Source organism: Pieris rapae, chromosome 2 (genome assembly GCF_905147795.1).
Source record: "Pieris rapae chromosome 2, ilPieRapa1.1, whole genome shotgun sequence".
In the NCBI taxonomy this organism is placed as follows: domain Eukaryota; kingdom Metazoa; phylum Arthropoda; class Insecta; order Lepidoptera; family Pieridae; genus Pieris; species Pieris rapae.
Genome location: NC_059510.1, coordinates 5,678,807 through 5,967,164, shown reverse-complemented (window position 1 = coordinate 5,967,164; position 288,358 = coordinate 5,678,807). Strand labels below are relative to the sequence as shown.

General features: G+C 32.0%; 17 protein-coding genes and 2 non-coding genes across 32 annotated transcripts in view; 8 read left to right on the top strand and 11 right to left on the bottom strand.

Annotated features, from left to right (window-relative positions):
• LOC110997242 overlaps window positions 1–190 on the top strand; it is a 7,147-nt gene extending 6,957 nt beyond the window's left edge. The window contains exon 3 of the mRNA XM_045633990.1: window positions 1–190. This exon is cut by the window's left edge and continues 814 nt beyond it. Coding sequence (XP_045489946.1) covers window positions 1–71 — 71 coding nt within the window. The 3' untranslated portion in view covers window positions 72–190.
• Window positions 191–61,436: 61,246 nt separating this feature from the next.
• Window positions 61,437–61,518, top strand: Trnas-uga. Its single transcript has one exon. It is a non-coding gene; the product is annotated as a tRNA-Ser (tRNA).
• A 247-nt stretch (window positions 61,519–61,765) lies between these two features.
• Trnay-gua lies at window positions 61,766–61,854 on the bottom strand. The gene is given in 2 exon segments: window positions 61,766–61,801; window positions 61,818–61,854. It is a non-coding gene; the product is annotated as a tRNA-Tyr (tRNA).
• Window positions 61,855–65,437: 3,583 nt separating this feature from the next.
• LOC110998556 (malate dehydrogenase) lies at window positions 65,438–106,537 on the top strand. 4 transcript variants are annotated; one of them, XM_022267257.2, is made up of 8 exons: window positions 65,438–65,661; window positions 75,704–76,023; window positions 101,323–101,385; window positions 103,023–103,220; window positions 103,534–103,660; window positions 103,929–104,107; window positions 104,911–105,062; window positions 105,199–106,537. In XM_022267257.2, the coding sequence occupies exons 2-8, from the start codon at window positions 75,856–75,858 to the stop codon at window positions 105,662–105,664; spliced, it is 1,353 nt and encodes a 450-aa protein (XP_022122949.2). In that variant the 5' UTR covers window positions 65,438–65,661; window positions 75,704–75,855; the 3' UTR covers window positions 105,665–106,537. The 4 variants fall into 4 exon arrangements, with proteins under 4 accessions (XP_022122949.2, XP_022122950.1, XP_022122947.1 ...); XM_022267258.2 differs by lacking the exons at window positions 65,438–65,661; window positions 101,323–101,385; window positions 103,023–103,220; ... (2 more) ...; window positions 104,911–105,062; window positions 105,199–106,537 and adding exons at window positions 80,511–80,712; window positions 82,402–82,546; window positions 85,705–85,890; ... (1 more) ...; window positions 87,103–87,314; window positions 88,200–88,514 and having other exon boundaries at window positions 75,919–76,023; XM_022267255.2 differs by lacking the exons at window positions 65,438–65,661; window positions 75,704–76,023; window positions 101,323–101,385; ... (3 more) ...; window positions 104,911–105,062; window positions 105,199–106,537 and adding exons at window positions 79,081–79,399; window positions 80,511–80,712; window positions 82,402–82,546; ... (2 more) ...; window positions 87,103–87,314; window positions 88,200–88,514.
• On the bottom strand, window positions 88,595–99,345 carry LOC110998557 (pancreatic triacylglycerol lipase). 5 transcript variants are annotated; one of them, XM_045631138.1, is made up of 9 exons: window positions 99,284–99,345; window positions 99,036–99,195; window positions 96,058–96,157; window positions 94,715–94,863; window positions 93,515–93,581; window positions 92,968–93,155; window positions 92,497–92,715; window positions 89,291–89,444; window positions 88,595–88,878 (listed from the first exon to the last, which is right to left on the bottom strand). In XM_045631138.1, the coding sequence occupies exons 2-9, from the start codon at window positions 99,076–99,078 to the stop codon at window positions 88,815–88,817; spliced, it is 984 nt and encodes a 327-aa protein (XP_045487094.1). In that variant the 5' UTR covers window positions 99,079–99,195; window positions 99,284–99,345; the 3' UTR covers window positions 88,595–88,814. The 5 variants fall into 5 exon arrangements, with proteins under 5 accessions (XP_045487094.1, XP_045487091.1, XP_045487089.1 ...); XM_045631135.1 differs by having other exon boundaries at window positions 99,279–99,340; XM_045631133.1 differs by having other exon boundaries at window positions 99,274–99,337.
• Window positions 106,538–107,062: 525 nt separating the features above from the next.
• LOC110998558 (NADH dehydrogenase [ubiquinone] 1 beta subcomplex subunit 5, mitochondrial) lies at window positions 107,063–108,182 on the bottom strand. Its single transcript, XM_022267261.2, has 3 exons — window positions 107,998–108,182; window positions 107,682–107,892; window positions 107,063–107,352 (listed from the first exon to the last, which is right to left on the bottom strand). Exons 1-3 carry the CDS (start codon window positions 108,150–108,152, stop codon window positions 107,146–107,148), a joined length of 573 nt encoding a protein of 190 aa, XP_022122953.2. The 5' UTR covers window positions 108,153–108,182; the 3' UTR covers window positions 107,063–107,145.
• Window positions 108,183–110,592: 2,410 nt separating this feature from the next.
• On the top strand, window positions 110,593–128,423 carry LOC110998555 (brefeldin A-inhibited guanine nucleotide-exchange protein 3). Its single transcript, XM_022267254.2, has 25 exons — window positions 110,593–110,773; window positions 111,125–111,251; window positions 111,662–111,795; window positions 113,051–113,170; window positions 113,443–113,620; window positions 113,738–113,867; window positions 114,654–114,833; window positions 115,567–115,665; window positions 116,214–116,432; window positions 116,728–116,964; window positions 117,679–117,731; window positions 117,983–118,139; window positions 118,563–118,677; window positions 119,232–119,399; window positions 119,987–120,158; window positions 120,755–120,878; window positions 121,275–121,449; window positions 122,046–122,187; window positions 122,610–122,820; window positions 122,963–123,059; window positions 123,967–124,119; window positions 124,367–124,561; window positions 124,954–125,127; window positions 125,425–127,941; window positions 128,129–128,423. Exons 2-25 carry the CDS (start codon window positions 111,167–111,169, stop codon window positions 128,327–128,329), a joined length of 6,036 nt encoding a protein of 2,011 aa, XP_022122946.2. The 5' UTR covers window positions 110,593–110,773; window positions 111,125–111,166; the 3' UTR covers window positions 128,330–128,423.
• Window positions 128,424–129,120: 697 nt separating this feature from the next.
• On the bottom strand, window positions 129,121–164,270 carry LOC110998569 (reversion-inducing cysteine-rich protein with Kazal motifs). Its single transcript, XM_022267274.2, has 18 exons — window positions 164,121–164,270; window positions 161,962–162,060; window positions 158,217–158,272; window positions 140,829–140,912; window positions 140,174–140,210; window positions 139,064–139,246; window positions 138,474–138,653; window positions 136,866–137,092; window positions 135,502–135,634; window positions 135,153–135,294; window positions 134,550–134,661; window positions 133,671–133,830; window positions 133,164–133,316; window positions 132,475–132,654; window positions 131,711–131,885; window positions 131,068–131,213; window positions 130,734–130,873; window positions 129,121–130,015 (listed from the first exon to the last, which is right to left on the bottom strand). The coding sequence occupies exons 2-18, from the start codon at window positions 162,035–162,037 to the stop codon at window positions 129,383–129,385; spliced, it is 2,817 nt and encodes a 938-aa protein (XP_022122966.2). The 5' UTR covers window positions 162,038–162,060; window positions 164,121–164,270; the 3' UTR covers window positions 129,121–129,382.
• Window positions 164,271–170,727: 6,457 nt separating this feature from the next.
• Window positions 170,728–178,359, bottom strand: LOC110998579 (NADH-ubiquinone oxidoreductase 75 kDa subunit, mitochondrial). Of its 3 annotated transcripts, none has more exons than XM_022267285.2 (14): window positions 178,274–178,359; window positions 177,781–177,951; window positions 177,333–177,664; window positions 176,828–176,969; window positions 176,570–176,695; window positions 176,305–176,400; window positions 175,754–175,927; window positions 175,265–175,430; window positions 174,915–175,066; window positions 174,043–174,249; window positions 173,426–173,600; window positions 172,999–173,161; window positions 171,758–171,905; window positions 170,728–171,388 (listed from the first exon to the last, which is right to left on the bottom strand). In XM_022267285.2, the coding sequence occupies exons 2-14, from the start codon at window positions 177,943–177,945 to the stop codon at window positions 171,242–171,244; spliced, it is 2,193 nt and encodes a 730-aa protein (XP_022122977.1). In that variant the 5' UTR covers window positions 177,946–177,951; window positions 178,274–178,359; the 3' UTR covers window positions 170,728–171,241. The 3 variants fall into 3 exon arrangements, with proteins under 3 accessions (XP_022122977.1, XP_022122978.1, XP_045487497.1); XM_022267286.2 differs by having other exon boundaries at window positions 177,781–177,948; window positions 178,274–178,349; XM_045631541.1 differs by lacking the exon at window positions 178,274–178,359 and adding an exon at window positions 178,164–178,179.
• A 226-nt stretch (window positions 178,360–178,585) lies between these two features.
• LOC110998567 (elongation factor 1-beta') lies at window positions 178,586–179,784 on the top strand. The gene is made up of 3 exons (XM_022267272.2): window positions 178,586–178,755; window positions 178,912–179,152; window positions 179,391–179,784. The coding sequence occupies exons 1-3, from the start codon at window positions 178,676–178,678 to the stop codon at window positions 179,733–179,735; spliced, it is 666 nt and encodes a 221-aa protein (XP_022122964.2). The 5' UTR covers window positions 178,586–178,675; the 3' UTR covers window positions 179,736–179,784.
• A 3,301-nt stretch (window positions 179,785–183,085) lies between these two features.
• LOC110998559 (probable ribonuclease ZC3H12B) lies at window positions 183,086–196,234 on the top strand. 4 transcript variants are annotated; one of them, XM_022267262.2, is made up of 5 exons: window positions 186,786–186,918; window positions 187,227–187,301; window positions 191,274–191,450; window positions 192,624–192,856; window positions 194,095–196,234. In XM_022267262.2, exons 1-5 carry the CDS (start codon window positions 186,856–186,858, stop codon window positions 195,188–195,190), a joined length of 1,644 nt encoding a protein of 547 aa, XP_022122954.1. In that variant the 5' UTR covers window positions 186,786–186,855; the 3' UTR covers window positions 195,191–196,234. The 4 variants fall into 4 exon arrangements, with proteins under 4 accessions (XP_045488386.1, XP_022122956.1, XP_022122954.1 ...); XM_045632430.1 differs by lacking the exons at window positions 186,786–186,918; window positions 187,227–187,301 and adding an exon at window positions 183,086–183,480; XM_022267264.2 differs by lacking the exons at window positions 186,786–186,918; window positions 187,227–187,301 and adding an exon at window positions 184,535–184,661.
• On the bottom strand, window positions 195,948–200,510 carry LOC110998560. Of its 2 annotated transcripts, XM_045632443.1 has the most exons (5): window positions 200,383–200,510; window positions 199,022–199,073; window positions 197,498–197,606; window positions 197,108–197,251; window positions 195,948–196,802 (listed from the first exon to the last, which is right to left on the bottom strand). In XM_045632443.1, exons 3-5 carry the CDS (start codon window positions 197,602–197,604, stop codon window positions 196,232–196,234), a joined length of 822 nt encoding a protein of 273 aa, XP_045488399.1. In that variant the 5' UTR covers window positions 197,605–197,606; window positions 199,022–199,073; window positions 200,383–200,510; the 3' UTR covers window positions 195,948–196,231. The 2 variants fall into 2 exon arrangements, with proteins under 2 accessions (XP_045488399.1, XP_022122957.2); XM_022267265.2 differs by lacking the exons at window positions 199,022–199,073; window positions 200,383–200,510 and adding an exon at window positions 197,866–197,990.
• Window positions 200,411–204,000, top strand: LOC110998568 (early boundary activity protein 2-like). The gene is made up of 6 exons (XM_022267273.2): window positions 200,411–200,558; window positions 201,131–201,273; window positions 201,769–202,272; window positions 202,735–202,847; window positions 202,922–203,065; window positions 203,501–204,000. The coding sequence occupies exons 1-6, from the start codon at window positions 200,411–200,413 to the stop codon at window positions 203,649–203,651; spliced, it is 1,203 nt and encodes a 400-aa protein (XP_022122965.2). The 3' UTR covers window positions 203,652–204,000.
• Window positions 204,001–205,438: 1,438 nt separating this feature from the next.
• Window positions 205,439–207,329, bottom strand: LOC110998574. The gene is made up of 2 exons (XM_022267278.2): window positions 205,981–207,329; window positions 205,439–205,740 (listed from the first exon to the last, which is right to left on the bottom strand). The coding sequence occupies exons 1-2, from the start codon at window positions 207,207–207,209 to the stop codon at window positions 205,503–205,505; spliced, it is 1,467 nt and encodes a 488-aa protein (XP_022122970.2). The 5' UTR covers window positions 207,210–207,329; the 3' UTR covers window positions 205,439–205,502.
• A 694-nt stretch (window positions 207,330–208,023) lies between these two features.
• Window positions 208,024–218,769, bottom strand: LOC110998561 (pre-mRNA-processing factor 6). Its single transcript, XM_022267266.2, has 17 exons — window positions 218,530–218,769; window positions 218,267–218,326; window positions 217,966–218,089; window positions 217,626–217,756; window positions 216,989–217,248; window positions 216,547–216,807; window positions 215,624–215,817; window positions 214,726–214,996; window positions 213,465–213,601; window positions 213,219–213,296; window positions 212,652–212,868; window positions 212,124–212,287; window positions 211,252–211,428; window positions 210,195–210,328; window positions 209,545–209,695; window positions 208,650–208,760; window positions 208,024–208,286 (listed from the first exon to the last, which is right to left on the bottom strand). The coding sequence occupies exons 1-17, from the start codon at window positions 218,622–218,624 to the stop codon at window positions 208,062–208,064; spliced, it is 2,790 nt and encodes a 929-aa protein (XP_022122958.2). The 5' UTR covers window positions 218,625–218,769; the 3' UTR covers window positions 208,024–208,061.
• Window positions 218,770–219,487: 718 nt separating this feature from the next.
• On the top strand, window positions 219,488–232,670 carry LOC110998570 (centrosomal protein of 162 kDa). The gene is made up of 5 exons (XM_022267275.2): window positions 219,488–220,001; window positions 225,861–226,416; window positions 227,032–227,547; window positions 227,764–227,978; window positions 231,170–232,670. The coding sequence occupies exons 1-5, from the start codon at window positions 219,633–219,635 to the stop codon at window positions 231,380–231,382; spliced, it is 1,869 nt and encodes a 622-aa protein (XP_022122967.2). The 5' UTR covers window positions 219,488–219,632; the 3' UTR covers window positions 231,383–232,670.
• On the bottom strand, window positions 220,018–224,804 carry LOC110998571 (carboxypeptidase B). Its single transcript, XM_022267276.2, has 9 exons — window positions 224,680–224,804; window positions 223,180–223,596; window positions 222,661–222,852; window positions 221,879–222,012; window positions 221,643–221,803; window positions 221,258–221,386; window positions 221,007–221,103; window positions 220,457–220,603; window positions 220,018–220,334 (listed from the first exon to the last, which is right to left on the bottom strand). Exons 1-9 carry the CDS (start codon window positions 224,768–224,770, stop codon window positions 220,095–220,097), a joined length of 1,608 nt encoding a protein of 535 aa, XP_022122968.2. The 5' UTR covers window positions 224,771–224,804; the 3' UTR covers window positions 220,018–220,094.
• A 288-nt stretch (window positions 232,671–232,958) lies between the features above and the next one.
• LOC110998566 (pre-mRNA-splicing regulator female-lethal(2)D) lies at window positions 232,959–237,169 on the bottom strand. The gene is made up of 5 exons (XM_022267271.2): window positions 236,994–237,169; window positions 236,648–236,875; window positions 234,817–234,941; window positions 234,073–234,400; window positions 232,959–233,669 (listed from the first exon to the last, which is right to left on the bottom strand). Exons 2-5 carry the CDS (start codon window positions 236,838–236,840, stop codon window positions 233,410–233,412), a joined length of 906 nt encoding a protein of 301 aa, XP_022122963.2. The 5' UTR covers window positions 236,841–236,875; window positions 236,994–237,169; the 3' UTR covers window positions 232,959–233,409.
• Window positions 237,170–238,369: 1,200 nt separating this feature from the next.
• LOC110998575 (runt-related transcription factor 3) lies at window positions 238,370–273,457 on the bottom strand. The gene is made up of 7 exons (XM_022267279.2): window positions 273,246–273,457; window positions 272,595–272,797; window positions 267,592–267,831; window positions 261,542–261,655; window positions 254,489–254,656; window positions 239,696–239,827; window positions 238,370–239,030 (listed from the first exon to the last, which is right to left on the bottom strand). Exons 2-7 carry the CDS (start codon window positions 272,704–272,706, stop codon window positions 238,528–238,530), a joined length of 1,269 nt encoding a protein of 422 aa, XP_022122971.1. The 5' UTR covers window positions 272,707–272,797; window positions 273,246–273,457; the 3' UTR covers window positions 238,370–238,527.
• Between the last annotated feature and the right edge of the window lie 14,901 nt (window positions 273,458–288,358).

The following is a 288,358-nucleotide window of genomic DNA, read 5'->3' as shown; positions in this document are numbered from 1 at the left end:
CGGGTTGTTCTGACGCGCGTTTTAGCGCAAATCCCGTGCCGCGCGCCTTCGTATCGCTCACGTGCGCTTGACCGATTTTGTAAATATTGTATAGTTCCACGGTGTAGACCACCGCCGACAGAAGTCGCTTGTTTTAAGACTGTTAAAGTATTGTTAAAATACCTAATATAAATAAAGATGTATTATTATTCTTGACTTTTTCACTTCCCATATTTCTGTAAGATTTCATTTGGATTACATTAATCGATAATGTGCTGTGCATTATTGTCTTTCTATTGTTCTAAACGTCCCCTAACTTTAGGCTTATTCCTTTATAATTGAGGTTGAGAGAAGCGATGAACTTTTTGACGATAGTACATCGTATAAATGTCACTGCGCAAAAGGTCGCGCTGTTAGTCCTTCACACGATCCCATACTATTGCAAAACATGAAACACCTTCACTTTAACCTCTACTTTTTCTAATACATTGTACTCGTAATTGAATTCATTGTTATGAGATTGAATGGAAATTTCTCAATGAGGACGTAGGTGAATATTGAAAGTGAAATCAATTGAACTTGAGTGACATTGTCTAGCAGAATACACATTACTTAAGAACATATCCTTACTTGTCTGTGTTTGACAGAGTAATTAGCATTGTCGTGTACAGTGCCACAAACTTTTCTTGGCCTGTAAGAGCGTTGCTATTATTGTCAGTAAATAAAAATTAACCATTATAAGGGGAATCATTTATAGTCAAGCAGGCTAACTTAATAATTTACTACTTAATAGTACCTACTGTAGCCTTATAGAACAGGGGGCAAACGGGCAGGAGGCTCACCTGATGTTAAGTGATACCGCCAACCATGGACACTCATTGCCAGAGGGCACGTTTTAATGGTGCTTTTGATTACTTGCAATAATTAAAATTAGTTATAAAATTCAAGATATAATTATTAACCGAAAATTTATTCGCCGTATTTTGACTGGAGATATAGGCAATATGTGTCCATAGAGATCCATGCCATAATCCTGATTGTATCAAATAATAAGTTTATAATAAAATGTGGGCCTAAGCTGTCAAGCAGGAGTCACTTATATCTGGTCTAACAACTTTCTCGATACAGATCCATATGAAAAAGTAATACTCGTACTATTCCTTTCGAAGAAATGTGAATCAGCATTTTAAAAGTTCGATTAAAAAACTATAAATCTTGTACTTTCGCTTGGTTAAATGTTTAGCTGTCGAAAATGATATAGTAAGTATATATATTTTTTATTTAAAGCCTTATTTCTGAATACAAAATATATACATTATAGCTATTGTTAAACTACGATAACTGATTCTGTGTGCCCACGGGCAAAGGCCCCCTTTTTTTCAGTATATATACATATCAAAACAATTTGTAAAAATCAGGTTGACATTGTAGGCTAACAAATACACTTACATTAGAGTATATACATATCCGACTGTTTAATGACTTGACAGTAAAAACTACTGTCTTATGGTCTATCTATAGAATATCTTCGGGTAATTGGTTTTTCTTCATATAAAAAAATAAACTTGCAGGCTCACTTGATGTTAGTTGAAACCGCCGTCGATAGACAATCAATGGCTGAGGGCTCGCGAAAGCGTTGCCGGCCTTTAAAGAATTGGTAAAATGGCGCATCATATAATCAACTACATATTTGTTATACATAATCAGTTGATGAAATGGTTTTGTGTGGATGTTTGCTCTAAAATCAATCGGTTTAAGAAAAAATGTATTTGAATGGAAAACACTTAGTATTATTTGTTTTTAGTATATAACTATACATAAATATGGTAACAGTGAAATCATTTTTATAACAAACAGAATCGTAAAGCCAAGTTAAAATAAGGCTACGAGGTTATAAATGTCTATAATATAGGTGATCAACTTTCAGCTACCATACCGTAATGCAAAAAATCTATGCTGCCATTGTAACAACGGTCAATTGTGTGAAAAAATAACGGGTTATTAAATATATTTTGACCTCGCGAGTAACTGTACAGAGTTCTTGTCTCCACAAACAACTACGATATGCAAATTGTTATATTTTACTAACCTAAAAATAGTAAATTTATTTTTGTAATCTTCAAAATACCTACATTAAGATTTATTGTCCATTTTTATTAAGAAATTAAACACAGGTGAAGTCGTTTGGGACTATAATTCGATTTTTATCGATTAAAAACATTTTTCAGTAGGCCATGCTAATACTGTTTGTTTCCCATATTTTCAGGCTCTTATATTTTACTTTATTTTTACTGCCAGCTTCAATGTTGTATTGAAAGTATTTATTTGTGATTTGACCACTGATGAAACGTAAAATATTTCATTTACACTTTCAAGAATAGTCTGATCCCTCTTGACACTTAGACAAATTAATGTATGGAGTGGTAATTGTCAGTATTCAAGACAGATGTAAGTAAATTGTCAATTATCTGTAACTGCATAATGACGTGTCAGCTGCAATTATTGTTAAGTTAAATTATACATTGTTAACAACTAAAAATAGCATGTTTGCAATTGTTTCATTACATTTTTCTCTCGAGTCAGATGAAGCCTGCTTAAGATATGAGTATATAATAAAACTTCTCCCAGGACGGAGCTTTTCTTCACCGTCACACTCAATAGGAGTTGTAGCCATCGAAGAATCAATCGCACGGCCTAAGATTCTTTACCCAGCAGTCAGCAGTAAATATTGGAAATTGGATAAATATTTAGCTTATTTTTATTGTATTACATTGTACTTATTAATAAATAATTTAATCAGTCTGTCTTTTAATTAATGTAATACTTGTCTCCTTCTAGAAAACTGCATTAACGATGCGTTAAATAGAGACATATGAATACATTAAAACAGTGCAATTGGATAGATTTATGAATAAGGATTATAACAGTGTTCTAGGAGTATATACAAATACACGTATTGCAAAAGCAACAGCGTCTAGTTAAATTTAAAAATCGAAACGACGTAAAATCTAGAACTAGCAATTCTTTATCAGGTAATATTACAAAATATTTTTTTAAATATCGCAACCCACATTACTAGCCTAACTCGTAGCTAATTAAAAAACGAATTTCACCGTGTATAAAAATGTTGTTTTACTGTAGCTGGTTTTAAAAATGGAATGCGGCCGTGTCAAATGGTAGCGACCACATGTTAGATTTGTAATAAAGAATGATTGGACAAAGCATTAGAAAAAAAAACATGAAAGGGCGCCGAGGGATGATACAGGTAGCGTAAGACATGATTGAGCATTGCCTTTGTAGAAAATGTTATATCTGACGATTAAAATGGATGTTTTGTCCAAATGATACGTACGTTGATATCAATGTATCATTAATGTATAAGATACAAAAACAAAAACAAAAAAAATGTCATTTCAAAGTACCTTCAATTCAGGCATCATCAATACTTAAATCCTATGGTGTAATTAGTTATGTATACATTATAAACGTATGGTTGGTGTTATTACATAAGGTGGCGTAAATAGATCAATGTGTAACTCTAAACGGACAAACTATAAAGCTTTAAAAGTAAAGTAATCAGTAATAATGTATTTTATATCTACTTGTCTTTGGCGTAATGATTAGATTTTTTAATTTCAAAAGAATATTGAAAGAACCTTTGCGATAAGTAACTTCTCTACAACTTCTTGGTACAATTCATTCTGTGAATAAGGCGTTGATAGCATTTTGAAATGTCAAAAGATAGTATTGTCAATCTTGTTTTAGATTAGTTTTTTTTGATTCTGATATAAGCTCAAAGAGGGCTGTCACACAACTTATCAGCATACATTGATCTGTTTATTATACAATATCTATGCGATCAATTGCGCAGTGACTAGGGTTGCCAACTTATACTAGTTAATAGTAATTGAAGCGATTGAACGAATATGCCTCTAATGTTATCCCTACTTTTGATTATTTTAGAAATGTATACTTATTAGTTATACAGTAAAAATGTAAAGCCTCCAAAACTCTAATGTTTTGTTTCCTACCCCTCAAGCCTGAATACACTTCTATTACTCGAATGATAACCACCGAAAGGGTTAAAAGTTAAACACGGGTCTATGACATGTATAAAATTAAGTAGGTATTTATTTCAAGATTAATTTATTTATGATTAAGAAACTATTGGACAACCCTATCAACAACTGAGTCACGAGTAACAGGCACTTTTTGTCCAGTAAGTACTAAAGCAAGGTCGACACGCTGGATAAATTACGTCTAAATCAATCAGCAAAAAGTTCAATTACAATAATATTAACAAATTAAATTGGTGTAGGAAGTCGTTGAGGTAATTATTAGGACTAATAGACACGGTGTAATAATATCACTCCCCCAAGCCGGCTGGTCCCCGTGGGGGAAAGAGCCCATAACCCTCTAGGCAAAATAAAAACAAAAAATTAAACTCTAAAAATTGGTACATTTAATGTCAGATTGTCAGAGATAAGATACATAGAATTAACGAAGTAAAAATATAAGAGCGTAAACCAACTTAATAGACGTACTTTATCATGCTCGTATACAAAAATGGCGATGGGCAGGACACCTAGCGAGATACAAGGACAACAGATGGACATTAGAAACCATGGGAAGGACCTGCGGTAATAAGAAAAAGAGGCTACCCAAGGAACAGATGGATCGACGAGATAATTCAAGTAGCTGGTAAAGACTGGAGCAGAAAAGCAAAAATTAGAAAAGCATGGAGTGAACTAGAGGAGGCCTTTACCCTACATGGGGTTCCAATTATGTACATAGTTTTAGATGAATAGTTATAAGATAAAGATGTTATTTAAGGTTGTTGGAAATATATGGACTTTATTATTATTATTATTATTATATCATTATCATTTACTTACTTATAATGTTGGAGGACGCAGCTCTACCATGCCGTGTATGATTCTGTCAATAATAAAATCAACAAAATCTTTTTATATTGTCTGACGATATTAAGATATGTTGTTAACGCCTGAATGTGTTACGTAAATAGATGGTATAGATGAAAAGAGTTATCCATAAATTTACAGGTCTTTCGGTTAGGTTAGTAAGCTAGGCCAGTGCCTAAAAATCGAAATCAGTCACTCAAATGCCCTTGAAATATTAAACAGTAACTTTAGTGTTTATTTCGAGTATTGAGCATTTAGAAGAACGGTTTAGAACACATTTCACAACATAATTTAACATAATTTGGTGTGCTATACATATAAATAAAGCTTTTTTATTTAGGTAATGAAAACAAACATGTCCATACTAAAACAATTACAGGTAACAACTTTGTTACTAACTTATCTTAAGCACGTGCAAAGGTCCAGAAGATTTGGTAAAACTTATTGTGTCTGATCGAGATCCCTGATGCTTACTTGCTGGACCGATCTAGTACCGGCCTTTACAGGTCTTATCATCCACAGAGCCTTGCCGATGACTGGGGAGACTCACAACTCTAAGAGGAATTAAGTTGATCCAAATTAATTCTATAAAACTAAAAGAAAGTAAAAAAAGAAAATCAACCTTGAATTTAAGTACCTAGTTTTAAAACCGGTTTTATCTATCCTTCACTAAACTAGTAAGACAGCTGACTCAAAACTCAGAGGTTGAAATGATACATTGTATCCGGATTTTACTATGAAATCTAGTTGTATGAATTAAACTGGCCACAGTGGATAATAGAAAGGGTTGGTACAAAGGTATTATCGAATTATTCCTGAGAGGAAGCCAGTTCAAACCCGGGGTATGGGGCATGTTTGGCAACATTTAATTGGCGGCACACAACGGGTGTCTATTGTTAACTACGGATATATTTAAATAAAGCTCATCACATTGTTTAAGGATTAAAATAAGTTACACTAAATAATAATCTATCTATTTTTTTAGTCAAATATACAGATACTTAAATAAGAAATTTATTATAGTAAAACTCATATTAATCTAGTAAAATGTTTTTTTTTAAAGATATTCGCGTAATTAGCAGACTATAAACCTAATATATTTTTTAATACCTACATAAAACAAGGCCAGGGAAATTGCGAATATCATATCATATTTCATTACATATAAATTTCTATAATATAACGCACAAAGTAGTTTTATTGAGTAATTTAAAAATCGAACATAAGCATTCGAAATTCAATTAATTTAATCACTGCTATCAAAATAACCGTTATCATCTCTTCCCTGAAAAAGTCATAAATCCATATAATAACCATTTCGTGTACAGAAGATGTTGTTAGCCGTGAAAGCTTTCTTCGATAAATTATTGAAAGTCATAAAATAACTAAAAATATTTGAACAGACAAATTGGGCGGATGTTTGGACCATTATTGTATTTACCTTCCCTTATCAATGAACGATGTCTTGTTAACGATATCGATTTGTATATAAATAATTATTTAGATACAAGCTTATTTTATTAAGAGCACAATTAAAGTTTCTGAGTACGTAATTAAAACGTAATTAGTTTAATTACATTTGCTCCACGAAGGACCAAAAGAAGTTTATTTGGGACTTATGGAATCAAACGACTTAAATATTAGTATTAGATTATATTATACAGGCTAAGGAGGAGTATCTTCTTTAAATATTTTGTTTAGTTTTTGCAGGTATGATAAACATATAAATATACTAACACCCCTTGTTTTTAAGTTAATATACAACTATCATCCCGATATTAATGAGTTTCCTGAAATTTACCAATGAGTTCAATAAACTCGTAACAAGTTTTTCAAAGGGATTTTATATTTGGGCTTTAGATTCGTCTTAATGAGTAACCATGTCATTAATTTATGGTTGTTCGTTCCCTGAGTCACTGCAACTTAAAGGATTTGGGCGTTGAGTCAATTGGCGCGTCATGCATGGCGCCTACGTTGCATTTCGATTATCCTTTTATGTGGTGAATGTATTGAAAGATTCGTGTAGGACGGTGAAGATCCTTGAATTGTTTTAAAAATAATTTCAATTTGTTAGTTGTTAGCATCGTATCCTTGTTATAGGAGTTGTTGAAACTGTAGGTTAAAGACATATGTTTTTATTCAACGCTTGCTGTAATTCTAACGGTTTTATTTATTTATGTTATGTACATACAATAATTGCTTCATAAAAGAAGTTCATAGTAGAATTAAAAACGTCTTTATAATAAATCACATACGTGTATACATATATAGGTAAAGTGTCTGCCCCATTTCCCCGCTACGGGACTTGAAACAATAGGTTTAGGGAATAAGTTAAATCTACTTTATTTGAAAAATATAACTCATTTTCATAGTGGTAAATTCAATAACATCCGTTTTTATTAAGATTTTTTTAGTATAATAATATATTCTTGTCATTTTTACAAGAATATATTATTATACTAGTAAAGTACTAAACATAAGTTAAAGAAACCATAGACATTAAAATACCATGAACAAGTTTTTAATTCCTATTATTTAAGTCCTAACATAAACATAATTTTTGATTAATTATATAGTGTAGTTTTACGTTTAATATTCCGTTTCTTGGAGCATGTGTCTTGTGTTTTTAAAATTGGACCGTGACAACGCAGCTGCGCATGCAGCGGCTAGGAGACAATATTATGTCAAAATTAAATACTATCTTTAATAATCGTAATATCGTTGAACCAGCAATCAAACCTGACGTGTTTAACTTTATGTTTTTGAGTTATCAGGAATAAAATTAGATGTAGAAAATATGACATTGTATTAATAACTAAATAAATAAAATAGAATTAGGTATAATCTTTTAGTTGGGTTTACAAACTTCTTAGTAGCAATAAATAAAAACTCCATTCAAATCATTAAAAAGGAACTTACGACCGTTTTGACAATAATTGTGTTTCCAAGCCCGCTCTAGACTGCAGAAGGTATGTCATGTATTTTATAACTGCTGTAAAACGATTGGAATCTATCGAAGAAAGGACGTAATTTATTTAAATAAATTAAACAAACCTTTTGTAAATTATAGTAAATTCAATTTCACGGGAAGTACAACCTTATGTTTTAATTATGGCCCTATATCAGACTCATAAACGTTCATCATAATTATTATTTTATCTCTCTGTACTTTTTCTTTTCGGCAATAATCATTATTATTAATTAGCCATTACGAGTGATCAGTAGAGGTGATTTATTTTAAGCTAATTTTATTGATTTTGATTATATTTCTATTATGGTTAAAAGCTAAAAGTATAAAACTTTCTTGTATATTTCATTGAATTGATTGTTAAAGGGAAGCCAACCGAAAAATGAAATGAGATTATATATCATATTTCAGTTCAATTCTCTTTCATAGAACAAAAAATTGCAGACAAATTAATATTTAATTACAATTTATTTTATTTGTAACCCTTTATGCAATCATTTCATTTGGGTTTAGTGTATTCTCCGTGACCTCTGGGATAAGACACAAAACTGGAACATTGTGTTAATGTTTGTTATCACACAGATATCAGATTTCTCTGATACTTAAACATTTTATTTCAGTTTTTTCCAAATTAAGCCGAGAACCTGAAAGTTCAATTAGCAGGACCTATTGAAACCTCTGATTTATGAAGGGATTTAACAAAAAACAATAGACGACAATGTTAAAATTAATCAAATATAAGCGCATTATGTCCCTGTGTTATATGATACATATGTCAACATATCGGTTAATTGAACAGCAACGTACCACACCTTGACTTGTCTTTAAAGACGGCGAGCCCATACTTTAAGGGAGCTCACATAGACAACAGGGGAGCGGAAAGCAAAGCGTGTCAGCGTTTTCCTTTAAAAAAATATTGTTAATTAAATAGTTTTATTAAATGAAATACTTATTAAATTCTATATTTAAATATAATTATAATGTACGTGAAGTCTCATAGTAACCAATTCTTATGAGAAACAAGTATTTGTTACATTTTTGATAATTAATCACTTGTTCTCTTTGAAATATTTGTTTAAAAGAAAAAAATGTTAATCTACTTATTCATATTATTATTATGCCATTAAATTAGTGCACTTTATGCATCTTAACTGTTTATATTTTTATTTTAGGCGTTTGTTAGTTATCAGTACTTTTTTATGTCTACACGAGAGATCCTGGCTTATATATTTTAAAGCCTACAATATTTGATGGAGCTGCGAAATATGCAAGAACCCGGCCGCCCCACTTATCAGATTCTATTAACTTTAACAGGTTAGAGGCAGTGCAGTTTCCCGCGGCTAACTAAATTTTTTTTTTCCAGGTGCTATTGGGGTGGTATGAAATAGACTTATATATATAATATATATAGAAAAGAGATAAATGACGTGGAATAAGTGATACCATTATGATCCTATGTTCAAAAAAAAATAGATAAAGTACTTAAGCATTTCCACAATAAAATGGGTACCCGCTATCATTCAAGTACTATACTTTAAAATCGCTTATACAGTATACTCTCCCTTATTCAAGTACATTAACTTTATGGTCAACATCACTTTCTATCACCACATAGCTATTTATAACGCCTATATACTAACTAGCGTGGAAAACAGACGAAGCACGGACTACCTAGTTAAAACTAATATATATCACTATTATTTTTTATAATCTATCACGATTTATTAATTACCATTACAAAAAAAAATTATAAACGTACACGAATTTATCCAAAGATTTAATAGTTAAATTGAAACATCAATAGTTAGCACACTTATATGTATATTTCTTCTTCTGTGTGTGGCAGAATATGCGAACGACTTTATTGTACCACCTTAACATTTTGTACCATAGTTTTGCAATAAATAAATTATTATTATTATTATTTTGTACCTCTTGATTACTGGAGGTTGGCTGTCAATCTCTTGAACAGTTTGATGTCCTGTGCCAAATGCAGCAACTGTTTCGCAGTCGCAATACCCATCCAATTACTGACATTGCGAAGCCATAATTTATTCCTCTTACCAACACGCCGTTTACCAGATTTTACCGATTAAATTTAATTAAAGGAGGTGGAAGCGGTAACAGAGTAACACATATTTTTATAGTATCGTTATCTATACGAATATTTGGTTATATAAAATGTATATCGATATTGAATGTCATCGTATGCTTCGACTCCAATCGGAATATTGGTGTTGAAAACGTATGTATGTATGAAATTGACGTATTTCGGCCATACAATGCGCAAAGGCGATGAGAACTTGGAGAAACTGATCGTGATTGGTAACACAGAAGGCAAAAGATCACGTGGCCGTTCACCAACCAGATGGACCGATTAGTGAAAGACTCATGGTCTTCAAAGCTATACAGTGTGATAAGGGAAGCGCTGGACAGAAACCGATGGAGGCCGGTGGTCCGCTCTAGATGCTTCGTTGCTGACCACGACGCTCAGACATGAGCTGCCGACTAAAGAGAGAGAGAGTAATAATATAAAAACGTGATTCTGAAATACTGTACGCCCATATTTGTTTTATATAGTTCGTATTATAATCTAGTTACAAAGTTAATTTTAATATAAAACCATTAAAAAGATTAACTTGCTAAAGACTGCGACAGTCATGTCATTATTATGCTGTTACAGTTTACCATAAAGACATATTAGTTTCTACACTTATCGAAAATCAACTCAAGAGGTCTCGTAAGAAAAGGTATATTCATTACCAGTTAAGCGTTGCGTTTATTTCAGCATCTTAATACAGATAAAAAAATTCAAACCTGTGAACAGGGCGATCACTTACAGCAAATTAAGTCGTATATAATTTGCAATGCAACATGCATTCCATTATTGCCCACCATAAGTTGATCTCTGACATTAAATCATTTAAATTCTTATATCGTGTTGCAATTATGCACACGTTCTTAGTAAATACCTACGCATTTAGTATTTTATTACTAAGAGTATGAAAATATATCAACTTAATATTTTAATTGTATGGCATTGTTTTTGGTAGTTTTGGTAACAAAATAAAACTTCTTCGGCTTTATTTTACTTTCTTGATATATTTAAAATATATATTATAATAGAATATAATTATATATAGAATACAGTTAAAATTACTTTAAAACTACTAACGTACATACTGGCGAAGTATTGTTTCGCCAAAAATGGTAACTAGCACCAATTTACAGCACCGACGGAAGTAGACTTCAATACACAACTAGGAAGTGACTGATTTTTAACGTTAAACAATAACACTCCCAATTAAAATTCTCAATATTACACTTAGACTTAGATTGCAGACATCTTTAATCCTAATTGTATCTGTAAGCGCGACAGTAAACTTAGATATTGTAATGCATGAATTGCATAAAGTAGAAACAATAAAAGAACTCAAAATACATAGGACGCAATTAGTTATGAAGTCGTGAAAGTGCATCTTTTCACAGCGCTTCTGTCACAACAGACCACAGACAGTCGTGACGAATAACGTAGACTATGGAACAATTACAGATTCAAATATATTTTCATTCTAAAATATAAACACATACAGTCTATATATAAACTTATTTTATTATGTAACAATGGTAAAAGAAGATATTAAAAAAACATATTCGGTGAAATTTGTATTATAAGAACTTCGTACGTTAATTGTTGTATTATTATATTTCTTTTATAAGAGTAGCTGTTATGTACTATATAATTAGTGCAATTATATATAGGTAGAATTATACATATATGCGAAGGGGACATTATCGCCTTTTGTCTACTTTAGATATATAAAAAAACGTATAATAAACATCTTCTCTAGATTTTAAGTTGTCTATGTCTTCTATTATTGTAAGATGCGCCTGCGCTTTGTGCATCATGAATGACGCTAATATAATTAACCAACAGGTAACCGAGCCGGTTCACATTTGACTTTTACTTTCTACGGTGTATAGTGATGTGCTCATAGCTGATGTATTTAATTTCTATTTGGATTATAGAAAATTATTTATGTCTCACTTTATACTTATTACTTATTAAATATGGTATAATTCCTTAATTTTATAATTTAAAATATGTGCCTTATAAGTATATGGAATAGCTCAGACCTATGTTAAATTTTATTTTTATTTTTAATGATGGTTTATTAGCTTTTATTTATTGGTGTTCATAGACCTAAAATAGCTTAAATTTATATAATATTTTGTTACTATTATATTCTTTAGAGGACAAAGCAATTGAAATAAGAAAACGGTAACGTTCTAACTTTCTAATGGGAGAAAGAGAAAAATATTTAAATGGCCTCTTACGAAGTTAATTTGTATTACACAAAAATATTCGCCATCCGAACATCACTAATGCTATATCACTACAATATAATTATCTCGACGATATCTTACTCAATTATAATTAAATCTAGACTAGAATTATGGACCGGAAAACAGCGTCATTATGAAACTTTATTTTCTAACTTAATATTCAGAGATGTTTTGTGTCTTAATTTCACATTACTTCTTCGTTAAAGCCTTTTAACGTACATGTTAGAATAAACTGTGTTTTATGTTATTTTAATTAATTTTGTATTGTATATATTATAGTCTATTTTATTGAGTTTAGCCATGTCTGTAATAAATAAATAAATAAATAAATAAATGTTAAATGATCGATTTTTATTATGAAACCTAAATGTAAATATCAAATACTACAGTATTTTGTCTTTATTTGACAACTCTGATAAAGTTTATATAAGTTTATAGAAACATCCACAGACGCATAATCTTGTCAAATTACAATATCTATTCTCTATGTCAATTTTTCTAAATCAGACTGGAAGCTTAATCATTTGATGATGGTATAGTGATATTTGAATAAGTTTTGACATAAGGGATTTTGAAAAAACAAAATCTTATATTTCCTTAATTAACATGAAATTGTACTCAGAGTTCAGACTCGGAGAATCTGGAGTTAATGGTTACATAAGCGATGGAAATGCGAATATGCGACAATTTAGTAGTCTTTGACTACGGCTACATTTTTTATAAACTATGACTTGCGGACTCACAGTAGAAATGTAACGATGAAATATGTAATTATTGAAATCGATCCAATAGAGTTTATCTGTATTCTGTAGTATTTTAGAGTTTGTCTGATACAAAAATAAAAAATAAATCTTTACTCTTAACATATTAATATTTAGTACACATTATACAAAACCGTATATTGTTTACAACTAATATATGATCATAACTTTGTTACGGTAAATAATTCATACCTATTTGTAACACAGTATTTTCGTAACGCATGCTTAGTTTTGCTCTAATTAATTCGGTTAATTATTATTAACAAACTAATTATCGTGAACATATGATGTTATACAACTACCATTTATAACTGGTTGTATGAATTATTTAGTGTGGTAACATAAAATAGATGTATGCTTACGATAATTTATTTCTTAAAAATCTTGTCGATTACGCGTTAATTGCGTATGTCCATGCAATCTAAAAACCTATTTTCATTTCGAATTTAGTAATAACTATATGAAATTTTGAAAGATTTTGTAATGCATCGTTGTAACATTTTGCTGCCGTCTATGTAAAAAGTTAAACACCCGTATAAAAGATAGCAGAAATCATATTACCCTAAACGTAAATAATCACAGTTTATAGTGATAATAAAATTAACAGAGTCACAGAGTGCAGACGAATAATTAATGTCCTGCAAAGAATAACAAACTGAGAATAAAACATCATGGCTCATTACTCATGCCATAGAGCAATAATTATGACTTTATCAAAGAAGCTACTTATGTATGCAAATTACTCATAGGTTTTATTCCCACGGGGTCTAGTCTATGGATCTATCAAAGGGATTTATAGAAATGATGTTCTTTATTCAAACCCCAATGTGTCGTTTTAATGATGCCCGTACATTTTTGTTTACTTTGTCCCTTTTATCAATCTTTGTGATTGTAAAGGGCGTCTTTGGACATGGAATGAATAATGCTTCTTCTATAATTGATCCCTTGCTCTTTCTACCGTTATTTTATTTACGCCTAACGGATGGTAGATAATTAGTTTGACACATTTTTTAAGAACAACTTTTGACAATTCACATTTGCGACAGTCGTGTTTTTTTAAAAATACAGAATTTATGGTGGTTTTTGTTTATCATCCTTGATTTAGACTGTATATCAGTGAACATTTTTTAGATTTATTTTATTTTTATTTTTACAATTAGGTACAAAAACAGAAAACAGATTGATTACATACATACAGTTACACACTAAACAACATTTGAAAATCTGATATACATTAATATCTGACACAGAAAACAGAATGACAATAAAAAGAAAAAAAAATCTATATATAAACACATTAATTAATTTAAATTAGTAATTAAGGTTGCAAGTATTCAGCATGAACTATCTTTTTAAATTTACAAATATTATTGTGAAAAATATCAACTTTTAGATTTAGATTAGACGGTTTCCATACTAGTCCGTATTAAAAAGAGTATCACGCTGAAATGAATCCGCATGTGTGTTCTGTTTGTGCATTTTTGTGTCACATGATGTTTATTTATGAGCATTTAAAGACATTGTATACAAACTATGTAAAATTTAAAAATGGAATTTCAAAGACTACATCCCAGATGGAAATCGATTCATCTTTAAGATGGCTATTATAAGACTTAACCCGGCGTAACCCGACCCGCATTAGGGTATAATAGCATTTGTACCAGGAACATGGTCTCTTTCATACTCGTGTTTCTTTTAGTACATTGTTATATTAGTGGTATAGCAATTGAAAAATATGATAGGTATAATAGACGAATCTCATTGTCGAGAAAGAAATCTTTAGTAGTTATAGTACATACCACAAATGCTATGATGAGGAAAACAAACAATAAAAACAGAGTGTCGACATACATTCGTTAGATGTATAATTTCATTATATTGTTACTTTCTACAATATAAAATTCTATAAAGATGATTATGTAACACACCGTCAAGTACCGCATATGTACATCTCATACCTACATCTCGATTTTGAACCTCAGCTGTCAATGTGGAGCGATCACCGTGAAATCCCAATTTTGGACCACCGCGTCGCATCACTGTAATGGGGCTTATTTTTAATCTTCAAATAAGAAAACTTCATCCATCAAAATGTGGATATAGATAAATTTGATAAATACTCTTTGCCTTACTTTTAAAAGAAAAAGATTAAGGATATTTAAAATTAGAAACATAAATATACTCCATATATTATTGTTTCAGTGTAGCCGGTGTCATTCCAAATACATTGACCACTGCTTAATTGTATGGTTATACTAGTTTTAGATTTTTAATATGTTAGATGTGTCGTAATCCAATGGGACACGTAGGTGATAAGCCTTCTGAGCCACCGAGAATTAAAACTTTTTTCACACCTTGATTATAATAAAAAAATATAATGTCAACTTCTAGTCGGGGCCTCAGGTATCGTTTTCGTGATCATATGTTTTTTGTAGTTGGCAAGTAGGTGATCAGCCTTCTCTGCCTGCCAAACACCAGCGACATTTTTGGATCTAAGGCAGGTCGCTTTCCTCAAGATGTTTACCTCCATAGGGGCGAGTGTTTAATGAGAACGAGGCCATTGCCTAGCCGAAAATCGAACGACCTAGAGTTTGAAACACTGCAGCCACTAATAATTCTAAGTTCTAATCCTAGCAGATATAAATTGTATTTAATATGTAAAAATCAGTTATTAAATAACCAATATATTGGAATGCCATCTAGAATCAAACTTTTATATATATATATATTTATACGTGTAACGTGTAAAATATAAATTCTCTGTTTCCGATATCCATAAAAGGCTAGTCGATTCGGTTTCTAATATGTAATTGCGTAGATTATGGATTCAAGTATTTATTGATCAATTGCTATATTATCAAGTAATTCGCGGATGTGGACAGGAAGTGATATCGTATTCGTTCCGTTAAAACGTTTTATCATTAAAGTATATTGTTTAATACTGCGCAAAACTATGAAATAAATACTTATTTAAAAATGGAGATACTATATCAACGCATATTTAAGCAAAGGTACATTTTAACTTAAACATAGAGCATATACTATAATATGACTGGCGGATGATTATTTTAGGTAAAATAATGTTTAGTTTTTAAAGTATTTAAATTTTTAACTAAATGGAAGCACTAATCGACAGTTCGTGCTAAGACGACACTAGAAGTCATGGTTTAATTGGAAGAACTGTCATAATATGACTTTTATTGTACTTATATATTATATTTTGACCCTAATACAAGTTAATTTCAATCAACAGGAACCGGGGAACAAACCTGGAGCCGGTTCAAGTCTTCATCAACCGCTGTCTTCGCCGAATTATGGGTATATAGTTATGGTATAGCCCGAGAAGATAAATAACAACTTTGGAAGCGCTGCGCAGAAACCCCCAAACCCAGCACATCAAGTGACGCAAGTGAAAACAGGCGATACACTCCGAAGGGATTCCAATTATATCCCCAAGAAGGCAATTGTTATCCGCAAAAAAAGCGGATGCGTGGCCGTCCCAAGCAAACCTGATGACATACAGTTGTAGATGAGGCAAAGACTTTGAGCTGGGTGCAAAGTTTGTGAACGCAATGGAGACTCACTGTGGACGCCGTTTGCCCCATCTGGGAGTATAGGAGATTAGTCAATCAAGTTGAACATAAAATTATTTTTTAATTCACTTAACGAATGTATGTTCATCATAATAAAAAAAGTTTTGGTGCGTAACAGTGGTTGTAAATAAAAAAGAGTGTATCGTAAAATTAATGATAAACATCAATATACGATTCCTTGCACCTTTATTGACCTTTTAGCTTTAACTTTAGTGAGCCCATAAAGTAGCTTATTTATCGCACGATCGCTTCCTTTGTAAAGTTTTTATTATATATACAAATTGTTTATTAAGGTTTGTAAGTATAATTTAAATAGTAAAGTCTACTTTCATTGACAGATAGCAAATTAAGTAAAATCAGCGCTGGAATTTTGTAACTTCTAATACCTAATTCTATTCCAAACCCATTTTCACATTTCATTATTGCAGTCAGGATTGCTTTTGATACTGACGATCTATGTAGCTACATAGTACCTTCGCTGGACTATTCTGAAAAGTCTCTAAAAAGGGAAAAAATACTACCTAACCTATCCTAACACTTGCGTATTTTTTATTGGTAATTTTTGAGGTAAGTATTATTGTTTGGAAGGAAATTTTAAATAAATATTCAGAAACAGTATGATGACATGTAAAAGGTACAATAAAAAGAAAACAGCACATGACAAGTAAAAGTGTAATGGCCTGACTTTTGCACTTTGACAAAATGAATACTTTAAGTGATTAGTGCAGGTGATTAGTTGTCTGCATAGTGACCTGTCTAGACGCATGTTCTATTTTTTGCGATAGAACTGCGAGTAGGCACGTCCCTACCACCTACGTAACCGTAATTTTACTGTTTAGCGCCGGATTTACAGAGTCACTAAACAAAAATTGGACTCTACTTGCACTACACACCTGCACTAATTATCCTCAATTACTAATCACTTGCAATCGCACTACTCAAAGTGAATACAAGGCCTTAGTGGCTCGTAATTACTTTTTAAGTGTAAAAATATAAATACTATAATTGTTATAAAATTTTCACTATTGAGCACGACTTTACATTATGCAAGATAAAAACTGAAAGTAGGATTAGGAGAAGTCGATCAATCGTATACATCCATATTCAATTCTTCATATAAGCTACCCCAAATTACTAATCACTTGCACTCGCACTAATCAAAGTGAATACAAGGCCTTAGTGGCTCGTAGTTACTTTTTTAAAATGTGTAAAAGTATAAATACTATAATTGTTATAAAATTTTCACTATTGAGCACGACTTTACATTATGCAAGATAAAAACTGAAAGTAGGATTAGCAGAAGTCGATCAATCGTATACATCCATATTCAATTCTTCATATAAGCTACCCCAAATTACTAATCACTTGCACTCGCACTAATCAAAGTGAATACAAGGCCTTAGTGGCTCGTAGTTACTTTTTTAAAATGTGTAAAAGTATAAATACTATAATTGTTATAAAATTTTCACTATTGAGCACGACTTTACATTATGCAAGATAAAAACTGAAAGTAGGATTAGCAGAAGTCGATCAATCGTATACATCCATATTCAATTCTTCATATAAGCTACCATTTCCATGTAATTAGAAGTGATGCACGCAATTTCGAAAGCGAGGCCTGTAATGCTGATTACTAATTAGTAGTTACACTCGTTTAACGATTTCCAATCAATGATAGTGAAATAGCGCGTTATGGCTATGCAATCATTGCGCGATGCTTATGAAAGCTATGTCCGTATCCCTAGGGTAGATGTCCGTGCGTGGGTGTGATAATTTCGATTAAATGTAAGTAGTGAAAACCATAGCTGGGTGTCTATGACAATAAAATATAGATTTTTTTTTTAATTTTATAAATATTTGTATGTTCGATACAAAATTTGTTAGGAGCGCTAAATATATGTCTGTAACTGTTTACATGATGTTTTGTGTATTGTCTCACGCGCCATCGGTTTTAGAGTTTAACACGTGACGAAGCTAACAATTTCCTTCATTACAAGCAAATAATATTGGCGATGTTAGAAAATCAATTGCCCTAGCCGGGTTTGGAACAAACGATTAAATTTAACGCGCCTACATAGAATATAAAGAAAAATACCTAAAAGCTATACGAAAACGCAAGTAACGAAAATTTAAAGTTAAATTCATACCTAGACTTTATGGTTTGACCGTTAACAGCTGCAGATTAACAATAAAGTTAACTTCAACCGAAACTGCCGGGTGACGAATATTGTCACTTAATGATGTAACAGCGGGGGCTTGTGATTTGTTATAAACAAGCCATTTATCATGTATTCAATTAAATATTTCGATTAATCAATGAGCAATTTGGGGGCTATACGTTAACTTAACGCGGCGTTGTAGGAACTACCTAACGTCCTTTTAGTCTCTGAATAATAGAGGCTCCGGCGTGGATAATGATTGCAGGTCCTGAAACAACAGCAGCATTTTGTAAAACAAAAAAGTTGGCGATTAAAAAGGGAGGCGGAGATTTTAGTGCCAGTTCTTTTCGTCCATTGATTTGAGAACTGTCAGTAAATAAAATGTAAAATTAGAAGCATTTAATATGTATTTATTTAAAGTTCATAAGTTTCTATTGTGTTACCTAAATTAATAAACGATTTTGAAATTTCTCTGGAACTCAAATCTCTTATCGTTAAGACAGCGCTCGTAAGAAACATTTTCAATAAACCACTTTTTCTGCGAATTAATTTTCAAAGTCGACTACAACAAAACGGACATTTCATTTTAACAACGTAACGTGGCTTTTTATTGGTAAGATAATTTTCTAATAATTTGGATTGAAGATTACACTCTACCAACTCAGAAAAATTACCTGTTTAAATAATAGTTAATTGAGTAGATCTATTGGCACTAGAGAGATATCATCTGTAGAAAGCCACGCCTTATTAATTAATTAAACAAAAGCATCTAACTTTCATTCTTTTAAATCAGTGTTAGAGTTATATGCTTTGGCTGGGATTACAAACTTAAACAGAAGAAAATCTTGACATCGACTCCACACATTTTACAAAACAAATTTAAATATTCCACGACTTAAAAATAAAAACATTTATGTCAAAAATTGAAGAGCGACAAAAAGTTCAGTACAGCGTTTTGGTACAGAATAACTGTACTCTTTCAAAAGAAAAAATCTTAAGCAACCCTCGTGTTTTGATAACATCAACAAATCTCCGATCTCGAGTACAAAATAAACTTTTGTTCGATATTCATGCAATGTCGAATGCAATGATCTTATCACAAACATTCACTGAGAATAATTGTTTATTATGCGGTGACGCGATTTGTGGGGAAAGTAGGAAGTGTTTTAGCAAATTAGCATAACAATCTTAGCCAAATTTTTGAACGTTAGAAGAGACCGAGCAATACTTATACTATACTATATATACTATACTATTTACATATATAGATTTTTATAAATAATTTAAATATGAATAATTCCTATGAGATATTTACTAATATTTTACCGATGACTTGTTGATCTAGCGATAATAATGTCCCTGCGGTTTCCAAGAACGTTAATACACTTAACTGAGTTTCATCATCGGATGTCAAAGTAAAAATACCATCACCTCGAGGTCAGTCATTCCACAACTGGGCGTTTTTGCTGCGCACACCACTATGTGGAACCAGCTGCTAACTGAAGTATTTCCCAACCAATTCGACTTAGACCCCTCCAATGAAGGAGCGTAACAATTCTTAAAAAGCCGGCAACACACTTGCGTGACTTCTGGCAATATGAATGTCCATGGGCGGTATTTCTTCATCAGTTGAGTCTCCTTCCTGTTTGCCCCTGTTACATTAAAAATAAACTTAAAAATCCACAATTTTAAAATGTAGTTGTATAATGTTTTTGATGAGTGGATGTAAGAAGACTAAAGATACGCGACAGACGCAAAAATGTAAACCCAAAAAATCTTAATAGAAACTTAGAAAGAAAGCAAGGAAGTAGGTAATTAATTTAATAAACTTTTTCCGCATATTACTCAGTCACAATGGTCGCTATCTGATATCTACTTCCTTATAAAATTGCAATTCTTAATTCGCTTAGAATGTCTCGTTTAAAAATGTAGATTGTAGACCCATTTGCTTGTATAATTTCGTCATTCGTTCCGACATTGTCAGCACACAAAGAGAAGTTTCCAAACAATTGATCTTAAACACGCTAGCATGCTGCGTCCACACTAGAGAGTGATGTCGGCTGCGAATGTGAGAACATTCAGTATTGATATGAATATAAATTTTGAACGCATCGTGGAATATTTAAGAGTAATTTAAAAGGTTTTGTTTTAGTGTTTTAACAAAATTTATAAAAGCGTTTTGATGAGACGAATTATTTATTTGCATTTTTATAAAATATTTTTGTAAGTATTAAAATCGTCTGTTTAAAGGTCTTAAGTCTTGTTTTTCTTTACAAAGGCAGGCACTTCCTAGTCGCCAAAGCCGCCAACATTAATCAGTATTAGTATTAATGCTTTAAATAAAATAGTGCTATAATCAATAAGAAGTAGATACGTTTGCTTTTCGTCAGTGTGGATGAATCACTGTGTACTATCGCTCACAATGTTTCGTAAAAGCATTTCAGTACCATTTGTTGCTTTTGAAATATAACTATTGTGTCACAGACATATTAAAATGTACGTGACTTTGGGCAAAATTCACAAGAATTAATTTCTGTGAATGCTTAGACAAATAAATATGCATATTCTATCATTTTGGTGTTTGTTCTAAGTACTTGTCGGGAAAAAGAAACCCTTTCAGAGAACTAACAAATACACAATTAGGGGCATTATATTTAATAATATCATAAATAATAAATATACTTTTGTTTACATTTATCTATAAAAAAATCGTATTTTTCGGATTTTCCTGCCACTTAATCTTCTATATAAACCAACAAAATAGTTATTTTATTACAATTTGAATCGCAAAAGGTAAATTGTGATTGACAAATAATACCAGATAATAATAGTTTCTATCACAGTTTAAATCACATTATTATATAATAATAACTGTTTTATTGAAAATGAGTGTACATTTTCGAAAGACGTTTTACTGAAACCTACAATAATATCATTCACAAAAAAGAAATTCCAACATAAACAAATGTTTAAGAATAAAAATTGCTCATTTGTTAAAATCTGAATAATTACACACAGTATTTTCACATGACTAAGCACGAACAAGGGAAATAGTAGTAATGGGTACTTAGCCTGTACTTATATTTCGGTACTTATGATTAAAGGACCTCAAGGACCTTAAGGGGAGGGTAAAGGCGTTCTCACGTCAGCAAATAATTGAACAGCGGGTGGTCCTTAATCATTTTCGAATTATTAACTAACGGAATTCGCTTGTTAGTGCGTTAATAATTACATGATTGCGAAATTGGAGTCATGTATTTATTATAAATATTCCATATGTATATATATTTCTTAAATCATAAGCTGACTCTAACGCAAGGCAAAACAAATGACGACTGTAATAATTTAATTACTACATAGAAACACACAACATCAAAGCAAGGCGGCGGTCGTATCGTTTTGCAACTATGAAAATACGTGAGGTCGATCTTGTCGCAAAAGTGAGTCTAACCCATTGGAATTTTCGGGACTTTAAACACTTATAACTCTTAACAGGACTTATATTAAATACAGACGACAAGTATTTCTCAGCGTGGCGTTAATAATAAAAATTACCAACGTCTATCTATTACATAAATGATGCTCATGTCTGACATACTGACGAATATGTGTCTAGAAAGTGTTCGATGTGACCTTTCATCTGTCACCCACTCCTAAAGTGCACTTCCATTCTGTTCTGGGGTTCTGAACTGTAATCTTATGTATATTAAGCTGATAATCCTATAAAAAAGCAATTATATAAGTTCATTATTTGATTTGTTGTAATGGGTGACATAAAATTGTGTAAATATAGTTAACAAATAGTATTATCTAATATCAAAGGCCCGCGTGATTTCGTTCGCGCGTAAAAAAAATTGAGTTCAGAATCGACTCTTACTCGAAGATTTCCGTAAAATGATACTTCCCGCTTACTCTTGACTCTGAATCTTTCTGTACCTTGGTAGTGAGGATCTTCTTTATTATGTACAGTTTATTATAAATATTATTGCTATTTGTATAAAGATCGTCGTTCTAAAGATCAAAACTAAAACACAAATTCATTGTTTTTACCTATAGAAGCTGAAACAATATAGAACTTATTTTAGACATCGTGGTAGAGAAGGGACAAGTCAAAACTACCCATAACCGACGATCATGCATGTCATGGAAGAGGATAATTATTTGATAGGTATCGATAGATAGATAGAACATATTTTGGCATAATATTAAACCAAGAGATAGAATAGGGTAAATTAAAATATATAAAATTAGCAACAAAATTCCAAATGTTCTTGAATTCTCATGAATTCCTGTAGCATCTTTATTGATATGGTCTGATTAGTTAGTAAATTTAATTTTCAAGCGAAAATAATAACACAGACCTATACTTATTTTCATATAATTTGTGTTTTGATATATTACAGAAGAAATTATCCACGGAAATAAATTTATTTTAATTCATTAAATTTCCAAAGTTTACCTGTTTAAGTATGCTATTGCATTTATGATTCATGGATTAAGTTAACAAAGGTCAAAGTTCTTTGTCCAGTGCAACACGATTTTATACATTATCTATAAGGTTATATCAATCTTAAAGTCAATTTGAAGAAACAAAAAGGCACCTTACAATCACGATTGTGCAACACGAATACGTGTAAATAATTAACCAAGCTGGTGTACATTGATAATATTTAAGAACACAAAGAGCTCAATAAGGCTTAAGTTAACGTAAAAATTTAGAGGCGACTGAAATGTACTTGAAATATAAAAATAATTTTTAAGAAATATTTCTTTAACCCTTCTTTCTAGGCAATCTTTTGTGATGTATCTTCTATTTAGACTCTAGTTCTTGGAAATTAGAATATTATTGTAGATTTTTTGTTTTAATAATCGTCGAATAAAAGTTTTCATAGATTATGTTCGTAGATAAACTAAAGACTTAAGGTTAGAACCAGAAATAAATAGTGGTTGTCTGGAAGAAATCGCTCTAAAGCGATAAGGCCGCCAGTTGCTTTTCATTAAATTATTTAATATTTTAATATTTTCCTTTTATGTAATGCAACGAAGTGTTAATAAATAAATAAATAAATAAATTAATTAATAAAAAAATACACATTCTTATTATTCTATTAAATATTCTTTTTCGATATTTTTTAAGTCGTTTAATTGTGGTCAACTAACGCTAAGGACGAGAAGGTTTTTTTGTTAACAGCAATTTGTAAACACTTCTTACTTTTCATATTTAGAGTGTATCAATTGTGTATCTAATCAATACAAAACTCTCTATTTCCTCGATTTCTGTTATTAACATTATAGTAGGTCATCGGCACAAAAAGAAACTTTATTTGTTAATGCTATCTGTAATTACAAATCTAATCTGTGCGATAACAACTATGGCTTCAAAACAAAAAGGTATGACTGTCGATTATTGTCTACTATTAACGCGGAAAATATAGGTTACATTAAATGTACAGAATATTGACGCATGATTATTTAAATCATTTTAAAAAACGTTAAAACTTAGTATTCTTAAGACGATCTTGAACCAGCCTCGCATGTCAAACATGTTGTTACATAATAAAAATAACAGCCAAGAATTTGTCCTTGAAATTTGTCAAACATACGTATAGCACGTGGAAATATTTTACATTTTAATGACACAAATATTATAGATTCCCCGGAAATCAAACTCGATACAATAAGATACATCATGGAATGATCGCGTAAAAAGTTCTCGTCACCTTAATAATATATTAAGGTGTATTTAAAGATATGATTTTAATATTATAATTATAAATAATATTTACTTTTTAACAAAATATATACTTTTCTACTATTCTCAGAGCATGTAACAAGAAAGAAAATTAACATCAACAGTTGTACAAGGTTGCGAAGCGAAATCAGTATTAAAAGCTCAAATACAAATCCGCTAATGCCTCTTCAAATGTAATAAAATCTTGCAATTGGTAATACACACCAAACACTTGCAGCGAAGGTTATCATTGGGTCATTGTATTGCTATAATTAGTCGCTACAGTCAACTGGACCATTCATGGAGATAAATGTCACAGACTAAATATAATGGCTATTAAATGATAATTAAATATTGGATTACAAACATTTCCTGCACAATTAAATCATAGATCATCAAAAATTTTAACAGAAACCATAATGATGCATATGAAGCATAGCAAATTTATGAATGTTTGTTGTATAAAATCATCTTAATTTTTTTTTATAATTCATTTGTTTAGTTACAATACTCTGATTTTGTGACTTCAAAACAATATACGGTTTCTATCAGCAACTAGAGTCTCTTATTTATACACTACATTTATGACAAAGTTCTATCTATCTATAGCTGTTTTCATACGTTTACCATATACAAATAGTTAATTGTTTTTCCCTTACTTTACTTTTTTACTTTAATTCTCTTAAAAGTAATCTTATTGGACAACTTAGCTAAGCAAATAAGCTACCATTTTTTCATTGGAAGTACTTTTTCGAGCAAGCATCAAAAGATAAGAAATGAATATTAATTTCTAGCAATATAACGGACACAGTTATTCCAATGAGTAAACCGTATTTATTTAATAATTGATGAAAGCATACATTTAAGTCAATGTATGTAGTTAAGAGTGGTGAGCCTAGTAGCTTCATCTCTTCCCGTGGTCGTAGGTTCGATCCTGGGCTGTGCCACCAAATGGACAATCTTTCTATGTGCGTATTTAACATTCGCTCGAACGGTGAAAAAGTCGACGGCGTGTGTCAGGCACACACCGTACTATGATCACCTATTCGCCAATTAGATTAACAAAATATGCTTAGGAAACAGATCCAGAAGTCTGAGGCCCTTAAACAGTTACGCCAGCGCCACTGATTTTTTTTAATGTAGTTAATTAAAAAAATATTTTGTTACTACATTCATTGCTCTGTGACAAAAACACAGAATTATTAATTACTTAGCTGCAAATGCATTGCTACAATGTTAAGTTTTGTGTACAGAGTCTTTGTGCATTACAAATAAAATAAAACTTTTAAAGAGTCGTATTGTGTTACAACTTAGTATGTACTTTGTTTAGCTGAAAAAAAAGGAATAAACTACTTAAAATAGGAAGTTCGGTATTCTTTTTTTGAGGATAACTTAAGTTAATAATACATCTAAATTATCTCATATTGTTATTTTAAAGAAGATACGAATAGATAATTATTCAAAGTTCCTTATATAATCAAAATTATGTGACCCAAACTTAATTTTACGCTCTTGGTGGTTTTTCATCTTACAATCTCTCTACTTCTTTAATTTAATTACAAAATGACTGTGATTTATTATTATTATTATTATTTATTATCTTTTTCCAAAATTAAATTTTTTATTCGATTCCTCCTTCTATTAGAGCGTTCAAATAAACAAACACTTGAGCTTTGGTATAAATGCTACCAATAGCAGTATTGGTCTTTAACTTGGTGACTTGAGAGTGCACCTGGTCAGAGTCAAGTCTGGTCGTGAGTTGGAATCACGGCTTTGCACCAACAGAATTTCCTTTCCAAGAACACCGTGCAACTGTAATATACACAGAAGGCTGATGGCCGACTTGCCTATTAAGAGAAAAAAATGACGATACACATACAAAAATCAGGTCAGGATGTAGAAGCACAAATAGTACAGTTATTTCTAACCAAAGGCAACAGCATTTAGAATTTGGTATGGTATGGAATGGTATTTTCAGTGTCCAGGTTAATATATAGTAAAACTCAGAAATAACGAGGTTTTCTATTAGCAAAAGAATTTTCAAAATTAGGTCAGTAGTTTAGTTTAGATTGCCCACCATTTCACCACCAACGTTTGCATTTTAATAATATTATTAAGCTTGCTAACACAACTTAGAAAAGCTGTCAATAATCCTTTTACTGTGAACTATCTGCATATCTTTGCGTACACTTAGGAACTGCGATCTAGATAGGAACAGACTAGGTGTGAAGCCTGTCAGGGTGGCCTGCGGTCAGCCAAGGTCTCTTGCGTAACGTCATGCTTAATTCATACGATACGCTTAGGAATTTTGCTGAGCGTATACTAGTAATATACAATTGAATTATACAGACTTATATTGACTCGATATATACGTTCTATATTACGTTACGTATATTAGCAAGTTTTAGAATAATAACCCCTAACCACTTTACGCACCGGAAACAGTTATTTAAATAAAATATTATTATATTAATGAACCAAACCAAACAATAAATAATAATAACATCAAATTCCGGCGACGGATTTCTAAATCGTTAACAAAACTATTGCCGCGGTGGCGTTAATACGTATTACTTCATCAATAAATTTTATTAATAAGCAGTGTCGGCGTTGTAGAATGTGTCTCTCGTCCCTGAGGTCGTAGGTTTGATACTCAGCTGCGGACTTGCTATCTCTGTGGGTATGAAATACTCACTCGTACAATGAAGGAAAACATTATGAGGAAACCCACGTGTCTTAAACCCAAAAATTAACTTTATTGTAACGCCCAGACCTAGATTAGGTAATTTGTCAAAACCAGGATTACATTTAACTTGAATAACACTCATTGACACTCATTAAATTAATCGTTTTTAAATTTTTCTAATTCATAGAAGTTTCATCAATATAACCACAGTGTTTTAAGTGCAGTACTATTAAATCTCTGATTTTTTTAAGTAATGACTAATAGGGTAATTTTTTTAATCTTTTAACTGAAATCTTAGTTCTTAAAAGTAATTTTAAATTTCGAATATTTCGATTTTAATTTCTCTTTTTAGTAATACAATATTATTTTGTACTACTGTTTCATATGGTCCGAAGAATATAGAATTTCTTAGCGCTTCTAACATTGGTACGCCGTGATGTGATTCGATATTTAAAATGAATAATCTATGCTAAAATTACATACGTACAAAAGGCATTATGTCTATATCAAAACAAGTGTGTGATTTACTCCATTTTCCTTATTAAATAGCACAAACCACATGGACCGCATTCTATTGTGCAACTTGGTTCAAAATTCCTGACTTATAGTACAAATACATTGTTTATGCAATTAACATTAGTCATAAGCTTGAGCAAAATATGATCTGGATTTGTATAATTTACTTTGTATAAGTTACTGAATTAAACTGTACTTTCGATAAAAGTCGATTAAGAACGGGGTTAATTTCCGATAAACTGAAAATTATTTGCATCACAAGGTCTGAACTAAAATTTAATTATGACTCGGCGAAGCCTTATCTATAATAATAACAATATATAATGCTTATAAATATCGGAATTCCATACAAACTACACAGTTATTATTCTTGTAGCAATGGAATTAAAATACAATGTTTACAAAATATAGAATAAAATTATTTATTACGTTTATTTTATTATTTATAAAAATGTAAGTAACATACTGTGGAATTTTTATTTATTCATTTCAGTAACGATGTACACCTATAAAAGTCTATATGTATATTTCTTCGTCTTCATATTAATATACCATTAACTTTCGAAGGTACAAGGTACTTTCCTACGTTGCTTACAAGTTCTCAAATCAAGACCGTTAAACGTAAGGAAAGCAAGCAAAAAAAATAGCTGAACTTATTCTCATAACTCATTCTACGCAAAGCGATATAAACACAATATTTACTGAATAGTTTTAAAATTAGTATCGATATTATCTACATCTATTGAAATTAGTATAGCTTTTTATCGTAGGCTGTTTTAAAAAGTGATAGACATGTTGTATGTAGGATGAAAATTATTAAAAACTCCATATAATTTATTAATATTTCAATTTATTTAAAAAAATTGTACATATAGTAATTCTTATATACCTAATAACTAACCTTAAAATTTAGTAATTAAAATATATAAATATAATTAGTAAATATATTTATTAATTATATTTACCTAATCTGAAAATAATGCAAAATCAAAATGTCCGTTTTGACTGCCCATAATCTATATTTAGTTATTTTAACTAGTTTGAATAGTATAGTTTACAACTCAAGGAGTAGTAAAAGTAAATAAAGTCGACAATAGTATTTAATAATGACGATCAATTAAACAAATACTGTTAGCTACACTCTACTTAGCAATTTTTTTCCTGAAGTATTTGATCACATCGGCCTTTCACGGCTTTATACTGAAACAAATGACCTTAAAATTTTGCCTTTACAACGCTACATTGCCCTTGTTTTAATGGTCCAATTGGATGATTCACTTTCACTTAAATATGTCTAATCGTTTTTATCACCGAGAGCTCACTAATATCCGGGTTTTCTATGATAATCAATGATCCATTCTTTGTTTATATGTATATTCACTCATAGCGCTTATTTTAAGTCTGTTGAAGAAGACATAGTTACTTACTGATATCATAATGAAATAAATATCGTTTATTTCAAACATAAAAGATTGAAATATAGGATAGGCGAACAAGGTTTTATTCATTGGTGTTACGAATTCCTTCAAGTATTTGTAAAAAAATATGTTAAAGTATATATATTTATTGTAATTAAAGTTTCTTATTACCAATATCATAATGGTATGTATCTGCAAACTTATGTAAACACACAGCTATCTAATAATGTCAATACCACATGAAATTCAGTTCTCCTCGTATACTTCATGAACCAATTAATAATAAAAATTGAATTTGTTTAAAAACTCGTGTATGTTTCTAGTTTTTTTTAATACCAAGTAGTAGTTCGAAAAAGTCACCACGATTTGCAAATACACATGTCATAGATCGCGCAAGTATCGTTTCTGAATACCCTCGGCAACGCAAAACGGACCAAATTTGAGTCTAATTGCGGAAAATGAGTCCAACTACCTACCCTCGGTATCTTCTTTGACCATACTTTTTATGTTAAGGAATTGAGAATGTAAACCCAAAGACAAAAATATGGGGCTAACCTGATGTTAAGTGATACCGCCGCCCATGGACACTCTTAAAGCCAGAGCGATCGCTAGTACGTTTCCAGCCCTTTAACATTGTGTTATAAAATAAGTAATAAACTTTGCAACTTGCACGATAAATGTATATTTTTAGATATGGTTAGATACCTTTTCTGAGATAAGGCCGTTAAGACACTGCCAAATATTTCAAACATTTAATTGAGTGTTTTAAAAACTGAATTTGTAGTTATATGGTGTAAAATGCAAATGTGGGTAATGTACACAAGACAAATTAACTCTACACATAAAGACCAGTTACAAAAAGTTTTAAATGTTTAAAACCGAGTAATCTTAAAAAGAATCATAAGAATTGTTATTTTGTTAACCTAAACAGCCAAATGTGAAATTATATAAGAAAATCGTAATATTACACCGATACAACCAATAACGGAACAATGAAGACATAAGTCCTCATTATCAGCAGTTATCTCGGCCGAGGAGGCCTCAATATGTCATGTCTTCATTTATCGACACTATGAAACGATTTTATGATCAATCGTAACATATTTATGGGATTTTTCAATCGTATATCGCCGAATGATTGGTATAAAATTACACCGCCTATATAAATGTAATGATTATAATTATTTTGTTAGTGTAAAGTTCTTACATTTGTCATTATTAAAAGTTAACTGTTACTAATGTTATGATATAAAAACGTTGACCATATATTCAATCAAAAGTTAAGAAAGACCACTACTCTATGCTTCCTTAAATAACTTCAATATTGCAAAAAATAATAAGGATAGTTTCTACTGTACGTGTGTTTGTCACTGAACTCCTCTTAAACGAAAGGACCGATTTTAATGATTTTTTTGTATGCGTTTGGATGGAGGTTTAGATTCATAATTCAGCCCGGCAGATAGTCTGCAGTACTGTCATACTTTGTTTAATATCCTAATTTTTATATATTAATAACGTCTGTAGGGTCCACTAGTCTTTCTAGTCTTAGTAGGATTCGCAATAGAACCCCCTAGATAGCACAGTGAGACCTCTTGATAAAAAAGAAAAAAACAATTAAAATGCATTTAGAAATACATATATACTTTTGTTACGTATGCAAGCGACTTAACACACCATGAAATCCTGTAAACGACTTTGACCTTGTTTTTGCAAACATATCATATCAATTTTGTTATATTAATTGTTCATACATTGAAAGCATTTGAATTTCAATAGTCGTGATATTAAAATTTGTTTAATAATACGGCGCCTCGTGATTTGTTGTTTACTATTTCTCAATGTAAAATATACAGTCACGAGTGTCTTGTTATGTATTTTATGTACATTATTGTTAAATGGCAACTACCTATGTTTACCGCTGTAATGCGCTCTATAGATGTCCGTGATATAGTCCGTTTCTAGGCATTATATTATTGCATATATTCATTACGGAATCACAGTAATAATAATATTTTCCTCTTCACCAATGCAATACATTTTACAGATATACTGCAGGTATGTACCATCATGGGCTGGTTGCTATAATAACTATAGAATTCCTGCGGTAGCATCCACCAGCCTTTATCGGTCAGAAAATATACAAGACAACAGACTATACTAAGTAATAGATAAATAAAACTAAAGCATAAGTGTTTGTGGGTGTAAGTTTATATGTAAGGGGGTGTAAATGAAGTAATGATTAACAATTTACAATTTGGCCGGCCTCAGTGGCTCATATGAAACCTTGTATGGTTATTACATAAATAATCAAAGAAGAAGTTTGACAAATTTATAAAAAATGTTTTTAATATTATATAATAATACCGCCATTAATAACTTCTTTGTTCATAAACCACAACTTACTACATGTCCAAAAGAGTTATTGAATGTTTTCTCCATCGTGTGTTAGTTTGGATAACAGTGATAAAATATTCATAAGCTAATTAAGGATAAAAGCGTGGTAAAAAATACCGTAGTCTGTGTCATAACTCGGTGTACAGTGTATAAGAAATATAAGAGCGAATGTTTTGTGGTTACATATGAATGAACAAAAAACAAAAACAAAAGGCCAGTGATTTTAGTCAAGATACATTAATTTTTTTTTTATAATTATGTGAAATTAGAACAAAGATAAAAACAATAATGTACACCCCAGTTATTAATTAAGCAATTTCTTTTTAAATACATTACCCCGAAATATTTTAGTACAGATCGTAGTACGTTTTAGTGATTGTATGTATAGATGGAACAATGAAGTCAAGGTTTCACTTAGGATATATCTACTAGAGTCGACAGTCCTTATGTGTTTACTTAACAATTATTCATGTAAATAATTACCTTATTTATATTTATATATATATATATCAAGTATTTACTATTCAATTAATTACGGACTTACCTATACTAATAAAGCCTTTATTGTTGTATTTTCATATTAGGTAGATAAAAGAATGAAATACTAAAAAAGTTATCACTAAATACTAATAATTAATCGGCAAGCCGGTTGATTTTATTATACAGCTCATCCTTAGACATAGGCCTCCTGTAAATTATGAATTATGAATATAAAATAAGCACCTATTGCTTATTTTATTCATAATTTTATATTCATTTTTGTGCTACTCGAGATGTTTTGACAATGGTGAAATGGAGCCAAAAGGGAGATTGCCGTCGCGTTATGCTCGTTTGCCTTTATACCACTATACAATATACCACACTAATACGAGTATACTATGGAACGTGGCCTGTATTTGAAAACTAGTATTTCAATTGAACTAAAAAATACCTAACAACACCTTTCGTCTAATGTAGGCGCAACAAACATTGCTATCAATAACGCCATTCGCAAGATAAGAATGATGTATGATGTGTCTGTTACTGTCAAAATATGAACTTGACCATTGCCTTTGGCTATTGCAAACAATTGAAAGACATATCGAAAAAGATAGTGTGACGATGGCCTAAGGCATTACTTAAGTATATTTTTATATATTGTGTTTGAATGTCTTTCTTCTTACATTATTCTTGATTTATTCATTACCTTTTTTTAAAGCTGTTCGATTTTTTTTATGTAATAAGAGATAATTGGTGATACCCACCGCCCATGGATATTGCCAGAAGTGCGTTGCCGACCTTTCAAGAATTGATCCATCTTTTCTTGAATATAGTTTAAAAAAAATTAGTTCAGAAGTATTTCAGTGTGTTGGTATAAATATTATTAATAAACGTGAAATGTGTGCAATTCTTTATTTCGTTTCAGACTTATATAAGATTATTTAAAAAATACTATGTAATTGCTACGAATAAACTTTCATTTTTATTGAATCATTGATCAATGTATTGAGTTAACAATTACTAAAACAAACCAGTAAAGTGAAAGCCACTTTACCTTTCTTTACGCAATGTGGGCATAATATTTAACTTTCAACCTCACTTTTAACCAAAACATAATCTTACGTAAAAATTTCAAAACTAGCTGTATTTTCAACTTAAAAGGCGCAGTTCCTAATGTTTTTCATTTCTATAAGTTAGGACTGCTTCCCGAAGGAATAGGCAGAGACCACAGACCCATACCGGCTACGATTTTATTTATTTATTTAAATAAATAAATTACAATTAATTGTAAGTAATCTAATAGCTTATACTTATACATATTATAATACAAAACAGTAAGACAATACAGAAAGCCAAAACAGATTACATAGATAAACAATTTATGTATATAGAACAGAAAACAAGCAAGTGCATTAATAGATAAAGATATATTTAAAAAATAACAAAACAAAAGTAAACTGAAATTTAACATTTAAAAACAACAAATAATACTTAGACTTTAAAACTACTTCTTAAACAAAATCAGAGTCTTACCGCTTCTTCAAGTACTTCTTGACATCTTTCTTTTTGAGGTGGAAAAGATCAATACCTTGATAATGGATGTCATAGTTCGACATAACCCGAAACATTGGCGAATTATGTAGGTAATTCGACTTCGTACGAGGCACACTGAACAATTTTGAGTATCTTATCGCATACGCAGGAGGAATTTTAAAAGAAATTAACGATAGCATTTTAGGATACCTTTCTCGTTTCCGCCACTCTCATAATATTCAATATACATTCTAGTCGTTTCTGCATATCTACTATTGACATACCGTTCAAAAGAAAAAACAATAGCTGTATACACAAATCGTATTTAATAATATACGATTTGCGTATATATAAAGATTGTGTTTTGGGATATAATGATCGAATAAAATTTGATAATACGGAAATAAACACTACGCAGTGAGCAAATACCTCAAATACTGGAGATTTTTTTTTCATACACGGACTTTAGCCGGGTATTCTAGCGCAATAAGACATTAAAAAATTAGACTTAGCTCGTTAGTGATTAGAGACATAGTTATATGACTCTCATAAATGTCACTTAATTTTGTATTCAGGGACGCTCTAAGGCAAACTTAGTAATGGAAACTGACGTCATCAAACGGACATTTGTCTATGGAGACTTCCTTTTGTTAGGGGCAACTATACGTAGACATATTTATGTTTAATATTTTTAACTTCTTACCATTCAAATAATTAAAAAAGAATCTGTAATCATATCAAAAATAATATTTTCACAAGAACTTTTCACAAGAAAATTCTAAATATGATCGTCGTAAAATAATATCTCTAAGTACATAAAGAGCAGTGTTGGCCTAATGGCTTCAGCGTGCGACTCTCATACCTGAGGTCGTAGGTTCGATCCACGGCTGTGGACTGTTTTCTATGTGCGCATGCAACATTTACTCGAACGGTGAAGCAAAACATCGTGAGGAAACCGACATCTCTTAGACCCAGTCGACGACGTGTGTGAGGCACTGGAGACTGATCACCTACTTGCCTATCTTAATATATATATTTCTTGTGTGCGTGTGTATGTGACTGAATTCCTCCTAAACGACTGGACCGATTTAGACGAAATTTTTTGTGTGTGTTCAAGGGGATCTGGGAATGGTTTAGATTCACAATTTTGTCCGCTGGACAATGTTTTTTTAATTAATTTTCAATTTATTAGTTGTTGTTGATTTTGGAATGTTTTACATTGGATCCGACAGACGGCGCTACCATCGCAGTGTCAAATTTTAAATAATATTCGAATTTTAATTTTAGTCTGTCCCTAAATTTAAAAAAAGTTTTGTTATCATTGTGTTATATCGTGTGTGACCATGTGCTGGATCGTTAGATATTGTCATAACATTTGAATAATAATTTTCATCAAAATGGCTTATTAAAAATTGAAATTTTGAAATTAAAGACGTGTAGACAGGACAACGTCTGTCGGATCCGCTAGTTAGATATAAAAATGATCATGAAACAGATTCAGAAATCTGAGGCCAAGACCTTAAAGAGGTTGTAACGCCACTGATTTATTTATTTAATTGTATATAAGTAACTATATATAAAGGTTTATATTTCTTAAACTTATCTCTTATGTAGTTGCGAAATCCTTTGCTTGTTTAACATCCTTAACGTTTTAGTTACAGTGAGTGGTTTACACGATGCGCATTGAACCGTAAGTTCATCATATTCACATTATTACGCAAGAACCAGTTTTCTGCGTCTGCGCAGGTGTGGCGCCGCGCTGTCTGCTTTATGTGAAAGTATACCATATTCTATAGTAAGTGCGTAGATTACATGGAAAAATATGTAGACGTATAAAAACCATAAACTAAAATTATAGCCATAAATCCATCTGACGCAAAAGGTTTAAGATTCTTTAAAAACATTACGCCATTAATAAGGATGTCACTTATGCCATTTTATCTTTCAAACCGGGTTCGGCATCAGCATTGGATGGAATCTCACCCCAACATTTGAAAGACAACATAGCATTCTGTGGGTGATGCAGGCGAGCAACTAGTAAATTCGATTACTAAATTAATCAACTTTATGTATTCAGGTATTGTCAATACCGAAATTGTTACCATTATTTTCGGCGCGAAACTCATTTTCCTCACCAAAAAAGACGAAGGGGTAAGACCAATTGCTGTTGGTTGAATACCGGAAATATACAATTATCATATTTTCAGTTACACTGACCCAATAAAACTGGTACATCGTTCTAATGAACTGACCACAGAAGTAGATTGTGAACATGGTGATCCCCTTGGGCCTGCAATTTTTAGTTTGGCTATAAATCCAATACTTAATCAAAAATTTAAATTCAAATTTCAACGTTTGGTATTTGGACGTCGGAACCTTAGGAGGTAATGTGGACACTGTGTTTTCGGATCTATTTATAATAAAAACTAAATTTGAAGCCATTGGGTTGTATTTTAATATTAGCAAATGAGAACTTTTCATAAATAACTGTTACTTAAATTTAAATGCTTTAAAACAAAATTACATTTTTTGTGTGTCGAGACCCTTGGTCCGTGGGGTCGTAGCGCTATAATGCTTTTTAGGAAAATATCAAAAAGATTAGTCGACATCACTGGAGTCCGAAGAGTTGGCAGTTACCGCAGACAAAGAATTAGTCTAGCTATTCAAAGGGGGAACGCTGCCAGTATCTTCGGAACCTTGCCTAAAGGGACTCCTTTTAATAATATATGTATTTTAGTTTTTACATTTTAAGGTTAGTTCTTATTTTATCATTTAATTCGATGAGAAAATATACTACTCATCACGCTTATAAATGAATTGCGTGTTACGATAGAAATAAAGGTACAACAGCAGACAAGAAACAGAAGACTTATCAGATAAAAATATAGCATTTTTTAACAGCTATACAACAAAAAAAGAAGAATACAAATCAACACACACTGAAGTAAAGGGCATACCAATCGTTTAAAGGCCGGCAACGCGCTTGCGAGCCCACTGGCAATGTAAGTGTCTATGGGCGGTATCACTTAACATCAGATGAGCATTCAGCCCGTTAGCCCCGTTTTATTAAAAATAATGATTATCAGTTGATAGCTGGAATTCTTGCACAAATAAGGTAATTTCTGTTACATTAACTTTGGAGAAGAATTCTTCCCTTAATAGATTTATATTCAAAAAGAATCATCAAAGAATGTTCGAAGGCTACGTGAGTCTATGGGCAGCGGCAGACATCTTTATCGGATGACTAATAAGTTGGTTTGGTGTAATTAATAAGCTCCTATATATTAAAATAGGAAAACCACACGCACCAAATATTGTAGGTACCTATGTATGTTGGTGTTACATTTTGTATCGGTAAAAAACGATTACGATTGAAGTTATAATTTTTTTAGGAACGACAGTACTCAATGGCAACCAATGACGTCGTACAAAAATTTTGACCCTCCATCGAGACGCAAGAATTTGCAGAAAAACAGTTAATTGTAATAATACAATTGTAACTAAACAATTCATCAGATTAGCGTTTACGAACTAGAGTATATATAGTCGGTCTGTAAACACTTTCAATTTAAATAATACTGTTTTAATAGCATCAATCTACTTAGTTCCAAATGTCCGTATACACGATACTTCGTGTATACGGACATATAAGCATTGCTGACTGCTTAATTACAAAGACTCAATTAGCATAAACAAAACACATAATAGTTAAACGTTAACCTCCACCTGTAAGACCTTGACTATAATCCCATGTCATGTCTCGTTTATCAAACCCACGCATCATTCATAAAGTAAAAAAGATGATTTACCTTGCAAGATAACAATACTTCATAATTCAGTGATGTGCATTTGTTTGAAAAAATTAGTTAAACACCTACGAAACGTCAAATCTGACCAAGTAATTGATCTGTGGTCTATTTCAGTTTCTTAAAAATTATCATATCATTATATTTTGTAACTGTTCTAGCACGTTACTGGGTTACGCCTAACGCTACGTCATATGCCTATAATAGCCTATTTCGATAAATTGATTATACAAAAAAATATTTTTCTTAAAATTTAAGATTTAAAACTCCATGGATTTAAAAACTCTGTCATTACTGTAGTAATATTTTTATAGATATAAAATATCAAGTCAACATATTATTTCGTGCATATTAGTAATTTGTAGTAGTGCCAATTAGTAACCTTTTCTACTATTCTATGTAAATATGGTGAAACTCCTTTTTGCCTTTAAACATAATAAATAAGATATTTGCCCCATGAAATTTTTTTTTAGGCTTCATACATAATAAAGTAACGGTAATTTTTGTCAATGTTAAATTACTGAATATAATAAAAGTTTTTTCATATAAAACTATGATTTTGGCATTATAACACAGGTTGTGCCCCAGTTGTATATAATATATAACAACAACAATTTACTACAAACAAGAATGTTACATTGTTATGGTTCATTGCTCTGTCGGTGGTCATTACAATTGATCAGCAATAATTGGTAACCAGTCATGATATTGTTTTGATATCGAATACGGCTAGAAAAAGAAAACTATATCAATGTACTGTAACATGATACCTACTGTTATTTGCTCTGTGACATATCCAGACAGACTATGACAAGTAGCCGAAATACATTCTAATTATTTGTGTATTACATATTCATATTCATTATTCCTACTCTTTTAACATTATAGAAATAGTTTAAATGTAACGACATGTTAATTAATAGTTAAAACTAAAAAAAATAATTAGCAATGTTTCTAACTGGCCAGTTCTAAACATTTTCAGTGTTACCCACAAATTAACTTTTTTTGCGTTGAACTCAGCAACGCTCGAGTATTTTGATTGATCCACTTTTTATGGGTCTTGCCTAGACAAACCAACGAACATACATTAGTAGAGAAGTCTAGTCAAGTACTGAGACTTTTCATATTAAGATACTGCTGCAGTCGAGTAAGTGTATAACGGTTGACGAAATAACGTCTGGTCCAAGGTCTAATCTGCCCAAATTTATTAAAATCACTTCCAATTACAATAAATTTGAATCATATATCTGTATTAAATTAATTGATAACATCTTAGAATTATACAGTATATTTGTCATACACCTACATCGGATTTGTCTGGCTTTTGCCTATAAGTAGCTTATAAAAAATGGCGTTTGTCCTACTTACCTAAAATGTGGGCTTTGACCTTGAAGATGTTTCTCAATACTAAAACAAAACACATTGATTCATTTTTATAATTAACATTCTATTTCATTAAAATGATTACCATATAGTCAAGCAAGCTATTTTAAAGCAAAATAGCCTATTTGTCAATATGTATACTTATCATCAACATTTTTATTTAGACATAGACAACATTAATTACTAACAAAACATACAAAAACAATAATTAAAGAAATAAAATAAGAATAAATAATAATTTGTTTTATGTGTGTAATGCGTGTGTGCTGTGTTTGTAATTGGCCCTGGCTCAGAATTATGCTGAGGAGCAGACTGTTCCACATCGCTGGTCATTTTCATATATTTATTTAAAGATAAGTTTTACTAATTTTGCTTCTTTTTAAACACTTCCGAATCTTAGTGACAGTTGAGGGTGCTATGGACCAAATCCCTGTAATATAAAAAAACACCCATACATCATTCGGCTGTCATAAAAACTACACAAGAGTGTTGTGTTATTCATTTTAGTATGGTTCTGTAGAGATTTAGACGGAAAATCATTCTTATCCTTTAGCCTATATACGTGATTTAAACTAAGGAAAGAAATGTCAATTTCATTTTGCAGAACAAATATTTATTGATGTGTAATGCAAAATGATTTACACATAGGTATATAAGTGAGATAGTGACATATTTATTAATATTAATATTATTATTAAATTCTATTATAATTTGTTGAAACTATTCACTTAAAACGGTATATATTTTCAATAAACTCATTTTATCATCTTGTATGAGATAACTATTATTTTCACTAAAGTTGCGTAAATTTTTGTGAGGGAACCCTAAACTATAAAAAACAGGCAGAAGTTCTAATCGCTTCGATACATTTCTAAAGCTACCTGTTTTCTTACGATTATTTAGAAAAATATTTGTATTTAATGTATTTTGATAAAAATAAATTCTAAATTTTAATTTAATAAAAAACTCGGAACTCTTTTGTAAACTATGATAAATTGATTTTATTGCCACTGCAAGTGCGTTTTCACTTTCTAATAGCCCAAGACCAACACCGCCGAGGCTTACAAGTGCGTTGTCGGCCATTGAACACTATTAATAGTAAAATTAATTAGTTATAATAATTCGCTATAAATAATACTGCAATATTAATTTCCGTCACCCTCCACGCGCAACACTTAAAATTGTTTACATATACCTTTGTTAAAATTTCCTATAATCTGTAAGTATATTATTATTTGCAGTTTTATCTTTACACAGATACTGTATCAAAAATATTTAAGGTACCTTTTTTTCAAATGTGTTGATATTGTGTTATATAGTTGCACTTAACAGAATGTTAACATGGCTTAAGGCCAACAATTATTACATGTTGGTAATCGTGGCTATTAATCGAGTATAAGTTTTGGGCGTTATTCATTAAAATTATAGCCTTTTTCTATTTAGTAATAAATGGGATAATGTGTTCCAAAGCCTTGATCTATAAAGTAGTCACATAGGCAGTGAACAGACCAAAACCAAAACGATGATAGTAGATCAAGCCAGAAAGCACCCATGTGTAACTAGTACTTGCAACATTCCTGGCGTTATGGTTGTAAGTACGCTATGTATATATCAGTGCCTAAATCTCTACGATGGCAGCAATGTCCCCTAAATAAAAAGCGAATCTAAAGACGCCAAGACACGTTTAAGCAACATCTAGAAGAAATTCGGAGTGATACGGGTTTTAGTATTCCCTTTCTTTTGTATGGAGTAGATACGTGGACTATCTTGTAAAGATAGGCAAAGGATGTCTATAAGATGTGGTTCTGGAGGCGAATTTAAAAAATACCGTAGACTGCGAAGCGTCTACATTGACATTGTTGATTATCTTCTTAAAAATGATTTTATCATGTCAACCAACAATGTCTAAATGATAAAGTTAGTCCTCTCTGCGAACTCAATTCCTGTAACTAAGTTATCTTTCTACTTAATAATAAAACAAATAAATCAAGTATTTAATCTCTAGCTGACATTTTAAAGTATAACAGTGAAAACTTCACACCTCATATCATCAATCTTACTTTTTTTCGAACAAATCCTCTGATTACCAGAGATTTGAAAGATTCCACGAACAAAACCGACATAAATACATCATTTTGAAGCTTATTAAATGGTACTAAGAGTTAAATTCTATTGACTTAAGTGACTCCAGCCCTTAGAATGTGAAACTATAAGATATTAAAAAATATTTCAACCCTTTGCGTCATAAATGTCGACATTTTAAACCGGTTATTCTAGTAAAATTTACACTTTATGATTATATACTATATCATCTCAATGGAATCATAATTTTGAATCGGGATTTTGGCAATAAAAGGTAACTTAAAAATAAGTTAGTAAATCACGTCAAAGAAATCATCATCATCACACAACAAAGGAAACATTATTTTAATTACAAACATTTTTTAGTAGCTAACTCGAAAAGTAAATTAAAACAAGGTTCAAAATAATTCATAAGTCCTCTTCTCATTCTTCAACGATTTTGTACATTATTAATACATATGTGGCTATTACTGTCTACGTTTTTTTTTTTATTGTTATTGTCTAGAGCAGTATTGGCTTCAGCGTGCGACTCTCATCTCTGAGATCGTAGGCGTGTGTCAGGCACGTGTGGCAGTGGCAGTCTGACCACTTGTATGCAAATCAGATTGACACAAATTCATGAAACTGATAAAGAAATCTAAGGCCCTGTTCTATAAAGGTTGTAGCGCTACAAATTTATTTTACAATATCTCGTATTGTGTGTATATGGAACAATCTGTCTTACTGTATATGATAAATACAATCCATTAAAACGGAATTCAAATCGCTGTATTTTAAATAGTCTCTAATAATTTCAATACGGAACGGAACTAATCACTAAATTGATATTATATCTCGCCACCCAATCTCTAAGGACCTTTCCAATTAATATTAAATACAAAAAAAAACTAATCATTTCAATAAATTATATCTCTCAAAACGTATGATTAGTAACGATTACCATTAATAATTCTAAAACGATAAAATTTTACAGTATGTAGTTATGTTTTAGTAGCTTTTAATGTTAATGATGTTGACTTAAAAGTAGAGAGAATCAGGATTACATTTAACAATATTTTATGAATTAGGTGTGTTATTATTTCAGTAAAAAAAATATTTGTAATTATAAAACAGAGCAAGAATTAAAGTTCAGATATTATTATTCACATAAAGTGTTATATCTGAACTATATTTGGACATATTCAATGTATTCTTTAAATTTATTTTATTTAATACGTTTACCTATACAAATTAAACATTTTTGATAAAGATTCTTATCTAAATTATTATTCTATAATTCTTAAATTTACCTAACGTATTTAATGTAAGAAACCTTGAATACTTATGTTTCGCCGGGAGACCTGTATATTTACAAACAATCAAACGTTGACACATTACAAATAAGAAAGTTTTGTTTCAGAAGTTACATATTATCTGTGCTTAAGTTATTTATACTGCGTTTGATACTCATTTGGTTTCTCTATCTATGTCCTAAATGCGTCAGATGTTGACTCACACGCTGACGGGATGTGCGAAAAGGGATTTTTGCATTTGAGATATTATTAAACCACAACAAACATGTGATGTCTGATACTACACTATATTTACATTTTAAACATAGATTATAGAAACATCGAAATACAGGTCCCCCAGGTCTTAGGCCTCCAGAACAATACCAGCCTGATAGTTTCTAGGGGTCTTTCTTAAATACACTCCACGTCATAAAAGTTTCCTTCGCTGATGATGATTTCTTTGATGCTTCATTTCCAGGTCTGTTTTGATACGTCCGGAGCGTACACCACTTCGACTTACATGGAAAAACAAGCGTAGATTATTAATTTTCGTTTTAAATTCACGGGTAGGGCAACATAATCGGTCTAAATGCACTCTTTCTCTTTCTGTCAAACTGTGCTTATAATAGCTTTCATATAAAAATCCACTCCACATTTATAAAGTAATGCGTCAAATTCTGCACTTTCATATTGTTTACACATACTTGAGATAATGTATGTTTGTTAATTTAAAGTTTAAAGACGTTATTCTGTAGATACTAATTTTTAGTATTCCATTATTTTCCATTAATAAAATATTATGTTCTTATTCAAGTTTGGTTTCTTTTGAGGGGAGTAGAATATGACGCGAGTTTTGTGATACTATATTGGTAGTTTTAATATTACAAAACTATAGTCATTTAATTCATATAAAATTCGCTATAGGCGTAATAACATTTAATGAAAGACTCACTTAACTAAGTCTTGCCATCTGCGATCAATCAAAGAACGTCTTATTTTGTCTGGTTTGTCACTGTGCCAGACCACAGGGCCAGACAAATATAATGTATTAGCACAAAAGTTAAATGGTTAGGTATTTGAATACAAGGAAGCAAATGTATTGTACATATTATTTTATTTTATTTGGACAACTAAATCGGTCTAAATGTTTTTTGTTGCTCTTTTTAACTAGGACTTTATATTTTTCTGTCGAATTGTGTTTACGCTGTGTTTGAAGGAGACGAAAAGTTTAATAAATTCAAATTAAAAAAATCATTTATTCATATAGGTAACATAATGTACACTTATGAACGTAAAAAAAAGAAATATACATTAAATGCTTCTAATTTTACATATACTGCCAGTTCTCAAATCAATATCGTTGCATATATGTTACTTATAACTTCTATGAAACAACTCTAAAATTGAATTTTACTTTACGAGAAGCACAATGTTAATACAGTTTCTTTACAGTGCTGTTAGAGCCAGGGTGATTTACAGTTTTTACGTTTAATACAAAGGCCTACTTTTGCTGGATACTACCGATTCGTACTATTTAACTTATCGATTTAACTGATAAGGATCAGAGACATTCTTTAAACCCATTTAATTAATTTTCAGCTGACATTGTCACGTATCGATTTGAATTACCATAAATGATGACACGAATTCCAATTCAATTTATTTGTAGCATTTAGAAGAAAAAAAATAATATGAAATAAGAATTAGGTTCGCAATAGCTGTTAGAAATACGGGGTAAGCGTGTTGTTATTAAGCTATTACATATATTAGAAAAGTATTGACTAATCGTTGTTAATGATAGCTTAACTTTGAGAAATTTAAATTTAATCATATTTATTGTATCATACCAATTTTTATGAGTTGTATTTTATACTATTTGAAGCATTAATACTCTAATCACAACTTTACGAAATAAATGCCTTCCTTTATAATATATACACATAACAATTATTTAAACAAAGGACGCACACGCATTGAATAAAACATGTGCTCGCCATCCTTATGGTGTTTTGGTTTTTTGCCCGAATTCCTTCGCATTGTCCAATCCAACGTTCTTCAGCTATTGTTAAATCTTATACATTTTTGGCGAAATATTGGTACCACACACAAAAGTTCAATGGTTGTACTTGCAGAGCCTCGCTTAGAAAGTTAAAATTGTTACTGTGATTTGTAATAGGATATGGTTTTGTATAGACATTGCACCTAAATTCTGTGATTACTCAGAAATATACTATATTAATTATGTAAGACTGTTTGACGGACTATTATTATCAGGAAATTTTACCAATTGTTTGCGTATTTTTTTAATCTAGTTATATATAATAAAATATATAAATCAGGAGGCTTTAATATTTAACAATTCATAATTCACTTATTGTCGGATAATTAGCCAATTTCTCAAAGGGCAAATAAGTATTTTACCTGCTTTTGTATATATCGGATATATATACATTATGGCGGTCACGTAGTCACTACTGGCCTGCTTTTAATTACTGACCAAAATATCCGGACAGTTTTATTATCCTTATTTTTCTCGCTAAGACGCCATTGTAGCTCCAGACAAAAGTTTAGTCGTCTAGCTGTCTAGACTGTGGATAAAGCTTTCATACAAACACAAAACTCAAATACTAGTATAAGTTTATATAAAAAACTAATTCCAAAACTATTACAATCAGAAAATTATAGTCACGTATATACTGTACTCAACTTTCTCTCACTTTCGAGTTAAGTGCATTTAATCATAATTCTGGCTATAAGATATTAAATTAAAAACCATAATAGTGGCTTATACTTAGAACTGATTTTATCTCTTTAAATGTGCCCTTAAAAGCAGTGAAAAGCAGATATATGGTTACGATTCCTGCCGTAAACACTTTGAAGATAGACAGGTGCTGCTTTTCTTCTGACCTGACGAGGCCAGCCTGAATTCTCCGGTGGTTAAGATCCAGTTGTTAATATCCTTAGTGGTTCGAATAGTTTGACCGCATTTGAGGGTACGACCACATTGTACTGATTGAAACCTTGTATTGTAGGTAGGTACAATAAATTTTACGGTTTGACATAGAAGACCTTGCTTCAAATCATCCCAGCTGCCCACTGAAGTATTCCCGAACCAATTTGACGTAGGCTCCTTCAAGAAAGAATTCTGAAAAGGCCGCCAACGCACATGCCAGCCCTTTGGCATTGTGAGTGTCTATGGGCGGTACCGACTAACATCAGATGAGCCTCCAGTTTACTAACTCTTTGCTATTAAAAAAACTATTAAATATTCCTTCGTGGCATATTTATGAAAATTCTTAAGAATTACAACATTTAGCTTTTATTTATGGAAACCGAACCATTCGTAAAATGTCCCTTGCTTCATAAGCTCATTAAGTATAACGATAGATATCAGATATATACAAGTAGGAGTTACTTAAAATGCCATAAACATGACAAATGTTAATAGTCAAAGCCATCCATGAACCCACGAAGCTGAGTCAAACATAACATAATTCTTACGTAACGCATTCCCTACTAGTAAAGATCCTTACATATTTTATGCATTGTGATTACGAAACTAATTTTATTGAACAATGAGGAGTTTATACAATCGGTATACAATATACAAAATTTTTTATATTTCACCTAACTTTATTTATTTTTTAAGTAAAATGGTTTGTAAACATATGGTATAATTATTGTTTTTTTGTTTTTTCGCTGCAACTTGCAAGTCGAGTTGCTAATTGTGATGTTTTACGTGGGATTAGTAAAAATCAATCATGGCTATTGAACCACATACCGTACAGGTTCGATTCTCTCCAATTGGCTTTGTAAAAAATTTAGTATACGTAAAACGTAAAATGTGAGTATTATATATTAAGATGTGAAATCCTGTACAAATGTACACAATTTGTATGTTCCCACTTTCGCTTCGTATATAGGCATACTGGATAGCACATTGGATAATTTATTTATTTATTTATATTGTACTCCTACAGCTAACACAAAATACATATAATAACAAACAAATACACCGAGAACATAGCCACAAACGGAATACATGATACATTATAATAAAAAGATTTAAAAAAGAGAACAAACAAACAAGGTATTTAATACAATTAACTGATTAAATTTAATTAATTAATTAATTATAATTTAAATTAAATTAAATTAATAAGATAATAAGAGACACAGAGCTTACACCCTTCTGAAAGTGTGACTGTCACACTGTCAAGATAGTTGTCATTGTCCCCATCTTATAAAATAGATGCTAAACGTTATTTGTTGTCTTTTAGTCATTTTGAAAATTGCCATTGTTAGAACAGGATAACGAACTCTGAAGTAAACACCAAACATTAGATGTTCTCATTATTATGTTTTTGCACTTCCTGTTTCAGTTTCGCACGATGATAAATACAAACATACATAATAAAATTGTAACTGGTTCCTCTTCATATATATAATGAAAATTATTCAATTTAAAATTGGTACTATATTTAGATATATCCTTATTTGAAAATGGAATAAAAAATAAACAAAAGTAAATCAATACCATTTAACCAACATAAAAAGAAACGTGTGGCACTCGTGGACTGCCGCGTTAAAGCTATTGCATAGCATTTTTTATAAAAATATGCAATTATAATTGTTTAAGTATTTATTTTTTATTTATGCATTATTTTTTTTCTTTGACATTCATTCAATCTACCAGACTCAGACTAACAAGCCTATATAGTCTATCTCGTGTCTAACGCGTACCGGCCGCGCTTACGTTATGTTTAACATAATATGTTAACGTTACCGATCTCGTCAGAGAGATGTGACACGCAGTATGCGTTCTGTCCTGCTCTAATGAGAGGAGAGGTGACTCCATTGATATGCATTGATATGCATTCTAAGCCATATACTCGTATTCCGTCGTTCTTCGTCTTCGACGTTCACGTCACTCATTATAATCCTAGTTTCAAGAGATATCCGTAATTTCAAATTCTAAGGTTGACATATTTGTTTGTAATAATGCTCAAATGAAGTGTTTTTCATCATCAAATATCCTTAGGTTGATCCTAACCCAAAAGACACATACCATGCGGAAATATAATTATAGAAATTTATTTAATAAGTAATTTTATTAACTTTAAGATTGCTATGTTCCACATAGGTAATTACACACGCAAACCCAGGTATCGTCATCATCATTACTGTCCGTAATCCGTTATAAGAATTGGTCTCAAATTACTGCGGTCACCGAATGGACCCGAATTATTGTGGCTTCATTTGTTATATTGTTCTGAACTAGAAAATAAATATTACTAATCAGACATTTATATTTTTCCTTAATACAGTTATGTACGTAAGGTAAAATATGGACAGAGGTTCATGGCGATACTACAATAGGCGATGATAAAGAACGAGATGCTACATGCTAGAAGGGATTATAAGACTATTCGGACAATTATCACCGCTGCCAGAAATAAAACCTTTTGCTTTGTATTCTACTCTTACTCAGTCTGACGCTAGGAAATTCCAGAAACAATCTCGCAGTATAATAGTTTTCTTCAACTCTTCACCGGAGAGCGACATTGAGAAACTAAGGCATTAGTATGTATGCACGAAGGTCTGAAGAGCAAGTTTTTTAAATTGCAAATATATTTTCGTGGTATATAATATATGTTAATATTATACGCGGGTAAAATCAGAATTGTTTAACTTCTACCAAAACAAATGAAATCAATCACAAAGATTGAAAAGAAAGCTATAGGTAAAAATAATTATTTTTGCCATGAATTGACCTTTCATATGAAATTATGACATTTCACCAAACAACTCATACAAAAACTGCACGGAATTAATTTAAAATCTCATTTAAATATATGAAGGATCACAGATTTCACTTTTACTTGTAAAAGATATGTGTAGAATGATAAACTAAATCGTGACAATGATGGTGGTTAAAAAATAGTAAGAGGTAAAAGTTGAGTTTTATTTTATTTAGTTATTATTTTTGTCGTCAATTTGATTCGTAATTTTTATACAAATTTGAAGAATATTCAACAAAACCCCTGTCTTAACAATAAATATTACTATAATTATTATTATTAAAACGTTAGATATTTACAACGCGCATTCTATTCATTCATTCATTCACATAAAACATACCTATATAATTTTACATTAAAACCTTTATTTTTATTCATAACTCAAATCTAATTCAAGAGACCTAAAATACCTAGACAAAATTACTATACAAATTAATTTTAACGAGCATAATCCTTAGTATAGCTATCTGGAGTTGTCAGATTATCGAATATTTTGATCGCAAGGAATGCAGTTGCTATTTAAAATCAGGCAATACATATTTTAAGATTGTCTATCTTGCACGGCTCGTCATTATTCATGCATTCCACGTTGGCTAAGTAACTTGATTAATAATTTACCTATTGTTACATAACCTGTTGCAAGTCCTTCAAATATGTAGGTGTTTCATTATTATCAATTTGGTTAAATGATAATATACACTAATACATTTATAAACTAATTGTATAACTCGCTAATATTAGTTAATCTCAATGTATTATATTTTTTAGTAATAAATTTTTTTAGATATAAGTAGGTAGGTAAGGTAAGAAAATAAAATAAGAAATTTGTCATATATACGTCTTTCAATGTGACTTCTAGACTAGCCATACAAGTTATGACAAAGACATCTAGAATAAATGAACAAAGTGCGCAAGAGCTTAAAGAAATATCCTGTCCATTTTCTTTAAGAAATCATTTTTAAACGTCCTTGGTCGTCCATCACGGTCACGTGGCCTTACAGCTAAGGGATGAGCTGAATGAACACCGGTTTTCGAATGGTCAGCGAATGACACCCCTTTTCTCAGTAGTGTTACCTTATGTGATGGGAGCGACATTAATTTATCACATTAGAAAATAAATTGGAAGATCAGGAAAAATTGCTTCATGCGTCAAGCTGTATAAAAAAAAAGTACATATACAGAATTTTTACTCAATGATTTTAAAGTGAAAACTCATAAAACAGTTGTGAGCTTGAAGGGCCTTTAAGATGGGGCCGGTTTGCACTTCATTGTTAATCCAATGCTTTCGCTTGCATTGAATAATTTATTGAAAGCACTTTGTGGCGATGAAGTTATAAATCTGTCTGATAACTGGTTCGCGAAACTTGAATGATATATAAACGGTGACTGTTTGCGATTTGGTTTTGATTATAAAGTATGATAAGCTCTTAAACTTACGGTGGTTGATCGTCAATTATTTGATTAATGGGTCGCGTCCTCTTCTCCTTTATTGAATTTTATTAATAAAAATAATTTCACGAAACATCATTTGAATAAGATCTTTCCCATCTTGACTTTCCTATTATAGGGAAATACTGTATAAGTTTAGGAGCTATCCTTGGTAAAAGTCTTCTTCCTTATCCTTTTCGCTTCTGTATCTTGGTTAAAATGATTTAGTATACCAAGTATGGTAGTATGAATGCCGGCGACTGAATGTAATAGAACTTTGCTCTATATATTATATATTATATTAATGCTCTATATATTAATTATATATTTGCTCTATAACTTTACTCGTTCGTATTATATAAAACTATTTATTTATAATTCAATAAATAATATGAATTATTGAAAAATCGAGAAAATATAATACTACATACATACACATAAATAATATTAGAACATATAAAACACTAAATTAAAGAAAAATAATATGGAGAATATCTATGCACAGCGCAATGTTTAAAATAAACCTAAATAAAACTTTACTCCTTTGTTTAAATTAAACTCCCAACAGGAGCCTCATCGTTCTGAATATTATATCATTAATAAACTTGACTAGTTGCTTAACAGTCAGCACGTACCATTACAAGAGTGTCAGCATATAACAAAAAATGTATGAAAAACTTGCTTCAATTTTGAAGTTGTCATTAGTCATTTCAATAGGTCGGTATAATATGAGCTGTACCGCTCACGTTTATACAGTCATAGCTTTTCATTGCCTATCCCTTCTTCTATATGGATACAAAAATATTTTTTATTCAAACCAGATTTATTCCTAAGTGTATTTGGCCAAATACACTCTTCAGCTTCGTAATAAACTCAATTTGGAATAAATGCTTCAGTTATATTTTGAGTTTGTCTAAAAGTAATGCTAAATCATTGTGGTGACTGATGCTTAACAACTAACGACCAGGTGAGTTTAGATAACGAAAAACGCGTTCGTTTGATTCTGATTGGTCTATTGCATCTCATGCGCGTTTTAGTTTTATATTGTGACCTCCAAGGAATGTTGAAACATTTTTCATTATAAACACTTACTACTAATATTTATTATTGGTTGTAAGTGTTTGTTATTTCAAAGTTTTGGCAGAGTTACAAATTAGGCTGGTCTAAAATGTACTCATTAGATTTAACTTATTACCCAAAAAAATCAAAATATAAATAAAGTTATGTGATCCGTGTAGTAAAAATTTTAAGGTCTTCGTTTATTACGTCGCTTTAACTTATTGTAGATTAGTGATCGAATAATAATCCGTAGCAGTACTAATAAATAAATGTATTGAGAACATTACGCTCTTATTGCAATTTTACACAAGTTTTAGATAAATAAAACTGGTGTTACAACACATTTTTTATAGTAGCCGGTCTTGAAGAAATATAAGTCCATGCTATTTCTAATGATTAAGAATTTAATTAGTATTTTAACGAGTAAAGAAATGTAGGGCAATGAAGCTGACTTAAATACTTTGATCATATTAATAATGGTAAACCAGCTTCCGTAATGGAATAAAAAAACTCCTGAAAACCTTGTAGGACTTGGAAAACTTGAAAAACAAGGAATGAATGAATTTTCTATTTTTATACGCGTAACTTGCTCGTGGGGGGACATCAGCTTATCTTAGACCCAAAAATCTACGTTTAAACAAAAAACCTATTTTCTATAAGGTAAGATAAGGTACACTGCCAGAGTACAAACTTATTAAATGTTTCTTAATGATCTATTTATTATTAATTATTATTATTATTACTAAGTAGGTTAAAAATATTGTGGCAAATAAATGATATAAAATATTTTTGAAAATCTATTAAATTATTATAACTATACAAAAATTCATGATATTTCTGTTCTTTTCTCTCTTACATTTCGATTACCAAAGGTATCTTATAGATAGTTCGATCTCAACGCGATAACCTAAGTGAAACCTTTTATGCACCGTAAAAGGAATTTTCTAGTTTCCCACTAAGACGTGAAACTATTCGTAATATCTTTACTCGTTTAAAATACCTCATTTTAATATATTTATATCTAAGAAGTCTGCTAGCATGGAAGATTACCGGAAACATTTTTTCGTAAACCCGTTTTTGCTAGAAGAATATGGCAATTTTGTTAAATTACGTGTAATTTTTTGAACGTTTAAGCGTTTAATATTAGGTAAAGAGTAAAATTATAGACAAAATCATTATAGGGACATACACATTCTTTAAAAAAACACGCTCGCTTTTTTACTATACCATCATAATTTATTTTTTAGTGTCATTGCTAAAGAAATCCTATTCTAATACTAGACTGATGAAAATCGTCTTCATTTTAAAATGACATTGTGTAAAGTTTAACGATTTTAAACACAGTTAAATGCATACATTTGTCTTATTTTTTCAAATTATTTTCATTATTACCATATAGAAAAATGTAAATACTGTATATTGAGACATAGAAATACCTAGATGGCACTGAAAATGTTTAGAAAATGAAAAACGGCTTAATGTAGACCGTTGCCAATACTTTTATTGTAGTAAGTATCTAACTTCGAAGTAATCTCTCTCTACACATCGTCGCATTCCATGAGAAAAGCCCATTCTTTCTTAGGGGTCATTTTCGTACGCTTTCACCGCATCTTCAGGGCTCGTAAAGCGTTCAGTAAGCCCACAACGAAAGTCATAATAAATCATCGACCGAAAATTTTCTCGCGATAGATTCATTTTCACGTGCAACAAGAGTTTCAGCTTTGCCGCCAATACAAAAGAAAACAAATGTCAAATTAATGCAATATACTTAATTTAGTTCACCAAAGAGTTCTAAACTTGAAATTCAAAAAAAGTTTTCATTACCAATGTTTCAAACTGGCCAGTTCTAAACATTTATAGTGGTATCCACGTAACATTTACTACTAACAAAATATTTATATATACACAGAAGCACATAAAATAACAATACTAAAAAAATTAAAAAAAGAATGAGAGATAACATTTTTTTATTTTAAAGAACAAAGTGCGTTTTAAGTGTGTAATTTGATTGTTATGTTTATGTTTTAAAAAAAACAATCAACATACAAAAATCAATTGTATAAAGTTAAAAATTGAATACGGATATTTTTATATTTATTCGAATGAATTAAAGGGTTGTTGTTTTATTTTAAATTATTATAAAAAGTTTTATCTTATTGCAAACTACTAATTGTCAAACTAAATTAGAACAGAGAAACTGAGTACATCAATGTCAGCACCCGTATAAATGAAAACTGATGTAATACGTAATACACATTTTCACGTAACAAATTTCGGAATAAATCTAATAAAAAATATAATTTACAAATAAATCCTTTCATGAGTGAACATTTAAGCAGTTACGTCAGATAATAAAGAAACGACTCGATTCAACATTGAGCTTTTCACCGCAAATATAAGCTTAATATTTTCACTAACAAGAACGAAATATCTAAATATGGTGGCGTAGAAAATGCAGTAAACAGATTTCCAGCAATTACCAGGAAGTGGTAAAAGATTAGTGCGCAGACGCCGTGAAGGACGCTTCCTAAATTGTTACCACGTGCGCACGCGTGGGATCGATCGCGCTCTCATATGAATCAATGAACCCTTTATTACTAGTTGATACTCGCTACTATTCGTAGAAAAAAATATACTCTATCAAATACATAGATATATGTAAGAATATCAAGACCTGTAAAGTAGGTTAGGGGTGTAGTGCCTATAATATGCGTATTTCTTGGTCTCATTGCTGTATTTGTACTTTTTTAATTCATTTATTTGCAATTAATTGATTCTGACATCATCAACGTTTAGCTCCTAGACGTATCTCTTCTGTATGTGTAAGAATAATAAATTGAGTCGACAGTTAATTCTAGCTAATGAAACAAATGAATATACACAGATCAACTGTAATTTGTTGTCGGTTACAAAAATATACATTTTAGTTTAGTATAAGACAAATTAAGAAGACCTATAGTAAACGGGGTTTGTATTACGGATGTTCTATTAGCGGGTCACATTTCTATGTATTGTTTAAGTTGAAATGTGTGCAATAATAGAATATAATGGCGTTGAAGATTGCGACGAAACAAAACACTGAAACAGCGGGCATCTTTGACCACACAGGAATATTTATTTTCGATGTGCACCATATTTTACGCTATCACATTTCAGTAAGTCGCCGACTCTATGATTTAAGTCATTACATTGCGACTGTCTTATAACTTGGGAAATAATGTCTTAATGTAATTGGATTATAGCTTATTTTAGTGTGAGTAAAACATGGCCCAAAAATGACCCAGCACATGGTGTATTCTGGGAATTGCAAGTCGACTCGTCATTTGTCTTTCCAATGTTTAGAAGTTAATGTTAACGATCTGTATTAAGTATCGTATTACAGATGATTTATTTCACCATAATATTTGGATAAACGTGACATTGACAATTTCGTAATATTCGTCAACGAAATCAGTTAGTTTCGACACTTCGACTTAAGATACGTAGAAATTTATTGAGGTTCAAATTTTGCATAATAACGAAGTTAAACCGAGGAAAAATTAGGCAACTGTTTATTTATTACACGTATCTCAAGGCACAATCATCAACGCCGTCCATAATTAACTACGAATGATAAAAAATATTACCCTATTAATTTAACATTTTTAAGTAACCTATATATTTAAACGAAATACGAATGTTGATACGATTTTTTTGATCAATTAATAACCCTACTGGATAGCTTAAATATGTATGATATGATGATAGCTTATTATATAATAATATGACTAATAAAACCTCACAAAGGTATATCGTAAAACAAAACCCTACATTATTGGTTTAAAAAAAACAGTGTTGGCCTAGTGGCTTCAGTGTGCGATTCTCATTCTTAAGGACCTAGATTCGGTCCCTAACTGTGCACCACCTTTGCATGTATGGCGAAGGAAATCATCGTTAGGAAAACCAACTAACAACAACATCTTAAATCAAGAAATCAACCATATATGTGTCAAACAGAAGGCTGATCACCTACCTGTATATAAAATAAGAAATTCTCAAAGAAACTGATGTTATCTGAGGCCACTATGAAGTTATAGTGCCGCTGAATTATTATTATTACTATATTACATTCACATAGCAATAGGCAATAGGTCCCTTCCCTACTCAAGGGTCTCGGCGGCAGAATATCCACTAGACTCTTCCGGTGTATCGCGCACCTATTTGAGACGACACAATAGTTGCTAAAATTACTTATTTATATTTAAAAAATGTTATCTACAGTTGTAAGGCTTTATACGAACATTGAATTTTCCTCGCGCTTATAGGTATTCGTAATAAGGTTGAATTATCTGAATTATTGACGTAAACCAATGTTAAAATTATGTAAGAATCACCATTGAAAATATTCCTATGAAGCGTAAAATATAACACCCTATACGAAATTACAGTTAAGTTTTAATTATTCTAATTAAATTAATAAGTTTTATTCACATGAATATTGTTTTTACTTAATCACAGAAAAAGGCCAGCTTTTTTGTAAAACGTCGAGTACCATTATTATTGTTACGATACCTTGTTATGTAAAAAGTGGTTGCCATTACAAATACAATCCTTACTCCGAGTTTTATAAGGCCGAGGTGGATCTACTATTCACACTAGTTTTAAAACATTAATAATGATGTATTTGATAAAGATTAGTTTTTTTATTTTTGGCAATATCAGAGTTCGCAGGGTACGATAATAAACATTGCATATACTGTTACATCCTTTGTTGTCGGTCGTCGGCCGCTCCATTGTCACCCAAACTGTATTTAGTAAACATCTCCTAATCTTTAGGGGCTTGTTAAGTCTACCATAATTGAGTTGTCATATTTATATTATAATTTTCAAATATTTGGTTCATCAGCTGTACTAATATGTATGTACAAATCATGATTTTTGTATGTCTTCTAAGCGTAAACTTTTATCTGATAACTATTTAATTACTATAATAAAATAAAAAAAATAAAAAAGCCTTTTATTTCTTACAGCAGAACAAGAAGTTGAATTAATTAATTTTACTTACATACTAGTGTTAGTTTTGTTAGTAATTAAATTTGTATACTAAATTTAGTCTGTTAGTTTTTCCTACTTTTAAATTATTATTTATTCTTATGTAAAAACTCCTCTATAGGTAAAGGCCTTCTCCAAAGATAGCCAGCCCTCTAATTAATTACTATACAACATATTAATTATAAATAATACTGTTTTTCGCACTTTATCCAATTAATATAGAAAATAATTAGAATTTATCAAACAAAGTATTTATTTTTACTAAAAATCTAATTAGATGACATCACAACTGTTAGCAGTCACGAATGAAAGTCCTTCCGTGTTAGAACTCGGAAAGCAATGTACTTGCTAATAAAATAAATAATAATTAAGAATTCATCCTACACTTGTGAATAAACAATTAACGTGTTTCGTCCCACGAATGTCAGAGACCTTTCATTGTTTAATCTGTGGACGTTATTCGAAGGTTTTGCTACCCACAAATTTTCTTTCCAAACTTATTACATGTTATATTAATTATAAGCCTTATCTGAAATCGGAGCATAGTTTGAGGGAAACATAAAGAAATATAAGCATTTTTATTATGCAAAGGGTTATCAAGCATTATGAGTAAGTATAAGTAATAATAGCAAATATCAGTGTTATTGAGGTTTTCAATACAACTGGTACTAGTGTACAGACAGGTCAATAAACTTCTTTGGCAAACTATCTAGACTTGGCTATCATCACAAAGTAGCAGTATGTATGGATCTTGGCATACTAATGTATGTTACTGGCTGTACTGGCTCGTTGCCAGATTTCTGTAAGCCTACATTTTAATCGTAACACCGCGCCGATTCTAAAATAATTAAGTGCACATATCACATTGCATTTAATAATAAAATAGTAATAGAAGTAATATAAGTGTGTTTAACACAATCTTAAATGAATAATTTATAAAACATTTTTTTGCAAGGTGCGAATGCAATATCGGAGCACTGTCAGATGCAAAAATTTCGACACAAATGCAACAAACATAATATAGGAAATTATATATAAATACCTATATACATATATTGTTTTTTAATATAGACGGAGAGGCTGAAATAAACTAAAGAATTTATCGTTAATTATTATTAATTTTATGTATATTTATATATATATATATTTTTTAATATATAAAAGTATAGCTCTATTTAATTACGTAAATTGTAATACTCTTGCAACGCATATAAACTCTCATCCGTCACTGAAGGGTGCTGAGACGACTGTCGTTTCGTTATAATAATTAATAAAATCTATGATTAATCAAACCAAACTTTAAAACCTCCGCAGAGAGTTGAAATTCAAATGTCACTATGTGTTAACAAACATTTTTTAATTAGTCGTTCCTAATTAGTGCTTTTAGTTCCTTTTATTGCTCCTTGGGTCTTACCCCTACTGTCTAGTCCCCAATTACTCTGAAGTATGTATTTATCATTAGTTACGTTTAAATATTTGGTTTTATCCTGAAAAATTGATTTTGAATCTGACTATTTAAAATGTATTTACAACAATATAAATTAGTACAACAATTTTGTTTTTTTTTCATAGGCAGGGAGCGACAGAGAGCGCAACGGCCTCTTCTTCGGCTTTTGAAAGAACTGGGCACTTCTGGTAGATGAATGGAAGCTAGGTACAAATAATAATACTGAAAGGATCTTGGCCACAAATTCCATCAGTTTTTTTAACAAGTACCTAGGTGATCTATGGGGACGATGGTATACCATACGACAAACTGTTATTGCGTACATTTATACGTTAATATCAATTGGTTGAGACGCAGGCCGTGGTATTTATATGAAACGTAAAAACGAAAATCCTGTCAGCGTAGAAAGCACTATTACTAATTGTTTTGAAAACCAGTGAAAGCAAACCATTGTTTCCTTCTTATACATAGTGACTTTCTCCAGTGGACACATTTATCTAATCTTTCTTATCAACGGCCCTAATATTGAATGTTATCGTATTATTAATGTTGACTTAACAATGTTTCAATATGCGCTTTGATGTGAAATAATTATCTTTTGTATTTATTGAATAAAAATAATATACAACGCTAGCCAGCTAGTCATCAATACGATACAATTTTGAAAAACTATTAAGGTCGCCTAGAATTAAGCATACATTTAAGAACTATCATACCAACCTTGAAAAAGAAATCTGTTTAGTAGGTTTTTCTGTGCCATTTCCTGTCCATAAAAATCCCAGAGTTTAAGGAATAAATAAAAAAATAATTCACGAATTTTTCCAGCCGTCGCTTGACCTTAGCAATATATTATGCGATTTTATTTTTATAGATAAAGACTAACTGCCATATTCGTAATAAAATAAAGAAGTCTTATTGCACCAGTTTACCGAGGACTCATCTGTGAAAAGAGTTTCATGACATCGCGAACACTATTTGACAGAAAGAGACAAAAGAGCACTATAGTTAAAAATCGGGATGTTTAAAGTGAAAAAATCTAGTGATTAAGTAATTCAAAACGACACCTGATCATAGCTAATTACAGATAAACATTACATAATTGCGTGGAAATAAAATATATCTGCGGCTTGAACACCGCAGTTCAGGCTACTATGCAGATCTTCTTTACTATAACGCGTATAGATACGACATAGGCATGGCATTACCCATTTATTTATCAATTCTGTGACTACGCGAATATGATAGAAATATTATAATACAATGTTCATTAGTATCTCATTCTGTTAACATTTCTATGTGACGTTACATAATTAAACATAATAATATATTATTATGTTAGTGTGTGTGTCTGAAAATTATGTCACCAGTTCCACTTATGAATTTGTTTCTTATCCGTTTCCTAAGTTTTGCATCAGAACTGGCTATATTTATGCTAGGTTCGGAAAGACTGAAAGGTGAATGTAATTTTTTTGTTTTTTAAGTGGAGATCAAATTTATTAGTAGTTTAAGATAGTATGTATGTTAGCCTATATATTATACAATTATTGTAACACGTCTATGCTATAAATAAATATATAAAGGACAATTATAGAGATGAAAGGATGAGCTCATGATAAAACTAAATGAAAGGGGTTATAGTAGGCTATTTTAAAGCACATTCTGACGAAAAAGCAATTTTTAGTTAACAATGACAGTATTTTCATTTCAGTTTAGTCAGTAACAAAAATTTGATTAATTCTAAATTAAGTTTCTCTTAGAAATCGTCAGTGAATAAATTTATTATATAACTTTTTTTCATTCTTAAATCAGTAGTATTATATTTTGTAATTTGGCTTCTGTTTCGGTGTTATAGGCCTTTTTTTATTGCCTTCGCTGTAATGTATGTAATGCATAAAAATAAAATTGCAACAAATAAAATAAGTGAGTGTTCAAGTGAATTTTGTTATTAAAAATGTGTAATAGACTGCTTTTGCAGCTATATAATATGTATTTTTTTTATTGAGAAGAAATTAAGTAAATTTAAGCTTACCCGTAGACGTCAGGCGATCATCGAATGATACTGGAATATCAACAAAGAAATTTTCTGGGAAATATAGTGCGTACGTGATTGTTTGATCGTCGCACGCGCCAACAAAACAATAGAAAATAAAGGGAAAATCATTAAAATTATCGAACACCTAATGACGTCGAGTTAATTTTAACTTCTGTGGTTTCGGTGTTACTACTAATAAAAAAAGTTTGTACCGAAACAAAATCCATATAATTTCTGAAACTGTTGCGTTCATGTAATACTTGAACGCTCCCTTTTTATAACGCATGTAACGCACCGTAACGTTCTTCTGTACCTTTAGTAGTAAAACGTTTCGTTACCACCCAAGTACTTATTACTCCTTAAAGTTGCCATTTATGTGGTGTAACGTGTCAAAAGTCGAAAATAATATTAACAGTAATGCATAATTCAATCTCCACTCGCATCGTAACGTTTTATACCAAACTGATATCATCGGTATATAAACTAAATAATTATTTATTACATACAAAATTATTTACAATTCTTAAAAGGACTATGTTCAAATAAAGATTTCAGTTTAAACTTAACAACTTATCTAAAGCTTTTCAATAACTATAAACTGTGTTTTATTTACAAAACTTCAAGATTTGATTTTCTGTTTGTATTCGTACAGTCAGAACATAAAGTGGAAATATAATATAAATTATTTTATACTTATATAACGAAATATTGCATAAAAGTGAGATATTTTTTGTGTATGAGCCATTTGTCAAATTGTTTATTTTTAAAGATTAAAAAAGTATTATCGATATTTTTAACCTTTGATATAGTAATAATAGTAGTAGTATAGTAATATTATCAAATTATATAGTAGCTAACGGTTATTATATTACCGTTTAATGAAATTTTTCAGGAATTACAAATATAAGTGTATACAATTTAAAAAAATTGTCTATGTAACAAGCTACAAAGATACTACACTTCTTCCTTGCATATTTTTCCTGTTCTGTTACATAATTGTTTAGCTTACAAGACCCTAAACACAAACGCCACTATGAATCAAAAAAAAATGTGTAGGAGATAAAACATACCATATTGCACTTTCATCGCGACAGTACATTGTCAACAACCCTAAGAGGTGTCTAATGCAACTTTTACGAGTATTCGGTTAAAATGTTTTACGTTCAAGCAACCTATACTAAAATCTCCTAGTGCCTTTTAACAGTTTGAAGCTTTATATCTTTGGAATAAATTAAAAATATATTTTTAAAATAACAAAGCATTTTATGAATGAATATGAATGAAGCCTTTTGGATAAGATTTGACTATCATTACTTTGCCTCTCAATATAATAAATATCTCCTTAGCAAACACATTCACTCTCCTTTTAAAAAAAATTGAGGGCGTAACTTAGAAATTTGATTTAAAATACACCGCAGCTATCAAATGCCGTTAAATGACTAATTGTGACATGACGTTACCAAATAAAAAATATTGAACAAATAAAATCACAATATAATTTATCAACTGCTTAAATATACAGACGGTTTCAGCACGAATGTGAATTTGTCCAAAATTCATCATACACATAACAAAGACTTTAAAAAGCGGATATAGGTAGTAAATTAATTAATGTTTTATTTGCAACTTTTTAGTTCTTTAACCTCTTTTCACGGTCGGTGGTTTAATTATCTTGAAATCTATTGTCCTGAATTCAATAGTTTTCAGATTAGCAAGTTTCCGCGAAGATTCTTCGATGAAGGAAATTGCTTCGATATGCTACACTGCTTCGTATGACGTGGGTATTTTAATTACTTTGATGCTAGGAAATCAATGTAAGCCGTGTTTTCCGTCGATTATCTGAAAATTAATTAAAACAAATAATAGGAAGGTATCAGACATCTCTTATTATTGGATGCTATGTAGTTTTGAAGCATATAAATTATAGCATTATAATTATATATTTAACTCAAATATCTCTGAACAATCAATAAATTTTCAACTGAAAAGAAACTGTTCAATAATTTATAATTTAACAAAATAGGTATTTTGTTAATTTGTAGTCGTCGTCCCTGAACAGTTTACCTATTTATTTTAATGTCTCTAGGTGACATAAAAATATATAAACTTTACATTTACGAGATAAACAATACGCGAATGTATTTAAAAGTAAAATACTATTATACGTATAACGTATTACTACTATTAAATAAGCATCTAGCGGCGAAAAGATGCTAACTGAAATATATTTATGACACTGCCATCTAGCAGAGAGTAGATATTCAAAACTAAGCGTGCTATATACATTAGGTGGCGTGTTTACTGAAAATATTTATTCAAACTTCCTAACAATATGTGCTGTAATTTAATTACACCTCTATGACAAGAAATTGTATAAAGTTGTATAATATATTATTAAACTATTTCTAAAATTATTGATGCAACCTAAACTATATAAAAACGACAAAAACAGAAGCCGATTTCTAAACTTATTAAAATACTTATTTAAATAGGTATTGACTGTTCAATATCTAAGCTCCATTAAATGGAGTATAAATTTTATACGATATATAAGCCACGTAAAATAAAGGACATCTTTATGATTGTGTAATTTTGTTCATCTCAATACAGCTGCGGTGTCCGAGTGGTTAAGGAGATGGACTTGAAATCCATTGGGTTCTACCCGCACAGGTTCGAATCCTGTCCGCAGCGAATCTTTTTTTAAGTTTTTTATTTTTATAATATAAAAATTAAATGTATCTATTAAACGTACATAGGTATTTCGTCTTCTTCTTTAGAAAATGTTTCATTTTATCGTGTATCACCAATGGTTTCAATATTCTACAACCATATCACTACTGCAGTTTGTTAATAAATGATATAGTTTATAAACACTGTGGTAAACTAGACGTACTTTACCAGAAAATAAAATTAAAGTTAAATTAATTACTAAAAGGTTTCCTTCGAGCCGGATTTGAACCAGCGACCTATGGATGTCCATTGATATAACTCTACAGTCCACCGCTCTACCAACTGAGCTATCGAAGGTTGTTAACTTTGCTTAAAATTATAGAACTTTTTTAAAAGCAATTTGTACAAATAATAACTTTCTAATACAAAATATAAACAACGTTATCGAATTGAGTATTTACAATGAAACCGATTTTATTCTTAAACAGATAAATTCGTTTATAGCATTTCTGATTTCTATATATTTTACGTAGATATATTCCACTATACATAATTTTGCCTAATTTTTTAAAAATTATATATAATTCTTAAGTACAAATTTAGAATTTATTATTTGTGCAATAACTAAATTTAAATCCACATAACATCTTATTAAAAATTGTAAGACTCAGAATTTCTGTATTGTTTCAAAAATATTGAAGAATCAAACACAAGAACAGCTGCTTAAATAGACAGTCATTGAATTTTGAGTTGATTATAATAATAGCAATATAATATATGCTTTTATTTGGGGATCTGATAGCTCATTGTTTTATATTTTGCTGTTAAAAGTTATTAATAAATTGACTGACAGAGTGGTGAAAACTTGGAACATTATAATTGAAACCTAAATAGTTATTTCTTTTTTAACATTTAAGGTAGACAGTAATATAAGGAGGGCACTTTATAGTTAGATTTCTCAAAATTATATGCTAAAGTTAGATATTAAAAACAGCTCAAATGAACATTTCTATGTAAATTTGGGTTAATAATAGCAGTTTTATTCGTCGCTTACATGTTCCTTATTAATACCGTAAACATTGAAAGACTGCAATTATATATAAATATTAAATATATATTTATACATATGCATGTGACTTTACTAAGACATCATAGAACATAACGATCTAACCTAACTTAAGATGAATAAGTAATTTAAGTTTAACCTAATTTACTAATAAGGATTTTGAAGAAAGTGTCCAACAACGACTCCTTACAGTCTCAAATAAAGGGAAGACACACTGTTCTTATATTCTATTTTTTCACTGACGGTTTAGCACTAAGTACTAACGTGCACAAAGCCCGTGGTTGAGGAGCCTCGACATTCACGTGATGGTGAAGCCTATGTTCGTAGGCGCCAGCAGTCTTTTTTATTATTGTGGCGATGTACTCTATATTAAGGTCCCAATGGAGGTCGTATGGAGGTCGGCGAATGTAACAGGGAGCTTTGACTATTCCCCTGAGCGCTTTGTTTTGGAATCGTTGGTCGAAAATAGTAAATATAAAAATATATTTCAATATGTTACACCATGAGAATACGGTACCGGTAATATCTACGAGTATTAGGTATTAGCACGGACATGTGTAACACCTATCTAGATCACAAAAAAAACCCCTAGTAAGAATTAATGTAGAGTGCTAATATATTAAAATAAAATATGCAATGCACGTACAAAGAGTTTTATCTGAATAGGATTTAAATTGTTAATATACGCTATTAATATACGAATAAGAACACTCCAATTATGGTGCATGAAACGCACACACTACCGCATGTAGGATCTCTGGGAAGACGAAATTGTTGTTTTAAATAATTGAAAGTTTTTCGATTGTTTAAAACAACAGAAGCTAATTATTAAGCGGAAGAATTCTAAGAAACGAACTCTATAAAACTAATAAAACGTAACCATGTGAAGACTATAGGTAGGTCTTTTTGTTAACTTGTGTTAGACAAAATTACTGGCATAGCCTACCTAAAAGTTTATCTTCATATAACAGTCGTATTTTTTATAAAAACGCTGACGTAGCCACTTAATTATCTTAAATTTTAGAGTAATGAAAAACTCGTCATTATTAAAGTGCCATACTTGATATAAAACTACGAGAAAATTAGAGCGAAAAGTTTAACTGAAAATAAAGTCAGCGATAGTTCAAGAGCGCTTGGTATGCAAACAACGCTAAAAATAACAACTCTTCGGCCCGTAGTAATACAAATTGAAATATTTTTAACTATTAGCAAGTTTATCGAACTTGAATCGGTTATCAACAGTGGTTGAAACATAATCAACAGAACGATTTAACCGCGATTAAAGAAACTTTAATTTTTAAAAATCCAAATAAACATAGCATATTCGTACATACAATAATCAATATTTATGTCTTGATTTAAATATCGCAGAATATAGTTAAAAGGAGTATTAAGAATATCCATAGCGCTAAATCACCTGCAATATGAACATACCCCACATACACACCTTCAGGTACTTATCCTCACTTTTACACCATGACACAACACAGCCAAATTACGTACCATTTAGTTAAATGCATTGAATAAATAATTTTTGTTTTTGTAAATTTTTAAACCTATTTGTAAGTAGTTAAATATTATGTATTCCATCTCAGGATATATTTTCTGTGTAATTATTTGTTATTATGTATATTTTTTGCTACCTGTAGGATTACGAATAAAATAAATAAATATTAAAAGCTTACCTACTTTATGTTATACTTAAGTTACACTATATACTATTTTATAACATACAGATGGCGTAATGTTTTGGGTTTGGCTTTTGTGGTCTAAATATATTATCTACAAGTTTTATCTGGATTAAACTTCCAAGTTGTTCATGAAAATAACGTACCAATCAATAAAAGGCCGGCGTCGCACTTGCGAGAATCACTTAACATAAGGTGATTCTCCGGCCGGTTAGCCTCCTTAAAAAATAAACACTCTTAGGCACGACAATAGTATTTAAATTAATCGTAAATTTACACACATGGTAACATTTTAAGATCTTGCAGTTCACTGATTCACGAAACTTTTCGTTGCGTTATTGTTTCGCTTCAGTGAACAAATTACTGGAACAAATTAAAACCTTAATAACTAGGTTAGTCTCTCATTATACTTATAGTTATATTTTATGAATTGTGTAGTGAATACTATTTTTGCTATTATGCACTAACTGGAACTCGACAAATATTCCCTAGAGTGCTTGTATTCACTTCGAAACCTAATATGCTTTATATATCTACGCTATTTAGTGAAACTTTAGTATTTTGGTGGAACAATTTAACAAGTTTCAGTATAGAAACTTTGATACTTTTATTTTATTTATGCTCACAAAATTCTGAAATCAAAATTTAATCGCAATTAAATACTTATGAAAATATTTTAAAAAAGTATATGCACAAGTGAAACTGACATGAGAAATGAAGATGGAGTAGCGCTAACAAGATCCATGCAACTTCCTTACAATTGGGTAGCCCGCAATATCGCAGCACATTCTCTAGGGGACCTATTGTATCGAAGAAGTCTCATCGGTCCGCCAGGCAACCACGAATATACAATGAAAATACATAAATAGCAATTAGGCACTATGTTGAAATTTGTGTCCAAAATATGTCGGGTGCAGCGTTCGTACCTTGACGTCATCAGCACAGCCTCTGTATTGTCAAACAGATATTATTTAATTATTATCAAAGTGTGCAGTGCGGCAACCATTTCATTATCAGACCTAACAGAACCACCTGTTATACCGCATGGAAAATCAGTTCATATGATATGTACATAAAGGTGTTATTGCACTGAATGTAGGTGTTGTTATGACGTTTGTGGTGTGCTATTTTGTGGGTGAATTTCGGCCGATCCTGGTAGAGAGAACGCGTGCGCGGAATTGTTGGACGCGTATCACTCAGAGTGTGGCGGCGCGCCGGCTTGCGCGCTCGCCCTTAGCCCTCGTGGCTCCCACCTCCCTTTTACCTTTTCATCAATAAAAAAAGATACCAATTGTGTCCGCTACTTGTATGTGTACGTAGACCATGTCAATTTGTTAGTATTCATTCAGATCGGTCGTGTTTATTCTCCCGTAGTGTCTTCCTTTGTGTGATTGACGTTGTTTTGATGAGGTGAGTAATAGGTCAAAGTTGCCCTTGGTAATGTCAGATTGCATGTGTGGTCCCTCATGTGGCAAATTAAGTTTGCGTGTTGCCGCGAAATCATTCCACTCTGTCATTATGACCCGGCTAAGGTAACTAAGGCGACCTTTGTATAATTTTCATAGACACGGAAAAGAATGCAAACGACTAGTGGTACTGTAACTACTAGCATCTGTATAGAAATTCTAAGAAAATAAGCATTAGTAGGATTAGAAGCTTTGGAGAAAATGTAAATGGATTTCAAAATATTATAACGTTTCACATTAAAGTTTTCATGTACTAAACAATTATTAAACTGTGTACAAAGCTCCGAAAAATGGTTTATCAAACCATTTTTCGGAGCTTTGTACACAGTTTTAGGGTACCTTTTAGGGTATCTTTACAAACAATAGACACACATACCTAATAGAAAAAATGTGTAAGCCTCCCAAAAATCCAGGTAGCGTACGATACGCCATTGTACACTATACATTTGATACACTGTACGTGAGCATTCTGTTAATAAATAAATAGTATAGAACTCGACATTAAAGTACATTTAAGTTGCTATCTGCGTCGGATGGTGCACGATGCACACAATATGTTTTTCTGAAAGCCGAGAATGAATTTAATGAAGCCGAGATTCGAATCCAAAAATCTTATTTATTTCTTGAAATATAAACAGGGAAATTGGAAAATGCATATTTTCAAGTTGTAAGGAAACCCGACACTTCACATTTAGGGTACTCGCTAGTACGGTAAAGGAAATCCTCCTGAGGAAACCGGCATGCCGACGTCGACGTCAACGGAATGTGTCTAGCACAGAAGGCTGATCACCCACTTGCTTATTAGAAAAAACAAATGACTTCGATGCAAAAATCTGATGCCCAGACCGTCAAGGTTATAGAGCCACTGGTTTTTTTGACAGATTTTAATAGTTCTGGCCTAGATCGTGGCCTGCTTGCTTAGACAAGCCTGTGCCCACTTTTAATATAATCCATATCCCCTGTCGTATTTAAGCCGCACACATAATTATTTTGTATGCAGAGGCTCTACGAGGAATTAAGAAACTTTACCAAATATTTAGTATTTTTGGGTTGGCATGTTCCATATTTCAATATGTCAAAGGCAATTCTGGGTCCGTATTATCTTTTTCATCATCAACTATTTAAAAACCTTAAGGTGGTAAGCCTTCTCTAAAACATGCACTGACAAAATAAAGATCCTTTCCTCCATTCCCGATAACATAAAGCTTCATTTTTAAACTTTTCAATTAAGAGTATGTATATACTTAATAAATAAGATATATGTTATTTAACCCTGTAATAATAGTCTCAACAGTAGACATATTGTTCGATTGTAATCCACAAATCAAATTAAGTATAAATGCATACAATCGTGTCATAATTATTGCGTGGGAAACCTTAATATACATGTTGTATGCTTTTGTTTTTTCAATAGAAATCTGTACATGACACAATAATCCGTACATATGATTTGATTACCTGCAACGTGGCAAATTGACTCAAAATGATCCACTTGTTAAGTAATATACTATATGCTGTAAGGTACAAAAGTATATTAAAAAGGTTTAACTCAAATCACCGCATTAGAGAAAGAAAATTTAAGGAAAGCATCTTGATATCGTTTATTTTATTTTTTCTCTGCGGTAATTTGCTATCAGTTGGTTATGTGCATTTGGTTCTTTTGTAACTGCTTTTAGGATTGTGTTCTGTTGTCGCTGGAACTTTTATTTATATCAAAACTTTATTACGGTTAAGTTACTAATATTAAAACTTAATTTCATACATAAATTTGCAACTTTAAAAAACTGTTACAAAAGTTTGCTCTAGTTATTCAAACACTTACCATATATGGTAATACTTTAATTTTTAATTTTATGCAGCAAAAACACACTCAGTTCCGCATTTACATGGCTAGTTCAATTAGCTACAGCGTTCCATACATTCCATCTTTATGCTTGACCTAATTCCTATACAAACCTATCTTAATTTGTTAAGCGCAGTTCCTTTTTTGTTCTCTCATATATATCTTTGACCTAACATTTAATCCTTTCTATGAGAGTACAATTTCCATAGAAATAGCATATTCACAATCTCTCACAAAGGCATATCACCACCAGGTTTTTTACAACCTATCGATTGATGAACAAATTTTAAAATTATTTACGGAAATCGAATTGGATACCTACTCATTAAAAGCCCTTTACAAAACTTAGCTTTATAGAACTATACACGGAGTAGATAATATATATTATTTGGTATTATATATTTGTCAGTCTACGCTTTTATTAAAATTAACTCGGTTACCTTAGTGTTACTAAATCCATCAAACAAAACAAAGGACAATTTATATCCCGAACCTTGGGTTGAGCCTTGTCACAATAATTTACATGACAATTTCAAGTCTTAAGCACATCCCAAGCTATTATTACAAGTTTCTTTGTCAAACTTTCGAAGGATATTAGGTTGACAGCTTCACAACTTTAATAATGTCTCGGATCAGCCTGTTATATTATTTAATAACAATAAAGGGCTTTAAATTGATTAATTGAGCTATAGATTTTTTATTACAATTATTATCTCGAAATATTGGTGGAAGTTCAGGGAAGGAAAACATATAAGAAAAGGACAATTAAATTTTCTAATAAAAAATGTTTTTAAGTATAAAAGTAAATATTTATTTATTTATTAACACTTCGTTGCATTACATAAGGAAAAAAAATATTAAACATAATTTAATGAAAAGCAACTGGCGGCCTCATCGCTTTCAAGCGATTTCTTCTAGACAACCACTGTGAGTAAAGGAAAAAAAACATGGATTAAATTACATAAGGTAGGCAAGAAGTGCAAAAATACATAATACAAATACAATAAGAAGACAAAAACATACTTAACAGAAACAAAAAAATTAATAAATAAACTAAACTGAAAAATTAAATATAATAATATAAAATATTAATAAATATTGGTGGTGTCTTTTGTCTTTTTAGAAATAAAATGTCACTTGGTTGTCATATATTTATAGCTGTAGGTTCGATCTATTTAGTTAAAAAAAAGTATTAAGTTTCGAAACAAATATATGTAGGTATGTATCCTATAATGTACTTTTGATATATAAAAAAAGGTCTTCTGGGTTGTAAATAAATAAGGTCAATTTTCATTTTTTTTAATGGAGTCCCAAGAGCTGGTGCATTCCTCGAACAACGCATAAGTACCTGCGATACAGCGAGGAAATTCTGCCAGCGTTAAAGCGAGTTGCGAGCTACGGCGGCGACAGCGGTACACTGTAGTCCACAGAGACCAAACTTTTTTAAATTTCGTTTTAATTTTTAATTATTTTTATTATTACTTTGTAGGAAAGAAAAAAATGGAAAAATTTAAATATTTACTTACTTTAATTAAATTATATTTAAAAAAAAAAATCTTCTAGAAATAGTCATAACTAATGAACAAATCTATCTATTTTATCATTGAAAGCCACTCAGTTTTTAATGTAACAAGCTGTTTACAAAAGATAAATATATACAAAGTGCCTTTGCGACTTTCTAGTCCCATAACACGCGGTAATGGAGCGTGGAGCAGGTCTATCAACTGTATTAATTATAATTTTGCGTAATTCAAACTAACCTATCACGCCGTGTTATTAGCTACTAAGCCACGATGGTGATCAATAATATGAATTACAAACTGATATAATAAAAATAGATAGATTACAAAACATAAAACCGCTGAGAGGGAAATTGTAAAGGTCATATCAGAGTTCACAACAGCGAGATCACAAAGCGATGCAAATGTGTCAACGGAAAAGACCTAAAAAGCAACCCTCATTAGAGCCATGTGCAGATCTATTTTTAACATATATTCCTGGCTTATAGACGCCTCGTTACTATTACTATAGATATCGGAGCAATTATTTTACTTGTGTCAAAACTTAAATGTAAAATGGGTCGGCCTCAGATCCTTTCCTTTTCGTTTCCTCACGATGTTTGGCTTGTTTTTAAGAACAAATACTAATGTGCACGTAGAAAGAAAAATCTTTTGGTGCCGTGATTTGATTTTACACAACACACAACAAGTCTACCAATATAACATGGATTTTATTTAATAAAATTACGTGTAAACAAGCTTAGTAATTAGATGTGGGGAGATGCTTTACAGTACATTTGTTACACAGATAATAAATTATATGTCAAAATGAACCAACTTAATAGACCAAGGTGTGTTTAATCCTAGTATTTATCCAATGTTAAAAACTAGAGTTTGGATTAAAACTATGACATGCTAAACTATGCGATCGATAAACTCATTTCATTGAATATTGAAAGCGCATTATTTACCTCTTTTATATTCAAGTGCAATTATACTAAACGATTTAAGAATTAAAATGTTTGAAATGAAGTGAGAACTCGTCATTAATATCGCAAAACTGTAGCAAAAATCTTTAAAAAAAAGAAATTAAATGTTTTCGTATGCTTAATAAATGTATTTTTAGCATATTATTTCTTAAATTGTCTGTTTCGTATTCTATTTATGAATTTTTTTAAAGATAATTGATCCTTGTTGAATATGATACAGAGATACAAAGATTGTTTCTGTGGTTTTAAATTAACTAGGTCACAGAATAGGTTTTGCAGTCCTTAAATATACTTCCAAAGACTTCTTTGTGTTACTTACCCACGCTTAAAGCCTATTTATGGTTTTTGTGTTTCAACGTGGCATTGGAAAATAATGAATAAATTCAAGACGTGAATACACAGAGGTTGGAATGTATTTGGCTGTGATTGGTCATAGAATATCAGTTTTAGAAACGCTAATACTAGGGTGATATTTTAACTATGCCACAATCCATCACTATGTGTGTTTTCAGAGACGCTCAGTCTCACCTGGAAAACAAAGATTTATTGCAAGACTCGCCGCCACGCTAAATTTAGATAATTGTATTCAGAAACTTTATTATTATTTTTAACAACTTTTGAACTTTAAATTATATTCTCCTTACACTTTTACAGTGTTTTTCACACTTTTATATGATATTTATATGTTTTTGGATTGAATATTTACATTTTTATATTAAGATTGCTAAAAAAACTTTCTCTGTAATACTAAGACGTAAGAACATCAAAGGAGCGAGAACAAGAACAATGATTATGAATACGATTATCTAAACTTGATATTGCCGCAAATTAGCTTAGCCCTGGCTTCGGCCGTCTAAATCTTATTGTAAAATTCAGAAACGAGGCGTCAAAAATGTATTGAATATTGTTATAAACATAGTTGGCGCTAAGTCTTGTTTCAGAATATCACCCTTACAGTGGCGTTTCTGAATCGCCAAGTTTGTTTTGTTTTCTTAATTCCCGATTCTATGCAACAAAAGTACATATTCGGTGTACAGTGTGCAACTGTCCTACATCTGAACTTAACAGCGAGACATTAATATTTCTGTACTCATTAAAACGTCGCTATTTTTAACCATGCTGAGTTGTTGTTAATCTCTTGCGATCACGTGGTCCAGATGACAGTTGACGTAGTATTTTCGCGCGGTTATTCTTACAAAGTACCAGAGTTAACTTTGTTTTCAATTTGTTTATTTAGTTAGTTTGCTATTGACCTCACCAACAATTCGGTCCGCAAAATTTTACATAATCGGACAGCGTGTAATCAAGTTGGCTATGGCGCGTTGCGACGTGGCCAGCTAGATGCGGACAATGACGTCATGAGGTGAATTGACAATATTAAATCGAAAAGATTCCTAATATAATATTTGAATAAATAAGTTTTTATTTGTACCACTGTTAGGAGATTTAATTAAATTATTATGTAGCCTCGCTTCATAAAATTCAAACGTAAGCAAATATGCAATTTAATGCAAGCAGAGAAATCACAGAATTAGTACATTTATATATATTGTGTAAATTTTCTTTTTGTTTCGGTCACTTATAATTTCCTCAGGATAGCAATATTTATGATAATCACAATATTTAGCTTTTATCCATTTTCTCTGAACACAATTATTAACAACCACATTAAAAATACTATACAAGCATTTAAGGCCCGTCTGCGCCACGCGCGTCAAAAACAGAACTCACAATCGGTGAATGCTATCAATGAATATAAGATATGAAAATTAGCTTTATAAAAATTCAATTTTGTTATATATATAAATATATATTGTGGAATATTTACACTACTTAAATTAAAGTTAAAATGCCCTAATACATTTTTATATTTAACACTCAATAGTTCAACTATTCGGAAAAATAACAAATATAATATGAATACACCGCACAACATAAGAATAAGAATGTATCATATTAAGTTAACTGACGTGCAAACTAATTCAGACGAACACCGATCGAGATTGGTATTATTCGGTTCTTTCGTACGTCGCAACTGCAGATCATGCGTGGGCACTAGAATGAAGCTACCTTATTTAATATTTTCTTCCATCCGTCCGGTCGCATCTTAGGATTTGATCCCGCGGGCATAATTACCGCATATTTAATAGAATCGTTACATCATAATAGATTAAATTTTTATATTAATAGAACAATCACTAGTGTCGCTACAACCCCTTTTCTGATCACTTGTTTTATTCAATATGCAAATAGGCAGCACAGAAGGTTTATCTGTGCTGTTGATCTTCATCTTTCGGTGGGGCACACGAGTTTTCTCACGATGTTTATTTAACCAAACGTGCGAGTGCTAAACACGCATGTAGTCCATTGGAGCACAGTCGGAGTCCAAACCTACAACCTCAAGGATGAGAGTCCACGCTGAAACGACTAGTCCAACACTGCCTATAATACTGAATGAAAGGAACAGAAGCAAAAATGTTTCTGCCTCAAACATTGGGACAAACAAAAGCTACTACAGATAAAGAAAGTTTATGTCTCTCCATCAGACGGATTGGTGATACCGCCTTTCGACACTTTTAATTTCGGTTCTCTAAAAGCACTACCTTTGTTCTTCAAACATGACCCCGTTTGCGACTAAAACAAAGGCGTTTGCAAATCAATTTTGGATTTTAAACATATTTGCTTATATTACTGTGACTTTCTGATACCTTTTCTTACATAAGGTTAAACGTTGTTCACAAATACGTAAATTGTATGTAACGATGTAAATAGGAACCTAAACAGATAAATTGGATTGTTTACGAATACTTTAAACATAACTACTGTACTCGTATATAGAAGACAATTCGTGTTAATAAAGCATTTAACAATTTCATATTGATAATATCTTACAAATATTTCGACCTTTTTTATCAAACCACTCTTTCACTTGGTATTTATAATGTTCCCTAATAGCACCATAACACATTTTGATATTTAATGCCCTTTACTGGTAATAAATTGTGTACTCGTTCGAGAAAGTACCTCGTATACTACCTTCTCTCAAAGGGGGCTTTTAACTGATTGGGCGTATCGATCTACGAGATATTTTTCTAATATGTTGAAAAATACTGCAGTAAATTGTAAAACACTGTCGAAGGCTCTGGCTTCACGTTCTAATTTATCTTACGGGTTTTGGTAACGTATTGCTGGGACAGTTTAACACAATATTTTACTATCACATATATTTCAATTACGTTCCTATTTTTAAGTTTAAAATAGGTAAGAAAGTAATATCAATCTTTTTTGCAAAATATTACTCGCACTTTAATTGTTAAAGGGGGGAATGCGTTATCTATGCGGCAATGTCTTACTTTAAACTCTGTTTAGTACACATTGGCTATATATAATATATTATTGCACTTAGGATATTATTGCACTCTTCAGAAAGATTTCAGTGCAAGGGCATCATTTTCCAAAGGGAAGGGAAGGGATCACAGAGGAAATTCATCATGGCTTTGACTATAATTATTTAAACATGTTAACTTAGCAACTAATTAGATATATTAGGCAATAAAATAGGGGATTGCAATTCTCTCTAGCAATTGTTTCGGCCATTGTTACAGTGCATACATACTGTTACTCCTAAATAATACAGTATAATAGCTTCCAATAGCTTAAGCTATTGAGTATTCGGTGCTTGGCACCTTTGAAAGAAAACTTTTTTCATAATTTACACCATCAATAAGCTTATAAGCGAAACTATAAAGAGATTTTTAACGTTGCGCTGAATTGATGAAAATATCATTGAACATACGTAGTTAATTTCCATCAATAATATTGTAGTTTAGATTATAACGCCAGTTTAAATTCAATCTTCTTCAGCTTAGAGTTAATGAAGTCGACGATTTGCTTCGGGCTAAGCTTATTAGTCAACGAACCAACCGTCGACTCATTTTGCTACTAAATTGGCGAAGAAAATCATATACATACATATTTTAAAATGTTTATTGTAAGACTATACTGAGTTCTCTTGAAGAGGCGGTATGTGGAAGTGTGTTTGTTATCTAAAATTTTAACATTGAACTTTAAAGTTTAAGTTAGTTAAAATTCATTTGAAATCATGTCCGTAGGTTATGCTGGTATTTAAAAAAAATAATTAAGAGTCATCAAATTTAAAAGTTTTTTATTATTCCAAACAAGATTGTTAAAAACAGTCAAGTGATCAATTGATAAAATAATATAGTAAGACGACTAATACACCGCATGTGTAAGCTTTATTAAACATATTATAATAAAAAAAAACTTTATTAAGAAGATGATATTGTATGATGTATCATCTAACAGAGACATATTTCTTCAGACATCGGTCGTTATGCTAACATTTAATTCTTCTTTATTTAATCTAACAATAGTAATATTGCTACTTTTATCAACAATAATAAATTACCTCTTAAATGTTCTCGTGTGTTTAAAAAAAAATATATATATAGTAGACGATATCGTTTATTATATATTTACTATTTCCTATTAACTGTTCTAAAATCTATTTGGCCTTCAGAAACAATGGAATTTAATCGTTGACCTTTGAACCTCAGTTTCGGGACTATTCGAGCCCTTTCATAGGTTTTCGATCAAACCTCAATAGCTGATTCGTATCTGTGACATGGGAAGTGGTACGAGGTTTCACCGTCTTGAGGCTTTTGTGCGGGTATTAACAGCCTTTGTCGTTGTCAAACAGGTACTATGCTTTCCGAAGTGTCTGAAACTGGTCTACATTAAAAATTCGTTTTTAATAAACGAATTATAAATTAGCTTTTATTATTGAAGTACTGCCTTGTCCCAATAGCCGGAAAGCGTGGGTTCAACTACGCTTGTAATAATATTGATGATTCCGTTTGGTAGCACAAGCTAATTACCTAGTTTTACTTAAAAATAAAATCGACGTATATACTTATTAATATAATTTATTTTCCTATACGGCACAGTATAGTATTGAACTTGTTTATAAATAATAAAGACATATTATATTAACATTAAGGTAAAAATTTACTCTTGAAATGTTTTTATTAATTCACTATTGTAGAATACTCAATTACTCTTTTAACATTGAAATAGCTAAGTGGTCACAAATAGAGGTATTACCATAAGGATGCAGACAATCATCTTATTCAAGACTATTTTTAGATATAAAAACGATAGTACGTTGTAGTAACAAATTATATAACTGTTGGAACTTGTATAATACGGCAAATTTAAAATATATCGTTCGTGTAAACACCTCCTTCACAAACTCCTTAGTTTTATTAACTATTTTCATCGAGTGAGCCTTTAAAAAAGCCTTTTCGGTCAATAAATGTATATAAAAATCGTATTTATTTGTCGTTAAATCACAAATCTTTACAATTATGTTTTACAATGTAATTCCTAAAAAAATCCACAGTATTTGTGGCTCCAACTACACCGTTTACATTTACCCTCATCACATAACAATACTTTTATATGTGTGTTTGAATATAAATGAACTTGAGAGAACTGAGTTTATTTATTTATTCATTTATTCATTTATTGGGAAACCAGACAGATACATCCTTATAATAAAAACAAAGTCAAAAATAAAGTGTAAATAGTTTTTACCTATATTGTTTGTCTAATAAAAATTATCTATTGTTCCAGGTCGTAACGTGAAAATGAACGTGGTATATAACCTAAGGTCTATTACAAAAGCAATAAATTAACCCCGTTGATAGTGCTAAAGTAGTTTATAGTTCTTCCATGGACAAAATGATAGATTTGTGTGCGAAGTGTGTGTGAAGAATGGTGCGAAGATGCCGCAGCGAGCGCCGACCACGTCAACTTTGATGCGCCCTTTGGTGGTGTTAGCCCTGCCCGGAATGTATCTGCTGTACAAGTACAACCAGTATCGACAACAGCAAATGGAGACTGCCAGGCGCCGTGTTACTGAACGGGAGCTTATGCATCTCAATACCAAAATTGTAAGTACAAGTAGTTTCAAGAATAATATTAGTCCCGCAACGGAACTTAGCAATTAAAGTCAATTTAATTTTTCATGGTCGGAGAATCGGTAATTTCGGTAGACAAAAATAAAAAAATTGTTTTTTTTACGCCTTTTTCAATTCGACGGTCCTTCGAGAAAAGAGCGCACCAATTGTTAAAATGCCAGCAATGAACCCGTCATAACATCAGGTGACTCACCTGTTCTATAAAAAAACCCTAACAACGATACCTTTATAATAGTTAATTCTTGTTAAACAAAACAAAAATCGAGTTTACACGTCAACTGTACACATAAATAAATATTTAATTAAAATACATTCTATATACTTAATAACCTATTGGCGCTACAAGTATGAGAAACGAATCCTTCCATATTGATTAGACTTCTACGTGCAAGGCCTTCGTACAATGTTATATTTATTTTATTATAAAGCTTACGTTGTATGAAGTATGCATACGTCAGGGGCTTTAGGATGTACTAGTTATTATGTGACGACCGCAATCTCGCCGATACTGGGGATCTGTTACCGTAATAACTTGCCAAACGGATGATAATTTAACTTCGTTTCGCTTATTTTTCTATTTTTATACCCTATTCAAAGGATAAAAAATAAAAGAAAGAAGAAAATAAAAGATGGCGTTGGTGATTTTTATCGTAACATATATTTATGTAAGTCAGCACCTTTTGATTATTAAATAATGTCAGCGTTCATCTGTCAAAAGTAAATGACGACATTTTTAAGAAACAAATTAAAGTTTTATGCTGAGGGCCTGTTTCACAATGTCCGGATAAGTTCCAAATAAGCTATTTATTACTTATTCGTAGGATAAATAGTATTTTTGCGTTTCACGACTGTCAGATAGCGCTATACGTCATGAAATTCGAAGTATCTTATTTCGAACTTTTATCTTTCGAATAATTTATGTGTTGCATAGCTATTTGGCACTTTATCTATACATTGTGAAACAGGCCCTAAATCTCTCATAATGTTCTTGACACTACGGTTCAGTCTACGTTTAAGCTTTGCGTCATACCTCTATTGTAACTAATAAATAAATAAAATAAAACAAAATAAAAAAGCCTTTTTATTTCCTACAAATATAACTTTTTACATTGGCCCATCTCCAAACGCTTACTTATGTAATTAAAATTAATACCCTCTTATTTTTATTTATTTTCTATATTATTTACCTATAACTATTTTTATTTATTGTTATTAATATACAACTTTTAAATAATATTTGCTTGCATTGTAACTAATAATACGTTTAAATAAATGAAAAACAATGTGTATATACAATAATCATAGACATTCTTATGCGCTTAGGATAAAGTGAGGCTAATCACGTCTGAATAGGGGAGTAATTCCACAATTTAATAGAAAAAAGAGGAAGCAGACACTTGCCTTGGACACTGACAAATTGCTATAGTTAAATTCGTGCGACGAATACAATTCCTCTCCTCATGAAATATGTACAAATCCCAAGTTGTAAGTTACATAATAACCTGTCTAGACACTAAATTTCGTCTTCTTGCCATATCACCTGCTTAAACAGTTTTAGTATCTGAAACAAGATGTTCTTTGTACTTTATTCTGTAAAACATGATTGAATAAATGAATTATGTGTTTTACATAAACGCAATTGTATTTTTGAATATACTAAATACAAATACATATATATTTCAGTCTATAGCAAATGCATAACGATATCACCGTACAAACATAGTAGGAATATTGAAAATATATTTAAAAATTTTCATGTTTTCCGAGCTACTATAAAAATACAGAAATATAATAGCGTTGATATTTTTCTAGAGTATGTAAACATATCTGCCTTTAGAGTATTAAGTTTGCCAGAAATCGAACCTCTGACGTCAGGGTCACATAAAAGGCGATTTAGCAGCGGTAACCTTGTGTATTTAAAACTATTTTGAATGAAACAACATTGTCGTAGAGAAACTAAGATTAAAAATACTGAGCCCTCGCGTTAACAATAGAAACACTAAAATTATAGCAGGGCCAAGGTAGATCAATGACCAACTTTCACTCTCATCTTGTCTAACCTATATACATTAAATGTTTATAAACAGATGAGACTATTTTATAAATAAATAAAACAGCTTTTTCTTATGTCTAATAACTTCTAAACACTCCGTGGTAATCGGAGCTCCTAAGTTCGATGTCCAGCAAACAAGAATTGTTTCAATTTGACACAAAACATCTCCTTTGGTGCAAATTAATAACCTATAATTTAGACTTATTACATAACGCATTTTTCTGATATATAGTTATCGAAAACAGTGGCAGCTTATATATTAATTATTTTATTACTCACAATATTTTAAAGTGCAAATTGCCTCCAGCCGATAGAAACAGATGCATCAAGATACCATGTCAATTAGTGGAAGTTCAAGAGTCTATTAAACTCGTTCTTTTGTGTTATCTGCTTTATTAATAGATATTCCTTTGTTTGTTTTAGAGTATCATTATAACGTCTTATGTAAAGTGGCTTAAATGATACTTGGCTTGAACGTCTCTCCAGAGTCCGAACCTAAAGTGTTGTTCTAATTATGTAATCAAATTAAATTAGTAATATTTTGAGGAATATATAGACATAAAAGTTTCATTGTGTTTATATTTATATATATAAACAGGAATTATTATATAACAGCATATAATATTCGTGATTCGCTGGACCGATTCGGTTAATAATGATCTTGAAATATATGTGAAACGGGAAACCCGTTTAAACCTACTTTAATATTACATAAATAAAAATAGTTACTAAAAATAACAATTGCATTTTCTAAAACTGTTCCTAGCTAAGAAATATTTAACAGCATTAAATAATACATACAACCCTAAATTTTCAACCCCTATTTTTTATTATAAATTATATACATGGCAAAACGAAGTTTGCCAGATCAGCTAGTATGACTATAAAAACAATAAACATATAAAACCTTTCCGAGAACAAACAAAAATCGTCAAAAAAATCTTCTTGTTTAGACGCTACCATGTCACGTCATTCCATACAAAATTTTCAATAAACCATGTTCAAATTCAATAAAATTTATTAAGAAAACACAGCAGAACTAAATTTCAGTAATGTTTTCATCAGTAGTCAATTCTGGGGCCAAGGAATTATGGTCTGGAGTTGTATCTTCTTCGAAACTTCTTTCTAGTGGTGTGGCTATACAAAGGAGGTATGCGAAAAAGGATGATGGTTGTAGAAGAGCTCATGCCGATATACCAGAGGAACCCTATCCATGTGAACGTAGAAAGAAAAAGAAGCCAGGAATATTGCATAGAATTAAGTTGAAAATTATCGAGGGTGGCACTAATTTTGGCAGTAAGTCGCTATTGGCTTTATGAATAGATATCGGGTAGGAATCTTATCTAAGGAGTGGTAGTAGACTTATCTATGGTCGTCCATGCCCACCCCGAAGGTTTATAAGTTAGGGCAAGTGAGTGTTTGCCTTTTAAAATATTTAAACAAACAAACAAACAAAAATCATTGATTCATATATTTAACATAATGTACACTTAAGAACGTCAAAAAATGATTCTAATTTTACATTTAATGCCAGTTTTCTAATCAAGGGCGCAGAACGGAAGAGAATAACTGGCAATAAACTCTCCGCCACTCTTTTAAATCGCCAAGTTTTTTTTACACAATGTTTGTAAGGAGCTGCAACCATTACACCATGTTCCATATGACATCTTGAGTAATAAAGAATAATAATAAAATAAATTAAAAACAAAGATTTGTCATCTATAGCAGGAGGCATGGTGAAATAGGAGCACGCACTTACATACTCGTGAGAACAACACGCAAATACGATTAATTTAATGGTTAAATTAATCTTAGCATAGACCCTTAGGTAACGGCTACGTACCCTAATTACAATTATAATAATTAGAATATTAAAGTACAAATCCTGCTAAACCTGGTTTAATGCAAAATCTTGACCCATTTTCATAAATCTGAAATATGTATGCTGAAATTGCACTCATACCGCATCAACGATGAAAATGCTTATGACATGAAACATGTTTCCATTTAAAACGAACAAAAGGAAAATGCCATTAGCTGTTCATAGAAAAATGCCTTCTAATGCTGCTGAGTAATTTTAGGTTAAGAGCGAACTGATTTGACGGTTAGCTTGAAAGAACTGTTAATAATTTTTACAATAAAATTTAAAGAAAAATATTCAGTTGACAACAGTTATTTATTGGCGGCTTTAACTTTATTTTTATTTTATGCAAGCGTCTCTTTACATTAGCAGCTTACTTTTAATCCAATGAGGAAATAACTCGACCGGCCGATGAAACGGCCGGATCGCCTGTAATATTTGGAAAGATAAATTTTTCGTTTTATATACAGCATTGCTTTAGGAGACTTCATAGACTCTTTCTTCGTTTTAAAATGCATTAAGTGCAGCATTAGCAATCGTTCACAGCTCCATTTCGTAACATTAAATGCGAAAAGAAAGTGTGCAAGGAGGTGGTTGTCCCTGAACCCAAAGCGCTACCAGCACCTGTCAAACCGATCCCACCGATGCCACCACCTCGGCCTGGCGTCCAGGTATCGATTCTTGGAGCGGATACGTCTTTAGGACACTATATTGCACTGTTGCTTAAGCAGTGCTCGTGTATAAAAAAGTAAGTTCATACAAAATTAATAGTGTTCAATAGGATGGATTTATCAATTAATAACAGTATACATTTTTTTACCCTTTATAAAATATATCGTGATTATAATTTAAAATCACGTAAGATCATATGTATTTTATTAATTAAACTTAAATTTTTTTAATAATTATGATTGTCCAGTTGGAACACATTTTTTTGGTTCTAATTGTAGAAATAATAATTTAAAAAATTCTAAATTCAAAAATCATTCATTCATGTAGGTAACATAATGTACAATAAGCCTTTAAAAAAATCTCTACAGAAAGTATATATTGCACGATTATCGTGGCAATTAAACGAAAAATGAAAATGCTAAAAACAGATTATGTAATTTCCTTCACCTCAAGTGTCCTATTAGGAAGGAAAGTTTAGGAAAGTGTCGGCAACCCTCGTTCCCAATTATACGCATCATGAAAATATCACAATCTTTCCCCATTGGGGATATTCGTCTTCGAAAACTTGTACACACAAATATTTACGGATATTTATTTTTATCATTTTTATAAATAGGTATTTTTTATATAACGGGGCGTACTGCCAGGCTCGTCTGATGTTAAGTGATACCGCCGCCCATGGCGCTTATTGCCAGAAGGCTCACAAGATCGTTGCCGGTATTTTTTAAGAATCTGTAGTATTTACGCCCGACTATCGTAATATTTTTCTACAATTTGAACTTGTCAAACCACAAAACTTCAACTCGTGTTCTTTCCATCCATATATCTGATTTACGTATTACACCAAATCCGCGTAAATCCTACTTCATAACAAAGCACGAACCTCGTAATAGCATCAAATATTTACCTAAAGAAGAGACATGCCATAATGCCAACCATTCACAAGAACGTAATAAAATATTTACGATTCCACCCGGACTAGTAGTCCTCTTTATAGCCAGATTTGATGCCCACTACGCAGTCCATTACGACGCTGTATTGATTACGTAGTTAATCATTTTATTATCTCACAAATCACCTTTATTACATCTTAGTTTTTTCACTTTTGCATACCTCGACGTCATACATATATTCTCAGTCCTTGGTTACACTATAAATTTGTCTTATTAAATCTCTAATGGCGTTTGCTGTTCGATCAACCATAATTTGTTTAATAAAAAAAAATAAAAAAAATAAAATTCATTTATTTCAGACCAATTAATTCGTCCATATGTTGTTAGTATAGTAAAACTTATAACTATGTTACTAAAATTATTAAAAATATTTAATTCATAAGTCTATTGACTTTGTTGTTTTGAGACACCCGGTACATGGGCATGTATATGAACCCAGTGTCTCAAAACAGCACATTCGGGCTTATTTGCTATAACTAAAAATTGTAGCAAAATATTAATAATAGCGGTTGCCACTAAATAAATATAAAAACAGTATTGAGTCTAATAACTGACTCTTAAGTCTGTCTAATTATGTGTGTTGTTGTCATGTATTATTTTTATGGTTGTATAAGTGTAACCTGTTGTGGATGCATCCAATGTGTTTGTATTGTGTTTTATTTTTGACTTTGTTTTTATTATAAGGATGTATCTGTTTGGTTTCCCAATAAATAAATAAATAAATAAATTAAAAAAAACACAAAGGCTAAATTACCTCACATGTATCTTGTCTTTATAAAAAGATTTTTTTTAAGTTCACAATACGTTTACAGATTACGTTTGTACGAAGCAAATGAACCGAACGAATCATGCAACCGCAATATTTTTCAAGTTGTAGAGGATCTGAGGCATATCAATACGAATTGCTTTGTCGAAGCTTTTAGCTGCACTTGCAATGAACTAGAGCGATGTCTGCAGGTATTGAAGTGTTGTTTCATAATATGGTTCGTACGTATAAAAAGTAGATTTCTATAGACGAATACTTTTCCCAAGTTAATCTCCAGATCGATTCATTAATCGATTAACGATTAGAAAATAACTTAATGAAGTTAAAGAAGATTTTCCGTTATTGAAATATTTTGAGGTACTACGTACTTACTGAGCCTATAGTAAATAAAAAGTTCTTACATATCATATAGTATCATATGTATATAACACTATAATACATACATATTATATATAATGTCAAAAATCTAAGCATTTTATGAGCAAGTGAGCAACTGCTTTTATTCTAAAGGATTGATATTTAATTCGTCATACTTAACGTATGACAACAGTAGTATAATTTCATTGGTACATGTATTGTTGTTTTTGCCGCAGTAGCCAGAATGAAATCTATATAAAACAATGACTGGTGATATAAAGGTCTGTAGAACTTCTAAGACTATTTAATGAACACAGCAACGTTCATATAAATTCTACTTTACGTACTCCATATTACGTTGCACGTGTTAACACGAAATTTGCATATCTCCATGAGAGCACTGCACTACGCTCTAGGCTACCAACTTGCCCTATTTAACTTCAACTGCCAATTAATATGCCGATTAAATATTTGCTGCACGAAAGTTAAAAGCTATATCGAGGTTTTAAAGCAAACGTTTCAGAAAAACAAATGACGTTCGCAATATTTGATGTACGTAAATATCATAAGTATTAATAAAAAAAAAATTCGTTATAAAGTCTTTATTCTGTGATAATAAAACGCGATGTCAGCGCACTTATATTTGTAACAGTAAACCTTTATGGGAATAGTGTTTACGTTCAGCACCAATAAATAATTTGAAATTTCCGAGAAAAGCTACAATAACTTTTCAGTGTCAAACAAATTTTCATTGTTATTACGTATATTTTAGACTAGTCCTGAATTTAATAACAAAATTAGAATTAAGTCAAACACGTTACATGTGTATGTACATGATAGGAAAGATATTCATATACATAAGTTTAATATGTACCATTTCATTTGTCACTCAAAACTGAAGTATATAAATACCCTTTATGTAACACATACAGGTATAAAATAGAAGCTTTTTAATATCTACTATCTACTCGACTTTATATTTTTTAAACTATTTCAAAATATACAAAACTGTAACAGATGATTCATGAAGCATCTCGAAATTGGCATTTTATTGTTGTAATGTTGCATCCTACAAAAAATGCATGTTTGAATAATGTTCGGATTGTATAAGTGGTCATTAACCTCTCATATTAATCAATAAATGTAGCCGCTTCTTGCTAATTTCAATTTGATGGATTTCTTTTTAAATACAGCTTTTTTGCCTTGTAAAATAAAGTACGTAGTAATATTTAAGTTATCTGACTGGTTGGTGAACACATATATAACTTTTAGGAGCATTTAATTCATGATTTCAATAATTTTCTATAAAATAGTCTTTTATTTTGGCATCTATTATAAACATGTAAAAGTAAAGTTCAATATTTAAAATCATTTACTCATTTAGGTAACACAATCAACGACAAAAAGCATTCTAAACAGCCGGAAAATAACATTTTAAATAAAGAATATTTCTACAATTGGCTCCTAAACTCAAATCTAGTTAAGTACATTTTCTTTTGCGTAAATTATTTATTTATATGCTAACACGTTTGTGTCACGTTTGATACTTGAACAACATTTTCACGGTTTCTGAAACTGATAAATTCTTTATAATGATAAGCATGGGTATATACTATATTCATATTATATCTATACGTGTTCATTCTAGTAGCTAAAGTGACCTTATATTAATCCATATTCGACTTGCGTAAAACAGAGCGTCAGTGACGCCAATCTGTCTGGCTTGATGAAATTCCCATAAGGCGGATCGAGTTCCGCTTGTCATCCAAAATATAGCTGGTTTTCTGGCTGCTTAGTATCCCCTATATTTCTTTTTTATAGTTATATATATAACCTAAAGCTTATATTTTATTTACTTAAATTACTTATTAATATATACATTGTCTTGGCCACAGCTATATGCAATTCATACTGGAACCTTCGCATATATATTACCCTAATAATAAAAATGGTTTCTTTAATATTCTATCAAATTATGTTGTGATGAAAGAAGATATCAGTACTTTACTACCTACATACAGTTATAAAGATTTTTAATAAAGTCGTATGTTTCAGTACGTCGTCTGCCAATCGAGCAGTTAATATGCATTCGATCAAACTTCAATTAACGAACACGATGCACCTTGTCACCAAAGTCCATTTCCAGTTTCAAACACCAAAACACATAGTCTGAAATACGATGTAATGAGGTGTCACCTACTTTTATCGATTTAGTTTGCACAGCTTTTGTTAGTATTTCATTACTACAGTGAAATCAAAATGAAGTTGATTGATGTATTCGATTTTATTTTACGTCCATGATACATTTATTATTTTTGTTAACGTAATATTTTTACCTTAGGAAAACACTTTAAAAACGTCATTTTTCGATGGCTTTTGGATGAGTTTCGACAAGATATGCAAAGTTTTCTCGAGGTCGAAAATTATTGAGCTTAGGAGTGATTAAAAAGGCTTTCAGTGGCTCCCACGCGATGGCGCACCCTTGCCACTTGCTAAGTGTTATTGACCCTTAATGGTGCTAACGTTTTCACGTATAAAAATCATTTAAACAAAACGTACGCCCTCAATTTTTCGCACATGACATCGACATTATTTAATTTTATTCTTTAATCTCTGACCCCGAGATTGCTTGTATTATACCTCGGCTTAACATACAAAACAGGTTAAAATTTAAATTGCTATATAATTCCTAAGAAATGCAATTATGTATTTTAAAGTTATTGTTATTTAGCTGCTACGGCGACTCCTTCCATTCTTGTCCATCTGGACAACTTTAATAATAGATTTTGAATAATCAGAGTCTCAATTTCTAATTAATTATTGTATGTATTTTATTTATATGTAATAAGGATTAGAACAGAACATATACACTTATGTATTTGTGCACAAATGAAATCAAACATCTGTTTTTGAAGCGAAACATTTCTACATATTGATTATTTAATTAAGTGACACACAAAACGTTATTCATTCCATTTTATTTTATTTCTAGAATTCCGATATTGTTCTCATGTTGGAAAACGGTTACCTAAGCCAAGACATGCCTATGGAAACCAGATTTGCGTACAGTGCACCTCTTGTCAAACGTTACACCGACCTTATTGCAAATGAATGTCCCAAAGCATTTATAATTGTGTGTGCTACGCCTGTTGATTGCATGGTACCATTAGTTTGTGAGGTATTTAAATTATACCATTTTTAACAAGTTTTATAAATTTTGTAATGTATATGGAAGACTTTGGAAGCATAGACTAACGTTATTCTATTGTTTCGTACGTTATTTGTTTTTACTCACTTCTAAGAGATCTGTACAAACATCAGTTGTGTCTTAGAGCGATCAATCCGTTCCGATAACAAAGTTGTTGTGTCAAGTAAGCCATTTTGTCGATGCTATCGTAATCGGATCGCCTCTTCTAGATATAGCGATATTATCATTTTGTTTTATCCAACTAATGAAAAGCCTCATAGTTGTTAGTTTTAGGGTCTGTTTCATAATGTCCGAATAAGTTCCAAATAAGCTATTTATTACTTATTGGTAGGATAAACAGGATTTTTGCGTTTCACGACTGTCTGATAGCGCTATTCGTCATGAAACGCGAAGTATCTCATTTGGAACTTTTATCTTTTGAATAATTTGTCTTGCATAGCTATTAGGTACTTTATCCATACATTGTGAAACAGGCCTTTAAAATATTATTTTTATTTTAATCAAGATAATATATTTTTTTCTGGCTAAAGGCTTACAGTGATCTTATTATTCGAGCAATCATTCGATCTTGAAGTTAACGTACAATTTTCAGACATTAAAAGAAACGGGGTGGTACGATCCAAAGAAAGTGTTGGGTTCTGTGGCCGTACCGGAAATGCGTGCTACCACGCTCGCCGCCCGCGCTTTGAGCCTAGAACCAAATTACGTAAGAGTGCCTTGTGTCGGCGGAACTGAAGGAAATGCCTTAGTCCCTTTGTTCTCCAAAGCAGTGCAATATTTTAACTTTAGTGAGGTAGATATCATTACAATTATAATAAAGTAATCGAGTAGACTTTGACTGGATGAGCTAAATAACAGAAATCGTCAATCAGTATCTACTCCAAAGAAGAATGATTATTATTTAATAACTTTACTTTAACATATCATGTTATGAAGTTTTGTAAGTTTTTGTGAGAAATAAATAAATATATTATTATTATTATACTTCTTATAGTACCATTGTTTGAAGTTTATCAACCAAGACGTGCATCTGCGGCCAGGTCTCCTTCTACACTGCTATGTATTATGAGTACCTATACAATGTACTACTTACCTATATCTCCTATTTAGATTACCCATAACAATTTTTATTTTGCTGTACAAAATCCTTTTTCTTGCTATAAAATAATTATATTTTTATAGAGCAATACATTGATGATGACCAAAACTGTACGAGATGCACCTAGTGCAATTGCTCGTTCTGATGGAGAATGTAAAAAAGCCGCTGAATTAAGTGAAGCCCACGCTTTAGCTAATCTAGTAACGAAAGTAGCTTGGGCATTACTATGTAAAGACGTACCAAGGGTCAGTGGTTTCGTCGAAACGGATGCTAGACAAGTTATTTCCCCGGCAAGGTAACCTTAACTTTTATAAAGAATTGGGCCAAACAAAAATTAGGTCATAATATTTGAACGCTCATTTTTGCACTCTAATTAAATATATTTACTAAACTTTTTCTGATTGTACCAAGAGTGGCTTATTTTAAAACTGAATAAAATCACTACAATATATATGTATCCCTAATTAATTTGCTATATTTGTTTAAAATATTCTAGTATTGTTTGATGATTTGCTTTTATAAAAGAGTACCGAGAGTTTTTTACGCCGGCTTTTTCTCTCGGCCTACACCCTCTGTCTTCTTTGCCGATGAGTAGGGATGCCTACAGGTCCAAATTTAATGACGTGGAATAAATGATACCTTGATGGTCTTATGTTACAAAATAAACGTATTTTATTTTTTTATTGCGACTATAACAGCAGCTCTATCTTCAGATTTATCGCTAACACAGTTGAAATAATAGACGTGGGGATCCTGAAGAGTCTTGGTCTACCCCAAATGTCAGACACCGAGGTTACTCTGCTTAATCTTGCGTTAAATGAATTACGTTATCGGCAAGGAATGATAGAGGATTGGTACACAAAGTATTGCAGTTCAACCTGCAGGCTGGACACTTGCCAGACGCAGTTTTACGCTCCCAAGGAGTTTCACCGTTTTGATGATTGTGCTTATGCAAACATGTGATATTTGTTTTCGTCGTCGTGCCATTTTGTTCGTTGCGTTCGTTATTAAATTATTGTTTTAGTCTGAATCCGTTTTATTAATTTTATCAACATATTGGAACTCACTCGAATCTTACGTCCATGTATTCCATGTAAATATTTACCTTTAAGTTCTTCACATGCTTTCTTAGCACGCTTCGGAAATTAAATTGCAAATAACTGGTGACTTTTCAATTCAGATACCTATCGATTGATGTACATCTCAATCAAGAGGGTATCAGCGATAAATTCGATATTCCTGGCAAGATGAGTGATGTGGAACTGGAGCTATTAGATGAGGGATTATCTGTATTGACGGAAAATGTTAATTACGCATTGAATTGGTATGCAAACGATCGTGATATGAAGCTCATTAGTGGAGAAGTGCTTGCAAAGAAAGACTTCCATTATGCCAAGAAATTCACTCACGTAGAAGATTGTCTCTGCCAGGTAGCATCCTAATCTAAACAGACATATTTGTTGGTTATGTACGCTGTGAAAAAAAAAATGTAAAATGTAAATTGATAGAAAAAGTTGAGTAATAAATAATCATTTTAATAATTCCTTTTTATATTGCCAAATAAAACCAAAATCATAATACGATATTATTATATTTATTTAAAGTGGAATCAACACTAATTTGTACAGATTGTGTTGATATAAGGGATGCCACAGCTATACAAAATGTATATAATTTGTAAGTACCAGCTTTGTAATTCCTAAATGTAATTTGAAATTAATTAAGTATAAATAAATAAAATAGTTGACTTAATAATCCAAACACAATATTTAAAAACATATCTCAGTGTCCTCTGCTATGGGCCATTTCTAGCAAAAGGAGGTCGATCATTCGTTGCCAAGTATAGTTTCCCATTGGATCTGCAATAAAAAATAGGTCATCTTATCGTTCGTATTTACAGTCTGTGCTATAACTTGCAGCTAGTTTTTTTCTATTTATCCTATGATCTAGGAATTACTATGCAATTCAAAAAAAACAAATCAGTGTCTCTTTGAAATATGAATGTGTAAAAACCTTATAAACAGCGTCAATGTTACAATTCAACTAAATGCTGAGTTTTTATGTACCGGTCACAAAACCACGAATCGACTATAATATGTTCTATAAACGATTTGTTTGTATTCAATGACAAAAATCACAGCAAATTAAAGTAAGGATTTTCTTAAACAGTTAAGCACACATATGCTCTTACGGTGTTAGAAGAACGCAAATAATACTGTTTGTAACGCTTGTGAAGAGACCGACGCTATTTAGGGAATCATCTCGACTTACGAAGGTTGGGCGCCTAATCCCAAGTATCCGTCAATACTGAAGACACAAGGTGATGATGCGCTCCTCCAATCTCGACAAGCCGTACTTGGAAATCCAGTTGGATTTCGTACTGATTCGGCATATAGCCTCCATGCCCGATTGTGACTACAGCCGTCTGAAATTTAAGTTAATGAGTGTTTAGAAACTAAGGAATTGAATATGTATATAATAAGAATAACATACTATGAATAATTATAATTATTAGTATGACACAACAAAACAGAAACATCCAAACCCTCACATATAAACTTACAAATGGTAGGCTACTAATACATAGAATGCTATGCTTTATAATAATCCCGTAATACAAAAGATTTACATCTTTATGATTGCCTGACTGAATAATCGATTAGCCTTTTTGCCCATTTGAGTTTATTTTTCAAATGCTTTAAATACAATAAACTATAAGCAAATTATAAAATAATATTTTAAAAGCAATTCATAAAAGGGTTTCTTATTAATATTTGATATAGTATCGTATGTGCTAGTATTATTATTGGCATTATTTTTTTGTTTTTGGAAATCGGGCAGGAGGCTCACCCTTAGTTGTTAAGTAATACCGCCGCCCATGGACACTCACAATGCCTGAGGGCTCGCAAGGGCGGTGCCGTTTTAGGAATTGATATGCTCTTTTCTTGAACGGCCTTAAGTCGAATTGGTTAGGAAATACTTCAGTGGGCAGTTGGTTCCACATAGTAGTGGTGCGCGGCAAAAACTGTCTTAAAAACGCCCAGTTGTGGAACGGAGGACGTCGAGATGTTATAGACGACGCGACGGGTGGAATTTCGTGTTCAATCTCCACGTCTGATGAAGAATCTCAACTCTAGGTATGAATCCTCTCAACTCCACACAATACATGTAGTAAATTTGTTAGGTGTAGAGAAACCCCACATCTCTGAGCAACACCAAGTGATAAATGAAGGCAGCTTGTCAATTGTCATTAGCAGACGATAAATAATTAACTAATATCTCAGCAGTAATCACTGCGCTATTGTCTTTCATGATTGGAGTCCCGCCAAACATTGAACTGCACAAAGCTAGCGAATGTCACGTAACAGTACCTTGTTTCAATAAAAACTTACTAGAAACAGCAGATTTCGCACAAACTTTGTTTTTGACAGATTGAGTAACCTAACTCTTTGTTAGGCAAAGCTAAAATTAAATTTTCATTGTTAATTCGAGCGCGCCTCATTCGTTGACTTTTAACAAAGATCGTTTTAATTTGCTATTATTAATATAATATATTGAAAGATTTGCTTATACTGTACAGACCAAGGCTGTAAATTTTGCTTACTCGGGCTTTCTTAGTTTTATAAATGTGGCGATAGCCTAAATCGTCGAAGTTACACCCCGAGAGTATAGCCAGACGTAGATACTCTGTTTGACTGTTAAATTGCATTAATTCATTACATATCAATTAACATTTAATTATTTCGCTCATATTCTATTGTTATACGCGTGTGGTTAATATAGAGTAAAACAAAAATCGCATATTAGTATTCCTAGTATTATTCTAAGCATTATAAAAAAAACTTCACACTCGTTTTCAGACTAAAGACACGCATGTAAAGAAAAAAGGAAAAATATATTGAGCTATCGTTTAATAGCATCTAACATAGGTCGATTTATATACAATTTTAAAAGCTACAAATATAATTATTGTATCAAGAAGTTGGAAAATTAGACTATTTACTAGTTTAGTTCTAAGGCAGTTATATATTTAAATAATTTGCCGCTGAATCTGGTTGAGCCGTTTAAGTATGCAGAAAGGCATAATTAGGCCAATTAGGTGTCAAATTCATTTCCAGTTTTCGCGCTTTTATTACTTAATTGCTAAGATTTTTTAAATCACGTTTTCGTTGTGTCGAAACTACGCGGTTACTACGCTAGCCTATCGGTTGAAGGTTATTCTCATATAAATGTTATATTTTAGTAAAATCTAAGATCTTATTTAATGTTTGGAGAAATTTAACCTAATAATTCAAGCACCTAACCTCCAGTCTAGGCTAATAAACCAATTTCACGTTCAAGCCTTCACCTTTGGAAATTGGGTTCGTGATAATCCAATTGTTACCTCCACGCCTTAATGGCTGGTTTTAACGGTTGACGTAGTTAAAGTGATGCCTAATTAGGTTAGTTTAGCGGCATATAAAGTTAAAAAAAATAGTTCCAGCTTCCGTTCGGGATCCTACATTTCCTAAGCTAACACATAATATAGAAATAATGGTAAAATAATTATTAGTTGCATTTAAATAAATCGTATACGTTATTTTATTTTTTGATTAGATTTGCTAATAAAAGTATATAGAGTAAATATAAGAATAAAAGTAGTACTTACTTTTGTTACTACGTCTGATTATGAAAACACTATAAAATAAGTAATTTAAAATAAAATGAAGGTTTATGTTTTTCATAGTTTTTTTTTATATTAATTTATATAAACAAAGTTTTTACATTTTCATTACAACTTATAATCTCGATAGGTACACATGTTAGTACCTAGACAAACTTTCTTCTACGAAACGAAATCGCGCATATCAGCTAGTAAATAGCGTAGCAACAAAAGCGTACTTAGTCGTAAACCTTTTGGGGAATATAACCCCGTTTGTAATTATTACCTCCCCCTCCCACCTCTGCAGCATCCGTATGACGTCAGAGCATCGATCGTTCTTCCCGCCGAAAGGGTCGCAAATTCATTGTTCCATTCCGACGAAGGCCAACATTTTTTACATTTTTTACGACTTTTGATAAGCCAAAGCTTTGATAAGGTATTTCATTTTGGGTGATGGCCAGTATAAGATAAAGAGCCATATCGAATTAGTAATAAAAAGGTATTTTCTTATATATTTTTATATAAACGATTGGGCCCTTTTACACTGTTTTAAACTAGTCATTCGTTTCTTTTAAGTTTCTATAAGTACTAGAGTAGGTCTGACTATTTATTCTAAACAAAATTTAGGTGCGTAATACATACACAGGTCACAAGTTCGTGACCTTAGATTGGTGAGTGAACTGTTGATTACCTGTTCTTATAAAATTATTCATTATTGTATTTACAATACAAAATTAAGTATTTTTTAATCTTCTGAATGATTATTAATTTATATTAATAAGACTATTGTAGATTTTTTTTGAATTATTAAATAGCTTTAGAACAATTAACTTACATACAAAATTTGTTTGTCTATTCCTAAGCAGCTGATCTATCCAGCATCCAGGTTGAATCCATTCCCCATGATTAGGGTAAAAGTCTACGTCACCAATTGGCTGAGGAAAGCCAAAAACGCCAGGATTTGTATGTATGACGTCTACAAATGCAGCGTCACCTTTACTTAGGTGCCCTCCACTGTCGTATAAACTGTAACCTGGATATGCTGGATCTAGACCTGAAATAAGATTTAAGATTAGGCTACTCTTTTTAACTATTAATTTACTGTATAAACCAAATAAATCATGACTACTTGACATGATAATTTCGCTAATTATAATTTGCGAAGTTTAAGTCAATTTTGAGATTTTTGAGAACGTTCTAGCATTTGTATTTTGTATAAAAATCCAAAGTTTTTGTTTGCAACTTCGGATTAGTTCTCTTTGCGCCATATGAAATTCATTTGGAACATTTGGCTGTTTAAACTAACCAGTTATCCTTCCCAAAAGTAAACCTCTTCTTTTAAGTTCCTTGCCTGTGAAGCCAGCAGCTTCAGCGCCCAAAGAAAATCCAATAACATGCAAAGAGCCCGCGGGTACCCCCGCTGAATTCAAGAATTGTATAAAATCAGCCAGTCGTTTACCCATGTAACGAGTATTTTGCACTGCTGATACGTACCTAAAAAAAGTTGTTATATTATTAGTTGTTTACCTGAAGATAGTAATTATATGTCCTCGTGTTTAAATGTTTTCCTATCATTCAGCAGAGTTAGTTACCTAAAGTTTTTTCAATATTGACCTAAGTAACCACGAAACTTATACGCATTCTATTAGTGAAGTTCTTCTGTTAGTGAAATTCAGAGTCGAGACTTGGAGCTAAATATGACTTCCGTACCTATGTCGAATACGTATTGAATTTTGTCTTGTGGAAGTCAGTTTGTAAGTCTTGTCTTTTGAGTGGTTCCGAGTTGTTCCGAGTAGCTATGAATCTTTGGAGTTGTTAGTTTTTGAATGTACAAAAAGAAATACACATCTTACCAAGGAAATGCAACAAGCCGCGACCAGTCAACGCTTACAAAATTGTATTCTCCTGTATTCAAATAAGCTGAAAAAATTTAATAACCAATAGATACATATATAAGTAATATTTTTAGAACTGAAAAGCAAAAACTGCTGCTCAAATATGTACTTAATAAATATTTGAGACAAAATATAATAATACTTTAGTATACCTTTTCATACATTTTAGAAACAATAGTTTGTAACACATCTACCCTAAATTTTGTACTATAATGTGGTAAACCTTACTAAATAAATACTAATAATAAAATATACATTAAGTGATAAAATCAAATAATTTAAAAAATGACCGCATGTAATTATTTGATGTGGCTTGTAGTGATTCTCTTAATTAAATGACGCAAGAACTAAGTTGTGGTTATGTTTGGGGCGCTGCAACAAAAAAACTTGATTCGTCGTACCTAACGGACGGAAATAATACAACGCATTTGTTAGTATTGTTACCTTTATTTAATTTCACTTATATTTACGTTATTTGCGTATATTATTCACTTAACGGTGATTATAAATAATTATTCATTAACCTATGTTTATTTATGAAAAATGCGACACTAAAAATTCTTTAAAATGTTCACGATATTATAACGATGACGGAAATCACGTCATTAGTGACGGAGGCGTAGTATTCTGTGGCGTCATATTTGACGTATTCTAGTTGTTTGTGCAAATATTCTTCATAATTCTTACTGTATTTTTATAAATATAGGTTTTACTTTTGCGCCATATTTTATTGTATAGTTTTATTAGTTTCTCTTTGGTACACTAAAACTAAATAATCTATTACAAACAAATATAAATTCTATTATCGTTTAACAGATATGTATGTGTCTTTTCCATTACATAACATTAAACATGTTAATAATAATAATAGTTAGTGATAATTATTGACATAAACGAATATAATGTTCCAATTAGAAATAGTATTCCAAGTTCACAAAGTGCAGCCATAGTTAACCGCCAATATAAAAAAATGCAATGACGTTTTGTATCAATGGATTTCTATATATGTTTCTTAGTAAGGAGTAGCCTAGTAATTTCCAGACTGAAACTAATCTTTTTTCGTTAGGAATAAGGATCTCAATGTTTAAGGCACTTTATAAGTCTAAGGACAACTTCAGCTATGTTATAGAGTAAATATATGTAAGCATTTCAACTCACCATTCTTCAAAGTTAACGTGCTGATGCCCGTAGAGGCTTCGGAAAAACCAAATAGATAGATGACAGTTGGATGAGAGGTATTAAACCTGCTTCGAGTCAGTGAACTCAAATCATTATTTCTGATAATTTCGAATGTACTCAAAAATGGTCTGTAATAATTAAAATTAAATTTTTTACTTGTTTTATTTACTACATTCATTAAATATATCTATCATAGTGTGCAGATCGAATCCGAATAGTGCAGTTATACCGGATTCTTGTACCGTATTTACTGACGTACTGAAAGTATCAGTGTAAAGTAAACAAGTTAAAGAGGTAACTACAGATTATAGTAATATATACATTTTAATGTCAGTCACAGTCGCATTTGAATACAATTGAATTACGTAAAACTTGACTTATTTGTACTAAATTGGTATACATTAGTAAAGATTTTAATCCCACAAGATTTTAATTAATACTAAACACGAATCAAAAAAAAAACTGCTTCAGCAAACAATTCTTATGGTCATAAAGTAAATCGTTCATTTTACCGTGCCCGATCCTATAATATTGTTTTATTTTTGAATACAACTAATAAGTAAAACAATATAAGACTATATTTTAAATAATTACCTACTAACTTAGTCCTATAATACTGGTTTAAGTAAAGCACTGATACTATTTATCAAAGGATCAATAAAAGGACAAAAACCAGAACTCAATTCAAACTTTCATTTTAAGTCTGATTTTTTTATAATCTTTGTTAAAATCATTAAATAACAATGTAATGATTGAATGTTCACATAAATAGGTAACAAAAACAGCGTGTCATAATCTTTTTATTTCTTCCGAGTAGAAAAGGAAATCTTTCAAAAAAATACGCAAACGTCGAATTATGATTTAGAAATATTTGTCAGCATAGTTTATAAAACAGAGCAACAAAGTTTCCTGCCGTACAAATTGAGCACAAACGATGCATATTATGCCGTGAAGGCTACTTCCCGTCAGCTGTTCTGAAACTTGTGATGAATGGTGTACCTCTACGTGACTTCACATAAGTGACAATGAGGTACGAATTTACCTTGTTGACCTAATAATTTATTTAACTTGATGGTATTAGATGTTTCACATTTGCTCTATGCTTATTTTCAGCATCCAAATGCAAATTTGAAGTATTGACAACACGCTTTTGAATTAAATTTGTATAAGCTGCCACAATTTTTAAATATCAGAATGACTTGCAACTGAAATTCGATTTTAAATAATAATAATAATACATCAAATTAAACAAAAGCTGGTGCAGAAATGTCTCTTTATTCAGGTATTATTTTTAGAAACTTACGTTAAAAATAACATCATACCTTGTAAAGAGCTTATACTTGATGTCAATGCGGTCATTTCTCGGACAACAGTCTTGACACTGCCCCACGGGCGCTGGCATAAAACTTACCTGCACTGCGCCTGAAAACATATGAAATATAATACCGAAGCTTGTATAATAAAAATGTAGAGTGCTTTTATGACGCTTAACTTTACAGACATATTGTTTATGAAAAGTTTGCTTCACATAGATTGGATAATTTGGAATTTCCATTAGTAGATCGAATTACAATAATTGGGTGCTGCGTGCAAGTCCAATGGTTATTTCATATACTTAAAGTATCGGTATTTTATGTAAATAAATCACAATTACTACACTTAAAATTCCTCTAAATATTTCTAGGTTTTAATTAAGCCCGTTATAAAAGCTCTTATTTCACGGGCATTATGGAACTTGCAGTTTTAATTCCGTCTAATGAAAAGCTATAGAATACCTAGCTATCTACTCTTTTGGCACTTCGTTCCGCTAATAAATTGCATTTGAATTAAATTTCTACTTTTTTAAATACGTCAAGTAATAGTTTTTTAGTTTTTAAATATAATATTTTGTCCTACTGTAGGAATAATTAACTAGTCTTAAATGTTTAGTATAAGTTTTAATAATCAAACTATTATGACCATGTTTTATTACATTTATGGTATAAATAATTACCTTAATCAAATCACAAGGACATTCCTATGGTTTTGCTAGTTTCTTAACAAGTAAAAATCATGCAATATTATATATTAAAAAATATATAATGGTATGGTAATAACTATTATGTTGTTACTGTAAAATTGAAAAGGACAAGAACTTGGTTATATAATATATATAATATAATAAATTCATATAAAAAAATATCTTATACATATGCATTATCCTAGTTTGGACACTTTTATTGATCTTGACATAGCAATACTATCGTTACAAGATTACATTAAGTATCTGTTTGTGTTCGTAGACTTTTGACATTAAGTCCATGTTTTATTACAAATAAATTTTATGATTTGACATTTGACAAGAAGGTTCCATTCTAACTTGTCTTGTTTATTACTTTTTTGTGTTATTATGTTTATTAGTCATAGTTGTACATTAATTATATTGTATCCTCTTCATAAACAGATTTAATTATATATAGAAAAAATGTATATAATTAAATTAAAGTTTGAGTTATACTATCTATCTATCTCTTTATAATATTAGCTATTATAAAGAGGAGATTTATATGTAACGAATTGGCTCAAAATGTACTAGACTGATTTAAGTCAGTCTAAATAAAATAAAAATCTTTCACCATTTGGATGCTTTATCACTTATTAATTTAGGCTATGTTACAAGAAAATAATTAGGTACCCTACTAAAACTAAAATAATGTTAACCAAGGTGTAAAATTTTATAGAAAATACCTTTAATCGCATGCGCTGCGAAAAGTATTAGTGATAGAACAAAAAAATGTGCCACAATATTAAAGAACAGAACAATATAGTGGTTGCCTGAAATTAATCGCTCGAAAGCGATAGGGCCGCCAGTTTCCCTCCTTTTCATTTAGCTATGTTCAATTTTTATATTGTAACGTTAAGTGTTCATAAATAAATATCATCAAATCTACACTAATATTATAAAGAGGAAAACTTTGTTTGTTTGTTTGATTGTAATGAATAGGCTCATAAACTATTGATTTTAAAAATTCTTTCACCATTCGAAAGCTACATTATCCACGAGTAAAATAGGCTATATTTAAATTTGAACAAATATAGGGTTCCGTAAGATATTAGGGTTTGTCGGACACAAGGTGTAAAAAATCAACCAAAAAGTTACTTATTATGCGTACCCTGCCTAAACTATTAAAGATAGAACCATAAAATGTTCTAAGTAATAAATGATATACATGGCTAAACGACTTTTGCCAGGTCAGCTAGTATTAAATAAAAGAAATGTAGACTCGTGCGAAGCCGGGATAGGCCGCTAGTATATAATAATCCTTATAATGAAGAGCCGTTATTTATAACTTTTTTTATAACGTATTCAAATCACTGATGGTGATAAAAATATTGAAAAGCTTAATTTATTTCTAAACAAATAAATAATAAATAATTAACTAATGATTAATGATCCTATTCTATTATGTTGTCGTAAACACCCTTAAACAGAATGTGATTAATTAATGTAATACACATTATTATTTACACATAATTTGGTAGCCTGTACAATCTAAATTTTTATAAAGTTTGTCTATGATTCATAGGGGTGAACGATTACATGGATGTAATTGTATGCAGAATACAGAATACCATCCTTATTACTTCGATGTCCATCCATCCAGAAGTGAGCATTTATTAAGGCAGTTTTTGCTACGCTATGTTAAACTAGTTGCCCACTGAAGTAGCCTCTACGACTTTTCCTGTAGAAACCTATCCTTCAAGAAAAGTGCGTCGCTATTCTTAAAAGGCTCACAACCCACCTATAAGCCTTCTGGCAATGTGAGTGGCCACGGGCGGCAGTATCACTTAACATCAGGCGAGCCTACTGCCTGTTTGACCTCTTTTCTTATATTATAAAAATAAAAATACGTTTATTTTGGAACATAAGATCATCTAGGTATCACTTATTCCACGTCAATCAATTCGAACTTGTAGGCATCCCTACTCATCGGCAAAGAAGACAGAGGGTGTAGGCCGAGAGAAAAAGCCGGAGTAAAAAACTCTCGGTACTCTTTTAAAAAAGCAAATCATCAAACAATATTTAAAACAAATATATCAAATTAATTAGAGGTAGCCTGCCCAGCATTAGTCCCAGGCCCTTTTATCAACTAGATAATCAATAACTTTATAGTAAGCCTTTTTACACAGCTTTTCTTTAATACATTTTTTAAATTTATTAAAAGGCAGAGATAAAAGAGCCTCTGGGATTTTATTAACGAAGACTATCCCTTTTCCCAAAAAAGATAGATACGTAAAAAATACAAATTAAAAAACTTACCGATAAATATCGACATTAACTGACAAGTAGGTCCGACCAGCATTTTTTTGACTACTTTTAAGCATGAAAAGTTTTAACTTAAGGAAAAGCGGTAAAGCTCAAACCACTCTCTCATTTTCGCGAACTCACAGAATTTTCGCATTAGCCACCGTGGAAACTCCTTAAAAATTTAACCGTTTCAAATATTCTGTCACTTAAGTAACTTTACAAAGTAATATACGTAAGATAAGTTTTTTACTTAACCGTACAAAATAGCGTATTTTTTTTGGTCTGACTCAACAATCTCAGCACACGACTGACTATTTTAATATTAAAACAACGACTAGAATAATTTCTTGACGTCACCATAAATTATGCAATTGTTTTCACTTTATCTTCGATAAAGGTTAGTTAAAATTGTGCTTTATCGAATTGATTGCAACCATTAGACTAAGTAGGGGAAATCACGGCAATCATTTCACAATCTTATAAGACTATCTTAGAAATGCCTGTATTTTTTAGAAACGAAGTGGAATATGTGATCTGAAGTATAACTTGGACTTAATAGGTCCGTGATCCATCCCAACGAAACAAAAACTATACACGCCCTGTAAGCTAAAATAGCAACCTACGCCCGAAGTCAATAATTAATCCACAGTAAGATCAGACCGTGACAGTCGGTCGATCTCCTATCTGAATCCCAATTACTAAACCCTACGATGACAATTCATTTTTGGCGACGGATTGAATGCAATGTTTTCGCTCTTTACACTCATATTTGATAATCAACATAAACCAAATAAAATAAATAAAACTGTACAAATAATATTATATATATAAATATACATGTCTATGTTTAAAACATCAAATAGCTTGTTATTTATTTTACAAACTGATGTTAGTTAAAAATGTAAGGTAAAATCTTAGGATATTGGCACAGTTGAACTGTCATTTTCATACAATGCTCTATCCACATACACCGATCCGACCTACCACGGATAGCTTGTATCGACAGATGGCTATTACAATGCTTCGATTCAGGTTATTGGTACACTTTTATCAATATTTGGCTTAAGATGTCTATCTCAGCTCAAAAATGGATTAAGATTATTGGGCGTTAGTTAACAACTATACTTATCACTCCCATGAAATTTTGCAAATAAATAAATGTGGCAAATATTCGAACTTTACAAATTCATTTATACAACACTATTGTTTCAGAATGGCACAGAAGGCCAGCAATCTTAAAACAGAAATCTTAGGTATATATCGAGGGAATTATCCTTTGTACTTTGTACGTTTTAATATCCAATGAATTATTATAATTATATATTAAAAAAAATAATAAGCTAATCAAAATGAAAACTTGATACGTTGATCAAAGCTTGACAAAATTACTGAAATTATATAACACAGTAAAATTAATGAAAAAATATTAACACACATATTAATAAACATACATTGAAAACAAAATTACATAACAGTCGAATTGAAATTACTAAGTGTAACGTAATTTATGAATCGTGAAACATTATCCACTTATTTTATGATCTGTGGCCTAAGCCAGAATTTGAAATAACTGTAATAAAAAAGAAACGATTTCAATAAAATGCCAAAATAATGCAAGCGTTGATGTGAAATTTTCTATACAAAAAAAAGTATCAAAGACTAGGTCAAGCAGTTAAAAATATATTTCAATTAGTAGTAAAACCCAGAAAAAGATTTAACAATAATCATTTATTTATTTTCTCGAACATAGTGTAGTAAATATATAGCGGAAACCATATTAGTTTGTTTGTATATTCTACAAATTTGTTGCTTAAAAATAAAAAAGATAACATAATTTGCCTTCGACAATTTAATAAAGTTCACAAGTCCAACATTAAGCTTTGTTGTTCATTAATTAATATGAAAATTGTATTATATGTACATATTTTTTTAAATAATAACAATAGTTTCACATTAGCACCATGTTTAATTTTGGCTGACCTAATTATTTCGTTAATAAGACCCAAGGAGTAACCAAAGCACTAAGCTGATTACGCCGTGTTCAAAGCCAGGGCTAAGCAAAGCATGTAATTAAACATTCACTGGCATTCGCAAAATTTTTACATAAATACTTTTTTGTTGGTTGTGTTATTTTTTAATTATGTGGTAAATATAAAAGAGACCAAAACAAAGCAATAATAAAATAATATTTTAATTCTGTCTCACAATTTTTACTGACAAATTTTAAATATTATACCAAAGCCTACCACATATTATGCATGCAAAGGAATTCTATTCAATGGATTTTCTTTTGTTACAGGACAAGCTTCTCAACAAGCTTGAAGAAAATGAACCAGAACTCGCAACTTCACCCGAGGAAGAAGTTAGTATATTTTTAACTAGAAATGTCATATTTAAATCACAATAATAACTTTTAATATTTTGTGTATAATAAATAATAATAATATTTTGTGTATAATATTAATTCAGTTACGTTAGTTCGTACTTAAAACAATTAAAAACAAAATAGGAAATAGTTTTAATTCACCATATTAATTAGTCAGGAATTTTCTAGTCCTAAAACAGTAGGTAAGCTTTTCTTCAGTGAATTTTTGTAATGGTTGTTATTTCACAGTATTTAGAGGGAAAGTATTAAAAGAGATATAACGATTTATCTAAATTATTTATTAGTATTTTCGTAAATTTAAAAATTCTCTAACATTTCAATTACCACCAAGAGATTTGACGGCTTCGCAAGTATTTACGAGATACACATGGGAACTTAACGGCTGTGTTTGGCTATAAATTTGCTGCTTATTCGGGGTACAATCTATTATTATTACTGTAGTTTGTACACGAAATAAAATAGAAGTTCTTGTAAATTTATAAGTTGTATCATCTGCACCGTACACGCTTTATGTAATCTTCAGTTAAGTAGTCTAAAGACTATCGCTCCAGAATGATGTTGATAAAGTATGTTTGCTAAAATACTTTTGGTAATAGATGACGGATTTTATGGTGGCATCTTAGGTGACATTAATTTTAAATGTCAATGTCGTCATTTATAAAATTGAACGCATCATTTAATCGTTAGCCTGGATTAAAATTGATAGATGGCGTGGAAATTCTTTCTTTCTACTAAATGTCATCGGCTACGCCCCGTGATTCGTATCGTTTTTACTTTAACTCGATGGACTTCTTATTACAATTCCAAACAATATTTTTTGCCGTAAATAACAGTCTTAGTGAAAACATGATAATGTTAAAATTACTTCCGATATTAAAAATTGAATTAACTACTTAAATACATGGACTGTTCAAAGCCAATAGCAAAAGTTATTAAAAGCCTGCAAGGAAAAAGACACGAATAACGAATTACGGTCGATTGTTACCCGAGCTGGTATGAATGCAACATGTGATTAAATGTCTGCTGGACATGATTGAAGAAACTTAAGCGTTTTAAAGTTTTTTTAGACTTAGTTCTGTTAGACTTTAGCAAATGATTCAATATTGGCCTCAGTGTTATATCCGTTCTTTAAAATAAAATTGATACCAAAAGAACCGCTGACTTAGAAACATTGCAATACTTAAATTAAAAAGATACCTTTTATATACAATCAACGCGATTTACATGTACGAAAAATAACTTGAATTGAATTTTTTTCTTACTAAAGTATTTTGTCTATAGTATTTTACATACAAAACGATATAGTAATTATTATTCATCTGGTAGGCATTACACAATTAAAAAGTATTTTGTATTTCAGATAATTTATTTAAGGTATAAGGTATAAGGTAATATATTGTACATCTGAATGTAACATAGTACCTATAAAAATAAACCGATGCAGTGATATTGAATTTCTAATACTTTAACTAGTTTCTAAAACAAAGATGATAAAACAATCGAAATAATTTCTGTAAATTTTCGGATGTCAAACCACGCAATTTGAATTAACACATTAATCTCACTCTTATATTTTTCCTTTAATACTAATTTGATATTTTATTTAATTTCAGTGTGTAATATGTGTGAATGCAAAAGCGACGATGCAGACATCGCCGTGCGGTCACCGTGTGGTGTGCCGGCGGTGTTTTGTCAAGACCATCCAGATGGCAGTTAGCCAACGCCTGCTTCCGTTGCGCTGTGTCATCTGCAGGGCAAAGATACTGCGGCTGCGGCAAGCGCCCAGGCTGGTCACTAGCAAAAGTTGGCAGGTAAAGACATAGATAAATACCGTATAATTATAGTATCTACATATCTTATAGTAAGACAAGTTCTTGAAATGTTTACTCGTATAGAGCACTAATATACGATAAAGACTTCTATTTTTCTACCTCCAAGGCAATTGAGATTACACAAACTCCGACATTCTTATGCGTTTTAAATCAAAAATATTACCAGGAAATCTTTCCATAAAAAGAACCAGTACACTAAGGAGGATTTGAATAATTAAGTTTAGTTAAAATCGATGTGTAATCGCAATAACTTATACTCGTCAATGATACAATACACAAATCATTTTTTTAGATCACAAGCAATAACAGTAAGCTGTGGGGCGTACCTGGGTCTGTTTCGTCGTATTCTGTGGGAGCCCGCTCAGTGCCGGCTTCAGCTTCCTTGTACTCTGTCACTAGCGGGGAGTCTTCAATATCCGGTAAGCCATAAATCTAAGGAGTATTAGTACCTTACTTAACTTTAAAATTAATTGGAAATTATATATCTACAAACGTACTCAATAGTCGCGCAAGTAGGTAATAGAATAAGATTTTATTGCGTGTTCCTACATTGGTACGCTTAATTTGCTATTAAGATTTAAATTAATTTAAATATTGTCTTGAATATACCAACGCTTGTAAATAAATTGAATCAGAAGAATAATCATTTTATAAATAACATAGAATATACTAGTTCTCATATTCCAGGTGTGTCTTCCGTATCATCCAATAGCGGGGGTACTGGGACGTGTTCAGCGAAGTTATGTGGAGGGTCCAAATGTGGGGGTGCCTGCCTTGGCGCGATACCCCGGGTCCCTTCTGCGCCTCCCAAGCCTCGCCAGCCTGGCTCAAACTCCCTACGGCGCTCACAGCATCATAGCATGAAGGTTTTTGTAAAATTTATTGCTATGTTGATCTAAAGCTTTCTCGACTTTTAGTTATCTTATTTTCGGAATATTAGAGAAGCAACTATTATAATTTTTTTTTAATAAATACATATGAAACTTGTAAAATTTAAGTGACGCGATAAACGCGACGTTAAATAACGTTCTGGACTAGTATTATATAAAATATAATCGCTTTTAAATGAAATAGTACAAGTCGCCGCACTTAACAATGTTCACGCATCAAGTTTTAATAGCATTATCGTAACAACTACTTCCCTGCTTTTATGATTCTTGACTTATTTGCCAAACTTCTGTTCTGCGAAATCATAATAATAAATATGTAATTATAAAAATGGTCCTAAAGACTAATTATATTTGATTAATGCTACTTATGTTGTCGTACGTGCCAAATAATTACAATCATGGTCGATTTAAATATATTTACTACCGCATGTAATAAGATTATGGCACTGATAACTCTATCGTGATCCAAATTTCTAGCATTTATAAATAAATAAAAAGATTACAACACAATATATATATTATATATAAAGAATTAGTAATTTCTGATTTTATTCCAGTTTTTTTTTCATGACGTCGTGTCGAATCCCATTTTAATTCAATTAAATTTTTTCATTAGTCGTATCGATTTAGAGATTTTCAGAATAAGTTATGCGTGTTTAACACTAATAAAAGATTTAAAATATTATTTATTGCATAGGTATATCTTTTAAACAGGACACGAATAATAATAAAAATGTCACTATATTACTTATGATAATACTAATACGCTTATATTCTAGGCTAGATTACAAGACTATCAAGTACACAGCTACACAGGAGGGCCTGCGCCTGAGGCTTCGGGTAGACTTCCCCCTATCCGGGAATTTCAAAGAGAATTCCGTGAGGGGCGGAGGGAGAGCGCTAACTCCGCTTCTGCATCAACTAGGATAAGGTGTACCTTAAATCTTCATTTTAATACTACCTATGCGGGTTGTATATAAGAAAATGTGTCTAATTTTATAAATGAAATGTTTCAAGATATTTAAAAATTGCATAGTGTTCCGAAAATAATACCAATCCATTTTCAGATGTGCTCAGAAAATAGTAACACAACTAGAAACTTCACCACAACAAGAAAAGCCAAACTTCTTCCGTACTTTAAATCCGTCGAATAAAGATGACCCACCCAAATCAAGAGATCCCAGTAAAGAGACTGAAAGAATAAAAGATAACCCCAAAACAAAACCCAAAAAAGAAGAAAAGAAGAAGAAAGAATCTGAGGAAAATGCCAAAACCGAAAAAGTTAAAATTGAAAGTCATGATAACAAAAAGAATGAAACAGCTGAAAGAAAGAAAGAGGAAAAGTTGCGTATGAAAGCTGAAAAAGAAGCGAAGAAGGAAGCTAAGCTACAAGCTAAAGAAGAAGAAAGACAGGCGAAGTTATTAGCCAAAGAAGAAGAAAGACAAGCCAAACTTTTGGCGAAAGAAGAGAAAAAGAAAGCCAAAAAAGAAGCTAAACTTGCAGCACAGGTTGAAAAAGAGAAAAGTAAATAATATATTGTTTTTACACGTAGAAACTCGTAGCCGTCTTTAGAATATAGATTTAAATAACGTTACCCAGGGATGAAACCAATTAATAAAATTTTAATAGATTTCAACGGACTTTAAGAATTAAGTTATAATCTATTGAAAATCTAAATACTGTAATATTTAACTAGTACTTTATCTTTTGTTAACCCATATTTTTACACAATATTATATTATATATTATAAATCAAATATTGCTAAATGAAATCAAATCTTGACAAAATACTATGAATTAAAGTTAATTTCAGAACGAACTCAAGCTTAAGATGTGACTCATATAAGTGAAGAATATTGTGTTAATAGAGAACAATGTGTTAGCCTGCTTAACAAGTTTTCAGTAAACTGTACAATTTGACAAAATTTGATTACATTTAACTATATGAATATAAACTTAAAAGATCATATAACTCATTATTTTAAAAGTTCAGCTGTTAAAACACTGAACAAACAAGTCAAAATATTATCACATAATGTTTAATATTAATTTTTTTGCAATTATTTTTTTCAATATTTCTGTATTTGATTTGAAGCTTAAAAATTCACGAGTTCATAAATTGTACTAACAAGAAAGGATGAAACACTTATCGATTTACTAAATCCTTATGCAACATTCATCTTGGTTAATTTTATCTGTGATTTTAATGTAAGTTGTCTAGTTTAAAAGTTTTTTATTTAATTCAAGTGAATACAATTAAGTAGCTACCTACAAAGGTTTAGATCATATCAAGCTAAGTGTAATTATTATAATAAAAGGTTGATTTTTATTTTGTAAGATTCCATAAATGACGTTCTATGGTCATTTGTTAGAAGTTTTCTGTAAAATAAATAAACATGTTACCATTTTGTTTTTTATTGTTCCATGGTTGTTCTCTCATCACCATCCAATATTATAAGTGGCAAGCAAGTTATTTGTGTCTGTTACATTGCTCATTTTTAAGGTGAGCAGCATATTGTGTTTTCTGGGATCACTATACTTATATACTATATAGGGCACTATACTCAGGGCCTTAGGGCATGTGTGTGTCTGTCAGCAAGTATGGCATTAAGCTAAAACCTAGATTTTTGTATGGTATCATGTTCACCAGTATACAGTGTGCTAGTAGAAGATAAGTCAATGGTTTTATGTAAATTAACTAAAACATAAAAATTTATGTTGAAGAGATCACAAAAATCTTTCCAGATAGAATATTTGACAATCATGCATCTTTCCCATAATCCTTGTAATATTTGTCAGTCTTCTCCAAACACTTCACTTATAAATTTTAAAGCACTTAATAGTATAACTATGCATTGTAAAAGTAGGTAGTTAACAGTTTATAACTCATATATGAATTACTTCATACACTCTTAAGTAAAATAATGATACAAGATCATAATTTTTTTATTTATCTACATAAGATGTAATAATACACTTGATTACTAAATATACTAACAGAAATTTCAAAAATTTATTCTTCGTAATCATCTCCCAAGCGATTCAACATTTCATCACCGGTTTGTTTGTTGACACGAAGATATTTATTTATCATTGGTCTGTAATAATATGCTTGGTAGTCCTGTCTCTCAGCCATTTTACTAACCACTTCTTTTTCCAGTTGTCTCAGTTTCATTTTCTGAGCTTCTTCATCAATAAAGTGCATGAATTTCTCATATTCCTATAAATAACATAGATTTTAAATTATATATAATTAATTAATAGAAAACTAGATTTTTGTTATAAATACTTTCAAATTATAGCTACATAATAATTATGATTGATTTTTTTCTACATAATTAAGACACTTGTATTTAAATAACTGTATACATAGACCGACTACCAAATAACTTTTATTATATGTGTGAAACAATAAATAATTGGTCTAATTTAATGTTACCCAACTTCAAGCACCGACATAAAGAGATTTACAATTCAACATTTTATTTTTCTATTATCTTGTTGTGGATATTAATATGAAATTTAAGGTAAATATGATGTTAAACTTACTTGCTGAGGGCTATTATGTACATAACGTGCTATAAATCTAGTGATAGGGTGTCGATGATATTCCCAATGTTTAGGTGTGTAATCACTAGGAATTGGTGTTAGCTGAGCAGGACCAATAAATACATTGCTATAAAAGATAATTGCCCCAACAGGAATAAGCCCGACCATAAAATAAAGGTGTAACATGTCCTTGAATTTGTGCCATTGCCACCTGAAATAAAATAAGGTCTATTAAGTCTTCATATATTTATAGTTCATGAAATTTGTCAATAACATTGGTTAGATAATCACTTATCACACAATAGTAGAACTTTACCTGGATGGCTGCATGGCCATAGTTTTGTGTCCATGATCACCAAAAAGGCTTTTTCCCACTGAGAAGTTCACATTTTGACCAACTGAAGGGATTTTTGAGTTGGTTTTTATTAAATTAACGCCGAAAGATCGGCCTAATGCGCTCCAAGAGACCATTTTTGAGAAATAAATATTGACAGTTGACAGTGACAACTGAAACAGATCATTTTTTATTCATAGTATGGACAAGCTAAAGTTTTCTGACGACTCTAGGTAAAGTCCCCTTAGATACAGCTATCGTCTTCTAAAAAGTTCGCCCGAACGAAATAATTAATCCAGAATTCAGATTGAAAACAATCTCAGATTGTTTTCCATCTGGAATCAGACCGTGACAGTTGATCGATTTCCTATCTGCCTCCCAATAACCAAACCCTACGAAGACAAGTCATTTTTGGCGACGGATAGAATTCAAACTCTTTACACTCATATTTCATAATCAATGTACATCAAATAAAGTAAATCAAACCGTACAAACAGTTTATATATATATAAATATACATGTCTATGTTTAAACATATCAAATAGCTTGTTAATTATTTTAAAAATTTGTGTAAGGTTAAATCTTAAGATAGGATATTGGCATAGCTGAACACTTGCTTGCTGAGCAGTTATTTTCATACAAAGGTCTATACACATTCACCGATCCGACCTAACATTTAGCTTGTATCGATAGATGGTTTTTACAATCCGTCGATTGGTTATTGGCACAATATTATCAATATATGGATTAAAATGTTTATCTCAGATGGTAAAAATTGGATTGAGATAGGTTATTGGGTTTGGGCGTTAGGCATCAAATCTATTTTAGTTTGAATGCTAGTTTAGTGCAATTAAAACGTACGACAGAGGCTGAAATTCTTCTAATGTATGCAATTTTTTTTTAGTTTAAATTATTAAACTAGGTACCTCTATATTAACGACTATTAACGATTCACAATATGCATAGATACGTCATTATTATATATAGACAAAAATATGTTTATGGTATTTTATAATTAAATGTATTTATCATAAGGATTGAAATTAAATAAACTTCCATCGCATATGTTTAAAATTACTACTTGAATATAATTCTTCTCCAATAGGTTCAATATCCTAAAAGTTTTGCTTTTTTTTGTTATAGGAGACATTAAGAGAAAGTAGTATATATATTAACAGAAACATTCAAACATAATTAAAATGTCATTAGCGATGTTTTTACAATAAAAATCTAGTTATTATTCAAAACTTTACGAAATTAAAGTTTCCATGAAATGAACAAACCAGGAGAGAATGAGGACCATGCAAAAGGTCTAACGTATTGAAAAATAGTGAAACAGAATTACTTAAAGGCTTCGTTCGTCTATAGCAGAGCTCCCCAAACTCCTTTGTGTCGTAGACACCTTGCCATGTTTTTCCGTGTTGGGTAGACCCCCTACTTACCTGATATTGATTTCCTGTAAATTTCTAACTGCAGTGAAGTTTAATGTTAAAAACTTAAACTAAAAACACATGTTAATTTATATATTTATTAATTGAATTTAAATTAAAACTACTCAAAATAAAATTTTGTATCTGTTATGTAAAATATACGTAACATTAAATAAACTATAAATAAAATAATATAAGCAATAAGTTAATATTTATAGTGAGAAGGATGAACCTGATGCTTTAATAATAAATTATCAACATTTACACAATTTATAAACATATATAATATTTTGTAATTCATAGGTACTTTTATAATTAATAATGTTTATGTTTTGATATTATGAGATAGTATGATGAAAGTAAACATGTACTATCAGTGTGTGTGTTGAGATCCACGACCGTGTAAAAATTTGGGGTTCCATTTGATGGATTTCCAAATTTTTTTTCGCAGACGTAGACCCCTTGCAGATTGCCATAGACCCCTAGAGGTCGATATAGACCACATAGGGAATCACTGGTCTATAGTATATAAAATAAATTTATTGACATTGTATTTGTTCAAAATCAGGAAACTCAGTTATTCAATGTAACTCAAATAATTAAGAAAATATTATAATATTAAAGACGTTTACGTTTATCATTGGATGTCATGAAAATCCCATACGTAAAATTACGAAACGTAAAAAATATATCACAATGATCTTTCATTGGTTAGTTTATATAATTATTGCAATAAATAAATACATTTTATGAACTAAAATTGCAACTTACGACCTTTTTATATTCGTTGTCGATTTTAGAAAAAAAATAAGTTTATAAGAGATTAAAATTGGCATAACGAATTGTTTTTTTTTATAATATGGATTTTACTATCTATATTTTTTTAGTATTTATAGGAATTCCATAATTATATAATAAAATTTAAAAATAAAATTATAAAATATTTAAACCACAAGCCTCACCACCACCCTAACCACTTAAAACCAATATGAAACAAAAGTATACTGATTGTTTCAATCTAAAAGTTCCGTCAAAAACCGGTCGGGACGGCACGGCGACGCGACGGCAGTGTCAGCTAAAATGGCAGCTGACCGCTGTGACCGAAGTGTCAACTGTATCGTCGTATCTGACAGCTGACTTTACAATGTTAAACTCTAAACTCCAGAGATCATTGAGACCCTCTATCGCGCGAAAATTGTAAAATGTAATTCCTTTACCGAAATCTGAATAAGATATGAGATCCTGGTTCTTATAAAACGTTTTGAATTTTATCCCCTCCAGAAAAAGTATTTCTTTGCAGTGTACGATATTTATTTAATACTTCACTTGTAAGTACGGACCGCCTTACATCTCGTTATTTTTTTTAAACTTTATAATAATTATTCGTAATTAAAAATATTCTTCGAAATCTTTTGAACACTTTTTTATAAATTCTTAAACTTTCAAGTTGGAAGCCACCTGTTGATAAGCATAAAACAAAGAGAAAAGTACGTACCTGTACGTAGTACTGGCGAACATGATGTCAATTTATTGATTTTTCTCTCTGAGCATGCTCAATAATACGTGTTTGCCGATAGGCGGTATTCAACCCACTCGATAAAATATTCTGATAGCACTCAAGCCGTTATCGTCATATGCTTATTAGAAAAAAAATAGTTTTTAAATGTAATCTGTTTTAGTGGTGACACAGAAAGCAAGCAACATGTTTGTGTTGGTTTGAAATGGAAGAACTGCTCCAAGATATTTTTAAAGAAGCTAGTGGACCCAAGTTAAATTCTCTCAAAAAATCATGTCAGGAAGCCTTAGGTAAGAGACCCTCTAATATTATTTGTCTATATAATTCTTCTATTGGTACAAAAAATGCTAAAGATTTCAGGTAGGTCTTCAATAAATAATAGAGAATATTTATAAATTGTGGTACATCATAACAGTATATAAATAATAGTTTCCTAATAAGAAACATTAACTAAAATATTTTTTGTAACTTGTATTTTGTATCTCCTCTTTTTTTGAAGTCCACCACACAACACACTAGCCATTTATGTAAATGTATAATGATTAAAAATACCCTGGTCTTTAATAATTATCACTCATTGATTGTTTAAATCATTCAGTAGGTGAATTAGTGAAGCCTTTAATTTTTGTAGTATTTATAGGTTTTCTATAGTTTATATTTCATGCTATGTTGGTGGTAATTAAATATTTTTCTTGTTTAGAGTTAATTTGTGCACAAGACGTGAGCGGCCGACGGCCCTCATACGAGTGCAGGCGCGCGTGCTTGCAGCCATTGCAGCTCGCGCTAGAGACCAAGCGCCCCCGGCTTGTAACATTCGCTCTCCAGGGTTTTCATGTATGTAAATTTGTGTATTAGCCGTGTTAGATTTTGTCTCATTAAAATAATGTAGTATGGTCTGTTTACTAAAACAATAAAAAAATGTTTACTGGCAAATATTGAAATAAACAGGTAAAAATAATAAACTTTATTTATGACTAATTAAAGCCTCAATAGTCTTCTCTGAAATTCTTAACTGTTAATAAGTTCAGGGCTTGCAAAGGAAGGTAAATAAAACTTTAAATGATACAAAATTTATTTAACATAACATATTGAGGAATATATGTTTAATTACAGTTCATTTCACAAGAATCAAATACTTTAATGTACTTGCGAGAAATACATATGAGAAACTAAAAACTAACCTGGTCCAATGTGTTAAAACTATTTTAGTGTAATAAACAAATCATATTCCCCTAACCAACAAGACCGAGAACTAAACAGACACTATTCTACTATACTTCTCTTTAATTTTTTAGACAATATGTAAAGTTTTAGGCTAGATTTTAGTGAAGTAAGAAAACTCAAATTTAAGGTAGGTTAATTGTGTTGTGTTATGAAATTATTAGAAAATTATCTATATAAAATAAAAATAGTACTTGCTCTACAAATATTAAAATAACAGTAATTTTGTGTAAAATAATAATGTTTAATAGGTTTTTTTTTATTTTTTTATAGAACAGGGGGCAAACGGGCAGGAGGCTCATCTGATGTTTATGTTGATTATCAAATTAAGGTTACAAAAGGCAATGTGTCTAATGAATAATAATAATCATTGAGACATCATTTAACATGGAATTGCATAAAAAAATCAAATTCCTTAAAATGCGTTTGTTATTGTAATTTTATAGAATGAAATGAGGCTGGCTAAAAAACAATAATTATATGGAATCCGCTTCACTAAATTAAACATTAAAAATGAATAATTCATGTGAGCTATGTGCGTTTAATATGCTTCCGAAGTAGATAATGATAACATACTATTTTGATAAAAAATTATAACATAAATTAGCACTGATGTGCCACATCCCATCATGACACATCCCATTTATTTATGGTGGGTGTTTGCTATTCTTCCATGTTTTAAATTTATATGCTGTTCTTTACAATATGATAGTAGTAGTAGACATATTTAAGTTTGATTGACGGTTTAGAATATGGACCTTAGATATGCTAGATTTTCTTACTGTGTTTTCATTAATTGCATCTGGGTTCAGCCCTATATAAGGGCTTAATATAATCTTAGTGCTTTTATCAATATCATAACTTACAGAAAATACTTCGTGATGATCGTTTTCACCGTGGCATCGAACCTGAGGATGATTCGCTATGGACCCCATCTCAACTGCTTTGTGCAACCTCTTCCGTTATGTACCAGTTACCAGATACACAGGTAAGGCAATTGTTTGATTTTTAATTCTAATTAATTATTTAAATACTTAATTGAAAAGCTTACATTTGAAAAAAAAAAATTTAGTATCTGTGAAATTATTTAATAAAGAATATTACTTTACTTTAAAAAACCGTCAGCAACAAAGGATTTCTGGCCAACTGACTACATGATTTTAGTGATCAGCTAGTAATGTTTATCATTAAATATTGATTCCAGCTTTCACCACAAGAACCAAATATGCTTGTGTTTCGAATTTAAATATTTATGTCTAGGTACAAATATTCCGCATGTACCTATCAATGGCGTTATCCCCCCGGCGTACCCTGAACGGGCGTTTGAGCGTATGGGCGTGTGGTCGATGCGCAGAAGCAGCCAGTACGGCGCCACACGTCGCCGCCGCTGCACGTGCCGCTGCCGCTCAAGTCCTAAGGGCCTATTGTGCTCAACTTGGTAATTATATATTCGTTTTTACATGAATTAATATATAAACCAAAAATACATTTTTAATTGTTTTTATATTTTTTTTAAATTAAGTGTTTAAGTAATACATAAGGTGGCATTTCTTAGATGAAGAATGTCAAGAGCTTCTGTCGGAGGGGTCTCCAGTGGGCCAGAATCATTTAGTAGCTGTAGGCTGCTACAGCGAGGTCATACCTGTCATACAGTACTTGTGCAGCCGACTTAGTGAAACTCAAATGTAAGTCAATGATTCTAGAAATTTCTTTAAAAAATTAGCCCACTAAATACAGAAGCTTCCACGATCATTCTATAACTCAACAGCAACTCTTTTGCATATGAATGGTTAAAACTATCGTAAATTAATAATTGATTATTACAACAAGTCTAACAAATGAATCTCTGTAATAATAATAATTTTTATTTGTATGTCAAAGACAAAGGTCAAACATACATTTATGGTACAAAATTAATGAAAAACAACCAAACTTAGGTAATTAACCTATTTAAAGTACACTTATTAAGATTATTTTCATAATTACCATCAGCCTCTTTGGTCCATTTCTTGACGTAGGCCTTCATCTTCCACCAGTATACCCTGCACTGGCCTCTCTGCATCCGATATCGTCAGTCCAACTAGTCAATGGACGGTTGCGCGGATCCATCGATTCTTGTCTATGCGCACTTGTCTTCCCCAGCGCCACATAGATGTTATGACAGCCCTTTAATGCCTCAGTTACGTTCGTCGCGAAAGGAGATCGTAAGCTCCATTGCCCTCTGCGCGTCTCCCAGGCTTTCCGCCGAGCGTTGCATTAATGTCTCCATATGTAAAGACAGGCAGGATTCGCTAATTAAAAAAGAAACCAATCAATGCTTCTAAATCAACGATTACTGCTAGTTCTCAACTCAAGGGCGTAAGACGGACCAGAAGAATTGGGAATAACTCAATTTTTATAGAAAATATTAATGATTACATCATGCTCTTCATCAGATTTTAAATATTGTAATAAAATAAAAATATTTCCAGGGTTCCGAAACAGAATCCACTTGCGCTGTTCTTCCTGGATTGCCTGCTCACATTAATGTCCAGTTTATCGGAGCGTGTGAGTGGCAACTCCCATTTCACGACATTCCTTTGGCAAAAGTTCTGTCCGTCACTCATCTCTTTCTTGGGAACTCCACGAGTGGACAAAAATATTAAATCCAGGTAACAATGTTACATTTATAATATTAAGATGGAGAAAAAGTGGAACAAGTGGATAAGTTTTTGTAAATATGTTTACTTCGAAAGTATGAGCCAAATGTGTAGCCAAGAAATGCGAGACTCGATTTGCAGGTGTAGCAGAGAAGTAGAGATGGGAGTTTATAAGTAGAGAATAAATGCCGTGAAAATTAGAGGGATAAGAAGTATGTGCAATGTAACATTTTGTGATTGGGATAATAAAACGCACAAACACATAACACACTTAAAATGTACCTGATTCCCTTTTTATCCTTGCATATTTATTTTGTGTGTTTCGTTAGTGATAAATGCTATGTATTATTTGTCTGTATGTCTGTAAATATGGGTGAAAAGAGGTCGTAATTATGAGGATATGAAATGGAATGCGGAGGTATTTTGGCCACGTAGATTTCGGGTGTGATATAGATCCATGGTGAAGTCGCATGCAGGAGGTTTAAGAGATACTAGTTAAGAGTAGCCATAACCGACCATGCAGGTCAGGTAGTCATGAATCTCAATGCAGCGACAGGTATGTCAGGATCGTAGCAAGTGGAGAACTGTGTTCTTTGTCTACCCCTTTGGAAAAAGGCGTGAAGGTATAAATAAATAATTTAAATTTGAAAACAATTTATGCCGTACGGAACCCTGCAATTTGAAAGTTAAAAGTTTAAGAACTTACATTAAATATTCATTTTTTAATAGAATATAAAATTTTCAGAGAACACGAAGGATCCTTAGTGGATGACTCAGGACGAGGTTCTGGCGCCTTGGTTTGCGCTCCTAGCTTCAACAGCAAACAGGCGAAGGCTATTTACAGGTAAAAGATATTTATGAAGTTTTTTCTGCTTGGGTTTTGGAGGATTATGTTTGTATGTTTATCATTTGGAGGCGCTCGAACCGACATTAAAAATAGGGAAGTTATGTTATTTTTTTACAAATTATATTGTTTTAATTAACAAGTAGATGTTGAATGTATTATGTAAATTGTTTCTGAAACAGGTTTAGTCAGGTTAGGTTTTAGCGAACTGTGAAATCGACTTCCCCCCTTTTCCCCGATTCCCTGAGAGATACGACCTCCAATAATTCAACTCCCACAAAATGGGTGTCTATGAGCTGCGATGACTGCATTTTTGGGCGACCCGCAAGCTCGTTTACCCCCTATTATATTTAAAAAAGTCAAATTTCAAGTATATTGTATTTAGTTATTTTATTTATTGACGTATTTCATAGAAATCATACTTCTTGGCACACATTTATATTCTAGTTTTGGTACAAATAAGTCGCTTGTTTTAAGACAACCCAGTGCATTACTTGTAATCGCTTTGGTTTATTGGTCTAAAATTTCAAATAAAGTTTTAATTACAGTATAGCGAACCAGCTAGTAAGGCTTGTCGGCTCCACATCAAATCTACGGCCAGTTCTCGAAGCACTTTACCACAGAATGCTGCTTTATCCGCCAATACAACATCGCGTTGAACCACTGCGGAGCGTTCGTGAACTGTTGCAGCATCCCAAGAGATTGACTCAGCTGGTTTTGATAAAAAGGGACGATAAACATAGTGATGATATGGCTATTGTAAGATTGTAAGTGAAATTCTGAATATTAAATCTTTGTAAAAATATTTTTTGCTTTAATAGACAATTAATTTTTTTAAATTACGTTCCGTTATGTATTGTGGTAATTGACTGATGTCAATTCTATTTGACAAGAGCAGTGTCCAATACCATAGACAACACGAATTTCACAAAACACTCAAGATTAAGATTTACACACGTGTTTATAATTTGCTTGACTAAAACAATTTCTGATGCTATTTCACATTAAGTGCTAGGACAAAACACTATACCTAAAGTTACATTTAGCAAATTTATTTTAAAGAATAATGGATGGCATAGAAGAATGCGGTCGCAGTGGTAGTCCGGAAGTAGTAGCAGCGGCGGTCGAATGCGTGGTATCTCTGTTGGATGCCTTGGAAAAATTGTGTACCACGCCAACGGATTATATAACACCAGAAACGGCCAGTTTGATATTGGATCACTGGCCCAAGTTACACGAAGCTGATTATACTGGACCACTCACTTATCAGACGTTGGCGAGACTACCGAGCCCGTATAGGTATGTATTTGGCCCCATTATTTATTGGTTTCACTTCCAATCTGGGGCATGGGGCATATTTCTGACGGCATCTTGTCTGTTGGAAAATCCACTTCCTTGTTTAGTATTAAACACAGCCATATTTCATTTATTTAATTGTCTTTATAAGTTAGCTTTAAAGACATTTTTTTATATTCTCATAATAGACATTACTCACTTACTTGAGAACACTTATATGCTAACGTTACATTTAAAAAAAAACTTGGTAGAACTTGGATGAACTTTCATTTCCGTAGATTGGGATCACTCAATAGATGGTATTTTAATATTAATTTAAATATTGCTAGGCTGCCTGCACTTTTTATATTTTGTGGGAGTCTATTATAAGTTTCAAAACAATACCTATTAACATCACAATAGGAAACCTTGGTAAGTATGGTAACAGCTATGGTATCTTTAGACTAAGTTTTATATTAGAGCGTCCAATTCTTAAAAGGCCGGCAACGCACTCGCGAGCCCTCTGGCATTGAGTGTGTCCATGGGCGGCGGTATCACTAAACATCAGGTGAGCATCCTGCCCGTTTGCCCCCTGTTCTATAAAAAAAAGCTGTAAGCTCTACTACTTTTTCAATTGATTTGGGATTTATTTCAGATCAGAACCTTCGAGTTAAATGTTAAACGCTTTCGATTTTGGATAGTAATGATTTTATGAGTTATTAATAAATTAAATTTCAGAGACGTGGTTGCTGTCCTCCAAAGCAATGAAACAAAGGACAATGATTCTTCAGGTACATTGATTTTTAAATCTGAAAACTAATAAATGTATGTGTTAATTTATGTCTGAATATATATATATATATATAAAAATTTGGCAAAAAATACCAATACAAGGTTATATTTAATTCTACCTTCTAGAATACCCATTGATAGCTATAAAACAGTAGATGCGTCTGCGCACATTTGCGCTTTATCTTTCGCCTAGAATAGAATGTAAATCATCCGCCATGATATCATTAATTATGTATCTTTAAAATTTCAGACACATCCGGTCCAGAAAACTTAAGTTCGGGAAGTGAGGCCGAAGTGGACTCGGACGCCGATAACGTGTTTCTACCGAGTAGAGCCAGTAACCCAACTTATAAAGAAAATAACTTTAGCGAAACTAAAGCTGTGCCGAAGACTTTAAACCTTGGGCGGTAAGTTGTTTTATCTCTCCTCTTGACTACGCCAGACGTGGATAGATAGATCGATTTTTTTTTTAATTTTATTTCTTTGTCAGTTTCAAGTCATAGCTCGACTTTAAAAATAAATCTAAAAACTATTTTTCCGGACCTTGTGATGATCCCGAAACTAGGCAGATATGTGAAATGATTTTAAAATATACAACTACGTGTCAAAGCTACACGAATTGGTCGGTTATTAGAACATTGAGAAAAAATAATTTTTCCTATTTCCAAGTTTAATTTTAAAAGTTTTAAGTTTAAATAAAACTGATTTTCAAAATTTTGCAGATTATTTTTTAAATATTCCCTTCTTTTTATAGTCTACAACATGTGCAAATTTTTTGTTATCCAATTTGTTTCATTTCGAAGAATTAAAGAATTGTTGATTATTTTCAGATGCACAATAACGGAATGCAACGTCGACTTAGAGCGCCACAACGCAAGGCAATTCGTGAAAACGCTGCAGAATTCCCTTCTCCCTAAACTGGTCACTCTAAGGACGTGTATTGAAGTATGGATAATTTATTGTTTTTAATGTTACTTTGTTTTTTTGTGTTCGTAGAAAAAACTACACTAACAATAGAAAAAATCATCATCATACATCTCCCTAACGCGCCAAAAGAATCCTTTGATAATTATAAATTAATGATAATTTTTAAGATTAGTCATCGTTACCCTCGTCAGATAATAAATTTCCTTATTTTCATCCATCGCCGTAACTATACATAACCCTTTTCATATTTTTGAAGTGAATCTTCTTAGGAGTAAGCTGGCGAACGCGTGACGTAAGCGTTACGAAAAGTGTGATCGGGCAAGGCGAACGGAAGTTAAGTGGGGGATATCAGCAAGAGCAGCAAAGCGCGCGCACATTTTCTTTCTCTCTTTCTCTTATAGCTATAGTAAATGAAATATATATATTTCAGTCAATAGTTTTTACCAATTTAAACATGAAATACATTTAAATATTTGTAGAAAATAATTATATGTACATAACATACATATATATATATATATATATATATATATATATAGATGGAGCGAAACTCGTTTTTTTTCTATAAACAGGTAGACGAAGCAATGCAAGAGTTCGCATCAAAGTGTTGCCAACATAACGCCGCTCAACCTCCCGCCACGGCCTGTATTATGAATGCGGACGGCGTCTACCTTGCCACGTATGCAGCTTTGCTGCTTACCCTCAAGCAGAAAAGGAGCAAGTACTATGCTGATATCAGTGTAAGTGTTTTTTTCTATCTAGTCAATATTTTATTTTAAAATTGATAGAAATATTATATTTGTATAAAAAAAATATTTCTTTTTTATTAAAAAATATGACTATTGAACCTGAGAACTGAATCATTTCGTAATGATAGTAGAATATGACTACACTGGACATACAGCAACCACGATTTAATCCTTGACTTGTTAAATCTATCACAGAATATGCTTAGAAGGAGTATTAAGATTATAGAAAGCGCTAAATCACCTGTATCATTAACACACACACCCTCCCATACAAACCCTCACTTTCACACCATCACACAATAAAGCTGAACTTGTTAAATGTATTAAATTATTCTTATAGAAATGTATGAACCTTATTGTATATATATTATGTATTCCATTTTGGCTATGTCTTCAGTATATATAATTAATGTTAGCTGTAGGATTACGAAATAAAAAAAACACATAAACAATGAACAAGGCTTAACTAATCTTAAGTATCATTTTTATTAAATACATTTTTTATATTGATATAAAAAAAGCAAAATATATAGATACCAAACTTAACATGTTTTAAGTAAGCATTACTTTGTTAACAGAAAATTCCTCTTCCGCTAACTGAGGACGAATTCGTAGAAGATGTTCAAGGTAGTGGAGTTCTGGTATACCTATCTGCTACTTGGCTTCGGGAGCTTTACCAGCAAGTTGTCGCTACGGATCTGTTGAAGGATGTACAGACTTCGGATCATCCTCTAATACATTTATTATCTGGTACGTTGTGATTTATTATTTTTATTAATTTATTACAAATTAAAGTAAATTAAGAATTTATTACTTATTATTTATTTACATTAGCTTGCCAACGCTCGGCACACTGATACATTGGTACTTAAAAAAAATTATATTAATAGATTGAATGTAATAGGAACTTATAGGGAAACAGAACAAACACAAAGGAAATTAAAATGTATTCCAAGTCTTATCGTGACATAGTAATAAACAATTATTATATAACTATATTAAGGATGTTTAAAAAGTATATCGCATACAATTTGTACATTACATTATTTATACAAAAGACTTTGAATTTTTATTTAATACAATAAATATTTGTTACATTAGAAAGTATGAAAAGTAATGTGTAAAAAAAAACGCTAATTATGGAAATAATAACTTGTAAGTAAGCATTAATTTATTAAAAAAAATATAATTTTATCCGCCGATCACATGACACAACTACTATAGAGTAGTCGAGCCGCGATGATCTGATGAGGAGCAAAATCTTGTTGAAAAATAGTCATCGCAATGATCCCATAGGATCGTTTGCCCGTACCCTATACAAAAACTAATAATAATAAATAATTTAGATCTGGGTGGACTGGATTCGAATCCCGTGATGTCAGACTGGCAAAGGTTGAAAGAGGTCTCAATGGTATATCATAACTCCAACGACTCTCCACAACTCCAGGCTAGTTTGCGGTGGGCCAGACGGTATGTTTGTTCTTTATGATTATGTAATAATTATACATACTTGTCAAAATTATACATCGAATATAATATCTTCTTTTGAAGTTGGTTAAAAATAAATTAACAGTTGCCTTATTGAAGGGGTTAAGAAATTGTATTTGTGAATTAGTTTCGTTTTAAAATTTTTAGTTAACCTGACCATAGACAATATACAGTTATGAAAAATTATTTATTATTATATTATTAATTATTAATTATATATTTAAAATATATATTTAAAAGTATAAAAATGTTTAAATTCAACGCAAAAAACCCATAATTATAAATATTGGTTCTTAGACGTTATTCGTTATTGGACAAAACATAAATTAAATTTGTAAGTATTTAATATTTAAAATTAAAATTGTAATATACCTTCAGGGTTTTAACATGTATCTGGGAGTCAATGGTGACGGTACTAAGTGTTCCATTAATTGGATGTAACAAGAAACACAAATTACACGGAATTATTACAAAGAAAATCAACACGTTCGGGAAGAGAAAGAGAATCGCGTGGGAGGGTCTCACTATACAGTGTTTGGAAGGACTTCATAAGGTTTGTTTTAAGAACAAAAATGTTTGCTTTTGTTTTTATAGACTTTTTACACTTTACACTGTCTTCATTACTCTTATACACTTATCCATGGTATGCACAGGTAAAAAACAGTATGCACTATTTTCATATAGTTTATTTAAAAAATATAAAATTATAGAAAATGTATGTGAGTGATGGACACTCTCAATGACAGAGGGCTCGGGAGTGCGTTGCCGGCCGTGTGAATTGGTACGCACTTTTCTTTAAAGGCCTTAGTTGGTTTTGTTCGTTATTTTACTAGGCAGCTGTATTCACGAGGTTGTGTTAGTGATGCGAGGCAAAAACTGCCGTAAGAAACATTTAGTTTTGGAACGATAGACATATATATATATATATATATATATATATAGGTTATACGGATAGTATATATATTCTGCCTACAATTACAAGAAACCTACAAAAAAGTTTTTTTAGCCAAATATTAATAGATTTTTATTAAATTGAAAACTGCTACAGCCTTTACCTACATAGGGAAATATCCGTTACAAGATATATATTGTTGACCAGTTAAAGTTAGCTTGATATTTTGTATTAATCGACAATTTTCATTAATGCAGGCAGCTCGTATCAGTACGACTTTAAGTCTACAGAATAGATGCAACAGTATCCTTGCGCTTCTGGCCAGCTCTGCCACTTCTCAGCCCGCTAATGGGAAGATCCTCTCTACACACGCTTTATCACTGGATATATTAATATCAGGTACATATAAGCATATTTTCTTTAATAGGGGTAAACGGGCAGGAAGCCTACTAGATGTTAAGTTATACCGCACATGGACACTTAGGGAGCGTGCTCGATGGCGCGTGGTGACGAGCACGGTTTCTCCCTGGCATAATATCATTACCAAAAGGCTCGCAATTGCGTTGCCGGCCTTTTGAGAATTTTAACGCTCATTTAATTTATCTATAAGTTTTATTTGTTGAATAATTAATATATTATGGCAGTATAATTAAAATGTAACGTCAATTTTTTAAAGAGTTATTCAAACCGTGTATGTACTATACGATTTTCGTTTCAGTTAATTCCTGTTAATAAAGTGATTTAATTTTGGTGTTATACATATATAGGTAGGATAGATAGAACCTTACAAATCAAACTAATTACACGTTTTTCTGTTTAAGGTGGTCTCGAACTTGGGTCCAAAGCTCCAGAGTGTTGGGAGCACATTTTCGCCGCTTGTCAATATGTGTCAAGTTTCGAACACTCCTTGTTCGGCCAACAGGGGAATAACGCGACACCGATAGTTGCAATGCAAACTGGTAGAAATAAAACTGTGTCAATACTACAAACTGATGCCAAATTGGGGTTGGATGGAAGAGATGATGAGACTTGGTAAGATTCTTAGAAGTTGTCGTTTCATGTCCTGCCTGATAAACATTGTTTTTCTGGGCATTTCTTGTATGATGATGCTGTAAAAAAATTAAATTTATTATCTATGAAAAAAATTTTTGAAGGATGTTTTTGTCTGTTTCAGTGTGGACGTATTCAACTTCTTGCAGCCCATATTCGATACCAATAATGCGAACAATGAAATGTCCGTTGCCAAAATTGTTGAGACTTGTCGTCAAGAGGTCAGTTTTGTATCTATACTAATATTATAAAGATAATTTGTGTTTTTGTATGTATGTTTGTAATGTTATCACACAAAAACTACCCGATTCATGATGCTTCCAAAAATGCTGAATCTTCACTGACTGATATTGGCTATATATACAAAAAGGGATACGTAACAAAAATGCAATAATATAAAATGTGTGAGAAAAAAAATCAATAACAAATCTGTCATCACATGCTGTGGAAATATTTAACGAAATAACAAAAAACGTTGTAAAGCATTATAGACCGAATCAATTTCTACAAAAATAATGTTTTGCCCAATAGCAATGTATTGTTACGAGCTAGGGAATCGGGTAGAAAATTAACGATATTCGAGAATTCTCTAGGCAGGATTGCTACTGACTAGCGATTGCACAATTCTAGAACGCCCGTACTCTTTGTCTCTTTCGCACATTGCTCGGTCCTTGTAGTAATTTTTTTTTTATTTACATTCATTTTCACGTGAAGTATTTTGTTGGCCTATTATTAGAAAGGACCTGGATGACCGAGCTTAGCTCGATATTTTTTTTTATAAATCGTGTTTTTTGGAAATTTTATTTAAGTACGAATTACATACTAATAAAATTATGAAATATGAATATAATTATCGAATAAAGATAATTATCTTCATATTTAAGTTTTCATTTGACTGACATCTTTAAACGAGCAATTCTATATTTAAGTTGATAAAACACAAATGAAATGACATTTTCTAGAAATGATTCCTAGCTAAATCGATTTATCGCCCCCGAAACCCTCTGTATACTAAATTTCATGAAAATCGTTGGAGCCGATTCCGAGATTCCAATTATATATATACAAGAATTGCTCGTTTAAAGATATAAGATATAATTGTATTTTTGGTGTAAATTATATTTGTAGGGTGGAAACGTAATATCCGGTTCGAACGCTGCACGCGTCTGTTGTGCGTTGACGGCGGCCGCAGACGCGCTTTATACGCGTCTTGCTGCGACGACTACTCTACCGACACTACGGGCTGCGTTGCAAAGACTGGTTTCGCATCATCATCGACTGGTTAAAAATTTATAATTAAATTTTGCTAAATTTATTATACTTTTAACCAATGTATTTACTTTTTTTAAGGTCTTGAGAAAATAAGTGTTATTATGCTATGTATATCAATGTATTTTGTCATTATGATTGGTACAATAATTTTAAGGAAGCGACATACAATTAAATAAAATTATAATGTCAAAGCACTAGTCGTAAAAGGATTACACAAATTACAAACAACTTGCTTCATTTTAATATTGTGTTTCAGCTATTTTGTTCATGGGATCAAGACGTAGTGAACAACAACTGGTGGCGTCGCGGTACCCGAGTGGGGCACGGGGCAGGGGAGGCCGCGCGTGCCTTATGCCGAGCTGGGGACGTCGCTCTACGCTGTCTGAGGGCGGCACGGCCTTTGGCCCATCGGATGGCCATATGGACGGTCGTTGGGCCGCATTTTATGCAAGTTAGTATGGCTTAGCATTCAGATACTTAAACCATGGTTTTAGGCACAAAATATTGGATTATTTTTGTATATATTTTTTAATAATATATAATAATACAAATTAATTAAAAATAAGTCCAATTCAGCTACTACCAAGAACACTGATGACCGCTTAATATTACCAGATTAAAACACGATAAACACAAGCCGGTAGCAATAACCTAGATTTCGATCCCGAACCTTTTTTCCTAATGTCAATTTTCAATGAATCCTAAATATTGCTGCTAATTATCTATTTATATATACATACAGGAACTTTATATATATATAAATCTATTTCATATATATTTCTCCAGTCTGCATACAACGTGTTTCTATCGATTTCAGTATAAAAAATTAACGTATTGCTTTAGGCTGCCTGTCACAAAGACATCCAAATATCAAGTCTAGCGATCCAATGCCTTCACGATTGTGCCACGACATTACTGAATCAACAAGTGGAGTTACCTCATTTCCACTTTAATGAGGCCCTTTTGAAGCCATTTGAAAATCTACTGTGTCTGGAACTGTGCGATGATGATATACAGGTATGTTACTTAAGTGGATGTAAATGATAAAATGTTTAATACTAAAATGCTTTTCGGTCAAATTTTAATCTATAAATTTAGATATTCGTTAATTTAATTCTTCAAAAGTGTTTTTCAATATCACGCTAAATAATGACTAGTAATTGGGTAAAATTATGCGATGCCGAATTTTCTAAATCAATTCTAACGTTAGCTAATTAAAATTTCTGAAAACCATATCTTTACTTTTGTAAAATCTACACAATAATAAAAAAAAATATTTTCAGTAACAGAGTAATTAAATGTCTTCTATTTCAGGAACAGATAATCTCATGCATCTGTGAATTCGTGGAAACAAACAGAATGGAAATTAGATCTGGATGGAGACCGCTGTTCAACACATTGAGAGCGGCTAATAATTCCAACCAATATTCAGCGATTTTGGAAATATTCAAAGTGTTCCTAAACACTGACAACACTTTAGTATTCTCCAATGCAGCGCTGGATTGCATCCTCTGCCTCCTGAGTCACATTAAAGGATTACATGAAGATCCACAGACTGATGTTAAACCAAAGAAACCAATAACACCAACTCAGCCGAAGCCGAGTCTAATCCTGAAGTTCTCGAAGAACAGCAAATTTATACCCTTGAGCGAGGAGAAGACTGAAAAAGTGATTGTCGATATGTGTAGAGAGGCGCTTTATCACTTGGAGAATTGTGCTGATATTTTAACAATGATGTACAATATGCCCAAATGCCCCATCTTCAACACGGGCAACAGAATCAAGGGAGACCTGCCTCTCTCCGTAGTTGACCCCATAATACCTAGCGGGTCGCTAGATGTCACGAAATATATCAGCAATGAGAATTGTAACGAAGAACTCATTTCCTACAGAAAGCTATCAACCACTCTCCCACCTTCTAACACCACTAATAACTGCCTATTAAAACTGGACAAACCCAGTAATATCCTCAAAGTCTGGTATGTTCTGATCGAGGGTTTGATATCAGCGACCGTCGTATGTTCAAAGAAAAATCAACCGGCTGCGATGGAAACTTTGTTCAAATTACTAAGAAATATAGCGGACGTTCCAGGAACACATTTCGGTCTCCACTGCATAAACCACCTTTTGTTACCGACAGTTCAGAACTGGCTCCGGCAGATAGCGAACGTGAACACTCACTGGGACAGTATTATGCCCAACTTCAAACAGTGCTGTGGCATGACCACCGACACAGTCGTGTTTTATCTCCATAATTTACAGCAAATTAATATTGAACGACCGGACGGGAAAAGCGACATAAAACACGAACCCTTCGAAAGCCCTGAAATCACGTTTGCCCTGAAGCAAATAATGCTGATCTTAGTCGAATGTATCGGCCAAGCACAAGAGCCTATAGCGAGACTCGGCGCTTCCTGCATAAGACATATCATATTGACATCAGGTCATCTACTAACGGACAACCAATGGGAGGTTATCTGCACTAGCTTACACAGGGCGTGTAATGTTAGCTTGAGTCCATTAAAACAGCTGACTTATGCCTTTAAGGAAAACTCCAACAGTTTTTACGGAGATTTGGCCATAGTCAAAGTTGCCGCTCGAAGGGATTGTTCCGTGAACGATAATGTAAGACTGCATGCGATGGCCCAACAAGTGTTCCTCACGGAGCAGTTGAGAGGCGAAAGTAATTTGAAGCAACCGTCGAAAAATTCCAACCAAATCCTGATTGATGATAGAAGTTATATATTTTTGATTTACCTTCAAGAAGCTATGAATTGTCTCAATCCTGATTTATATACGGTGAGAATTCCTAACAGAGGTCTAGTAGTGGGTCTCTTGGCACATCAAATACTGATACAAATAATAGCTACGGTTTTGATCCAGGCGTCTTCTGATGTGTTTCAAGGAATTAATGGGATCTTGCTCGAGAGCCTCAAAAGTGGTACCAACGTTTGTAATTACCAATTCATTTTAACGAAGAACAATATCGATTTACTTCTGAAAAGTTTGGAGTTGTCATATACCAGAGCTATGCAGTTTGATTCGAGACCGGGTTTAAAATTTCTGGTTCAAAAAGTTTCTAATTTGGATTACGCCGCGAATTTGTACAAGCAGACATCTTCATCTTGGCTTATAAAAATCATCGCCTTGACTGATATATTTTTCAACGGTGTTGCTAGATTTAAACTTAAACCTAACGACTTGTCAATTATTCTGAAAAACTACACATCCTCCTTAAACATGACCCTGGAATACGATCAATTTGTTATGAAGATTTTTGATTTGAAGTCGACCTGGGAACTTCTATGTAGCAGTTATTTAAAACACCTTATTAATGTGTCGGATTTTGAAGAGGATAATATTAAAGAACGCATTTCTGTTAGTTCCTTAGATTCCGATTCTTCTTCGAATCATTATGAGGAGTTCTATTATCAAGAATCTGAAAAACAAGAACCTAATAATAAAGAAGATGTTCAAGATGATATTGAAAAGCCCAAACCGTTTACTTTCGCTGACTTTAAAGAGGCGAAAAGTGAAAATGATACAGAAAAGCTCTCAAAATTACAGAAGAGTGATAGTATTGAAAACGATGATGTCAATTATGATGATAGTCCTACCAAAGATGATCCTAAAAAAGTTATTCGCTATTCCGATGTTAGTCCAGAGAAAGTTAAGACTAATTCTGATGCAGAAGTTGATAAAGGGAGAACAGTAAATATAACAATAAACGATGCCCCCATATTGGAGAAGAACAAAAACATTGAAGTAATTCTTCCTCCACAACCTGTCCCACCGGAAATAGAACAACAAAGAGCTATGAGCATTAGTAAGGTATAGTACCTAGTTTATGAATTTTATACCTACCTAAGATCATTCGAATTGAATTTTTTTAAAGAACTTTAGTTTATAGAATATTCAGGCCTTTGTTTTGTACATGAAATGATCTGTATATTTATGACAGTTTTCATATAGAGAGATTTTATGGATCCTTCAACTGCTAATAAAGTTTATTTTTCAGGATATGGAGGTACAAAGGAATTGTTTCCTTAACGTTTTGATGGCGTATTTGGAACTGGTCCTGAGTTTCCCCTTGGAGAGGTTTCACCTAATTTATCCAGTTCTCCAAACGGGCTTCGTGCAACTCGCGAGAACTGTCAACGATCCTCAACTACTGGATAGAATTAATGTATTTTTTGATAAAAAAGATTTGGTCGGATAAGTTATAAGTGAAAAACTATTTATCGTTTTACTGTAATCACTAATTGTATATTCCTTGATCTCAGCGCTATAGCTTATTAAACTATAATATACCAGTTGCGTTTTATTTCTGTGATATATAGATCCTTGGAAACCCACTATGGCATGCGAATGATTGGACTATCTCGCAATTATGAGTAGGAGTTATACGAGTAATTTTAATTGAATTAACACGATACGAGCTTTCTCGTTTTTTTATTCATTTGCTAGATTTATAGAAATATTGGATGTGAACATATTATCTTGCCTGAACGTTTAATACTTTGAACTCACGGTAGGCCTACGATATCCAAGTTAAAGTAGCCACGCCGATCCTATATGCCTCCTTTTTTAATTTAAGATAAGTTTGATAGGATATCAATTTATTACAGTATTTTATAACGAGTCTAAACTTGCACCTATTTACTTTGTCAGGTCGTTGGTAAAATTCTCCTTCAGGGAGTGATTAGAATCCAATATCTAATTCATAAGTCGAAATATAGTTTGTCACAAGTAAAGAAGAGTTTATGAGAAATCAGAAGTCACAAAGATATAATAAAACACGCAATACTTAAATTTGTTTATTTACCGCCACTATAAATATCTTTCAAAATACACAATTTTATAAACATTCGTTTCAACAAAATAACAAATTATAAACATATTTGGTATAAGGACTACTTTGTCTTTTGTAAATGGTTACAAAATTGCTTATATCAGTCTGATAGCAATACTTATAAGTTACAGTATATTGGTATATTGTCTATATTAATATTTATTTAACATAGTTGATACAAATTCTTAAGTTAGGGTTTTGAAGTCGATTTAGTAGGTGGCATGTAACACGCTGCAAAAGTACCCGCACTATTGAATATAAAAAAAACTTTCAACAAGTAAAAATTTGAAGATATAGTTATAACTAACATGGCACTTCATACTTAGCACTCTTAAGCGCCTTTCGTAAAGCAAACCAAAGCATTTTTCTAGTTACAAAATCTATATTTACATATTATACATTATAATTACAGAGCGAGATTTATCTCAATACAACACTTATAAACGAAAACGCTAAGGTAACAAGAGATATGGATAATCTTCCAACTCCTTGAGTGGGAACTGTGTGAACAGTTAAAGCATACGATAATGCACTTAACCCTAAATCACTCGTTATCAACGCACTGTCCCGGTTAATGAGATCGGCGATTTTCTCAGCTTCCAAAACGCAAACTTTCAACTGCAAATCCGTCGGGCGCCTTAAAATCGATTCTACCGTCACAAATATTTCCATCTCGATCGTCAAGTACCCTCTTAACGCGCATTCTGAAACTTTGACGTGTCGCTCCAAGGACGAGAGGACATTTCTCAGATTAATGACCGAGGCAGAGATGTTCGTGCCGTAGAGCGCTCTGTCGATCTGTTTCTTTGAATATAGTATTCGGAGGGCGCCACCGCATTTCGGGCAGCAAGCCCCGGGCGCCGTGAAGCCGAGGCAGAATTCCCTTTTTAATGGCGGGCAAAGGATTCTGTCTAATTGGCACTTGGGTTCCATTGCATCGGAGATAGGTCCGACTGCGAAGCAAGGGCCGAAGTAGTCTACGCTCACATATTCAGCCCAAGCCGCACATTCTGATGAGTATGTGACTCCATTGACCCCACACACTGTACCACTCTGCAAATGGATAATTTATTAAACCATACATTTAAAAATCTATGAACCTACAAATATTTTTTATGTGAGTTGGCTTGAGGTATGTTTTGACTCTGCAGTGAAAACTTATATTTTAAACAAAAAATAATTTAAATCACTTATGGTATACGGTCACCGATACAATACGGTTAGCTTCCTATCTCTAACGTTTCTATATAAACAAATTTTAACAATACAACCATAAAATGTTCTATCTGTGTATCTTTTGTAATTATATTTTTTTGTAATTGTAATATTTGTGTATTTTAGCTAGCATTCATGGCTTTTAAGGGCACAACGGACCTATTAAGAGTCTAATTGCGGAAACGGAGTGCCCACATACATACATACCAAATATGTAATGTGTTAATAAATCGGTTCAACACTGCTTCTGACTCCATTACTATACAAAGATTGTGCGGGAAGAAACCCACAAATTTACCTATTTTGTTATGTAACAATAAAATAATTATATAGTATATATTTAAAATTTTCTTAACATATAGAATAGTAATAAAAATTAATAAATAGTAAATTGAAAAAAAAAGTTTAGTCCCTATAGTGGTTTATCCTTTAACGCTGGCAGCATTTCCTCGCTTTTTTGCGATATTCATTCGTTGAGCGAAGAAACCAACACTCAGTCTTTTTTTGTTATATTGAAAATCACATCTAAAAGACACATCTTAAAATTTATATTTACCGCGGAACATCCCTGTAGACAATGTCCCCAATAGGCCAGTTTTCTTCCACTCATGACAAGATGGCACGGATTCGTGTGTGTGTGTCCGTCTGTGTCGCACACGGGCGAAGATGGCTGACTATGGCAATGGGTTATGTTCACTGAAAAATGTGTTTTATTATTCTGTGTTTTGTATATAAATACCGTCAAAGGCATTGTATTCAATAACGACTAAATTCTTTTTAGAGACAAATATTTCTAAAATCTATCCCAAACCCCATATTGGGGTTAGATAATTTCTATTAAAATATAGATAAAATCCCATAGTTAAACTATAAATATTAACACTACATACCACAAGTAAATTGAGGACAATCAAGTTGCAATCGTGAGAGGCAAACGGAAGTGGCGGGCAGGCACACGTGTCTTCGTGGACAGGCCGCATTGGCGCACGGCGCACGCGCACCGAACTCTATCTCACCGTCCGTTGCGCCTGCGCATCTGTATTTAGTTCAAAACTAAATTATGAATACCAAATTTGAATACTTTGTTTGAAGTACATGACTGATAAACAATATAACAATGGTTGTACTTAAAAATAAATATTTGTCTAAGTTCCTATTTTTAAATATCAAAATATGTTTGAACAAACAATAAATAATGTTTTTTTAACTGGTTTCCGTGAAAAGCTGGTTATTCATATTGAATAAACATTTATTCATTAGGTGACATAAAGTATACTTACGTAAAAAAAGAAATATACATTAAATGCTTATAATTTTACATTTACTGCCAGTTTTCAAAAATTTTCATCAGTTATATATAAGTATCCTATTTTCTCAAAAACAACTAAACCGATTTTGACGAAAATTTTTATAAGCCAGAATCAAAACAAACATTTGTTTGAACACCCCTCGAAAGCCAAATATATAATAAAACTCCAACTTTTGATGATTAAGAAGAAACCTCTTGGTGTTATAAATCTTTAACAAACTCACTTAGCAAGACAAGCGTTGGGATATAGTCGTCCGGGGGTCGTGACGGGCAAATGATGCGGCGGGCAATTACAAGGCAGACCCGTGAGTAAAGCTGCTCGCCCACACGCGCGGCGGCCGCACACACGCTCGCCGCAAGCGCAGCGACACGGGTTGCACTCCATGTAGTATTTCTCACCTAGAAAAGATTTTTATAATAGTAATCATATGTATATTATCACATATAACAGATAATACACCGTGTCTGTTTTTTACATTTATTTTTATCTTTTACAATATTAGTTTCTTCACATATTCTGAGCACGAAATTTTTTATAAATATGAATCAAGTATATTAATTATTATAGGCATTTGGCAAACGTCATTTTCCCAACCCCTATTTTTTATTATAAATGATATTATAATAAAAAATATGGGTTCATCGTAGAGGGGTTGTATGTATTTTTAAATGCTGTATCATACAAAAATATAATTACCAAAAATTAAAAAATAATAATTTGGGGGTGGACAACCCTTAAATTTTAGGGCAAATTTAGAAAAGTGGATGTTGTCCAATTCTCAGACATACCCAATATGCACAGAAAATGTCATAAGAATCGGTCGTGCCGTTTCGGTGGAGTGAACTACAAACACCGCGACACGATAATTTTATATACCTATGTATAAGATATACGGGGAAACATTACACGTACTCTAGAGCATCCATCAAACAAAAATATTTCAAGAGCTAAAGAAAGCGATAGAATTGGTAATGTTACCATAGTTACCATGCTTAACAATTTTATCGTGTAGGCGGCAATTATCCAAAGCCACGCTGGGCAGCGGTTGGCAGTTGGTGAGACCTCGGCTGGAGCATCGGCAGACTTTGATGCAAACCTTCTGAGCTGCGCACGGCATCGGGACACGAACCCACGACCCTATTGGCACTACGTACGGGCTACCGTCACCTATAATAAGATGAAATCTTTATATGCCAGTACCTTTGTTTAAATTTTTTTTTATAACTCTATAAAAAAAAAATTGAGCAGTGTTGTCAGCGTGCGACTCTCATACCTGAGGTCGTAGGTTCGATCCCGGGCTGTGCACCAATGGACCTTCTGTCTATCTTCTATTTGTCTATCTGCGCATTTAACATTTGCTCGAACGGTCAAGGAAAACATCTTGAGGAAACCGACATCTCTTAGACCCAAAAAGTTGACGACGTGTGTCAGGCACTGGAGGCTGATCAACTACTTGCCTAATAGACTTAAAAATGATAATGAAACAGATTCATAATCTGAGGCCAACACCTAAGAAGGTTGCAGTGCCACTGATTTATTTATTTTTATTTATAAAAATAAATTTAAACAAAGGTACTAGCAGTACCTGTGTGGGGTTTTTTTAGACGTCTGTGTGTGCGTTGTCGGCCTTTAACTTAAAAACACTATAATATATATATTTTTTTAATCAAACAAACCTAAAGGACATCCTTCAAGACAGGTGTATCGTGCGCAGGAGTTGCTCGAGACACAACTCCTGTTGAGCGCACACACTTGCGAGGAATTACAAGGTGCGCCTGCGCACGGAGACCGCACTGCTTCAACCGCTGATAGCAACGGAGGTTCTTGGCCTGAAACGATCGACTATTATCCTACGCATACGGCTTAGTTACAATTAATATATATAAAGGAGTATCGGGTTCTATTGCATTAAATCAATAAAGAAATAAATGCTGCTGCTATGTATATAATTATTTTAGGCATCGCTAAGAAAAAAAATTAGTTATTAAAAATAATATTTAAAAAAATATTCTGCTGCTATTTTTAAGTTTTAACCAATTTAAAAAAGGAAGTTACTATTTGACCTGTAAGGTATATATCTGATATCGTTGGAATAGGATATTTTAGAACGATCTATGCAGGCATATAAAATGAAAATAACTTTTATGTGTACAAAACTGCTGAGTAAAAATAAAAATAATTACTAGGCGCCATGAAGTCCGTGAGTGAAACACAAGGTGCGTTCTCGTGTCGCGGAGCGAGTCTCGCGCAAAGGGCGGGCGCAGACAAGGGCGCGCGAGACCATTCAACGCACGACGAGACCAACTTCAAACAGTCGTCCATACATAGGAGGCTGCTATGACCCTAGATATTTATAACAATTAAATACATAAAATATTGGCAGGAAATCCTTTTAAATAATAAATATATATCGCAATGTTTAAGATAAAGAGTTTGTGTCTTTTCATCACTGCGTGAACACAATTTGACAGAAATAGATAAAAAAGTACTTAAAGTAGTGTGTGTTTAGATTTCAGTTCCTGCTATGGATGTCAATCATGATTAAAGGCCGGCAACGCACTTGCGAGCCCTCTGGCATTGAGTGTCCATGGTGGTAATCACTTAACATCCTGCCTCCTAATCTATACAGCAAAATTTCCTTTGTCCGAATTCCTAATCTGTATATGAGACTAGTTTCATACCTACTCGTTTCGAGCACATTTTTATTACATACATATCAAACTTAGAGAAGAACAAAATTGGTTAGACAGCTCTTAAGACTAGATTGCATTATAATGTTTTGACAGCACCTTTGTTGCCAGTGAAAATATTAATTATTTTTTTATTTTTTGTTATTGATAAAGTTTGCCAACGCTCGGCACATTACATACATTGGTAAAAACAAATACAAAATAAAAATTTTAATGTGACAAGCACTTAGAGGCAAACATGACATTAATTTAGAGCACATACAAATATCAATCGAAACAATTATTAAACAAAACAAACATTACAAAAAAACAAAACAAAAATCGATAATTTTAACTAAATATATACCAGTAAACCTGTGTTTTAATTAATACCTTGGCTGTACAAGGTTTTACATGCAGTGCGCAAGCTACGCTCTTCCAAACGTCCGCCGTACACTGAGATGAATTTTTTAAAGGCAGCTGCACTCCCGCTACTGTCACATAGCTGAAATAAATTATATATTATATCTATGTGTGTGTACATATGTATAGTACTAAACGTCAATAGATCTTGTTAGTAATTTTGAATTTAAAATTAAAAACTGTCCCTCGTATCACGTGATTCAAGGATTAAATTTCAAAATAATTAAACTCAAATTAATTATTCGTGTTTTAAACGTCTTAGAAACAAACGAAATGAAAGAATGTCGTATAACAATAACTTGGACGAATCTATTATATAAAAAAAAGAAGAGTTTGAAGCATATTAAAAAAAACTTTATTTTAAACATTTAAATAGACCTAAAAATGCAGGTTAATAATGTCTTAGTTCAAAACAGTACGTGATATCACACTCATAGTATCATAATTGGCCTGAGTTAGTAAGAAATATGATTAAGAAATGATCACTGTACCGAAAATTACTAAACCGGTTTATAACATATAAGAAATAAATGTTTCTTGGTTATTCTAAGATGTTTAAATGAAATCTCTTACCCAGACCCCTTCTGTTCAGCCACGGCCAAATGCGCATCAAGGTCTGCCTGAGCGGAACAAGACCGGAACAAAGTAGCTGGTCGGTTGTTCAGCTGACTGCAGTATGTCAGACCCGCACAACCCAGCGAGCATGGGGCCTCAACTTAAAGAAAACTGACTTTAAAAACGACGTTCAGGCTGGGCTAAGCTAAGCTGAGCTGAGCCGAGCCGAGCTGAGCAAAGCCGAGCTAAGCTGAGCTAAGCCGAGCTAAGCCGAGGTAAGCTGAGCTAAGCTGAACTAAGCTGAGCGGAGCAGACCCGCGCCGAGCTGAGCTAAGCTGAACTGAGCCGAGCTCTATATATAACTCACCTTCTTCGATACACTCGGCCAATTCTGTTTCTTGAGGGTCAACCAAACATTCGGTATAAAATTTCTGCCAATTGTTTTGCCAGCCCGAGTTGAATGTATTGAAACAAAGTCTTCTGCAATTTATTGTTGCTCCCTGAAATGTAATTAATACTAGTATTAATTTATTTCATTTTATATATTAATACCTCGTTGCAAAAACGTAATATAATTAACATACTTAAATGAAAAAGAAAATTGGCGGTCTTATCGCATTCGAGCGATCTCTTCCCGGCAACTTAAATTAGTTAAGGCATACAAGAAATACAGGTTAGTAGGTGGACTCATCTTCCGCATTTAGACTCAAATTTGGTTTTGCGTAAAAGCAAGACATAAATAAAACAAATAATAATTAGTCTAGCTATTCAAAGGAGGAACGCTGCCAGTATCTTCGGAACCTTGCCTAAAGGGACTCCTTTTAATTAGTTTTTTTTTAATTATTAAATTTTAAGCATAGTTATTAGGTATATTACATAAATGTTTTATTATAGATATGGCATTATATATAATATGATAAAGTTTAAACATAGTTACTTAGACAAAGATATATATTTTGTATCTCACTAACAATGTGATATTTTAAAAAAAATTGTCGTTTTGAAAAGTATATTGAAATTTTTTCACAAAATATATATAATTCAATTAAATATAGATTTTCATAGCTTATTAAAGAAAATCTACAAACAACTTAATAAAATGTGGAAATAAGTTGACGCTGGCGATACAAGACTACCCTTGTCATGAGCAAATGCAATTTTATATGCTTGTCTAATTCGTCGATTGATTTATAACTTAAAATAATACGTTATTACAATAATTTTGTATTTATTATATGTTTATTCATATTATGTTACATTTGCTTTGTTTAAGAATAAAATAAAGCAACTCTTAATGTCTTAACTTTATATTACTATTAGTGTGTTGTTGTCATATATTATTTTGTGTATCATATATAAGTGTAACCTGATGTGGATGCATCCCGTGTGTTTGTATTTGTTATATTTTTGACTTTGTTTTTATTAAGGATGTCTCTGTTTGGTTTCCCAATAAATAAATAAATAAATAAATAAACATCTTTTTAATAAATTACCATTACTTTAAGAAGTTTAAGGGTCTGTTTTACAATGTATGGATAAAAAACCAAATAGCTATGCAACACATAAATTATTTGGAAGATAAAAGTTCCGAATAAGACACTTCGTTCATGACGAATAGCGCTATCTGACAGTGGTGACACGCAACAAAACTAGTTTATCCTACCAATAACTAATAAATAGCTTATTTGGATCTTATCCGGACATTGTAAAACAGGCCCTAAACATAATTACTTTTTGACAGCAATGCAACTTGGCAACATCGTGTGGAATAACATCTTTGGTGTCAGGAGGAGCGTCCTTTCTTAGGAAGCATTGCCACATGTTGTCATGAAGGGCGGGTGCCCCACATTCTTGTGAAAGGGCCTCTGCTATTTCCTGAGACTCCCCGGTCCTTCGAAGCACGGATTCGCAAGTACTTCTGCATTCTGTACTTGGAGACTCGTGGCAACATGGCAGATCTGAAATGTTAATGTTATACCTTAATTAAACTTTAATTTATCAGTTTTAGACTGGAGCTGAAAGTAATAATGATGACGTGGTAAATATTTTTATGGAGTCAAACCGTAATAATTTTAGTATGTAAATCGACGTAAAATACTAGCGACCCTCGCCGGCTTCGCACGGGTGCCATGCTGATACTAAATACACTACAGAAAACTGTGTGCAATACTTAGTACATCATTTTGATAAAACTCGTATGGTTCAGCCTGCGTTTGCAATGTAAGCGGAAAAAATGTAATTATTTACGACACCACATTAGAAACCTCAAAAATAACAGTACTTCTCCAATATTTAATGGATGTTATTATAAACCTTCGTCTTGAACCAATGTTCGTGGAGTTTTATCAAAATAATGTACTAAGTATTGTACACATTGAAAAGGTCTACAGAAAAGTCCGTGATGGTATATGTCTATCTCTCATGGATAACCCACATTTTTATATACAACGTTCACAGATTTTCTGTAGTGTATTTAGTATCGGGTCGCTAGTAAGATACTAAACAAAAGATGTAATACACTAATTTTAGAAAGAAACAACACAGACGCATAAGGGATAAAGTGACATCTCCAAAGAGACGTGGCGCATTATTAAACAAAGAAAAGAGTTACTTAGAGGTAGTGCTGGTCCAAAAGCTTTCCACAAGAGTGCAAGGTCTATCTAGCAGTGATACCAACGCACACCAAAACGTCACTAGTGTTGGAAAACTTGAACTTAGAGAAGCTTGAGAAGAAGTAGTGACAAGGGGGGAATGTAGGAGAATATGCAACACCAACACGAACGTCATAAATGATGATAAATCAGAATCTTAAGACTGCGATTAAGAAGAACAGGTTCGTCTAATACCTGTTCTTTATGTTATAGGAGGCAAACGGGCAGGAAGCTCACCCGATTTTAAGTGAATTGTACGGTCAAACGGAGCTAGTACTGGGGAGCACCCGCCCGATAAAACCCACACCATACTTTTTAAAGGCTAGACATTTACACTCCTAGATGTAAATATCCTATACGTAAATGAAGCAATTACAGCAAGCAAAAACTCAATTTCAATAACATATTCATTTATAACATTTATAACACAAACCTAAGAAACGGTTCATTAGTAAGAGTAATTTGTGGTAAATATATTTACATACTAAATTTGATTTTGTTTCTTTGTCATTATTAATAGTTTATAAATGCTTTGACTAATGGGTTACCAAGCTGATGTAATAAATATAAAGAAAGCCAATGTATCGTAATATTATAATACTTATACGAAAAAAGAATGTCAATTTTGTTGCTTACGATTACCAATAACAAAAGTATTTATAGTTAATATAAGCTGCAAAGTACTTACACTTAGACGTATCAGTATGTACAGTTGATGCTGTTAATTCTGAGAGGCATCGTAAGAGTGGTGGCGATTGATCACAAGCTTCAACTGCGCGGTCACGGTCAGTAGTGTTGGCCCGTGTTTGACCCACGCGCCATAGAGCGCGAGAGCAGGATTCATGACAGCTTAGTGATTGGGTTTGGGCTGTTAAAGATAAAATATGTATATTTGTTTTTGGTGACCTGTGATCCTGAAGCCTATAGTCCTAGTATAGAAGAAAAAGAAGAATGTAGGTCAATATTTAAACCTGTAAAGTACATAATGTAAAGAGGCAAATGAACTTTATTATTATTATTAAGTAAATATAGGCGATCGAACAAATTGTATAATGAGAGTTTGTTTTGTTTTTACCGTTACCTCGAAATTAAAATAAATTATAATATACTATCTTCTTATAGAAGTAAGAAAATATATCTTCGTGACCAATGACTTCTATAAAGAACAAATTATAAAATTCTTATATCATATAATTATAAAAATTAAACTTATAAATCTTACGAATAAGCATTAGTAAACAATGGCAATGACTACTATATATATTGTTATACACTTACAACAACACCACTGTGCCTCTTGTTGTTTCTGAACACAATCGAAAAACGCAATTTCATCTGAGCGGCGACAGGCAGTGGATAGAGATCTGGCATCAGAAGCTGTGGCGCAGGCACGACGGCACCAGGGCGAGTGGCCTAAGGAACAGCATGCACGGCCCCACCACCCAGATCCTGACACCACCTCTGGAAGAACTGCATTATTAGGTTAAAAGGACTTGGATGACCGAGCTTAGCTCGGTATTTTTTTTTTTTATAAATCGTGTTTTTTGGAAATTTTATTTAAGTACGAATTACATACTAATAAAATTATGAAATATGAATATAATTATCGAATAAAGATAATTATATTCATATTTAAGTTTTTATTTGACTGACATCTTTAAACGAGCAATTCTATGTTTAAGTTGATAAAATACAAATAAAATGACATTTTCTAGAAATGATTCCTAGCTAAATCGATTTATCGCCCCCGAATCCCTCTGTATACTAAATTTCATGAAAATCGTTGGAGCCGATTCCGATATATATAAGAATTGCTCGTTTAAAGATATAAGATATAAGATATACGTGTCAAACAGAAACATTGCAACGAAATCCTGTAAGCTAAGTTCATAAACAACAAACAAAGTGTTGACAGCTTACAGCTTTCTTAAGATGAATGATAATATTAATCGTTTCTTCGAAGATTTTTATTTGAAAGACAAGTGACGCAACCAGCCTTCTGTGTTTTCCGGTTTCCTCACGATGTTTAGCTTCATAAGAACAAGTGGTAATTGCGCTCATAGTAAGACAATTCCATTGGTGCACAGCCGAGATTCGAACGCACGATCACAAATAAGCCATATTGTTATTTGTCAAGATAAACATTGCCATACTTTGCAATAATACGTTGATCGAACCTTGATTATAAAGTCTTTAAAATTGAAAAAAATAATATTAATAATATAAAAAAGTATGATAAAAAATGTTTCCACCGTTGGACATTACAAGCATTTGAACTTATAAGTAGATTATAAAATAACATAATTTTATTTTTAATTTTTAGAACGATTTGAAATTGAATTGTAATTTTCCTTAGGTAATAAAAACTATAGCCTATTAAAAACTCACCTTGTATTGTTTGGTTCATGCATATCCAGAAGTCTATCTGTAAAAAAAGGCTTTTATGAGATGTAACTCGATATGGGCGTATTCTAAGACATGTGTAAGCCTCCCCAATTACAATACAATGCGCATAGGCGGTTTATTGACGATAAAGGAGGTTTGAAGACAATATGCTAAGACATATTATACCGCATTCGAAATGAGTTATCTCACATTACATTGTAAGGAAATTATTCTCTTATAGAACTTGTCGATATCCCTCGACGGTAGAATAGGAGAAATGATAAACTTAATAATAATTTGGGTTTTAAAGTTTAAAAAGAATGGATAAATAAAGCAGTGGTGCTACAACCTTTTTAGGTCTTGGATTCAGATTTCTGTATCTGTTTCATGATCATTTGTCTAAAAGTCGAATAGGTGCCTGACACACGCAGTCTTTTTGGTGTAAGGCAAGCCGGATTCCACGATGTTTTCCTACACCTTCGAGAGTTCGAATGTTAAATGGGCACATAGACAGCCCATTGGTGCTTAGCTGGAGATCCAACCTATGACCTCAGGTATGAGAGTTCCACGCTGAAGTCACTAGGCCAACACTGCTCATCACTTAAAGATTAAAACTATTTTTTCTATTAGTCGTAATAGAATCAAAAACATAACATACCAGTTGCGGTGTACAAAATTTATAAATATTTTGAATTCTTTCTTCCCTCATAGCGGAGTCCGACGCAATTTCCACCAGCGACATCTGTAAAATAGGGAATCGTATGTTATTCATTATATCCAGAAATACTAATGTAAAAGAAAAGCTTATATAGACTATGGCAGGTTATTTGCATAAGCAAACACAAAAATTGAATGAAATAAAAAAAAATACCTGCCACCGCCTCGTAAATTAAAAACTTAATTTTAATTTAAAGGTTAATGTTATTAAAAGTTCGAGGTAGAAACTATAGGTTTCCGAAAATATACTAAAGACGGGTCTTACATATATAAACCCAATTTTTTACTAAAGATTCGATTTATGTTCATCACACTCTCCTCTACTAACTTAAATAGTTGCCCCTGATGATTACTATAGATTGTAGATGAGGAGCTGCAAATTTTATCTTAGCTTAAACTTAGTTAGACTTTTACCTAACATGGGACAATAAAATATAAGACGACACGAAAGTGTAAATATTTAATTTTCTGTAAAATCTGCGATACATCAAATCTTGTGAATATATCATATACTCTACGTGATTATACTAAACGTATTAGCACTTAGAAATAGTTTGTTGATTTAGTTATAACTAAACTCATACATGTAAGTAGGTTAATGGAGGATATGAATCTGAGATCAGAAATCTAAATCACATAGTACATATTGTAAAGCTTAGTGTACACTGTACACGGTTTATATAGTACTGTCTAGTCCTCCAAAGTTATTGTTTAAAGTACGTTACTTTATTTTGAAATATCATTTCTTCTTCAGATAGAGATAACAATATAATATGTTAATTGGTTATTTGTTTGAAGATCACAAGGAGATCAAAATAAGAACTGATTTTCCGATCCGTTCCCACACATCACACAAGTTTATCCAACTTCTGAACCAGACTGATTCTTTTTTTCTATAAATTAGTCGTTTTGGGTATTAAAGTAAAAAAACTGTTTCGTATAAAATATATTTGTGTGCCCTGTATATTTTAGCCAATAGTATTATTTATTGTAAAAGCTTCATCTTAACTCATGCTACATTTAGCAATAAGTAATCTATATAAAATATAAATCTTGCGCAATAAATCACGCAAGATACTCGGAAACTGTAATAAAACTTTCGTAATGTGTTTAGGGCGATATAAACACATGCTAGAATGTTATTGACACGTTAGAGTATTAATGTAACACATTAAAACTCTAACTAAACTTCTAATTACTTTAACTTTTAAAGTAATTAAAAGAAGACAGACTAATTCACATTGACGTATATATTTTGGAAATCAGTAAAATTTGCGACATAGAATTAAAGATATACTTAGTTAGAACATTGGTTTTTTTTATTTAGAAAAAGGCAAACGGGCAGGACACCTACTTGATAAAGTAATACCGCCCATGGACACTCTCGATGCTAGAGGGTTCGCGAGTGCGTTGCCGCCCTTAAGGAATTGGTACCCTATTTTCTGGACCTAGGTGGAATTGGTTTGGAAATACAGCAGTGGGCTACTGATTCCACATAGCGGTGGTGCGCGGCAGTTGTGCCTCAACCGTGTTGACGTGATGCGGAAGAATTTCGTATTCTGCCTCAGCTGCCGATATTAACCCGAACAATTCCTCTGAACACTCTCCATGGAATCTCATTTTATATAACTATGACATAAGATGATACAGAACTGATATTAAATTAGCGATGACCTGTTTCGCTTAATTGTTATTGGTCAACAGAGTCGTAGACCATCATAGGCTCACTATACGCTCCGTTTGACCAAGCACAAACAAGCAAGAAGCACCACTTTCGTCTGTCGTTGTTCAATCGAACTTCTGTAATAACTATACGTATATATATTAAATAAAAGAGAAGGATCTTAATAATTTAGATCTTGATAATTTCGGGACCTTTAGTATGAAGAATGTATAAAACAATTGAATAACTTATAGATTAATTTTTCACTATACAATTATACTATTATATTAATAATCACCATTTTACATTACACATACATATAATACATACATACATTAAACACGGTCATAACAATTAAACTAATAAACCCTTGTTAATTGAACATCGGATGTAGGCCGTAAACCGCTTGTCCCTTTTAAAATATCTAATTACAATAAAACGTTCTTATTTTGACTTTAATTAGTAACACACGTGTCGCGTTGTATGTAATTTGGTGTTGATGCATGTGTTAGTAATTAGTGTCAGCAATCTTAATCCTAATAATGTAACTGCGAAAGACGGGTTCGCCGTGCCAATTTTCATACATATATTTTTGCATAATTCGCGGGTATAGTCTTCTTTTTCTGTAACATTCTTTAGCAAGTAAACCATGTGTATAATGTTAATTCTCATGTTTTATTTCCCACTATGGTTAGTTAATGCTTTGAACGACCGACTGAGATTCCGATTTCCGCCAATACCATGAAAATCACATAGGAGTAATGTATAGCTATTTTATACGGGTTTTTAGCTAGCTCGTAATTTATTTGCATATTGTTAAAAGTAGGTTATTTAATTTTAAAATAAAATTTTTAGATAACTTTATTTTTTATAATTTTTTAAAGATTGTTATCTTAACAATATAAGTGATGGTGATCCGCAGGCTGATCTCCAATATACACTAAAATGTCTATTGCTACCTGATATGTGTTTTAGATCAAAGTTTTTGTTTAAAAGCTTTCGAATAGTACTTCTATAACCATTGTCTAAGAGTAGATTGAACTACGTTTTAAACAAACATTCCCTACACAATAGCCACTACATAACTCATGCGCGTGCGTCACATATTAGATGCAAAACTTATTATTCACCGCATATAAAACATTTCCCTATAAATGCATCAGTATTCAATGTGACAATGATTTAACGATGCACAGGCGTTGCATCTTATCTAATAAAGGTTATCACAAACGATGCACGTCAAAGTGATTTTTAACGGCCTACGACGTATTTTAATTGTGTTACGGGCGACCCTAATATAGAAATTTTTTTTTATAGAACAGGGGGCAAACGGGCAGGAGGCTCACCTGATGTTAAGTGATACCGCCGCCCATGGACACCCTCAATGCCAGAGGGCTCATATAAAAATAGTAGAATCAGTTCATTCACCAGCTTCACCGGTCATCTCTTACAATACACACATGTTTTTTTTTTCAATCATGCATCAGGATCGTTTATTTTAATTGTAATTGTATGTATGATTGATGATGACTATCTATCTAAAATTTTAAAACAAAGCAGGCATCGCAACATAATGGTTCATCCTTTTCAATAACGTGTTTTAGCCAAAACACAGATCATCCAGATTGAGTATTCTGATAAATGAACTATTTCTTATGGGGAGATATCCCCCTAGTTGCTCCCCTCACACTTTGAAATAAATTTCTTTTAGTTTTTATAATAATAATAAATATTAATATATCGATGTTTTTCTCTTCGTATTCGTTACGTTTGTACACAAGTGCATGTCGCATAAAATTTTATATTTTTATGCACTAATGTATCAGTGTACCTAACGTAGGAAGACTTTTGTAAAAAAAATACATAAATTGATAAAACTATAGAAAAGACTTCCCTAATTCCAGGCAGGCAACGTCGCGGTCAGCTAGTATCAGATATAAATAGATAGATAGTAAGGTTATCGAATGCACTTTGAAGTTCCCAAATTGTTTCAACTTCCTACATAGCTTTCGTCGCGTTTTGTGTGATTTATATGTTTTGACAACACATATAGCTCGGGTATTTATCTGATCTCAAAATATATGTCAGATTAATGTCTGAAATGACAAATTGTAATAAACTACGACAGTAATATTTATTTAAATACGGGCTAATGGCCGCGACTTTGTGTAGAATTCGGAAAAGTATTGCTTAATGTTCTACTGAGTTATATTATATTTATTAATAACAAAACGTAATTTAACATCTCTTTCCAAAAAAACTTGTGGCTACAACCTTTGAGGTTTAGGCCTCAGATTGCTTTATCTGTTTCGCCATTATTTGTCTTAATCATTACACAAGTAGGTGATCAGTTTTCTGAGCCTGACACACGCAGTCGACTGTCTTGTTTTCTCACGATGTTTTCCTTCACCGTTCGAGCAAATTTTAAATGCGCACATAGACCGAAAGTCCATTGATACACATCCAGGTTCCGAATCTACGACCTCAGAAATATGATTCGTATGCAGTATGCTGAAGCCAAGCAACACTGCTCTTAACAGAATCTTTATTATTGTTAGTGATAGTTTAGAAAGTTCTATACTAAAATCGTTAGCAATTGAACCCAAAAAACAAATATATCAATTGGAATTTATTTAATATTTAATTTCCTTTATATAAAAAATAGTTTTGTCAGTAAACTAATTCAATACAATATTTCATATAATTACTATATTCGTATAAACATAATTAAAATTCATTGACATATAAAAGCTAGTATCATAAATAAGAAGAAGAATAATCAACTCGAATAATTTGCAAAATAATGCTGTCATCACCCATTAAACATTACTTAGAAGATCACATGAATAAGTTGAGTGATAAGCAATAATTGTGTTCGCGGCTCGAACAATGATCATTGTATACAAATCAGTTTGGTCCAAATCAACCCACACCATCATCACCAATCACAGTACTTGCAAATTGATGCATAATACGTAGTAGAAATTACAAGCATTACACGGAATTATAGCTTTGAAATTAACAATTTACTTTAGTATAATTTATAATATTATTCAAAAAATTTAATAACTGTCCTTATCTTATATGCTACTTATTATACTTGTATGGACGATAGCTTCCATATTTATGACCTATGCCGATGAGAACAATAATACCGAAATCGGAGGTCAAGGTATTAGTAATACATGAACAAATTATGCATGCTCTTTGAACGTATCTTAATATTATTATAAACATTCATATCACATAATTACCCTATAAACTATTCTAAAGGCGTGTGAACTAAATTAAACCATGTGTCTCGGTTTTATTAACAAAAACGATCAAAGGTTGCCGTTTCAATGAGGTTATCTACAAGTTTGCAAACTATTTTTTTATTATCGTTAGTCTTGAACTATTTTTAGACGTCAACATTAATATTGCCTTTGTTTCTCATTACATTCAAGTAAATAACGATTTTGGTTTAGTATATTTTATTACAAGTGCGGAAAGCCTGTCATTGCAACGAGTTCCGACGAATGTCTACCCGAGCCGAGGCGCAGCCGAAGGTGAGGGTTGACAGTCGGGACGAGTTGCAATGACGGTTCCGCACGTGTACTGAACGACTATTTTTAATACAGTTGCGAAAAAATTAAGCAATTTAATTAAACTATTTGCTTTTTTTCTCTTCTCTCTACGGAATAAATCCATTGCACGTAGATATGTTATATATTTCCGGTAAATTGTTCTCCGAAGCATTTTGTGCAATTATACTGAGTTCGGGTGGTATTCATTCAAATAAAATATCGTCGAAATTACTCATTTTGTGCAACAAATAATTCAACTCGAAAGAACATTTTTGGAAAATGGCGCCAACCGCAAAGAATATGAGCAAAGCTTGATTTTTCTTTTCTTCACCCATTCTGGGTAGGCAAAGGGAACTTGGCCCATACAGCCAATTCTACAGTATACTATTTTTATTGAAATCAAACTCATTGAGTCCAATCATTAAAACTTCTGTGATTTTTTTTTAGTAAAAACTTCATGGTTAGTTTTTTCTTTTTAATATTTTTTTTATTGATATGAAATAAAATAAACCTAACCTAACTTATTGAATCCAATTATTAGTAAACTTTTTAAAAATACGTATTTGCATATATTATAAAATTATTTTTAATATTTTTTTAATTGATATGAAATGAAAAGAAACTTAACCGACCTTATTGAATCCAATTATTATAATATTTAGAAATCATATATCATAAAAACTTCTATGAATCTTTTTAATAAAACCTTCGTGGTTGGTTTTTTCTTTTTAATACATTGTTTTGACAGTTGGCAAAGAAAACGCACGAGTGCGGGAATGGCAAAGAAAAAGCACGAGTGTGTAATAGCCCACTTTCCGAACGCTATACCTCCCTGCAATATGCCACTTTTTGAGCAACTGTATTAAAAAATCAAATTATGTACTAATTATAATTATTCATTGAAAATTGATAATGTGTGCATAACACTCCTTACCCAAATATTAATTTCTGATTCGCAACTGATTCTAATTGCAAAATTTTCAAGCTTGGGTACTGCCAAGCTCGCAAAGCTTTTTGTTTACAGATAACCAAAAGCATTTTATCATATTGTCTTATATGTAATTAATACGTGCAAACTTTATAAAACTTATTCCATAAATGTTTTGTGTCATTTACTTATTTAAATTAAATAACGACACATGGAATACTCGGAATCTATTATATTTGTATATAGTATTCAACTTTTATCTATTCAATGCACCCCTATCCTACTTTGGAAAAATCTGAATTTTTATTACTGCCATATTATTCGAAATTTTATTATTCAATCCGCGCCAACCATTTGTCAATGGTGACAGAATAAAAAGTGTTCTGTCGGATCTGTTTGGTAGGCGCTATATTTGGTATAGTTATACAAACTAATACTTAACTTCAATGGTACAGCGTCTATTTAATAAAGTACAAGTTTGCGTTTAAAAAAATTATACTATATTGAAATGATGTTTAGACGCATAAATGTGAAGACTTATCGATTCCCTATAGATTATTGAAACAATCGGGGGTTGACAATTGACATCAACACGTCCCGTGGACGTGGCTAGCATCTGTCACTTATTCCAGGAACTATTTACACAACAAATCCTAACGGATGCGGTTTTGAATAGATTCGATTGACATCCTGTTGGTTAACATTACGAAGGTATGCTTTTGTATTGTCTTTTAAGTTTCGTATAATGTATGTATTTGTACAATGCCGCAGATTTTTTATCCATAATACTAATGCTGAATTATAAAATATTCTTAAGAAAATTAACGAATCTATTGGACGAATTATAACTGTTTTTTGTAAACAAGGGAGCTGTGTATAATTATATTAAATAAGATATAATTGTGATTAAATAAAGATATTGACACCAGTTTCAATGTTTCATTAAAGAGGAAAAGTACGCGATCGAAACTTTTTCTATTAATGTTGGGAAATCAAAGCTAAGATAAAGGACAACGACCCGTGTCTATGACACATAAGCAAGACAATGAATCTGTTACGGTTCCGGGCGCAGACCACTTGCTCTCTGGCCTCTGCATAGATGATAGAAGTCAACGAGTTAATTCTTTTAGCAGTATTCAAGTGCATTTAATGTGGAATTCTGAACCATATATCTTGACCCACCTGAAAATGTCTCAACGAAAACTGAAAAATGGGTTAAAAACATATTTATTGTAAAGATGTAAAAATCAATGAAATAGATAATGAATGAATTATTATATAATTAATGATAATAATTATGATTAAGAAATAACTATTGTACATGTTTTGGAGTTATATCTGTCTACTTCAAAACAATATTTGATTAACATTGTACGGGTGAAACCCGAATCAAACCTTAAGACAATTACAAAAATATCTGTTACCAATCGCTGTTACTAACAGAAGTAAAAACAAATCAATTTGATTGATATCACACTGTAAACAAAAGCCATAAAAAGCGTTTCATATTTCGAGCAGATTGAACTATGCAATTCTGAAAATGGAAACGAAAAATGTTACAGTGCATATTGCGTATTGTCTGTTTCATACGAGAAAGCCTTTCAATCAAAATATAGGTTTAAAATCTCTTTAATGAGATTTTACTTCATAAGAGCCAAAAAGGAAAAATCTTACATTCTTAGTTAATTTAAACACAAAGGAGTTTTACTTGACACAATAAAAAGCTTCCGAGTGTATGTAGCTGTAAATAGTTTAGTGACTGCCGGCTGTAATCATTGCTACTACAGATAGAACGGTTAGGGCTAGTAATATAATTAATTGTCACGTATATGAAATAATAAAAATATCTAAAAAAACAAATGAAAAGGGATTCTTTAATAGTTTATACTCATCGTTATAGAATGCGTTTCGTTTCTCGTTATCTTACATTTGTCGGTTTACTTTCTATGGAACTTTGAAACACGGACTAAAAGCTCTAGTCCCTATTACAACTTATAAGTGATGCATGAATGGTCTTTAGAATATTTACAGTATGCTAACTAACAGCTTATGTTATGTTTCAAATATCATTAATGTGATATCACAACGTGGGAATGTTTAAAATACAAATGTCCCCAGTGATAATAATTAATTAGAGTACCATGTAGACTATTATCCACTTAAAATATAAGTGGAGAGCTATGGGCACATGTTGTAAAATAAAGGCCTAGATTCGATTCACAGGGAAACAATAAAAGATATGTCGGTACTCACACGGCTGTACATTTGCCTAAAAATATCGATTTTAGACCAGGAACTTTTCCAATATTGCTTGTCTCATATCTTTACGCAACTTTCCGTTGTACAAAAAAAAATAGTAATATTTATAGTTTAAATACTCAATAACGATACGAAGAGAGCTCTCATAAAAGCAACTATTCCCAATAGATGCAGAAATTTCAATAATTGGCAAGTAATACAAATAAAAATGCTATGGGTACGAACATAGCTAAAACAATTAAGAACACATTAATAGTTGACAATTTTGTCTGTACTCTATGACCAAGCGCTCATTGACATTAATATCATAATTACACAACCCTATTCATTTGTCATTTTGCTCTATCGGTCGAAGCAAATGTTAGCTGTATAATCAAAGGACAGAATCAAATGGCGCTGCCATTGCTTTGATGTCTCTTTGTAAATTATTCCTGCTGTATAATTAGATGATGAACTATTTCTTTTGTACGAGGTCAATCGTTTCGGTATTTCATCGTTTTATAAAATCTACATTTACGAAAAAACGAAGATCAAAGGAAATTTCAGAAGTCTGTTCCTCTATAGCAACATTGCGATCTCAAAATGTACTATTTGCGAAGTGCTTAAAATTATTCAAACAAATAGGTTTTAAGTATTTAATCCTAATTAAAATATCTTGTTTGTTTGGAGTTTAACTAGTATTTTAATCCGTCCTGGAAGACCCTATTAGTAATACAATTTTAAGCCTGCCATATTTCAATCCTAAACCTTCGAAACCTGGCAATGATGATGTTTTTTCATTCAGCACTTATATTGTTTTATTACAGATAAAAAAGAATAGTAGAATCTCTAATACACATGAGACATCATATAACATCTAAATGGAACTAAATATACAAGTGAAAACAATTAAAGAGATTCACGAGTACTCTCAGTACAGCGCTAATTTATGACTGGGGTAGACTTTAACGAGACTGTATATCTTCATTTAGCGGAACCAAAGAAACCAAAAAGAAGAACTGAAAGGAAACATTTTCGAAATTTTGTATTTCTGACGTGAATCATAAGTTACAAACAAATTTTCAGTAGGTACTTTCTTTTAAAAGTCACAGCAAACCCTTTGTTGCCATAAACTAATGATTGGTGAACCATCTCTTTTCCCCAGATACCGGACTTTTATTTACTTAACCCGAAATATAGTCGCTTTGTCGTATGAAGTTTATCTCCAAACGTCACACTTCAAAGTGACAAGAAGTGATTAATGAGCTGAGTCCGTGTTGACATGGAATATCTTTTAAACACATCACAACAATATTTTGTTTCACATCATTGTTTCTTTATTTACTCCTACATCAAACAAAACATAGCAAAATATTGTACAAGTATATAATACTGCAGAAATTTTTGAATAATTGAACAATTTATGAAATTAATATTAAGTGTGTAAGCGAGCCGCTTTTTCTAGATACTAAGCAGTGAAGTACATAAAAATAAAACACTAGTATATTTTTTTAATTTTCCCTTCGCTGTATAACAATGCCGATATCGAAAACACTAATATTAACATAAAAATTTTACAAACAAACAAAAATTAAAACGCTTAAATTGACGCAGTATTTCGTATTCCAATGTTCTAAAATTATTTATCGATCTGTCGTAAATGGATAAAATAATCAGAAGTAATATGTGTTTTTAGGGAACAGTTTTTATTGTCTTAAGTATGTATTTTTTGTGTTTGTTACTGATAACAAAAATAGTTGTTCCAAACACATAATATTCTTATCTCACAGTTTAAGTAAGTGGCGTCTAGGATACCCTTTGACCGAGTTTTCGTCATTCTCTTCACACTAACATTTCTAAGAAGCGATAAGCACGATAATGCGTTTTCGACATATTTTTGTGAACAACTTGCCAAGTGTTATTTTCAGCATTCTAATAGCTCAATACAAGTCTTCTTTGCCGTTTTTGGTGAGAATTCAAACCCGTTTTTTTTTAGAATTTATAAAATGTATTTCACAAAATAGTTTAATATTTTAAATATTGTAAACATTTTTCAAAACACTTCTGTAAACAGCTTTAAAAAGTTTATAATTTCATTGTTTATATTACCTAACCATTAACTATTTGATGATCTTGACGCATCCTGCGTGCAAGAGTTTAAACTTAAAATCCATAATGGTCGTTAGGTGAGGTGTGAAAAGAATCTTAATACGACAGAAATAAGTCGCCGGTCAGACGGACGTGACATGAAAGGGCTTCAAATATCTATTTTAACTCGCTTTGAGTCTCCGGCGCACAAGTTTGTTTTCGCAACTTAAAAGGGGAATACTGGAGTCAAAATATAGCATTTTATACGGTCTGGAACGGGTCGCATATATTAATGACTTCTTTTTGTTAAAAAACAATGTTGACATGCAAGTATATATAAAATCATGAAAAGGGTTCCTAGATTCTAGTATACCAAAGAGGAAAATTTTATATAGTGACAAAACATTCATTCATAGTATTGAAGGTTATAGCGAGTGAGGCCAGACTTTGGGTAGCCCCAGAATGGTTAAAAAGTTTATTAAGAATATCCATAGCGCAAAATCACCTATATCATGAGCACACCCCACATACACACCATCACGTACATACCCACACTGTTACACCATTACAAAACACAATCAATTTAGGCTTAGTTAAATAAATGAAATCACAATTAGTTAAATGTATTAAATACTTTTTGTTTTTTTGTTTCCCTTTTTTTAAATCTTTTTCTAGTAAAATGTATCATGTATTCCATCTTTGGCTATATTTTCAGTGTATTTGTTTGTAATTATATATAATTTATGTTAGCTGTTGGATTACTAAATAAATAAATACCTACAAGTACTCCATACGTCGTTATGTAAGTAGCTAGTTACATACTGTTATTATACTTTTTCCACCTATATTTTCAATTTAACACATAAGGAAATCTAATAAAAGATTGGAAACCACTCCGGAATAATAATTTTCGCCGAACGTGCACAAATACCGATTGATGTACCAAAATGAGAGAGCGAAAACGTCAAGTTGGGGTAAACCGCCTAAAGCAGAGGCTACGTGATCTGAATGAGCGATGAACGGATACCAAATCATTCTCCAACCCCGGATTTCAAATCATTCTCGAATCCCATCATGGAGTTTCACGTACTTTGTCATTGTCACGTGGTAAAACCGAATAAACAATTGCCCGGAATTCTCGGATATAGGCATCGTGGCTTGTTATCGGAATGAGATTTGATTTTTAATGTGATTTTGAGAAATAGCCTACGCGACTAGTATTCCTAGAATGGTATTTTCAGAATTTAACTAAAATAAAACATATATTGTAAACGATTCTGCCATTCTAGCATGACCCACGAACATAAATTTTAATTTTGTGTCTTATATATCACATTAATTTATCATAGACTATATTGTATCTACCACGCAAGAGCTGCCTGTTCACCGACAAGCCACAACCCATGCTCCATAGTGTATATATATATATATATATAGTATATAAGTATAGTATATTGTGTATATATATTATAGTCTATAAGTAAAGGTAAGTACTGTTATCGGTTTCAAGTTTCTTCTTTTATATTAATAAAATATAGTTTCATATGGCTTTTATTAAGAAGTTATGCAATAAATATTGCAAGGAAACCAATATGCAAACTAATTTTGGACATCACGTCAATGTCGCACGTATGGCCAAACATCAAAGGGGACCGCACACTTTGAACTAGCCGGTGAAACACCTACATTATAAATGGTATGAATTATTTTTACAACAAATACCGATAGTGTGCCAACTTCACTCAAATGAAATAACATTTAATTTAAATTCCGATTTAACACATAGTTTGTAGCGATGGTACCTATATCAGACTAATAGGTACGATGATAGACAACACAAATAACAATGAGAAAGAAAAGTAAATGATGCAGATATATAGAACGTAAGCATGCTAAAATCTAAAATGAATTGGATTTTGACATACGTATATAGAGATGAAGCATTGAGAGTCGTAGTTCGCACTTCGTTTCTGAATCTCACCTTGATTGAGTGTTGTGTGTATAATTAAGTGTAGTAAAAAACAATTATAAAATTATATATTAAAGAAGAAATGATTCAATCAATTTAAAAATAATCATGATTCATACGTTCAATGCTGTATGATAAAACATCGGAAATGGTTATTTAAAATCTAAGTCACGTTTACGAATAGCACTTACTTAGTATTCAGGACATTACAGAGTTATGATAGTTATTAAATTTTATTATCTATAAGTTTTTTAAATTATATTTTTAAGACCTCACACGAACACGATGATTGTATTCGTAAATTATGTTAGTATTTTAAATTTGGAAGGACTAACGCAATTTAGGAACCCCCCCCCCATGCGGCGTCACGCTTTTCTGTAACACCCTCCTAGTGAATCGGCACTTGACCTCCGAGTGTTTATTTTTACCTAGAAGTCAGAAAAATGATTCTTAAAGTACCAGAAAGTCGCAAAGATACCTTTCTTATTATATTTGCGTTTATAATATTTAAAAGAATGTTTTAATACGCGTTATTTAAACACCCCGCTTCCACTTTTGTAACTCCTCGTAACGTTTTCCAAGACCCCCTTCACCCAAATTCGTTATGTTATACTTGAGCGCTCCCTTGTCATGAAAGTTTTGGTTATTTTTCTATTCTATTTGATAGAATAATATCTAAGCAGCAGTTGGAGTATCCAAAGCTTTTATCAAATAAAGAAGACGAACGAATTGTATATCGTGTTTGCAATGAACATGTGTTAACAAACACATTATCTCAATGTTTACAAGCTTCTGTGCACTAGATACAAGCCGTTATGGGCAATATGTTTTTCGCAGCACATCTTGTAAAGTTTTTTATACACGATTTTATTTCAAAGAAATAATTAATATTTGTCGCTTGATGATTTAGTTTGTTTAACAGTGGAATTTATGTAAGTATTGGAGCTTTTTGATATTATATTTCGTGGTTTAGTAAATGCCATCTCCTAGGAAATAGTACATGTTACATGTGTAACACATGTTTAGACGTTAAAAAAAACCAAGTCAAGTTTTCAAGTCTGAGCTTGTTTTTGGAGAAGATCAGCTTTTCAGAAAACTGACACACGCCATCGACTTTTTGCGTCTAAGGCTTTCTCTAAATGTTTTCCTTTGCCATACAAGCGAATGTTAAATTCGCACATAAAAAGACAGGACTTTGATGTCGTTGGAATTCGAATGTAACTAAACTACCTCAGGGAAGAGAGTGGCAGGCCGAAGGCCAACACTGCTCTTTGTCTTTCAATGCAATATGATAAAATACTTAACATTTACAAATGACTCATCATAGATATTTTAAGTAGGTCTCACACTATTTTTTTTATAATCCTTTTACATTAGATAATTGATATATTATAAAATCGTATAATAATAAAAACATTAATAAACTATTTATATATTTTTATAGAATTTGTAGCAATTTTTCTTTTTTTACGAATTTACTTTGCGAACCGATCTAGCCGTGGTACAGTTTAATCATTAAACATAATCTGATTTTCACTGTTAACATCTAAAAACCCAGCGTTTATAAGACGCTTTGTGTACAATCAGCCATAATGTTTCAGCCCGCTTCCACAACATAAATCCTAGCACGAGTTACGAGCATGATAGAAGAATTTGTCTGAATTTCATTCACACGCTCTTTCCTTAATTTAGAAAAGGCTTCATTAGTGAAGTAAGCGTGTACAAACAACGAAACAATGCTCAGCTGTAACATTTTTAATTAAAACTTAAATTAAATACCGTGTTTTAAGTCATCTCCTGGCTCAGATAATTCGTAGTTTCATTGCTCTGAGGTTGTAGTTTGTGACTACGAAGGTTAATAATAAAAATAATGTTTTTTTTAGATTACTTTTTATATATATAGATAAAATTAATCTATTGCTTTCGAGCAATAGATTAATTTAAATCTAGAGCCCTCTAGGAAAGGTAGAGAAACCTTTCCTAGAGGGCTCCCTTTTCTCCTTTTGTAATTGAATATAGGTTGATTATATATTCCTTACAATCATGAAATAAATGTAATATATTTAAAGTTCAATTTAGGCGGTTAGTGTTACATAAGATACTAATGGTGTATTACTTTAAAATTTTAATGATATATATTTAGAACGAAATAACACGTATAATAAATATTCACTAGCGCCGACCCTTTATGGAGACATAGTGCGTCTGATAAATATCTTGTGAACAGTTGAAGAAGCTATTAGAATTTAAATAGAGTAATACACACTCACAGTATGTATAGTAAATATACATAGTCCAACTATCAACATAGCAATGTATGGTTATCATAGTAACCTTGCTATTAGTACTCTGCGTTACAACAGACTAATATCAAATATATTCTAGAATATTTTTCAAGAAAGCGCCGTTACTTTATGCAAAATAAAAATAATTGCTACCGGCAGTAATCTTTATATAGATTTTTCTAATTTATACAAAGTTTACGAACGAAAAATGAAATAAAACCCTGATATATGCCACCTTCGACGGTATTCAAGACTAGATTCTCACTTTACACATTATGTGTTTGAATACAGCACTTTGCAATATTTTGTAAGGTACCTATACAATTTAAATTCTAGTCGGAAGAGAAAGATAACATAATATATGTAATATATTCTCTTCTTCAATGCCGTAAGCGGTTCAAACTAAAATGGTCAGTTTCCAGTGCAAATTAGTAGCTTTGAAATTGTAAATATTGGCAGCCATTTCTTATCGTACATGAACAAACAAAATGTGCTGATGACGTCATCGCCACATTTAGTTTTCAAAAATATGTACTACTATTGCCTTGTTCTAACTATATCAAGTAAAACAAACAATTTTTCGACCGCGCTTAATCAAAACAATTTAAACCGTCCTTTAACAAATGACCGCTTGTTGCTCTTCATTAAGCCATTTAACCCTATTGGGACATAAGCCATAAATGCCTGTCATATCCACAGATTATATTCTATGAGATGGTAAATGAATGAACTACTACGACCCAAACAATTTTAGAATAGGCAGACTTTTTAGAGAGGTATAAATTGTAATTAGAACATATTTAAACTGCTAAAATTAATAAATATACAGTATTTACAATGTTTTGACCTACATTGTAATAATAAACAATTAGTAGAAAGAAAATTAAACAAATTTAAAAAGTTTGGTCCCTGTTTACCTTTATCGCTGGCAGCATTTGCTCGCTGTATTGCAATACTTATTCTTTGAGCGAGGAAAGCACCGGCTATGTGTTTGTACCAGTACTATCTACCAGAGCCAATTTAAAGCTTAATTAGAATATACTGAATTAACGTTACGTTCCCTACAAAATGGTCTTTATATCATCTAAATTTCTAGGCATAACACGAGACGAAAATCTTTCTTGGATCTTACATATTCTATCAGTATGTAACTGTCTTAATAATAAAAAAATCAAATCGTATTGTATATTAAAATTTATATATCAAACAACCGTAAGTAAAATATCTATTGTTGTTTAATAACCTGCAAAAACTGCGATTAACGGGCAATTAAACGAATTTAATCACTATTTACCAAGTTGAGTTAAAAGCTTTGAAATTCAAACAACGGTTCAGACAGGAAGCAAACGTCACGCCTCTAACGAGAGAGAATTAAATATAAGCATAACTCCCGGGTCCGCTTACATGATTTAATAATTTTCCTTTATTCAGTCGACGCGCCTTCTCAGAATACTATGGCGTGTGACAGGAGTCTTGATTAACCACGATTCGACGGCCTTTACCCCTATAGCCCGAGATCCAAACATCATTTTACCAAGCATAGTTTAATATTGAGAAGCTTTGTCTTAACCGAAAAAATATTCTTTGTTTTTCAATTACTTTTTACACAAATTTAGGCTCTTACTCTGGACGTATCAAATTGATATGTAGTCTGAGAGTTATTGGACTATTTATTTTATGAATTTAACATACATTATAGTATTTAAAACATGATTCTAAATTGTGCATTGAAAATGGGACTTTAGTAACACGTAAATAATAAGAGATGGAAGAATGTTTTCGATTTGGTTTCATTTTGTGTTTTATTGGATTTGTGATATTTGGAAAAATCCTTTGCAAATTCTAGAGTTGTAGTAAACTTTAGATTTTCTTAGGTTAAACTTCGTAGAGCTGCTACGGAGTGTTTAAGATATACAATACAACTGAACTCTCAAACTAGATTTCGGAATATATCACCAATATTCGAATTCTTAATAGATCAAAGATTAAATAAAAGATCGTATTGTAAATATTGAATGACCTTACGCTACTGTTAAAAATAACTCCTAAAGAAGTTTCGGAAGTAATAAATCGACTTAATTAGTCAATTAAGCTTCCGAATGAAAACTTTGAGATGTATCTAAAGAATATATTATAGGTATGAATTTAAAAACATTCAACTTTGGCGGAACAGATAAATTGTTTTCATTATTTTCAATTTAAATACGCGTTTTATTAACTACAAACGTGGTGGTAGACTATTAACGCATTGTAATTATTAATGAAGTTTATTTTTCATACTCGTTTACTTTATCATCTTTGGTTGGTAGATGAAGATTACGTCTGTAGAAATCTTTAGATTAAGGGTGGTTGGTCGTTGGTCAACCTAGTACGTGAGAGAGTTTGCTGAGGTAAGGACATGGAGGAATTTTATCTGCTGCTAATCACATTCCAAACGCCTATAAATTATTAATGAGAATTATTAGCATGTATAGAATCGTTTTTGCTGTAAGATTATCATTAAAATACATAAAATTAGTAGTACAAAAAGTAGTAGTAGTAGTTCAAAGTTAACAAAAGTACAAAATAATATTTGAATAAATAAAATCCCACCTTTTCGCAAACGCTCCGACATGTTCCTGTGGCTTTATCACAGCATGCTGATATATCTGAAAAAAGAGGTTTAGATTATGAATCGATATTTATGACGCGGTGTTAATTTGGCATTCTATCCGAAGTTATTTGAAAGTAGTCTATGTATGTACAAAAATAAATATGTGCAGTACTAAACACTGTGTAAAAGCCGAGTGTATCAATGAATTTTTCAGCAATGCCTACTTAACTTTTTGATTAAGGCGAGGTAAGACCAGCAGTACGACCTTAGATCGATATTATATATCTGTTCAATAAATTAGAAGTCGGATTCTAAGGCCAAGCAATAAACATCAAGAAATAGAGGTCTTAAGACTATATTTTACTTAGTACAATTGCGTTTTGTATAAGTTTATAGTAATATAAAGACTATAAGAAAGATTTATACAATTATGAAATTTGAAGATGCGGCCCCGTTGGGCAAAAACGCCCCCTCCAACTTTTTCCATCTTCTGAGTTTGATTAGTATAACTATCTTTATATTTAGTCTTAACCTACCAATCCTACACATATAAGTAATTCACTAAACTTTTGCTAACATCGCAAGGAAGCGGAAATAATTAACCAGCCATCATCAAATGTTAGTACGGAACAATGCAACTTTAGTTACGTAATCAGGAATTAATTGTTATAAACTTGTATATTTGTGTTGGTGAATTTGAAGTGTACTTATCTTTATGATTTAACTGTTCATACTTAGAACTTGCAGTGATGATTTAAATGTAACTGAAATGCTTGAATGTTAAAGTAAAATGACGGAACATTTTTGTAAATCTATTCTAAAAAATCATTGTGATTCATTAATACTTAAGTAGAAAGTAGCACAAAGTTATAATATAATGTAAATATTTATTTGTACTTTATTTATTAAAAACTCGTGGCGTAAACATAATACAATTGAAACCTTATCGGTTTCAAGCGATCTCTTTCAGGCGACGACTTTGAAATGTTGAGAAAAAAACTAATGGCGCTACAATCTTTCAGGTCTGGTATGTTAATCCATGTGATTATGCTTTTTTATCTGTGTCTGACACACGCCCTCGATTCTTTGAGTCTGAGCCACGCTGATTTCTTTTCAAAAATATAGGTAAATTGCCTTTGTAAAAGCATTTTTGAATGCAGCAGTTTTGAATTAAATAGTTTCAAACTTTCGTTTCTTTGTTTAAGAATTGATAATATTCGTAAGGTAAATATAATAAATAAACGCAAATTACCTCAATACTAAAAATGCATAAATAAATTACCTTTGCAATTATTATATAACTTAAAGTACCAATTTCCGTTTGTATCGATATTATCATTAATAATTTAGAGAAAGTTTAATATAGCAACCAGTTTGCATCTAGTTAAAACCAAATTACACCTTCAAGACTAGCACGGTGTGATTATAACTTTTATACAGGATAACCTTTTTAATGTTTTACAGTCACCAATCATTGCAACTTTTGATCTGTATCGTTCAACACACTTTTTACAAACACCTTTAATTTTTTTTAAATTTGGTCAACAAAAACATTGGTAAACATATAATATTTAAAAATGGAACATTCATTCATAATTCTATTCATACATTGTATGTACAATAATAATCTTAAGCGTTAAATCATAAAGATAACTAATTTTTAAATTAATTACCATAAAATAAACTTGCCCCATTAGGGAACTTTTTCTCAATCTGGTCAATGTCCTTTTACTCATTTAAATAATGCATTTCAGTGTTTCACTTCTCGTTTTTGTTCGAGTAAAATGGAAACTTTTTTCAAAAGCGGGTTGAGTCGTGATTCCTTTCAATGTTCCCAGACATTCAATAGCTTATGTTATACAAATATCTAAGCTTTGTGCAAATAGCTTTTAGTTATTACACCACTTTGTGAATGGTAAATAACTGTTTGTTAAATGTTTTTATTTAAGTATGTTTAGGCCCTACGCAAAAAAAACACTGGAAGTAATAGGCGTAACTTTCCTAGATTGGGTAAGTAATACCGACGCAAATGATTGTAAAGTTTACAAAAACGTAGTGGCACGAGGACCGTGTCGCTACGGTTTCGACTACCGTGTAAATAGTTACTATATAATATTATATGTAATATACTTAATGTACCCGAACCCTTTGTGTGTCAAATTTATATAAAGTTAACGCAAAAACGTTGAACTTTACTCAATATTATTCTGACAAATAGTTTAGTTTATATACTATTAATAGTAGGTATTTATATTACAAAATACTTTAGTGTTAGAGTTATTTATGTATTTCAAACATACATACATTATCTTTACAGCCTATGCCAATACGACAATCTGGAGAAGCATTACTTGTTACACAAATGAAAACTGAAAATAGTATTCACTGTCTTACATGGCTGTTTTAAGGCGACTGTCTTCATCCACGTGACAAATGGAATAACGATATAGACATAATTACACATCTATAATACCGTTTACAGGACTCCGGGATTTCAGATACTCACTGTATCAGACTGATTAAGTATCACAAGATTTTATTAAATTATTCAGATGAACAACAAATTCAATTTGTTAACTGCGGGTGGAGACTTAATTAGCAGGACGTGCCCGTCGGATAAATAAATTAGCCGATTGGCCGTTTCTCATTATTGATTTATGAGGCAAATCTATGAACATTCCGTATCTGTACATTTTATTGAATTTCAATTTAATTTACTTTTAATATGTAACTAGCTGCCCCCGCAAACATTTCTCCTTAACGTGAGAATTTTATATATAATATGTATGTATATATATTGTATAATGAATACTACGTCTTTAATTACTATAGTGTAGATAATAGTAAACATCGTCGCGTTTGCTTCTGTGTACGTTTAGGAATTTATTATCATAAAGTCTACATAATATTATATACAATACATTTGTACATATATCAATATGTTCATTTTCCCGTCCCCAGGTTTAAATTACATGTAGTTATTTAATAAAAGCGCAAGCTTAATGTGATTGTAATATTTAAAATAATACGTCATTTAAGAAAATAAAATGGTTTTTTTATATTTTTTTTCGATTGCTTTATCATGGATGCTTATTATATATTTTATCTTGTGTAACAAAAAAAGAATACATACAGTAAAAATACAAGGATGTTTATAACTAAACAGAAGTTTCATAGACCTTATGCGCAAAGTTTGCAAGGAAGCTGTGAAGACAAAACTTTGGTAGCTCAGGGGAAATGAAGACCGCTATACATTGCACAATATCTTGGATTTGTATTATTCATGAGCCTTAAACATTGTTCATGTTTTTAAATGTTGGTTTGTGTAAACAAATTTAAGTTATAGTACTATTGTAGAAAAAACACACAAAACACTGGGAAAAAAACTAAACCAAGTTTGTATATACATATTCAACTTTATCGAGTTTTTTAATTACCCACAAAATGAAATAACTTGTAAAACAAAGTTTTTTATGGATATTAGTTTTATAGTTCTAGGGTTTATATGTCAAAAGTTTTCATATTTCAGTAACGAGCAAGTTTAAGACATTACTTATGCAATACAAACATCTTTACTTTTGTCTTTAACTGGCGTGAATCTTTGAGATTTCATATGATTTCATATTGTGCAATGTGCACAATATGAAATCTTCACAATACCTTCTTTTTTGAACATTTGATAGATACACACAACACACACACAATTGATAGATAGAGAAAAGTAAAGACTTACTTAAACCTTACCTTGTGAGTTTGCAAACGCCAAGGAAAGTGCTGAAAAGATCAGCCTCCATCTCCAATGGGTCCCCCGTACCTCCATTCTTTCGTATGACGTCAACACATCTGCCATAAAAAAAAATTATTTATAAGTTTAAAATGTTTCATACTATACCACTATTTAAACATATTTTCTAAAACAAGGGTTAAATAAGAATATTGCCCATAATGGGTAAAGATATTGAATGGTTTCAAATTAAAATAATTCAGTCATCTGAAACTCATGTTTTGAAATAAGAAATTTCATTCCAATTTTCAGATTTTTTTTTTAATAACACTTTCATAGTATTATTGTGTGACAAATCGTTTGTAACATTAAAGCATTAGTCGTGGTAATGAAAGATAAAAAGTCGTAAATGAATAAGTGTAGATAGTTTACGCTATAAATTCTATTTTGTAAAAAAACAAACAAAATTACCCTTTAAATGGCATGAAATATGCCATCGGCAGAAGTTTATTGTTATCGAACAATAATTTCTTATGAAATGAAATGAAAAAAAATTGAACAACATTTCCCCCATTCATCAAACGTATAAATTTTTCATGTCGCCTTTGTTATGCTAATACTTGTACTTGAAAGAAATGGCTGCTAATAGGTTTCGAATAAATATTGTATCATGTACTTTTAATTTATTGAAACAATATAAAATTTGATTTAACTGGTTATGAATATCACTAAACGAGTAGGAATCGAGGTAAAAGTATCATATAAGAAACTACCACTATCATTATACAATATTGTACTTAATTTGGGTGCGGTTGTTTTTGTAATCAACTTTTAATTTTCAGACTCCCAGAACCAACATTGGGTTCCGCGAGCCTCTTCACAGGATGTGTTCTTCCTTAGATTCAATCAAAAACATTGACCCTTTTTCGCACTCCACTACTGCTTTGTTTAAGAATAAAATAAAGCAACTCTTAATGTCATAACTTTATATTACTTTTATGTGTGTTGTTGTCATGTATTATTTTTTGTATCATATATAAGTGTAACCTGTTGTAGATGCATCCAGTGTGTTTGTATTTGTTTTATTTTTGACTGTGTTTTTATTAAGGATGTCTCTGTTTGGTTTCCCAATAAATAAATAAATAAATAAATAATCTCGACATAAAGTAGCAGAGGTTGTTTTATCGGAAAATTCGTAAGCCGGCAATAAATCTCGTTGAAAAGGGGCTTCTACCCGGGCACCTGTTCCGAATGTAACTAAATGATAAATTACTTTTTGAAAAGCATTTGTTTTATTGCCAATTTACTTTAAGGTTAAATATTTATCATGTGTTAAATAATCACTATCACATACATTTACATTACGTGGTGATATCCAGTAGGTAAAACCCAGTACATACCTACATATTTTATACTAACTAAAACACAGAAATCGTAGGCAGCATTATGTTTTAATTCAATAGTTTTCACGAAAGTAACACAAATTGTATATAAATGTATCATAACTTAAATATCTTTGTTTATTTAATTGATAAGGCACAAATGCTCAACTTATAAACCTTTTTCTGTGCATTTCGTATAAATATTCACGTTATTTACTTACTTATTAAAGGTTTGTCAATTCCAAATAAAATTATTTATTGTTTTATATTCCACGCGAGGTAAAAATAATACACGAAATAAAGATTGCTTGAATATATTATTGTTATCTTTATCCTAGAAAAACTTTACACATAAATAAGGTTAAAACTCGAAAAACTTTAAGGCCAAATCGAAGTTCGACAAAGGAAGATTTGTGCGCATGTTTTAACTTGAGATTGCTTTTTAGGATTGAAATATAATGCTACACAACACCTGGGGAAATAAATAACGAAATATTTTACTTTTTTCGTAGCACAATAAGTCATTTAATCAGAATCAATAAATGATTTATGTGCTATATTCTCGGTAAATAGATAACTGTAAGTGTTAATCCATAGTTTTAGAATTTTCCTAATTATATGCGGTTAAAAATATTATCTCATAAAATAATATTTGTCTCTAACTTGGAAATTATTTATACATTTTTTTTAAATGGTTATCACGCGCTTTCTTATCACTTATTAGTTCAGTTTTAATGTAATTACTCCCGTTAGTGTTATCTATATTGATACATTGTGTACATTACTTTCCATCTTACCTTGTATAAAAACAAATATTTAATTTTCACTAGAAATTTGCCACATAACTTCAAAACACTCTCTGTCCACAGACAATCAAAACACGTAAACTACTGCTATTCCCGCGCTTTTATAAGTCCAGCCTAACTTCACTGACAACCTTTCTCGCGCCAAATTCACGCGTTACTAAACCACATACATTCATTCAACTCTAGCCCATAGTCTATCCTCTTTTCTCTTTGGTCTTTCCGTATAGTGCTATCTCATATCGCTTCCGCTTGATGAACCCTATTGAGCTCGTTAGTCATTAATTAATTCTGCATAAGAAAATTACTTTTAATTTAACTGAAACACAGATGCGACGCTGATGATTCTGTATGTGTTAAAAAACTTGCCGGTCAATAAAATGTTTAACGCACTTGTGTGGTCTAAATATAAAGTGTTTGTTACTGTAGTCAATAGAGATATTATGAATTATGGTGTGTATAAAATACTATAGACATTTAGTGTACGCGTATTGGCAAGGACGCAGAGAAACTTTTTACTTGGATTAGTTGTCGTTGGGATCGTAGGTTCGGTTCCCGGCTGTGCACCGTTCTACTTTCTGTATGTGCGTTATTCTCTCGGTGGGTGAAGGAAAACATCGTGAGTTAATCGGTATGCCTTAGACCCACAGAGGCGACCGCGTGTTAGGCATAGAAGACTGATCACTATTGGAAAAAACAAATGATTACGAAACATACACATTTATCTGAAGCCGAGCCCTAAGTGTTGATGACGAGTTTGTTGTGCCACCGGTCTTTTTGTATATTTTACGAAATTTATATTTTAGCAAGCGCAAAACTTTTAATTAGCTTAATTTATTTTAACAGTATAAAATTAGTAATAACAGTAACAATTTTTATTGCCTTCTGGGCGACAAACTTTGTACGTAAAGTTGAATTTATAGTTTTTCAAGAACCATATTTTCGCAGCCGTTTCGCTTCGTCTTTCTTCATTACAAATGAGTTAAACGAAGAAAAACGTCTTTCATTTCGTACAACTCTGGTTCGTGTCACTTTTTACTTAACAGCATTTCGAGAATTTTACCTTGCAATAGTACAATAAAATATGAAACTTATAATTTTAAAAATTATTAATATATATAGTATTATTATTAGATGTTTAAATCTAACTACGTTATAAACATAGATTATATACTAATTGCGTAGGTTTCGCTAAAACTACTAAGTCTTATCATTAGTAATTTAATTACTTAAGTAATTCAAGTATAGTAAATTACTTATTACATCTAACGATTATTAAATAATTAGAAGTAAAAGCAGCTTATACTAATTAAAAGCCCAGAAGTACTCGTCTACCTGCAAAGTCAAGTGGTTCCGTCCTCAACAGTAATGATTTGCAAATGGAGAGTCAAGTGACATGCCGTGGACAGAAACTTAAAAAATTGGCGCCGGTAAATGCCTTGCAGACTTGCTGTTGACTGTGGTTTTTGTAACAATTTCTTTTACTTCTAAAAAGGCATCATTTACAATAACTGTAAAATATTTATGCTAAATTTATCATTATTTGACTATATAGCTTGTATGTGTAGGGACGTTTTTCCGATAATCTATATCTAGAAACAATTTGACGTTCGAAATTCAAATATTTCAACGGTATTTAATAATATTATGTACTTATTTGTTTCGTCAAAGTAGATCTTCCTGTTAGAATCTGTATTTTTATGCAAAGTATAAAAGTTATTGCATCGACTTTAATGTATGTCTTAGACTTAGATATTAGTTAGGTATCACAGTCTCGACAGACACCCTCGGGGATAATTCTCTATCATCAATAAAGTACTAGGAAAGCTCCTGTTCGAGCTGAGTGTATAAAATTGATGGTTCTCAAGGGATTATTGTAATGAATGGTTATAAATAAGTGACTCGTAGTAATTACTATTAGAATACTGCGTAGAATTAGCATAAAATAGTCTTTGTCAAGATTCTTATCTTATTTAGTATCGAAGAATCCGTCAATTTTTTTCTTCAGAATAGTACACTTAGTAAGAAAGAAAAAATCTTTATTACCCATGATAAAAAAGGATAACTAATCATTCTTGGAAAGAGTAACTACACTTGCTACCACACTAGGATTTCCTGTGTGGTCGTGGCAGCTAGCCATTTGACATATTAATGATTTTAGGTACTTGACGTAATAAATTCAACATAACACTTACTATATAATTAATCTTCTATTGCACAAGAAGAATACTTTCGGTTTCATGATAGGACAGGTTTAGAAAATGTTTTTTAAGATTGTTAGTGAATGTATAGGTACATTTTTTAATCGATCGTGAAAATTTTGTTTTTAAGAAAGTGGTTAAAGATGTAGCAAAACGTGCCACAAATATTTGTGTTCTTCATAATATCATATTGTCAGACCCATATCTTTGGGCTAACTACTAACTACTAAGTTACCAAAGATATATCTTATATATATATGATAGAGCTCCTTCAACTAATCATACAAGGCAAAGTGTCAGGTAGAAGGAGACCTGGCCGCAGACGTACGTCCTGGTTGAAAAACTTAAGACAATGGTTTGGTCAAAGCACCAAGTCATTGTTTAGAACCGCGCCATCCAAAATTAAAATAGCCATTATGATCGCCAACATTCGCAAGGAGATGGCAATATAAGAGGTAGAAGAAATTGTAAAAGCTATTCGGTCGTTTGTTCTTGTCCTATAAGAGCCAATTTTCATAAATTATATTCAAGAATTCAAAACATGGAAGATACTCATTTCTTCGACGTTATCAGAAAGTTATTGCAAAGTTGAACTATGAATTACTAAAAGACGTTGATTGATGACGCGATAAATGTTTATTTAATGGACCTTGGTTTTCTGTGTTAACTTTAGCAGCTTGGTATCCCAAAATTGAAATTGAATCTATTTCACAAATTGAAAGAAAATATACGACAACACATTTGAAAAATCGTGAAATGAAATAGTTAAATTTAACATAATGAAGTGCTAACATTAATACTGACATTAATCTAAATCTCTAATAGAAATAATTTTTATAATGAAATAAGCCTTGAGAGATAACCGACATTGAGAGCGTCCAGGGACTACGGCAACACATACCTAACATGTATTAGTGAGTGCTAACATTAGTCTCCTGCCCATTTACTCTCTGTTCTATAGATAAAAAATAAACTTTATGATCCTAATTCACAGTAGCAATATTCTGTATATTATGTTTTTAATACTATGTATATACTTTAATAAACAATGAATTCTCGACATTATAGTTTTGGCAAAGTCTGTAAGGATAATGTATGTAATTCTGTAATTAATAAAATATATCTTTTATGGTTTTTTGTACTTTGTATTTTGCACTGCTTTGGTCACTTTGGGGAGACCTATGCTGAAAAGCAAGACGATCAAGAAACCGGTGTCTAATAGGAAATAATATGATAATATATACATTTACTTTAACTAAATTTCGTTAATAAGTATAATTAATATATCAAGTAGAAATAAAATAAAATGTAACTTACAAGATTGTCAATAAAGACTACCTATATTTATTTATTTATTTCGCACTGACAAGCGAGCAAGCTTAAAAGTTCGATATAAACGACTGGGAAATTTACAACGGAATAATTTAAAACTCTTAGAAATTACGACTGGCATTTCTAAATAGCATTTGTAAAATCACATGGCCACGTATATTCGGCGAAAGTTTATTTATCATTGCGTCCGTAGACTTACTTGGTGGACCAGGTCCACCGAGTCTGTTAAATGGCAAAGAATGCAAACAAATGCTATTGTTCTAAAAGTTCGTTGTTGTTTTAAAAAAGAATACAAATTTAAATACTTTTGCTTCTGTACCGGTCAGTCTAAATAACTTTAATCTTCGTTCTAGGAATAAAGTTTTCTTGTCTTCAGTGCGTTTTTGTAGTCGAAAACCAAAGAAGAAAGAACCCTCTGATTCGGACGATGGATCCGCCCTTGTGTGATATATATTTCAATATGTTTTTTGTTTAAATTCTGATGTCTAAAGGCTAGACCACCTTCACCTTGTTTCACCTTCCTGTTGATGTCTCTCGATGCCCCTCGAAAAACAAAATCACCTGTTTATTTATGATATGAACATTGCCAGAACAGATATATATTCATTTAATAATGCAGGTATGATATTTACATTAAGAAATTGGTATATTTTAAATGCAAATAGTAAACTTGTAGATTATAAAAGACAGAAACATCAATCGAACTGCAAGTGTGTACAATCAACTCAAATTGCTCAAAGAACAACAATCGAGCTACGATTCATCCATTGAAACGAGTCTAATGCATTTGATAGAATCGTAGGTTATTTCTTTTTCTGAAACATATTTATTTTCGTTAGCAGAGAGTATCTGATATTATTATTAGCATTACGTTTCTTGATTTTATTAAACAAGGAATTAAACAATAAAGGAAGATGTAAAAACGTCATTGCTGAATTCAAAGGACTACTTAATTTTTTATACTTACCGCTCTTCTGTCGGCATTTTGGTTAACCAAAACTAAGTTGACCGAATTCTGGATCTCAACTAAGATATTTCTTCAGTAAGTTTTAAAGTTCTTTAATGTAGAGCAGTTTAACACAAACTTTTAACAAAATTTTACTAAACAATATTATTGAAAAATACATTGAAATTTTAGCGAGCGGCAAACAAAACCAAAATTGACAGTAAATAAAGAATGAGTGATTTGGTAAGAAAACTCGAAAAATGCGATCGTCAATGTACATACTTTCAAAATTATGGAAATATAGACGTTCTACAAAGAATGACATACCAAGGTAAAAATAGATTCTAAACGATTTACCTTCATTTTCGCAACTATCTTGATGTTGACCTTCTAATGTTCAACTATCTTATGATCAGTCACATAGGATTTTTGTACACACACTAGTGTCCCGAAATCTAGACACGTACCAAACCAAGTGAAAGAAAAATTTTTTTAAGAGTCTCGCATTAACAAGTTGATTGTTTCGCATGTGACATCTTCGTAATTTAAATTTAAAATCTAAAGAACTTGGTATTCATCTAGTACTCAATTTTTTGTCCAGGAAGAATAAAACAGAAAGTATAAAACGGGTTAAAATTTTTATGTATAATTATATTTTAACAAGTTACATATATAGTGTTATATTTTAACAAGGGCAAGTTATAAATCTCTTACCTGAGAGTTTTAATTCTAAAAATACCTTTTTAGATCCGAAATTACTAGTTCGTAATAAACTAGTATACCTAATACAAAAAAAACATAAAAAAGAACCCGTCTGGTTGTAGTGGATTCAACGTAGCTATTCTAATTCATAACTGAAATGCCTCACTTGGCTCCTGATAATTGAATTGTCACTTTGGCAAAAGGATTAGATTTTTAATAAATGCGATAATCATATCTTCAAATATATATAAGTAGATGACTGCAAAATTCAAAGAGAATTCAAAATCATTATAGCCGACACAGTGCAAAATTTGCTGACAAGGTTTGTGTAATGGGTTTAGACTTCAATTTATATTCCCTTCTGCGGAGCGTAAAGCAAAATTATAGGGGATCAAAATACTTTTTTATAAGGGCAGGAGAGTTACGTTTGAATAGAATAGAGTAAAGAATTTAAAGAATATGTGACTTGCGCTAACGTGGAATGCCAATGGTTTATATATCATGAATGTAATAGAGAAGTCTTAGATCTCCCGAGCACGTCGAGTGAAAAACTGCCTTATGCGATAGCACAAAACCAAAGCGAAAGCCCTTTTGACAATCGCTAACCAGCTGGTGGCAACATACCCCAGGTGTTGGTTGGTTTCCGCTATTTAAAAGGAAAGGAAAGCTTTGGACTTGCAATGTTTTATGCCAATTACTTTCAATAAAATTTTATTTTTTATTATCTCAAACATATTCTATAACCAGATTTTAAATATTTCTTGATAACCAAGAAAGTAATTCCATTATTTAGATCGTAAATCAGTCTTTATCTTTTTGTCATATACTTACAAACCTCTTTGTATGTATAATTTTACCTTTTATGCCGTGGTTATTTTACCTTTTTTTTTATTTTGTTTTCAGGCATATCGGCGTACAAACTGCTTAGATAATAAGACCCTTCAAGTACCTAACTACTACAAACGTAGTCTTTATCGGCGTTGGAAAAAAAATATCGTCTCATTTTTTCGTACGCGCCATCTTTTTCTTGTCCCTACCACGATTAATTCGAAGAGATTCGAAGGATGAATAACAAAAATATAATAAAGATGACAGTGATAGTAATAATTATGTTACAATTAAAGAAATTCTGTAATAATATTAGTAATTTTATTCATTTTTTTCACATTAATTTCATCAAAATTTCATTTTACCTTATTACTAATATTAGTAATAAGGTAAAATGAAATAAGTATTCATGTCTATGATAATAAAAGCATTTTGTTAAACTTTATCTAATTTAACTTTATTTAACCAATTTGTGTAAAGTTGCATTTTTAAAAAAATGAGGTCATAAGGAAGTTTTACTTCTTACGTGTGTCCACTACCACACACAATTTTTTCTATTTTAAAGACTGGTTTTGAAAATAAAAATACAATGTCGACAATCATTATTCTACGATTTATTTAACTAATAAATATTTACACTTCTTTACATTCATTTATTCCGTCTTGTCTCACATTCCCATCTAAGTTGAATACGATAAATTGAAACTGTATGCTTACAATTATGTAATAAATTAATCTGCCAAATGATGCTAAAGGAATGTTCATACGGTTTTCTTTTCTGAAGTATTCCTTCGGTAAAATGATTGCAGAAAGGCGATAAATCTAAATATAAAAATTCAGTTGATTATAGATTTAATATATAAATTGGAACTATACAAGCAATATTTTGGTTGATTGCCTTTATTCATTCTACTACATAATTGAAATACAATGTGATACTAATTTTATGTGTTTATAGAAAAGCTTATTGGTGACGTAATTGTTATAGTAAAGTTCTTTAACAGTATATTAGTAGTAAAATACTTGGTATATTATAATAATATGGTATCACTACTGATTTTTTGTATCCATATGGTAGAATGAATAAATGTCTACTATGTTTGGATTTAGTATGGAGATTGTTTCTGTTTAAGTACGGCCTGAACGCACTTGGCCATAGTGGGCGAGGCGCGACTAATTGCGTCTGTCATGAAGAAATCTTCTAATTGCTTTAACTGGACATCCAATTTTCCAGACACCGGTTTCTGTAAACTCTGTAAGAAAAGCGCGTATCAAAATGATGCATATAATAGCTACATGTTCTGTTAATATATTAATCTTCTTGAATAAATTATTAAGTTCTCTTGAGGTATAAAATCATATTTATTATATTCAATGTGATACTGGGAAAACTATCTTCAATAATGTCTAAACTACAATTTCATGTTTTATTATAAATAAATATAGTTGAATGTCAATTGTCATTTAGTATAATTTTCGGTTTTAAGCTAGAAAGATATTCTTGTACATAAATAATAAAAAATGTATACTAACTGTTTTTTCAGTATATAATTGTATTATGTGTTTGTACTTTTAATTAAACAAATTTTAGTTTATCGTGTAGAAACTGTTAAAAAACCAACCTGTGCCAAAACTCTAGCCTGGGCAAAGTAATTGTTATTCTGGACATCTCCATACGCGACGAGAGACGGACTTATCTCAGCCATCCTATCACGCACTTCGTCTAAGTTATCGTAAGGCAGACGCACTCCCAATACCTCCGAAAGAGCCCTGAAAAAAAAAGATTCTAAGATTTTTAAGTACATTACAGTAGGAAAAACGTATTATTGGACGATGACTCATATAGTTAACCGTTTTATGTAAATAACTGATATAGAACAAAATTTATTAGATGAACAACTACTAACTTAAACCGAAATGTTGGTAAACCTAAAGTTAAGGAAGAAGTTTAGTTCACCGAGCTAAACTTTGTTGACAAAACTGTATTCCTAGGAATAACAATAGATAGTAAATTCCATTGGGGCCCACACATTCTCTCTCTCTCGAGACTCTTTCCAATAGTCTGAGCTCTGCAGTTTCCTCATCAGGACACGGCTAATTGTGTATCATATCCTTTCACATCGTCATGTGCTACGGTATTCTACAGTGCGGTGCTACTGCAGATTATTATCTAGTTGATAAAATGGCCTGGGACTAGTGCTGGGCAGGCTACTTCTAATTAATTTGCTATATTTGTTTTAAAATAAGTATTGTTTGATAATTTGCTTTTTTAAAAGAGTACCGAGAGTTTTTTTACGCCGGCTTTTTCTCTCGACCTACACTCTCTGTCTTCTTTGCCGACGGGATTTGCGATAGGGATGCCTACAGATTCGAATTAATGACGTGGAATAGTGATACCTTGATGATCTTATGTTCCAAAATAAACGTATTTTTTTTTTAATTTCAATCCATATTTGTGCTGCAGAAACGGGCTGTTCGGGGTATATATTGTGTTACCCTAAGGGAATCGTAAGGAATAAGATAAAGGAATTACATATTATCACACCATCTGGCCAATATATTCTGGAATCTTTTACGTACTAAAAAATATATGCGATTTTAAAACAAATGGTGACTTTCAGAATAATACTCGAAAGAGAATTAATCTAATCGTACGACTAACCAGGCTCCAGAAGATAAACCACTCCTTATATGGAAATTGTATTCGTTTTTACAAGAAAATTCCAAGCGAAATTAACGAATTAGCACTGAAAAAAATCAATATTAAACGTAAAGTAATCAATAAAGCTTTTTATAAACTTGACGTAAAGAAGTAGTAAAGTAGAAGTAAAATCTATTACAGTAACATAATATTGCGTGTTACCGTAAAATTTTCCAGTCCTCCCTAGCCTTGCCCGGCGGAGTAACAGCGGGCAGGGTCTGCTGCGCCCGTCCTTCGGCGTTCACGTACGTTCCCCGTTTCTCAGTGTACGCTGCACCCGGAAATACCACGTCCGCAATCGACGCACCCGCGTCACCGTGATGGCCTAAAGAAAAATATAACTGAATCCATATAATGTTTCTATTAAATAATTTTAACACCAATAAACGAAAAACACTATTTATTATTACTTATTACTTTAATAAGACGACCAGGCTATATGCGATATTTTACACAAAAAAATCAAATACTGTAAAAAACCAATAACCTCTCAATTAACTATGAGCTGAACTAATACGGATAATATCATAGATTACATTGATATTTTATTTATCATTCTGATATTTGTTTATCCGTCATAAAAACCCACCTTGATAAATAACAACACAGTCTTTAGGCAAAGCCTCCCGAGTGACGACTCCTGCATCAGCTCCCAGTAGGTAAACAACCTTTGGTCCATCTTGCAGAATCGCTCCAACACCTGGTTTGTAACCAACGTCCAAAGCTGCCACTTGCGATGCAGTTCTTTGAAGAACGTTCAGGACCTGAAAATTTTCGGTTTAATAAATAAAATTTCAGTTTAATAACAATTGCAATGTACATGTTGAGGTAAAGTATTTTTTTTATTACATTAAAAAAATTTGACATTTTACCCTAATTTACATAATAAAAATATAATCTAAAGGCGGAATTCTTTACTACTTGGATCAAGGCCAACCAACAATCAAATCTCTACTCACATACAACGCTTGGACTATTACTGTTGAGAGATTGACATTACTGGATCAAACTGATAAAACTTATTTTGACTAGAAACTAATTTTAATAGTGTCATATATACATCAATCACCAACACGTCGATATACTAAATAATCGTGTATTCAACCGAGATCATACAAAACTTCTTTAATTCCTGAGTACTTAATGTAACATAATTTTGACTTCACCCTAGTATCTTAACGTTTAGAAATCTAAATATGCAATTACCTTCCATTCCTTATCTTCGAGCTTATCTTGCAACCGTAAAGCAAGTTCCTGTGTGAAGGCCAGAAGCGCTGGTCCTTCAGAAGTCTTCAGCTGATCGGCTCCAAGAATTACCACTGGTCTTTTAGCGGATTGCAGCCGTTTTAGTACCTCATGATTTGAGGAACCAGTCGCGAAGTCTTTGACAATAGAGGCTGAGTCGCCGACATGCTATAAATTTTTTTATATAAGATACAAAAAAAGTATTCGTTGTGTCATGTGTGTATTAATATTTTTTTTAAGAAGTTATGTACTACACCTGTGAAGTTTTTCAATACATTGTGAGGAATTTATGGAAAGAAGACGATAAAGCTTTTTTAATTCTATAATAGACAAACGAATAGACATAAACTGTTACGTCAGCTGTTTATTTGTTTATCCTTTTTTACATTAAAAGAAAATTATGTCTGTATGTGTGTCGGATGTTATATAATTAATGTCTTTGCACCAACTATTAAAAATTATACAAAAAAAGAAGAAAATACAAGAATACGAAGAAACAGCGACAGTGAATAATAATTAGAAGTAAGTTAGTTTAAATGTTTAATACATTTAAAACACAAATCTAATTTATTGTCAGTCATAAAATACGCCAAATCGCGGGAAGGCTATAAATACGCGCTTCCACACTCATCAATATACTCTTGCCGTAATTTGTACCAATTTTTCGCAAAGGCGAAGGCAATGACCCGATTCGTTTTTTTTTTTTTAGTAACATTATGTTAGTATGGATATGGTTGTTAAGAACTCTCTAAAAAAGACCATGATATTTGCCAAGTAGACGTAGTAGAGATTTCACGAAGATAACATTTATACATACATTTAAAAAATCTTACCGTGTATTCATAAGTAAGGTCAACTTTGGGGCCAATGTATGCGACATCAGTCTCCTTGTGTATAAACGCTTTACGTATACGTGCGTTCAGAAGCGGTGCTTCGAACCGTACGTTTGTTCCAATAAGCAGCACAAAGTCTGCGTCTTCCACATCTGTAAATATTTTTATAATTTAAGCGCCCTTGATTTTAGCTAACGAATAATTAAACCATCCGTTTTAATTTAATACAGTTTTTATATTATTTGCAAATATCGCGACTATTTTGATTTTCCGCAACTCCAACCAAAAAAAATCACTATAATTTAACTAACATAAAAATGACTTTTTTGATAATGGTAATAATAACTCACTGGCTATCTTAGTGTTTAAGAGATAGGACGAGCGCAAATCGGTACCAGACCCCTCCATGGGGAAATATTGTTCCGTACAAACGTTCTCTCCGCCCAATCTGTTCACCAAGTCTTTCAGGGCCACTAGTGACTCGGCATCTGCCAATTCACCAGCTATCGCAACCAACTAGAAAAACCACTTTTAAATAAGTAAAAAAGTTTATTTATTTATTTCACTACATTTTCTATCTTAACAGTAATTACTAATATGCTAGAATTCCAAATAGCTCCCACACCAATTATTCTAGATAAAAACATTAAAAAATTAAACTTATATTCCTAAATCTATCTATCCATAACTAAAAATAAAGTTGTTTATTACTTTTAATGTTTATCCATAAATTAAGTTGAACATTTCTTTATCCATATTAGTAATATTTTATTGCTAAAAATCTTACAAACAACAAATACATTTGAACAAATAATTATAAAATGCTTAACAGAAAATACCTTGTTTGGTGGGCAGTCTCTCATAGCTTGCGCAGCGGCTACAATAGCATCTTCCCATTCAACAGGGGTCAAATTACCACGACTGTCCGCTACCATTGGGGTTACCAGTCTTTGCCTCTTTAAGCCATCGCAGGCAAATCTTGACTTGTCTGATAGCCACTCCTCATTAATTTCCTATGTTATAAAATAAAATATTATACATTGAAAATATAACATATATTTAATTCAAACTTTATTCAAAACAAATAACATAATACATAAAAATTTACCTAATAACTAACCTTAAAATTTAATTATTAAAAAATATTATTAAAAGGAGTCCCTTTAGGCAAGGTTCCGAAAATACTGGCAGCGTTTCCCCTTTGAATAGCTAGACTAATTCTTTGTGCAAGGTAGCTGCCAGCATATATTTTGATTTGTTGGTCTGGCATATAATTTTTTTTAATTAATATTAATGTGAAGTTATTGTGAAATAAGTAATGTGTGTTGCTTTAAAAACTTCATTTTGTTGATTATTACGTATGTGTAAAGAATGATTTTTATAAACTCACCTCATTGGTCCTTGGTAAAATACGTAACACTTCGTTGGTTCGTGTCGCAACTACGATGTTACTACCCAGTGGGTCTAGAACATCCACTGAATCAATCTAAAATACATAATCAAATAAGTAATTATATATAAGTAATTCATTACGTAGCTTGTTTTTGTTGAAAGCCAATTAAAAGAAATATTTTTTAATTTAATGAGAAACTTCTAAAACTTAAAATAGATGTCCATAAAAAAGTTTTACTTAAGGTTTTTATCATAATACTCACTCTTCTAGTTTCCCAAGGCCTAGCTGCAAAACTGTATGGTTTTGATGTCAAAGCTCCAACCGGACAGAGGTCTATAATATTTCCAGAAAGCTCTGACAAGAACATTTTCTCTACATATGTGCCAACCTAGTGAAAAATTCATCATAAAAACATTGAGAATCACTTTAAAAACAAAAAAAGTAATTCAAAAAAAAGTCAATTATGTAAAGAGGAAAGAAGGGATATAAATCTACATTAATGAAAAACACATATATATACCTGCATGTCTGTACCACGCCCTGTTGTTCCAAAGTCATCCACGCCAGCCACTTCTGAGGCAAAACGAATACACCGTGTGCAGTGTATGCAACGTGTCATGATTGTCTTAATTAAAGGACCAACATCTTTGTCTTCAACAGCCCTGTTTGTGGCATATGGATTTTTTTTAATTCATGCTAGTATAATATAAAAAAAGACACAAATATATAGTTCTTTCAGATTATTTACTCAATTTGATTGGCTTGTCTATAATCTTTTAGCAAAAAAATACATTTTATGATGACCAAAAGGCGTATAAATTAGTACCAGTTAAAACATTGTCAAACCTTGTTTTTTTGAAAGAGGCAGAAAATAGGACCTATTAATCAGCCTAGAACATCTCAATTACCTAGTCCAACATAAATAGTAATTTATGTAAGTAACATAGTATATACATACTCTTTGAAGTTACCTGCTCACTACCTTCATTTGTTTTCATGGGTCTTTTGAAATAAAATATAGTTACCTCTTCCCAGAAAAATGTATGTCAGTGAAACGACTTTTGTCAGAGCCAAAAGCCATAGACTGATCTTGAAGATCACATTCCCCTCCCTGATCACAAATAGGACAATCTAATGGATGATTAACCAGAAGAAACTCCATAACACCCTCTCTAGCTTTCTTGGTTAGGTCAGATGTAGTCTTGACCCTCATTCCCTTCATGACAGGCATCGCACAAGCTGCTACAGGCTTAGGAGATTTTTCCACTTCAACCAAACACATACGACAGTTTCCAGCAACTGCCAATCTCTCATGATAGCAGAAACGAGGAATTTCTACACCAACCAATGCTGCAGCCTGAAAAAAAGTGAAAATAAATTGAATTTCTTTATTACTTTCATTTTAATAAGATTAAATTGTTTTAAAATAAGTACATAAATGTATGTCAGAGTTTTATCAAAAATTTAACTTACTTGTAACACTGTGGTGCCCGGTGGCACATAAACAGGTTTATCATCAATGAATACTTCAACCTTTTCAGCTTGAGTCAGTGCCTCTGCATATCTTCGAACTCCCAGGGGTGCAATGCGGCTTGAGGAGCTTAATGCAAGCGCCTTAGTCAGCGGTTGGCGCAGCATTTTCTGCTGTTAAAATATATTTACTATACTAAAGTAATGACACTTCAAAACCACATCTATTATAATTTGAAAAAAAATATAAAATATATGTCAACTAATTATAGTATAATTTAAGTGCCTAAAGACGACAAAAACTAAAATATTGCGCATTTATCTAGTTAGCCAAAAGTATTGAATATTTCAGCTGTGTTATGGTTACATAAGTACGAGCTTCTAACCTAAACAAATTATTTATTTTAGAAAACCGCAAATATACTTTTATCCTAAAATAATGCAATATATTTAAAAAAAATATTTAACATTCCCTAATTAATAAGTAAAAACCTACTGTAAATTTTGCCAAATTTTATGAACAAAATGACAGACCACTGTTGTATTTTGTATTATGACCAACTGTCACAATCTCTCAGTTTGCATTGTCAATAGTCAACAAGATTTATGACTATACGTCCGATCTATGTTAAAATTCAGAACAAAACGAATGATTATTAGTTATAAATATAATAATAAATTTGTTAATTATATTGAAAGTCAAAAAATGTGCTATTTAACATAGCTCACTAAATAAATCTGCAAGTATCTTGAGTAAAAATATTTGTCAGTATGTTATAACATGGCAACTCTACTTCTAGTCTGAGTTCTTTCAATTTTTTCTTTACTCAAGTTGGGTCGTACGGTGTGGTGCTTTGGATTTAACTTTTAACTTTTAGGAAAAAGTACTACCTTAAAAATGGCTTTCGGAGACGTTAAATCCGCACAAGGATTAAGTGAACTAAACAAATATTTGGCTGAAAAGAGTTACATATCTGGGTAAGTCTTGAAGAAATAAATTCTAACCTTTAATGATCACTTCTCCACGTCAACGCCAAATCATTTAGGCTTTAAAAGACAATTTTATGTAACGAACATTTAGGTAAATCTTTGTTTACAGCAGTAGGAACTTACAATATTTAAACTGTTTGACAGATATGTTCCATCTCAAGCTGATGTTCAAGTGTTCAGTGAAGTAGGTAAAGCGCCGGCCGCTAGTCTGGCACACGCTCTCCGTTGGTACAACCACATTGCCTCATACACTCCAGCGGAGCGGAAGGCATGGGCTGAAGGAGTGAGCCCATTAAAGGCTGGTGGTAAGCCCACAACTGCCCCAGCTGCTAAAGACGATGACGATGATGATGTTGACTTATTTGGGTCTGGAGACGAAGAAGAGGTAAATTCTGCAGTTTTATAAAAACTTATGCTAAGAAATAAGCAATACTTATTATATTAAAGAAACATTAAATATATTGTCTAATATATGTGTGCAAAAAAAACATATATATTTATTACTCACCACAAATCACTACTAAAGATAATTTTTTTTAAATACCACTGGAATAATATGTATAAGGTGAAACCTGTTCCTAAATATAAATTCTTACCCTGAAATCTGAATCATTTTGTTGTAGGATGCTGAGGCTGCCAAAATCCGGGAAGAGCGTTTGAAGGCCTATGCTGACAAGAAATCAAAGAAACCTGTTCTTATTGCCAAGTCCTCTGTCATTCTGGATGTCAAGCCATGGGATGATGAAACAGATATGAAAGAAATGGAAAAACTTGTACGATCAATTGAAATGGATGGACTTCTCTGGGGTGCTTCTAAACTAGTCCCAGTTGGTTATGGTATCAACAAGCTACAGATTATGAGTGTTATAGAGGATGACAAAGTATCAGTAGATTTGTTAACTGAAAAGATTCAAGACTTTGAAGACTTTGTCCAATCAGTGGATATTGCTGCTTTCAACAAAATCTAAATGGCACTAATATAAGTTGGCACCTTTTTAATAAAAGCTACCTGTACAACTGTGTTTTTTTTATTTTCTCAGGAATTAAAAGAAAATTATTTGTGTAAAAGCAGACATTATAAAGTAAACAATTTGCTATAAAGAAGCTGTAATGCTCATGGTCATTTTGAATTTTGATGTTAGATGTCAAGCTATAAGCAAGTATTCTAATTCAAAATTTATTTATTCATGTAGGTAACAATGTACACTTATGAACGTCAAAAAAAAGAAATATTAAATGAATTTAATTTTACATTTACTGCCAGTTCTCAAATCAAGGGCGTAGAACGGAAGAGAAGAACTGGCAATAAACTCTCCGCCACTCTTTATAATCGCCAAGTTTTTTTTTTACACAATGTTTGTAAGGAGCTGCAACCACTACAACTATAAACAAAGATTTGTCCTCTATCAACAGGAGGCATGGTGAAATAGGAGCACGCACTTACATACTCGTGAGAACAACACGCAAATACGTATAGTATAAACAACTAATATCACCGCATTCACGAATTCAAGTACGACCAGTCACCACAAGTAGCACCCGTTCACGAGTATGACGCATGGCCAGCCATCGGCCCCCTCGCCATATTTTAGGGAGAGAGACAACACGACGCATGGACGCCGCCACAAGCAATGACATTTGAGTGAGCATGACGATCCTTGAAATGTGCAAAATATTCCCTGATTGTTAAGAAAACTGCTAGATACCTTTATGCATTTTGTAAGTATATCTGGATAATTGGACTATCTTGGAACCCATAGATTGAAAGATTTTACTAAAAATGGGGTTTCCCCTAAATGCGAAAAACCATCCTTCGTGGTGGCGTCGGGAATAAAAAACGTCTGTTCGTCATGACTAGACTCATGACGAACAGACGTTTTTTATTTATTGGAGTAAGTGATATCACTACATAGATTAAAACAATGTCGCATTCTCTGCCCTTATATCCCTATGTATGCTTAAATCTTTAATACTACGCAACGGATTTTGATGCGATTTTTTTTAAATAGAGTGAAGAGGAAGGTTTATGTATAACAACATCCATCAATTAGTAGAGAAATAGTTGTAGAGTCGCGGGGTGGTCAATCGCCGAAGGGCAGGACGGAAGCTCACTGCTCACTGGAGTGAGCGAAGTACGCAGTAATGGTCCTATATGCCGCGCGGGCGGCTTTTAATTTGTCGATTATTTTATTAGGTAATTGGATCATCCGAATCCGTTAATACTTGTCGGGGCTTCCTACGAGCCTTTTTAGTCGGGAAGGAGTAGTAGCTTATGCTTTTGCGTCAGAGGCCGCGGTTCTCCCCCATTCAGGCCGATCTACGTTCACTAAAACAGCCCGAGCGGAGATGTAAAGGCCCTTAAGGCCAGCACAGCGAGATTGCCGTCTTGAAAAAAAGCGGTTCTCTGCACATTGAATTCAGCAGCGATCGAAAGCGTTTAAAATCAAAGCTCTCTAGCGAGGAAAATAACAATACATAATAAAAACGTGCTTTTCATCAGCATTGCATCCGTGCGAAGCCGGGACGGGTCGCTAGTCTTGATCTTGAAGATGTATAGCTTTCTTACTGAATAAGTTTTTGTTTCTAGGTGGAGATTCACAGTGGTGATCATATAAACGCTCTGCAAAATGGAACTTTAAGAACTGCTATTTTTGCATGTTCCAACTTTATCAGTGAAGATTCAGCTGTTCCTTTCCATTCAGGTAGACATTTCATATAAATGAACTGAATGAACAAAATCCTTAGTGAGATACAAGTGTTGTTATTAAATAAATTTAAATTGTTCATTAAAGTAAAACTGCTTGCTACGGCCTATTATAATATAAATGAATATTAAAACGATGTGCTTGGATATGAATAACTCCAGTATAAAGAGGTAACGTGACTGAATCTCTCGGCTAGATTTTCAGACTGGGACGATCGTCAACATCCACGACTGTTTTAATGTAAAGCAGGACAAACCGTGATCCATGTGTTATCAAATTATTTCAATATAATTAGTATTATTATTATTTTCTTATATAGCCAAGTTCACATTTCAAGGATCGTCATGCGCGCTTAAATGTCAAGCTTAAACCCTAAGGCTGGCAATGCGTCATACTCGTGAATGGGTGCTAGGTACTAAGATGATTGGTCGTACTTGAATTCGTGAATGCGGTGATGTTAGTTATTTCGACTATGTATTGCGTGTTGTTCTCACGAGAATGTAAGTGCGTGCGGAGCCTAGACAAGATGGCTTAACTATGTACTAATTAAGTACATGCTGACTTTTGAAAGAAGAAATAACCTATATCTTCTTTCGATTGTGTAAACACAAACAAATTAACTTTTATAAATAACTTAAGTTAAACTGAAATTAGATTTATGCGTATACATAAATAGGTACAATTCAAACTAGTTCTAGACAATTAAAGCTTTAATAAAACAATAATTTCATCGTCTGTGTTTATTACACTATTTTTTTAATTCCTTGGACTTAATCAACTACTTATCAATCTTTTTTCTATTTATCAATCAATCTTCATCAATCAACAATTCAAAGCGGTTACTAAATATGCTGCTTCTTTATTTTGCAGGTTGTGTTGTTGTTGCAGTTGCTGTGAGATCAAATCCAAAAAATATAAAAGTATGAGTAGGTACTATTAATTATTGTATATCGCGATTATGCAGGTTCAAAATATTTCATTTTAATTTCTGAGAGAACATGAAACAAACCATAATTAATTTTAACATGAAATTTAAATTCACTTTACACCTTTCCAATTACTCAAAATTTGGTACAATTACATTACTTTTATTCTTAAGTCCATTGTGAATCTTTCTATCTCAAATTTACCATAATATTGTAAAGTTTTAACTTTATTGGGTTTATAAATGTGACATTAGGAATACAATTAATGCAGAGACAGTATGACGGGAAAAGCAACTCGGTGATAAGCTGTCGACACCATAGTGTAGTAACATGTCTCTTGGCTGCGAACGAAGCGTTTTCGACAATACACAAAAGCGGTAGTGAAAGTCAAAAACTTTTCGGTAGTAATACGGCTAGACCTCCAGAAGTTTAATACAACCCGACCAACTTATCTAAATTAAAAGACAAACCATTTATCTCCTAACCGTTTAACGCCATGTATTAAATGGCGTTAAACAGTTAAAACACATCACCTTCTCTATCATTTTAACGTGATCTGATTTTTAGACTTCTGATTCTATGCTATTTTAAAGTATTATATTAATAATTTTGTACTTACAATCACATCATATACTTTTTATGAAAATGACAGTTCTCGACGTCAAATATTTTGAACTGTCTAGTTTTGACTTATGAGTATGACGTTTTTCTATGAACAGTGTGGACGGCCAAATACTAATATTTATTTTCATATCGGTGGAAAAAGAAATAATAAACTATAGGATTATTTGGTGTCTAGATAAACATTATGCAATTCAATTATTGATTAGATATCTTGTGGCGCTGTAATTTAAATTATGTCAAACGATTCCGATTTGTTTATATCAGTTCCTCGATCTTCTTTACCGGAATTCTATAACAAATATCTCAAGTTAGTTGAAACTTTTTACTACGTTACTCTTTCTGAAATTAAACCTGCGTTTCCAAGTCCTAAAAAGAATTTTGTTAATTTTAAAGTAACTTTTAATTTAAACACCGGTAACGAGAATTTCAAGAATGAAGAATTAATTGACAGAATTCAGGTAAGATAGTAATAAAATATTATTTTAGTTATAAATTTTATATAAAGATTTTATATTCGTAATTCTTTTTGTGTGAGATTTTTGTTTCACTTGTACCTATCTAAGAAAAGAGCTTCAGTTATGGACAATACCTTGACAACTTACCAATATTTACAAAAAAAAATAATAATATAAACTATACTTTCATTCCTTAGATTTTATAACATGATTTTATTAACAGGAAAATTTGTAATTACTATATTTTACCTCCTAAAGATGATGTTCTTTCACATTTAGCCGGAGTAAACAAATAAAAGGAGTTGAATTGAATGTTCCCTAAATCCTTTTTTACCAGAGGGAAGGTCCATTTTAGATCAAAAATCCTACAAATCCATTTTATGTATAAATTCTATTTTAAAAAAGTCTGGCTTGATTTTGGTAATTGGTCCTATGAGTACTAGGTTTAGGTAATAAATTTCCTTCTATGGAACTTTAATCTAAGTTAAAATATTCTGATAAGTTTATATTAATATATATATATATAGTATATATTAATATCTATTTTTTATATATTATAGAAACATTATAATTTCATCAATTTTACTAATAACCTTTAACATTAAATCAATGAACATGTAGTGTACACACACTACTAAAGATTTATTATTAAAATAGTACCTGCTAAACATCTACAAATTAAAGTATCAACTGAGAAGGTATAATATAACCTCTGTCATATAGATATGAAGATGATAACAATTTACTCAAGCAAAAGTATAAATTAAAAAATAAATTAAGATAAATAATTGTATAATCATCCTAAGTATATCCTTTCAATGATATAACAGTTGAGATTTACTTGTTGCTGACTTAAATCTTAAACCATTCAATCCTGTTTTTAAATGTTGCTTCCAAGCCCAAATTGTCTTAGCTTTTTGCGTTGACGATTCTACCAGACGTATTCGGCTGGGTGGCAGAGGTCAGGTATTATTTGGGGGCCGCCTGGTGCAGTGGGCGCGAAACCCGGATCTCGACTGCCCCGCTTCCCCTTCACTCGTGCGTGGAGGTGTGCGTATTCGCCGCGTGCGATTGCTCTTCAAACTAGTCTTGCCGCGATAGAGGCCGCGTACAAACGAGCCATGTCGTGCGTCAAAAGCGCACAGTAGCACGCAATTATTATGTACGCGATTGACAACTCCCAGGTGAGCAGTGCGTTTAGACTAATGCAATTTGTACGTCACACAGTATTGCAAGAATTTTAAGTCGGGAATAATTTCCGTTCAATGATATACGAACCCGGAAGCATAGCTAGTTTCAACGTCACAAACTATGCTAATTATTGCGAAGTGCTCAAACATCAATAGATTGTTAATATTGATGATGAATTAATTGTTCTGTGAACCAAATAGCCCAGTGATTTTGGTTAAAGTTTTCAGTGTACTGCCGTCAACATTTTACATTATACGTGATGTTATGAGACCTTTTCAATTCTTATGAAAGTGCAATTGTTCATTCAACTCCGGTTTAATTATTCACAATGATTTTATTAAGTTTGCATTACATTCAAGGTGCTTACCAGTCCTCTTCTATAACTACTTCATTCTTCTTAGAGTATTTCCGTATTTTATCTTAAAAAGTAATACTACTATTATCTTGAGAGATATGTTATTAATGTCTCCTCCTCTCATAACTCAAAAGTGTTAAGTTATGGCCCTTGGGCCCGGCTTATATTGACGGGAACATAAAACGTAGACAGTTTAAACCAATTGAATCCTTTATTTTATTTTTTAAATACCTAAATGATTTGTTGATGTGATGAGGTGGTTGGTGATATATTAATTAGTAGTAATTTAATTAAAATTAGTATTTATCTGGTTGTAGCTTCAGTATCAGGAAAGAACTTAAGTAGTTCCTTAAGTTATTTCCTTCCTCTTAAATTATATTTCATAAAATTATCCAATTTTCAATTATATTAAGGCGGGAATTAATAAGTCATATCAGTGGCCACACATATTGAAGAAAAGTAACCAATAACCAGATATTTATTTAATAATATTATGTACACATCCTATACATCCTATATGGGGTAAAATATTTACGTAAATATTAACTTTAGATAATGTCAGATCATAAAACATTTTGGTGCTACGCTAATAATGTAAACAAATATAAAACAACGTAGGTATTTTCTTGGGCACCTATAGACTGATAATGCATTCAACAGTGTCAGAGGTAGAGGTAGCTTGTACGGATATAAACGGTGAGTGAAAGTCTACGGCGAGCTCCAGTAATTTATATTCACCCGTTATCCACTATGTCCGATCACGGATTTGAATCTAATAGCTCCGCTTGGCATAATTTTCGAAAATTTCTTCGCGGATATCGTAGTTCATAAAGTAGGTCTCCATAACTATGATGAAAGAGCTTTTGCTAAAGCCGATATGGTGCAGTTTATATTAGATTACTGTAATTACTATTTAAATTCGTATATGACTCTATCTAATATGTCTAATCTTAGTTCCGTTTAATTATCTGACTAATGAAATATCGAGGCTTTTCAATCAGGTCTGTGAAACGTTTTTAATGTTTACAAATCAGAATTAACTAACTGTCTTCATATTGTTATGTTAAAGTTATTAAAATTGTCAACATCATTATGTTAAATTTTCTTTTTAATCACACGGGTGTTGAAAATGTTAAATACTTGATATTACGCGGTGATGAATTTACTATTGTTATGGACAATTAGATAATCGAGCATTTCTGTATGTCATATTATGATGTCGGATAGCACATTAAAAATTGTACCTAGAATAATTTCTTTATATGTATCGTAAGAACAAAACATCTATAATAATTAATGGTAAATTAGTCTACGTAAGTGATGGGAAATAAACAAGGAAAATCTAAAACGTAACTACACTAAATCAATTGTTGACACTTATACAGTGAGAACAATAAAAGTTTACCATTATTTCCAAAGATATTTATGTCTGGAAAACAAGGCTTAAAATATTGTTAAGTAAATATTTATTTCAATTAAGTGATTAGGGCTTAGGATTTTGGCTTTTCTTACAGATGCCAAAAAAATCCGTAACCAGAATAACATAATGAATAAATATATGGTCGATCAATTTTTTGAGTTTATTAATTGTAAGCAGCGAAATCTAAATAAGTGTAGGATGTGTGTGTAAGTATGTCGCGTGCGCACCGCATCCTGTTATGACGAAACATCGCACGACACGATGATACCCGAATGCTCCTATATCATTGGTTAGACTTTATCTGTAAAACGTGCGATACAATTTCTCCAATAGTAAATAGAACGATATGAACAATACATATACATTCCTTTTTTATTACAAGTTATTTTATTCGTTTTGATGTGATAGTGTTATGATCGGTGTTATTAAATTATCTGAGAGTAATCAGCCTAAAGAATTGCTATTGGACTTTGCGGTGGGTTTGGACAAACATTTTACTCCAATAAATTCAGTTAGGAATATGCTTAAAATGTTTGGAATTGAAAATGGCTTTCCTATGGCTAAATTTTCCAAAGTTAGCCTAACTTAGATACATATTGCGCTTTTCTGCCGGTAACCTTAGCTTCTCCTCTTTATTTTCCAGGCAATATTTTATTGAAATCGTTTTGTATTGTCGTACGCTTTTTAATTGTCCGATGCATACGACATATCTGCTTATCAAATTTAAGATTATTCTTAATTATAATCTATATATTATAACAATAACATTTTTATCGTTACTAGACATGCGTTCGGGCGCGTCAGTTCTGCATAATAATAGTTGTTTTAACTCCGACGAAACCTATCAGGCATTTCAAGGTTAGTATACCTATATCGCAAAAGATTATGTTGAAAAGTAAACAATGAATAAGCTGTTACTTGTTTCTCTTAAAGAATACCTACTTTACGTATGAGAACGGTTCAAGATCATTTTCATAACTTAGATAATATGGCTCTTGTGAAAATACTGAAATTTATAAACCCACTTCGAATACACGTAGGAGGTGGCGTACGATTTAGATTTTGTTTTTTTTAATGGCTTTATTTTTGTGCCAACTGGGCACAAGGTACTTCGCCAGTGTCGTGTAGATGGAGAAGGCACGAAGGAGATTGATCGGTGGATTTTGTTTTAAAACCTACAAATTGTTAATTTCACTTTAATTGTCAGACTCTGTTTATGTCAAACAAACAAGGCTCTGGCATGTAGAGTATACGATTAATTTCTAACCAAAGTAACAACAATATAAACGACGCAATTTTTACACCCAAGAATACGTCATTATCTGTTTACTTCCAAGTTCCAGCGTTGTATTTTGTTCCTGCGAATTCGATATAAGAAAAATCAAATGTTTACGTATTAAATGGGTACCGTTTTTATTCCGGATCAATTTCAAAACATGATTGGTTAATTTTTTCTCACTTCTATTTAAAAGACATAAAAATGATAAAAATTACAGGTTTAAATGAAAAACAAACATTTTATGAATACTGTTACGAGCTAGGGGATCGAGGGGGGAAAAATATTGCAGTTGACCCGTCTTCGTAACAATACTATATCAAATACTGGTGTTATAAAATCCGTTAAAAAAAGGTATATCTTCACATGGAAAACAAGACTCTAAAAGATTTGCCTCATTACAGTGGATCTACTGCATTTTGTAACTTCCAATAGTGGCAGCGATACCTATCCCGACGATTTTGTATGTAAGTTTGATATAGGTCTCTTAATATCCGTAGAGCTGATGTTGCAATCTTGGGATCGCGCGCTAGAAAAACTTAATATTCCGAACAACCATTATTAGGCCCGATAGCTATTGGAAATTACAAAGTAAAGGCCCAGTTATATTTCTAAGCATTAAATAATCTTTTGTATATAACTATTGAGTGCGATTTTGTAAGGGAAAAATATCGAGTACTTGATATGATGCCTAAGTCCTCGTTTAACCATAACATATCGTAAACAGTTTAATATAATCTCGTTTACTCATTACTAAGAAGAATTTCCAGTATTTCTTGAAATCATTACTTATAAAGTTACAGATAAATAATTAATTTAATTTATATTATGTATTTATTCAAGGTAAAACAATTATGTTATTTATTTTTTGAGATAAAATTTCCTATATTTGTTTAGAAGGGGTGATTTCACATTAAGACGATGCCATGTTATGGATATGTCCCTAGGTAGAATGCGAAAACCTGAGGTCCTCTGATAATTCTTGTAATCAATACAAGAATGCACTTTCCTACTATAATCCACGGTTTTTTGTGGTTAACATTTTTCTCGTAATTTTATTTATAATAATGTCCTATGAAGCTTATAAACCTTTAACCGCCTAAAAGGTACAATTGTTTAATCCAAGACTCGTTCAAATGATATGATCTTGCAAATAGCGGAACTACATAGTGCTACGTCAGAAACAGCTGATGCAATAATTAACCTTCTAATTTATAAGCGGTTGTCACGGCACGAACGATGAAAAATTAAGACAAATTATACTTAATATGTCATTTTTTAAATACATAATTGTTATCAGTTTTAGGTTTATAATAGAATAACCAGTCGAGATTCAGCCTTGAGGCATACACCATTCTACCTAAAAAAACTATATCGGAAACGTTTTACTGTAAAATAATTTATTTAATTTATCAATATACGTAAATAGAAAAATTATTCTAAATGAAATCTCACTAAGCTGAGCCGGGTCTTTATGATAATATTTATATGTACTTGAGGGTAGTTGATAAAAATCATTGTTTGGAGGCAGTTCAATAAAAAATATTATAAATATATATTTTTATAAGATTCGTTATTAATATCTTTTAAAATTAAATAATATGAATACAGATGAAATTGCTTAAATTATACTTCATTTGATTATTCATAAAAGACAATATCTCTTCGCATCTTCAACTAATGCCCTCGTTTACTACGAGTTATGACCACATGGAATTTGTTTGGATTTATTGGGAACGCCGTAGAAAAAAACGTAAACAAAAGACTATACCGAATACTTGCGTAACTAAATGTGGGATTTCCATAGGAGTTTTTTGTAGTATTATCCCAACGCTCTTTGTAATTAGTAAATAAAGAATGCTATAGAAGCTTTTTTATACATAAGAAAAGTGTGCAAAAACAAATTAGTCATATGTTCTGTCCTGCATTCTACTGAAGGAAGGTAAAAAGGACATTTTAGTATACTTACTCCATCTATTACAAAAAATATTTAACATAAATAATAAAATCACTTGCTTAATATAATTCGATTTTTGATTATATTGTATTGAACACAACTTAATAAAATACAAACTATTTAGAACCTGCTTAATCGTTCGAGATAAGAGGTTTTAATTCTAAGCTAAAAATGAAGCTTACGTGCCATACTCAGGTCAGTTTCTTTTAAATTAATTTCGAATTTTCGTCTATTTAGTCTCGTTTCACAGTATGTATTTGCACGCACTTATGAATACATATTTTTTTAAGGAAAAAGTACATTTTAAACCGCTGATTAGAAATTAATAATATTTTGTACTTATAGACAGGGGTTAATAACATAACATTACGATCGAATTAACTCGGGTCAAAACTAAATTATTTAATCATACTCAATACTTCTGCGCTGGCGTTGTTTTGTGAGCACAATGTTTTTTAGAAAGTCGCATCCGGTTGCGGTGTGCCGCGGTGCAACAAGTGTACTTCAATACTTTGCAAACATTGAAATACCAGCTATTATTTTTGTGTAGCCAATGTATCCAGCCAGATATAGGTTCTAATTCGAGGCCAGGCGACTTTTGCATTTATAATAGTCGATAGTAAACAAAGATTCTTAAACCACAGGTCGTGCTTCCCGGCTGTGCTAAAAGGATGTAAGCCTGTAACACTTTAAATCAGAACTTAAAAGCTAAATCAAAAGGAGTTAATTTAGTTGGAAGATGAGGCAAAGTGTATCTATCACAACTAAAATGCGATTCTGTTATCCAAGTTTAAAGATTCGACTTTTGATCAAATCAAATTTACTGCGCGTTGCAATTAATATATTTTAATTGATTTTTAACAGACTCGAAAGTAAATATAGACCTATTAAAATAATTTAAATAAACTTATCACACGATGTCTGAATATTTTGATATATTGAATATCGCTAGATGTCGTTAACTCTTTAAAATTTTCGTTCACTAAACCTTTACAAGCCGGATATTCGGGTCTAAAGACACTTTTACTTGGCAATAGCGTGTTAAAATGTCTGCTGCCAACCCAATCTAAACGTCCCAACACGGATGTAGCTGTGACTAAGGCGTATTTGTTTCGTTCTACATCGATAACGGGTTTAATAAGATTTTGCTTTGAGAGGATATTTAGTAAATTTTGGTAAATAATGAATTATAACCGGTACCATGCTCGCGTAAAGGTCATTGATCATCTGTAGATCCGCTTTGGTGCCCCCCTGACCCTGTCTTGCGCTTACGGCGGCGCTATATTAAAACATACTTATTGATATGCATTAATGATTTAGTTAATAATGTGGTAATTTAGCGATAAGATTGTCTTATAAATCAAATGTTAAGGATAATCGGAATAGATCCGTGAGTACGGTCAACTTAAATAACCTATTATCGTTTACGTCATTTCGTTATCTACTTCCCAAGAGCATGACGTCAAACTGGTCAAACCTAGATAATATTCAAATAGGTATATGGTATCGCATTCAGCTATAGGTCTATTTAATGGTTTGTATAAAGCGTTTGGTCAATGTCATCGATACTGAACACATTATTATCGGCTTGTTACAGAAATATGTGGAGTCATCGCTGGGCTGGGCCGGGGAACGGGGCGAGGACTCGAGCTACGACTCCGAATGTGAAGAGGATGTCAGTCACCGCACTGCTTCTAGGACGCCGTCGGACACGCTCGCAGCCGAGTTTGCGGAGTACGTCACTCTCGCCCCGGTGTCACCGCCTCTTAACCAGGTAAATACATTAAGCCTAACCTGATAATTTTTACGAATTACATGAACCAATACTCCCTTAGTGCCATTCACGTGTTATCCTACCCTATACATTTAAAGCTTACAAACCATTAATATTTAATAGTAATTTTATTGAAAATAAATAAATAATCAATTCATTTTGACTGATGCCTGTTTTCTGAGGTACAGTTGAACTAACTCCATCTATCTAATAATGGTTTGTGGTAATAAAAAATAACACTGTATAATTTTTAAGTGCATGACTGAATTTCAAAAATATCATGTAATTTCAATCTGATTTTATAAAGCGCAAATGAGTTTGATAGCTATACACATTTGTCGACACATTTTCCCATCCCATTTTTTTTAAATTTCATCCCAAAGTCCCAGTATAAAAACAAAAATATTTAATTGATTCAACTTCCAAGTTTAAAATCATACTTGAATTTCGAAATCTGAATTGTGAGCTTGTTAAATACTTCATTTGCTTTAAATTGTACAAAACTGGGTTGTAGCAGCGCTTGGGAAAGCGTATATCTTGGCTTGAGGCTTGTCATGATGTAATTTTCTTTACTGTGTCACTTGCATCATCTAACGCGTATTACATAATTTTTTCATATGGGCTTACATTATTCCATATCTATATTTGTTTATTTTTTACTCTTTACGAATCACGCATATGTAATAAGTATTTCAAATCAAGGTCAAAGTTGTTATAATTTGTACAGACACTAGCGCCACGAGAGAGAATCACTTTTGTGTGTAGTTCAGTGATCACGCACAAAAACTTAGATATAATCAAATACATTCTAAATTTAAATTATAAATAAAGTAAGGCCTAAATTTTATTTCATGAGCGTGGTACGAGTAGGTATGTGTAAATTAATTATTTAGATATTTAATGTAATGTACTAAAATCGATGTTTCAAATATATAAACAATTCTTGGTTTGGATTACTCATATGAACATGTGTAATCCGTCAAATCAGTATGATTCGATTCGCAACAAAATAAATTTTGGGCCTGTCTTCACATAAACCTACTTTCCTTACTAATACAAAATGAATAAGATATTCACAGAAACTTCAAACAAGATATTCAAAGGTGTCACACACAACAGATTTGACAGCGTTTCTACACACCTAACTTAACACCTCTCTTTATGGTATTACAGGCGAAAATAGACTTCGCATTGAAGCTGGGTTATTCAGAACATCTCGCTCGCACGGCGCTGAAGCGTTTGGGACCGGATCCGCCCCGTAATGAGCTGCTAGCTGAGCTGATTAAGTTGGCTTCCAAGCGGCCAATTCGGCCAGTTTCGCCACTACAGCCGATAGATCCTGAACCTCAACCAGACCGATCGCCATTGAGGCATATAGTTATTGATGGCAGCAATGTGGCTATGAGGTAATTAAATTTTTGAAGTTTTAATTTTGGCGCGTTATGGAAAAATTATAAGAGTAAATTTTCACGCCGTCACAAAAAACCGACACCCTGAACTATAGTCAAGTTTAGTTTTTTATATTAATAATTTCTACAGGGAAAACCTTGTTGTTAACCTTGAAATGTTAGCATTTTGATTTTCTATAGAAGTCAGTGAATGCCATCCTTTTTCAGTGTTGTGTGGTTTTCTTATAAAAAAAATTTAATACCTGTTTTATTAACAAGTCACAGTTTTAACATGGCGATTTAAAGGGGTGGCGGAATGATTATTACCGGAATTTCTCGTCCGTGATTTAAGAACTGGCATGAAATGTAAATGAAGAAGCATTAATTTGTTGATCAAGCAATCAAATTTATAAAAAATATTCAATTTTTTGGCACAATAACATTCACTCAAAAAGATTATACTTTAAAGTACAATAAAGATAATGTGATCCTCGAATCTGGACATATATATATATGACATGATCAGTTTATTTATCAAATCGTAAATAATGGCCTTGTAACGTACATAACTAAATACGTACGTAATAACGTATATAAGATAAATATAAGGAAGAATTTAACCACTAAATGCTTATCGAAAAGTCAGCTAATCGTTATACTAACTATCAATTAGTTGATTACGTGTAACTGTTTAACGTAGTTAGGTTAATATTCAAATTTAAAAAATATTTCTTATTCATATTATTTATGTCTGTATATTATTCATTGTGAACACACAAACTATAGAAAGTTTTGCAGCAGTGTTTGGCTAGGTTTCAGCGTGTGACTTTGATTTCCGAGGTCGTAGGTTCGATACTGTGAACCTATGGACTATGTGCGTATTCCGAGTGGTAAATCACACAGTGAAAACATCGTTAGGATATCGGGCATGCGTTAGAACCAAAAAGTCAAGACCGGGTTGTGTCCGGCACAGAAGGCTGACCGACTTATCTATTAAGAATTAAATGATAATGACACAAACATTGAGGTTTTAGGACCGGGCCTAAAATTTTTAGCGCCCATTTTTCCGGTACTAATCTTTTTAGTGTTTTACTGCATCAAGAATCATACGAAGTGTTTGATTTGCAATTTTTAAAAGTTAATCAAATAATTGTAAAGTTGAAATTCTCATAAGCGTTTTTAAACGCGCATCAGTCTGGTCACAAAATGTTCCGGTTGGTATATTCATTACTTACTCATTTTACTTTTATTTTCAGTCATGGCAACATGGAGATATTCTCGTGCCGAGGCATAGAGATATGCGTGGATTGGTTTCGAGCACGAGGCCACAAAGACATATCGGTGTTTGTGCCCAAATGGCGCAAAGAGGCCACAAGACCAGATAACCCTGTCTCTGACAGGGATTGCTTGGAACGTCTCGAACGCGACAGAATCCTACACTACACCCCTAGCAGACATCTCGGAGGAAAACGACTCGTCTGCTACGACGATAGATATATCCTCAAACTTGCTGCTGAAACCGACGGCGTCGTCGTCTCCAACGACAACTATCGAGATCTCGCCATCGAAAGCCCGGAATTCAGGAAAGTCATCGAGGAACGACTCCTAATGTACACCTTCGTTAACGACAGATTTATGCCGCCGGACGATCCTCTCGGTAGGTCCGGCCCCACTTTGGATGCTTTCCTCAGAGCTCCTCCCTCCCGCACGGACCCCCCTCCGCCTTGCCCCTACGGACGCAAGTGTACCTACGGGAACAAATGCAAGTTCCATCACCCCGAACGCGCCGGCAGACCGCACAAATCCGTCGCCGAAACGCTCTCGGAGCGAGCGGCGCGTCACGCTCTGCATACGTTGAGCCTCCCGCCCGGTGGTCACTCGTCGGACATGAAGAAACCGTTAGCTAGAGCGCATTCGGCTACGCCAAGACTGGCAGATCCCACCCTCGCCACGCACTTCGATATAGCGCAACAGCCGGGACCCTCGCAGCCGAGCCACCAGCCTGAAAAGCCCCACAGAAAACTCGCCAGACAGCTGACTTTGAACCCGGCCTGTGATCCCAGATTGCACGCGACCGCCTCCAGAGTTTGTTCGGCGCCAGTCGGGGCGATGGGTGCAATGCCCCTCTACATGGCCGGGGCGTCGCTGTCTCCGTGTGCCTCGGAAGGCGCCCTTCAGCAGTGGGAAGCGCGTAGACGGATGCACTACCACTTGGCTAACATTTTCCCAGAAGTGCAGGTAGTTGAAGCCATGAATGCGTACCCTGAGGAAACAGATGCCCAGAAAATGTGTGCTATAATCCTCGCCCGGTACAGGCCGAGCGAGGCGACTCTTCCTCATCCGTTGCATTGAGACATTGACCTTGAATTAATCTCAATTTCGAATGTAAATCGAGCCTTATTTCAACGGTCAAACGGATTTAACTTTGTAGTTGGCGGTTTTAATATCGACTGACACAATTATAGCATTATTGAATATTTGGTGAAAGATTTTTTTTTGACTTGAATACATCAACTGGGTCTGCCAATGTAGGCATTTAGTTGAGTTGACACGACAAGATATGCTTCTAAGAAGCATATCGCGGTATTTATTAAGTTTAGACACAAATAATGTACAAATCACAATAATTATATATTTCTTTCAGTATCTTTCTAACCAATTATTGCTTAATCTATTGCTGTTAACTTTCTAATTCAATGTGCCTCATAACATTTGCTTTCTGTATATTTTAAAAAGCTAATCTTAGGTTATGTTGCAATAATGATTATTGTGATGGTATAAATCATATTGGTACTATGTACCAAATTTAATCATTTAACTTTTAAGAATTTAGAAATTGTTTATGTTGCATAGTTTATTTACAATCAAACTTTTTATTATTTTATTTAAAATTTGTTATATATTTATATTATTCTAAAGAATAAGGCCAGGTTAAAACAATAGTCATTTATTTTAGAAATAATTTTGTAACATGTTTAATTTGTATTAAATTGAACGTAAAAAATATTGAATGCAATGCATGGAAATGTAAGATATATTATGTTATCTACGAGAGTGTTGTACTTCATATATTTATATTGTTATGTACATATATAATTTTTATGGAGTATGGCACTTGGACCATACTTTACTGGCATTTAAAGACTGTATTCTCTGCTCTTATATTAAATGAAATTCAGTCTTTGGAATGACAGTGAATATTGGCTTTAGTTAAATAAGTTTTGCCAACATCTACATGTTGGGAAAATTAACTTAAGTACTCAAACTAATTTGGGGCAAAATGGCCTCATTCTGGTTGGCACTGTGTTAACATTTCCTAGTGAAGTGAGTAATATGATGTCTTTTTTGACATAGATTAAGATTATAAATAAACAATTTTGTGTCAAATATAATTTATTTTTTTAGTTTTACTCTATTAGGATTATTAGACATTCTTTTTAGAATCATATTCATATAAGATTTACTATTATTTTTCTTATCTTCTGAAATCCCTATAAAGTTTTGCCCAGTAAACTTTTCTGTGACAGTTTTCACTGCTTGATACTCTGAAGGTTTGAAAACTCTTTCCTTCTTGCTTTTCCTATATAAATATGGATATATTTTTATTTCTTTCACATCATCAACAACCATTGGGATTTCAGAAATTTCTTTTTCATTGTCAACTACATTTTTTACTTCTGGTTTATATTTCTGTTTGAAAATGACTTGGACATCATTTTGTAAGTCCAACAAGCACCCTTTTTGGATACCCAGACAACTAGTAGAAATACCAAAATTCATTGCACTTATTTTTCTGAGTCCATTTAAACAAAGATATGGTATAGAATTTGAACAACAATCTTCAATTATTGGCTCCATTAAGATTTTTGGATTCACATCTGATTCTATTAGGATACCTGAACAAAGTCCAGTTTTTAGAGATTCTTGACATTCTGATAAGCCAAATATTAGACCTTCCACTCTTCTATAAAAGAAAAAAAGAATGTATAAGTAAAAATGTTCTTATTAATCTGAACTGAACCATTTCAAATTATTAATAAATATATAAATTCAGATTCCTTCCAATGGCAAAACTAAACATATTTATATTTAACTAATAGAAAAAAGATAATTAACTATCAGTTCCTACTAATCTAAAACAACTTGTTATCTGTTCTAAATCTGTATCCAAGTAATTGTTATTAAAGATGTATAAGTTATCTCATGCTTTATGAAGAAGGATACTTTGAAAATACTTCTAAAGATCATCTACATAATTGAAACACTTACTTGCACGGAGGTGGTCTTGGTCTTTTTTCCTTGGGTAAATCTTTAATGTCATTCCAGTGAGGTTTTTTAAACTCTGGTAAAGTCACTCTATATTTCTGAAGAGTTGTTTCTAGTCTTAAATGTTCTTCTTTTGATGCTAATAGCCTTAAAATAAATAAATGACATGTAGACTAAGTGAAGTTTGCATATACATTATTTATACTTTCCTCACAATAAACTATACTGTGTAAGGTCCTCACCTAAGATGTAAGAGATATTTAAATCTAATAACTTAGATAAATAATAGTTATAGAAAAATAAAAAAAAGCCTAATCAAGTTAACCTCTAGAATAAATTGAAATCTGTTGTTCATTCAAATCATTGAACATGTCTTTTGATAAAGTAACATACCAGTTTACAGGATCAGGACGGCATACAATATTCTTTATTGTTTTCTTAAGCTTTGTTTTACTGATTGGTTTTTTTTGTTTTAATTTTTGGGCAACAACTGGTTCCATGTCTAAAATAAATAAATAATATTAATGAGTAACTACTTCAAAATCAGCCAGGAAAGCTTTCTTTAAACATTCTAATACTCAAACGTACTTAAACATTAATAGGATTTTATTATAAATCAGGTTAATCTTTTTAAAATCAAAATATAAACTTGTGAATTTTTTATCATTTATAAAAATTAAGGCACAATCAACAATGATGTATTGTATGTATATTTTTTTTATAAATATCACAATTATGCTCTCACTCAAGCGTATACCTACTTTGCGAGATATTAAGCACCTTGGAGTTATGAAGTATTTAATTTTCGATTCATTCTATGGTCTTGTTAATCTTTAGAAACTTAAAAAGATTTACTGAAATTGGAAATGATATTTGACATTTGAAGTAATAACAGTGACATTTATTTTTTATAGAACATACCTAGTACCTACCTATACACTTCTTACGATACAGAATCAAAACTGTATAAATAGTTATAAGTATTGCCATAAAAAAAACTGTATAAATAAATTTCACTTGTGAGTTTTTCGGACGTTTATTCCACTTTCTCACAAGGTTTGATCGAAAATGGTGACTCTATAGTTGATATAGACAAATTTGGTATAAACATAGTTCTTTCCTACAGTCTACAAAAATACAAAACTAAAACACATTGTTCATATTATTATTAACTTCACATTAGAGAGTATGCTATGTAGAATTGTAAATTAATAATGCTCAGCCGTAGAAACAGATTCTTAGAAGTGAGCTATTTATACATTGGACGTTGCTTAGACAGGTATACATGATAGTGGTAAAAGTGGCGTAGGTTCTGTCTATTCTCGTAAAATACTAAACACTGGATATATTCAAATAATCTCAGTAACTTTCACTAACTACGATTCAGTAATATGACTCCACTCAAAAAACCAAGTTTTTGGTTTTTTATTTTTATCTTTTTCACATAAATTTTGAGGTTATGTGAAAAAAGTGTAGGTAAATACAAAAGTTTTAGTTCTTTGTATTATCTACAACTTTGCTATTTGACTTTTTTCGAAATCGTTGGGGTAAGATTGATATTGTTATTACCCCAACGGGGAAATACTGAAACAGACGTTTTCAAAATTTTGCCATCTCAGTTTCAAGCAATTCAGGAGTCCCGATGTTGCACGTAACGATTTTCGTACGTAGTTACGCGGCATTGTTACTGAATAAAACAATTGCAATTATTAAATAATTAGGTATTATTACCCGATATACCTTCAACCATAATTAATGAAATATTTTTTAGGTTAGGTTAGGTTAGGTTAGCATATTTAATATTGCCAATTTCTGATATATTACCTTTCCATTTAATTGCAAAACTAAAATTTTACTAAATAAGATCTTTAAATACTTATTTAATTTTTACTTATCATTGCATATTCCGTAACGTACCTTATTCATGATGCCGTGGAAGTATCGACTAGTTACGTTGCCAATTTATTTCCTGTTAACAGTTAAAGTTTGAAAACAACCGAATTTTTGTATGACTCTTGGGAACGGAGTAAGATCGAAAGTTTTGTTTATTTATCTTACCCCGACATTTATTTTTGGTTAAAGATGGAACATTGAGGTATTTCCTAAATTACTAAAATAGCCGTATTTTGATGCCATTTCGTAACTTAGAAAATACTGTAATTAAATATTCATATGAAACAGTCACACCTATCTTGTAATTACTGTAACTTTAATTACACGGGGTAAGTTAAATCACTTGAAGATTTTACGAAAAAATCACGACGCCGAAATTATCAAAATTACTAGCAGCTAACTTCTACTATGGTTTGGAACGTTAGAAACTGGCGGTTTAAAAAAAAGGCCAGCACTCAAAAACGCGTTAAAATTCGTTTTATAGACCGTTTTACATCATTTCTCGCGTTATATTAAAAACTCTTCAACTCTTCTAATTAACTCGAAATATAAATCAATTGATTTATATTTCGAGTTAATTAGGTAAAAAAATGTGTCGACCTTGCGAGGGTAATAACTTAACAGGAGATAAAATATAATTTAACATTATTTAGATTTAGGAAAAGGTGTCTGTTAAATCTTCTTCAGCATTCTTCATATCTGAACTGCGTGGCGCGGCCTCTGCGTCTGGGTGATGGTAAAAAATAAAAATGGCCTGTAGGTAAAATACCTGATCCTAAATTGTGTCTACCTTATTAACGATTCTATACTCGCGAATCAAAATTATTAAATTAGAAAACAATTCAGTAGAATTTTAATTAATGATTGACTTTAAGTTGCTTTCGTATCGAACACTTACAGCTTGTACCGAGACACTATTTACCTTAAAAACTTTATTATAACACATCCAAAGTATAGGAAATCTTAATTATTAAATGTTGGTACCTTACATGACTGATACACAAATAGTAATACATTTTTATTCTTCATATAATATTATACTTTTCTAATTAAAGAAATAAGTAAATATAATCTAATATGATACTGAAAATAATCAATATAACATTCACATTTCTTACTTTAACATTACCATTCATTTCTATTAACAAACAAATACCAATACACCAATTATTAGAAAGAGAAGACATGAAAACCAGTAATTGTGTTCGTAGAAATGGGTATCTATTTAGAAACTAAGATCGCAAAAAGGCCGTTTTTTTGTTAGCAGTTGGCGAAACGGTATTGTTCCGGCTTAGAAGGGCGTACAATGACTGCAGTAAGGGTGCAATGAAAGTTTTACCTGCGAAAATGCATTGAACCCAACAAGGGTTGTCTTAGTTACTTACCGTTTCTCAGCGTGATTAGTTGGTAAAAATGTCGTCGAAAAGTAAAATAGAAAAGTGGTTGCTAGCCGATTGGAGCACAAGTCGCGGCACTGCATCGAAATTCAGCGAAGAAGCAAAGAGCCTTGCAATATCCACGGATCGGAATGAGAGCGGAAATGAGACAGACCTGAAGGAATGTGAGTGATTTATGTACTTGTCTTACTTTTGCTTCATTAAATCATACTTAGTGTGTTCCTAACAATATTGTTACTATTTAAGCCATGACCCGACATCATCGTAATTATTAAATAATAATGGCGCCAAAAAATAAGTGAGCCAATTTAAACCGTTAATTCATTCTGTTATTGAAACTTTTTTATGCCTCTAGTGCCTTAGTGTTTGCTTTCCAAAGATTGCATACCCTTTTTTACTTAGTTGCTTTTTCTCTAAATAAATTTATGTTCAATGTGTAATCTTAAATTTAAATCCCTAACGTTTTTAGAAGTAGTCAAATCCAATCAAGAAGATTGTACTTGAATATATAATACGATAGTTATTTTTTTATTTTACATAAATACATTTATTATCCTTTCAGACGTTATTGTGAATATTAAAAAAATTGTCGTTTTGTTCATCGCTCTCCCTCGTTCTTTGAATATATTATATTCATTACCCCTCATTAATAATCACCACACTTTAATAACTTTAAAAAATTGGTTAAAATTTGATCATAAAAGTAGATAGTAATATTATTCTATTAATTTTCAAGGCCAACCAAAGAAATCCACAGCAAGCTGTGGCCACAATGATTCAGGAGCCGGTGGAAGTCTGCCTAATGAGGACCAGGACTACTCACCGAGTGCTTCGTCATGGGAACCGTCTAATAGTCATTCTGATGATTCTGACGAAGAAGTGAGCAACTATATAACTTAATTATATTTATTAATAAAAAAAAAGTCTCGCATGAAAAATTATGTTATATTTGATTATGCAATAAGTCGGTAGTATTGAAAAAATTCAGTGACTGTCGCCGAATTACGGGTCGACTAATTCTAGGGACAGCTGATCACACAGGCCGTTAAGAGCGCAATAGGGACACATATGAAATGAAATTTATAAAAAGCGTGATTAAAGTGAATTGCGATTTATTCCAAAAAAGTGATTTTTGTAAAGATTGTTCAGGTAAATAAAAAACGTTTAGGATAAATAATACTCAGTTTTCTTTTATAATTAAATTTGTTTCGGCACGCCCTTCTAGTTAAAATAACAAAAAGCACTAAAGTACAAATAGATAATATGTATTTTTTTGAGTACCTAATTAAAATAAGAACCGTATAAATAATTATTCAAATTGTGTTAGCAAATAACCATAGGTCGAAATCGACTAATGACTAATCACAATTCCAGGTAGATAAAGAAAACAATATACAACAATACCTCCGGCAAATATCAATAAAAAGGCGTAACAAAAAGGACATGACTCCGGTACACAGGCCTAATGCAGTTGTAAAAGTATTGCAGGAACGAAAATTGAACGCTAACCAAAGTCGTAAAAGAAAACACAATGCAATACATCAACATACCAAAAGTTTCGTAACCAATTCAACGAAAAAAACCCAACCTAAAAACACAATGAATATACATTTAAAAAGCGTTTTGGAAATCAGAGAGACTTTCCAACAGTTGTTCGGAATGATAAACGATTTAAAGGTTAAAGCTATGGGAAACATAAAAAATGAAACGCTAAATCATAGCGAAAATACAAAAGAAAAAAGTTTTGATGATATACTCAGCCACAGAAGTGAAGAATCCAATCGTTCTGATGATAATGTATTGATTACTAATAAATACTCCACAGTTGGCTCTGTTTCAAGCAACGAACATAATCGGGATAAATTGCAAGATGAATGGGTAAGAACTGATATATTAAGTGACATTTTATTTATAATTTTTAAATGTAATATTTTGTTACATTGTTAATTAATTAATTTTATTTATTATATGTTGTGTATAATTGACACATTATATACCAACAGACAGGTACTGTATAAAACAAACTTTAGTAAATGATAATAACTTTTAGAATACTCATGTTGCAACTACAATTTTAGTTTGTAAACACAGGTTTATTTCATACATAAGAGACTCAGATGAGATTAGATTAGATTAGGTGACAGTGAAAATCTTGCTTACAAAAACGTAAAAGAGATGAAGTAAAAGCTATCACAGAATGCAGAGTTAATATAAAATATGGAAAAAAAATAGATTGTTTTAAGTTCATAATTAATTTATAACAGTTGTCAAATATCTTGTCAACGACATTCGTTGCAAATTACAATATGTAAGTACTAAAGTTGTGTGATATTTTCTAAGGTTCCTATTGGAAGCGGTAAAACGCTCATACACAAAGACAAATACAGAAAAGTTAATTGGAAATCTTATACTATTGCAACGAGAACTTTGTTACTGGCAACATTTCCTCGAAGGTATTCATTTTTAATATACTTAATATGATTGATTTATTAAAGCTTGCTTGTTATTAATTGTTTATTTTTCTTAGGATACTGGCAACGCATTCTTTAACTGGAAAACGATCGCCGGCTTTTCAAAATAAACCCGCCAAAATGTGTTTAGATCCAAAGATCGTGTCGGATGTACTTATAGAAATAACATCAAAATTTAAAGTTAAAGAAAACTTAGTTAGGTAAGTATTACAGCTTTTTCACTTATTTTATTCGTAAAATTTTACAAATTATATCATGTAAATAGAAGAAACGTTTTATCCGTTTGACATATATTTTTTATTAAAATAATAAAATATCTTCCATGCTTATTTTTATAAAAATAAAGGGCTTAGTGTCAATCGTGTATAAAATTTTGTAGCTTCACCGTTCCGAGATAATTGAATCGACAACAATGAGTAAAGGAAGATTGTTTACGAACAGAACTATCTGTCGAGTATAATATCTATTTAGTTTTTGACAGATCGCATTCCATATATTTTCAATACATACACGTTACTATACATTACATTGTTCTTCCTAAAAATTCTGTGTCGCACCCATATTCCTAGGGTTTTTCCGCATTGGTTCATCGCTCGAATCGATTTGAAAAGCTGACCTTTTTAATAAAATTTCAGGAGTATAATAACAACAAAATGCGCTGATGAGGCGAAAATGTACAAAATGAGATTAGAAAGTAAGAAAAAAAATTCCAAGGCAAGACAGTCTTCCAGCGATCATGAGGACGTACCATTACAAAATTTGAAAAAAGAGAGAAATAGTAAGTAGTTGTTAGTGATGTTTATAAGTAGATTTTAAGGATAATTTTTACTTAAAATGGCCCTGAGATGTTTTTTTTGTGAATAATGACTGAGTCCAAAATCACTTTTTGTTATGTGAATATGCGATTATGTTATTTAAAACGTAACTAAATTAATAAATTAAAACTAAAATAATGAAATGTGATATTTGCTTAGCAATGACGTCTTTCAATTGCTGTTTGTCGAATGTCACCATTACCGGATTTAGGGCCTGTTTCAAAATGTATGGATAAAGTCCCAAATAGCTATGCAACACATAAATTATTCGAAAGATAATAGTTCCGAATAATATATGTACTTGGCATTTCATGACGAATAGCGCTATGTGACAGTCGTGAAACGCAAAAATACTGTTTATCCTACCAATAAGTACCTTATAAGTTTATTTAAGCTAAGCGTATTTAAGCGAACTTATCCGGACATTGTGAAACAGGCCCTTAAAATATCAAATTTATAATTATTTGACAATGTATGTGCAGTCTCATAATTTAAATTCAAATAAATATAATAAAACTGCGACACTGAACACATATTATATCAGTAAAGCTAATTAAAAAAAAAAACAATGTTCACTATCGCCCAAACCCAATATTTAATCTCAGATTGAAAGCAATCTAAGATCAGACCGTGACACTCGATCGATCTCCTATCTGCATCCCAATAGCCAAACCCTACGAAGACAATCCATTTTTGGCGACGGATACAAAGCAATCTCTTCGCTCTTTACACTCCTATTTGATAATCAATATAAACGAAATAAAGTAAATAAATCCGTATAAATAATAATAAAATATACATATCTATGTTAAAAACATATCAAATAGCTTTTATAATTATTTTAAAATCTGGTGTCAAGTCAAAATCTTAAGATAGGATATTGGCACAGTTGAACTGTCATTTTTATACGAAAGTCTGTCCACATACCGGTGTATGTCGGTGTATGGTAGGTCGGATCGGTATCCGACCTACGATGGATAGCTTGTATCGACAGATGGCTATTACAATCCGTAATAGCCATCGATTGGTTATTGGGACACTTATATAAATATTTGGATTAGAGAAGTCTATCTCAGATGGCTAAGAATGGATTAAGGTCATTGGGTTTGGGCGATAATCGCTCTTTCACCTTTTAGAATAAGGTCTATAAACGAATTATGATTTAAAATGTTAATTCTATCATTTATTATTTTCGGACGAAATTGCTTAAATTATGACACTTTATGTAATAAAGCACACATAATGTAATAAAGTATTATTATTATATTATTTTGTATTTTAATTATTACTATTTACGACTTAGCAAATATAAAATTACCATGTTGTATTTATGTACTTTTGTGTTTTAAAAAGTGTGAAAAATACCTACATTTTATTGTAGAATCAATTATAAAGGCAATCTTGGGGCATATTAATTTTAAACCAAAGTTAAACAGTACCTTAAATACTCAATGTATATTGTGTATAGTCAATCATGTAATGTGTTTTTAATTTTAAATAAAATATTTTTAAATGATGAGTTTTTTTATACATATTAGTAACAGCCTCTCATAGTCGTAGTTTCGAGCCCTAGACGTGCACTAACTACTTTTCTAAGTGCGCATTTAACACTGGTTGATGGCTGGTACCGTGAAACCCAACAGAGACCGCGTCTGTATGCTCACCTACTTGCGTATTTAAAAAAAAAAGAAACAGACAGAAATTCGAAGCCACGAACAAGGGTTATTTTTATTAACATTAAATAGTAATAAAAACAAATAGTTTTTAGAAATTTTATTAAGCCAAAAGTTTAATAAATTAACAATGTTATTTAATGCATTCGTTACGTTCCTTGTTGAAATATACCCAATGGAGAGAGAATTAGGTCCGTGTTAGTACTTGCGATAATCGCTCTCATAAGCATCATGTCATCCGGAGTATAATTCCATCCACTCAACTGACCAAGGCTTTGGAGTTTAGGGCAATTCTCCATTAACATTTCTACGGTATCTCTCGTCAATCGTGGCGCATTTGGGAACCAAATCGCTTCTAAATTGGGAAATTTGTAGCGGCGTAATATCCTGAAAAAAATAATAGCATTTATTAATTTTAAATTAAGCTCATTTATAATGTTTATAATGTTTACATTAGATAGGTACATTACAGCACTCCGTTTCATAAGATCTTTTATCATACAAACTGTTGTATAATATTAACACATTTTTTTTATCTCGAAATACTATGATATAGCGTAGTTACGTTTTGCGTATTATCTTACGAAATGCCTAAATCATGTTATAAATAAATATCTACGAACTTACCGAGCAAAGTCATTATCGTCTAGTTTTATTTCATCCCCAATAATCAGTTTTTTCAACTTTGGAGAAGACGTCATTAGGTACTTGAGACATGGTCCCGACAAGTTGCCCTGAATTATTTCGATGTGATCCAATTTATTAAAAGGCACTTCTTCTTCGTGAGTTGCAGTTTGGCATTGGTAAAACTCAAGACTCTCCAAATTAGGGCAAGTTTCAGCTATTCTCGTAAAGTTGAAAGAACCTATCGATCCTGATAACATTAACGTTAATATCTTGTATCCTATTTTATCTAACAGTTGATGCAGTTCATGGCACTGAAACTTATTTAATTTTATCTTGTTTATATAACTTAGATCCTTTAACTGCTGGAGCACACCCTGGTCAGGCTCCTCTAAGTAAATTGTTTCTACCAAAGGACATATTGCTGTTATGGCTTTCATAGTTCTTTGGTTTGTTTGTACATCATGTATATATTGTAATTTCGTTTTAAAACTAGATGGACAGTCGTGGTTGTACACGTAATTTACTGCTTTACCCACATAGGAATAACAACCTAGATTAGTTAAATTAGGAAGTCTTCGGATTAGTAGTGCTACATCTGTATGATCTATATTTTCTTCGCCATACATTCCAATATTAACAACAGTGATACTCTGGGCGAGTTGTGGATTACCCGTCAACATGGCATCTATTCCAATTTCTGTTATATCTGTTTCACCAGAGACATCTAGCAGCTTCAATACTTTATTATGTTCTCCAATATACTTGAGTATTTCATCGTTAGCTATGTAGGGTATACTAAGCGTAGTTAGATTAGGTAGGTTCTTTATTATTTCGTACATTAAGTGTAGATGTTCGTCTTTCACCCACACACCTTTCATATTTAAAGATGTCAAATGGCGGCCTTGTTCAATAATCAGTTCAAGGATTCTCCTATAATATGGACATGGGAACATGCCTGTCGCTAAGCTCTTTACGTTTTCCTTAAGAAGCAGCTTCATTGTAAAATATCTCACTGACGGGTCAAGATAATCCGAGGTAAGTATAAGATTAAGTAGGTCTTGAAATATATCACTCGTCACTCCCATACTCTCGTAGTACGAGGACACCATTGTAAAAGGTAAAGCCACATCTTCTTCTGTCGATATTTTCGTTATTGTGTGTATAAGCTGTCTTGCTGTTAAAGATAATGTGATATCTTGTAACGGCGGTACAGGACACTTTGGAGACATTTTAACACTGGTACGCACTTTCACTTTTCTACTAGTAATAAAATTCTTTGAACATAATATCTGAAAGAATTTGAGAATGCGTGCGCCTCTTAGATATTTAGCGCACTCACTCGCATTCTATTTTGGCTAAGCGCCAGATCACGAATATAATTCAAACACACAAACCCGAAAATTATTTATAGAAATTTTATTTCTTAAATGTGTTTACACCTTATGTGTGCGTAAAACAGATAATTTGATATCATAGTTGAGCTAATACGATTATATTAGCTCAACGAAAGAAAATATCAATTGTAATTTTATATAATAGGTGGATAAATGTTCGTCCATGAAGTAGACGTATTTCTGCGTCTGTTTTGTGGTGTGTTGAGAAGTTTGTACAGGTTGGTAATCTGAACCATTAATTACTGTTTCACTGTGATTCAACCCCGAAAAAAATAAGATTTTTTTTTCTTTTTTTAGTAACTGACTCTTCTCAGGTTCTATTTAGTGAACAGAATATAATCAAGCACCACAACCTCCAAATCTTATGGGTGTATTATTATTATTTATATTGTTGAAATAAATCTGATCACAAACTCCGAAAGTAGAAAAACCGTAAAAATATATTTATTACATGATTATTCAGGTCTAGTCATTACGGCCTGTATTCATAAACATCAGTTACAATCAAACATAATGAAAATCGTTGTACTTCATTTCAACAACAACAACTCAAAAACAAAAGACGATAACATTACGTATTTTTCTTCTAGAGCATTTATAAAGACTGTTTCTTAAATTAAAACAAAGGTTGGGAATAAAAAACGGCAAATAAAATTCACAATTTAGAAATTATAATTTATTTCATCCTTACGTTGGTACAGGTAAATTCTTAGCGACTAATAATAATATTTGTTCGGTACTAAAGCACCAATTAGCTATTTCTTTCGACACTTGACACCAATATTCACCGTGGTGAGGCTCAGCTGTCTTACATCGATTCTTGACATCTTCCTGTTGCTGTTCATTACCATGAAGGAGTTCGAATTTGTAATAATAAGCCCATGCATCACCCAAATCGGGGTCAATTTTTACCTGTTAAAAATATTTTTCATTAAAAAAATCTCTTTTTTTTAAGTTTAGTTAATAATATTATTTTATTCTTGTGTTTATATAAATAAATAATATGAAAAATTCTAATATTGTAAACATTTAAAAATTGTAATTTAAACAAAAACAAGATTACTTTGTTATGGAATTAAGTACAAAGTTGGTTACGCTGAAGAACTGCGAAGTTTAACACGCTATATTTTACTTTAAAAGGTTCCCAATTCTTACACATGAATAAAACATTTTTAAATTAATTTATGAAAAAACACAATTATTTTATAATAATTATTATTAACATATAATATTATTTATTAAAACAGAAGTTGACACAAAAACAATTTCCCTCACCGTTCTATTAAACCACTCTCGGCACTTGTTAAGTTTTCGTTCCGTCCAAAACAGTTGTGACACGGCGAGAAGTACGTGCGCGTCGTGTTCGCATTTCTTTAATGCGTCCACCTGTTTACAGATTATTTTTTATTAACGTACCCATCTAAACATATTATAAAATTTACACGCTGTAGATCAAAAGCTAATTTATAATTTAATGCAATCTGTAAAACTTATTATTGTTAAATTGACATATTGTTAATTCTTATATTCCGAAGAAGTATAGTTTTTATGTTGTACAGAGAAATTATTTTACGAACGCGGTATATCTAACTTTTATGTATATATAAAACAAAGTCGTCTTATAAACTTTCGCCACTTATAAACTCAAGATCAGTTGGACTTATGTTAGTTATCAATTTTTTGAAGATTTCCTCTCCGCTCCGAGGTATAATAATAAATATAAATAAGTAATAAAATATCGGATAAGTTATCAAAAACAATAAATTTTACGAATGCAAACAGTATCTGTTGACAAAGTTAGCCGGGTCATCTCGTATTATATAAAAACAAGCCCTCCTCCATCTGTCTGTTCAGGATAAACTAAAAAACTACACTCAATTGCTAGCGGTTTTCACCGATATCTGGAATAACGATGAAGATTTATAGGTTAGGATAAATAAAAAAAACTTCGGTCCTTTAAAATTCTTTAGAACTAAATTTTTATGCATATTTATAAGCTTTCCGTTTTGCCTGTAACAGAACCTATGATTGTAGATTATTATTATTTTTCCAGTCAAGTATTTACAATGGCTATCCGAACAATACATAATGGCGGATTGTATCCGAACTGAAGACATGTGAACACCCTGCTTTATTAGGCAAACCATTGATTTAAGACAGAAGTACTAACACTTTTTGTTTTCCGCTGCGGTCTTGACTCCATGAATATCGCTTCAGCCCAAAGCCGTCCCGCATTTCCGCACTCCTGTAAGGCTTTCGCCATCACGGCGTTCCCAATCTCTGCGCTTCCATTGCGACGTTCTAGCCTTACACTTTCTAACCTGCGAAAAATATAAATGATATTATGGTTTTAAATGCGTAACCATCGGAGGCATAGTTTATATTTTATTTTGACGAAAACTCTAAAAGAGCAGCCGAGAGAAAATCCAAGACAAAAAATAAACGAAGAAACAGCAAATGATAATATGTGAATTTATAAAAACATTTACATTAATTAAGATTTATTTAATAATTTAAAAAATTTGTTTACCTCTTACTAATCTTGATATATATAAATCTCCTGTCATGATGTTTGTCCGCGATGGACTCCTAAACTACTTAACCGATTTTAAATTAAATTGGCACACCGTGAGCAGTCTGATCCAACTTAAGAGATAGGATAGCTTAGATCTTTAATTATTGTCGTAATTTTATTTTATTGCAAATATTTGTTTATACACAGCGCCATCCGTTAGAATAGTATCAAATAATAAACAAATAATTTGCAATTATTTACCTTTAGAAAAACATTTTACAAAATGAAATACTATATTTACATACCATAATTCTGCATTCTTTGGATTCCTTAATCTCGCCTTTTCGAGTACAGACCTCGCTTTGGTGACGTGCTTGAGTTTTTCTTCTAGTCTTGCTAATAAAATCCACATAGGAACGGACGTCGCACATTTCTTCAACTATTAATAACATTTAAAAAATAAAGATAAATGAAGACACAAGGAGAAACAAATAAGAATGTTCGATTGACTATTTCTTTCATTGAATTTCTAACTCAATATAAATCCATTTAATGGATTTAGACATGAATTTATGATCGTAAAATATCAAAAGTTTTGGATCTTTCTTTGGTTAGGTTTTCGTTACTATATTGTAATTTATTTATTTATATTGTAATCCTACATTTGACATAAATTATATATAACAAAAAACAATTATACTAAAGCCAAAGATGAAACACATAGTATATACAAAAACGTTCAAACATTTTAAAAAAGTCATTATTCTTAAATAAATAATGTGTATTATTAAATTTTGTGATACCCTTAGCCTTTTGATATTTAGCCTTTAAAAAAATATACTTAGTTATTAATCTAGCCAAATGAATTTATTTAAGAGCGGTCACGTGACCAAACCTTGGCCAACGTCACGGATGCGATTTCTCTATTTAATAACAATATAAATTAACAAATAGCAGTTTTATGGATACTTACTTTAAGTCTTTGTCTTATATGTAAGTCAAAGACTTAAACTAAGTAACCATTTTTTAATATTTCCTTCATTTGTTTTAAACCTGTTAAGGAATTTAATTAAGAAACATTCAAGCCTTTGCATATAAGATTTAGTAGTGTTAAGTATTATTAATTAATATTTTTTTATTTAAGAAAAAATTGTGGCGCTGCAATCTTTTTGATTTTGACCAGATTTCTATATGTCGTGTCGTAAGACTTTTGCGTCTTTTTTGTGTCTAAGGCATTCCGGCTTCCTCACGATGTTTTCCTTCACCGTACGAACGAGTGTTAAACGCATTTTAAAATCTATTGCCGCACAGTCGAAGATCGAACCTACGACCTGAGTGTGATATTTAATTAAAAAGGCTTACCCCCTGTGTATACGTGTTATGAGCGTCATCATCGCGTCCAAGCTGTTCCTCAATCTGCCCCTTCATCATGTGCAACTTCGCGTAATCACTGAACACCTTTATGGCTTCATCCAATAGCTTTAATGCCTCATCGCAATTGTTAAGAGCCCATTCCAGTTTCGCTGATTTTATCATAACCTGGAAAATTGCGTTCAAACTGTACTAACAATTTAACCAATTAACAGTTGCTTGGTCTTAGGGCGGTTAAACTAACTATTTTTCTGCGCGTATACGGTCGTCATCATACGTGCATACACTCGCTCGAACCGGTAGTGGCGTCGTGTCAGTATAAGTATGGACTCTGACGAAGAAACATTGCTACTTGCGATTTTATTCGCAGTTGCATCAAGACGTCACTAAAACACTCCACCCAGAACTACAAACTTATAAGAGGATAGAAGCACGTCAACGCTGGTATGAGTTGCACGTATACCAGAAGGCGAGCCTATACGTGCCTGTACGTGCTTATACGCGCTTAAAAGACGTTAGTCTGTAACCGCATCTAGACGAAAATTGATAGGAATTAAAGGCCACCTATGATTGCATTCTTCAATTGTTTTATTGGTTCAATGGCAAGACGCATAAAAGTCTATACCAATGTATGACTTAAATTATTTAAATGCCAATAAATTAAATAATCGCGGCAACGCGGACAAGTTTTTTTGAAAACAAATTAGTGAGCATTTTATTGCACTAATCAATTAAAGATGTAATTTAGACTACCCCACAAACAACATTAATGTAAAAATTAAAATAATATTATTCTGTAAAATTCTTATCATAAAAACTTTTATCATATTAAAAATAAACATTCTTTAAAAAAAATATATTACCCTAGGTGTAGGTGCAGAAGCCCTAGCTTTAGCAAGCAGCCGTCTCGCTCTATCGTACTCTTTGTTCTCGCTCTCCAACTTCACCGCGGCCAACCAGATCTCTTCTGAATTAGGATTGGCTTGGAAAGCTAAAGAAAGAATACCTCTTGCTGCTGGAACGTCACCTGGAATATTTAAAAAATACTTTTTTTAATTTTTCAATATAAAGAATGAAGAGTTTATAAATTATAAATTTTAAAACACAACCCTTATTTATGAAAACTTAATCGGTTTAATAAGTGTTTTATCTGAAGTCTCTTTCTGTCAAATTGAGGTTACCCTCTGTAGGAAAGAGACGGATGTATTGTCTTCAATACTTCGTAATTTCAACGTAGTTTTCCTTAAATAATAACGAATGACTAATACTATAATGTGAAAAATCATAAAAATATCTTGATGATTCGCTAAATGGCGACTAGTTTGCAAATGATAAATTATACATATTTTAATGCGCTACAATATTTAAAAACCTGTCAACAAATCTCTTACCAGCCAGCCACTTAGACTTGGCGCCCATGAGCCAAAGCACTTCAGACTTGGGGCAATGGGCAACGGCCCTCTGCAGCAAAGCCTCCAAGCTTGATCGGCTTCCATGCTGCTTTTCTAAGTACGCTGCTCGAAGCCATATTGACTTCTTAGACGGGAATACGGATAACGCGTACCCGTATACAGCTCGTGCACACTCATATGCATTTTCGTTTGCGCACTGAAATTATTAAAATACGTATATTACGTAACAAAAAACATATTGCCTTTATTCAGGTTTGCACTGTTTAATTATAATATAAGGAAAATAAAAACATGGTATACTTTATTAAAAATATAAATCTTGTTTTAAACTATGTTGTAAAAAAAAATGTTAATACATTTTACCGGCAGGAAACCTAGTGTAGGTTTCTATACATGCCTTCAGATACATTCCTTATATTCGCCAGTAAGTTCGGTTAGGTATCGGATGGATGGATCGATAGAATTAAGGAGGATCTGCTGCACCTTAAAGCAAGGGTGCCGCAGGACAGGGAGCACTATCAGGAGGCAACATAAAATAATATTTACCGCTTCAGCATCTTCCATCCACGTGTGCTTTTGATCTTCTGGGTCAATGCCGTGTCCAATTACCGCCCGAATGATTGCCTGAAATTTAAAACTTTTATTAAAAAAACATTCAAAATTGAGTTTCCTGCATTTATATACACAAATTATAATAAGCAAATTGCTATTGTTTTGTTATTACAAACTTAAGTAATCAATGGTAATAAGCTTTTAATATTTAGAAACGTTTTTTAAGCGAAATTAATATACCTGACAAGTGTTAACAGCGCCAGATTTTTCGGCTTCCATGGCCTCCTTGAACCAGTGTTCACGGTTGATCTCAACTCCGTTAGCGCTTAAAGACGTAATCGCACGATCTATGATTTTCTCCACCATATGTGTGTTACCTGATACAAAATATTTATCATAATACAGGAAACAACATAAACTTTTAAAATTACCCCTGTGCATGGGCACAGAGATGCCTTGATAGTTGTATATTATATTAAGATTAACCACACATTTTTCATAATATTTGTCATATTCCATGTTAGTGTGTCAAATCTTATAAACTAACAACTCTGTCACATTATAGAATGAATTTGATTTAACGAAATCTGCCCAAATTCAATACAGCGCTTATATTGATTGGTCTTATACGAATTAAAAGCAAATGACGGCTTTTAATAATTACAAATACGCGAGTTTGTCGAAATCGAATTCCGCTAATTATTGAGTTTATCATCGCTATTGAGTCAGAGTTTTGGTACTGTATTTCGGTAATTTAAAAATATTTAGATTACTTAACGATGTTTATATTTACATTTGTAACTTGGATATATTATGTTTTAGTTCTAGGCTGCTCTATATTATTAAATAGATAGATTTTCCATATTTGAAAGTTTTTTACAATATAAATGCTATTAAAATTATCAAATTACAGTGATGGCCTAGTGTCGTGTAGCCGTAGATTCCATCCCCGGCTGTGCACCAATAGATTTTCTGCCTATGTTTCATGTACTTACATTTTCTGTATGTATTCAGCATTCGTTCGTACGGTGTAGAAAAGAAAATGAAGAAACCGGCATACGTTAGACCTAAAAAAGTTTCAGGCGTGTGTTAGACACTGAAGGCTGATCACCTACTTATCTACTAGGAATTAAATGATCACATAACAGATACGGAATGTGCCTAGACATTGTTGTAGCGTCGCTGTTTTTTTTAAATGACAGTTTTACTTAAGACTTTTTTCTTCTAAGTAACGTAGCTAATCAAACATCACCACTGACTACTATTATGTGGTATAAGGGCCTGTTTCACAATGTCTGGATAAGTTCCAAATAAGCTATTTATTACTTATTGGTAGGATAAATAGTATTTTTCCGTTTCACGACTGTCAGATAGCGCTATACGTCATGAAATTCGAAGTATCTTATTTGGAACTTTTATCTTTCGAATAATTTATGTGTTGCATAGCTATTTGTTACTTTATCCGGACATTGTGAAACAGGCCCTAAATGTCATAACTTACCATGTGCTTCTTCCAGCTTGGCAGCGGTGACCCAAATCTGTCTATCCGTTGGTATATTTTCACGGGCCTTGTTGAGAACTTTCCTTGCATTTTCGTATGTTTCCAACCTAGCCAATGCGAGCCATAACTCGACACTTGTGGGACAACATTCCACTGCTCTCGATAGTAAAATGCGAGCGTCTTCTGGATTCTCCAATTCAACGGCTGCTTTCCAAAGACGTACGGAGTTTGGTATGTGTTCTAATGCTTTGCGGAATACACGACGTTTTGCCTGTGACGTATGACGCGTTTTTTTAATTCGTATGTTTTAACCAAAGGGATATTAAATATATATTTATTGTAATTATTAAGCTAGCAAATTTTTGTGTATTGATTCCTTTGCTTTCTAGATGTTGGATCAATATTTCGAAGCATTCCCGTAGGGATGTGATTACACGAAATTTTCCCTCATACAAGTTTTGAGTGTTTTTTAAACTTGTATACGTTGAATAACTAATGACCCTGTATTGTATATAATACAGTAAAATAGGGAATTGTATACTTTACAACACGTATTACTTAAATGAAAATGATAGAATTTAAAAATTAATCAGTACACATGCACATTCTTAACTAATTGGAAGAAAGGCATTTAATAACTCAATTCAAAAGATTGGCAAAATATTTGAAAGAATTAATTTTCTAACCTTCCCATATTAGTAATAAATAAGATTGATTTGGCGCTACAAAAATATAAGATTCTCAGTCAATAAGAAGGCGTCAACTTTCGGGTTAAATACTATCTGTAATTCTCATTTTGCAACAATTGACCTTAACCTTAGGAGCAGTATAACTGCATGCACACATAGACAATAACCTGTAAAGAGATTCCATCATTATACCGTCACAAAATTCTTACCTTCGGCTCTTGTTCCAAATCAGCAGCTTTGACCCAAACTCTAACACTGTGTGGTAAATTACGCGCCGCATGCGCAATGACCGCCCGGGCAGTGTCCCGGGGTTGTAAACGGGCGGCTTCCAACCACAACTCCTCACTACTGGGGTTAACTTCGCAACCCTTCATTATAAGGTTACGAGCCGCTTGGATCTTTCCTGAAATATTTCTTTCAATTAATTTAAAATTCCTTTAACAATAATTAAATGCATAAAGCAATCCGTCAATCAATCCGTATTTGCTATGAGTTATTCTGTTTATTCACAATGTATGTATGTATGTAGGGACTCCGTTTCCGCACTTAGGGCCTGTTTCACAATGTCCGGATAAGTTCCAAATAAGCTTTGTTACTTATTCGTATGATAAATAGTATTTTTGCGTTTCACGACTGTCAGATAGCGCTATACGTCATGAAATTCGAAGTATTTTATTTGGAACTTTTATCTTTCGAATAATTTATGTGTTGCATAGCTATTTGGCACTTTATGCATACATTGTCAAACAGGCCCTTAGACTCTCAAAAGGTCAGTTGTGCGTGAAGACCTAACTAAGCCAGCCTAACTCCTTCCAAAAGCACAGAAGCTTCTAGACACTTCGCAAACCTCACGGAGCGACCTCACTGTTGTTTATTCACAAAAATTATGTAATTTTTTTTTCATATACGTATCATGATTACTGTCATACTAAATAGACAAAATAGCCATGTCACAAAAATAAAGTTTAACCAGTCCGATCAAACTCATCAGGCAGGCATCAGGCATCGGAAAAAATTTATTTAGTGATAAATTTGAGTTAAAAATATTTCTTTGTTTGTATCTTTATTTTCTATGAGTTAATGGCACTGTATACAGTGCCGTAATTATAATTAGTATCAGTAAATCACTTACCAGTAACTTCCTCCAATCTAGCACTAGCAATCCAAGCCGGTGGGTGATTAGGATTTGTTTCTCTAACTGATTTCAACAAGAGCCTGGCTTTCTTTATATCATTAATATCTCCTCCATATGTCGGTATCATAGATTGTAGGTCGGTCAAATAGCCTTTTGGGTCAACTACAGTCTGTCCAGTAACAGAATCTGATGCTTGTGATAGTTTCACTGTCATGAGGGTGTTTCGGGCTTGACCTATTTTTCTAAGGTCCAGATCACCTAGAAAATACATAAATAAAATACATAAGTGTATAAATTTATAATAATTTAAATACTCTAAAAATATTTAGAAGATTTTATTCCAATCACGCTATTTTATGTTTTCATAGCTGAAGATCAAGAATGATTAAACATTAGTAAATTGGTTTGTGTTTGAGAAAAGATTGCCAATTATGCTAACCAGAAGGTGTTAACATGCCAGGTGTTGCCAGTCCAGGCATCATGGATGCCAATCCAGATGTTGGATCAATAGATGATGTTGATTCTCCACCAAGATTCCGTGACAGTACACTATCTGGTAACGGTGTAAACTTTTCGGCTCTCGGATTCCTTTGCTTTCTGTTTCGTGCATCACCCACTTCTGGTATAGCTGACCATTCATCTTCAGATACCATCTTTAATTCTCTTTTAAGATCCGAAAACTGCTGCTGTATTTTTGGCCTGATTAAAAAAAATATTTTTAAGACTGATATTTAAGACTATTTTTTATTCTAAATTAGTGATTTTTATAGTCAATGTTTTTTTTTGCTAAATATTACTTATGATGCTCAAATTATTGATATATAAAATGAAGTTTCCTAATCAATCCATTTGTACATTGCAGCATGAAATTCACAAAACACTTTCAATATAATTGTGTTTGTCTTCAACAAATATGATTTGTGAAATAATTGTCAAATTGTTGTTCAGTTCACTAAGTCAAAATTACAAATTCTACATATTACACAAAGCAGGCCAATCTTCTTTTTATTAAAATACAGTCATGTCACATCAGAAAATATAATCTTTTATTAGTTAAACATATGCATATATTTTACCTCTCTTGACGATATCTTTCCAAGTCCTCTTTAAGACGTTTCTCTCTATATTCCTTTCTTTTTTCATCCATTCGTTTATCAATTGATTCATAAATAGCATCAGCTTCAGCATCGTCTTTGTCATAGGGATCCTTAAAATAACTTTATATTCATTATCCTTTTTCAATATAAATGGATAAATGTGCACATTAAGTAGTGATGGTAAAATCATTGTACAATATCATCATAGTTATACATAGAGAAACATTTTTATTTATATTAAATTTAAGGTAAAATATTAGATACAAAAGATTTTCTATAGAAGTGTTTTTTTTATAAATTGGTTAGAATGATTTGTTACCTTGGAAAATAAAGATCCACTGTATCCAGAAAACTCATCATAATTGGAATCATTCAAGTCTTCATCGTCATCTTCTTCATCGGTTTTTTTTCTCTTTGCTGCTGGTGGAGCATGGCGATCATCACTGTAATTCAGTTAAATAATACACTTAGTTTTAGCTTTCATAATAATTTTACTTGTTGCTGGGTATAATGCATATGCTATAAAATTAAGAAAAGGGGATTATCATAGTTTAGTGACACAAAGCACAGAAATTAATAAACCCATAAACTTGTAATATAACATAATTAAATTTACTTACGAGACATCATTGGCATCCCTGGCTGGCCCAATATCAGATCTAGTAGTAAACCCAGTAGCACTGAAAATTAAAAAATATGTATAATGTATGGTTTACTTTCTTTATTGCATCTCAATGTTAAACAGATATCCCTTAGTTTACTCTTTTATTGTAAATGGCGTAGGTCTCACCCAATCCCATACAAATAAACAGAACTATGATAACTTTCAAATTAATTATTTTAACTTATATTTATATCAATAAAGTTTTATATCGCAACTTACCCTCTACCAACTCCTGCTACATATCCAAGTGGTGCTGGAATACCCAGAAAATGTTTTTTATTCTTATTTACAAATGCTTGTGGAGGCACCGACATAATGAATCCACCTATAAAAGCTCTCCCCTATCAATGTTGCGATACGCCCTATTTTAAACTGTAAATGTCAGAGTTATTCAGTTAAACAGACACTTATTTAATTAAATATAATAAAAATCTGAAATAAGTTCTAAATAAAAAATAGCATTTTTCATTACAATTTAAAAAATTTGATAGGTTGTCATCTGTCAGTTGTCCAGTACAGTATAGTACAATAATTAATACATATAAATTTTAATATTTCTTTAAAAAAGAAAAATGTTAAAAATTTAAATATAAATTATTCATTTTTTAACATTTTGTACCTTAGAAAAATAAATACAATAATTGTATCAACAAAAGGTAACATGCAATAATGGGAGAATTAAAAAGATTGCGGTTAGAATACTAGCTACTTAAGTGAATTTATATTTAAAAAACAAGATTATTCAATTGAGTAGACAGAGTAGTACATGTTTATTATCTTCATCATCATTGTTCAACTCATCTATATACTGTAAAGAATAACATTATGCAGTCATCTGAATGCGTAACCGTCTTAGACCGGCACGGCTACCAACCGGCTTCCCTCATAAAGAAGGTCTCCACAGAGTAGTATACAAGCATATACGTACGTTATCTCAGTCTCACAATTATGTTAGTAAAAGTTTTAGTTAACAGGCCCTTTGCGATTTGAAGCAGTTCACAAGCCCAGTCACAAACATATTTTATTTTATCTTTTTAGTAGGATTAGGATGACGTGAAAAAATAGACTGTGATAATAATAAATAATTTGTCTATGTTGTCCCACTCTTATTTAAAGTGTCTAGAAGACACTTCTGACTTCTGAGTGGTAGGCTATACCATTAGTCAGTAATCTGTGCAGTTGCTTAGCAACCGGAAAATTGATAGAATGCCATCAACAAAATGCTCACGTTAGTTAGATGCAAACGTTTTATTAAAATATGTGGTCTAACAAAGTAAAATCTTAAAAAATATTTATGATAGTGTCTTAAAAATATTGCTAACATGTCATCCATATCTAGTTCGAAGGAAGTTATGGAAATGTCCTGTGATAACAGTAATAAGGAGTTCTTACTCTTGGAAAAAACTTGTGAAGCTTTCAAAGACAGCGATGAAGAAATTAAAATGATCTTCAATGAAATCAAAAAACTATCTCACAATAATCATGTTGAAATAACCGACGAAGACGACGTCGATCTGATATTGAGGAAAGCCGAAAACATAGCGAATGAAACAGAAAACTTACTGAAAAGCAGAGCACTGGTTACTAATACGGCTACTTCGGGTCTAGGTGATACATCACCTATTTCCGAAGTAAAAGTTGATAAGTCAAAGAGCTTAGAAGCTTCCAAGGAAGGCAACAAATCCTTTAAGGTAATAAAAATCGGTCCAAGATTAATTATTTATTAAAATTCTTAAATATAAAGTTTAAATCACAACCTTAGAAATAAAATAAATAGTACAAATTTAATATTTGTTTACATAACGTGCCAATACTCTTAATCCAGCCAGAGATTCCTTAGCAACAGGTACAATGTGTGAGGTAGGCAATATGAAACCATATTGGCCTGTGTCACCCAGTTCTATTGTAAATGTGTACTTGATTCCTTGTCCTTTTGCCCAGTCATCTGATCCTCCGGCAGCAGGATACAATACTCCACTTGATGATCCCACTGTGTATTTTGACCCACCCGTTTCTTTTATTGCCTATAAATTTTGGAAACAAACAACATTTCAAATTTTAAACTTTATGATCACATGATATACTTAATATTTATTGAGAACACAAAAAAATAGTCCTATTTATTTTATAAAAATGGATTGCTTACATCTGCCATGCTCTTTCCAACCTCATCTAAGCTTTGGTGATCTGGGGGCACCACATTATCATATCCCCATGGGTACAGAATGTACTGGCCATAACTGTGGTATGTTAGGTATGCTGTAAAGTTAGCTGCTGTATTCTTGATAAAATCCTGGAAATAATGATTGCATTATAATGTTTTATATTTGGAAAAATATATATTCATGGGATTGGCAATCCTAATGTTAAGCCAGAAATTTTTGATGACAATGCAAACAGACAGTAATCATAATATGGTATCTGGTTTCAAGCAATATTGTGTATTGCATCATTTATCAGAAGGCATTACTTAAAACATATATATATACAAGACTCACATGTCTTTTCCTTAGCTTAATTAGTACCCTTAAGATTTGAAGGACCACTTATTCTAATCAGAATAGATAATGAGAAATTGCCACTTATATTTTATCAATTAACTTAAGTGCCTCTGAAACTGCATTATATTTATCTATGACATATATAGACTTCTTCAGCTGAAAAACATATTTACGGTAACATTTGATACCACTTACTGCCAAAGCTTTTGATTCTGGCTCTGAGAACATTCGGTTTCCTCTGAAAATGTCGCTGCAGGGATTGGCTGAAGCACCCTTGCCGCCCCAACGGTATCTATAAAAAATACGCATTAAATCAACCGCACTCAACACTAACTTGTTTTCTAAATTAATATTGTTTACCCTAATGTAAATAGAGGTTGCCACGCTCTTATAAATAAGTAAAAATTATCAATTCATTTTAAATCAATTTACAATTTAATTTATACCCGAAATTCCTATTAAGATCGGTACCAGCGCATTGCCTGCCAACAGCTGGTTTTCTGTTTTTTCTCCATAAACGATCAGCGGTGTGGGTGTATTCGTAACCATCGGGGTTCACCACGGGAAGGAAATACCTTAAATTAAAAACGTACCGTTTATTTCCCGTTTATGTATTTTTAGTGCGTAAAAACTAAACTTATTAAAAAATTTACTTAAATCCGCATTTTATTACAAGTAAATAAAAATTAAAAAAAAAACGTAAAAGCATTTTAAGTGTGATTGTGCTTTTTTCTACTACAATTTCGGCAACTATTAACTACTTACCCTTATTTACTTAGTCTTAATTACTTTGAATTTTGACGTAAATAAAGTTTGCCGTTCATATATTACCAGTCTATATTTCTGATGTCGTCTTCCTCATCGTCAAAGTTTTCAGCGAATTGGTTGATAAAATACGTGACTGTTGCTGGACTTATCCACTCCCGCGCATGTATTCCACCATCTATGAACACTGCCTTATTTGAAGGTTGACCATTTGAAATACGCAATACCTGACAAGGAATACAATTACTAAGATAAACAGTTTTTGATTTAGAAAAACTTAGAACAGGATATTAAAATAATACCTTAAGATCTCTTCCTTCAAATGATTTTCCTATAGACCGAACGCTTATGATAGCGGGATATGTTTTGGCTAAGTAGTCTAAAAATCCGTGGATATCCTCAAGTCTATGATATTGCTTCCACGTCATTCGATGTCCTAAAAATGTAATTGTATTAAATAGCAATTGAAATAAGTGGATGTAAGGTTCCAATACATATTTAATGCGCTATTGATACAGTGTATACTATTTAACTACCCTATAGTAATTTTAAAATAATGTTAACACGTATTTATGTAGTCAGTTGTTACCATATCGCCCTGGACCTTTCAAATATTTCTGTGTTAAAATATAATTTGAAAACGTTTTTGCACTTCCACCTTTCACGTTATTTACTGAGACTACGACACACATTAAGACAAACGTCTATATTAATAACGAACAATAAGACATTAGTACAAATATTGCGTTGCTTTTTTATTCAAAAACGAACCCCAGTTGGCATATGGCCAGTATTCCTTTGGCCACTCTATTGCATTATAGCCCATGTAGACGCCTAAATACCCTAATTTGCGGCGATTGGCCCTGTAACGCCAAAATTTGTAAGATTTCGCTGTAACAAGACCACATAACTCTGGGAAACTAGGCTTTTTATGTAATTTAATCATACAAAACAAGTGGACAGGATGCTTATATGTGCAGACCTGCAAATTAAATATCGATCTTCGTCGGCCAGAAACCTTAAAACGCAAATCAATTATGAATTAAGCCTCGAATAACAATTATAATGAAGTTTAATTATTAACCTCTTCTATCCTGCAATTCGATTTCGTTTTGATCTAGTGGTGGGTTCTCTTCGTCGATTCGCTTTTGTAGATCATCGATGACGATATCATATTCTATATTTTCTCTTTTGAACGCTCTTGTTACATTCTCCACAGCATGGGGCTTGACGAAAACGTCTACATAAGAATGGTTTCCTGACCATGTGGCGATTACTGAAATAATAATTATACCCTTAAATGTATTTTTATACCTTACATAGTAATTCTAAACTAGCACGTGCGTATAATTTAACACATATATACAGCCATAAGAAATACAGTAAAGCTAGAAAAACAAAAAGTAAGCTTTTTAGACAATAATTCATTTAACAAGCATTGTTCATTCCATTAAGTTTGTATATGGTATGAATATAGCAACTATGTCCTTTGTTGTACATGCATAGAAGAAAAATTAACAGGCTTAAAAGCGCGATTCAATTTATTCAGTAACAGTTTAATATAAAAGTAAAATGGTTTTTTTTGCGTTTAGTATGTACTTACAGTTCCTCCTTCGTAGGCGCCCAAGGAGTGTGCGAACACCACTCTTCTCAGTTGAGACCTTCCACACTTGAGCCCCTGAGTAGTTCACCTTATTCTCTTTCTCGGCATCCTTAGCAGCGCCTAGAAGGTCTTTTTGGAATTCATTTGTTTCTCTCTTTTGATCGGCTTTATCGTTTACATTTGGCAAATTTCCATTTATGGTTTCAGATTTTTCAACATTAGTAACAGGTGGAGTAATTCTGTCAGCAACTTCTATATTTTCTACTTTTTCGTTCAACGCTGGTAATATTTCATTAATGTTTTCTGAAGGTTTTTCATCGAATGAGAGATCTGATGAAAAAGTTGAATAATATTCTGGGCTTTCTGTTGGTATCTCTGGTTCGTAAGGTTGCTTGACAGACAAACGTTCTGGCCATTCTATAATAAAATTTAAAACGTTTATTATATACATAATATTCTATATACATACATACAATATACATGCCTTTTACGTAAATTTTATGAAGTATTTACACACATTTTCACGCCTATTATTCGTGAAAGTGATTGTAAATTAATTTGGTTAGAATGAATAATTTAAGTAACAAGAACGTTTTACTGTCGATTGATTTATTGCGTGTATTTAACAGAATGCTTTTTGCTTTACGGTATGTTGTGTGAATCGGTAATGGGATTGTAAATTAGAATGCGGGGCTCGTTCCATGTGACATGTTAATGACTTTCTCTGGCCAAGGCTCTGTTTTCATTTGTGCTTAACTCGATCTTGTCCGGTTTAACAGTTATATTGGATAGGTTGGCTTATACTTGATATCTTTAGTAGAATTGATCTTAAGTAAAGCCGTTATTCTTTAAAATCCGCCTTTATAAATTATTATTACACATAGAGTTTTAGTTGTTTATAATAATAATTGTAGAATTTTTTTATTTGTTATCTGTACCGTAAAAATTAATTTTAATTAATACTTTAATTATATTTTTTAATTTAGTATTCTAAGTGTGAATCAAAACAATGTATGATTTCCGCAATCAATATTAGATTTTACTCACGTTTTTACTTATGAGGAAAATGCATACGTTTCCAAGTTCCGGTCTTCATTTGTACATACATGGATCAGTAAAGAATAGTGAATAGAAAAAAACGTGTTTTTATTGTGTTTTATTTAAGAAGTTATTTTATAACAACCGATTAAATTTCGATGCCTCTGTAGGCATAACTATACTTTTATATTGAGCATTTAAATAAAAAACTTGAAAAGAAATTCAAAACTATTTTAATAAATATTAATATAAACGGTTTTGTACTGAAATTAATTCCTTCCATATTCTTTAATGACCAGATCATACTTTTATTACTCAAAGAATTCTCCTTTACATATAATAATTATACATACATCTAAATTGATCCATTTATATGTTGCTTGATTGCACGAGGTAATATAAAAAGGTTTAATGTATCTTAAAAATTGATGTTTTATATCTTTTGAAATTTTATATACATACCCTTTCCTGGTGGAAGTTCATTGAGGAGAGGTGTAGCAAATACCGCGGTGGTGACCGCTAGAAACGCGACCAATCCGTACCGCAACTCCATGGCTACTGACTGACTTGCCAAGGAAGTCCCAGCTATGCAACACCCTTTTAAAGCTTTGATACATTGTGCAATCAAATGCGTGTTTTGAATTTAGTGTTCATGAACTTGCTATCGCGTAAAACGATGAAAGCGGCTGTATATAAGAGCCGCATTCCTATTTGTATATAAGTAATGTACTTTAAAAACCATGAAAGATACGAGATATGGTATCTTTTTGAAGATTTTTGACCTAATAAAAAATAGAGAAAAGTAATAGTAGCCATAGAGAATAGAGGCTTCCAATTATTGATACGTACTTATTAATCAATACAGTAACATCTCCAAATACTACTACTACATGCAGAAATGTATATACATACTTGAACTCTTTATACCAGGGAATTACACTTTATATAGAATTTCAGTATTACGATTATGTATTTTTGTAAATAGAAGAATCCGTCGATGATTTAATGAAGACTTCATTTAAGTTAATCACTGTTTATTTTTGTTTCGTATGACTCGGTGTAAGGACCTGTTTTGTAGTGATTAATACATGGGAAATTTGCCGGTTTATAAATTTGCAAATCTAACCTACAGACGAAAATAATAAAATACAGTAGTTTCCTGTTGGAAAAGCAAATCTGAGATTTTTATAATACATATATTGTTTTAGGGTAATTTACCGCCGAATAATGGTGACCAGTTCTTTTAATTATGGTGTACCTTAAACATATTTCATTTCAAACACATTTTTAAAAAATTTTATTAAGAAATTATAGAAGAAAGAAATTTATAAAGAATATATGTATTTTTAATCATCGTCTATCGGAAAGACAAAATAAAATTATCCGATTCGAGGAATTGTCTAACAGTTATATTTATTTAGGAACCAGATTTGCAGCTTCGCCCGCTTTTACCGGTCATTGCCATCGAGTTGCAGTTATTTAATAACGACACTGTTTACTGTAAACACGATTTTCTCCGATTATCCAGCACCAATCGCTATAGGCTTTTATTTTTACAGTTACCGCTCGAGCGAGTCAATGGCCTACATTTTAAAGCATAATTTAATAAAAACATTGATTTTGTATGTTCTATTACATTTTAGGTCAGCCCAGGAGTAAGACGAAATGGGAAAGATAATATTGATAGTCGACGTAAGTCGAAAACACGACCTTTCTCCGCAGGAGTAGTAGATTCTAAGAAAAAAGAAGCCGCGAAAGTAGCTCGACTGACGTCTGGTACGCCGAAAAAACTGAATTGTAAACACGATCAGCAATTGGAAGAGCTCAAGGATACAAATGAAAGAGTGAAAAGTCTTGAATTATTGAACGTACAACTTGTAGACGATTGTAAGGCGTTAAAGAAAAAAGTAAATCAATTAGAAGAGGATAAACAAGTGGCTGAATTTAAATTAGTTGAATGCGAGAAATTCGTTAATCGGCTTGCAAAGGAATATAATAATAAAGAAACTGAACTTAATAGTTATAAGCAAAATGAACAAAGTGCATTGGATGAGTTACATAAGGAGAAGAACGAAAGAAAGAACTTAAGTATCCAACATGAGAAAGATGCTATGATTATACAGGACTTGCAAAGGCAGGTTAAGGAAATGGAGTTGATATTAAGGAGGAAACATCCGGACTCAGTTTCTGCCTTAATTGGTAATTACAATTTATAATATTTTACTAGAAAGGCACCTTACGTGAAAATAGTGAACAAAATTTTTTTTTATTCTCATTCAAATAAGTAGGTTATTTACGAACCAATTCGACTTAGGGTCCTTCAAGAAAAGAGCGTACACATTCTTAAAAAGCCGGCAACGCACTCACGAGCCCTCTAGCATCGAGAGTGTACATGGGCGGCGGAATTACTTAACATCAGGCGAGCATCCTGCCCGTTTGCCCCCTGTTCTATAAAAAAAAAACAGTATTTTATTTTTAAATTTACCATTATATATGTTAGAAAGATTTGATTTAATGAAACTATCTACATGATTTCGTTTCATAACCAGCTCGTTTTCCGTCTATAAAGTATATTTGTTTCAAGTAATTTAAGGCTCCTATTGTTTTTAAATTATTTCCCGTTTAAATTAAATAAATAAATGAAGTAATTAGTTCTTCTTTTCTTCTAGGTGATTTAAAGGCCATTCTATATTACGTTCTTAAAATTCTCAGGTGTTAAATGTAAACCGAATATTTTAAATATGTAATCAACAACCATTTTATGTATAACGGTAGGTACACATTATTTCATTGATAACGATTATGACTTTACAGTTGCTTCTAAATCGTCCACCGTCGACGATAACAAAAAGAAATTATTAGAAGAACGTATATTGAGATTGGAAAAGGAATTGAAAGACAAAGAAACCCATTTTCACCAGGTTTTAATGACCCTTCAAGAAAAGTTTACCGACATGAAGCTGAAATACGAGAATCATATTGTCGACGTAGAGAGACAGCTAATGGATGACAAAAAAACTAATAAAGACTTGAAAAATAAAATTAATAAAGTAAATTTACAAGACACTGCCGTCCAAACAGTCCAAAAAAATCAACATACGGTTGGAACGCAAACTTTTTTAAAGGCTGACAGAGCATCGTCCGCTGTTAGTAGATTAACCCAGAATTCAGCCTTAATTTTTAACAGACTGAAAGAAGACAGCTACCTCATTGCTACAATAAAGGGATTACAGACTGAACTAACAGCGAAACAACGAACAATTGCTAAAATTAACCGGGAAACGGAGGACTTAAGAAAGAATTTGAGAAACTTGCAAAAGGAAAAAGAAAGTAGGTGTAACGTAGATATTATTAAATATTTTAAGTTATTATTGTTACTAAAAAGAATATTAATTTCCAACTTATAGAAATGTTTTTGTAGTTTTACATGAGTAAAAATGATAGAAATATACTTATTGAAATTTTATGCTACAGTACCTACTACCTACAGCCCTATAGTACCTACTACCTAAGCCCCGACGCTGTCTTGAATTTTCTTTTTTTCAGTTTTAATGAATTTAAACCCGCAAAAGAAAAATACCTGTAGACCAGCTAAGTCGGCCGAGAGTGTGATACTTAAAGTGACTCATGAGATGGAAGCTGAAATATCAGATGTAAGAAAGCAAAAAGAGGTCCTCATGGAAGAAAGGGTAGGTCTTCTCGCGTCTTTAAAAAGGACTAATGAAGACCTAATTATGTTGAAAAAGAAACGTATTCAAGATGTAAGTATTCTTTGTTATCTGTTATTTTATGCCTTTTATATGTTTTGAAAAATAAAACTCTAATACCCATGGAATCCTCTGGTATATTACAATAATTATTACTTACATTTTTAAAGATTACTTAACTTTTAATAATCAAATATTTCTAATATAAGAAATATTTATAAATCGATATCACTAATTTCGATTGCTTCTAATAAGGAATTATTCGTCTACAATATTTACTCTGTTATAAATCCTGGTTGCCATAAAACATGTGTATCGATGTGAGTTACTATTAATTCAGAAAAATTGTATAAAATGATGTCATTGTACTAAACTTGTACGAAACTTGTTGAGTGTCCACGGGCAGCGGTATCACTTAACATCAGGTGCTCCTTCCCATCTCCTGCCCGCTTGCCCCCTGTTCTATAAAAAAAAATTGTTTACAATTTGTTACCCGAACAACCAAATTGCTTTGTTGAACTTGGACGCTACCGGATCTAGTGTTCTCGTATACCGTATGATTTAAAACTATATGAAAACTGGGTTTTAAATAAGAAATTACATTTTAGAACATGACATTATAAATTATTATACCTACTCTGCGTAACAGCTCGCTTGGTCCGAAGTGTAGTTGCGTCATTTCTGCATGTCATTTGCGTACCGAAACTCGTTTGCTAACGTAAATAAATAAATAAAATATGTTTATTTTGGAACATAGAATGGAAGTAAGGATCAGCTCTCCCGAAGTCTCTTGGAGATGTGATCCCACTGCTGCTGAAATTATCGTATCCAGATTCCATTAAAGCTGTCATTAAATTGTTTAAGATAATGACGTCAGCAATACTGGATAGCGTCATAGATTAGTTTGTTGGCATCAGCCATTTAATTTCGACATTAGAGTCTACATTTGAAAGGCTTCTGCTTGGTTCGACCGCTCAATCGAACTGAGGGCCGCATCATTGCTCTTGTGTATCCGCTCTTCTGTGAGGCGGACATCAGCCAGTTCGGGCAGAGCCCTCGCTGGCGTAGAGTATGAGTTTGGTGCGCAGCGGGATGTTGCCCCACACTAGCGGGCGAAGCTTCCTCAGCGCCCGCCTAGCCCTGCCGGTCATAGAAACATGTTTGGACATGGTTAGCCTCCGATCTACCTGTACTCCCTGATAGGTGACTGTGCTCAGCCATATCAGGTCCTCGTTGAGCAGTGGCGTAGCGTGCCTTGTCGGGGCCCCGTATAAAAAATTTTTTGGAGGCCCTTATATGGAGGTAAAGATTTTTCACAAAAGAAAAAAAATATTGTGAGAAGTAATATTTATTTATCACATAATTTACCCATTTTACAAATAAAAATCGAATTTTAAATATTCACTCTCCTTGCCTTTTTATCGGCAAACTGATTTGTTAAATCATTTATGGCTGATGATGATTTTAGTTTTTCTAAAGTTTCTGCCTCTATGGACAATAGTGAGATGTCTGACAGCCGTTCTTGTCCCATCGAAGTTCTTAAGTAATTTTTTATTAGTTTTAATTTTGAAAAACTTCTTTCTGCCGTTGCGGTTGTAACTGGAAGGGTCAAGAATAAAAAGCATGCTGTGATTACCTCGGGAAAACTGGATACAAGACTATTTAATTTTACTAGCAATAATTCAATGAGTTCTTTAATGGAATAATTTTTTTTAATTTCAGAATTTAAGCATGTTTTTAGAGCCTTTAATTGGTAATAAAGATTAAGTGAGATGTCTTTACTGTATTTAGCAGACAGTTTTCCGGAAGCGTTTAATATCTCTTCGCTTGAAGAAGATAGGAGTTTCTCCGGTTGTAATATTTCGAATATACTACTCAGGTTGCAAAGGCTCTGAAATCTTTCTTTAGTTTGAGAAATTAATATATCTAAACAGCAATAGTATACATTGACTTTGAAATAGGATTCCGGGTCGGAAATTCTCTCATCTTATGATAACTCATCAAAAAAACGCTTCGTTATCTTTCGCCTACTGTTTTTAAAAACAGTTGTTACCCCCACTTTTTTACTAAATCTTTGGATTCATTTAGCAAACTATTAAATGAATTCTGATTTCTTAATTGGCACAGTCTATTTAAAAGATTACTTAAGAAAATACTAGATTTCTGTAAGTCATTATTTTCATGCTGTAGAGCTTTAGAAACAGGATTAATAATTTCAAATAGTGAAGAAAAAATGTAACGAGCACTAAGAAATCAAAATCTCTAAAATATTAATTATACTTTTACATTCTTCACGTTCATCTTTTTTATTTGAAATTAAATTTAGTTGGTACAAAGTTTTCATGATTAGTAAAAAAAATTTTCTTTACTGCTAATAAAGCGTCGTTCCTAGACCATCTGGTAGGACATACCTTTTTAAGGGTAATCAAATATTTTTCAGATGAATCGTCACTTAGCATAGCCCAGCGTTTTATACTATTGCCAAAAAAAGTATATATTTTTTCTAAATTATCGAAAAAAGTCGATACTTCGAAGTAAGTAAAACGGGGAAGTCCCGCAGTCCGCCATAACGATGTAGTATTGCCAACTTTTGAACGCACGTTTAAGGCGGGAAAAAAAGGAATTGCTTTATAGAATTTTGTCATTTGTAAAATAAAATAAATTAGAAAGTTTTTATTATTTTTCCTTACACACTTTGGGGGCCCCCGTGGCCCGGGGGCCCCGTATAATTGATACGGCAAATACGGCGGTAGCTACGCCCCTGTCGTTGAGAAAGTGTAGCGGTGGCGGTGTATGTTTGGCATCGAACGCTATCGCTTGGGTCTTCCTGGGGTTGAGGGCCGCACCAATCAGTTCCTGTATTTACAACCAGAATTTGTAATAAACAAGTTTCGTGACATTTCGGGTACTCGTACTCCACGACCGAACCTGAATAGACTACAGAGTCAAACGGCAGTCAGAGGAACGAATGTCAATATTACTTAAATATTTAATAACAAGCCTACCAAATATTTTAAAATTTATCTATTATTTAATATATTGTGACTGTTCTTAATGCCATAATTTGTGTGCCACCAGTCACGTTGGTGGCAAACGAATAACATAATATGCAATATACAAGAGGTTTAATAGGTATTTATTAAGTGTTTAGATACTAGACAGACTAGATTGAATTGGATTTCGTTGAATTGAGCCTTGATGCGTATTAACCAGCTGTCACAACTTTTATATATCTTTATCAACAGCTCCATACACTTCAATTGGCTCATGAAAAAGAGCTTATGCAGATGAACATGCAATTGTACCCTCTACAAGAAGAGATTAAACTGCTAAATCGCACTGTAGAAATTCTTCAGGAACGGGTAAGAACAGCGGATGACAAGTTAATAAAGTATCAAGCAACTGATGTGTATGCGGGTGGGGATCATTTTGGGTCTAAGGGGAACAGTCGTAAGTGATTGGTCACTTTATATTTTTGCTATAGATTAAGATAATTATGAATGCTATTTCATATGTTATTAAATATTATTTAGTGCGTTTAGCACGAAAAATGCTAGGGGACAATATAAATATGCTTAAAGATTTAGGTGTTATATTATTTTGTCATTCTCTGTATCTTTTGTAAGAAAGTTACAAATATTCATTTACGCAGTCGTCGAAAATAGTTCGCTGTATAAGATGGTATTAGTCTTTGCGCGTAACTTGGGCAGAATTTGCGTCGTGGGGAAAAGGCCGCACGTTGACTTAGAAATAATAAAAAAATGACTTTTGTTCATCAAATGATTCTAGTCAAATTTTGCCGGAATTACACGGAGCCTCTAGATTCTACACAATATAAAAAAGAGTTGTCTTAAATAGTGCGATTACTTTATGGTACCTGATTACTAAGTGCCTAATTGAAGATTTAAGAAAAACGATAATACTTTTTTTCTGTTAAAAAAATATTTTTATGTTTGAAGAGTTTTTATTTTAACTATGTAGTGCAATGGTTTTCGTACTTAACTATTTACTACCTAAACGAGTTTGTTACCACATTCTTCGTTTGTCCACGATTTTACATATTGTATTCCTTGTTTCCAGGATATCTTGTTAAAAAAACGTAAAATATTAATCTCTGAACATTATGTTCTCTGTTTATTCATGAATAGCAATAAGAATATGTTATGATAAGAACAAGAATATAGGTAGCGATGACACGTCAAGTTCAAAGATCTACGCAGCATTAACAATGGAATAGAAATTTCGCTTTTCTATTTAACGCTAATTTGTGAATTGAATGTATGTATTCTGTTAATTTTCTATACCAGCAATATCGTGCGCTGTCACTTATTATGCTCAGACCTCAGTTCAAAAAGGCCTTATATTTTTGTTTTTGTATGCGGTTAAACTATTATATTTTTATCACTGTGTTGTGCAATCTTGGATGGATTAGGTTACGGTTTTTGCGCAATAAATGTTAATAGTTAAAAAATCTAATATTTTTATGCTAGTTATAGGCCGCAAAAGAGGAATTTAAAATTATACCGAAGCATGTGTTTTCATATGTAAGTCTAATGTTTTAATTACTATAATTGTCACAATTATTAAAGATTGGTATTTTCAATCTGTGATCGTGGTAATATTACGCACACTGTAGTAAATAATTATAATGTAAGCTTTTACTTGCTAGTCAAAAATAATGTGTGATAATTTCCACCGATGTGTTGGTAATAAGGTGCCTTGCAATTTTAATAAATTATTTGTGTATATCTGAGTTTTATTGTATTGACCTGAATGTATTTTTTGTACCCGCTCGTTTTTTCATATCATACGTGCCTTACTAAGACACAAAAAGGATAAATTTACTTATAAACCACACCTATTCCTCTTTTAAGGAATATGTACAAAATTTTGATTAAATTTTTTTACTGTTATCATTTTAATTAAACAAAGCCTAAACTATAGCTTTCTTTTAAAATAAAAATGTCAGTATCATTGTTCAATTAACATTTTTCAAAAACAGGTTATATTTAGCATTAAAAATAAAACAACCTCTAACTGATGACATATGTTTATTAACATAACTCTATATATACATTCAATCCTAATTTCAAAATAGAAACATTTCATTTAGAAAATCACATAAATTCAATAAAAACTCGGCAATCATTTATCTTAGGCTTAGTGTCATTGTTATTGCAACACGAGGAATATTCACCAATGGAGGCGTCCATAGTAACATTGGCAACAAAAACTATTATTGCTCATATAAGTCAAATTATCACATTAATGCACTTTACATAAATAAATACAAAATTGTCATCTGTTTGTTCCAATAAGAAAAATCAATGTCAAATTCACATCTTGTTCAGAATGGTCCACTAATACTTTCCACATTACACATCACTTACTCAAAACGTGATGTACTAATTGCAATGCAATTGAATTTTGTCTATAACACTTCGAGAAAGACCGCTTAGAGAATTCATAGATAAATGTTTGATCACTAGTCTGCTTCACCGTTAGTCACTGTCAGCGGTTCTTCTTCTTCATTATAGTCTAGAGAAAGCACAGAGGCGCGGCGCCGTTTTCCAACTGGTGTGTCACTGCACTCACTACCGGAGTAAGTTCGTTTGTCAGCAGGTGTGTTTGGCCGGTTTCCATTAACTGTAGCATGCGTTGCTCGCAACTCTTGTTGCAAGAATAGCACTGTGCTCTGCATACCTTCCACATCTTCATCTAATTCTTGTAGGAACTCATCCATTTCTGAAAATGTGATTTTTATAAATTAGAATTAGGTGTCATTCAATATTTCAATATATTTAAAATATTAATGTGGCCTTGTTAACTGAAGTCACTAGGTAGGCTTGGGCATCTAAATAGAGGTTAGTTGTGCCTCACTGGTATCATGGGATTTTAAGGATAACATCCTAGGTTGCAAACTAGAATGATAATTCATGTTTTTCTTTATAAACCTTTCCATTTTTTTTTGGTATTATTCCTGGACATAAATTGAGCACACACTGTGTAAGATAATAGTGTTGATTCTATCAAAAGATAGAATTCCTAACTAAGTGATGTGCATAAAATCAGTTTTTGTCTAACATTTAATTTAAGAAGCCCTGTTTTATTAATTATAAATAGAACTATTGCTGTTTACATCACATACCTGATTGTGACTTTTTTACTTCTTCACTAAAACTTTTCTGCAATGCCAAATCACCTTCTAACTTAGCTATCCGACCACTAGAAGTCATTCGGCCGAGATCTTCATTCTCTTGATGCAACAGACGACATTTTGCCATTAGTTTTTTTCCTGTATTTGAGTCTGGTGTAAATTTCCAGGCAGATAATTCATTCTGAGTCTCCTCTAACTTAGCTTTAGTTGAAGTTAGCTCCTGCTTAAGCCTTAATATAAGCATATTAACAGCTGGATCCAGTAACGACGGCCGGCCATTTAAACTTGCATGTGATGATTTGAGTTCTGTGATTTGACTCTGGAATTTAAACACAATACCAATAAAATGTGTGAAAAAATGAGGAATAATTTTTAGATTCAATATACCTATAATGCAAAATGATTAATAGCAATTCTGAAACATCATTATTTTCCATTTAAGAATTAATTGTTTAAATTGTGCTAGTATAAATACATGAGTTATGTGTGTCATCAATTTTAATAAGACAAGAGTAAAAACATAGCCATTTATTTCAAACAATCAGTCATTATGAAAACCATACAAGCTGTCATAATAAAAAAATATGTATGTAAATCACATCCTAAACTTGCTTATTTGACAATTAATGCAGAATAAAAAGGTAAGAAAGCATTATGATATAATTTCATAAAAATGAAAATCCCACATAAATGTCTGCAGACACTAATTACTAACATTCTAATTAATATACTTACTACATAGTCTTGTATTTCTTGTTCTTTAGCAGCTAATCTCCTTACAAGAACCTTTTCTCGATGTTGTGACTCTACATATTGTTGCCTTATTTTTTCTTCTACACCTTTCGCCTTTTCCAAGCTGCCTGAAAAATGTTAGTGTTTAAAATATTAAGTGATAGGATTCTATATACAATTTAATATAACAGCTATACATATGCGGTCAAATTTTCTTTGCTTTACAACTTGTCACAATCTTGTGATCGACAACACCTTAACTAAGTTACGTTCCATATACAATTTTGTCAATAGTAGATTATTATAAATACAGTACAATATAACAACTCCAATTATAATAGCTTATAGTACTACTAGTACTTAACATTTTTATCTAGAAAAAATATTTTTATTAAATTTAAAGTTTCATGTCTTTTTGAATGTTTATCTGAATATATAAACAATTAATTTAAACTACAAAAAAGGAAATTGCAAATATAACAATTAATATATATATATAGAATTGAATTAGGAAGTCCTATTTCATATACAATAAAACTATCCCTTGAGAATATCTTAGCTTAAAATTAATATCTGACATACTGTTATTAATAAATGTATACACACAAGAATGCCTGATTCAATAATTGAATAAACAATTAATATTTGCAAAAATAATATTTTTAAAATACACCAATTCTGTAACATAATAAATAAATAACAAGCATCAACAGGATTTAAAAATTAATAATTTTAACAAATTAGTTTTAATGAATTCTTGTAGTCACAAGTTTGGCATCAGTTATAATACATATCACTATCCCTGTTGAACTTTTATACATCTTTTAAAGGAATTTTATTTATTTAAATTCTCTTGCATGGACTATTCAAGTATCAACTCTTATTAACATCAATATAGAAATTATTCTCATTTGGTTTGATTTAAGGTATATTATATATATACTTAATGTTAAATTAAGGACTAATTAATTATTGAGCAATAGAAATGAGGATTTTTATGACACATAAAACAAATTAGAATGGTTAACATTTTTTAAATAGTTGTTGGATTACATTATTCTATACAGTTCACAAAAATCTAATAAAAAAATCAGTTTTACATGTGTAATCCAAATATCATGAAGATAAAAGTACACATTTATTATAAATATAAAGATCAAACAAGATAAGATGTACTAACAAACCACTACTAAGTGTAAATAAAATATAATTGTACTATTTTTCTTTATGAGATTAGGTAAGTCCTTAACAAAAGTTTTCATTTCAAATTCAATATAAATTACGTATAGACTGAAAATTATTTATAATTATGATAAAATGTTATATTTGTATGGTGTATGTAGTAAACAGTCATTTTAACACATAAGCAATGATTATACAGGAAAAGTATTACAATTATTTTTAAAAAGTTCACTTAAATCTAGGTATAATTAAACAAAAAACATATTTACTTTTTTCGGTAGATACATAGTTGAAGAAATCAGGCACTGCTCTTTGGAAACTTTAGACTTTTTCATAACATTTATCACAATTGCTTTAGGCTTTTCACTTGCCATCTCAATACCCCACATGGTGTCACTTCCACAGCACTTCACTTGGAACACAGGATTACACCATCTTTTCTTGTTATCTTACAACACCTAGATACACCCGTAACCACAAACAATAAATATTTTGGTAACATTGCATGTCACAATTTTTTTTTTCATATCACTATTAATATTTTAGTTAAAGCATTGTCGATACAGAACTAACAACTTTCGCACGTAAACTCACAATACGGCATTGCCGATTAACACTACCAAGCCACTGTAATCGTTTCGTAAATAGGTACCTTCCAACTGTTTGTTCAATGTCTCGAGGTGCTCAATATACGAGTCCTGGTTTTTCCACGAGGTACGGAGAGACTCCGCGGTCGCTGTCTCGAGCTGCTGTGGGGTCAATAACACTCGCGCCACGTTTGTGACGCCGCTGCCAGCGGCAGCGTCGCTCGCCGTCTCGACATGTCTCTCTAACTCCTCTGACATCGCACTCTCACTAACGAGTTAAGAGGCTCTTTGGACTGTAAGTAAATAAGCCAAATTAGTGCTAAAACACCAATAGTTTGCGATCGGCGACTATCGAAACCCTGCAAAAATGACGTAGATAAACAGGTACACCTGCAGATATGAAATACTTACAGTTTGAATATTAACTGATTATTGTAAATCTGATTAAACATAAATATATTTATTTGAACAAACTTTATCACTATAAAGGGCGCAAACTTGTATTACTTAGTAAATTAATTGTAATTGATAACTCATAGCTATTCTAACTCGAGTTCATCGCCGCCATTTTAAAACCATACTAAAGTCAAAAGTGTTGCCAGTGTCTTAAATCAAATTTCAACTAAAAATATTGATATCAGATAAATTAAAACTTTAAAAACTAACGTAGCTTTTATAACATTATTGGTAATAACACCTTAATAATTAATTATTGGATAGTTTAAGTTTTAAAAAATCACGTGTGTATAAAGGACACAATATGTCAAACTTCTTTGTATTATTACTACGTACTTGTATATTTATATTCACACTGTTTACATACGTATACGTACGCATGTATATAGTGCTAATGATAATATAAATAAATAAAAAATCTGCGTTAACTGCACTAGACGTTATGCAACAGAATTGTCACCTAAAGTTCTAATATGTAACAACTAAACGAATACATCAACCAATAGCGTGTATTTTTCTCGATCTCCCTTTCTCATTTTTTCATAATCAGTCTCAATCGCTCTCTCTCTTTTCTTCGAAAAACGCTGCACATCTTCGTGGCGTTCCGTAAAAATTTACACCTAAAGTTTCAATTAAATAACATTAACGTGGACTGGTAGGAAATGAAACTCAGAAATTTCTTTTCGGAATCGGAATCTTCGATGCAGTATAATCAGTGATAAATTTGAGTTTATGTCCCCTAAAAACGGGGGGTTTTAAAATGACAGATAATGCTAAATTTGCTGGCGCTAAATTTCAATCTATGTAACTGTCTAGAGTCTAGACGCTAGGGTTCTAGTTCTAGGCGGTGAACTTGATTTAATGTTAATAGTAATTCAGTCATACAATAGAACAAAATGCTAAGAAATTGGGTGAATATTTATAAGAGATTCACTTAAAGATCTTATGTTTAATAATAATTGTTAGAGTAATACATTTTCTTACAAACTACGGCAAACCTTAGCGGTTCTTCCAGTGCTTTTGTTGTAAGATTAAGTAAATACATCTTGTATATCTTTTTTTAAATAATTAACAAAGTTCTATAACGATAATTATAGTACCGTAATAATAATAATAATAATTTATTCATACGTTAAAGAAATTTATTCATTCATCATTCGTCAGGAAACCTGCGTGTTTTTTACGCAGTAGTAGAATATTAAGATATAAAGGAGGTGTTCAGGTCATCTGCGTGATTTTATTGATTCATTTTCAAATTAAACACAACGTAGTAAAGATAAATAATTGTACTCAAGGGACTTTACTTTTATTTTTAATGAAAAACACAGTAAAACGTGATATGTTAATTTAATACAATTAGAATACATAACACATACAATCTAATTAATGTTTAACATTAATTGATTTAGTCTATATATATATATATACAAACTTATATCACAATATGTACAATAGATTGTTGATTGTTCTCATCATAATAAGCGTACTGTCAATATGGTCGCCACACTTCTTGATTAGTGCCATAAAGCTGATGTTTGACGTCATCGTTCTCGCAAGTTTGCACAAGGCCACTAGCTTCCCCACTACCAGGGAGTTCAGTTGTAATGGAAATACCACCGTCTATATCACTTATTTTTATTTCACTTGGTATGTACTGTTCTAGATTGTATTTATCAGTAGAGCTATGTAAGTGTACGTGAATTTGGTTTTGATTAACTGTGGAATAGAGGTTGGGAAGGATCATTTGAGGGTTAGGGTTAATGTAAGGTGTATGGGATTGAATGCAAGCCGGGTTGTTGTTGATGTTATTGTATTGATAGTTGTAACTGTTGCTTGGCCACGAGTTGTAATAGTTTGGGTCGTAGCGTTGAGTTGACATGTTGTTGAGATCTGTGAGACTGCCCCCGGTACCACTTGGACTGCCTTTGACATAACTGTTACCGCCTTGAAAACCAGTGTAGTCAGTGTGGCCCAAAGGAATTTCTGGTAACACTGAAAATAGATAATAAAGAATAATTAACGGAATTTTATTGATAAAATTAAGCAAGTACCTAATAGTAGCAACATAAAAACGTTTGCGGGTATTTTTAGGTGTCCGTAATTTTTAATTTTCTCATAAGCTTATTGCATCGAATTACACTAATACAGTTTTCAATCTACGAGAAAAATAAATTTGAATTAAGTTACAGCAACTAAAAACGTCATGCTCACTGCACCCTAAACATTAAGCATGAGAGTTATAAGTATTTATAATAATGCTACTTCATACTTATTTATGTTTAGCATAGGGTAAAACATTATTTATACGACTCGTATGAGTCAGTAAATGAACGAACAATAGACAAACAAGCCTGAAGACAGGATCATAGCTGTTTCTTAATCATTTTTTAAAGCATATTCACCTTGTATATGCCTATCATAACAATTATTGTTTAATCGGGTAACAAATCCTACGGTTTATATGACGTGTGTGCCAAAAAGAACTCTGAATCTCAAAGTCGAATTTTGGCGCAAAGTACAGCTTCCGTATGACAAAAACGCATTTGATTTTGACAAACAGGATTCATGCGCGCTAAGTTTTGGCTTTAAATTTTACCCTTAAACGAAGTACCGGAATAAAGAGTGTGTATTTATTGTATTAATATTAAAATTATTACCAGAAGGTATGTGAATGGCAGCGTCTGGTTTATAATAAGGAGGTTGCAGGGGTGCATAGCTTGGGTACACTGACGGGGTGGAGGAGTAGCCAGTATTCCACTCACTTGCACCTAGAATGTTGCCAGCGTTTTCTGAAAGTTAAAAATTAAATTTATTATACGGTACAGTTGTAGGTTCAGTTCGGTAAATAGTTTTGTTTGATTAGAAATTCCTCGTATGTATTTATATCAATTTTGAACCGCTTTCGTAACTTAAGCACAAGAACAATTTACAAAATAAATAGCTTCGGAAATTAAAAAACGTTTCATTTATTACAAACAGGACAGTGTAAATACTGTTTTGTAATGTAACTCAATAATTCACCGCACTTTCTAACAAAGTTTGAAATATAATGATATCATCGAAGTAAACTATCTAATTTCAATTTATTAGTTTGATATTGGTAGAACCTATTTACATTATGTGGGGTATGGGGTAAATTGCCATATCCAATCCGCCATACCAAGCGATATTTTATTTATTCATAATTTGTAACAATATTTGCTACACGAAATGTTTAAGGTTGCACGAAAAGGAAAACATTATCGTATCGTAATATACTTATGTGAAATGTCAAGCGACACTGGGTCCAGTACAAAATTCACAGGCCCTTCTTTATCTAATTCATAAAATTAAATTATGTGAGAAAATATGACGTTTAAATATCACATACATAAAAAGACTATGTATACAATTATATATATTATCTCCAACATAATGTTTATAACTAGGTTTACCAAAGCAACCATAATATCAGTTTTATAATAGGCGGTATATAACCTTTTATCAACGTTATAGTAATCTAATGTTAAAGACAATCAGGTATTTCCACAATATCTTTGTTTATTATATGAACTGTATTAATAAAACCCACACAGTTTTTACACTATTATATAATGTTATGCAGATACAAAAACCAATAAATATTACAGATATTTTTCTATAGATGAACAGAACTCCTATAAATAAGGTTATGATTGCTACAAATTTTAACATAGGTACGTAATTATGTTTGAAATATTTTTTTATATCGATATTCTAAATAAACTTAAGACTTGCTCAATTTACAAACGCCACACTTGCAGTTTTTGAATATAGAACATTAAAAAATTTAAAAACCTTAGTCAAGTTGAATCAAGTATTCTAGTAAAAGTAGGGGGTAAAAAATCAAGTTGTAGTGTTTGTATTTGACTTATGAATTATGGACAGGTGTTAAATATGGAGGTCACGTGTAGGGAACAGCGTACGCGTCGGGATTGCCGCTGATTCACACTTCAATGCTAACGAAAGGTAGGTCAAACCTTTGAATACAATCGATATTTTGACAGTATATTTTGTATTGTTTTCCAAATGGATAATCCTTTATAGGTTTAGGTGGCCATTGGACGATTTGTATGCTGCCTCAGCATAAGCTAATAATGCATGCAGCATAAGTAATATGGTTCGTACATGAGCTAAAGTTTTTAATTAATAAAGAAAATACGAATAAGAATTTGTTTTGTTTAATAAAGAAGGTTAACTAAGCGTACAATTTTTAGCATTTATATCAAAGTAAATCACTTCAATTCATTGTATCAATACGATTAGTTCTCGTACCCATAATTACATAAAAAAATTACCGTTTGCAAACAATTTTCGTGGCTCAGTTAAAAGTGAATGATAGGTTCATTGTTTCATTCACCCTATATATAGGAAAACTATTTCATGCTATCAGAGTGTGTGCATACATATAGTTTTCTTTAATTCTTAATATTAACTTAAACGAGTCATCTAATTTCTTTTAAATTCAGAATTACCTTTTCAAGAAAGGCAATTTCTACCTTACATTTTACTTCCAAGACTTTGATTATGTACATACATAGGCATATGTCCTTCGTCGTTCATAACCTGACTGACTAACCGATTCCAATAATTCACTGACGATCATTTCGTAATAAACAAGTTTTTTTAAAGTCACTCCGTAGTTTATGCAAACGGGCAACTGAGTCAGGAGTTAGGCGATAAAACATTATGTTAATGTGTACGTATTGGGCCTCTTTGTCTACGTATTTGTCGTGTATACGAGCATTTTGACACGTAGGGTTTTGGTATTTAAATTATTTAAAGATTTGCAATTGAAATGCTAAAGAGAAAAAATTGGTTCTTTATGTCTAATTATTATTTAAAAGCAGTGTTTGCCTAGTTAAGGGTGTCTTAACTGACATCTCAGTTTGAAGCTGGACGGTAAAGAAAAACAACGCCAAAAACAAAAAAAATATGGCTTGTTTTTGCATGCATTCAATAAAAATAAATCTAATAAAATGTTGATCTAGCATAGAAACACAAGTTTGTATAGTTTGAACAAATTCTCTCTCGTAAGTAGGTTCCGGAAATATCTCCGCCCAACGTTCTTGAAATTCGAATTATCCATACTACACACATTCCATATTACTTTATTTCGAAAAATAAAGTTTACGTGTTACACATGTTACATTATAAAAATGTATTTATTAACATTTTACAATTGGTACTTATATATTCTATACAATTATAATTGGAATTGTAAATTAATAATTTTGAAATTATAATTTACCTGTTTTATTGTGACGCACTGGTAATTCCCACATTTAATTCCTTTATTCTAGTAAAATTAAACGCGTCGTGCTGATTACGACTTATCTATATGTTAATACAACACGTCAGGAAAAACCATAAATAGATTGAGAATTTACATTTAGCTTTGAGGAGGAACGTCTTCACCTATGACCGGAAGTGATCGAAGTTACAAATACGGAAAATATGGCAATGAAGTAAACACTGGGCATTTATTATCAACTTTTTGTTGGTATGGCTACTATAATGTTTAGTTAACTGTTTCACAAGCCTATAGCCATGTAACATGTAGAATTATAATAAAGACCTGTCCAGACACATATGATTCGGTCGTTAAAACAAAAATCGTTAAGTATTTTAAATAATAACATCTAAATAAAAATAATATAATATGTAGGTATGTTATTTTCAAAATTGTAAAACTAGTACACCTTTTGGTGATATTCCTATTTGGTCTTGTCTTGAGTTGTCTACGATTGTGAAGTAAGAGTGATAAAATAATAAATATCGCACAGACATAGTCCATTATAATATTTTTTCCGTATTGACCGTGGCCGGATCGTTCGGAGAACTCCAGAACCGATTTTACTATATAACATCCCAAGAAGATTCTTGTCATCCAAAATCGCTAATTAGAACCCCTTTCGCTGATAAATTACTTTGCGGTAGTTTTTCCTTCATTAACAGATATAATTCATCTTATCCTATCTCTCACTCACAGCTTCGCTAAGCTAATCTTTTCCAAAATTATGTAATAGCGTATCATTTATAACTTGCTTTAAGTATAAAGCATGCTGTGTTTGCCTATTAAAGAATTTTTTTTTGTGTTAAATGTAAGTTATAATTGTTCTTTTTTAAATAAATATAAATTTCCGATAAAATATACGTCAATAAAATATAAGTCTGACAAAAGTAAGACAAAAATTTACAATGACAAAAAGTTAGACAGGAGTCATAGTTCGAGTAAGGTTCAACTATTCTTATAGTATTGTTTCAGATGTATGATGGCGTAAACACTATTTAATAGGAATATAGGTATATGTAGGTCTTGAATCCGAAATGCGTCACGTTTGCTTACCTCGAATTCACTCATGCTATTATTTGAAAATCAGTCATCATTATTCGATTTAAAAGCTCTTAAAAAAAATTAAAATGAGCACTCAAAGTATGTATAAAGAAATAATATTCAAATACCTAAATATAGTCTGATTTATACGCTAAAAGTCAATGTTTTGTCCCTAAGACTTTTGTAATATTTGTAAATAAATATATATAAGACAAAACAGTCTCTTTTTAATATTATTTAATATTATATGTGAAACAGGCGCAGTATAAAGAAAATTATGATGTGCTATCTTTTATTTATATATATACAGTTTTTAGCGAATTAAATGATATGAACGAACGATGGATATATAAAATTAATTTTCAAATATAGTTTAAATGATTACTATTTAATTTTATATTGTTTGAATTAAGCATGACGTGTTGCTAGTCAAATATATAACAAACTTTAATCGACTTTTTATTTCCTTTCTACAGCATTCCGCTGTTTTTTTAGTTTGTCTTATTACTCAATAATGAATATGTTAATTTTATTTCTAACAATTCTGACTATGTTTTTAATAAATATATGAAACAACTAGTGAAGAAATAGTGAAGATCAAAGTCATTACCATATTAGTGTTACTTTGGAGCACTTGTCTAAAAGGCAAAATAAAATATTTGAATAAATCATATGAATCTTAGAATTTTACTTATTAATTCTTTATTTATATATATTGTGAATTTCCTAAATTCTGCAATTAGAAAATAATTAGAAACTGGCAACATTTAAAAAAATAATTTTGAATTTCCTAAAGTCTGCAATTAGAAAATAATTAGAAGCTGGCAACATTTAGGAGGGAGAAATCGATTCGCATTAGTAGCATTGAAAACTTCATTTCGATAATAATTTGGTGAAGTGCACCGAGTACTCAACTAGTAGCAGAACACGAACCCACTTCATTTTGCGGTCCGACCATTACTGTTCCTAATTTTGTGCGCTGGTACATGAAATTAAAATCGGGTTAATGTATAAATGAGATATGCACTTAATAAATATTTAATTAGGTGTCTAAATAAAAGCGCTTGGTGCATTGGGGTTGCGGTTCCTGACAAAATGTAATGTAAAATAATGCTCGCGATAGAATGGCGGAAAAACCGCGGCTTCATGCGATGTTATCTAATAACAACGAATATTATTGACCAAATTTGTTGTAAATATTAATCATATAGGTATTATATAATAATGAAACATTATGTTTAACTCGTAATTGGAATATTACGGAGGGTTTTTTTTAAATAGGAACCTTCTATATCTGATACACTTCGGTGATTTTTGTGTCTGAGTTGAGTACGTTGAGTGTAGTAGTAGTAGTGATTGAGAATATGTATAGGTTTTATTATTATTATTCATAAGAGCTGTGTTGGTCAGCCTGCGACCTTCATTCTTGAGACCGTAGGTTTGATACCCAGCTGTGCACCAGTGCACTTTCTTTTGTGCGTATTTATAAGATTCGCTTGAAGGGTGAAGGAAAACATGGACACCGTCTTGCCTTAGACCTACAGTCTCCGGCGTGTGTTGAGCACAGGTGACTGATCACCTTCTTGCCTATTATATTGACAAATAATCAGTAAACAGATACAGAAATCTGTGGCTTACAACTAAAAAGGGCGCAGTGCCAATTATATATTTATATTTTATTTATATTCTTTAATAAATTAGTTTTCCTGTATAAAATAATGTAATATTTTTAATAATATAGGTACTATATAACCTTTTTAAACAGTTTAAGAAACAGTTTAGTTGCACAGAAGCATAACATCTAAGCTAATATACGAATATTGTTATAAAAATTAGTTAAAATAACCACTATTTTCCTACTAAAGAGGAGTGAGGTAAAAATAAATTTATTATGGTTCGCTCAACTCATCGTACTACGCAGTCATAGACACGGACAAGCCTAGGCCTGCTGCTGACGTGGGATAATTACCACCCCCTCCCGCACAGCCTCCCGCCTAGAGGTAATGTCACATTAACACCCTCGACCCGCGTAAACAACTGTCAAAACATCCTGAGTTTCATCTCAAATGAAAAGTGAAAAATCTGTTGAAAAACAACTGAATAATTTATGAAATAATTTTGTATGACTTAAGAAATTTTAATGCTTGAACTGTAACTGATTTATTTGAAAATCTCTTTTCAAGTATCGTCGTATCGAAAGTTTTTTCAAGTATGTTAAGTATAGTAGTCAGGAACAGTGTTGCCCTAGTGGGACTATCTTGCGTCTGTCATCCGTAAAGAGTAAAGACGTATTTCTGCACGCCTAACCAATAGACTTTCTATAAGCACATTTAACACTCACTCTTACGGTGAAGGCATCGTGAAAAAAAACAAAACTCATATGATCCAGACACAGAAATCTGAGACTGGCTTTTACAAGTATAAGTAGTATGTAGTACGTCTCCATTCACTGCACTACAAAAAAGTACGATGTACATTAAATTCATACTGATACATTTCAACTTTCACCTATCAATGCATAAATTCAAATATTTCGAACAACGACCCTTGAAATCAATATACATTTTAATTAAGTAATAATAGTTTTTCCGGTATGCATGCACAATAGCTCGTCAAGCGAATGTCGAATACAAATACGGCGCCACCAATCAAGGGCGTTGATTAGGGGTGGTAATTAGCTTCCTTTGATCACGCTCGGTCTTGTTCACACGTTGGCGCAAACTTTGCGGTGCCAACATTAGTGGTTTACTGATAAGAGATAGGCGGGAGTCACAATGCACATGCAGACGTTCATCAATGTATTTTTAAAATTAGGCTTGTTTTTGTTTCTCTAATAATTGATGATATGATACGATTCGTCTATCAGAGAACGCTAATAAAGAAGTCGGTTGTACGCGGATATTAATTATCTATGTAATTTTGTAGATTCCTACACTGACCACTGGCTTTCCTCCTATGTTAAGTTTCACTGCTCGACTAACAGTTTGTCGAATTTACTATTGAATTGCCTTACTCCATAAATACCATTAGACACCGAAATCCGAAACGTTACTTTATATGAAATAAAACCAGGTCAATCTCCTGCTGCATATTTTCCCGAAGCTGTATAAATCTCAGCTCCCATAATATTCTCACCCTTCAAGATCGTTGTTTTGTACGGTTTTTGTTGCTGATCACTTACACTGTAACTCGGAGTAATTTGATACATCCTGCGCTTGACGGCCGAAGCCAGGACGAGGGGACTTACCGATTTCCAATCTTTTATAATTTTCATTTCACTAAAGTTTTTGAAGCTACTAGTCGCTATGGAATTTACTAAAACCTACGTTTTCCAAGGCTGGACAGTCGCTGCATAAAAAAACCTTAAAAGATTGTAAGCATTTAATCACATACTGAATATTGCGGAAAAATCTCCGGGCAACGTTATGAGTGAAGTTGTAATCGGGACTTTATAACTATTTCTGTTTAAGCTAGACAAGATTGGTAACATCATAAAAACCTAGATCAATTTTAATATAAAAAATGTTGTTTAACCAAAAATAGTCATTCATCTACTTTACTTTTCAAGCTTTTGGCTCGGCTCCTTGAGCAACTAAACTTGCCAAGTCCTGCGCCGATATTCATATTGTCAGAGGGCTATGTTACTAACGCTAGTGCGTTGTCCGCCTATAAAAATTGGTATGCTTTATTCTTGAAGGATCCTAAGTCGAATTGGTTCGGACATTCATCACGAGGCAGGTTGGCTCCTCATAATGGTGGAATTTTAGAATAATAAAAGCCTAACTATCTAAACGTAAACATTTGCACATTATTTAATTTTTGCATTTATAGCAAAAAAAATATTTTAGCTATAATTTTTAAATAAGATTTGTATATTAGCCAACTATAACTTTAGTAACAAATAAATTTGAATTAAAAAGTATGTAACGTTTGGCATAAAGGTTAAGTAACAAAGTATTCTAAGTAATAATTAAACATCTGAGATTGAGAGTTCAAGGCAGTCATGTTTCTGACCCTGATAGAATTCTCAAAAGTGCAGACAAGGTGTGGGTTATTTTACGTGAACATTCACTATGTCACAGATTACTAGGTTATAAATATAAAATAGAATACTATACAAAAAATTTACTATGGAAAATCTTTCAAAAATATATGAACATTTATTCCAGCATTGACCTTTCCCGTATATCCTAAGTCTTTTAGAAGTTCCTTTAGACATAACAGTAGTAATTTGGCATTCTTAAAATCATATGAACACATCACAGATATTCATATTATTATCACACAAAACAGAAACTATAATGAATCAAGACAGCTTTATAGTAAATATGAATGATAGAAAACAAATCAATATTTGTACGAAGTGGTGAGGGTAATTTGGTCCGGCTGAGTGCGTCTGACTCTTAAGACACGTCCACTGTGGATAATGTAAGTTGTGGAGATTAGAAGCAGGCCATAACACGTGCGATTTCATCAACACAGGTATTTAATAAATCTAGTATCCGCGATTTAATTAAAATAATTAAGCTGTTATTAGTATACAAAGGCAGTCATACATTGAGTGGTTTTGTTTAACTTAATTTCTATTCATAAGCCAATTCTGAGGTTTGTGACAATCAAAAACCACAACACTTTATCAGAAGCAACCACAAATTTTATCGGAAGGAACTGTGGTCTGTTTACATTTAAAACCATATCAATATGGTTTTGAAAACATGATAAAGTCCCTTCGTGAAAATATTCTATAATTTTTTTATAGTCTCGTCATAAAATAAATTAAATTATAATTAACGAAAATTTATTTATGAACAAATGCCTCTTATTAAAGAAAACTACTAAGATGATATCCGTCTTAGTAGTAGTAGTTTTCTTTTCTGTTAAATTGTAATGACTCTGATAAAGGAAAAGGATCAGTCTTTTGTTAAAAGATAAATCTACTTTTTAAAGCTCTTATTCTATTTTGAAATTTAGCTAAAAAAAGATGCAGCCCATCTCTGTTCCGTTGTAAAACGTTAATTTCTAGAACGCAACCGTGCAATTTTTCAATCGCTTATCGCTATGAATTGCTTAGCGCTCACGCGCTCCTTGAGTGGCCCTACAGAGGTATTGTTACACGGAATGAATCCGACCGATTGACGATCGTTGATACAGCCGGCCGCTCGCGTAATTTTATACGTCGAACACGCGATATGCAGGCTAGTGTTACCTATCACATCTCGGCATACCTACTGCTCTACGGAGATACTGTATCATTGGCTATGGATACTTGCTTATACTTGAATTAATAATGTAAGTACTAAGTTATTTAATCCAAATTGTTTGTTAATTCGTGTAGATACACGTAAAAGATGGTTTCTGTATGGAATAATTAATCTTTTATTTAGTAATGTAAATAAGACTATTACTACTACTTCATCGACTTTGATTATTTACGAAATATATACCTTAAGAAAATGGAAAAATGAAGCCATAGAGTCACAACCTCTTTTTGGCTAAATAGTTCAATAATTTTGAGAGTTTTCCTCGCTTTGAGGTAATCAAACAAGCTACTTCGTTTGTAAGAGCATCGTTCATGTTCTTTCACAAGGATAATTAAATTAGTCGCGCATCACAAAACACAGCGAACCTATGGTGGACTTAACTTCAAGTGTCTTTTTGTCTCACAAATTATACCTCTCGTAAATTGCTTTTGTTCTACAAGCATGATTTGATACGAAACTTGAATTACGCTGTGTAATTCAAACTTTTTTCATAAGCACATTACCGACAGAAGGTAGCCGTGCTGCACGTAGTAAAATAATTGATTGTATTGAGCCCGATGCACACTTCGAATTGTATCAGAAAACATCGAATATTAATATTGCTTCTCCTTCGCACGTAGGGCTATCGAAAGAGAAAGGAGTTTGTGTTATCCGATACTCGTTTTCCTCTGGAGGATAGTACGTGATTCGGTTGTTTTTTAATGGGTTGAATTATTTGTAAGGTTTCGTTATGTGCTGCTCATTACGGTACAAGCGTATCCTGCCGCCGACCACAAATGCGGGACATTAGGCCACCTGAAGTCAAGAAGAATACAACCATTTAAGAAACGTGCGCGCATTGTGCAAATGATATAGAAATTACAGTTTGATCAAAAACGATGGTCCAAGTACGATGCATATTAAACACTGTGGTTTATGACAAAATCAGATAACACAACTTTGGAGAGGCTTTTTGTATTCTTAGAAAGTTATGAAATGTAATAAATGTATATAGAAAAAACACATATTGTACACAAAAATGAGTTCCTTGGGTAAATACAGTAAAAAGGGTAAATCGAGAAGCTCTTGCTAGATTTAAGCACTATATTACAAAAATTCTTAAATTTAATTATTTATTCCACTACATATCTAAACAGTTACTACTAATTCGATAGAATTCCAAAATAATTCCCACACCAATTATCCTACATAAAAACATTTAAAAAATATATAACATAGATTAGGTTAAAGGTATACCAAACGCAATTGGTAGAGTTTGGTAGGCTTTACCGCGTAGCGTCATTGATTTTATTTCACCATATTAGAAGTGTCCAACGACCGTGATCTTTTCTCTGTGGTCAGTGATTGACCGCGCTAACAAAATTACATTTGCGACAAAACGCGAATAGAAAATAGTCCTCGCGATGGGGGGAAGTCAGGATTAGATGAATAAAAGATGGCTAGACTAATTTCACTGCAGTCCGTTTGCAGTAATTGCTAAAAACAAAAGTAGCTTTCTAGACCAGGGTCGATAAATTTTAAAACCAAAAAAAAAAGTAATAGTGGGATGAAACCCATTAGAAAAGGAGGGAAATATTATAAAAATGAAAGGAAATATAATTTACGGGCAATCTGAGGTCGGGAAGGGGTCGGGGGTGAGTTTTAAAGGGTAAAAAACGGTTTTTCTCCATTTACGGCAAAACTAAAAGTCCTATCGAAAAAAGTCAAATGGCAAAGTTGTAGGTAATAAAAATATATTATGAAACGTAATCATTTTTCTATTGAAAACCTTTCAGAAACGTACAGAACAAAGAAATATAAAGTTATAATCACATACATGATTAATTACTCAAATAATATTACTAAGAAAAGTATAACGTATATCCGATAAATTTTCGAGGTAATGAATATTTGTTAACGGTAAAAGGTTAACTATTAAATGTGAATGATAATAGAAAATAAGCCGAAGATAACTGTCCCGATGAACCAGAAGCTGTGGTTTGCGGCTAGGAAGCTTATTGCAGCCCACACGGTCCCGCCTACCATACGTTTTAATAGTTTTAATACCCTTGAAAATCTTTTTATATCCTTTATTACAGTTTAATAGTAGTTTTGGGATGAAGACATTTGATGGATATACTTAACACTTTGATGTTATTTTTCACCTGTTTTTGATTGAATTATTATCGTTTGTAAGTCTGCGCGTTTGCACGTGTACAACACCTGGAGAGAAGTCCCCAAACATTAAGTAAAAACATGAAATACTAGCCATCAGTAGCAAAAAAACAATGCTTTATTCATGGAGCTGAATAAACGCTTCGATTGATCAAACATTTCAAACCCTTCTATTTTATTTTATTTATGCTACCAAACCCAATGATGACAATCAATTGCTTATGAAAATATATTATAAAAATAATATATATACTCTTGAGAAAATTACATACAAACTTAAGAAGGCGCTGAGCGAACTAGATCCAGGTTAGGTATACAAAATTAAAAACGAATTAAACAAGTCAATGTTTACATAAGTCAATAGTTTACATAAGGAGAAACAGAAACATTTCTAAAGACAGGTACATAGCAGTCTTTTGTTTACCATTAAAAGCCAAAGAGCAAGTGACGGCTTATCACCAGCATTTATTCAGTCAAATGATTTGGCGAGAGATCACGGCTTAGTCTGCTAATCCATACACGTTATTGTTTCCCACAGAAGCGTATTGTAACCGCAGCCATTGCCCCTCGATTTCTGCAGCCCCATCGATCTATAGTTTCGTTATCAAATTTTCACACGGCCAGCACCAAGATTGACTTTATTTGAATAAGTGTAACCACAAACCGAACCTGCTCTACTTTATAATGCTTTATTTTTATCTAGAGATAATGTTCCAGCGGTAGCCAATCACGGCCCCCAAGTTGATCATCGAAATTGATCAATCAAATCGAAAATACGCCGGAAATAAGGTGCTATGTAATATTGGCTTCATTCAATTCGATTCCTTCGGTTTAGTTTATTCAACGAGTTTTAATAGGTGTGAAATTCGTAAATTCAATCATTCGCTTAGTAATCAACTGTTTCATAATGACATGTCATTAGCGTTAGCAATGATATTGTGAAATATTCCTGTTTAATTAGAGTTTTAGTATTAATGGCGGTAAATATTAGTTTTAAAATTCTGTAATTATACTCTATTAAATACTAATATCTAGTAATTGTTTTTAACTTATATTGAATACACACAGTTTACATTATTATTTTTAAAGTAAAAAACGTTTGTTTGATTTATTATTTTCTCTATTGTATTGTACCATCGGATACTGAATCCAGGAGTTTTCGGATTCTAAATAAAACTCTATAATAAATTTTAAATCAAATAATAAATATTTCCAACTCATAACCGTCCGTCGTAATGACACTGTCGGCTGCGCAGTCGTCGGTTTTTTCTCGTGATCGCGTTTGATGTTATTGTTATTTTCTCGTAGACTTGAGGTCGTTGACTAGTCGTTATGAACAGAAATCATGTTGTATGGTGGAAACATTTAAATAACGAATTTATATTTTCCTTATTCCAAATAAATTAGGAAAACCATTTTCGATTATTTTCATAAAAGGCATTTTCCGCAAACCTAATTACACAACTACATATATAGTTATTGAACGAAGAACCTGAACATGTCACAAGGTATTGATGGAGGCAAATTTTAAGAGCATTATAGACAGGATGTAAGGACTCCCGCATTTAACCTGTCGTAATAAAAACGAGTCGTTGACTTTGTTGTACAAAATGCGGTTGTCAAATAATATGGTTTATTGGATAAAGGTGAGAAAGGGTTACATTCATGTCAAAGCCAGACTGATGCAATGTATGTTTGCATGTTTAATAACACAGAGCAGAAAATTTTGGTCACTGTATACTTTATACCACTCTTCTTTATCTTTTATTTTATTCTACTAATTCTCTATATTACGTTTAGGAATTACAGCCCTCAATTTGAAAAAAAGTACCTGCTAAGATTTCTGACATCTGTTATTAATAAATAGTTTTAAAGCACGTTTGCGATGGCCGTTTCTAGACATTTGTAATTACGCATTACTATAAGAGATGTACACAACTCAGTTCAGTTTTCAAACAAATCGATACAAATAATCAGAATGCCTATTATATCGTACGATGATTGTTGGGGTGCAAGGTGTTCATCATTCATCTATAATGGTCTTGTTCCGATTGCGCCCACGGCATCCCCGTTTACACGTATTTGAGTAGGCAATTCTGTAGGCATTGTACAATCTTGTGTTTGTAATGCGACTGACTTTCCTGTATACATATAGGTTAAAATCCAATACAAAGGCGCATTAGGTACATACTAATGTATATATGGTATTTATTTGCATTACTACTAGTATTTCGTGCGATTTTGAATGAAACGGTATATGTCATAAATAAATAATTAAATCGGCAAACCTTTTTTAAGTCTGGGCCTCAGATTTCTGTATCTGCTTCATGATCATATGTCAATATAAGGCAAGTAGGGGATCAGCCTGCTGTGTCTGACACACGACAGTAACTTTTTGGGTCTAAGGAAAGTAGGTTTCTACCCGATGTTATCCTTGCTCGTCTGAGCGAAAGTTAAATGCGCACAGATAAGGAAAGTTTATTAGTAAATAGACGGGGATCGAACCTACGGCTCTTAGGATGACAGTCGCACGCTGAAGCCATAAAGCCAACACCGCTTACTATGCACGTCTAGATAAGTTAAGATAAAACTTTACCTATAACATGAAAAAAATGATTTGGTAATCAGAGTTGTCATAAGTCAGGAGGGCTAATAACACGAGTAATGTGCGTCATTAGGCGCGCGCGCAGATTGCCGCGTCGTGCTGATGAAAGTCGCTGCCGGGATTGCTTTAAACGCCCCAAAGCTTATGAACTTTTGCCTTACGAATAAATAGAGAAGGCACGAAAATTTACTCTGGAATTTCGTTTGTTTTTTTTTATTTGGAATTTCGAAATATGTTTATATATAATGTACACGTTTCAGTGTAGTTTAAAGTGGTAATAAGTTGTAGAACAAGCGCCGAGACATTGTTAGGGAATGTAAATTTGTGGTTACTAAATGTTTTTAAATTACTCTGATTACGATATTTTATCTCTTTATTTGTCCCTTAAACAAATTGTGTTCACGCAGTAATTAATATATAGAAGAGTTATAATATTCCTTTTATGAACATAGATACTCTTAAAATTGTATAAAATTAATATTCTTGAGTTAAGTAAATTATTTGACACAAATGAATTTAAATATTAGAAATCAATAAAAAAACATCGACCGCGTCGACTCTACAGTTTATTAGGACTATGGTAAGTTCACAAATAAGATGGTATGTAGTCGGTTAGATCGTGATTGTGAATGAAGTAATGATAATGAGTGTGAACACTAATGCATTTAGCTTACTTGTTAGAGCATTCACAATTTTAGAACTAATTTCGTAGCTTATTAGGAAATATGTTACAGAAGACGTTACTAGACGTTAAAAAAGAATTCGTTGCGGTTACAATATTTACTAATAATCACATACAAAGAATATATTTAATCAACAGCGCAAAATTACTAGTCCCGATAGAAGGATAGTAGCAATTATCGTAGCGAAAGGTTAAAATCAATGTTAAGGTGTCTGTAACAGAAATAAGTAAAGTCTATTTAACTCAACATTAATCATTACATTAAGAGTCTTAAGTAAAATAATATAAAAAAATTGTGTGTGAAACGTATACCGTGTGCCCCGATATATCCCCGTATATGCCCCGTATAGTCCATAAATCTAGTAAATATAGTAAATTCAGTCAAATACATACCTTCAGGTGGTAAATTGGCGTTAGTCTTATATTCTCTTTCCTCATGCGACAGAGACCGCAGCCGAGGTGATGTCTTGTAATCTATATCCCGTAGTGACATTGATGTGCTTGCGATGAACGGCCGTTGGAACCCAATCGCTCTTATTTGGTGAGGTGATGCATTTGTACCTAAAACAAATAGAGTTATGAATAAATATTTTAACAGTAGTATTAGACTAGTGGCTACTCTCATTGTTGAAGTCGTAGGTACGATCCCCGGTCGTGCACCTGGAAGATATCGCTTATAAACGATAAGTTAATGTTTATTTGTTTTTTAAGCTTAAAATACATTCAGTAACGTTTGACAAATTGTCGCATCAGAATTTAACATTAAAAAAAAATATATATTTGCCTGAGATTTTTATATTTTTCGTGATCGTTATTTTCTAATAGTATAGTAGTAGAAGGCAACTCCTTCTTGATACTTACTATTGTTATTAAACCAATTTTTTTCTAAGAGAAACCTATTGCGTGTGGACTTCCGTGACTAAAGAAAGAATAGTCCAAATTGCATTTCCTGATCCAAAATAAATAGCCCTGTGTCAATCACCTTATTAGAGGTAATATTTTTTTGGTTAGGCTGAAATAATAGGGCGAGCCGCCTGTTTGAGACACGCCGCCATAATTTCTTTGCGGAAAAAAATATGCAGATAATTAGTTTATGAGTTTATATAATACAAAATGTATCGATGCAATTATCTTGTGAAATCGACACAAACAAATGCAGGGAGCTAATCGTTGTTATGTCGTGGATTAGGGATGCGTATCATTATCGATAATTTCTATGGGATTGAATATGTTACGGATTTTATGAGGTTTAAAAGCAAAGAAGAAAATAATTTTAATTTCACTCTAGCAAGTAGCTTTAGTATAAAAAAATTAGGTCTGGGTATCAGATTTCATGATCATTTGACTTTTTGGGTTTATGGCAAGCCGATTTTCATGATGTTTTCCGTCACCCTTTGAGGGAATGTCAAATACACATATAGAAAGAAAGTCCATTGGTGCACCATTCGAACCTACGACTTAGATGAGAATCGGGCGCTGAAGCCACTAGGCCAATGCTCATTAGAGTGTATAATTATATAGGTATATACTTTATTATAAAATAATTAAATTTTTAATAAGTATGTCCGAGTGATTCATGTTATTATTTCCGTTGTCTAATTATTACTATGAGTAACATTTTATCGAGGGATTTAACCGGAAATCCTACGTATTTTAGTTGCTTAGACACATTGTTATTATCCTTATGTGTAATAACTAATAGAATAAAGAAGCTTCATTTAACATTAATATTACGTAATATATCGATATCGATGAGCACCTCACTAACAAGGGTCGCTGTGAAGCGGCTTACACTGGGGCACCTACAAATTAAGTCTATTAAGTCAAACTTTTAAGTCCCTTGTGCACGCGATTCCTTTCTTGTCCTCTGGAGTTTGAAGCTTATGATTTAAGTACGCTTTTTGTCCCCTACACTCTTTGTTTTGGGATATCTGTGTAAGCGGGATTGTTTTGATCGCTTTTGTTTATTTTGATTAGTCGTACTGGCACGCGCCACGCGTTTGTTTGTGGATATCTCCCGGTATTTGAGTGTAGAATATAAATACTACTCGCATTTACGTAATAATCTTGATAATTTCCCTCAAATTTTATTATAGAGAGTTACAAGGGTAAAAGGTATTTCTTAGACAACCCGGGGTGCGATTGCTTGATACACGGTGTATAGTATAGTTTATAACAATGCCTTTTTTCAATCTGTGTTTTTATTGCATTTACTGCAAACACCTCTTTTCTGTTTAGTTTGTATATGAACTGTGGCTCTTCCAGCACTAATTTAAACGTCTTATAGACCAGTGTCGATAATTTTTGAAACCAAAAAAAATTACAGTAGGATGAAACCCATTAGAAATGCAGGGGAATATGATCAAAATGAAAGGAAAAATAAATTACGGTCGATCCGAGTTCGGGAAGTGGGAGGGGGGTGACTTTTAAGGGGGAAAAATTGTTTATCTTGATTTCCGGCGAAACTACCAGTCCTATGGAAAAAAGTTAAATGGCAAAGTTGTAGGTCATAAAAAGATCTACAACTTTGGTATTTACAATTTTTTCACATAACCTCAAAATTTAGGTGAAAAATTCAAAAAACCAAGTTTTTGGTTTTTTATTTATATCTTTTTTTAAAAGTTTTTTTTTTCTACGAAATTTGGTGAAAACTTACCTTATTATGTCCCAAATATACTGTAATTTATTTGATGAAAAATATTTATTTTTTCGCCTCATTTTAACTTAATATCAACAAAGCACCCTAATTTTCAATCGAAAATTCTGACGTCAAAATTTCACCTTTTTCAAAAAGTTTTGGGGGCTTTTTGTTCGTTGAAATATCTACTTTCTGATGGTGTAAAAAAAATATACATTACTATAGGAAATATTATTAGAAAATGCAAAAAATTTAAAAAACCTCAAATTCGAAAATTTTCTTTTAATTATGTACAATTTTGAGGTATTTATTAAAATTTACACTTTAATTACTCAAAAAACGTAAGATTTCATGCTTCATTGATAAACGAAAAAATTGCAAATTAAAATATACTTCTATAATTAACAAACAAATAAGTTAATAAAGTTAATATTTAATAAGACATCTACAATATTTTGAAAAAGTTGTAGAATCTTCTGTAAATAATATTTGTAGATGCCTATTTATTGCTGTTTTAAGATAATTTATATACCTGAGTGACCTTCGGTGAATTTTGAATTTTTCTTTGAATAAAGTAAATTTCTCACAAATCACTTAGAGTAACTCAGCCTGCAGGTGTATTTTTAAAAACGATGTTGTACACTACTCTGTATCTCGAATACTGGCTAACGGTTTTTACAGCTGCTACGAAATAGCATGTAGCAGTAAGGCCCAGACCCTCCTAGGTCCATCCCCACTTCTCAATGAAATAACTTACACTGGGCTAAAATTCACCGAAGGTCACTCAGGTATATAAATTATCTTAAAACAGCAATAAATAGGCATCTACAAATATTATTTACAGAAGATTCTACAACTTTTTCAAAATATTGTAGATGTCTTATTAAATATTAACTTTATTAACTTATTTGTTTGTTAATTATAGAAGTATATTTTAATTTGCAATTTTTTCGTTTATCAATGAAGCATGAAATCTTACGTTTTTTGAGTAATTAAAGTGTAAATTTTAATAAATACCTCAAAATTGTACATAATTAAAAGAAAATTTTCGAATTTGAGGTTTTTTAAATTTTTTGCATTTTCTAATAATATTTCCTATAGTAATGTATATTTTTTTTACACCATCAGAAAGTAGATATTTCAACGAACAAAAAGCCCCCAAAACTTTTTGAAAAAGGTGAAATTTTGACGTCAGAATTTTCGATTGAAAATTAGGGTGCTTTGTTGATATTAAGTTAAAATGAGGCGAAAAAATAAATATTTTTAATCAAATAAATTACAGTATATTTGGGACATAATAAGGTAAGTTTTCACCAAATTTCGTAGAAAAAAAAAACTTTTAAAAAAAGATATAAATAAAAAACCAAAAACTTGGTTTTTTGAATTTTTCACCTAAATTTTGAGGTTATGTGAAAAAATTGGAAATACCAAAGTTGTAGATCTTTTTATGACCTACAACTTTGCCATTTAACTTTTTTCCATAGGACTGGTAGTTTCGCCGGAAATCAAGATAAACAATTTTTCCCCCTTAAAAGTCACCCCCCTCCCACTTCCCGAACTCGGATCGACCGTAATTTATTTTTCCTTTCATTTTGATCATATTCCCCTGCATTTCTAATGGGTTTCATCCTACTGTAATTTTTTTTCGTTTTTTACTATTTTTGAAGGCTTCGGCACTGGTCTATTAGCTCTTTATAGACGTACATATAGTTAATTTATATTGTTTGAATAATGAATGTATTTATTATTATTACATTACAGGCACTATTACTTTATTTATTAAACTTTTTATTGAGATTGAAAAAAATACTATGACGAAAGTGGAGAAGTTCATTACAAAAATAATATACTCGTTCGAGTAGAAGTACTATTCAAATCATACAATTACTAAACGAAACTATACATTAAATATACGGTAAAAAACTTATAATTGCGTGCGTTACAATTGAATAGAACTAGGACTAGAATAGTGTTATCCTACTGGCCTGCGTAGGTCCGGCAGATACTAATGACCTTTCTATATGAAAGAAAATATCGCGACGTAGCCAGCATACCTTAGACACAAAAAGATGGCGTGTGAAGGCACAGAAGGCTCATATCACCTATATGACTATTTAAAAAAACAAATGATCACACAGCTCTGAGGTGCAGATCTAAAAGGTCTTCATCAATCTTTAAATTTCACTAATTCATCATTTGTTGTGTAAAAATCATATTTATAAATAATGTATTATTTATTTATAAAAAAACGTACAATTTATTTGTAGTGAGCCCTAACCACATTAGTTTCAGACAATCAAAAGTCAAAAGGTACGCAAAAATGTCTGTCCCATTCCGTAAACAAACTCATACAAACTGAATGGTAAAACATATGAACCAGCACTGAAGATGCCACTAAAATGCTGTGTACAGATGTAATTGGATTTCAGGTTTACAAATGTTTAGTGTGTGTGTAACTGTATGTATTTAATCAATCTGTTTTCTGTAGCAAAATCTAAAAAATAAAAATGAAATAAAATATAGCTTTGAACAATTTTTAATTTGTCGCTACCATCAATAATAAAAACACTTATTTCACGTTGTATTTGTTACCAAAACATTTCACACATTTTTATAATTTCTTGATTGAATGGCAGGTGAGGCTGTCCCTTTGCCCCCTAAAACTGTCCATACTTAAGGCCTGTAAGTGACATTCAGCTCAAAGCTGATACGGCAGTTGCGGAGTGCGTGAGTTCAACTTATTACAGATATAATTCCGCTATTGTTTGCCGCCGGCTTCACTCCATATGGCGTAACGTTTCAAGCAATTTCGATATCTTTTGAAGGTTCCCCGGATGTAGAGGCAATATTAAGAAATTTTAATAAGGTATTATGAATTACTAAAAGAAAATCTCAAATTATAAGGATAGTTTATTTTTAGTGATAATAAAGTTTGCTGTGTATAGCCAGTTCAGCTAATGAAGTTCTCCAAGAATGAATAGTATCAAGTTATGTCACGATATAACAAAATAATTAAAGAAAATTAAGAGTAATTTGTCACATTTTATAGGTTTACTCACAGCCACAAGTGGTCTTGAAGTGCCAGCGCCGTTATAAATTATTATAGTATTATTACTTTGAAGTAATAGCGTATTTTATTGCCTTGTGATAAGGTGTATTTTGCAATAAAAATAAATAAGTTAACGGTTATAGTCAAAATAGAGTAAACTAACATATAAATATTATATATCCTGTACATTACTGACACTAACAGTAGCACTACTACTATGCTGTTAAATATAAAAACTTAATTGGGCCTAATTTAAATTATCTACTTTGCCCATTTTCTAATATTATAAATTTATCACTATCGCTGTACCGACCTTCGCTGCTTGGCCATCATATCAACGAAGTCCCGTGGGAAGAAAACGTTATCATATATGATAGTAGCCGCGCTACAAACGTACATAGATTGTTTCAAACAGTAGTTTGGATATAAATAGCGCGATTTATGTTACTATACTTTGATACTATTCAATGGAGTCTATAATGTTAGTTATAAATTATTTACTTAAACCTTGGAATGATCTTTTAGAAATTTTCTGTATGACTCCTTGAGCAATGTAAAACGATATATTAGTACTGCACACATATAACAAGTTTATTGTGCCAGCGTCATGCCGAAATCCAATAAAGATTTTTTCCAAATCTGAACCTCTAAATCCGACTAAGATATCTTTACGTATTCGTAAAAATTTAATATTTTACAAAATAGATAAGTAGAAACTTTATATCCTCTGTCAATCATTTAAAACTTCACAAATACCTACATTGTCTGCGAAATTTTGTTATTTAAGAACTTTTGGACACTGAATTAAGAAACGTACGATTTTGCTTGAAGAACACTTCAAACAGCTGCCGTGATAATTAAAGTTGAAAAGGGTCATTTTTACTATATATATAGTAAAAATGGCCCTTATATATATATATATATATATATCGTACTTGCAGTAGGTATTATGTGCGTCTATTACTGTTTTACTTGTCTACGTTGTTCTACATTGTATTCCACACGCGTTTTTAGCTTATTTTTACTGTTCTAACATTTCTATGTAGGTAAAGTATTACGGATCAAAATTTTACATTTATAGAATTGATATTTTAATTGTTTACGTCGCTCGTGCGGTTTTTGTACAGAGCATGGAATAATAACAAATTGTCCCCTGACCATTGATCTGTTCAATCAATTTTGTTTAATTTAGGTTTATGAATTCGTTGCAGTAAGATAATTAGCAAATTAGTCATATTTATTAGATATCGCGTATTCTTTTAATGTGTTTAAGATTTACTTATACGGGAAACAACATACTGTTTGATATATTCACATTAATTTGTGATGTTAATGATACCACTGGGTTAATAAATCTTAACGTTAGATATTGAGATACGTCACATATACAACGAAGCGACTTCTAAGCTTAACTAGAATCCCTAACGAATGATAGGGACAAGTACGGGCCATTATAAACATCTTTTTGTCCTAGGTGCAACAGACAGCCGCATGTGCAGAGGCTGTTTCAGCGCAGAGCAATCAGTCACCCACGTAGTCCTGGAATGCGCAGCTGTGGCTAAACAACGAACAAAAATCCTCGGAACAGAGAGTTCGCTCCATGAAGCCTGTGAAGTTCCCAGGAGACTTCTGTGCTTCTGGAAGGAGCTAGGCTGGCTAAATTAGCCAGGACTTTACGCAAAATCGACCAAATTTGAGTCCAGCAACCATACCATACGTCACATATAAAAATTAGACAAATGAAATGTGTTATACTTACTAGTTTTAGAGCGTGGTTCCCGAGGTCCATCCACTGTAACTTTTATGGCTTTTTGGTATGTTGCTACTTGTGGTGGCGATGTTGATACCATAATTGTCAAGGAGAAGCTTTTCCCTGGAATAATAAACATAGATTAAATTTATATAATTTAATCCATTATATGAAAATTGCGCCTACTTTGATAACGCTTTATAACTTTGTTTTCGACTGAGCGAACATTCTAGTATGTTCTATGTTATAATCTCTACAAAAGTGACTATTTTCTATATAGTACAATTCAAAGCAGATTATTAAAATGATCTTAAACAAATATACAAAACATCTTTTGTTTCTCGTTTCGCTTCGTATGATTATTTTGTTTTCGAGAAGTTCTTGTTATATGTTGATATTGTTATTTACTATTAATATTACCTATATTCCAAATTGAATTCTGATTCGTATATTATTACAATATTGTCATGTACCTTGGTTTTAGTTTTGTTTTACTTGTTGTGCTTAATCCGAAGTTACTAGCTAAAAAAAAGTTGTACATTTTGTTTGCCATATTATATCCACTTTCTTATGCGTGTTTAGCGACGCAGGTTCATATAAAATGTCAATTTTAATATTGTAAGCTAGTCGTGTCATAAATTATCCCGATTGTAAAATACATTAGAGACTTCGGTCACGTTAATGTTGAATATTGTTGAATGACGTTTCCGCGCAAAATTCCCATACATAGCCGTGTATGGAAATAAGCGAGCTTTTTGGAAGCCGATTTGCGGTCGACAGTAATGAATGCACCGATAAATACGGAATAAAATTACAGTTAAAATGAGTGGATTAACATGTCTAATGCAGATAATTCGTGTGTAGTGCGCACTCGATTTAGTGGCAATAAATGATTGATTTCTGTCTATTTCGAATTAGTTTTGTTAGCGGAGTACCGGGTGATTCGCCTGTTTGCATTGAATTTAAGCTCGTACTTAAAATTCATATTTTGTCATACATTTTTGAAGTGAAATTCCACTTATCGGCGTTGGATTGGGTTTTTCTTGTCCCTACCACGGTTGATTGGAAACCATTAATAACAAAAATATAAAATATCGATAACAATGGTAGTAGAAATTCTGTTACAATTAATACAATTCTGTAAAAATTCAATCTAATGTTTGAAAGATTATTTATTATTGAATATATCGAAGAAGTTTCACTTTCTACGTGTGTACACTAGTGCACGCACATATTTTTAAAATGTTTTATCTTATTCTGCTTAAGCGATTTCGATATTAAACAAGAATAAACAATTAGAAAAAAAAACAGGAAATATATATTTTTTTTAATCTGGGTGTTTTCTAGTTTCAGTATTTGCTTGCGATGCGTGGGCGCAGTTAATTATAGCGAAGCTGTGAGATGTCTGTGGTTCACATTGATAGTGATACTCGTTTCCTGAAACGTGTTAAGACTTGTCAGCATTATAAACAGACTATAGCTAGAGGATAAAATAATTTGTACATAGTTGGTTATGTAGAATATATATAGAAAATACTAAAGTTATTTGACTACCACAAAGAACATCTAAAAGACATCTATTCTAAAGGTCAGATTTGTATAGTAATTTTACGTACTCGTAAGGTAATTATTTATTATAAATAGTTATAACGAATATATAGCAGTTATAACGAATGAATAAATAATTCGTCTATATAATTATTCCTAATGGTAGTGTGTATTTTTTATTTGCGCGAGATGTAAACTAGACTCTGCTTTAAAAGTCCCTCATATCTCGATTAAAATATAGAGACCCGAATCTCGTTCGGGTATATACGATTTCAGCTATAAAATAATATAATAGTATTACTCCGTGAGGTCTCAATATTGTTGTCGTTCGTCACAAAGCGGCATTAGACCGAATGGCTATCGTATACATTTCAATACGGAAACAAATCATCATAAAACATTGGTCGCTAAACTCAAAGGCGTGTCGTGAACGATGTGAAATATTGCATTTAAAATCGCTATTAAACTTAATGCATTTTACATGATCACTCATCAAGTTTAGGAGCTAACACAATGTGTAAAGTTGTAAAATAACATTGTATCCAAATAGCTTTGGAGGTGTTGAGATGGGCGCGTGAAATATTCAATTATGACGCGGGCGCAGGTGGGCAGAGGGCACGGCCGCCATCTTGATTTATGATCGAACGTAAATCCTAAGTGACATTTGTGAATTACATCGCTATTACACGTTTTTCAGTGCGTTTGCGGTGAAAATGTTTGAGTATTGGCGTTGCATGATCAATTAGCTGTTTTAGGTAGACGAGAGATTGCAAAATTGTTTTGAGAAATCTATTTAAGTAAATAGTTCAAAATTAAAACCAGCCGGATTCCTTTAACAAAAGTTTATATTTTAAAGTTACCCGTACCTTTACACTTGGCACGGGTATCAATAAAAACTTAAGCACTTTTTACCAATCACCTTAACATAGTAAACTTAATATTATAATAGTCATAATATCTTTATTCATTTAGGTAAACATGTACACTTATGAACGTCAAGAAAAACAAATTAAATTAATCGTAAATTTACATTTACCACCAGTTCGCAAGTCAAGGGCGTAGAGCGGGTAAGAAGAACTGGCAATACGTATGGTTGTAATGAATGCCAACGCTTCGATCGACGGAGAATTGTAACCAAATTCTATCCACCGTCACATATTTTTTTAATAAATAAAATAATATCGTATATCGGTTTCGTTGTATGGCATCAATAGATGAGAAAAAAGTCTTAAGGCCTAATGTCTGTGTCAATATTTTTAAATATATACACTGATTGGCAGCACTATCTTTAGGTAGGTATATATGTTCCATTTTGTGGAATCTCTAACAATTTTTATTCACAATAATACTAAGTTAACGTTGAAAACTATGATGGAAAAGCTATCTGCTAAACAACCAAGGCTGGTCAATCGCTCTAGGCCACTGCTACTTCACGACAACGCTAGACCACATATTGCAACAACAGACTGCAACGAAATAAAAGGAACTTCAATTGGAATGTCTAAGACTTCCACTGGACCTTGCTATATGAGATTACGAGTTATTTTGAAATTTCAGTAACTTTCTGCAAATAAAAAAACAAATCTGTTGGGGCAGTCGAAACTGCCTCAAAAGATTTTATTGATCCTCATCTGAATGTTTTTTTAAGTAAAGGGATTATTGAACTATCTATAAGATGGCAAAAGTACAAAGAAAGAAATGGTACATACTTTGATTAATTGAATATATATTTTTTTAAAGTTCCTCCCACACAAAATGAAAAATTCATATGCATACAGTGGCACTACACCGTTTTTAGGCTTGAGACTCAGATTTCGGTAGGTATCTGTTTCATGCACATTTGTCCAATCTAATAGGCAAGTAGGTAATCAGCCTCTTGTGCCTGACATAGGCTGTCGACTTTGATCTAAAGCAAGCCGGTTACCTCACGATGTTTTCCTTCACCATTCGAGCGAATTTTAAATGCGCACATAGAAAGAAAGTCCATTGGTGCACAGCCGGGGATCGAACCTACGGCTTCAAGGATGAGAGTCGCATCCTAAAGCCACTAGTCATACCACTCTCATAATTTACTCAACCAAATTTAATAATAAGCCACACCTGATACCGAATTTTTGAATGTCTATCTAAATTAATATCATAACATCTTTTTAGAATAGTTTTATTTTAATACCGATTCCCGGACAGAACCCTTCCACTTGTCAAATACAATTTGAATTAGATTCGTTGGTGTGAGTAATCACGTCACAACTCGGCTGTATCAACTACTGTTCTTTTTTACATATTTTTTTATGATGCTACAACTGTAAGCCATATTATGGAATATGTTGTTCTATTGTTGTAGGTTTAGATTTAGTTTGAGATTGTAGTCTATGTTCTAGATCTCGTCTAGCACATCCTAATGTTATCTAAATTATACGCAAGTACATCATATTGAGAAAAAAAAATCCAAGGCAAATAAATATAAATTTATAAGATGGACTACGATTGCTGGAAAGCAAAACATATAAAGTTACATAAAGAATGAAATAAACTTGCTATTATATTCAACTTATATTAAAATCATCATTCAACGACTTAGTAACAATTTACTTTTAATGATTGTATGGCAATTTAAACATTATTAATTGCACTTAAATCAGTTTAACAGGTTTTTGAGTAACACAACACCTAGTTATTATTATTACTCAATTTGTAAGAATAATGCCGTCAAGCCTGCCCGTATTAATTACATTGAAGCCATCTAAGTGACATTGATGAAATCATAATGACAAATTAATTTGATATTCGAAATTTAATTTTTATGCAAAACATTTTAACTCTTGTTTTGTTCTTAAAATTATATCGTTATCATCGAATTTTTCTGCTCGAATACACAATATTTGCTAAAATATGTTTTGATTATTTTTTTGAGTCAACCACGGAGATTGCTTTTCTGTGCAGATATTAGGTAAATGTATGCGATGAAATTATTTAATATAAAAAAAATTACGCTTTCATGACTATGATATGATAATACTCGAAAAATTATGATAAATAAATTTAGTATTGTGTTTTTTTACTAAACACATTCTTATAAAATAAACCAATCAGTTATAAGAAAATGATGCCGACTCAAAGTTACTGAATTTTCTATCTACGTTACCTTCTAGTTGGCCAACATTAAAATTGTATAGGTATGCAATAGGAGATTATTTACCGGCCTTTGTAATATGCAGATAGCCAGTCGCAGGCGCAATACGAGATTTTACTGCCTCAAGAGTACATAGGGGTCGATAATGGCGGTGACTGCGTCAGCGCATACAATGGAACAGTAAAGTGCGAACGTCGTTTACTGTCTGTGGTTTGGAAATTAAAATCCGTCTCGCCTTGATCTTTGAAGAGAAAGTTGATAGGGTTCGATTTTTAGAATATGATTTATTTTAATACCATAAATTTACGAAGTTCCTATCTTCACCCACAAATAAAAATAATTATTTAAATTGAATATTACCATCTTTGTAGATCAAGTTTCGAAGTTTTGGAAAATGAAACGCAAGGAAGATTAATCAAGCTAAATTGAGGTTCAATTTGAATTTTATACCTTGATTTAACATAAATATTTAAAAAAAAATAAACACTTTTACATGGTTAGTCTCGTTTTTTTGTAAAAAATCCATTGGCGCTATAATCTTTTTGGTCAGGGCCTTAGATTTCAAGTAAGTGATCAGCCTTCTGTGTCAGACATATGCTTTCGACATTTAGGACGTTTGCCGAGGTTTGAACCTCCGACCTCAGAGAAATGAGTCTACTAGTCACGAGACCAACACTACTCGTACTCTCAATATCACCCTATAATCATCATTCTTATCACTATAATAAAATCACTTAAAAATAAACAATTCCTTGAAATGCTACCTTATATTAATTTAATCTCTAATCTGATATGAGTTGAGAACTAAAATCATAACAGTTATTACGCGTTGGTTGCAATCCACTGCTGTCCACGCCAGATTAACCAATTATTGTCCGATTCTAACTTACCTACTATGCCTACATGGTAATTGAATTTAGACGTACGATACTACGCAACTAAACTATGGCAGCTTATGTTTGTTTCGTAGTAACATTGAATGGGATTTTAAGTTAAATATAGTGTACAATTGTAAAGCTTTGAGACTTTTATTTTTATAAAACAGTGTGATTTTATATTACTTCTTATATTAGTATATATAAAGTATGTGATTAGTCCTAAATATTATTATTAAATTCGTAATGACATCAGAATACTTCCAATGGTTGAAACTTAGATACACAGGCCCAGTCGTAATAGCTATAAGATATTAAATTTTCCTATTAATTAAAACAAAGTCCTCCTAGAACACAGACAGTTTTTGTAAACTAAAAAAGGTTATATACTATATTAACCTTTTTTGATTAAATATTTTTATTAAATTTATTATTTAAAATTGAATTGATATTATATTTTAATATGAAATGGCTAGTAAATCAAATAACAAGAGAAAATTTACCTCTTCCACTCCTCCCGACGAACCTTAGGTCATTGAACTTTGCAACTCTATTCTTCATGACTGCCGTGTTATTTCTCAACTCTGCCGAACAGTTTTCATCGTTGCCAGCTCTGACTGTCACTTGGGTGCCATCCAGGATATCCCCAAGGGCGACGACCTTGAAGCCTCCAGGTAAGGTCTTGTTGGAGCGCCAGTGCTGGGGTAACATGGAACACATGTAGTCCGGACTGCCGGTACGTACTGTTGACAAGATGTCTTATTTGAATAAAAAAATATTTCTCATATTCGTATATTTTTTAATATCTAAGTTAGTGAATTAATATAAATAAGCTTCGTTGAATCATGAGAGCAACTACTTCAAATATTTGTTAACAATTTATGTATTGGGTCTAAGATATTTACTGAACAAGCATCGATTCAGTAGATATATCAAAACTCTACTAAATCAATGTTTCCTACGTAATTTTGGATACATAAGTATTTAGTGGAAATGTAGAATTTTTCATTATTAAATAAAATGAATCCTGGTTAACATTTAGTGCCAGTTCTTAAAGTTCGTTCGTAGGGACAAGATGAACTAGAAATTAACTCTCTGCCATTATTTATTGATATAAATAAAATAACCAATCACGTCATTTTAGGTCGCGGCCTCAGATTTCTTTTTTGTGATCACTTATTTATTTTATTAGGTCAGGTTAGGTAGGTAGGTGCCTGAAAAACGAAGTCATGTTGGATTTAGATCCTTTATGTTTATTTTCACTCGGGAGTGTTAAAAGCGTATGAGATTTGAACCTACGACCTCAAAGATGAAAGTGACACTGAAGTGGGGCTAGCACCGCAGTATTAAACTTTGCTCGTGTAAAATAAATTGCCAATTTTTTTCACGAGCAATGGATTAGAGCTAGTTTGTAATAATTGTTAGTTTAAGGAAAATTAATAAGAATCTAATAGTATTTGATAGTAAATAGGTCGCAGCGTCGTAATTAAATACCTAAAGCGGATAAGGAATGAATTATATAATCAAATGCATAGCTGCAACTAATTACTGATAAACAGGATTCAATAAGGAAAATTTTAATTAGTTTTCGGGACGTATTTTATGACCTTGAACATTTTTAAGATAAAATATATTTGTTATTTTAAAATTTGAATTAAAACGTATTGTGTATTTTATCCGAATAAATAATATACACATACATAGCATATTAGCAGTAGTGGAGTCAGCGTACAGCTCTTATTACTGAGGAGGTAGGTTCAATCCTTGGCAGTAAAAATGGACTTTCATTCTTTGTGCCCATCTCGCGCATTCGGTGAAGGAAAACATTGTGAGGCTTGCCCAAGACTAAAATAGTCATCGGCATGTGACAGGCAGGAGGCTGAACCCCTACTTGCCCATTAGATACAAAACGATCATGAAACGATTCAGAAATTTGAGGCCAAGATCTAAGAAGGTTGTAGCGACACTGGTTTACATATTAATCTATAATTCTTCTTGATCGTAATTGTATTAAGAATAATTAACGCTCAAAATGAAATATATTTGAATTTGATTTAATTCTTTCTGAAGTATGGAGTACACATTTAGTTGCTTGGTATTTATTTGGAAAACAAATATTGCTTCCTAGTGAATTGAACCCGGGACCTTCACCAGCATCACCATTGCACCACGGCTACGTAAAACGTCCGCTTAACAAAATATTTGTGTTATATTGAAAAGCAAACGGACATCTGTTGTAAGTATCGGATTAACGTTTTCATGTAAATGACAGTATGAAATAATGAAAAATTATTATTCTGCGGTCTCTTTATTGACGGAAACATGTACAAATTACCGTTTATGTGATAAGTAAGTGCGGTAGGATGAGCCCTTATTAGATTTCATTAGAAAGCCAATGTAACGCTTCAAGTATTTCATTTATATTATCTGTTTGAAAGTTGCATCTTAATATTTATTAAATTAAATTTCGCATTCAATAAAGAGAAAAAGCTCTTACATAAAAAATAACTTAACGGTAGCGATGCCATTGAAAAAAACTTTTGTGTTATTAGTATCATGACAGTACATTTTCAGAACCAAAATCTTTGCCAAATGGCGTATAAATATTTAGATTATTTAGTAACCCGATAAACTTCTTATAAAACCTTAAAAAAATAAGAAAACAGTGCTGCAAGGTTTTTAAGGACTGGGGCTTGTATATCAGTTTTATGATCATGTAAATGTGGTAAATTAGTGTTTAGCTTCATGTGTCTGACAAATGTCGTCGAATTTTTGTTTCAGTTCAAGCGAATTTTAAATGCGTACATAGAAATGAAATCCATTGGTGCACAGCCGGGGATCGAACTACCTCAGGGAACCCAACATAGTTCATATATAACACAATATAACCAGACAACATGTAGCTATTTAAATTATCGTCAAGAAGGAATTAAGAAAACAAAACTGTAATAACTCGCATGAAAGTCAGCAGCGTAATAATTTATAAGACATATACAATAACACACATATTAGGTCCAGGTTATAATAATTTTTGTATCGGAGTAACATAAATCTAAGAGTTATTATATGATCATGCCACGATGGAATTCATGCAGATACAAAAGTAGTTTATATTATTATCTAGTTGATAATAATATAAACTACTTTTACCATTTAGTTCCACAACCAAACTTGACTACTCTAGGTAGACGAATGATTACAAATTCAGGTTGTATACGCTTCTACAAAGTTAAATGTGAATTTTAGTCCAGAAAATTCTGCTTACCATTAGGCGGGACATACTCATTCCCCTAAGTGCACCTCAGTCACAGGTTACTCGCAGTTGCGTTAATTGTTATAGGCCTTGTCAACACGCCAGCTACGTTTATAATCCATTTAAAATCAAGCTTTACAAAGAATGCGTTGATGTCTTTTATATACGCATTCTTTAACTTGAGATAAAGGAGAAAGTGTCATGAGATTTGGTTAAGAATGTTCGGAAACGCTTATTATGTTATAATTTCTGTAACGATCATAATGTGAGCCTAATTTTAAATTTAAACGGTTAACATACACTAGAATTGTGTCACATATTCATGTGTAAATCTATAAGTGTATCAGATTTTCGTACATAAATTCGACTTTAAGTAAGTAATACATAACGAAACAATGATATCTTAAAGAGATAGAGTTATTTTGTAGTGTAGAAAGGTAATAATATATCTCTTTAACCAAACATACTAAGAAATTACATATAACTGATTTTTATGTCCCTAATTGCTGACATCTCATTAAAGCAAAAATTATGAAAAAATATTACTAACGTTAGTCCGAACTGTTATCAAGACTTGCCTAAGTGTTGGCGTCAAAAAAATTAATGAGCGACATAAGGATGTGCTTTTTGTGAATATGGATAAAAAATCGTATTAACTTTTGGTTTATCTGTGGAGACAGTGCCAATAAATGAAGAGTTAATTGTATCCGGGTAACAACATAGCACATCCGTGTTTGCAAATGAAAAAAATATTTGAAGATCACGCTAATGAATTAGACAGCACTACCAATTTCAAATTCAAATAGAACGGACATTCGAATCATAGACAATTAAACGAAAACTAATCTTAACAATTATCTACAGAGTACAAATTTGTATATTCTTTGCTGTATAAACATGCAGCTTATACGTATGGTTCGTATTCTAATCAAAGCGTAAACAAAATAATATGTTACTTTAAAAACATATATAAGTTCATTAACACGGATATTTTGCTAACACGTTATATTTAGTCGGCAACTCATAATTATGTTTTTATTAATGAAGCCGGAACCATAACCACATCTTCAAATTATAATTGATTTATAGGTAGACCGATCGATGAAATTTATGATCTATGGCTTATATGAAAATAAACAATCACTAGTTGATTCAAAACGAATAAAACTTTTAGTCATTTAGTGAGAGTATTAGCCTAGTGAGGTGTTATGTTCGAATCACAGCTGTGATAATAGAATTTTCTTCCTATGTGCGCTATTACCACTAGCTCTTACGGTGACGGCAAACATCACGAGAAAACCGGAATATCTTAACCCCCAGAATTATTTTGACATTGACATATGACACAGCAAGTTGAACTTGTGTGAAGTGATATAGAGTATAAAATAAGTATTATCGAAGAATTGGATTTATTCTTTTGGTGAATGACTTTGGCTATGTGGAGCAATGAAAGACACACTTCACATTTGGTTTTGGTCTGAGATTTCTATAAGTTTTCTTGATTTATTTTCAAATACGCGTTCGGCCTTTTTCAGCAAGGGGTAACCGCCCATTTTTGGGTATATTAGATGCAGCAATCGGCGGAATTAATTTCCTTTAAAGTGCAAGGCAGTGTTACGTGTAATTAAGCCCATAAACTGAAAAATCAATTAATGCAGGCCAAACTTTGTACACACAATCTCAAGGTTGAGTCTCGGGCCTAGCTAGCACTGCTCTTATTACTTATACATAATTTAAGAAAAGTAAGAACAAGAATTTTCTTATAAAATCATCATTGATTTTCTAATATGAGTTAAGTTTGGTTTATTTTGATAAATATACTATAAATATTATTTATAAAGTGTATTAAGTAACATAATAAAACAAATTAATATTGTTACATTTAGTAAGTTTTTGTTTAAATTTCTTAAATACTTGAGAAAGATTCAAAAACTTCAAAGGTTGTGTTAATGTTTCGTTCCTATATAAGATTAACATTATGTAATACATGTGTAAAGAATAATGTATGTGGAAAACAATTTTGGTATCACTGAATCAGTTTTGGATGTAAAATGTTTTCTCATTTGAAATGGACGGTAAGAACATTATATTTGTACTATGTATGTGTAATGTATGTTTAAAAATTACATTTAAACTGTCAGAACCGTTAACAGTCTCTACAACCGAAAATGTTGTGGTTCTATGCCTACAAGTAATTTGTTATGGTTAAAGAAATAGTCCAAGAAACCAGACTTAACAAATAAGCGCGCTCACCAAGATCAGGGTGCTCCCCAAGGGTCTCATCAATGATGGACTGCAGCCACCAGGGCTCACTTTCAGCCATCTCTCGCCGGCGCCGACCCCGCGACTCGTATGGTAGGTGCATCTTACACCCGCATTTGCCCTCCACAATTTGTGGTGGGCATCAATTATTCTCAGGACTTATACCTTCCAGAAGTCTTGAACAGATGTCAGATCTAGTAAGCAAGGTATTTTATGTAGTACTGCCTTCTTTCCTATAATTGTAATTGATATGATAGTACCATCAAACGGAACAATAAATGGTGTTATTTTGTTTAAATTATGTATTGTATTTTCACTTTTATATAGGATTACTTTCTTCGTATATCCTTAATCCGATGAGTAATATATTGTTTTCAATACAAAAACAAGCCTTACGTTTGGCTCTGATCCAACTATTTTTCCTGTATATTGTTCTACACTTAAACAACAAACTTTTGAATCACTTTTCGAGAGATCATTTTCCTACTAGTCTATAAATTTACAATTGATTTTTTAAATCACTTTTAAAAGTCTACTATCGTAATACAAATATCTCTTGCTTGAGCTTAACTTTCGTCATTTTATACTGAGTCACGAAATTAACTTTTGTAAGTAAAGTTGATCATAGTAAGCGGATCTCACTTGTTTTCGCGCTCTGTCAATGTCAGCTGTTTATTGATACAGATATTTCCCCATGCGTCAGCGCCGCTTCTAATAATTCTTATAGCAGTTCTAAAAAACGTAGACTTGCGTAGTGTTCCACAGGTATTTACCGCCGCGCGTGTTGTTTGATGAGTCAGCGCGTGTTCGGAGGCTGCACGTGTTCACTGCCCGCGCGACTCTATACTACTGAATCGACGCCATTCTGTCACTCGTTGCCTCCATTCTCTGCGGTCAATCTGTGGTCTGGCCACGCTTCATTTGCCGGCAAAATGACTCGCCCTCTCGCTTACCCAAATACGATGAGAACAAGTGCGAGCGGGATGCGTGAAAGTTTTGTACCATTAATTTTTTTAGTTTCATTCTTTAATAATAAGCTTTTTCATTTTGACAGCGAGAATCTACCATCAAAGAGCGACTTTCTACTTTTATCTTTCTATCTAATACAATAGTTATTAACTAAGTTGTGCAAGAAATACCACATTATTAATTATACTAAAGATATTAACCACATTCATGATTAATGGTTTTTCGAATTAGCAAATAAACACTAATGGGATATTTGATAATACGTAATTAACACAAAATTAAGGAAAATACCGACCGGTTCATTAAAGCAGATAGCTATTGTAATGCAAATTATATTTCATTTTATAAATATTTTTAGTCTGTTTTGACATGTTTCTGAATATGTCGTTTGTTAGACTAGATCTCAAGACGTGGGGGCGTGTGCTTGGCTGGGCGGGGCGCCACGCCTCCATAAGACAGTGCGCGGGAAAAATGCTACGATCATTGATAGAACAAGTGGAGTTGCTACGGGCGACTTGTTGCTTCTACGAGTTGCCGGGTTACGGGACACGTGTCACAAACAAAAATACAAGAACACCTACATTTCAAATAAACCAAAGAATAGTCCTATAGCAGCCGTAAAATAAAATATACCATTCTTGTGCGACTTTTATTTTCAATGTCTTACCTCTTTTTATCCTGTTATTGTATTCAGGCGTGAAACTTGAATCATTATACGGCACCCATATAAATGAATTCGTATTGAGGCAGACGTGTTATTTTACAACAGGACAGTTGAGAGTCAAAATACTACAACTTATTAATTTTAAACGTTTAAAATTCACCAATATTTCGTTAATATTTGACGAGGGCAAATAGTATAAAACAAAAAAACTAAAAAAGATGAAATGCCGCGCAACTTATTTTTATCTGTTTCTATATTAATTTTATAGACACATTTAAACAAGGTGGCGAATTTTGGGTCTTGGACTTTTATGATTTATAAACGACGCAAAGCAGGAACTATGACACCCGTTGGTCAAAATCAGTCATGCGTCACACTTAGGGCTAAATGTAAATTCTGAAAAACAGATTGTCGAGTGTCAAAAAAAAATCATTGGTGCATAGCTGGATTTTGAACACACAATTAGGTGACGGAATCGCTCCGTCATATCAATAGGTCAACGCTGCTTCCATGAATATTACATGACATAATTTCTTTAGCAAAAAAAATCATCATAATACCTTTTCTTCTTTTCGCTCTTGCTACATCGCGGTTAATGTTAATGGACGACAACTGTGGGCGACAAAATTTGGACATTAATAAAACACATAATTACAATACGTACTTCGTATCTGTGTGGCTTCCACTCATAATTGGCATAGGCAGTAAAGCTAAAGCGCACGCGCATTATTTTTGGTATAATATAAGTATTATTGTTTCAATAGATCGAATGTACCTACTCGGTTATATACCTTTTTATGACATTACTTCCTTTTGGCCAATACCAGACGGACCCAATGGGTCGTCTTTCGTTTGACATTCTTAATCCCTCTGTTGTCGGTGATAGCAAAACATTCCCGCAGAGTGATTTTGGAATACAGCTTCCCGCTTCCAAGGCTCTCACACCATCATACAATGATCAATCAACTATGATTATATATATTCATTACGTAATTCAGGTTTTACATACACAGATGAAAATCATATGAAAAAAAGTAAGATTTTTTACTCAAAAATTAACGTCATATTTTAGCAAATCTAAAACTTTAATAATTACATGTAAACTAACGTTTTAATACAAGCCGTAAACCAATTTCTCATCAAACTTATCTCATTTACAAAGTATACAAGAGATAGTTGGCATATTTAAAGCAACAGATTACCAATACAGCTATAGACAACAGATTTTGAAAAAGCGCGCCTCATTCTATGCGGCATTACGAGATATGGATAGATGGCGATGCCCTGTCGTGAAGATGTTCCTATGTTACTTCAACCATAACTTTATTAATATTAGTCTAACATTTATAAATATTAGTCAAAAGTAAGTATTATTTTTAATAATTTATTCAAGAATTACAATTTAAAAAATAAATTTCTGAAGCTAAAGATACTAGTGACGTCTATTATTATAATACGTATTATTTAAGTTGCTGACAGCGACACCTATTTAATACTGTGTGTAACAACTGAAAGAAAGTTACACTTACATTGTACGGGGTTCTATTTCAAATTACCTGTGTATGTTATCAATAGATGGCGCTGATACATAATATATAATACTATTACCAATGTATAGATGTCGCAAAAAATTCATACGAGGTATTTATTTAGATACTTAATAAAGTCATTTTATTACTATGGAAGGTTTCAAGTACTTCATTACAATAATAATAGTTCAGAATTAATTTAAGAATTAAAACATAAAAAAAATATTTAAATTAGTATAAAAAAATATACGCTTTATGCTATTTGTCTCATTGATCATCCAGGAATCATCCTCTCCGTATGATTGCTTGACAATTTTAAATATTATCTCATTTATCTCAATTAACATATTTTAGTTATGCATAGCAATTTTATTAGCGGGGAGCGATGTTAACTTATTTTCAAAAGGCGACTGTTTTGAACTATGTAAATGACAAAATAATATATGTTACGAGTTGTCACTATGAGCAGTAATTAATAGCATAATCTATTTATAGGATCATATTATTATTTCTGAGCAACAATAGTATGAGTTTTTTTAATAAGTTTTAATATATCAATGGCCATGTATTCAGTTAACACCTACATACAATATATAAAAGCAATATAATACCATAGGCAAACAAATTTTAAACAAACTTTTATTGTATTCTACTGAATAAAAGATTTCTTCCAAGTAAATATTTGGATATGCACCTCATAATATTTTTAAGCACAATTCTGTGTCCGCGCGGTCACGCCCTTTGCAGGACACAATAAAGAGGTTGCTTCAGCAAATTGTTCATTCCGCGCCATAAACTTTTACAAAAATGAATGAATAAAAACTATTAATCTTTATCAATGAATAGAAATATGTTCGTGGAATTGTGGGATGTCTTATTTCACATTTTATAATTTTTATCACAATGTTGCCAAGTTGTAAAAATTTAATAGATCGATTTTCATAATGTCACGATACCATGTATTCTTTGAATAAACGTTGTATATTTTGAAAATAGAATATTTTTTCTTCTATTTTTTGTCTGTTCTGTGGTTGATGACTATATCAAATGTCTTACAGATTTAAAAAAATATCGATTATAGATTATATGCGCAGAAAACTCTAGTAGCAGTTATGAAAACTAAAATAATTATTTTTCATATTTAATTTATTACGAAAATTATTTAGCTTAAATTTTATAATACTATTAAGTACTTTAGTGTCCTCACATCCCACAACAGTTCATAATACAAACAGACGCTACATCAAGAGAGAGCTCTCTTCTTATATGAAATGAGTTGCACAGACTACTTTGAAAACTGAATATATTTCGTATAACAATATTTTGCAAATACAAAAATGCATCTGAATATTTAAAACAATATCTTATAAAACCTTCGCCCCAGATAGACCTCAAGATCATTTAACTCTTCAATAGGTGGCGTAGACGTTACATTCAGAAAACCGTATTGTTCGGTTTTCTATCAACACTCACCATTTATTATCTGATATCTGAATGGCTTGTCGCATCGGGCCCAAACAAAGCTTCCTGAGGTTCCTCAACCATTTTAGCTCGAGCTATGCTTTCGCATCACCATGTACTTTCGTGCTTAAACATTCGAATGAAGAGAAGGGAGCGGGAGCTCATGTTATGCTGGTGAACCTATTATAATACGTTTAATGGCCTGTAATGAATGGCATAACATCCATAAAGCGACAATACAGTACTCGAATATGCCTATTTATAAAAATACTTGATTTATAGAGAGTTGGCCGCGAATGTGTTTATTTCGCACGTGTTTTCAAAGCAACGCCTCCTGTTGAGGTAGGCCCAATGATATAAATCAACAATTGATATCTAAGAAAATGTTTGAACTTACTTTTGCTTTCCCATGGAACTCCGATTAGAATAAAAAAATATCGTCGCTATAATATTAAAATAATTTTTTTTTTATTTTAACAGTAAAATACGTTTAAATATACATAAGCGTATATGAAGATGATTCTTCGCCTGGAAATGCTTGACAATATCCGAAATAGTTTCTTAGAACAGTCTGAAAATATGCTGAAATAAATACAGTTTTTGAGCAGGGTTGGCCTAGCGCCATTAGCGTTCGACTCTCATCCCTGAAACCGTAGGTTTGATTCCCGGCTATGCACCAATTAATTTTATTTCTGTTTTATGACAACATATATGTATACACATAAAATAATGTTGTATCAACATCATTGTTCATTAATCTATGATTACTTTTATTTTTAAGTATCTCTAATCTTGGCTCCTCACTGAGTTCGTAGGTTTGATCCCCAGGTGTGCAACAATGGACTTTCTGTCTACGTATATGTCCACATTTAACATTCACTCGAACGATGAAGAAAAACATCGTGAGGAAGCCGGCTTGGCTTAAACTCAAAAAGTCGACGCCCTGTGTCACTTAAGGCTGACTATCTACTTGCCTATAAGATTGACAAATGATTCTGAAAAAGATACAAAATTTTTGAGGCCCAGACATAAAAAAGTTGTAGCACCTAATTAAGTAACGTTTTCATCAGAGTATTGTTAGCCTAATGGTTAACCGTCTAACGCATGTTTTAGACCAAGAAACATCAGCTGCAAATACAGCCGTCGCAGCAAATTAAACTCTTACCCAAATGATGACTCCAATCTTAAGATTTGGTACATCATGCATTCAATGTCTCTAATCGCATCTAAAACATATAAAACAGCGCTACAACCTCCTAAGTCTGGGCCGCAGATTTATATGTCTATATCCTGATTTTGTCGTTTGTTGTTTCTAGAAGGCAGATAGGTGATCAACTTCCTGTGGGTACCACACGCTGTCGCGTTATTGGATCTGAGGTCTGCCGGTTTCCTCAAGATATTTTTCTCCACGAGCAAGCGAGCATTTCTTTACGAGCAAGCGTTAAATGCGAACATATACGTAGACAGAAGTCCATTGGTGCACACCCGGGGATCAAACCTGCGAACTCTGGCAGTCGCATGCTGTAGCCAAGAGTATAGCTACTTAAAATAAAAGTAATCATATTTTTACGAACAGCAATGGTGACACAACATTATTTTATGTGTATACATATTTATCTTGTCACATAACAGAATAAATACCAATTAAACTACGAACAAAACCTTACTATCGTTTTATCATTTAATAGTTTTACAATTAATATTATTATTAACTTTTTTGCAGTTGATAAAATTAATAAACATGTTGCTTAAGCAGATTAAATATAAAAAAACATCAAAAGATACTAAAAAAATCACAGGTTCATTCGCATTCGATCGTAGATTCAAAAAGATACGACAGATGCTGGAATTTTATCTAATTTTTTAAGCTTTACAGATAAAAAGTTTTTGAACAAACACCTACGTAACAAGGTATTGTAAATGAGACAATGGCGGGATAAATGTGACGTGAAATCTCTTGAATGTAGAAGTATAATCCACTTAGAGGCATGTCGTCGCTTTTTGTCAAAATACAGAGCATGCTTCATTGAATTTAAAAAAATATCGCCGCGGGATACTTTACGTGTGCAAACAGCGATTTGAGGGGGATATGGTTTAGTTCATACGCGACAGATGGCGTTAGCGTCTGTCTTAGTAACCTGGAGTTTGGAAGGAAAAATAAAAGACAAAATTGAGGCACATTTCGATTTAATGTTATTGGTCGACAGCGATACCAACAAAGACACGCGACACGGTGTGTTTTCCATCAAAACATCTTATTAACCATCTTATAACCTTAATAATCCGGGTTTCTTATTAACCAATTATTATTATTTTTTTAATTTTGTTAATTCATGATAAGTATACATATTACAATGTGTAAGATTTGGTAACCATTTTAAGTAAAAAGCGAGATCAGCTAGATCTTCAAACAAACTTCATACTCAATTCCATACCAAATTTAATTACATACTATAATTTTGTTTTCTGAAAACTTACAACAATTTATCTTTATTTTTTAACAGATTTATCTTTTTATTTACTTTATTTATCTTGTGATGTGTATGAATTTGTGTGTTTAGATTCGTAAGTTAAAAATTTGAGTATAACTTCTATTATAGATAGTGCAAATTTTAAACACTGAAATACATATTTATTCTATTTTTTTATCTTTGTTTGTAAATCAGTACAAACTGTGTAATGCATTTAAAGTAAATAAACAACTATAATGTCTATACTTATATACTGCCTCTTTTATTTTAAAAACAAGATCTTTTCTTACCTAATTTCGTATTTTTAGCAATAACTTTAAACGTAATTCAAAAACTCTCTAATTGAAAAAGCAATGACTTGCAAGGTCTACAGACCTTCTGAAAACAGGTCTTCATAAAACAACAGACTAAATAATGTTATTACCGCTTATTACACACATGCATATTTATTTAGAGCAAGCCTATAATCCACACAGAGAGTCATTAGTGTGGACTGTGAATAGAATGTCAGCTAAAGGTCTTTGGCCACACTGAGGCCTTTAGAAACCTCCACAAAAGCCTTTTATCGCCTTCGCGGACATAAATATCTTGTTAAGATTTGATTTATGCGAAATAGTTTTCATTTTTGTAACTTTCGCCTGTAGTTTAATAAAAATAAAGTTCTAATTCGCTTATTGTAGTCGAAAAAGCGCTAACATAAATGTTTGAAAATAATTTCACAGTAATTTCAAAGATTTATCGTAAATTGTGGCTATTTATGCCATTCGAATAGTGATTAATGAACTTGAATGTGTAGTCATGTTTCTCAGTAATACATGAATTATTGAAATGTTTACTTGATAAAGCCAAATATTATCTCAAGACACGCAAAATATTTAAATTGGACCAAATTTTAGCAAACAAAAAACTGTTTAAAGCATGTATCACACATAAGAAAGAATCTCTATTGGATATCATAGAAAAAGGCATATTACAATTACATAACAAAATACTACTATATCAGTCCAAACGGATCGGAAACTTTCTCAGACATCCCAGTACAAATGTGACATCCAAAAGCCGCATGCAAGTTTATACCGCGTGATATCAGTTTCCCGACTTTACCCAATAAAGGGTAACCCCTGATCCGTTAAGTAAACAAAAAAGGAGAGGATTGCGCGGGCCGCGAGGCGACGTAACGAGTAAATCACGGTAAGCCCCAATACGCTGGCTGGCTTGGTTAAGCCCTTAACCCCCTTAAGTTCACCTTCCGAACGGGATACGCCGTATAAACGACGTTTCGACTTTTTTCTTCGTTGATATCGTTTATTAGCGTGGAATTCTATGTGCAACGGATTACAAGGGCAGTGACAGAGTATCAGATCTCCGGTGCATGTACTACAAGTAAACATCGCCTTAGCTGCTGCAGCAACCTCTCTTAGGCCCAGAGAACCACTTAAATATAAAATTAAATATAATTATTATATATAGAAAAATATTAAAAGTGTCAATATGCACACTTAAGCTCAAAATATAACCTGAAAGTTTATAAAACGTTAGTATTAAAGTTAAATAGTTACTTAACTAATAATGTTAGTCAGAAAAACTGTTTGATTAAAAATTTATATGTAATAAATGATTTAATTATTTTTTTGATTATCAAATAACGAAAACTGGGTTCTTCATCTACGAAGACTGAAGGATTAAGTAGTGTATTACGAAGTTGTTTTTACAAATTAACTTAAAGTTTATTCACAAATCGGTAAAATAGCATTAAGATTTCTGATTACGTCTATTACGAACCGGTTATCGTAAAGGCGTTTCGTACTTAGAAAATAGTTTGGAAAATCGCCGCCAAGGGACGGCCGATTGACCGGCTACTTTCAGGAACACCCTTTACACAAATTGATTTTAAATGGCGATTTATTTCCGCCTCATATCGCCAATCCGATCTTTCTATGAGTTTTATGGTCGGATTTAGGTGGGGTTAAGAAAGTTATAAAACGGTTTACTTCTGTCGACTTAAATTCTAATTACCCTTTCATACTTAAAATAGATACAATAAAACACAAAGAGTAAAACAATGTTTATTTGAATCAGACATATTTCTATTACCACACTAATTTTGATGTTAGATTTGCCTTAGGACTTAAAATTATGTTGTAATGTTAATAAATTCATATTGTTCAAGTTTATAGACATTTCAATTCTTATATTATTAAATAATAAAAAAGCTGATTTACATTTAAATATATTTTTTATTGCTAGAACTAATAGAAATGTAATTAAATTTAAGTATCAGAAATAAAAGGTTTCATTATTATTATAATTCTATCATCTCAATCTTTCCTAGGTATGCCATAGGCATAGGCCTTTTCCATATATCCCGTCATTTCTGTCTGCATTGTGCCTCACGTTCTAATCTGTCTTCCTCTTTTGCGTTTATTGTAGGTACCTTTGGCAAAAGTTAATACTTGGTTACTCCACATTTCAGTTCTTCTTGCCATGTGCGCCACCCACTTTTACTTTTGAATGTTAACTATCAGTTGTCTATTTTTGTCATTTATTTCCACTTAAGTTGGTATTTTCTCTTGAATTCGCTATCTTATTTATTTTTCTTAATTATGTAATCTTTATTTTATTAATTCTTCTCTTCCCTGTCATACATCGTTTCATCGATCTTTTACCTCTGTATATTTCTTAATACCTCTGTAGTTTTGTATGCTACTTTAGTTAGCAGCGTTGAGATCAATATGTTACTACAGTACACAAGTATTGAAAAAAGATTTATAATAGATATGATAAAATTTATTATACTAACTATATATTTTTGGAGTGATACACATACTATGCTACAATATGAACCAATTATACGAACGCACCTCAACAATTCGTTCAAAGGGACAGTTCCAAGGAACTTACAATGGTGTAGTTTTTTAGCACCAAACAGCTTTTTTAGTAGTCATTTAGTTTGCAAATTAAACAGTTACAAACAATACGTGTAACGGTAACTACGCAACGTTTTATGAAGTTAACGGGTATACTGTGTGATAAAACTTTTCAAACAATATTTCACCCTTTTGCAAAATTTGTGCAAATTACTTTATTGGCCTTTTAAAAGTTTGCAATTTTTTCTCTACAATTGCAAATAACCCCACCAATTTCAGAGGTCCCAGATTTTACGAGAGACCAAATGAAATGTGTCGTAACATAAAAGGTTGGATAATAGAAATAAATGGTAACCCTTCGGTGGCGGCGCGTTTGCCCAAAGGTTTACTTTTATTGCCGACTTTCTTTCACCCGACATTATAGTCTAAAGAAACGATAAAAACTTGCGCAAAATGAGGTTTTGTCTTTATAGAAATGCTATTTGCGTTTCTTTCAATTTCGCAATACAAATGGGTTGCCAAATTCTCTGATTTCTCAGAATATTACCACTATTTTTTTGTCTAATTGCAGTATACTCAAGCCAAGATTATATTATAATAACCATTTACGTCTAACATTGTTTACATAACAAAACTTTATTTTTATTTACGTAATAATAATTATGACTTTTAAAAATCAAATTAATTATAAAAGTTATTTATGCCATAAAATATTACTATTCACTCACTAAATAACTCAATATTTTGAATATTTTACAGCAGTCAGGATGATACTTCTCTTTTTGATCTTGTCCCATATTACAACTAGTAAACATTTAGTTTAAAAAAACCTAATAGCGATCAGCCTTGCTCAAGGCATGTTGCTTTCCTTACGATTTTTCCTTCTCACATGATCGAGTTCGGTTGCAATTGAAAGTGTGAAATGCAATTGAAAGAAAATTCCACTGGTGCTCACCCTGGGTCCGAACCTACGACTTCAGGGTTGATGGTCACACGCTCTACCTACTAGACCAACTGCTCTTGTACTGTATTTATCAGTAAAGTATATATCCGTTAAAGACGCGGAAGTATCTCGGCAATATCACAACAAACTGATAAAAGATTGAATATTAGATTGCAAGAACTTCCTTTATCTAATTGAGTCGTCAAAGTCAGTGTCGATAAATTTATCGTCCCAGCAGGTACTCGGTACAATTTTTTGTTGACGGCATTTATAGATTGATACATTTTGCGACCGCAAAGGCTTTTCAGCGGGGGTTCGTGCGACTGAAGGGTTTTTTTTCTTTTTCCTAGTAAGCTGTCGATTGAAACGTTTCACAAATAGTTGGGAGCTCGAAATAAAAATTATGTAGGTGCTAGGTGACTTTTTTTAGATTTTGCGGTCGTTACGACACAATAGTTAAGTGACAAGTGTAATTATAGTTACATTTTACTTAGAAGCCTCTGTTTTATTCAATTGTAAGTGAAGTATACTTTTAAAATATTTGTTATTAAGCTTTTTCATAGCGCTTACTGACTTATATGTACAAGCAATGATAAAATACATTTTATGAAATATAAAAATAGAAAAAAAGAAAGTAGCTTTTATACCTACTTTGAAAATGTTTTTCCTTGGCTCGTAAACTATATTCCTATTAGATTAATATAAGTAAGTAATCATTCCCAATATAACTAATGGATTCTACAAAAGCCTTACTACAGTCTTAGTAAAACTGTGATGTTGTAAAAACTAAACCAGACAGAGAGCGCACGCTTATACTTATCTCTTAGCCGCACTTTACACACTTACGCACACATATGTACGTATTCACAAACTCATGTTCACGCATACCTAAGATCTTGCAAGATGTTAGGTGTAATTGGATTTATCATTTAGACTACTTCTTAACCACCACGGAAGAGCTGTGATCTAGTAATACACACAGGACTCCCTAGCGTGGGGATTACCAGCTTAATTTTCTACATTTATAAAAAAAACGTTATTCGTCATCTTATATTCCGTTGATAATGTTTTATATATAATTGATTTTTATTTCTAAATAAACTTACAACTTCCTTTAAAACGTTTAATATTAATAAATCTCATTGATTTTTATAACGTCTTATTAAACATAATAACAATAAATTTGAATGGTCACAAATTAGCAAGTCCTAATGACCGTATACCGGGTGTTTTAAACACCACCTCGAATATTATAGAGAATTATATAGGCAACCTTATTAAAAAACACGAAGAGTGATACTAAAAACTAGAACCTGGATTTGTATTAACTAACGCATCTTCATCAGTCGCGCTCTTCATTTCGGAAGGTTGTGATAGTGGGGCCGCCCAATTGCGTCTGGGTAAGTCCTGTAAGGGCTATATTGTTCGGTCCAGCAGATAGGGAATCAGCCTCGAGGGCTGGTGCTCCTCTGCCAGTGAGAATAAGTTTCTAAATTTTGTGGACCACAGCGAATTACATATACAAAGAAACTCAGTTGGTAACCATCTTAGTATACATTAATATACGTTTATTTAATTCACCAGAGAGTGTCCATGGCGGTATCAGGTGAACCTGCCCGTTTGCCCCAGATCAATAAGAAAAACATATTCGTTAGAAGGGAATTATTATCCTATAGATTGTAAAATAGCTTAAAGTTCCATAGTTAATCAGTTCGTGAATGGAGCAAATCTATGTAGGCAGTATTTACCTATACGAGCAAATGTATATTATTTGGGATTTTGAATTGGAACCGTATCTGGTGCTAAGATTCTTCAAAAACTTTTTTTTACTGGAACCCATTTCGATTTGTTAATTACACGTCTTCGGCCTATGAAAGAGCGATGTAAAGTTGGATACGAAATCCGTTTTAAATTTGCAGTATTATCCTAACTTTACTAACGTTTCACCCTGTATTTGTAATGGAATACTCCCTTAATATCTATTTTGGAACCAATACTTTTAAATGTATCGAGTAAACAAGAAGGGTAATTAAGTGAATAGCTTAGACCATTTCTAAAGTCGGCTAAATGCAGTCCAAAATTAGTGTGACGAAATGTAAGGGTGGGTTACATGACGCAAAGTTTTAATGGTGATGGCTGAAATATTGATTATTTTATATAACGTGGTGTAACATACTTTGAATACTATACCATATGGTATAAGGGTATATTCCATAAAGGTTTATGTTATTGAAGGTTTGGTCTTTATTTATATTATTTTGTCAATTTTAAGCTGGCATTACGTAGAGATGTGGGGTAAATCTGCCGCATTTACCATGCACAGTATTCAGAGGAGTTGTTCGAATTAATACCTGAAGCTGAGTTTTATCATCGAAAGTCGAGGCAGAATACATAACCACCCGTATCACCTCGACGTATGCCGTTTCACAACTGAGCGTTTTTTAAGGCAGTTACTGTCGCGCACCACCATGTATCAGTTACCCACTGTAGTATTTCTGAACCAATTCGAGTTATGATCCTTTGAGAAAAGAGCGTACTAATTATTTAACAACTGGCAACGTACTCTCTGGCATGTGAACCTCTTGCCCGTTTTCCTATTTAAAAAAAATAAACTATTGCCAACACATTTGTCAAATTTTTAGTTTACATTAATCGATTATTTACTACAGGAAAAAGAGTATATTTTTATTTGACTTTTATGATATTTGAAGTGAATTATTTCTCATTAACACAAATTAAATTTAATAATCTTATTTGCTTTTTATATTATCCGTAATACTCTTATAAACTTGTATTAAATAATACAACGCCTAGAACAGCGCCATGTAGCCCCATAAAATAGAGAATTAGGTGCATGACATACGCGCGGCATTTAGAAGTGGCGTAGAGTCGTAAAGTTTTATCACGTATAATGGGCGCCCGCGCTGATTTGTGTGACACCGGCCCCTAACCTAATGATTATAATATAGAAATTACAAATAGTCATAGACCACCTTTGGACAACCGTTTGACCCATTGGGGGCGGCTAATTGCTATAACAAATTCGGGACAGAATTAATTTCTCTTTGAGTAAGCTGAATTTACTTACGTTTATTTTATATTTATAAATAGAAATTAATATTATTATTGATATACAATGGTATAAAGTTTTTGGGGAAAAAATAATTAGTATTCGTATTTTATATTATTGACAGTTGCTAATGTTACGTGCTACATTAACATTACGAGTATGAACAGGGATTTTATTAACAAATTTTTGTTGATACAGAATTGGTTTTAATAATACTAATGCTTAGTATTATTATTACTCACTAATGCCTCTGTGGAATAGCAACGCCTTGTTTTACTTATGTGTTGGTTAAACGCTCCCACGAGTGAGTCCGTAGTGTCCACGAGTACTTTTTGTCACGCGAATATATTACACATATTTATAGTTAAAAGATCATTTGTTGAAATGGAGCCAAATTTCCGGCGCGAGCTTTCAACGGAATTCACAAAAAGCGCTATAAATTGGCAAATAATCCCCCGCATAATGCAACCTTTGTTTGGCCACACGTGCTTTTAATATTGCAACGAACAAAAGCTGGATTTAGTCTTGCGCTACCTAAAGTAAACACTCGTAAAAACTGACGATAAGAAATGTGTTAATAAATTTTATTAAACGATGCGCGGACAATGGTTATTGATACGTAGTACAAAGGCCCGGATCGAATTTGTCATGAAACTGAGGTGCATTGTGAATGCATTCCGTGAGAAGGAAGAGCTTCCGGTGATGCCGTATCGGTGCCCCAAGCGATATCTTGCTATCGATATTCAATACCATTTTTTATTCTACGTACTTTGTAATATCATTCGTTCTCATGATTTTCGAGTTGGTGATAAATTTTAAATTGACATGTAAAATTCCTTTTTATAACAAGTTGCTATTAGAGAATTAGTCTAGGAGTATCTTAAGTGTTCCTTTATATATTGTTTTGTTTTTTAATAAACACTTAGAAATGTACTATTTAAAAATGATTAATGGATAAATACAGAATAATAAAAAGTTGAAAAAGTTTCGTTCTTAAAATCTTTAAAACAATTTTTTTTCTATTTACCAATTATTAATTATAATTACTATATAGGTAGGGAATAAAAAACATAATATAGTTGTTAGTTTCACAGACTATATGAGACTATACGATATTCCGCGGATATCTTTAAGGAAAGCGTAACTTTGTTTCGTCTTTGCATTAGAGGTGTTCATGAATATTTATGTACAAGTTATGTGTGCCCCACGCCTAAGTACCAGGGTTCCACTATGTCAAATCGTGCATACTCGGCGTAATTATTACCATGGCACACTATAGCTTAAGTTATTTAGAATATAGATAGACGGACTTTTAAGAAAACGTGTGCAGCATCGAGCTACCACAATTGTAATTAAATTAATTTTTTTTTAATTTAAATAGATTATTGAACATAAGTTATAAGGCAACGGGCGGCCTTATCGCTGACAAGCGATTTCTTCCAGGCAACCTAACTTGGAACTTTAACCTAACCTAACTTGGAAGAATAAAAAAAGAAACATCTACAGAGGGTTAAGTACAAGAAGTGCATTAATAATTAACAAAAAAAAAAACGAAATATCAAATAAAGTAACATCTAAAAATAAACAAAAAATTAACAATAATATATATCAGTAGTAGTTAAATTTATTAAAAAATTATCAAAAAGATGATTTTTTTATAAATTTGAAGACTCTTAGTTGGTAAAGAATATTGTTTATTATTCATGTTTTAGATAAAGGTTAATTATATGACATTACGCTGAGGGATCTCAACCATGTTATCTTCGTTAATAACATCCGAT

Bases quoted from the DNA above. Each gene is read 5' to 3' on its own strand.
- LOC110998574 (XM_022267278.2), bottom strand. From the start codon at position 207,209: ATGTCTCCAAAGTGTCCTGTACCGCCGTTACAAGATATCACATTATCT. The intron at 205,741-205,980 runs GTAAGTTCGTAG...TATTTTTTTCAG, and splicing joins GACGATAATGACTTTGCTCG to GATATTACGCCGCTACAAAT.
- LOC110998566 (XM_022267271.2), bottom strand. From the start codon at position 236,840: ATGTCAGAGGAGTTAGAGAGACATGTCGAGACGGCGAGCGACGCTGCC. The intron at 234,401-234,816 runs GTAAGTATATTA...TTTAAATTCCAG, and splicing joins AAGAAATACAAGACTATGTA to AGTCAAATCACAGAACTCAA. The intron at 233,670-234,072 runs GTATGTGATGTA...TCACATTTTCAG, and splicing joins AGTAAAAAAGTCACAATCAG to AAATGGATGAGTTCCTACAA.
- LOC110998570 (XM_022267275.2), top strand. From the start codon at position 219,633: ATGTCATCCATATCTAGTTCGAAGGAAGTTATGGAAATGTCCTGTGAT. The intron at 226,417-227,031 runs GTAATTACAATT...ATGACTTTACAG, and splicing joins CTCAGTTTCTGCCTTAATTG to TTGCTTCTAAATCGTCCACC. The intron at 227,548-227,763 runs GTAGGTGTAACG...TCTTTTTTTCAG, and splicing joins CTTGCAAAAGGAAAAAGAAA to TTTTAATGAATTTAAACCCG.
- LOC110998571 (XM_022267276.2), bottom strand. From the start codon at position 224,770: ATGGAGTTGCGGTACGGATTGGTCGCGTTTCTAGCGGTCACCACCGCG. The intron at 221,104-221,257 runs GTATAAATTAAA...TATTTTTTATAG, and splicing joins GATCTTAATAGGAATTTCGG to ATACCGTTGGGGCGGCAAGG. The intron at 220,335-220,456 runs GTAAGCAATCCA...CAAAATTTATAG, and splicing joins TTGGAAAGAGCATGGCAGAT to GCAATAAAAGAAACGGGTGG.
- LOC110998568 (XM_022267273.2), top strand. From the start codon at position 200,411: ATGTCGTCGAAAAGTAAAATAGAAAAGTGGTTGCTAGCCGATTGGAGC. The intron at 202,273-202,734 runs GTAAGAACTGAT...ATATTTTCTAAG, and splicing joins ATAAATTGCAAGATGAATGG to GTTCCTATTGGAAGCGGTAA. The intron at 203,066-203,500 runs GTAAGTATTACA...ATAAAATTTCAG, and splicing joins GTTAAAGAAAACTTAGTTAG to GAGTATAATAACAACAAAAT.
- LOC110998560 (XM_045632443.1), bottom strand. From the start codon at position 197,604: ATGGAACCAGTTGTTGCCCAAAAATTAAAACAAAAAAAACCAATCAGT. The intron at 197,252-197,497 runs GTATGTTACTTT...ATTTATTTTAAG, and splicing joins CGTCCTGATCCTGTAAACTG to GCTATTAGCATCAAAAGAAG. The intron at 196,803-197,107 runs GTAAGTGTTTCA...TTTCTTTTATAG, and splicing joins CCAAGACCACCTCCGTGCAA to AAGAGTGGAAGGTCTAATAT.
- LOC110998569 (XM_022267274.2), bottom strand. From the start codon at position 162,037: ATGGAGGTACGGGGGACCCATTGGAGATGGAGGCTGATCTTTTCAGCA. The intron at 140,211-140,828 runs GTATGTTATGTT...CTTTTTTTACAG, and splicing joins AATTTTGTACACCGCAACTG to ATAGACTTCTGGATATGCAT. The intron at 135,295-135,501 runs GTGAGTTATATA...GTTTTCTTTAAG, and splicing joins GGCCGAGTGTATCGAAGAAG to TTGAGGCCCCATGCTCGCTG.
- LOC110998561 (XM_022267266.2), bottom strand. From the start codon at position 218,624: ATGTCGGTGCCTCCACAAGCATTTGTAAATAAGAATAAAAAACATTTT. The intron at 213,297-213,464 runs GTATATTAATTT...TTTAAATTTCAG, and splicing joins GCGCTGTTAACACTTGTCAG to GCAATCATTCGGGCGGTAAT. The intron at 212,288-212,651 runs GTAAGAGATTTG...TAAATATTCCAG, and splicing joins CAAGTCTAAGTGGCTGGCTG to GTGACGTTCCAGCAGCAAGA.
- LOC110998558 (XM_022267261.2), bottom strand. From the start codon at position 108,152: ATGGTCTCTTGGAGCGCATTAGGCCGATCTTTCGGCGTTAATTTAATA. The intron at 107,893-107,997 runs GTAAAGTTCTAC...ATTTTATTTCAG, and splicing joins ATGGCCATGCAGCCATCCAG to GTGGCAATGGCACAAATTCA. The intron at 107,353-107,681 runs GTAAGTTTAACA...TGTTATTTATAG, and splicing joins TACATAATAGCCCTCAGCAA to GAATATGAGAAATTCATGCA.
- LOC110998557 (XM_045631138.1), bottom strand. From the start codon at position 99,078: ATGCTGGTCGGACCTACTTGTCAGTTAATGTCGATATTTATCG. The intron at 93,582-94,714 runs GTGAGTTGAAAT...AAATTTTTTCAG, and splicing joins CACGTTAACTTTGAAGAATG to CTTATTTGAATACAGGAGAA. The intron at 92,716-92,967 runs GTTAGTTTAAAC...ATCTTATTTCAG, and splicing joins ACTTTTGGGAAGGATAACTG to GTCTAGATCCAGCATATCCA.
- LOC110998575 (XM_022267279.2), bottom strand. From the start codon at position 272,706: ATGCACCTACCATACGAGTCGCGGGGTCGGCGCCGGCGAGAGATGGCT. The intron at 267,832-272,594 runs GTGAGCGCGCTT...TCTTGTCAACAG, and splicing joins TGGGGAGCACCCTGATCTTG to TACGTACCGGCAGTCCGGAC. The intron at 254,657-261,541 runs GTAAGTATAACA...TATTTGTTTTAG, and splicing joins GGAACCACGCTCTAAAACTA to GTACAAATGCATCACCTCAC.
- LOC110998555 (XM_022267254.2), top strand. From the start codon at position 111,167: ATGGAAGAACTGCTCCAAGATATTTTTAAAGAAGCTAGTGGACCCAAG. The intron at 114,834-115,566 runs GTAACAATGTTA...TAAAATTTTCAG, and splicing joins GACAAAAATATTAAATCCAG to AGAACACGAAGGATCCTTAG. The intron at 120,159-120,754 runs GTACGTTGTGAT...TAAATAATTTAG, and splicing joins TCTAATACATTTATTATCTG to ATCTGGGTGGACTGGATTCG.
- LOC110998556 (XM_022267255.2), top strand. From the start codon at position 79,156: ATGTTTTCATCAGTAGTCAATTCTGGGGCCAAGGAATTATGGTCTGGA. The intron at 80,713-82,401 runs GTAAGTTCATAC...ATACGTTTACAG, and splicing joins CAGTGCTCGTGTATAAAAAA to ATTACGTTTGTACGAAGCAA. The intron at 86,714-87,102 runs GTAGATATCATT...ATATTTTTATAG, and splicing joins AATATTTTAACTTTAGTGAG to AGCAATACATTGATGATGAC.
- LOC110998579 (XM_022267285.2), bottom strand. From the start codon at position 177,945: ATGCTGCGCCAACCGCTGACTAAGGCGCTTGCATTAAGCTCCTCAAGC. The intron at 175,928-176,304 runs GTGAGTTTATAA...TTTATAACATAG, and splicing joins TTTTACCAAGGACCAATGAG to GAAATTAATGAGGAGTGGCT. The intron at 171,389-171,757 runs GTTGGTTTTTTA...CTTTTCTTACAG, and splicing joins AGGCTAGAGTTTTGGCACAG to AGTTTACAGAAACCGGTGTC.
- LOC110998559 (XM_045632430.1), top strand. From the start codon at position 183,256: ATGTCAAACGATTCCGATTTGTTTATATCAGTTCCTCGATCTTCTTTA. The intron at 191,451-192,623 runs GTAAATACATTA...ATGGTATTACAG, and splicing joins TGTCACCGCCTCTTAACCAG to GCGAAAATAGACTTCGCATT. The intron at 192,857-194,094 runs GTAATTAAATTT...TTTTATTTTCAG, and splicing joins GGCAGCAATGTGGCTATGAG to TCATGGCAACATGGAGATAT.
- LOC110998567 (XM_022267272.2), top strand. From the start codon at position 178,676: ATGGCTTTCGGAGACGTTAAATCCGCACAAGGATTAAGTGAACTAAAC. The intron at 178,756-178,911 runs GTAAGTCTTGAA...ACTGTTTGACAG, and splicing joins GAAAAGAGTTACATATCTGG to ATATGTTCCATCTCAAGCTG. The intron at 179,153-179,390 runs GTAAATTCTGCA...ATTTTGTTGTAG, and splicing joins GGTCTGGAGACGAAGAAGAG to GATGCTGAGGCTGCCAAAAT.